At 41.8% G+C, this 288,358-nt stretch overlaps 1 protein-coding gene, 1 long non-coding RNA gene and 1 pseudogene across 9 annotated transcripts; 2 read left to right on the top strand and 1 right to left on the bottom strand.

Moving 5' to 3' along the window:
• Window positions 1-13,184: 13,184 nt before the first annotated feature.
• Window positions 13,185-13,920, bottom strand: LOC140527282 (large ribosomal subunit protein uL2 pseudogene; annotated as a pseudogene).
• A 31,313-nt stretch (window positions 13,921-45,233) lies between these two features.
• Window positions 45,234-227,308, top strand: DNMT3A (DNA methyltransferase 3 alpha). 8 transcript variants are annotated; one of them, XM_072633886.1, is made up of 23 exons: window positions 45,236-45,358; window positions 77,546-77,813; window positions 91,162-91,266; window positions 122,484-122,751; window positions 129,530-129,576; window positions 130,467-130,613; window positions 170,073-170,288; window positions 170,857-171,015; window positions 171,259-171,366; window positions 172,275-172,431; window positions 172,802-172,957; window positions 173,087-173,131; window positions 174,210-174,289; window positions 175,209-175,321; window positions 175,585-175,768; window positions 176,046-176,130; window positions 177,523-177,668; window positions 178,994-179,084; window positions 179,311-179,459; window positions 181,801-181,901; window positions 187,303-187,372; window positions 188,179-188,297; window positions 227,230-227,308. In XM_072633886.1, exons 2-23 carry the CDS (start codon window positions 77,745-77,747, stop codon window positions 227,306-227,308), a joined length of 2,694 nt encoding a protein of 897 aa, XP_072489987.1. In that variant the 5' UTR covers window positions 45,236-45,358; window positions 77,546-77,744. The 8 variants fall into 8 exon arrangements, with proteins under 8 accessions (XP_072489989.1, XP_072489987.1, XP_072489988.1 ...); XM_072633887.1 differs by lacking the exon at window positions 227,230-227,308 and adding an exon at window positions 198,764-198,904; XM_072633885.1 differs by lacking the exon at window positions 227,230-227,308 and adding an exon at window positions 189,711-190,157 and having other exon boundaries at window positions 181,801-181,886.
• Window positions 227,309-247,094: 19,786 nt separating this feature from the next.
• LOC140520152 (uncharacterized) lies at window positions 247,095-253,043 on the top strand. The gene is made up of 2 exons (XR_011972414.1): window positions 247,095-247,210; window positions 252,791-253,043. It is a non-coding gene; the product is annotated as an uncharacterized lncRNA (long non-coding RNA).
• Window positions 253,044-288,358: the final 35,315 nt, after the last annotated feature.

Genomic DNA, 288,358 nt, shown 5'->3' with positions numbered 1-288,358 from the left:
TAGACCTTAAGCAAAGGAAGGATACGGTCAAAGCACCTGGCTCAGAAGATCATTTTTATGGCATCTTGTTTAATATAAAAAGGAAGTAAGCAGAAGACATGACAGATGCAAACCATCTGCCTTCCTGTTTCCCACCATTTCTTTAAAGCAGAGTAGAATTGAAAGCCTGTCTTGCCAGACTTGGGCCTGCTACTGAAGCATGTTTATCAATCAGGGCACTGTTCGCTGTCAGCCAAATCTCAGTCAATCACTCAACAAGCATTTATTAAATACCTACTACATGCTGATTGCTATGCTGTTTATGGGGGTATTCAAATACAAAAGTGAGACAAAACCTGCCTTCAAGGAGTTTGCATTATAGTGGGGAGATAAGTAATTAGAGAATACATATATAATTAAAAAGAGTTGGTCAGAATATTCCTGATGAATTGATTTCATTTCCCCTGCCCCTCCTCTGCCATCCTGGGTGAAAAAAAAATTGTAGTATGTAAGGGACAACTAACCAAGGCAAGATGTCAAAATCTTAAATTAAGAAGAAAGAAATTAGTTCTTTACTGAAATAGCCGCAAAGTTACACTTTTGTTACTTCTTTAAGAGGTGTGAAGAAATTCTTCTGTTAAACCAGATGAAATAAGAAGACCAATAGCCCCCGCTGACCGAAGGATTGGCCAAACCCTTGGAAACCCTTTAGAAAATAAGACACACTCCTTAAGGAATAGTTTTGAGGACTGACCTTTGTTTTGCTTGTTGAGTATTGACTGACTTTGGCAGCAAAGAGGAGAGCCAATTTTGAAGGAAGAACTTGGCTCTCTTCTCCTTTGCCATCTCACAACATTGACCATGATGTCTAACAGTAGAACTATAAGTCCAGAAGGAAACACAAAGTCAATCAAGGAATGAAGCCAAGAGACAATTATGAAGAAGATGAGTTCTGAGTTGAGAAGAGAGGTAGCCTTGGACCATGAGAAATGGACCTGTTTAGATTAAGATGTCCAAGGATCCCAGCTGAATGATATACCTATCAAAAAGCACCACAAAAGGTAAAGGATATCAAGATCTTAAGGTGCCAGAAGTCACCTATGAGCTACTTGGTCACATATATTCCCCATAAGTATGCCTTCCTATGCAGGTGCCCACTCTTCCCACAGATGCTGTATATAGTTGTAGGAAAGTACCTAGGTTTTGGAGGGAATATTTTGGTTTGATCTTACAATGATGTTATCATTATATATGCCTCTTCATTAAGTTAATTGTGTCTTCTGTCTGACTTTTTAAAGATCAGTGTACTAGTGGAGACTTGTGAGCTAATGTCGTATGAATATAGGCCCAAAGAACTGGAGGTAGTTGTTCCCCTTTGGGGACCCAACTAATGAGTGCAAATTGGGGATAGCATGGAGGAGTGCTACATATACAAAATAAATACAGAGGAGCAATTGAAAGACAGGTCTAACAACTAGATAATCAGGAAAGGTCTCTTGAAGGAAGTAGTACTTGAACAGAACCTTGAAGGGAGTTAGGGGATCCAAAAAGTAGAACTGAGGAGGGAGATATTCTAGGTAAGGAAAAGTACATGTAAGGGAAAGGACCTGGAATGGTGTATAGGGAATGGCAACTAGACCAATTTGGCTAAAACATAAAGAAGGGAACAATGTGTAGCCTAGAAAACAGTTTGGAACTGTACCATAAGTGGCAATAAACTCCAGGTGTAGCCTATATAGAAAAGGTCAGATCATCCAAAAATTAGAGGGAAAGGAATGGACATACATTCACAACTATATTTAGAGAGAGTTCTTACATGAATAAGGCATAGAGGTGATTATAAAAGGTAAAATAGACAATTTTGATTTCATAAGGGAATAGATTTTGCACAAGCAAAGTCAGTAAGAATGAGAAGAAAAATAACGTTAAATAACTAATAATTTAACATTTTAAAATAAATTTCTCTGATAAAGGCCTAATATTCAAGACATATGAAGCATTGTAAATATACAAGAACAAACACCATTCCCCAATAGATAATTAGTTAAAGGGTATTAATGAGTAGTTCTCAAATGAAAAGACACACAAAAAATCTATAATTATATGGGAAGTGCTCCAAATCCTAGTAATAAGAAAAATTCAAATTAAGACAATTTTGAACTTCTATTTCCTACTCATAAGATTATCAAGGATGACAACAGAGGAAAAGAAACAACTGGAGGGAAGGAGAGAGGCAAGGCACCTTAATACACTGTTGATGGAATTATGAACTAATTCTGGGAAACTATTTGGAGCTATAACCAAAAAGTCACTAAATTGTACATCTCCTGTGGCCCAGTATTACTACTATTAAGCATGTGTCCCAAGAAGGACAAGGAAGAGGTACAGGACTTCTATGTTGTTGTTGTTTCGTCCTTCCGTTTCAAAGAGGACCATGACATCAGAGAAATGATGATGTGACTTGCACTTGACTGTTTTGAGTGAGGGAGGCCTGTGCAAGGATACCAGCCTCACTTTCTTCTCCTGAGCCATCTGGATCCAGGGACCAGATATTCATCAGGATGACTGGAGATGGCCTAGGATGCAATGGGAGACCTTGGCCTCTTTCCCCTTGGGCCCATTCAGGTGCTCACTTAGGGTGAGGTAAGTACATACAGTGAATATGCCTGTTTAAGAAGTAGTCAGGGAGTGGCCCCTTTAATGAGCAAAAGAAAAATAACTAAATCAAGCTGAAAGGGAAGGGAAACAGTTACAATTGATAATCACTCTTTAGCCAGGAGGGGTTCAGGAAACAGCCCTTAAGTGGAGTTTGGGCAGGGACCCAGTCTATGGGCTTCAGAGTACAGTAGGTTTGAGGTTTAAGGTTTAAGGTCAGGAAGGGAAAGGAGAGGAGAGGAGAGGAGAGGAGAGGGCAGGACCAAAGAGGTTTAGGACTTATATGTACAAGAATATTTAAAGCAGTATGTTTTGGGTTTTTTTTAATCATAGCAAAGACCTGGATAAGTACCTAACAATCAGGGAACGACTGAATAAATTGTAATACATAAATATAATAGAATATTATTGTACCATAAAAAATTATGAAAATAATGGATTCAGTGAAGCATGAGAAACTTGAGTGAACTGATATAGAGTGAAATGAGAAGAATCAGGAAAATAGCTATCATGTAGCTAGCACTTTAGGGTTTGCAAAGCACTTTATAAATATTATCTCATCTTATCTTCATGACGATCCTGAAGTGTAGGTGCTATTTATAGATGATGAAGAAACTGAGGCAGGCTGAGTTTAAGTGACTTGTCTACAGTCACACAATCAATAAGTGTCCGAGGTCAAATCTGAACTGACTCCAGGTCCAACATTCTCTTCACAGTACAACCTAGTACTACTTGTGCTTACTTATGCCATCAGAATACTAATAATAATGTGAAGGAAAACAACTTTGAAAGACCTCAGAAATCTGATCAAAGCAGTAAACAGTAGTGACTTAAAGGATTGGTGATGAAAACTGCCTTCTGCTTCTTGGCAGAGATATTCTCAAATATGGCAAATGGGTTCAATTGTTACACTGAATTATATATTGGAAATATACATCTTTGTTAAAAAGGGTGGCTTCTATTCTGGGATGGGGGTGGGGCAGTTGTTAGTGGATAGTAGTAGTTACACATACACACAGCAAACACACACACATTCACACACAGCATCAATAAAATATTTTTAAATGCACAGAAGGGCTGTTCTTCCTACTTGCTGAGCATAACAGGAGTCTTTAAGCCTCTCCCTGGAGGGTTATGGGATTAGATGAACCTAAGCAGGGGTCTTGGACTCCTGGATGCTACTTCTCTTTTATTTTTTTCCTGAGTAAAGATGAACAAACAGCACTTCTAAGTTGGATGTGTCCAGCCTTAAAGATAACAAGGTGAGCTCCAGAAAACCAGAGATCTTAGGTCCCTTTGATTAGAGTTCACTGGCATCAGGAAGAAGATGTGACTTGCCAGAAAGCAGCGACCTGGATGGAATTGCTTTGATTGTACAGAGTTGAGGTAAAAGTAAAATGCTTATTCAGCAGTTCCACAAACTGTATCATGTCTTAGTGTTTTAAGTATCAACCTGTTGATAATGTTAATAGTAATGTTACTGCTGTTGCTTATTTAATCATCTGTTAATGCACACTTGTAACTGTTTTGTATAGAGCAAGGGTCGGCAAACTATGGCCTTTGAGCCAAATCTAGTCCACTGCCTGCTTTTTATGAGCTAAAAATGGTTTTGACATTTATAAATAAAATTTAGTTGTATTTTAAAATGTAAAAAACATTCTTAGCTCATGGGGCTATATAAAACAAGAGGAAGGTTAGATTTGGTGTTTTGGCTGCTGTTGGCTGATTCCTGGAGAGGAAATAAATAGCTGCCCCATTTTTTAAAATGCACAGAAGAAAATAAAAAGTGCAGACAGGGAAACAAATAGATCAGCTTTGTTATTACTTTATTAAATGTAATATATACAGCATATGTTTATTTTTTTAAATTATGTAACAGTTCCCAGTGTAATCCTCTTTTTTATTCTTCTTCATATGTTTCAGTGCTTGTTTATGGATGATTGTTAAGTTCACCATAAAAAAGTCTTTTAAAAATAAGTTGGAATCAGGTTGCAAAGGCCTTTAAATGCCAAACATAAGAATTTTGTATTTTGACCCGCTAGTATTTTAAACAGAGAAATTATAGTCACACTTGTGCTTTAGGAATATCACCTTGGCCTACAGTGTTCCATATGTATGTTAGTAGAATATTGGGGTTATGGGTAAGTTATTCGAAAACATGCCTCTGATTATGAGGAACTATGAAGAGGGGGCACAGAACAGCAAATGCAGGGAGTTGATAAATTGTTCTACTTGATCCTAAGGTAGATCCAGTCTGAGTTGAGCTCCTTAGATCCAGGGAGGACTAACCTCTGTTAATCTCAGTTATCTACTAAAGAAAGACCCCAGTAAGGGGAGGGTATTAGCCCTTAGTAATGGATTCAGGACAGGAAGCGACAAGATAAAACAGAGAAGGAAAAATCTCGTACTAGATCTCACAGTATCACCCAAGTGACAAACCCACCTCTTTGTGACCATGCTGGTGTATCAGAACAAAGTTAAGAGCAGAGGATATACACATCATCCTCAGGAAAGGGGGGAAAGCCACAAGAAGAAAAACCATGTTAGCCAAAGCATCATTCTGTCAATTTTATACAGACTGACGTAGATTGAAACTTTCTCAGTGCCCCCATTGTCGTCTCCATCCCTAGAGCCTCGGACTTGGGTATCTCTGAGTAACTGGTTCTTGGCCTGCCCTGGTTTCTGAGTAGTGAAACTCTAGAAAAGGAAGTGGTGTGGACAAAAAGCCAGCATGACCTCATCAGGAACAGGTCATGCCAGAATAACTTCATTTCCTTTTTTTGACAAAATTACTGAACTACAGCAAAATACTATAGATATAGTTTACATAGAATTTAGTAAGGCTTTAGCTAGACTATCATCTCACACTATTCTTGTGGAAAAATTCAGACGGGGCAGGGGTTCTGAACCTTTCTCTGTCACAGACTCTTTTAGCTGTCCGGTGAAGCCTGGACCCCTTCTTAAAAATAACGCTCTTAAAGGCATAAAGTAAAACACAAAAAGTTACAAAAGATACCAGTTATAGTAAAACACAGTTACCAAAATATTTTTAAAAGAAGTTAATGGACTCCAGGTTAAGAACTTTTTTATTAGACAATTGTACAGATTTGGATCTGGTTGAACGACCATTCTCAAAGAATAATCCAGGAAGTCTACAGAGATCTACGTTTGGCCTTAGGCTGTTTAATGTTTTTATCAGTGACTTGAATAAAGACATGCTTATCAAATTTGCAGATAATTAAATTGGACAGGCTAGCTGGAATTCTTGGATGACAGGATCCAAAGAAGTCTTAGAGGCTAGGCTGCTGGATGGGATCAAAGAAGGATAAACTTAATAGAGATAATTGTAAGGTATTAGTAAAGGAAGTTCCTCATTAGGAGGTCCCTCTACAGAAGAAATCAGAAATCTCATTTTAAAAAAAGAAAAATATAAATTTTTATGATAGGTTTCAAAATGCTGATTTCCCAAGTGTAAGATGGAGGAGACATAGTTAGGCAGAAGTTTGTCTTTAAAAAATGTAAAGGTTTTAGGCTATGATGAGTTCAACGTGGGTCAAGAATATGATAGTGCAACCAAAAAAAACTACTGCGAGCTTAGGCTACATGATGAAAATTCCTAGAATGAAGAGATAATTATTGGTTTTGTCAGATCATCCCTGAACTATTATATTCTAGTTACCACATTTTGGGAAGGACATAGATGATCAAGCAGGCATTTTAAACAGGAAATACTGGCTCCTCTACACATTGGCTTCTTCCCACAAGAAGTTTTCTCTTGCTTCAGGTTGAAGAGAGGTTGCAACTGTCTTTCTTCTCCCTCAAAGCTGGAAACCAGAAGACCAGGACTTCTTCTCTTTAGCTCTCATGAACACCACATCTCATGCAAGCTTGGAGCGTTGATTAATCAATCCATCTCTACCAGTGAAGATGGTCTCATGCAACTGACCCTTTGAATCAAGGATTACATTCAAATATCTACTTTCTTCCAGACACTGTGAGAAGTGTGGGGTTACAGGTACAAAGAATGAAACAATCCCTACTTGTAAAGGGCTTACATTCTAATGGGGAAAACGACCAATACATATACATACATATAATAAACATAAAGTGAATAAATACAAATACAAAGTAGTTAAATGCAAGGCAGTTTGTGAGGGAGAGCACTAGCAACTAGGAGGATTAATACAAATTTTATGCAGAAGAGGTTACTTGAGCTGGATTTTGGAAAAAAACAAGAAGTCTATGAAACAGAAGTAAAGAAGAAATGCATTCTCAGCATTGGGGTCAACCAGTGCAGAGGCATAGAGACGGGACGCATGGGACGTAGTGTGAGCAGAGGCAAGGCCAGTTTGGCTGGATTGTAGAGTGTATGTGTGTGTGCGGTGGAGGACAGGGAGAATGATGTCGTAAAAGCTGGAAAGATAAGCTGGGCCTAGGTTGTCAAGCAGTCTAAACGCTAAACAGAAGGGTTTATATTTTGTCCTAGAGGCAATGGGAAATGCTAGAGTTTAGTGAGAAGGGGGCAGGACCTAGCCAGATCTGTAACTGAAGAAAATTATTTTGGCAGCAAGGTGTAGGATACACTAGAGTGGGGAGAGATCTGAGAGGGGAAGTTTGATTAAAAAACTGTTGCGATAATCCAGGCAAGAGATGATAGTGGCCTGAACTAAGGTGGTAACGATGTCTATAGACAGCAGGAGGTTAAATGCTAGGGCTATGGAGGTAGAAGGGACAAGACTTGGAAACAGTGGGATATATAGGATGAGGGAAAAGATGAGGAAAATGCTGACCTTACAAACTTGAATGAATGGAAAAATGGTGCTGCCTTTGACAAAAGTAAAGAAGGGAAGGTTTTGGGGAAAAGACAATGAATTTTGGACTTGTTGATTTTTGAGATGTCTCTAAGTTATCCAATCCGATGTGTCCAAAAAGCAATTAACAAAATAGAACTGAGGCTTAGGGAAAAGACAGGTTGGAGAAGAAGACCTAGAATAGAACCTTGGGAAAACTTACAATTAGGGGGCCATGATGACTGAGAAGTAGTAGACAGGTAAGAGAAGAACCAGAAGAGAGGAATGTCACGAAAGTACCAAGAAGAGAGAATATCTAGAAGGAGAGGGCAGTTACCAGTGTCAAATTCATTAGAAAGGTCAAAAAAGATTAAGCAGATATCACGTTTTGGCAATTAAGAGATTACTGGTAACTGAAGAAAGTAGTTTCCACCTAGTGATGAGGTTAGAAGTCAAATAGAAAGGTTGTGAAATGTGGAGTAGGGGAAGTGGAGGCAATGAGCATAGAGAAGTTTTTCAAGGAATCTTGCTCAGAAAAGGAGCAAAGATATAGAATGATAGCTTAAGGGGATGACAAGATCTAGTGAATTTTTTTTTATGATGAGAAAACCTTGGCTATGTTTGAAGGAAGTAGAAAATAAAATAAAATAAAATACTGCAGAGGTGAGGGAGAGACAAAAGATTCAAGGTGGTGGGATGTGGGCGGGGAGTGATCGAGTCTGCAATCTTTTAGAGAAATAGAAGGCAGAATCAAATGCATGTGTAGAGAGGCTGGATAAAGGCCATCTTTATTTTCAGGGACTGAGAGAAGGGAGCATAGTAGGGGATGCTGTCACAGGGTTTTTAGATGAAGAGAATTAGGGGGAAAATTTTTCTTACATTAAAAAGAATGTTTTTTTTTTTGAGGAAACCTAGTGCTTCCTGAGGCAAATTCTCTTTCTTGCTGTCTGATGAATCGTTGGGCAAATTGCCAACAGAAGAATAACCCCCACCTAGAGAACAACTAGTTTCATTCCCTTAAATGGAGAGGTGCAGCAGTGATAGGAATTTCTAGATTGGATTTTAAAAAAAAATTACATAGGATATTAAATTTTCCATGAGGAATAGTTATTTAGCTCTTTATGTTAGCATGATTAAATACTGTTCTTCTGTCCTAAAATCTAAGCAAACTCTCTTAAAACTTAAGTTCTAAACATTCACATGTCACACCTAAGTTTCGAGTTGCCTTTTGTAATTTTATTGAAACTCTTATTAAGAGAGAAGTTGCTGATGTGAAACTGGCATTTCAACATTGTATTTATTTGGAAGAAACTATGTATATTTTATTTCTCCCATATCTATCACAAAAATGCTGCTTTTCATCAAAGACAATGGAAGATGGAAGAAATGAGAACTTGCATCAAATGATCCTAAATTTCTCCATAAAGTAAGAGACAAAGTCCTTAGCTGAGAGAGAATGGGGAGGGGAAGGAGAGGCTTGAGGAAAGAAGAGAATGTTTGAAATAACTTCTGTGGAGAATGGGATAGGGAATCAATCAGGAATAAAAGGACTCCCTGGCTGCAGGGAGGACCCAGCTGAACATGGAGTTCATGAATTTTTAATATGCCTACTTGGTACAGTTAGGAGGTTTCTTCCAACTCCATTCAGCAGCAAGTAGGTAGGAGTTGGGAAATTGGATGGTACAAATAATAGAGCACTGGGGTTTGGCAAGAAATGAGCTTCAATGGGACAAGGGGGAAAGAATTTGAGCGTAGAGTACAGCGTAAAGTTGAAATAGCTAACTCCTGGATTTAGACTACAAAGGGAAGAAAGCGAAATCAGAGTAGGATTAATATCCTAAGAAAGTATGGAGGGATTGGAGGTCTCAGTGAGGTCAATGAATATGTTTAGGATAGGCGAGACAGAGAGAGATTTGGAATGACAAGAGGTTTCCTCAGTGTTAACATTAGAATTTTTAATTAAGTGAAACATTTGTGACCAATAGCGTGTTCCTGATCATTCCTAAATGTGGCTGAAGTAGGTTCAAGGAGCAGGTCATGGGATCTAAGGAGGGTAAGGAGTTGAAAAGCAAGGGAGTTCTACAGAGCATTGATGGGAATAGAAGCAGCTGGGTGATACAATGAATAGAGCCCTGGACCTGACGTCAGGAAGACCTGAGTTCAATCCAGTTTCAGATACTTACTAGCTAGGTGACCCTGGACAAGTCACTTAACTTCCATCTGCCTCAGTTTCTTCATCCGTAAAATGAAGATAATATTTCACCTACCTCCCATCATTGTTGTATCAAATGAGATAACATTTGTCAACTGCTTAGCACAATGCCTGGAACATAGTAGGCACTTAATAAATGATTATACCCTTTCTCCCTTCCACCTACCAATACTGAAGTTGGGGGCAGGAATCAGGGAGGAGAGGAAGATAATAAGCTTTATGCTTAACTCTCTGTGAAAAGAGGGAAAATGACCTAAGAGTTGGTACACTACCACCACCATGATTTGGATGGATGGAAAATTTGATTGACCAAGAGTTGGTACACTACCACCACCATGATTTGGATGGATGGAAAATTTGATTGAATGAAATTAAAAGGAGGAGAGGTTACTGAGTGATGGAAGTTAAGGAAGTGACCCTGGAAAACAAGTAGTATTATGATTGCCCTTGACAGCACCAGTGTGTTTGAGGGATGGGAGAGAAGGCACAGCTAGTGCTGTCATTAGTGAGAGACAGATTTCATTGAGGATTAGTACTTGGAAGGAATGTGAGAGAAAGAGGCCCAGGACGAAGGAGGGTTTCTTATTATGGAATGAATTTCCTGAAAGCACAGTGGAAAGGGTGAGCAGGATTAAATGGGACATGGGTGTGGTAGAGTTGGGGAGGCTGGAGATGGGAGGTGAGAGGTGGAGGTTGGGTTAGAAAAGCTGAACAATGTCCAGAGGAGAACAACCAGAATGGTAAATCCTCATACTTTACTGAAGAAGAAAACAACCACGTACCATTCACCAGCAGCTCCCTCTTCTCCTCCCCTCATCTCCTCCCCTCATCTCACATCATTCAGACATCTTGTCCCACTATCTCCTCCTTCAATGAAGTCTCTGAGAAGAGACAGACCTTTTTGTTTGCCAATGTACACCATTGATGTCCCCCCAACTTCTCTAGCAAATTGTGTCCCATTATCTTTTATCTTCACTCTTCCCCTGTCAATTCTCCTTTCCCTGCAATGTTCCTTCTCAGCTACCCACAAATATGACCACCCTTTAAAAACTCTCTCTAGATTCTACCATCCCTTCCAGCTATTGTCCTACATCTCTCCACCCCTTCATAATTAAACTCACTGAAGAAGCAGTTGACACTCAGTACCTCTAATTCTTGTCCCCTCTCTTTCATTTTTATAAATATACTACAATCTGACAAGTCAACAAGATCTTTTAGCTGTCAAATCTAATACAATTTTCTCAATTCTCACCCTTCCTGACTCAATGAAAATTTGACACTATTCACTTTCTCCTGAATATTCTTTCCTCTTGAGGTTTTCATGACATCTCTCTCTCCTCATTCACCTCCTATCTATCCAAACACACCTAAGTGTCCTTTGCTAGGAGTGAAGCTGGGTGAAGCATCATTTGTGCTCTGCCCACTAATTATAAATCTCTACCAAGGCTCTATCCTGGGCCCTCTTCTTGTTTAAGCTATAGCTGCTCACTTGATAATCTCATCATGTTTCATAGCTTCAATGATCTTTTCTAGGCAGATGATTCCCAAATCTATATATCCAGACCTAGCCTCTCCCCTGAGCTGCAGGGCTATTCCAGAATGAAATGAACTACCTCAGGAGGTTCTAGGTCCCTCACTGGGGGAAGAATCATGTAAGTCTTCCAACAGAAACTGGATGACTACGTATTGAGTGTGTTCTGATAGGAATTCTTTTTTAGATATGAGTTAAACTAGATGGCCTCTAAGGTCCCTTCCAACTTGGAAACTTTGTAATTCTGTGATTATCCTCTTGCAGATTGTGGCTTTAAGCACCTCCCTTCCTGCCCGCAATTCCCAGTCAGATCATGAGACTGAGCTCCCTCTCCTATAGCTGGACTATTATCCTCAGTGTGATCAAAGCAGAGAAGTTGCCCCACATTGATATATGTCATTGTGCAGTCAATATAGGTTCCAGGAACCCCAATCCCAGTTGGTCAGATTATACTCATCAACCATTTCAGAGATGGTTGTGCTAAAAGAGTACTTGGGAAAGAACTGAAAGAAGCAATTCACCTAGCTTTCTACCTTTCCCTCCAGAACATCAAGACTGTTTGTTTAAAAAGTGAGGAATTAAAACTCTGGCATGAGTCCTGAATATCATCACCGTTCAGTACTGCTACCACCAGACCTGGTGGACCAATTGACAAGTAAGTGTGTTGATATTCACCAAATTAGACCGCAGGGAGTTGGCCAGATAAGGAAAGGGTATGGATGCAGCACAACTTTACGGACCTGGTATACCGAAAATTCATATGCCTTGCTTAGTTCAGTGTACCTCATAACTTTTCAAAGATTCATGAATTCATTATTCAAGACCTACTGGAGGTAGTAGGTGGTAGAGGTAGGTTATTGTGATCATATTCTCATCGACACCTGTGCTGCTACCTCACAAACAGAATTGTTTGTAACTGTCCTCCATCATCTATGCCAGCAGTAGTTTTTGGCCAACTTGTAGATATGACAAGGCAAAAAGGGAAGTAGTAGAGCTTCTGTGGCACAAAATAAGTTGGCAAGGAATATCACGGATTCATACAAGCAGGAGGTTGTACTATGGTGTATGATCCTCTCCCTCAGTTTTGCAAAGTTATGCCCTTGCTTTACACCAAGGTTTTCTGTCTTGATAATGCCTCTGCACATGTACTGAAGCCCCCTCCCCCCAGGTTTTCTCACTGATGCTGGATGGAGGAGGTGCACTTAGTGACCTGAAGAATTAGTTCACTTTAGCCTCTGTCTAGATAAACTTGTATCTATAGAATACCCATCCATGTCAATTCCATCCTTGCTATGTCCCTATCCCACTCTACCCTATACTTCCATTGTGCCCACTGGCATTCTGTGATTACCGAACTGCCCTTGTATCTCAGATCACCTCATGGTTATGACAAGAACTCCTTGGAAGAAGGTAATTTCCATGAGACAATGACCAGTGAGTAAGAGTTTCACCTCTACTTATTAAGTTTTGGATAGGATGCCAAAAACAGAAAAGGAAAGAAAAGATCTATATGTACAAAAATTATTTATAGCAGCCTTTTTTGTAGTAGTAAAAAACTAAAAACTAGGGGGGGTGTACCTATATATTGGGGAATGGGCAAACAAATTATGATATATTAATATTTTGGAATATTATTGTACCATAAAAAGTTATGCAGTGCTCAGCTTTCAGGAAAATCTGGGAAGATCAGAATGAATTGATGCAGAGTGAAATAAGTGAATAATTTACACAATAACAAAATGATAAAGAAAATGTTTCTGAAAGGTCTGATAATTCAATACCGACCTTGATTCCAGAGGACTGATGATAAAGCTTCCTACACAATTCTTACCACAGGGATAATGAACTCAAGATGTAGAATAAGACAGAGATTTTCAGATACAATGTTATAATTTGTTTTCCTTGACTATATATAGGGCATCCTAAATGACTTTATGTAATCTTAAGTTAAACTTAAAAGATTTTCCACTTTTTTAAACAATTTCCAGAATTATTTTTATTGTCAGGATTCTGTACTTTAGTTCTCCTTCTCTTGTACAGTCTTGGTACCCCGGGCAGCAACGAGACTGACCTTTCATCCAGCTGGGGCATCTATTCGAATGGTGGATGGTTTTCCCACATGCTGATGATTACTTCCTCTGAAGGGATGTTCCACAGGATTCATGGCCACACCCCGGACATGAGGCCAGCAGTTTCTCTTGGCCTTGTATTTGTGGTAGGCACAACCTGCCTGAAGGATGGGTTTATCAATACTACCCCCACTAGCAACGACACCAATCACAGCTCTGTTTGCAGAGATCACTTTCTTAGAGACTGAAGGTACCTTCATCCGCGTTTTCTTGGTTTCAAGCCTGTGGGAAATCAGTATGGCATAGTTTCCAGGTGTACAAGCAAGCTTACCCCGGACCCCAGGCTTTTCTTCAAGACAGCACACTGTGGCCCCTTCAGGCATGGTGCCAGTAGGAGAACACTGCCAATGTTGAGCTGAGCTTTCTTACCACAATACCCAAACTGGCTGGTATGAATGCCTTCAGCAGCAATGAACTGCTGTCCTCTTTTTAAATTGGTAAGGATTCTGGAAAGCTACTTTTGTACGAGCAGCCCCCCAAGCCTGGATCATGAATTGTGTCTTTTACAATACCCTTAATGTGGTCTTGCTTCTTCGTGGAAGTCGACAGCCCAGAGCTTGGCTGCCCCTTTCCTTGACAGACAGAGCCCTCACCCTTCCTCTGACCACAGATCACTGGACTCATCTCACATGGTCTGGCTCTGGACTTGCTATAAAGAGCAATCTTCCACTTTTTTTAAAGCTTAAGTTTAAGCTAAACTTAAAATTTCACTAAGGCTTTTGGAATACTCCATGTATTTGTTACAAGAGCTTTGTTTTTCTTTTCATTTTCCCCCCAGGGAAGGATGGGAAGGCAAGAATGTTCCAAAAAAGTTCCCGTATGCTAGGCAACATGCTAGATGCTAAGCATACAAAAGTGATAGAATAATTACTCTCAAGAAGCTTATATTCAATAACAATCAATATTAGTGATAACAACAAGTATATGTACGTTAATACAGAGAATAGAGTGTGAATGAATATAAAGTAGTTTGGGGGAAGACCCCAACATTTGGGAGTATTAAGAAATGCTCCATGCAGAAAAGTGATACTTGAACTGCATCTTGGTCCCCCTCCTCTCTTAGAGTAAGCTCACTCAGCCTTTGTCTTACCTTCCATTCCCTTCCAGCTGTTAAGGGACCTTTCTCCAGTGGTGTGCTGGAGCCAGCTCTGTCTGACTGAGGCTTAGCAGAAACTATTGTTAAATGTTCAATATAAGCCTTTATACCTCAGAAATAGATGATGTCTATAAAGTAGGAATCAAAGTATTGTTTTATAGATTTTCTAGACTTTAAAAAGTGTTAATACAGATTAAACTTAAAAGTGTGTGCATAATTGCCCCCCCCATTGCTATACATTTCCCAGCACATTCTTGCCTTTCTCCTACATTTCTCCCCTCTAAAATCTTCAGTCTCTTCCTTTCCATTTGTATTTGCATCTCTGCCTTCAATCAAACACAGAAAGAGTCAGTGCTTTGATGCCTAGAATCTGGCTCTGGGGCTCCAGTGACTTGATTAGTCATGGTCTTAACTGCCTCACTATATCTAGACCTTGACTCCAATCATGATTCACTACAGTCCTTGGACTTCTCACCATCAGCCATGCCACCATACACATGATCCTCTGCATTCACATCCTCCTTTCCAGTTCTGAAATCATAATCCAATAATTGCTCCTGGAAAGAGTGTAACAATCTGTTCTCTTAGGATTCTTCTCAAAGAGGTAGCTAAACGGTTCAAGAGATAGAGCACTGAACTTTTAATCAGGAAGACCTGAGCTAAATTTAGCCTCAAACACTTATTAGTGGTGTGACCCTGGGGAAGGCTGTCTCAGTTTCCTCAACTGGGAAATGAAGAAGATAATGATAATATAATAGCATCTACCTTCAAAAAAAGGGGGAAAGGACCTACTTATACAAAAATATTTATAGTAGCTCCTTTTGTGGTGGCAAAGAATTGGAAACTGAGGGAATGTCTATAATTGGGGAATGGTTGAACAAGTTGTGGTATATGAATGTAAAGGAATACTATTGTTCCTTAAGAAATGATGAGCAGGAAGATTTCAGAAAAACCTGGAAAGACTTATATGAACTGATGCAAAGCTAAACCACAAGAACATTGTATACAGTAACCAGCAATGTTATACAATGAAGAACTGTGAGTGACTTAGTTATTCTCAGCAATACAATGCTCTAAGACAATACCAAAGGCATCATGATGAAACACGCTATCTGCCTCAAGAGAAAGAATTGATATTGCCTGAATACAGACTTAAGCATACTATTTTTTCTTTCTTTATTTCATTCTTTCTTTTAGTTTGAGTCTTCTTACAAAATGACTAATACAGAAACGATTTTACATGTTTGCATATGTATAACCTATATCAGATTTTTTGCTGTCTCAGGGAAGGAGAAAGGTAGGGGGAATGGAGGGTTAGAATTTGGAACTCACAACTTAAAGAAAAAAAACCAAATGTTAAGAATTGTTGGGGAGAAGTCAAGATGGTGGAGTAGAAAGATACACATATGCTAGCTCCTAACCCATAGCCCATGAAATACCTGTAAAGAAGAACTTCCAACAAATTCTGGAGCAGCAGAAGCCACAGAACAATGGAGTGGAGGAGATTTCTGTTCCTGAGAGACCTGAAAAACTGACATGAAAGGTCCATCATGCACTGGACCTGGAGCAGAGCCCAGCCCTGCCTTGGACATGGGGCACTGAGAGGAGCAGATCCAAGCAGGCTTCAGGGACAGAATCTCCAGTGGCCGCACATGTCCCTACACTCACAGGCACCAAAGGTGAGTGAGAGGGTCTTTTCAGCTTGTTGAGAGGGGAATGGGGTGTCTCCATAACTCAGGACCCCTCAGGAGGCAGCAGTGGAAGCAGCAGCAGACAGGGGCTCCCAAAGCAGGCAGGAGCTCGGATCCATTGTTGAAGGTCTTCGCATAAACCCCTTGAGGGAACTAAGCGCTATGTGGCGGCCCTGCCTCCACCTGAGCACCTGAACTGAATCTCACACTGAATAGCAGCCCCGCCCCCACCCAAAGCCCTGAGGCTGGGAAGCAGCATTTGAATCTCAGCCTCTAAGCGCTAACTGGGTGGATCTGGAGGTGAGGGCGGGGTGTGGAGAGGAAACTCAGAAGTCAAGTAACTGGCTGAGAAAATGCCCAGAAAAGGGGGGAAAAAATAAGACCATAGAAGGTTACTTTCTTGGGGAACAGATTTCTCCTCCCATCCTTTTGGATGAGGAAGAACAATACTCACCATCAGGGAAAGACATAAAATTCAAGGCTTCTGTATCCCAAACATCCAAAATAAATATTCAATGGGCTCAGGCCATGGAAGAGCTCAAAAAGGATTTTGAAAATCAAGTTAGAGAGGTGGAGGAAAAACTGGGAAGAGAAATAAGAAAGATGCAAGAAAAGCATGAAAAGCAGATCAGCTCCCTGCTAAAGGAGAACCAAAAAAATGTTGAAGAAATTAACACCTTGAAAAATAGGCTAACTCAATTGGCAAAAGAGTTTCAAAAAGCCAATGAGGAGAAGAATGCTTTCAAAAGCAGAATTAACCAAATGGAAAAGGATGTTCAAAGGCTCACTGAAGAAAATAGTTCTTTCAAAATTAGAATGGAACAGATTGAGGCTAATGACTTTATGAGAAACCAAGAAATCACAAAACAAAACCAAAAGAATGGAAAAATGGAAGATAATGTGAAACATCTCATTGGAAAAACAACTGACCTGGAGAATAGATCCAGGAGAGACAATTTAAAAATTATGGGACTACCTGAAAGCCAGGATCAAAAAAAGAGCTTAGACATCATCTTTCATGAAATTATCAAGGAAAACTGCCCTGAGATTCTAGAACCAGAGGGCAAAATAAATGCTGAAAGAATCCACCGATCACCACCTGAAAGAGATCCAAAAAGAGAAACTCCCAGGAACATTATGGCCAAATTCCAGAGTTCCCTGGTCAAGGAGAAAATATTGCAAGCAGCTAGAAAGAAACAATTCAAGTATTGTGGAAACACAATCAGGATAACACAAGATCTAGCAGCTTCTACATTAAGGGATCAAAGGGCGTGGAATAAGATATTCCAGAAGTCAAAGGAACTAGGACTAAAACTAAGAATCATCTACCCAGCAAAACTGAGTATAATACTTCAGGGGAAAAAATGGTCTTTCAATGAAATAGAGGACTTTCAAGCATTCTTGATGAAAAGACCAGAGCTGAAAAGAAAATTTGACTTTCAAACACAATAATGAAGAGAAGCATGAAAAGGTAAACAGGAAAGAGAAATCATAAGGGACTTACTAAAGTTGAACTGTTTACATTCTGACATGGAAAGACAATATTTGTAGCTCCTGAAACTTTTCAGTATCTGGGTAGTTAGTGGGATTACACACACACACACACACACACACACACACACACACACACACACACACACACACACAAAGAGAGACAGAGAGCACAGAGTGAATTGAATAAGATGGGATCATATCTTAAAAAAATGAAATTAAAGGGTGAGAGAGAAATATATTGGGAGGAGAAAGGGAGAAATGGAATGGGGCAAAGTATCTCTCATAAAAGAGGCAAGCAAAAGACTTTTTAGTGGAGGGAAAAAGAAGGGAGGTGAGAGAAAAACATGAAGTTTACTCTCATCACATTCCACTAGAGGAAGGAATAAAATGCACACTCATTTTGGTATGAAAACCTATCTTACAATACAGGAAAGTGGGGGAGAAGGGGATAAGCAAGGTGGGGGGGGGATGATGGAAGGGAGGGCAATGGGAGGAGGGAACAATTTGAAGTCAACACTCTTGGAGAGGGACAGGATCAAAAGAGAGAATAGAAGAAATAGAGGGCAAGATAGGATGGAGGGAAACATAGTTAGTCTTACACAACACGACTATTATGGAAGTCATTTGCAAAACTACACAGATATGGCCTATATTGAATTGCTTGCCTTCCCAAAGGGAACGGGTGGGGAGGGAGGGATGAAGAGAAGTTGGAAGTCAAAGTTTTAGGAACAACTGTGGAGTACTGTTCTTGCTACTAGGAAATAAGAAATACAGATAATGGGGTATAGAAAGTTATCTGGCCCTACAAGACAAAAGAAAAGATGGGGACAAGGGAAGGGAGGAATGATAGAAGAGAGGGCAGATTGGTGATAGGGGCAATTAGAATGCTCAGTGTTTTGGGGTGGGGGGAGGGGACAAATGGGGAGAAAATTTGGAACCCAAATTTTGTGAAAATGAATGTTAAAAGTTAAATAAATAAATTTAAAAAAAAGAATTGTCTTAACATGCAATTGGGGAAAAATAATATATTATTTAAAAAATAACAATGGCATCTGCCTCCCAGGGTTGCTGTGAGGATCAAATGTGATATTTGTAAATCACTTAAACACACTGCTTGGCACATTGGCACATAGCAAGCACTTAATACATGTTTATTCCCTTCTCTCCTCTCTATCCTTGTAACTTTCCAAACAAAAATATTCCTCCCTGTCCACCCCCCTCCCAGACATATACATACTTACATATATATGTATATACATCTTCCCACTTTAGAATGTAAGCTAGTTAAGAATGGGAATTTATATATTTTTGCTTATGATTTTTTATCTCTAATGCTCATTTGCTTGCTATCCCTGTAGCAATCTTCATATATATATACATATATATATATATATATATATCTTTCCTTTAAAAATCAAACTTTTCAAATGCATAATGAACTCATGAACCATCCAGGTCTTTTTTAAATACTATGTGCCTGGTACTGTGCTAGGTGCTAGCAGCACAAAGACAAAAGTGAAGTCGTCCTTACCTTGAAGATCTTACAACATAGTCAGGAGAGCTAGATGTGTGTGTGTGTGTGTGTGTGTGTGTGTGTGTGTGTGTGTGTGTGTGTGTATACACACACAGAGATGTGGGTATAAATATGTATATGTGTGTATACACATAAAGAGATATATGTATTTATACATGCATCTAACTTTCCTGACTATATTGTGTATATGTGTGTGTGAATGAAATCACCTTAATAGTTATGAAGAGGATGGATTGTAATGTAAAGAGATTAGAATCAGAGAAGCCAATTAGAAAGCTACAGCAATAGTCTAGGTGAGAGATGTTAAGGTCTTAACTATTATGATGGCTGGGGGGGAAGGATGGGTCCAAGAAATTTTATGGAGAATAAAACAACAACATTTGACAACTCATTGGATATGTTGGTAAAGAAGAGTGAGGAACAATATAAAATGGTGCATAATTGAGTGTTGAAATGTGTCAGAGGTTATAAATGCTACAGGATTTCAGAGGAGTAGGAGTATAATGAAGACTAAAAAGTAAGGTTGGAGTTTTGAAGGATGACTAGGAGTATGGATGGAAAAGCCTACATCTCCTATTCTTCCACCTTGTTTCATTTGATTTTCATCTTGCCTGCCCAACTAGACTGAACAATTTTGAGTGGAGGCCATGTCTTAGAGTTTAGTGTCCTTCACATCCCCTACCTCAGTGTTGAATGTGTAGGAGATGATCAATAAATACCTTTAATTTGTTGATAAACTCCAATTGTGCCCAGGGATTAGCCAACTCTCTCCAAAGCACCAGTCTTTTAATGAGTTTGTCACATGGAATCATCTACCTAGAAGTGAGTCTTAGAGTGGAATTGTGAGGAAGAAGACGCTAAACTTTTAGGACTGTCCACAATGAGGAGAGGGAAAAAGCTACCAAAAGAGGCAGAGAAGAAATGACTAGAGAAGGTAAGAATCATGATAGTATAATCTCACAGAAAAAAAAGAAATAAAAGTTGATCAAGAAATAGGGAAGAATGGGCAGAATCAAATTCTCCATAAGGGTCAAAGGACATGGGGACTAAGAAAATATTCTTGCATTCACTGTTCAGAATATGATTGATCATGGGATTTAGAGCTGGAAAGAACCTGAGAGATCATATATTCCTGTCTCTTATTTAACTGATGAGGAGGTTGGTTCCCAGATAGGTTATTTTCTTTTTTAAAAAAATTAATTAATTTATTTTTAGTTTTCACCATTCACTTCTATAAGATTTTGAGTTTCAAATTTTCTTCCTTTCCCTCTCCTCCTCCCTCCCCAAGATGGCATGTAAGCTGATCTAGGCTCTACTTATGGTTTCATATTAAACATATTTTCACATTAGTTGTAATGTGAAGAAGAATTAGAATTAATGGGAGGGACCGCAAGAAAGAAGAAACAAAATAAAACAACAAAAGAAAAGGAGAGCAAGCAGTTTGCTTTCATCTGTATTCAGACTCGAAAATTCTTTCTCTGGATGTGGATAGCATTTCCCGTCATGAATCTTTTGGAATTGTCTTAGATCCTTGCATTCCGGTTATGTTATCCTCATGTCTCACAGTTGGTGAAGTAGCAGAGCCAGAAGCTAAAAACAGTCACTATGACTTCAAGACCAGTGTTCTTTCCACCACACCACACTGAAAGAGGCTTGGCTTTCAGATTTTAGAGAGGAAAGTGAGAGATATTTATTCCCTAGAATGGAGCAAAGTATGAGGGAATTAGAAAAGAGAGAATATAAGAAGGGGATATTTGAAGGATTATCCTGTGGTAGAGGAAATAAACTTATTCTTCTCTGCTCTAGAGGGCAGAAATTTAAATAATGGCTAGTCATAACAGGTATCGTTGAGCCATTTGGAATTTATCGTGGGAGTGTATTGTGTGAGATGCTAGTCTATTCCCATTTTTAAAACCCAATTTCCATCCAGTTTTCCCAACAAATTTTATTTTATTTTGCCCAGTTTCTTGTGTTCTAAAGCTTATTGAACATCAAACTACTATATGAATCTAGATCAATATCATTATTATTTAATCTATGCCTTTGACTTTTTTCCCAGTATTTTATCCAGTTCCAATAGTTTTTTGACAATTATTGTTTTGTTATATAATTAGAGATCTGGGAATAAAAGTGCCCCTTTTTCTTTTTTCCTTTATTCTTTTGACCTTCAAGATGGAAACTTAAGTAGAGCATTTATAATAGAAGTGACATTTTAAAGGAGCTAAGGAGAAAGCACTAGGAGGAAAAATACAAACTGAGGAGATAGAACTTTCCTGAGTAAAACTTTACAGGGAAAAGAAGGACATGGAAACATTGGGACAATCCGCACAATGTCATCTGCAAAGAAGAGTGGTGGAAAGACTTTACCATCTACAATCCTTCCTCATTTGGGGCTTTGGTGAACACCCTATATGACAGTGACAAATAACTGTAGTAAGTATAGAATTGCCTTGTTTTTTTGCTTCACTTGATGCTAATAATTGATCATTAGAGAACTGCTGAACCATGTTATCACCTTTGTTGCATTTATCAAAGAATCTTGCATGATCACATCATATCGTGGGAGATGTCTTGTTAGAGGAAAGTCTTTAAAATTGCACTTTTCTCTACTAAATCAAATGCTCTTTTATAGTCAACAAATCCTAAACACAATGAAATCTTGCACTCTCCACTTTTCATTCAATTGGGTCACTGTAAAGGTGTGGTCTATTATAGAAACTGACTGTCCTTTTCAAACCTTCTCTCAAGGATGCACTAGACACATGTAAAGATCCCTCCCATGATTGTTATAGAGATGAAGTAGGAATGTGGGTCAGTGGTTATTGACATCATCTGGATTTTTTTTCAATAGTAAAAACTTTCTGTTTCTTTTTCCAGTTGTCTAGTGTCTTCTCCTCTCTACCAAATAGCTTAATAATTGATTGCTCAATGCCTACAAAACTGTGACACCTTCAGCATGGATTTTCACTGTGGATGCTTAGTATGGTTCAGTGTTCTTCTTTATCATCTTCAGTATAATCTCACAGAAAGGAAAAAAATATATATATAATATGTTTATATATTAATATATAAATACACTCACACATAAATATATGTAAAAATACACACATGTATATTCATATGTGTATATACATATATAGAGAGAGATATATGATCTCTCTATATATTATAGTTATACTTTCAGTTATCAATCTCATCATGCAGCACACTAAGAATCGAGATGTTAGAGTTCAGATGTGGTGATTCCCTGTCACTCACGTCAGAATTCAGTGCAACTTGTTCAACTTTTCTGCCTTTTTGCCATTCTCCTTCCACTTTCATCTTTGCTCTTAGGACCAATCAATCAACTGACAAGCATTTATTAAGTGCTTACCATGTGCCAAACACTGTGCTAAGCACCGAGAATACAAAGAAAATTTTTAAAAATCCCTTCCATTTCAGGAAACTACATTCCAAAGCATGTATAATTAGTAATATGCATGCAGAATAGATGGAAGGTAGCCTTAGAAAGAAGAGTATTAGCAGTTAGGGGGACCAAGAAAGACCTTCTACATGAGGTGGTGTTTGGGCTGAAGCTGAAAATAAAAAGGGAATTATAAGAGGTGAAAGTGAAGAGGGAGTGATTTCCAGAGGGGGAAAAAAGATAGTCAAAGGCACAGAAATGGGAGATGGATTGTCATGTGTGAGGAATGCCAAGTAAGTCAGTATGGCTTAAGGAAAGTAATATGTCTGATTATAAAGTACTTTAAACACCAAACAAGAGATTATAAGGAACCACCAAAGTTTATTGAGTGGGAGATGATATGGTCAAAGCTATGCTTTAGAAACAACACTTTGGCAGCTGAGGAGAAGTTGGATTGAAATGGAGAAAGACTTGGGACAGGGAGTCCAATTTCTTGTACTAATCTAGGCTAGAGATGGTGAGAAACTGAACCAGGACAGTGGCTGCATGAATTGAGCAAAGGAGCCATATAGATGCAAGAGATATTGTGGAGAAAGACACGGCAAGATTTGACAACTGATTGGAGTTGTACAGAGAAGCAGAATGAGGATTAACAATGATACTGAGGTTAAGGGTCTAGATAACTGAGACTGTTGCTTTCTATAGAAATAGAAAAATTGGAGAGGAGAGTGAATTTGGAGGTAAATAAAATGAGTTTTGCTTTGAACATGTTGATTTGAGATGCTCATAGAATGAACAATTTGAAATGACCAAGAGACTTTTGGTGACGTGGAACTGAAGCTCAGCAGAGAGACCAGGGCTAATTATGTAGATCAAGGATCATCTATGTAGAGATGATAATTGAATCCATTGGATCTGATAAGATCAGCTACTGAGAGGATAGAGAAAAAAAGAGCAGAGGGCAGAAAACAGAGCCCTTGGTGTCTTTAATATATGTGACGTGGATGAAAAGCCAGCAAAGGAGCAAAGTCAGATGAGTCAGAGAGGTAGGAGAATTAAAGTGACACATTATCACAAAAACCCAGAGAGAAGAGAGTATCAAGGATATGAAGGTGGTCAATGGTGTCAAGTGCTTCAGAAAGCTCAAGAAGAAAAAACTCAAGACAAAATCATTAGATTTTGGTAGTTGGAGGCAGCTAAGTGGCAAAATGGGTAGAGTGTTAGGCTTCAAGTCAAAAAGACTGGAGTTCAAATCCTACCTCAAGCATTTTATTAGATGTGTGATCTTGAGCCTGTCCCTAAACCCTATTCAACCTGTTTCTTCAGTTATAAAATGGGGATAATGATAGTATCTGCTTCATCGGATTTTGTGATCATCAAATGAGATAACATGGGTAAAGTGCTTTGTAAACCCTAAAGAGCTGTATAAAAGCTAGCTATTATTAAGAAATCATTAGTGCCTTTGGAGAGAGCAATTTCAGATGAATAATAAAATCTGAAACCAAATTGTGGATTATATAGAAGAGAGTGCAAAGAGGGGAGTTAAAGACATTTAGTGTAATAATCAGTTTACCTAAAAAGGTTAGGAGAGACAGGGGTGATAACTAGCAGGTATGGCAGGATCTAGTAAGGATTTTTAAGGATAGGAGAGATTTGGACGTGCTTTTAAGCAGTAGGGAAGAAACCAATAGATAAGGAGAGGTGGGAGATTAGAGAGAGAGGATAATACTGGGAGCAGTATGTTGTATAAGATGGGATGTAACGGAAGGAAACAACAGTTCACAAAGAGGGATTGACCCCTTGGCAAGAAAGGACAGTTTTTCTTCAAACACTGTAATGAAGATGTGGGGGATAATGTCAAAGTGATAAGAAAGGAGTAGAAAGGAAGAGAAGGAAACTTTCAGTGAATGGCCTCAACTTTCCCATTGAAGTATCTGGCAAGCTTCTTAGCTGAGAAAGTGAGAGAAGGAAGGGGTGTGCAAAGCTTAAGGAGACAAGTTTTGGAAGAGCTACTGTGAGGACTTGATTAGAGAGGAGTTAATAGGATTACCTTACTGCAGTGAAAGTTCAGTTGAGACTAGATAACACAAATTTGTAGTGAATCCAAATCAGCATAGTTTTATAACTTCCTCTAGCTGCATTCGATGGCTCAGGAAAAGAAAATGAGGTTGGTGACCTTGCACAGCCCTCCCTCACTCAAATCAAAGTCAACTTCAAGTTGTGTCATCATCCTGATGTCATAGTCTTCTTCAAGAATGAAAGACAAACACAACCTGTAAGTGAGTAGCAGCTACTCTCCTCTCCTGTCCTGTCCTCTCCTCCCTTCTCCTCTCCTCTCCACTCCTGGGTATTCTACCCAGGGGAAGGTACACTCCATGGCTAAAAGCTGACTTTTTTATTTTGGGTTTACTGGCTACATTTCTTGCTCAAAGATCGAGCCTTAAACCCAATTCACTCTGGAACTCATAGACTGGACAACAAGTCCCCACCCACCTAGCACAGAGTGAATGTAATTACCAAATAGTAATTGTTTCTCTTTTACCCAGGAACCCTGAGGGTCTTCCCCTCACAGTTTGATTTTTTTTTTTTTTATTAAAGGGGCCATCCCTTGAGTAACTACTTAAAAAAGCCTATTCATTGTATGGATGTATCTCACTCAAAGTGAGAATGTGATTTGACCTTAGCCTGAAAGGACCAGGGTCTTACATTGCATCCTGGGTCATCTCCAGTCATCTTGATGAATATCAGGCCACTGGACCCAGATGGCTCAGGAGAAGAAAGTGAGGCTGGTGACCTTGCACAGCCCTCCCTCACTCAAATCAAAGTCACCTGCAAGGCATGTCATCATCTTGATGTCATGATCCTCTGCGAAAACGAAGGACAAACACAACAACAACAACAAGCTCCATTCAGCAGCAATAAGATGAAAAGGGGGTGGTTGACGGGAACAGTCCAAGTTTGGGATTTGGTAAGGAATAATCACTGACAGCTCAAGGGATAAGAGATTCAAGAGTATAATATGGTGTAGATTTGACCTGGTTTACTAACCAGTCGAGTTGAAATTGGGAAGGAAGGTGAGTGTAGCCAGAGCAACATAACCAGGTGACAACCTGTAAAAGTACTAAGTTCTGAAGGAACTGGAGGTCATGGTGAGAATGAAGAGTGGGTATAGGAAGTGTGAGGAATAAGGGGAGATGGGGAAATAAAAGATAATGATCTGATAAGGTAATTTCAGAATTTCTAAATAGGGAAATGAAATAATTGTACATGAAAGCAAGATCTAAAGTATGACCTCCCTTTGTGTTGGTGAGACATGAGAGTTGAATAGATTGAGGAATTTGGAAGTTAGAGCATTTAAGGAAAAAACTGCCTTGATACTAAGACTTTATCAGTACCACTGCCCCTCTGACTAGAGGAGTGAAGAAGCTCCTCCCAAAGCCTCTATTTAAGGAAGGTTTACAAGCCAGGTATCTCTTCATTTCCCATTCCTCTGCAGGCTGCACTCTTTTGATCTCCTTCACCATGTCCCATACCTTACCACTCCCTCCCACCTTTCTAGCTGTGTGTGTGTGTGTGTGTGTGTGTGTGTGTGTGTGTGTGTGTGTGTGTGTGTGATCTTCTCTCATTAGATGATAAACTTCTTAAAGGCAAGGACTATCTTTCTTTTTCAGTGCTAAGTACAATGCCTAGATCACTGTAGGTGCTTCATGAATATGTATTCACCGACTGACATTAACATGTATGCTAGAGTCCCTTGATAAAAGGACTGGAGTTAGAATAGAGAAAGTAGGCTGTGAGTCTGACACTGAACTCAGAGAGAAAGGTGGGATAATGTCCTGGATGTCAATAGGTAATAGCTACCAGAATCTGGATTGGGTGATTATTTTGAATTGTGTGAACTTCAAAAGAGTGTAGTTGTTAAGTAATATTAGTAGAGAATCTGGAAGTGACAATGGGGAGCAAGGAATATTCCAGCTCCCCCTTCTCAACCAATGAGTCAGGGGACTATGTTTAGAAAGTATGCATCCAGTACTGGAAAGGATGGCCAGGGATATGATGCCATCTGTTAGGAACCAGATCTCAGTGAGTAGTAGAAGATGAAAGGAGCAAACAAGGAAGGAGTGTAAGATTAAAGAGAATTTGTTAATTATGGAACTGGGTTCCTGAGAGCACAATGAAAGGGTGGGCAGATCTTGAGTAAGATACTGAGGGTGGATGCAGGTAGGTGGCAAAGTGAGTAGAGCACTGCCCCTGGAGTCAGGAGGACCTAAGCTCAATACTGGCCTCACACACTTGATACACTTACTAGCTGTGTAACCATGGGCAAGTCACTTAACCCCAATTGCCTTGCCTTCCCCCCTCCAAAAAATCCCAAAAAAACAAAAATAAAAGATATTGGTGGTGTAGGATTGAGTGGATGGGAATAAAGGAGAGGACAGCTGGGGCTGGGTTAGGGGTTTTGTTATTCAAGTCATGAATTAACTATCACTGGGATGAGAAGAATAAGAGGGCACAGGAGTATGCTAATCACTGGGGAATGGGTGCAGGCAGAGTATCTTTGAGGACCACTGATACAGACAAATGGGTAGAAGGTTCAAGGTTGATTTTTGACTTTTAATGCAATCTTCCACTGACTGCCCTGTATTCTAGGAGATGTCTGGAGGTGGTATGTTCCTGCCCAACTGTTCTGGACAGTTGGAATGATAATGTAAGCCACTTAATGATCAACAAGGATTTATTAGGTGCCTACTTAGGCCAGACACTGTGCTAGGTGCTGCAAATAGAATTCAAAGAATTAAATTATTCCTTCTTATAAAGAGCTTACATTTTAATGGAGGAGGCAATAAATACACACATAATTATATACAGAATTAATATAATTAAATGAAAGGGAATCAGCCAGGTGGCATTGTAAGCAGAATACTAGACCTGGAGTCAGGAAGACCTAAATTCAAATCCAGGCTCAAACACTAATTAGCTTTGTGACCCTGGGTAAATCACTTTACCTGTGCCTGCCTTAATTTGCTATAAAACTGAGATAATAATAGCATCTATTTCTCGGGGGTTTTGTGAGGATGAACTAGGATAATATATGCAAAGTAGTTTGCAAACCTTAAAGCACTAGACAAATGTTGGCTATTATTATTTTTCTTGAAACAAGGTAGTTTGGGAGAGAGGGCACTAGCAGTTGTGAGCATCAGGAAAGGTTTCATATATAAAGTGATACTTGAGCTACATCTTGAAGAAGGAAAAAGATTCTATGAGGCAGAGGTGAAAGGAGATGTGAATTCTAAGCATGTGGATTCATCCATATAAAGACATGGAGGTTAGAGATAAAATGTGCATGAAAAATAGAGAAATACCAGTTTTACAGGATTGTAGAGTACAGGAAGTAATGTGCAAGATCAGAAAGATAGATTGTGCTCAGGCTTTGAAAGTCTTTAAAGGCTAAATGGAAATTGATTTGGGATACCCACAAGTGGCACCTCAAGATGCAGTAGCCCTTGGGACATTCAGAAAGATAGAGAGGTGACAGGTGATGGCATGTCTCAATTAAACTTCACATTAACCATGCTTCAATCTCATTTTCTCCTTCATTGCTTTCATTTTTTTTCTTTTTTAAGCTTTTAGTTTTTCAATCTTCCAACATTTTTTTTCTCTCTCCACCCACTGATAAAAAGAAAGGAAAAAAGAAAGGAAAAAAACCCAGAAGACAATTGTATCTGTATCACGTAAGCATAGTGAATCAAAGCAAATTCCCATATTGGCCACATCCAAAAATGCATTTTTCATTCAAATATTTATCTGTCATGTTTTTTCATGAAGTAGGCAACATTCTTCTTAAATGGTCCTCTGGAATCATAGTTGATCAATGCATAAATCTTAAAGTGTTGAAGCTTCCCATTTTATGAAGAAGGAAGGAAGGAAGAAAGGAAGGGTTTTTTTAAGTTTCTATTTTCAACTGTTTATGCCCTCCATTGCTATCTCTATACTTGGCAAAGAGATCTAGAATTTCCCCTTCTTGCTTAAGCAGCTTGAAATCTTAAGAAATGTATGTTGAGGGGGCGGAGCCAAGATGGCGGAGTAGAAAGACGCACATACACATAGCTCTGAACCCACAACCCATAGAATGGCTACAGGGAAGTAACTCACGGCGAATTCCGCACCCAGAGGCCACGGAACATTGGAGCGAGGGAGATTTCTGTTCCAGAGAGACCTGCAAACCTCTCGCCGGGAGGTCCTTCGCGCTGCGGACTGGGCGCCGGGACTGGGAGCTGAGTGCAGCCCTGCCACGGCCGCGGCACCGAGAGGAAAAGATCCGAGCAGGCTTCACAGACAGGATCTCCAGCGGCCACACGGGTCCCTCCACCCACAGAGGGATCTGCAAACCTCTCGCAAAAGGTCCGTCGCGCTGCAGACACAAAGCCCAGCCCAGACCTGCTGCGGCCACGGCTGCGGCACCGAGAGAAACAGATCCGAGCAGGCTTCAGGGACGGGATCTCCAGCGGCCGCACAAGTCCCTCCACCCACAGGTGACAGGGGTGGGTGAGAGAGTCTCTTTGGCGGGTCGAGAGGGGAGTGGGGTGCCCCCATAATTCAGGCCCCCCCCCCGGGAGGTAGAAGCTGAGAGGCGGCTGCAGACAGGGGCTCCCCAAGCGGGCGGGAGCCTGAATCCATTGCGGAAGGTCTGCGCATAAACCCCCTGAGGGAACTGAGCCTGAGAGGTGGCCCTGCCCCCGATCTCAGCACCAGATCATAATCTCATACTGAATAGCAGCCCTGCCCCCGCCTAAAGCCCTGAGGCTGGAAGCAGCATTTGAATCTCAGACCACAAACACGGGCTGGGAGGATCAGGAGGTGAGGTGGGTGTGAGGAAAATATTCAGAGGTCAAGTCACTGGCTGGGAAAATGCCCAGAAAAGGGAAAAGAAATAAGACTATAGAAGGTTACTTTCTTGGCGAACAGGCATTTCCTCCCTTCCTTTCTGATGAGGAAGAACAATGCTTACCATCAGGCAAAGACACAGAAATCAAGGCTTCTGTGTCCCAGCCCACCCAATGGGCTCAGGCCATGGAAGAGCTCAAAAAGAATTTTGAAAATCAAGTTAGAGAGGTAGAGGAAAAGCTGGGAAGAGAAATGAGAGACATGAAGTCAAAGCATGAACAGCAGATCAGCTCCCTGCTAAGGGAGACCCAAAAAAATGTTGAAGAAATTAACACCTTAAAAACTAGCCTAACTCAATTGGCAAAAGAGGTTCAAAAAGCCAATGAGGAGAAGAATGCTTTCAAAAGCAGAATTAGCCAAATGGAAAAGGAGATTCAAAAGCTCACTGAAGAAAATAGTTCTTTCAAAATTAGAATGGCACAGATGGAGGCTAATGACTTTATGCAAAACCAAGAAATCACAGAACAAAGAGAGAAGAATGGAAAAATGGAAGATAATGTGAAATATCTCATTGGAAAAACAACAGACCTAGAAAATAGATCCAGGAGAGACAATTTAAAAATTATGGGACTACCTGAAAGCCATGATCAAAAGAAGAGCCTAGACATCATCCTTCATGAAATTATTAAGGAAAACTGCCCTGAGATTCTAGAACCAGAGGGCAAAATAAATATTCAAGGAATCCACAGAACACCGCCTGAAAGAGATCCAAAAAGAGAAACTCCTAGGAACATTGTGGCCAAATTCCAGAGTTCCCAGGTCAAGGAGAAAATACTGCAGGCAGCTAGAAAGAAACAATTCAAGTATTGTGGAAATACAATCAGGATAACACAAGATCTAGCAGCCTCTACATTAAGGGATCGAAGGGCATGGAACAGTATATTCCAGAAGTCAAAGGAACTAGGACTAAAACCAAGAATCACCTACCCAGCAAAACTGACTATAATACTTCAGGGGAAAAAATGGTCTTTCAATGAAATAGAGGATTTTCAAGTATTCTTGATGAAAAGACCAGAGCTGAAAAGAAAATTTGACTTTCAAACACAAGAATGAAGAGAACCATGAAAAGGTGAACAGCAAAGTGAAGTCATAAGGGACTTACTAAAGCTGAACTGTTTACATTCCTACATGGAAAGACAATATTTGTAACTCTTGAAACATTTCAGTATCTGGGTACTGGGTGGGATTACACATGCACACACGCTCACATACATAGAGACAGAGTGCACAGAGTGAATTGAATAGGTTGGGATCATATCTTTAAAACAAAATGAAATCAAGCAGTGAGAGAGAAATATATTGGGAGGAGAAAGGGAGAAATTGAATGGGGCAAATTATCTCTCATAAAAGAGGCAATCAAAAGACTCATTAGTGGAGGGATAAAGAGGGGAGGTGAGAGAAAAACATGAAGTCTACTCTCATCACATTCCACTAAAGAAAAGAATAAAGTGCACACTCATTTTGGTAGGAAAACCTATCTCACAATACAGGAAAGTGGGGGATAAGGGGACAAGCAGGGTGGGGGGGATGATAGAAGGCAGGGCATGAGGAGGAGAGTGCAATTCGAGGTCGACACTCATGGGGAGGGATAGGATCAAAAGAGAATAGAAGTAATGGGGGACAGGATAGGATGGAGGGAAATATAGTTAGTCCTATACAACACAACTATTATGGAAGTCATTTGCAAAACTACACAGATATGGCCTATATTGAATTGCTTGCCTTCCAAAGGGAAGGGGTGGGGAGGGAGGGAGGAAGAGAAGTTGGAACTCAAAGTGTTAGGATCAACTGTCGAGTAATGTGCTTGCCACTAGGAAATAAGAAAAACAGGTAAAGGGGTATAGAAAGCTATCTGCCCCTACAGGACAAAAGAGAAGATGGAGACAAGGGCAGAGAGGGATGATAGAAGAGAGAGCAGATTGGTCATAGGGGCAATTAGAATGCTTGGTGTTTGGGGGGGGAGGGGATAAAAGGGGAGAAAATTTGTAACCCAAAATTTTGTGAAAATGAATGTTAAAAGTTAAATAAATAAATTTAATAATGAAATACAAAAAAAAAAAAAAAAAAAGAAATGTATGTTGATTTAAGTTGAATTGAATTCCTCATTGTGGCAATTACTGTGCCTTTGCTAAATGTCCATGGAAATTGGTGATAATCTGTGTCTATGTCTTTCTTCTATCCATTTCCCATTTTTCAACATTAGTAGTCCACTTTAGTAGGTTATTTTGGAGTTGTTATATTTGTGTGTCATATTTCCTTGTCTTTTAAAAATCATTTTTCTAATTTGGTGAGGCTTTTAATCTTTTGATCTCACTATGCACAGATGTAAGACTCAGAAATGACTGGTGACCAGTCATTTTCTATTAAGATATAGACAATAAATATTAATAATGACAACCGATGAAATAGAACCCAAAGCTATTTTTTCCTCTATATTTTACAGAATAAAAAGGAGTTAAGACTCAGAGAAATTGTCACTTAACTGAGATTGTACAGATAGTATGACTTGGATGTGGAGCAATAGGCCATGGAATCCAGGCTGGACAGGAATTCAAGTGAAGCCTGAAAAGAACCTATAAGACTGAATGAAGTAGAAATTATGAAGGTAAAGGACAAGTTTGGTGCTATTGATGTAGAAGACACTATGAAAAGTGGAACTTACAAGAATAAATGAGGTGATAATATTGATTTTTGACCTCTTTGAATCTGGTGAGGAAGAGAATTAAGAAAATGAAGAAGCAAAAATAAGAATGTCTTGCTTAGTACACATCAAAGAAGTCCAAAAGGCATGCATTTGTTGCCAAATTCTTCCTCCTGGAGGAAGTGAAACCTTGATCAGATGAAGCAGGTATATGGGAGGATTGTATCAGAAACATTCAGGCAGATGGTTCAATCAGGGTAATCTTTGGTGGGATTTGGCATTAATACATTTCATATCTGATGTGTAGTTAGAGATTATAAAGTTAAAATAGATACACTGGAGGAGCAGATAACTGCCTTTTAAAATTTTGTGCAATCTATCTAAACACTACCACCCTTGAAAACTATGTTTAAATAGGAGTATTTATAAGACTAAAAAAATTGATTTGGAAGATGTGGTAATCACTGAATATTACCACAAAAAAAATAAAATTGACTTAGTCTTAACAGACAAGAAATCAACGAAACATTTCTTCATCAGCTGTCTTTATGCAGGCAGACTATCAATCAGTTAGAGCAAAGGTCAAAATAAGCAACAAATTAGACTAAAAAATGAAGAGGACCAGAAGACACTGTATACACTGTATAACAGCTCCAATTTGATTTATTCAAATGACCAATCAACCAATAAGTATTTATTAAGTGTAACTGTTTCAGATTCTTGGTGCTGGGGATAAAAAAAGAATAAGTAAGGCTGACCTTGTCCTTAAGGAGCTTGAATGTTTTCACAGATAAGAAACTGCAGGATACATACAAAATACATATGAAAAGAAAGAGGGTGGAGTGGGTACTAGCAATCCTGAGAATTAGGAAAAGTCTCTTAAGGAAAGGTGGTTTTTGAGCAAAGCCTTAAAGGGAGGTAGTGGTTCTAAGAGTTGGAGATGAGAAGGGACATGTTCAGCATAAGGCACAGAGGCAGGTGATGAGATGTTGTAACAGGGACCAAGAAGGCAAGAAGGTAGAATGCATGAAAGGGAGTAGTAAGGTGTAGACGATTTGGAAATATAGGCAGGAGCCATATTGTGAGAGGCTTTAAATACTAGATGAATTTATGGTTTATTCTAGAGTCACATGAGTTTCCCGAACAAAACAGTAATAAGATTCCCTCACAGGCTAAGTCAAACACAGATAAAACTATTAGCAATTCAGTTTATCAATACCAAATGAGGTATGGGGGCAGCTAGGTGGTGCAGTGGATAGAGCACCACTGCAGGAATCAGGAGAACTTGAGTTCAAATACCATCTCAGACACTTGACACTCACTAGCTGTGTGACCTTGGGCAAGTCACTTAACCCCATTTGCCTCATCCTGGGCCATCTCCAGTCATCCTGATGAATATCTGGTCACTGGATTCAGATGGCTCTGGAGGAGAAGTGAGGCTGGTGACCTGCACAGCCCTCCCTCACTCAAAACAAAGTCAAATGCAAGTCTTGTCATCATTTCTCTGATGGCATAGTCTTCTTCGGCAACGAAGGATGAACACACCAAGTGAGGTATCAAATATGGAGAAACATGCTCGCCAAAAATGTTTGTCACTGACATGGATGATGTCCTACACGTAGTGCAGTTGAAAGAAGAATTCTTAATTGGCAATGAGACGCTCCAGATACTACTGTCTGTGGATGACATTGTGCTGATTGAGCTGAGAACAAGAAAACTATAGGATATCCTCAGCGAAAACCTGACCCCTCAAAAGGTATTGGGCAAACAACCCACTCCAGAATACCCAAGTGAATGACCAATGCACATGACCCACACTATGCCATGCAACTAAATGGACAACCAATGAGTCCATCAGTTTATATATCTTGAATGGACACTGTGTCTGCGTGTGTTCATCCTTCATTGCCAAAGAAGACCATGCCATCAGAGAAATGATGACATGCCTTGCACTTGACTTTGTTTTGAGTGAGGGAGAGCTGTGCAGGTCACCAGCCTCACTTCTCCTCCAGAGCCATCTGAATCCAGTGACCAGATATTCATCAGAATGACCGGAGATGGCCCAGGATGAGGCAACTGGGGTTAAGTGATTTGCCCAAGGTCACACAGCCAGTGAGTGTCAACTGTCTGAGGTGAGATTTGAGCTCAAGTCCTCCTGACTCCTGCACTGGTACTGTATCCACTGCACCATCTAGCTGCTTCAATGGACACTGTAGTTAAACTGAGAATAACTAAATCATTAGGTGCTTACTATGTGCCAAGCACTGTAATAGGTTCTGGGGATAAAAATATAAGCACAAAACTCAGTCCTTATCATCAAAATGTATGTAATTGTGTGGGGGTGGGGGAGGGGAAGACAAGGCATAAAGGAAAGCAGAAAGCAGGGGAGGGAGGTAAGGCTGTTAATAACAGGGTAATCTGAAGAAACCCAGAGAATAAGGAATAGAATCAGAACTGATGTGAGCACAATCTGAGGTCATCTTGAAGTTATGGTCTGGGCTAGAGACTCCCCAATCAGGACAGTGGGCCTTGAGTCAGAGACATCTTTAGGGTAAGAAAGCTGTTGGCAAGATAATGAAGTCTGGGGAAAGTGAGAAGTAGAGCCCAGAGCATAAAAAGAAACAAAGAGGCCAGAGTACATTTCAGAAATTATACAGGACCTTCAATGATCCCAAGTTGCTCCCTGATACAATAGCCCATATTTTGAACAACAATTATCTCCCATTGATGCTGTCTGACAATGAATTATGAAACACCATGATCTTTGAAGAATCAGAATTATAAATGTCTCAAAGGGCAAGAGATAGAGGCATAGTGGGCCTAAGTAGACTGTAGTCTATCCCTTATGATGATTTGCATGTAAGAAGTATCTTGAAAGATAATATCAAAGAAATATGTTATTGGAAAAGGAAGTCTGTCAAGAGTGAGGAAAGAGTCAAGATGACAGGTTGAAGGGCCACAGTGACCAAGCTTCCCCTAAGATCTCTCCTACAAAATAAACACAGAAAATGACAAATCAAATTCTGAGCAGAAAAATCAGCAAAAATATGAGTGAGTACATTGTTGTAGCCCAAGGCAGCTTAGACAAAAAGAAAAAGAGGCAACTGGGGTAGGTGCTGACCTCAGACTGTGATGGAAGCAGCACTGGCTCTCAGCCTTGGAGGCAGCAGCTGTAGCAGGAGTACCAAGCATGCCAAATGCTCAAGGATGGTGAAGTGATTGAATATTCGGTTAGAAACAGATCACAGGGGACCTATGGGCTAGCACTGGGCAGATGATCTGGTGCCATTTGGCAGCTAAATAGTCTTATCACACAATTCCAGGTCATAATTCTATCATGGAGGAAAGCAGTCCCAATAATAAGGGAGCAGGGGGCTTACCTGTATAATGATCAGATCATAGAGTAGGAAGCAACGGCCAGACGTTTATCCAGATTACACCACCTTGGAAGCATCAAAAACCTACATTAAGCTACCCATATTAAACTACAGAGGCTCAGACTGGCTATCCACCTTCCCCCAAAATGAGCAGAGCCCAACTCTAATACAAAGTCCAAAGTCAAAAAATAGATGGGGAAAATGAGCAAACAAACAAACAAAAAAGGAAACTGACTATAAAAAGCTTTTATGGTAACAGGGAAGCTCAAGACACAAACTCAGAAGACAATGACTTTAGAATAACTACAAGCAAAGACTCAAAGAACAAATTCAGATTGGACACAAGTCCAACAAAAATTCCTAGAAGAGCTAAAGAAAGAGAAGCAAATAAAAAGCTTGGAAAAATCAAATAAGAGAAGTAGAGGGAAAACTGGGAAAAGAAATGAAAGCAATGCAAGAAAATGAAAAGAGAATTAATAGATTGGTTTAAAATGTATTGCTAAAGAAAATAACTCTTTAGAAATTAAAATTGGTCAGGTGGAAGCTAATGACTCCATGGGACATTAAGACAAAAAACAAGGTCAAAAGACTGAAAAGTAGAAGAAAATATGAAATAACTCATCAGAAAAATAACTGACTTGGAAAATAGATTTAGGAGAGATAATTTAAGAATTATGTGACTACCTGAAAGACATAATTTTAAAATAGATCCTGGACATCACATTTCAAGAAATTATGAAGGAAAACTACCCAGATATCATAAAACCAGAGGGCAAAGTAGAAACCTAAAGAATCCATCGATCACTTCCTAAAAGACATCCAAATATGAAAACTTCCAGGAATATGCTATCCAATTTGTGGAGCTTCCAAGTCAAGGAGAAAATACATCAAGCAGCCATAAATAAATAGTTTAAATGCTATGGAGCCACAGATAGGATCATACAAAATTTAGTAGCTACTACTATGAAGGAGTGGAAGGTTTGGAATATGATATTCCAGAAGGCAAAGGAGCTAGGATTGCAACCAAAAATAGCCTACCTAGAAAAATTGAGTATAAGCCTTCAAGAGAAAATAAATGATTTTTAATGAAATAGAGGACTTTCAAGCATTCCTGATGAAAAGATCGAGATGAGTAGAAAATTTGACATTCAAACACAAGACTCAGAAGAAGCATAAAAGTTAATTATTATTGAGAAATAAAAGACTTAATAAGGTTAAACTGTTTACATCCCCAAATGGGAAGATGACATATGTAACTCCTAAAAACCTTATCATTATTAGGTCAGTTAGAAGTCTTCTTAGATGGAGATAAGTCTATTATATTGAGATTATTTTTTTCCAGAATAAAAGGGTGAGAAAAAGAGATAAACCAGAAGAGAGAGGAAAGAAAGAGGAAGGATGGGGAAAATCACATCTCACATAAAGAGATGCACAGGAAGAGTTTTTTACAATGGAAGAGAAAATGGGAGGGGAGCAGGCAACATTTGATCTTCACTCTCATATCAACTTATTCAAAGAGAGAACAACATATATAAACACACAGTTGGGTATAGAAATTCATCTTACCCACAGGGAAATTGGAGGGGAAGGGACTTAAGGAAAGGGGGAGGTGTGGTAAAAGGAAGGGCATATTAAGGGAGAAAGTGATCAAAACATGAACAGATTTTTGAGGAGAGGACAGGGAGTCAGGGGGGAAGAGAAGGATAAGTAGAAGAAAAGAGGATGGAAGGAAATACACAGTTAGTAACATAACTATGAAGGTGAATGAGAAGAACTCACACGTAAAACAGAAGAGGATAGCAGAATGGATTAGAAATCAGAATCCAACAACATGTTGTTTACAAGGGACATGCTTGAAACAGAAGACAAAGAAAAGCATAAATGTTAAATGCACTCTTTTGTACAAACCTTACATTTGATAAAGGGATTTTGAAGCATAGACTAAAATTTAATTGTAAACTAAATAATATAATCCTAAAGAATGAGAGGGTCAAAGAACAAGTCATAATAATGATTAATAACTTTATAAAAGAAAATTACAGCAATGAGAAAACATACCAAAATTTGTGGGATGCAGACAAAGCAGTATGCAGGGGGAATTTTTATATCTCTTAAAATGTGCATCAATAATAGAGAGAAGGAGGAGATCAATGAATTTGTCATGCAACTAAAAAAACTAGAAAAAATTTAAAATCCCTAGTTATACACTAAAATAAAACTCCTGAAAATCAAAGGAGAGGTTAATAAAATTGAAAGTAAAAGAAATTGAACTAATAAATAAAAGTAGGAGCTAATTTTATGAAGAAATAACAACAACAAAATGGAGAAACCATTGACTAATTAAATTTTTAAAAATAAAGAAGAAAATCAAATTACTGGTTTCTAAAATGAAAAGGGTGAATGCACAACCAATGAAGAGGAAACTAAAGCAATTATTAGGAGCCATTTTACTCAATTATATGCCAATAAAACTGACAATCTAAATGAAATACATGAATATTTACAATAAAAATTGCTCAGATTAACAGAAGAGGAAATAGAATACTTAAATGACCCTATTTTAGAAAAAAATTTGAACAAGCCATCAATGAGCTCCCTAAAGGGAAAAAAAAAACCAGGACCAGATGGATTTACAAGCAAATTCTACCAAACATTTGAAGAACAAGTAATTCCAATATTATGTAAATAGTTTGAAAAAATAGCCAAAGAAAGAGCCCTACTACAAATAGTGTTTTGATGCCTAAACTAGGGAGAGCAAAAACAGAAAAAGAAAACTAAAGAACAATTTTCCTAATAAACATTGATTCCAAAAATTTAAATAAAATATTAACAAGGAGATTATAACAATATATCACAAAGATCATACACTAGAACCAGGTGTGATTTTTTTTTTTTACCAGGAATGTAGGGCTGGTTCAATATTAGGAAAACTCTAAGGAAATTGACCATGTCAATAGCAAAAACAATAAAAATCATATGATTGTATCAATGGATACAGGAAAAAGACTTTGATAAAATATTACATCCATTCCTATTTAAAACACCAGAAAGCATAGAAATAAATATAATGTTTCTCAAAATGATAAGTACTATCTAAAACCAAGAGCAAGCATTATCTGTAATGAGGATAAACTTGAAGCCTTTCCATTAGATCAGAGGTGAAGCAAAAATGTCCATTATCACCACTATCATTCAAGATCACACTTGAAATGAAAAAAAAAACTATAGCAATAAGACAAGAAAAAGAAATTGAAAAATAGGAATAGGCAATGAGGAAACAAAACAATCACTGATGGTATACTTAGGGAACTCTAGATAATCAACTAAAAAGCTAGTCAAGTTGCAGAATATAAAACAAATCATAAATCATTAGCATTTTTATATATTTCTATATATTACCAACAAAACCCAGTATGAATAGATAGACAGAGAAATTCTGTTTAAAATAATTTTAGGGATAGCCTTGGTCAAACAGGCAACCTGCAGCAGCCAGACCTGTGTGTCAGTGTAACCCTGGGGAAACACAGAAACACCCCACCACCCTCAGCAAACACCAAACACCAGCAGTAGGACCTCAGTTTAGCACCAGGTAAGCTGCCAGACTCTTATGGCCTGCAGTAGCACCAACCACCCCCCACCCCACTCCTTCAGCATAGCACCAGATATGAGGGTCCCTCATGGATCTCAAGGTGACATTAGTGCAGCACCAGGTAAATAACTAGGGCCTGTGCCCTTGGTACAAGAAGACTGAGACAGTGTCCCTTCCACCAAAGGAGCAGAATTCAAATTTAACAGAAGGGAAAAAGACCAAAAAAGCTGAACAAAAAACAACCAAAAACACTGACCATAGAAAGTTATTATGGTGACAGGTAAGATTAAAACACCAACTCAGAAGAGGACAACAATGTCAAAACACCTGTAGGCTAAATCTCAAAGGAAAATGGGAAGTAGTCCCAAGTCAAGAAAAAAAATCATGGAAGAGCTCAAAAAAGAGATTAAAAATCATATAAGAGATAAAAGAAAAACTGAGGAAAAATGAGAATGATGCAAAAAAATTATGGAAAAAAGAGTCAACAGCTTGGAAAAAGAAAGCAACTGCTTAAAAAGTAGAATTGCCCAAATGGAAAAGGAGGTACAAAAATCCTTAAAACTTCAAATTGGGCAAGTGGAAGCTAATGACTCTATGAGACATCAAGAATGAATCAAACAAATTCAGAAGAATGAAAAAAGAAAAAATGTAAAATATCTCATTGGAAAAACGACTGACCTAGAAAATAGATCTAGGAAAGGCAATGTCAGAATCACTGGACTACCTGAAAACCATAATCCAAAAGAGGACCTGGACAGCATCATTCAAGAAATTGTCCAGGAAAACTGCCTTGATATCCTGGAACCAGAGGGCAAAATAGGCATCAAAAGAATCCATCAATCACCTCAGGAAAGAGATATCAAAATAAAAACTCCAAGGAACATTATAGCCAAATTACAAAACTATCAGGTCAAGGAAAAAATACTATAAGTGACCAGAAAGAAACAATTCAAATATCAGGGAGCATAAATCACAGCTGTCTTAGCAGCTGTGACGTCAAAGGACCGGAGGTCATGGAACCTGATATTCTAGAAGGCAAAGAAGTTAGGACTAAACCAAGAATCACCTACTTGGTGAAGTTAAGCATAATACTTCAAGGGGAAAAAAATGGTCATTCAATAAAATAGAAGAATCTCAAGTTTTCATAAGGAGATGACCAGAACTGAACAAAAAATTTGATCTCCAATATCAAGACTCAAGAGAAGCTTAAGAAGGTAAAATAACTGCAGGAAAGCTAGGAAACAATTTTTACAGCAAGTGTCTCTGATAAAGGCCTCATTTCTCCAACATATAGAGAACTGTGTCAATTTTATAAGAATACAAGTCATTCCACAATTGATAAATATTCAAAAGATATGAATATACAGATTTCAGATGAAGAAATCAAAGCTATCTATAGTCATGTGAAAAAATGCTCTAAATCACAAACACCTATCAGACTAGCTGATATGATCAAAAGGAAAATGATGAACGTTGGAGATGTGGGAAAATTGGAACACTAATGCATTGTTGTTGGAGTTGTGAGCTGATCCAACCATTCTGGAGAGTAATTTGGAACTATGCCCAAAGGGCTATAAAACTGTGCAAACCCTTTGATCCAGCAAAGTCACTACTAGGTCTGTATCCCAAAGGAATCATAAAAAAAGGGAAAGGAACCCACATGCACAAAAATATTTATAGCAGCATTTTTTGTGGTATCAAAGAATTGGAAATTGAGGGGATGCCCATCAATTGGGGAATAGTTGAACAAGTTGTGATATACGTATGTAAGGGAATACTATTATGCTATAAGAAATGATGAGCAGGCAGACTTCAGAGAAACCTGGAAAGATTTATATGAACTGATTCTGAGTGAAGTGCAGAACCAGGAAAACATTGTACGTACCAGGAAAACATTGTACACGGTAGCAGTGATATTATGCGATGATCAACTATAATTGATTTAAGTCTTCTCTGCAATACAATGATCAAAGACAATTCCAAATATCTCATGATGGAAAATGCTATTAAAAAACCAATCTGTAAAGCAAAAATAAAATAACTGCAGATAGTATGAAATATTTAGGAGTCTACCTGCCAACACACACACACACACACACACACACACACACACACACACAAGAACTATATGAATATAATTACAAAACACTTCACACAAAAACAGATCAAAACAATTGGAGAAATATTAATTGTTCATGTGTAGACTAAGCAAACATAATAAAGATAACAATACTACCTAAATTAATTTACTTATTTAGTGCCATACCAATCAAACTACCAAATAATTGGGTTTTTTAGAGCTAGACAAAAATAACAAAAATTCATCTGGAAGAACTAAAGCTCACAACTACCCAGGGAATCAATTAAAAAAAAGTGAAGGAAGTTGACCTAGTCAGTACTAGATCTCAAACTACACCAGAAAATGATAACCATTAAAATAATCTGAAACCACATAAGAAATACAGTGATTGATCAATGGAATAGATGGGGTACATAATAAAACAGTAGTAAATGACCATAGTCATCTATTGTTCGACAAACCCAAAGATCCAAGCTTTGGAGACAAGAAATCACTATTTGACAAAAACTGCTGGGAACACTGGAAAATAGCCTGACAGAAAGTAGGACAAAATCAACATCATATACTATAAACCAAGATAAGCTAAAAATGGGTACATGATTTAGACATAAAGGGTGATTACGGGAAATTAGGGGAACAGGAAAAAAATTACCTGTTCAATCTATGAATAAGGGAAGATTTCAATTAATCAATTAATAAACATTTATTAAGCACCTACTATGTGCCAGGCAAATAGTGCTAAGCACTGGGAATGCAAAAAGAGGCAAAAGAAAGTCCCTGACCTCATGGAGCTTACAATTGCAATAATAATATATGGAGAACTGAGTCAAATTTATTCAAATTAAAAAAAAAAAAAGTCATCCCCCAAGTGACAAATAATCGAAGGATATATTGGCCAGTATTCAAAAGAAGAAACCAAAGCCATCAATAGTTACATAAAAATGCTCTAAATCACTAATAATCAGAGAAGTACTAATTAAGATAATAGAGATACCACCTCACATCTATTAAATTGGTTAACATTACAAAAAAAAAATGACAAATACTAGAGGGGATGTGGAAAAATAGGTACACTAATGCAATATTGGTGAAGTTGTGAACTGGTCCAACTATTCTAGAGAACAATTTGGAACTATGCTCAAAGGGCTATAAAACTGTACATACCCTTTGACCCAGTTATACTGTTACTAGGTCTATACCCCAAGGAGATCAAAGAAAAAGGAAAAAGACCTATATATACAATATCTGCTCTTTTTTGCAATGGCAAAGAATTGGAAGCTGAGGGGATACCTCCCAAATGGGGAAAGACTCAACATGTTGTGGTATGTAATTGTAATGTAATACTACTGTGCAATAATGCTATTATTATATCATATATATTATTGTTATAATACTATTGTGAAATAATGAAGATGGTTTCAGAAAAGCCTGTGAAGACATACAAACTGATGCAAAATGAATTGTGGAGCACTATGAGATCAATCATAGTAACAGTGATATATAATCAACTGTGAAAGACTTGGCTACTCAGATCACTACAATGATCCACAATAATTTGACTCATGATGAAAAATGCTATCCACCTCCAGAGAGAGAGAACTGATGGACTCTGAATGCAGCATTTTTTCTTTATTTTTCTTGCTCCTCACCACCACCACCCCACACAAATGTTTTGCATTACTTCTTCTGTATAATGTGTATCTATTTCTTGCCTTCTTGATGGATAAAAGAGGTGGTACAGGGAAGGAGAGATTTTGGAACTGAAAATAGAAATTTTTGAAAAGCAAGGAAAACCTGCCTGAGTGCCTTACTAATATCCCTTAAATGTAGGCAATTAAGTAGCTCATTGGATAGAGAGGAAGACTTTAATTTAATCCTACCTCAGACCTGAACAAGTTGTGTGAACTGGACAAGTCACTTAACTTTTCTCAGCCTCAGTTTTCTCATTTATAAAATGGGCATAATAATAGTATCTTCAAGGGTGGTTATAAGACTCAAATGAGATAATGTATGAAAAGCATTCTGCAAACCTTAAAATAATTTATAAATGTCAGTTATTAGTATTATTAAATACCTAGAATGAACAAAGATGTTGTGGAGTAGAAAGAATACTGGATTTGGAATCAGAGGACTGGGGTTCGAATCCAGACCCTGTTCCTTTTTGCCTATATGATCCTGACTAAGTCAACCCTCGAGATCTTGGTTACCTTATCTATAAAATAATGGGAATTGAATCAGATAATTTTTTGAGGTCCTTTACAGTTCTAAATCTATGAAGCCATGGAGGCTTTATGGGACAACTTGAACAAGAATTACAAACCATTAGGAAGTGTGAATGAGTTGCAATCTGCATTGGTGGAGGGAATGTCCACATCAGTGAGATTGTGTATCTACGAAAGTATCAAATAATGGAAATTCATAAATATTGAACTGTTTTGTTGACAAATGCTTTTTTCAAAGCCACTCTTGTAACCTGGTGCCTTTCTCTCGCTCTCGTTGCCTTTACTATAGTACCCTTCACATTTCCCATGTTCCAGGCTATTCTAGCACTGCCCCCTCTTTCCTATGCTTGAGCTTTTTGTTATATCACCCCTATGTCTTGAATGAACTCTCCATTTCTCTGTTCTGAAACCTCTGCCTATTAAAGTTCCTTTTTTATTCAAAACCGGAATTCAGATGCCACATCCTCTTTGAAGCCTTCCCTGATATTCCTCCATCTCAATTTAATCCACCAAGCATTTATTAATTTTTTCTGCTATGTACTGGGCTAGGGCTAGAGCTAGGGCTACAAAAGTAAAAATGAGACGGTATCTGACGTCAAGGAGAATCTAGAAGACAACACATACACAGTTAAGTAAATATAATAAACATACAAGGAATTTTTTTGAAAGTAGAGTATTAACAATTAGGGTGGAGATCAATATCTAATAGAGTGTAAGAGAGCTAGAAACTTTGAGGTCAGTGGTGGAGATCAGTATCTATCTAATGGAGTGTAAGGGAACGAAAAACTTTGAGGTCTGTTTTTCAAGGGAGACATCTCCCTATAGATGCTGAAATCAGGGCATAGGGTGTGAGGCAAGAAGTTCTGAGGGAGACTGGATGGAAAGAGGAGTTCTAGAGCCTCACTTGGGCTCTGCCTTGGCCTTTAGCCAAAAGCATTAAAATTCTCACCTTTGACCTGGTTTGGGCCCAGCAGGGGTTTTATTCCAGAAAATCTTTACAGAGGAGTGTAGGCTGGTGGGCTAAAGTGGAGGGGGGGGCGGGGTGAGGGTTGAGGGGAAAGCAGTGGGGCTGTGGGGCTGCTGTCCCCATCCTCAGTGCTGAGACAGAGTGCAGTGGACTCTGCTGGAGGTAAAGAGAACTGCAGGCGAGAAGCTGTGCCCCAGGGGCTAAGCAAGCTGGTGGGGCAGGCTTTTGACTCAGGCCTGGGGGAGAGGAGGGGCTGCTGTCCCTGAGCTCAGTGCTGGATGTTAGGGCAATCAATCTTTGAGCCCAGGGACCGGAGTTCTGCTAGGACTGAATGTGAATGCAGGAAACCTGGGTTTGGAGAAGCCTTGGCAGCAAGGGTTAAGTGAAAGAAGGGGGTTTTCCCCAAGAGCCAGCTGCAGGATCTGGGGGGCACTACAGAGCAGGGCTACATGACCCCGTTGTTTTTCTTTGCTTTTGGTGCGTAGGGTGTGTCGTCTCTCCAATAGAGGGGTTGGGGGAATTCCCACTCTGGCCTGTATGTGTGCGTGTATATCTATATTGGTCGGGAGAGGGGGGTAGGGGGAAGGTTAGAGCTGTGCACTACTTCGGAGAAAGGTGGGGCGCTAGGACCCACGCGGGCTCCGGCTCCCGGCTCCCCACTCTCTCACCTCCCCAACCACCCCAGTTTCTGCTCCCTCCCCAGGCCGGGCTCCGCAGCGCCGGAGCCGAAGCCAGAGCCGCCGCAAGGAGGGGAAGCGGCGGGCGGAGCGGCGGGGCTGCGGGAGGCCTCGGCCAGGCCGGGAAGGAGGGAAGGAGGAAGGCGGAGAGAGAAGGGGGAGGGAGGGGAGACAGCGGAGGAGGCGGAGAGAGGGAGCGCGACAGAGCGAGCGGAGGGAGGGAGGGAGCACAGGAGGCGGCGGCGGCGGAGGAGGAGGAGGCGGAGGAGGAGGAGGAGAGAAGAGGACAGGACAGAACAGGGCAGGACGGAGGGACGGAGCAGGGCCGGGCCGGACCGGCCACACGGTAATTAGCGCCGCTCAGGGCGGAGTGGGGGGGTGGGGTGGGGAGGGCGGCCCCCGCGGCTGGCAGTGCCTGGGTAGTGAACACCCGCAACTGCCCTCCCTCCCCGGCTCCCTTCCTCTCCCTTCCCCCGACCCCCTCCAACTCGGAGCTGGGAGCCCGGGGCCACAGGGTGAGGGCACTGGACATTGGGTGGGTAGATGCGACTGGGGAGAGAGTGGGGGGTTGGGAAGGTTTTGCACGTCTTATTTGTGGGTATGTTTATTTCCCTCTGGGATCCGGAAAGCGCCCCCTCCCGTCCCCCGCTCCCACCCCCAGCTCCCAGAGACTCTCCCTCCACCACCAGTTCCCCCCCCCCGCCCTCCCTGCTCCCTCCTCCTTCCCTCTTCCCTCCTCCCCTTCCCCCAGTTCCAGTCTCAAGTTCAAGTCCATACAATGCCCGCGGGGGGCCGCTCCTCCATCCCTTCCCTCCTCTCTCCTGCCGGGGCTGGGGCTGGGGGGAGACAGGGACGACTTGGCCCCAGTCCTCTGGGCCGATCTGGCCCCCTCGGGACTCCCGTCTCTGTCATAGACGGGGAGGGAGCACCCACAACCCGCTCCTCCACACCCCCCCCGCCCGCCCCCATCCTGACTCTGGCTGCTTACGAATTCGTCTTGCGCCCCCCACCCTCCCACCCCTCGGATGACGGGCTGAGAACCCAGGGGCTGGCGAATTGGGAGAGCTGGGATCCCGATTCCCCAGATAATCCGCCCCTCTGTCCTGCGGGAGAACGAGAAGGGGGTAAAGAACTGGGGACTGAGGGCAGAGCAGCGGTAGCCGCGGCAGAAAATGGCAGCCTGGCACGACCCTTCGCCCCCCCTTCCCTCCTCCCCTCCCTGGCTGGCCCGGCCCGGCCCCCTCCAGGCCCTCGGCCCCCCTGCGGGGGCGGGGGACCCTGTAGGGCCTCCCAGGGGTGGGGTGGCTGGAGGAAAGAGGCGGAGGAGGAAATCTCTCGGGGAGGGGGTATCTATTGGTCGCGGGAGCTGGGAGGGGGCACTGAGGAAGGGGCTGAGTTCGCTTTGGCCCTTGCCTCCCCCCCTTGGCCACCTGTGGCTCAGGGTGCGGGGTAGGAGCCGGGATTTGGAAAGAGGCGGAGATTGGGCGGGGGGTGGGGGTGATCTCTCTCTCCCCACCCTCACTCGACTTTAGTTGTAACCCCCTCCCCAACACGGAACCCCCATCTCTGGTTCGAGGGGCGTTTGGAGCTGCACTGGGGTTGTCGAGAGTCCTGCCCCAGGCCCAGCTTTCCCCACCCCCTCCCGGCCTCGGGAGCTCAGTGCGGCGCCGCAGTGTAGCGGGTGGGGGGGACAGGACGGGGGAGGCGGATGAGGATTCCCCCCATGAGCTCAGGTCTATCGGAGAGGCTGGGGGATGGGGAAGCAGGAAAATGCGGGGGTGGCGGGGGAGGGGAAACGGGGCCCTGCCGGGTGTTTGGGGGCCGTGAAGTGGGAGCTGCTGGGCCTCTCCCGGGGGTCTCTCCCCCGCCCCCGCTTCCCCTGCAGCAGCCTCCGCCTCCACCCCCCAATCCCCAAACAACACACACACACACACACACACACACACACACACACACACACACACACACACACAGACACACAGACACACAGACACACACGCTGGAGCTGGTGCAGACGTGTCCTTGAACGCTTCGCATCTGCACAGTGAAGGACGAGGCCTTGCGCAGGGGGGGAGAGGCTTTTGGGCCCCTCTGCCCCAGAGCCCCTGGTCTCTCGCCCCCTCCCAGGGAAAGCAGACTGGGCCCAAGCCCAGAAGGAATCTCTCACCAATTCCTAGTTCTGTTGCTCATTCCCCATCCCTTCTACGCACCTCTCAAGTACCCCCTCCCCCAATCCCGAGGCGGGGGCTGAGCTGGCACAATCCCAAAGCTTTACCCCTCCTTCTGCCCATTCCCCCAGTCCCTAACTCCGAGCTTTACTCTGCCTGTGGTACTGTGGCTGGGAAACTGCTTTCTTCTGGGCCATGGTCCCAGCTTCCAAGACCCACCTCTCTTTTCCTTTCTCCCATCTATTAGGCCCACCTTCTTTCCTTCTCTTCTGCTATTTCCCCCCTTTCTACTACCTATCTTCCCTTTTCTTTTTTCCTTTACTTTTCCCCTCCTCTTTAAATCACTTCTCCTCAGTTGATGGACTCATGGATACAGGTGAGAGTCGATGCCCCAGTAACTTAAGTCCCCTCCCCCTGATCTCCTTAAGCATATCATATAGAATGGCAATCAACACCTTAGCCCAAGATACTCTTCTACTTTCAACTGGGCATACTCTAGTGGAAGATCCAGCAGAGGTGGGAATGAACTCAACAAAATTATGGCCAAGGAGACATCAACCCCCAAAATAAAGATGGGTCAAGGGAGATTAATGCCTCATGCTCTGTTGCCTAACTCATCCTGCTCTGGGTCAAAGGGCTGGGATCAGTGTCTTATGGGGAAGCATCCCTGCCTTATGCCTCAGGGTACAGGGGAGACCCTGAGCTTGCTCCTCCACCATTGGCCAATCACTTGTATTCACTGTACCTCTGGCTCATCTGAGCTTGATGATTTTGGACAAGCATGGAGCTAGTATAGATTTTGTCAGCAGTGCAGCTGCACCATACCTGAGGGACCAGAGGAGTCCCAGTTGGGACTAGATGGCTGTCTTCTCTTTGGGAGTTCATCAGGGTGCTTCCCTATCATCGTCTCAAAGGAGCTCTCTTAGTCATTCTACCCCTATGTCTCATTCTTGGGGTTAGGTGATCTAGAAGAAATATTAAATGGTGGTCATCCTGCATCAACTAAGGAAGCACATGGGATCTTCCCCCCTTTACCTTAGCTCTGCTTTTGGGCTCCACCAATAATCTAATAAGGCTGCTTTAGGGAAACTTAGTAAAAAAAAAAAAAAAGCATATGCTTGTGGACATGCATGTATGCATATGGTCCAGAGGCCAGGTTTGCCCCCCCCCCGCATTTTCCCTTTAAGGGCATCTCCCTCCCCATTTGGGCTCTGACCCATACCCTCAAACCACTCTCACTCTCAGTCTCTCTTTCCCCCTATTTCTATAAGGCCTTTTCTTTAGTTATCTGTCAACCAGTGTAACAGGTGTTACTTAGGGAAAGCTTAAGTTGTTAGCCCTTTCAGGGTCATCTAGAGGATCTTCTTGACCCAGAGAGTAAAATCTCTACTCAAAAATGGAATAGGTTGCTTAATGAGAAAGTTACCCTCTACCCTTGAGGTAGAGGCAGAATAGTCACTCAGCAGGAATGCTTCCTGCCTTGAATAGGAGATGGGATAAGGTGTCTTATAAGTCCTTCCCAGCTTGAAGATTCTAATTCCTAATGTTGGAATAGCAGGCACTGGTTTTTTGTGCAGGAGACTATGTGAGGTGTCCTTGGAAGTGAACTTCTAAGAAGTACCCCAACTGCCTCTAAAATCTGGTTCTGCATACTTCTGTTTGTATACACATTTAGTATCTCTCTCTGCATGTGAAAGTTGGTTTTTACATATTATATTCCAATACCTTTCCCTATTTGTGTGTGTCAACACATGGATATCTATGATTCCGGTATTTCTGTATCTTTGTATCTTTAAATATGATTGGCTCTGAGGAATGTATGTGCTGTACCAGGGAATGTTAGAAGGACTCTGATATCATCATATTTTACAGTTGAGGAAACAGTTCCCAGAGAGGTGAAATCTCTCATTCAAGAACACAAAGCAAATTAGTTGGAGAATCTGGGCTTGAACCCAGAGCCCTTGACTTTTCAGTGAAGGTGACTTTCCACCACATTGTGTTGCCTTTTATCTAAGCTGGCTTGCAAAGAAAGGGCTCAGAACTGGGAGTGAAATGACATGGGATCTAATACTGGCCCTGTCACTAAGCTATGGGTCACTGAGTAAACCATTAAACATCTTTGGGGCTTGGTTTCTCCATCTATAAAATGGGGACCATAGATTTCAGAAGAGGAAAGGACCTCAGAGGATATTTAGTCCTGTATAATTCAATGATCTCTGATGAACCAATCTCTAAAGGTTGTTATAAGGAAGAAGTGAAAACATTGTGTCAACATGGTTATTATTTAATGGGTTTTCATTAGGATCCTGCATGACTGACAGATTCTGTTTATCTATTACCTTGGCTCTTCCACAGCTCTGTGGTCTCCCATGACCATGTCAACTTAAGGAATCCAGAAATTCCAGCCCCAGTGATGCTGCAGTGACTTGGAAAAGCTGAATCTTTCCATCAGTGTCATTTTTCTATAAACCCTGGCTTTGGCACTTCTTAGCTATGTGACTGTGGGCAAGTCATTTGATCTTTCTAAGGCTTGGTTTCCACATCTGTAAAAGGGGGCTAACAACACTTGTATTATCTCCCTCAGAGCTGTTGGGAGGGAGATGCTTTGTTACCCTTAAATCTCTGTATGAGTTGTCATTATTATTGGTTACAATAATTTGTATTATTTCTTGAGCATCTATTTTGCTGTAAAGCGCTGTGGAGAATACAAAAAGAGGTAGGCAGAATCCCTCCCACCCTGGAGCTTGTGGCTCATTAGGAGGACAACATATGCAGGCTGTTATACCAGACAACAGGTGATGTGTGCCAGATGAGTGGTCTAGGTAGGTGTTGTCCGTAATGTCGAAGGAGAGAGAGAATATTTTCGGCAAAGGGATCTGGGATGTGGGATTTGAGCTGAGCCATGAAAGTTGGGTCATGTTAAAAATTGTTGCCTTTCCTGTAATGCTCTAAGGTTTGCAAAAGAAAGTTTCCAACTCTGTGGGGATAGGTTGTACAGGTGGTTTATCCTCATTTTACAGATTGGGAAACTGAGACTCTTCAGAGGTTAAGTGACTTGCTGAGATGGCTAATGTCTGTGGCAAGATTCCAAACTGGGACTTCTAGCTTCAGATCCTAAGGTCTTTTCTTTACGTCACATTGCCTCTAAGGATTTCAGTAAGCAGAATGATGGTGGGAAAGGAATTCCAGGTAGGGGAAAACACATGCTATGGTTGCCCCATACCAAGTAGATCAGTGTGTCGTACCTTAAGTGCATAGTCACTGTAAAAATGTGGCCATCTCTAAGTCCTCGCACAGATTGTGCACAATTTAAGAGAGACAGCAGCTGTCTTCAAGTATTTGCTGGGCTGTGGTGTGGAAGAGGGATTGAACTCAGCCTCAGGAACAAAACCAGGAATGAAGGGTAGAAGTTCTAAAGAGGCAAATTTAGGTTAAACTTCCTAATAATTAGAGCCATACAGCAGTGAAGTGGGCTGCCTTGAGGAAGGGGTGCACTGGCCTTCCTTGAAGGTGTTCGGGCAAAGGCTGAGTTCTCGTTCAGGTATGGCGTAAACAAGACAGACTGTAAGGTCCCTTCCAACTATATTTGGTGATTCTGTGTATCCTTATGCAGTTCAGTGTGTGTGTGTGTGTGTGTGTGTGTGTGTGTGTGTGTGTGTTCATCACAAAATCCAGTGAGCCTTGGGACTCATTGCCCAGAGAGAAGTCAGTGGATTGTCCCATTCCTAAGACAGTATATGGTAGTGTTTGAGCTTAGCCTGGGATTAATTTTCTCCTCTTGGTGCTGTGTCCCCTCCGATTTTCCTACACTGGAAAGATGGCTACCTCTTCCTGGCTGGCAGACCCTGGTTCCTGAGGCTTGGAGACTTAGCCAGGCCTAGCATGTAGCTACATTTTTTCTGTTTAAGGCACATAGAAAACATGGACTTCCTTGACTAGTCAGTCTCCTCCTGGGCTCATTTCTGATCCAGATAGATGTGGATGGTAGAAATAGCAAAGTGCCACCCTCTGCTTCACCTTACACTTGGAGCTGGCTTTGGAGTCATTAGAACATAAGAGCTCTGGAGTTTGTTCTGTGAACAAGAGAACACGTTAGCCGTTCTGTGGGGCCTTCGATCCCACTAGCCAGGTGGATAAAGGGAAGGAGGAGGGGAGGTCAGGGTTCCTAAAGTCCACTAAAACAGGCCCCAACTTTCTACTTGGGTTTGCAGCTTTCTGCTGGGCCTTGGGTCAAATGAGGAACTGACTTGACCTGCTCTCAAAGATCCCTTCCCACACAGGCCCTTCCTGCTGACGCAGCAGGAGGCGGCTTCCAAGGGCAGCCAGCTTTCTGCATTCCTGGCATGGAGCGACCCTTATCTGGTTGGGGAGGGGGGCAGCTGAAAGAAGGTGGAAGGGCGAGATCAAGAGAGGAGCTCCCCTTATCCCTCCTACCCCGTCCTCCCTCCCCACTCTTCCACTTGCCCCTGTAATGACTGGGTGTGTTTGTTATCACACAGAGAGGTCTTCAAATTATTCCTCTGGCAATGAGAAGAGCTGGATTAAATTTTATCTGGGGGACCCCATGAGTTGTTTACATTTGAGATGTGGGCAGATAGGGAAAGCGGGTCAGGAACTCCTGTGGCCTTCATGGAAGGCTGGGTGTGTGAGTGTACATATATGCTTTGGTGTGTCCATGTGGAATCCTAATAGTGAAATAAAGACTCCAAATTCCTCTTCCTTTCGTGCAACCTGGAGGGGACAGTTTCAGCCTCAACTCCTTATGTCTACCCAAGGGGTACTAGAGAGAAGGTCCCATCTAACAGCTCCCCTGTGTGTGCTTGGGAATCATGAGAGTACTTTATGCTTAAATGCTGCTTTATGGTTACGATGTTCTTTCCCATACTTGGCCTCAGGCACATGCAGGTAAGAGGTATGTTAGCCTCTCTTTACAGGGGAATAAACTGAGAGTCAGAGAAATTAAATGATAGATTATAGAATGTAGATGTAGATTAAATGTAGATTTCAGGATGTCAGAGCTGGTGGGGACTTTCTTAAATCCGAGAAAAGGACAGAGCTGGGATAGTCAGTTTTTTATTCAATGTGATAAACATTTACTAAGCATCTACCACGTGCTAGGCATTGTGTTAGGCACCAGGGATATCGACGTAGAAATTAATAGTAGTATCTTCAAATCACTTACATTCAGTGAAGGAAACATTATGTACTTTGATTAGTGTGTACAAAACACAGAGAGAAGTGCAAAGTAATTTTGGTAGAGGAGGGGAGGATAAGGAGAAAACATTAGCAACTACAAGTCCAGGACTTTTCCCGTTACTCCTCTGCTGACACTGATGGGCCTTGCATATATAGGTCTCTGTTGTTGTATATAAATATGGGTCTCCCTGAGAGAGAGCCAGCCTCAGAGTCAGAAAGGCCTGGATTCTAGTCCTGCTTCTGATATATGACTGTGTGATCCTGGGCATAACTTCTCAACATTCCCTCTCAACTCTTGAGACTATAAATTGCAGAGGAAGCGCTAATATGCATTAATAGGAGTTACTTATCTGGGAATTCCCTTTACTAGTGCAATCGCAGGTCTGGGCCAAAATATTCATAGTCTCTCATAATTCTGTCTCTGTCTCTCTGTCGCTGTGTATCTCTATCTGTATCTCTATTTCTCTGTCTCTTTCTCCCCTTTTTCTTTTTTTAATCCCTCTTTTTCTCTCCCTTCCCGTCTCTTTCTGTCTCCCATATATACATATATTTGGATCAGATCTACCATTTTGTTGGCACAGGGAACTTCCAGCATGGAAACATGTCAATTCATCTGTAACTTCTAGATTTTGAGAGTTGCTTGAGCCAGTGAATTGCCCAGGGTCAGAGACAGGATTTGAACAGGACTTCTGACTTTGCTGCCTCTCTAGATTTTTGTGTATGTCTACATATAGACTTTAGTGAATATGTATTTATCAGGACACTGTGTCCATGTGAGCTGGATTGGGTATTTTTAAATGTGAAGCATTTGCCTTCGAGGACAGATGTGTCAGTGTATACTGTATACATGGTTATATACACATGGATATGTCTAGTGCATAGATTTACCCAGTATGGGAGTATCTGTGTATAGAATCAGAGTGCAAGAACGCACTTGGAGCAGTTACTTGGAGAAGTCTTTTAATCTGTCCTTTAGCCAGAGTGCCATGATCTGGGACAGATGAAAATAAATATTCATCCTTTTTTTCTCATTAAGTGTGTTATTGATAGTCTTTAAAAATTAATCTTCATTTCTCAATGGCTCCCTTCCCATCCTATCCCCATAGAGCCCTCCCTTAGAAACAGTCGAGTTCAGCTAAGGAGAAGAGATGAGCACATTAGCCATATCTGAAAATATGTGTGTGTATCAATATCTATCTCTGCCTATCCATCTATCTAACTGGAGATATATATATATATACACATATGCACACATGTATACATACGTACATACATATATACATACCTACGTGTGTGTGTGTATGTCATTCCACACCTATAGCTCACCAGCCCCTCTGCTGTCACTTCTCTGAAGTCATGATCGGTCATGGAACTGACTGGAATTTTGGAGTTGTTCAGTCTTGTTTTTCTCTACATTGATGTATTCATCATGGAAATTGTTCTCCTGGTTTTGCTTATGTGTCTTGCCATCCAATCCGAGACCCTCAGGTATGGGAGACTACACAACCCATTCTGGTTTGACAGTTCTTAATGTCAGCAGGTTTCCCTTAGCATTAGCTTGAGTCCCTCATGCTGTTCATCATTTTCCTTGTGTTCAGTCTTCAGAGGAGACAGAGCCCAGATAGTTTTCATGCTGTTGGGAAGCAGCCCTGCAGAGTCCCCTTGTTATGGTTAGTGGAAGACTATGGAATGGGGGAAGAATTGCTTCCATCTGACACATACACACACACGTACACACACACACATGCATGCACACACACGCATGCATGCATGCACACAGCAGCAGCAATATGTGCAAGATGGCTCTGTGCTGAACTGTGTTGGGAAGTAGTGCGACTCCTATGAAGGTACCAAGCTAGACAGCTTGTCCCAGTAGTAATTCTTTCACAGGGCTGCAGTGGGAGTCAAATGGCAAGGGCACATGACTGGACTCAGAAGACCTAGTTTTTCCACTAATTTGCTTTGTGACCTTGGGAGGGTGATATAACCTCTCTGAGATTCAGTTTCCTCATGTTCCTATATTACAAGGTTGTTACCCGGATCAGTGCATTGTAACCCTAAGGCACTATATAAATGTAATTTTTTAATAATGGCACTTGCCCTCCCCCCATCACTCCCTCCTTTGGCAGCAAAGCTAGTGTAAGGTTAAGCTTTGTGAGCAGGGAGCCGACCCACATTCCTCACTGGGCAATTTGCTAGACCACTCCTGAACTTGGAGGAAAGACTTTGAGCTTGTGAAGTCTGGGATCTTGACTTCTTTAAGTCTTTTCATAATTCATGTATTCCAACCATTTAATTATCTTTGTGCTTCTATGAACCACCTCCCAGCTATGGATACAACCTTCTAGAAAAGGACTGACCAGTACTAAGGTGGATAAAACAGGCAAGGATTAGCTTGTGTTTCTCCTATAAGTGATGCAACTTTTCTGCTTTAGGTAGGCAAGAATATTCTTTCAACCATGCTCCTAGGCACTGATGCTTTGGTGGAAGCTGGATGCTAAACTCAGAAAGGGGACATGATCTGTGTGGTGAGTCCAAGCACTCAGCTGCTTTCAGGCTATCTCATGCCCTAACTTCCTGGAGAGTGTTTAGAGAGTTGGAGAAGAAGGGCTTGTGTGCAATTCACTCAGTTGTTGTTCAGTCATTCTCAGTCACGTCTGACTCTCCGTAACCCTATTTGGGGTTTTCTTGGCAAAGATCCTAGAGTAGTTTGTCATTTCTCATTTTACAGATAAAGAAACTAAGGTAAAAAGGGCCAAGTACTTGCTCAAGGGCACACAGCTAGTAAATGTCTGAGGCCAGATTTGAACTCAGGAAGATGATAAGTCTTCCTGACTCCAGGACTGGCATTCTATCCACTGTGCCACCTAGCTGCCCATAGGCAGAAAAAAATCTATGTGTTCCAAGACAGAAAGAGGTAAAGACAGGAGGTCCCTTCTTTTCTTTAGCTTGGATTTCATATTGTTAGCATTTTCTGAGACTGAAAGAGTGCAAATACAATATTATACTCTTATCTATGTGCTGTGGCTTTAGGCTAAAATAACAACAACAATAATAATTTGAATTTCTTATTCATAATTCACCTGTGGTCCACTCTGACTCCTGGATCTTTTTTGGCCTTGTTTATTTATACATAGCCAGTTACTACATAGCTTCCTTTCTCTAAGTATATATCATTAAACTAATTCCTTTCTTTTTGCTTTTACATCAGACTTCACCCCACCTTTCTTTCTAATGTTAATCCTATACTATACTAGCCTGCCACTTCCCATACTGATGGTTCTAACACTGAGCCCAGGACTTCTCCTTTGGGGACTTTACAAAAAGGTGAATTTTCTCAAGAAGGGCAGTAGATTCTCGGCTCCCAGTCTTCCAGGCCATTTGGAGCATGATCCAGCCTCCATCTGAATCTGTGCTCCCTGCCACATGGCAGTGGTTAGCAGACAACTAGCTTGCAATGTTGAGTGGGACTGCTTTGATGAACGTGGTTCAAAAGATGTGCTCATGAAGAAAAAGGAACTGGCAGAGAAACTGAATGAATTTTTTACCTCTTTAGTGAAATTCCTTCCCACTCCTATAATGACCTTTGAAGTAGACAGGTTGGGGGTGCTGAATCAAGCTATGACAAATGTATGAGACAATTTAAACCTAATCAACAAACCAGGTGTGGTGTGAATCACTGGAGCATCTGACTTGGAAAGATCAAAGGTGGAATTCTAGAAGGTATGGCAAATGCATGTAACTTGTCCTTATAAACAGTCACAGCTTGTAATATTGGAGAACTGGTAGATAACCGGTATGAGCCCCCCCCCCCCCTCCCCACCCACCCCTGCTCTTAACAAGGGTTTTATATCCAGAGAGGATCCCGGGAGTTAAAGACAGACCGTTGAGACTTCCTTTCTTGCCAGGCAAGCTGATGAAATCTATAGTAAAGGGTAAGGTCACTGAATATTTATACAATTCAACCTACTGAGGAAAGGCTGCTTCAGGAAAAAATCACTCCTGATTAATTTGCTAGAATTTTCTAAAGAAATAAAAATCAACATGTGGAGAAAGATGAGTCAATTTAGGTCTTTGAAAGCCTTTGACAAGGTTCCATTCTAGAGATGGGGGAGGGAAAGAACAGGGAGCACTGTTTGGTCATGGAGAGGGAAAATCCAAAAAAAGTTGGCTAAAGAGAAATGGTCACTCCTCAGGTCAGAGAAGATGAGACGAACAGTGGGGCCCTCCAGAGAGTACACGGTGGCAGCTCTGTACTTGCAGATGAGATAATCTCAGTAAAGAATATTGCAAACCTTAAAGTGCAATAGAAATGTTAGCTATTATTATCGTCACTGAATTCTTCCAAGTAATAAAATGAGTAGCTGAAAGGTATAAACTTCAGGAAAGCCTCATGAGGCTGTGAATGAAAGGGTGGGAGACTGTTCAATGGAAGGAATGTGGTGGGGGGGAAAGGGGGGAGATCATCACAATTGTGCTTTAGAGAACGGTGGCTCTGAACTGTCAGTTCTGACTCTAAAATGGGACTGAGCAGTAGTAGCAGACAGCTCTCTGGAGACATCAGCCCAATGTTCAGGTTTAGCCAGAAAGACCAACAAGTGGGAAGGCCACTGGCGACAAAACAGAAAACATTTTGCCTGCCTTCCTACTGTATGGATGAGAATCAAATTGCTCTCACCTGGTTGTATGAGGTACACATATCAGTGCCATAGTTGAAGGAATCATAATAACAGCTGATGTATCTATCATACTTCAGGAGTTGCGAAGCACTTTATATGTCCATTAACTCATTTGAGCCTTATAACTACCCTTGGATTTCCATTTTACAGTTGAGGAAACTGAGGCCTACAATAGTGAAATGACTTGACAAAGGTGATGCAGATAATGAGTGGCTCAGGCAGGATTTGAATCTATGTCCATTTGTTTCAAATCCAGAGGTTCTTCTGCTTCACTATTCTGCCATCCCCACGAGATTGGTGGTAGAACAGAAGGCTATAGCATGCTGAGTGGTATTGTTAGAACAAACTTAGACTGAGTTCTGAAATGTTAAGGTAAATCAGGACAATTGCCACAACCAACTTTTGTGAAAGGCTCAGAGCTGTTGTTGCTGCTGTTGGAGTAGGATGGGATGGGGGGTGGACCAGTGACTCAGAGAGGCAGCGGTTGGGAAGGAGAAGGTGGCTGCTAAAAAAGACCTCCCCACACAATCAGCCCTGTCATTGGGGCTGGCTGCCTGGCAACAACACCCACTCCTCTGGTTCTACCACCCACCACCCCCTACCACCCGCTAGGCTGCAGTTTGCCCTTTAGTAATCTCTTTTCCCCTTGAAGGATGCCCTTGATGTTGAGTAGCATCCTGGTTTCACCCAGAGACAAAATGTTAGTGGGGGAGGGAAGGAAAAGACAGATGGCATCCTGTGATCAGCCCCAGGCTCTCCACCACTCTTGGGATGGCCCCAGATGAGAAGAGGATAAATTTGAACCCCCAAAAAATACTACTTCTGGCAGGCATAGTAAAGCTTCAGAAGTTATTGACTAAGTCATTATGAATCATTAAAGGAAACGGGTGATTGTGGGAAATCCCTATCATTCTGTCATTAACATCTGAGGGGGTGGGTGGGAAGACATACCTTTTTGTCTCATGTCCTTTGGTACCACAATCAGAGATCATCTTCTGGCCCAAGTCTATCTTATCTCTCTACTCCCTACTGTACCCCCAACATTTCAGATACACCTGAGACAATCCCATGTATGCACTGGGCTTCTGTTTGTTTTTTTTCTTTTTCAAAGAAATGGATTTTGGTTCCATAGGCTTATAGATCTAAAGGAGGAAGAGACCGTAGAGGTCACTGAGTACACCTATTCCCACTCTCCCATTTTACAGTAAAAGAAGCTCAGTCATCAAGGGTTTAAATGACTTGTCTTGTAGGTAGTTAGTGCCAAAGTCAGGATTCAAACTCAAGCTGAATGGACTATGACTCCTGAATCCATTACGGAACTTTGGAACTGAATGGAGAGAGGTCAGAGAAAAAGGTGTTCTGCCCTGGACCACTTTAGCACCTTCAAGAGGCAGCCCAGCGTAGTAGAAAAGCATTGAATAGAGTGGGAGGGAGGGAGGAAGGAAGGGAAGGAAGGAAAAAGAAAAAAAGGAGCAAGGAAGGATTAAATGCCTACTATGTGCCATTGAATTTAATCCTCACAACAGTCTTGGAAGGTAAATGCTATTACTATCCCCATTTTACAGTTCAGGAAACTTGGGCAGACAGAGGTTAAGTGACTTGCTTAGGGCCACACAGCTAGTAAGTATCTGAGGCCATTTTGCCCTCCAGTCTTCATTACTCTAGGCCCAGTCCTCTGTCTTCTGTACCAGTTTGCTGCCTAAGGGGAATTAGGAGACCTGGCTTTTCTAGTCTAGACTCTATTGTGACCTTGAGTAAAGTCACTTAAACCTTAAATGTAAAAGAAGATTAGACTGGATCCTGGCAGCCACACCTTTCCCACCTGAATTATCCAATTATCTTGTAATTCTGTATTTATTTTGTATAGACATACATATACGTGTCCTTTCACCTGATAGAGAGTAAACATCTTGAAACCAAAGATGAGGTTTTTGTGTTTTTGTAGCTCTCCAGACTAGCATAGAGCCAGGTACAAAGAAGTTGTATCATAAATGTTTTTTTGAGCAATTGATAGATATGCAATAGAGGGTGAGATCAGGTATCAGAGGACCTGGGGTAGAATGCTTCTCTGTGACCTTGGGCAAGTCACCTTACTGGGACTCAGTTTTCTCATGTGTAAAATGAGTTGGTTGTACTTAAATAGTCCTTGAGGTTTCTTTGACACTAAATCTATGTTCCTTTGCGTCTGTGTTCTTCTTGATTTTCTATATATTTGTGCCTTCCAAGGCCCACACTCAACTGATCTGTCCTATTTGTCTCATGTGGCTTTAGAAAAATTCTTTGGTCATCCCCAGGAACTGCAGACTCCCACCCTGTCCTTCTAAGTCTAGAGCTCAGACTGCTCTTCCCCACTGCCCTGGGGCTCAGCAGTGGCTGTGGCTGTACTTTGGCTCCCAAATGAGAGGAGCAATGGGGTTGAAACCACAGGCCTGGAAGCTGGCACACAGTGATTACTTCTAATAGTTTTATTACCATCAACAATGTGGTTATTGCTGCCACCAGCTCCCTGACAGCGGCTCTCCTCCCAGATGCTGGTGGCCGAGGAGCCTGGCCTACTGTGGCCACACAGGCTGGGAAGTCCAATAAGGCTTACTAATTGTGTCTGGGTTTTTCTCCTGTCTGCACCATTCTGTCTGCATAAGAATATTAGAGCTGGAAAGGACTTCAGAGATGATCCAGCCCAACCCACTCATTTCACAGATGAGGAGAGAGAAGACCAGAAAGGGAGGTGGTAAAGAATTATTGCCTCATAGATTTATAATTGTAAGGGACCCCAGAGGCCACCAAGTTCAACTCCTGCATTTTACAAGTGAGGAAACTGAGGCTGAGAGAAGTTAAATGACTTATTCAGGGTCGTATAACTAGTAAATATCTGAGACAGGATTTTAACTCAGGTCTTTATGATTCTAAGATCATTGTTTCATCCCATGTGCTACTTAACTTGCTCAGTGCCATACAATTAAATGGTAATTGATCTGGGACTGAAAATTAGGTCTGCCAATTTCTAACTTAGGGCATTTAACACTGGGCAACCCTTACTTCACTTTCCCTTGGTCAAGGTAGTTCCTTCCCAGGATCCTTGGTAACTATAGTGTTTGATTCAATTCTATTCAATTATCACAGACATTCATTTATTTGTCGTTTAGTTGACCCTTTGTGATTCCATTTGGGGTTTTATTGGCAAAGATACTAGAGTAGTTTGCCATTTCCTTCTCCAGTTCATTTTACAGATAAGGAAACTGAGGCAAACAGGGATTAAGTGGCTTGCCCAGGGTAACACAGCTAGTAAGTATCTAAGGCCAGATTTGAACTCAGGAAGATGAGTCTACACTACTTGGTTGCCCATTTATATATTAAGCACCTGCTAAAAGCCAGGCACTTTGCTGGATGGGGTTAATCAGGGTATAAAAATCAAAATAAGACAGTCTCTAACCTTGGGGAAACTAAAGATAATTGGCTGGAAGGCCTCAGATTTTATTGTAGGAAATGTTTGCTGGGGGAAAGGACCTGGGAATAGGGACAATTGGTTCTTTGAATTCAGCCTGGAAGCAGTGTCTCAGGGATAGGGTAGAGGGAGCCAGAGAGAGAAAGTGATTGATAGGCACCAGGAGTGTTGGAGATGTGATGTATCCCCATGAGGATTGGCAGGAGTCACATAATAGGAGAGACTTGGAATCAGTCAGACTGTTAGAGCTAGAGGGGGCTTTTGAGGTCATTTAAACCTGAGCTGGCTGGGCTTAGTCCTGTACATAGCCATGCTTCTGCTTGAACCAGATTAGTGGGAAGAACTCTGGGACAGCATGGAAACAGGAAAGAGGAAAGACCATGGGCTTGTTTTAGGGTTTGTCTCGTCCATCTTGGTAGTTCCACCTAAAACCAAATGAATGTTTTAGGTGCCGTTCTAGTCCTTCGGGCTGACTGGGTGGGTGACATAACTGAGTGAGTTACTTTTTGTGACTGGGCCTCAGTTTCCACTTCAGTGACTTAAGGAGGTTGGACTAGATCCCTGAGGGACTTTTCTGTTCTAAATTCTGTGGTGTATGCCACTAACCCTGTCTGCTCTTAGTCTGGAAAGTGCCAAGTTTCTCATGTAATTTGGGAATGGATTGGGCGTCTTGCTGACTTGTCTGTCTTACCAACCTCCCCTTGGATCCCAGTCTGATAAATCAGGTGGATGATTAAACTGGGTCATGACTACAATTTTTGGTCAGAGATGAGATGTGATTCTAAAGTCGGACGATGCATTTAAGGAGGCAGAATGGGACTCGAGATTCAAAGGACCTGACTTTAAATTCCACCTCTATGGCTTACAACCAATATGACCTTGAGCAGGCCTCTTAATTTTCCTGGAACTTAGTTTCCTCATTGAAAAAAATGAGAGGATTGGACTAGGTGGTATCCTGTGATTGGCCTCAAGTTCTGAGACCCCCTTTCCAGCTCAAATTCTATAGCTATATGACTTTTCTCAAAAGGCAGCTTTGGGAAACTGTTAGAATTCAGGACTTGGGCTAGATTTAAATCCTGCCCTAGACTCTTGCTGTCTTTGTGACCCAGCAAATCACTTTAATCTCCCTGAGCCTCAGTTTCCTCCTCTGTAAAATGGGGCTAACAATAGCCCCCACCTGACAGAGTTATTATGAGGATCAAGTGTGATGATACGAGAGTGTGAACTCTTATGCAGCTCCCAAAGTGGCATTAGTTGCAAAATGTTCTGAGGACAGGTAGCATCTCCAGAATAAGTACCAAACTTCCTAGGTGACTACTTTGGACGGAAGAACATTGGTTTGGACAAATATGCACAATGGGACCAGAATTCCCTTGCTTTCTTGCTTCCATCAGGCCCCCCTCAGTCCTGCACCGCCAATCCACGTTGGCCTGGCCAACTGAAGTTGGGTATGCCCAATCTTCATTTTTTGCTACCACCCTTGCTACTGCTGTTGGCCCTTGTTCATCCCCAACCCAGTTCCACTTATTGTGCCTGGATGGCAACCTTGCTGAGGGGAGTCCAAGTGAGAGGATTGATTTCTTTTTTGTGCTAAGCTGCTGTTTGTCTTAGTCAGGTTTGGCAGGGAGGGAGGCGAGAGGGAAGGGGCATAGGAAGAAGGAGAAGAGGAAGAGAAGTTGCCGAAGGTCCTCTGAACAATGGAGCCAGCTCCTCTGAGGGGAAATCTGGTGACCTTTGGAGGGGACAGGGACTTTCTACAGTTATAATAAGCTCTGTAGGGTCACAAGAGGAGAGTAAATTTTCCTCAGTGCCTAGTAGGGGCGGAAACTCTAAAAGACCAGCTAATTTATGAATCAATAAATAAACAGTGTATTGTGCCAGGTACACTGTGCTAAGAACCAGGGAGACAAAAAAATAATCCCTGCCCTCAAGGAGTTTATAATCTAATTGATCCAGGATTGTAAACAGTCATCTCATGGCCTCCGATCTTCTGGCAGAGGTTAGATTATTACTTGTGTAACTTGTGGTGGTGTATCAATTAATCAATAATCATTTATGAAGCACTTACTCTATACCAGGCATTATGCTAGAGATACAAATGCAAAAACGTAACACTCCCTCCCCCCAAGGACCTTACATCATGTTCGAGGGAAAACACTCTATACATATATAAGTAGATATAAAATATATTCAGGGACAACTAGGTGGCTCAGTGGATAGAGCACTGGGCCTACAGTCAGGAAGAACTGAATTCAAATCCAGCCTCAGACACTTAGTAGTTATGTGACCTTGGGCAAGTCACTTAACCCTGTTTGCCTCAGTTTGCTCATCTGTAAAATGAGCTAGAAAAGGAAATGGCAAACTACTCCAGTTTCTTTACTAAGAAAACCCCAAATAGGGTCACAGAGTTGAACATGACTGAAATGACTGAAGAATAATATATGTGTGTGGCTATGTATATGTATATATGTGTACGTATATATATATGTGAGTGTGTGTGTGTGGCTATGTATATGTATATGTGTGTGTGTGTGTGTGTGTATATATAATATATAGGTGTGCATATATACATACACACACACATACATACATATACACACAGAGTAAAGACAAAGTAATTTCATGGTGGGAAGCACTAGCAAGAAAAACTTCATGTAGCTGAGCCTAGAAGGAACCTAGGGATTATAAGAGACAAGGATAAGGAGGGAAAGCATTCCAGGAATGAGAAAAGCCCAGGAAAAGGCCCCAAGATAGGATATAGAATGTAGTACGTGAAGAAACAGCAAGAAAGCTAGTCTGGTTGTAGAGTGCATGAAGGGGTGTAATGTGTAAAAAGCCTGGAAAGAGGAGCTGAGTCAGACGATCAAGAGCTTTTTGAATGTCCTACGGAGAGGTTTTGTTTTTTATCTTAGAGGTGATAGAGAATCACTAGAGCTTCTTAAGCAGGGCAGTGAGGTCAGGTCTGTGCTTTGGCAGCTGTCCAGAGGATGAATTGGAACACGGAAAAATTCAAGGAGTCAGACCAGTTAAGAGGCTGTTGTTGTAGTTCTGACAAGAGATGGCCAGAGCCTGAGCTAGCCATGTGGTTGTGTGAACGGAGAGGGGAACAGATGTGAGAGATGGTGGTAGAACTGGCAAGACTGTGCAAGTGATTGATTTTTTGTGGTGGGGAAACTGAATGAGGGAGGATGAAGAGCTATGAATGATTTTGAGGCTGTGAACTTGGAGGAGTGGAAGGATATTTAGATTATATTAGTAAGCTACTTAGGGACCAAGTTAGTCTTTGCCAGCTCAGTTCCAGACACATCGCTCAGTTGTTTTTTAGTCATGTATGACTCTTTGCTACCCCATTTAGGGTTTTCTTGGCCAAGACACTGGAGTGATTTGTCATGTCCTTCTCCAGCTCATTTTACAGATGAGGAAACTGAGGCAAACAGGTGACTTGCTCAAGGTTACATAGTTAGTAAATGTCTGAGGCCATATTTGAACAGAGAAAGAGGAGTCTTCCTGACTCCAGGCTTGGTACTCTATCTAATGCACCACCTAGCTGCTACCCCTGGCACATAGGAAGATGAAGATAAATTCCTGCTGACTGATTGTTGATGGTGGTGCCAATCAATAGGGAATTTAAGAAGAGGAGATTCTTGGTCAGGTATAAGTTGGATCAGATGAACCATAGAAACAGAGATAGAAAACTGGAAGGTACCTTTAGAGTATTCCAGTCCAATCCTTTCATTTGACAGAAAAGGAAATGGAGGCTTAAGGAGGATAAGTGATTTGCCCAAATTAGAACAGGTAGTAAATGGTGAAATCTGAATTTGAATTCAAGGCCACTGATTCTAAGCCTAGTATCTTTTCCAAAACCTTTGAGCTCTCTCTCTCTCTCTCCCTCTCTGTCTCTCTCTCTCTCTCTCTCTCTCTCTCTCACACACACACACATACACACACACACACACACACACACACACATATGCACGCATGCACACTTCTGTGCCCTCTTCAGCAGAGCTAGGATGCTAGGATTCAGGAAAGTGAAGGGGAAGATTTTGCATTGACAAGATGTACCATCCAGAGAAATTTACTGAGTATGCCCATGTGCAAAGAGATGCTGTGACATTTTGGCCAATATGCATGTGACTTGAATTTTTCTGTTTTTGATCCCTTGGTGTGATCTTCCCTCCTTTGGTGGTTGTTACCACAGTGGTGGTGGAGGGCATCATTCTTGGCAGCAAGATATTGGCTCTACGGAGGAAACTCTCCTGCTACAAGTGTCTGGATGGAAGGAGAGCAGTGATCCCTGATTTTTAAAAAGTTGTGCACAGACAGCCATGTTCCATGAGCAGTGAACTATAGGGGCTGAGTGTACATGAGCAGAATTTCCTGTCCTAATCTAATAAAACAAGACAGCTAATCCTGTACATATTGAATGCTATCCATAACTACTATTTTGTTGCCTGGTAATTAGACACAAATGGAGAGCATTTCACATCAGTGACAATGATTAGTAATATTGTTTCACAGTCAAAGCCAAGATTTTACAATTTTTCTTTTCTCACTTTGCTAGTTCTCCGGTGTCTATAGTCAGCATTAGACGAGATAGCATTACTTGCTATGATATACCCTTTAATTCTTATACACGCACAGGAAAGTAAACAGTGAATCAGGCATTAGAAGACCTGGGTTCTAGTCCTTCCTGTGCTTTTTACTTGCTGTGTGGGTTTGGAAAAGTCACTTAGTTCCTCTGGGCCTCTGTCTCACCTTTTTTAGAGTTTGAGCTAAATAACTCTAAAGAGGAGATAGCCCAACTTATGGTTTGGGGTTTTTTTTATGTTAAATGACTCTCTAACAACTACATTATGCTTCATTCCCTATTTCCTTGAACCAATGGCCCAGGAGTAAGGTTTCTTGTGCTTGCTTTATGTCCTAACAGCCCTAAGCCTCTCCTATATCCCCTTCTCACACCTGAGGGGTCCTGGAATGGTGCATCCAGCTGTTGCCTATTCCCATCCCTGCGTTGTTTGCCAGATGAAAACTCAGAGCCCAGGAAGTATGGATGGTGTTCTGGGGATGAAAGAGTATGAAACAATGTAGTCACCACATTGTATAGGTGGGATGAGAAAGAAGCAGATGTGAGATGGGGTGGAGGGGAAGGAAGGGAGCACAGTGGGCTCTGGTTTCCTAGCATGTGAACATTCTGGGATATGTGAGAAGCATGGGATTAGGGTTAGAAAACAGGGACCCTAATTGGCCTCTGGAAGGGAAGTGAGGATGAGGAGATGGAGAGAGAGGGGCCTTGAAGATAAGTAGATCTGTGTTCAGTCTGGGTTATGACCATGGGACATTCAGCTCTCCATCCCCATGGTTCCCTCCAAGAGGCTCTCTAGGCGTCAGTCACTGCTGGGCACACTCTAGATCTCACCTTCTCCAGGGGATAGAGAGAGGAGAGACTTGAGTCAGGAGACCAATTAGGAGGCTGTTGTAATAACCCAGGCAAAAAGTGATGAGTGCCTGAACTAGGGTGGCTGAGGGAGTTGGGTGGCAGGGAATATGAGGGTGGTACAATTGACAAGATTTGACAACTGGTTAATTTGGGGGAGGAAGCTGGAGAAGACAGTGTCCTTGACTGCTCTTAAAAATTCTCTCCTGTTTTGATGGTAAAGAGGGTTAAAGGGTATATGGGCCAAGGTGCTTCTGGGGAATGGGCAACATAGACTGAGACAGGACAAAAGAGGCTCAGGAAGGTGAAGCTAGAGGCCCCAGAATCAGACTTTTGGATGATTGCTCCATCTTGCCGAGGGCTGGTTCCAGTTCTTTCTAGTTGTACCTGTTTATGTTCAGTACGTCTTGTGTAAGCTGTGCGGTTTTGCCCCTCACTGGTATAGATGATATCACACACCTGGGCTGTATTGGTGACCACAAAAGCTGTATGACCCCTTGCAGGTAGCCTTATTCCCTGAAATATGAGCAATGGAAGTTGTGGTATCAGTAGCATTAGAGTTTAGAAGGTAGAATAAATGATGTTGAAAAAGGGAGAGTTTATAAGGGAAAAGTCATAAGAAATAACCATGCCAAAGGACAGTCATGGGCAGGCAGTGGCACAATCATAGATTTAGAGTTAGAATGTTTATAGTCAGACCCCTCCCCATTCCCTTCCTCCCCCCCACCCCCACCTCCCCCTGTTTCCTCATCTGTAAAAGAAGGGGTTGGACTAGAAACTCTCAGGTATTCCTTCCTGTTCTTGAAATGAGAAAACTGAGGCCCAGAGAAATGAAGTGATTTGCCCAAGGTCACATGGGGGGTCTGGGGCAGGGCAGAGCTTTGAACCCAGGACCTCTAATTCCAAATTAAAATCTTTCCCCTATACCATTTTGACTCTTATCCCTAGGCTCTGAGGAATGTGATCTCCCTGCTCAAGACCAGCAAGGTAGACTCACTATGGAAGAAAGATCTCTGGGGCCCTACTTGTTTGGTGGAGGGATCTGGGGTAAGGGTGAGGGGAGGATACAAGGTGCTTAGCCTATATTCTGGCAAAGATCACTGAAGGCACCCAGGGACAAGAAGTCCTCCATGGACTCTGTCTCAGGAGTTGGCTTGTATGTAGACTCCTGTGAAGAAGAATTATATAATTAAAATCCTATAAATTGACATTTGTATATGGTGCTTTGAAGATTACTTTCTATATATGATCACATTCATATAACAATGTTGGGACCACTGTCACCCTCACTCTGATCCTGGGAGGGGGGTTGGGGAGAGGGGGAAGCCACAGGCCTGAGAGCAAAGTGTCCTGTGTTTAATCTTGGCTTTGCTACCAACTTACTATGTCCTAATCTTTTATGATTCTGCAATTCCAATTGATGGGTGATATGGCAGCTGGATAGGAGTACCCTGAAGTCACTTGAGGACACAGAAGTCATCCTCAGGACACAAAAGAGAGGGTGGGTGGGACGGGCGTCACTGAAGAGAACTCTCCTACAAATATAGTCACAGAACTAGAAATGACCTTAATGTATAGATAAGAAAACTGAAACCCAAAGAGGGGAAGTGATATATTGGTGGTCACTCAACTAAATGGCACTGAAAATCTTCATTATTGCACAGCTACAGATATTGCACACCATACTCTCTGAAATGTTCTGTGGAAGCCAGATTGAGGGTCAGGGTATTCAGTAGGTAGGGCCCTGAATTTAGAATCAGAAGATCTAGATTCCTATCTTGGTTCTTTGCCAGTTGTTTGATGTCAGGCAAGTCTTTATCTGTAAAATGGGAAGCATGATTGGACAAGATTGCCACTAATCTCTTCCCACTCTGCTTCTATGATCCTATGGTCATAACTAAGTCAATCCATCAAAGTTCCTCCCATGCCCTAAGGCTGGTGTAATAAAAATTCCACTCAGCTGGGGTCTTGATGGACCCATTATGTTCCCTGATAGCTTCAACTTCATAAAAGTACCTGTTCTTTAGTCCTAGAAGGTCTTTGATAAGTGGTGTTGTGTTGGCCCTTGATGGGAGAAGAGGGATTCCTATTAATTCCTGGCAAAAAAAAATGACTCCCATGTTTTTGTTTGCTTGTTTAACAAAACGAGAGGCTGTTTGTGGGCAAACTATGGTGATTCTGAGAAGGGTGATGCCAAAAGCTCAAGCAAGGACTGTGACAAGAGCTGGGCATGATTCTGGAACAGATTAGATTAGGGAGCCTTAATGGCACTAGCCCAGCTGATGAGGAGAAACCATAGTTTAGGTGACTTTGGACCCATCTTTAGCAGTTTTTATTGTGAGGCATGATGGAGGAGGTCAGGACAAGGTCACACTGATAGAGATATTGATGAACTCTAGGGGTTGGGAGAGGTTGTGACAAGGACCTGCAGCCCTGGAGGGGAGAGGGATGGTTAGTCTGAAGGCTCTAGTCAGAGAAAACTTCCACTCTACTTTGATGAATCCAGGATCTAATTGAGGTGGGCATCCCCTCCCACAATACAAATTGCAACCCATTCATGCCTTCTTTCCCCATGCCATTCCTTGTCTGTTCCTTAAAGCCTGAATTATATCATGGGATAGACTTAGAGCTAAAAACTTTAATTCATCCACTTTCTTTAAAAAAAAAAAAAGATTATTTTCCTTAGACAATTTTTTTATTTAAATGTAAAGACAATTTTTAACATTCAATTTTTTTTAATTTTGAGTTCCAAATTTTCTACTTCTCTCCCTCTTTTTGCCTCCCTGGGATACAGTCAACCCCTTTGTTTCACTGATGAGGAAACTGAGGCCCATGGAGATAAAGTGACTTGTGAGATTGGAGCCCTGGTTCTCTAACTCCAAATCCAATGCTCTAACCACTGTATTATCCTCCAATAAGATTCCAGAGGGGATAAACATGTTTGTCACCCTCACCCCTGAGAATAATAATATGTAGTGCATAAAGACTTACAAAGCCTCACCTACCACCCCAAACATAAGAGGCCTTGTGAGTTGTGTAGTTATAAACAAAGATCTGACCTTAAAGCCAGAAAGACCCAGCAGGGGTGGGGAACCTGCAGGCTTTTGACTGGATCCAAACTTCACAGAACAAATCCCCTTAATAAAAGGGTTTGTTCTGTAAAACTTGGACTCAGTCTTTGCACCCAAGGACCTAAAAGATCACATGTGGCCACCTGCTCCTGTGGATAGAACCCTGCTCCATCTTTGAAGTGGATAGAACCTGGGGCCTGAAGTCAGGAAGACTCAGCTTCCTGAGTTCAAATCCAGCCTCAGGCCCTTACTAGCTGTGTGATCCTGGGCAAGTCACTTAACCCTGTTTGCCTCAGTTTCCTCATCAGTAAAATGAGCTGGAGAAAGAAGTGACAAACCACTCCAGTAGGTCTGCTAAGAAGACCCCAAATGGGGTCACAAAGAGGTGGACATGACTAAAAAAATGACTGAACAACAAGCGTTATTGTCCCTATTTTACAAATGAGGAAATTGAGACCCAGGTGAAGTGATTTGCCCAGGATCACACAGGTAGTAGATGTCAGATCTGGGATTTGAACTCAAGTTTGCTGACTCCATGGCTGGTTTTCAGTCCACATACCTCTCTGCCCACAAAATATACACATCCCCTCTCCAGGCTCAGGGTCACTATAAAGCAGCTTTATGTTACAGAGCATAACCCTGAGCAGTGGAGAGGGGGAGAACCTGGCAACAAACTTACCCCTTCTTCTCCGGGCCACATTTATTGACCTCCCTTAGCTTTTTTGAGCACCTTCTTGGTGCTTAGGACTATATTCATCTAATCATGCAGGACTTGACTCTAGCAAAGGATCTATCAGGTCTAATAAGAGCTTCTTCTCCCTTCTATATAGTGCAAGAGTTCTTAACCTGGGGCCCATAACGTATTTTTTTTCAAAAATATTTTAATAACTGTATTTTGATATAATTAGTTATCTTTGTAATCTTTTGTATTTCATGTTATGCCTTTAAAAACTTTCTTCTGGGGTCCATAGGTTTTCCCAGACAAAGGTCCATGACATCAAAAAAGGTTAAGAACCCTTGCTACAAGCTGAGTCAACTTGTTTTAACATCCCCTGAGGTCAAGGAGGAAGTTTAGCTGAAGGCTATTATCTCTGGCCCAGTGTCACCCTTGGTGAATTTATTAAAAAATCTCATCCTCTGGAGTTGATTCTGGGGCCCCTTCCTGACATCCATCATGAAATTAGAAGGCTATAATCACCAAATTGTCAATTGACAATAGATTGACGGGGTTAGCTGTTTTATCTGGGTCAGTTTCCTCATTTATAATATGAAGGACTTGAACTGAGGGCTCTTCAGTCCTTTCCTGCTCAAGATCTAAGATGCTGCGATCTCTGAGTTGTTAGTTATGATCAGGGAAAGGGGTCAACGCAGGAGCCATTGTAGGCTTTTCCATGAAGACAGTAGTCCCTTGTATATTTCCCAGTAGACCTTGGGAAAGGAAACAGAAAACCTGTCCTGTTGTGTGTTTGGTGGCATTATCGGGAAGAGACCATGGTGTGCTCACAGATGGAATATTGCCAGAGACCCTTAATGGAACTAGGAATATCTAGAGAGGAGCACTACAGACTTTAGTGATACTAAAAAACATAAAAACAAACTTCATTGTTGGCAAAATTGGGAACACCATCCCCACCCCCAAAAAGATTTCACCTGCATCTTTGTAGAATGTTTTCCTCATTTATGTCAATAGCCTTAACTTGACCATAAGTATCAATAAGCACTGATCAGATTATTCACATCCAAAGCAACAGTGCCCCACCACCTCTATTCAACCCTTCTTTTCAAACCCCATACATCTTTCCATACTTATGTAAAACCCCACCTATAATAATATTCTATTGGCATTTTGGTCTATCTTAAACAGTTTGGGCAGGAGTTACCCAAGAAACTTGGTCTAAATCTTTTGCGTATGCTGTGGACTACTTGGGCAATCTGGCAAAGCTTAGAGGTCCCTTCTCAGAATAATACTTTTAAATGCATAAAATAAAATGCAAAAGGATTACATAAGGAAACTGATTATATTTTAGCAAGGGTATGATTTTTTTTCCTGCTCAAATTCATAGGTCCCTTGAAATCTGTTATCTTTTGGGGATACATGGATGCCAGGTGAAGAACCGCTGTTCTAAAGAGACCTATTCTACCTCATGAATGTGGAGAAAGAAAGCCAATTTCATGGGTTCTAGAGTAAATGGATCTTTACTGAGTGATTATTAATTTTTCTTTTCTTAACACAATGAATTGTATGGTGCACTAAAAATTGTCTAGGACATGGGATCAGTTTGATGCTATTACCCATCCAATTGAAGAGGACACCCTTATTTTATTGTTAAGAGCTAAATGCCTAGCCTTCCCTGTGTAGGCAGAGTGTCTTGCTAGAAAGGCAGGACTATTTAAAAACTTTGTTTTTGTCCTTGATCAGTGCCCAGTTGCAAGATAATCAACCACTCAACAAGTCCAGCACTATGGTGAATAAAAGCAAAATATTAGATGTGGTTCCTGCTCTCAAGGAGCTTTTAACTTACTAGGGGAAATAAGATAAGTGCTTGGAAATTAGTTAACTTGCCAGCCTATGTGATACAGAAAATATGAGATTTGGGACTTCCAAGAAATGCAAGATTTTCATGAAGTAGTTGGGACTTAGGATGAGTATGGAAGGGTGGATGGGATTTGAAAAGAGGGGTGGAATAGGGGTGGTGATGCATTGTTTTAGATGTGAATATTCTGATTAGAGATAATTGATAATTATGGTCAGGTTAAGACCTGTTGACATGAATGAGACAAACATTCTATAGCCCTAACAAAAATGAGGGCGAAATCTTTTTTGAGGGGGAAGGGGAGAATGATATGGTTCCCAATTTTTCCAGTAATGAAGTTTGTTTTTATGTCAAGAGGACTGGTGTTGAATTTGATAGTAGAGATAGGAAAGGTGCATTTGACTAGCTAATACATTTGGAGCTGTTTTTGGTAGGGATCACATGGTGGTGGTGAGAATGGGGTCCTAAGTTTTATTACTCTAAGATGGGTGAATCTAAGACCAAGGAGGTGGATAGTGTTATGTAGTTAGGATGGGTGATATCAATGATATAGTTAGGGACCTTAGTATTGCTAGGTGCTAACTAAAGTGGCATGTTGTCATTGGCTACTGCTAGTGTTATTGTTGTATTGAGGCTATTAACAATGATCAGAGTATCAATCCGTTGACAGCATTTATGAAATGCTCACCCTATATCGGTCGTTGTGCTAGGCACCGGAAATGCAAAGAAAAAACAAAATGAACCTCTACCTTCCAGGAGCTTATTTTATTGCATGACAAAAACATATACACATAAAAGCAAAATATATGCAAAATAAATATAAATGCTTTTTATTGTGAAAAGAGCCCCGCAGCTAGAGAGAATCAGGAAGGATTTCATGTAAGAGAAACTTTGAAGGAAAGTAGAGGTTCTAAGACGTAGAGGTTAGGAAGTTTTGTTGTGGCTGTTATTTAGTTGTTTCAGTTGTACCAGACTCTGTGACTCATTTGGGGTTTTCTTGGCAAAGATATTGGAGTGGTTTGCCATTTCCTTCTCCAACTCATTTTACAGATGAGGAAACTGAGGCAGAGTTACATGACTTGCCCAGGGTCACACAGTAAGTGTCTGAAACTGATTTGAACTTGGGTCTTCCTGACTGGAGACCTAGCATTCTATCCACTGTACCACCTAGCAGCACCTGTCATCATAGGATCATAGATTTAAAGCTGGAAGGAACCTTAGAACTCATTTAGTCCAACCTCATCATTTTTAGAAAGAAATGGAGGGCCAGGAAATATGAAGAAATTTGCCAAAGGTACTATTTTTGTTTGAACTATGATGTAAGCGATTATGGTGTTGGGCAACTCTATTCTGACATTAAGGTTTTTGCCAGTACTCTTCTTGGATAATGAGGGGATTTGTGTTTCCATGGGTTTCTTTGGCATTGATGCAATGTTAGTAGTGATGGTAGGACTCATTTTGGGGTCAATGGTGATCTGTAGCAAAGACTTGGGGACAAGTAAAGTAGCACTGGTATTGATTGGACTGGTGGCTTGAGTCACAGTGGTACTCCAGTTAATAAAGATGTTGAGGATCAGATAGTCAATCACCAAACATTAATTAAGCGCCTACTATATACCAGAATACAAAAACTAAACAGTCTCTGCCTTCCAGGAACTTACATTCTACTGTGAGGGTGGGATATAACATGTTCACAGCTACATACATACAGAATATTCAGTGATATGGGCAGGAATACAAACAATGGGAGTAGGGTAGGATAAGGAAAGGCCTTAAAGGAAGGAGAATTTGAGCTGAAGCTTAAAGGAACAGAGGGGTTCTGGGAGGCAGAAATGAGCATCAGAAATTCTCTAGCTCTAACAAAGATGAGGGTGAAACCTTGTATGCCTTCATGAAAGGGCATAAAGGAGGATTAGGATAGTGATGATGGAAGGGCACTGTTTCTTTGAGGCCAAGGATCATTAAGTGACCTGCATCCAAGGTGCCAGAGAGGTCCTTTAGAGTAACAGCCACAAAAGATAGAAATATTTTAAACTAAGAGCATGAGGCTTTGCAGCCAGTCTCTTCAGATGCTGCTGCCAGAAACTGGAAAGGAGAGAGCCAAGTCAAAGCCTAAGGCTTGATGGTGCAGGAGAGGAGGAGGGAGAGGAGGACAAGTGTCCTTCACAGCTCTCATAGTTTCTTTTAGCTGTTAGTTCTCACAATTTCTTCCTTACTTCTTCATTTCACTACCACGTCTGATACTTCTGCTTTGGAATCATTTACTGTTCTCTATCTCCATCATCATCACCCCTCACTTCTTGTGCATGAAAGGAGAATCATGATTCAACCTGCCCATTTTTCATTTTTGGAAACTGAGCCCCAGAGAGGTAGACTAACTTGCCCAAGGTCACACAGATAGTAAGTGCCAGACAGATGAGGAATATGAAACTCAAAGCCCTCTGACTCCAAAGCCAGCCCTCTTCTTGTAGATGTTTTCCTTTACTAAGAGACAATTTATGTTGGCTTATCTCTTTTCTGGATCAGGCTTGGCTGAGAAGGAGGTAAGAGAGAGAAGGATACTTAATGGAGGAACTGAAGAGAAAGAAAAGCTTCTGTTGAATATCCTTTGGGGAATGGAGCCTGCCTCTCTGAGACAGAGGGAAAGGGAAAGGACATTGCAAGTAATGAGCTCTATAGGGCCCAGTGATGAGGGAGAGGGAGCCCTCGGAGGTGTGGAGCTCCAGAAGGCTAGCCATTTGGTACCTGAAGAGGACTACCTTAGGCCTTCGAGCAAAGGCTAGGTTACAGCTTGTTCAGAAGAGCCTTTCTTTCCTTCCTTCCTTCCTTCCTTCCTTCCTTCCTTCCTTCCTTCCTTCTTTTCCTTCCTTCCTTCATTCCTTTCTTTCCTTCCTTCCTTTCTTTTCTTCTTCTCTTCTCCTTCTTCTCTTTCTTCTTATTTTCCTTCTTCTCCTTGTTCTTGTTCTTCTCTTTCTTCTCCTTCTCCCTCTCTTCCTCCTTCTTCTTCTCCTCATCCTTATCATCCTCATCATGATCATCGTCAACAATAATAGTAACTTTAGAATTTCCAAATTGCCTTATGGAGATTATCTCAGAATAATCTTACCTCACAATAACTCTGTAAGACAGAGGTATTACATTATAGGTTTTATTTCTATTTTGCAGATCAGAAAATAGTCTCAGAGAGAAAAAGTAATTTACTTATGGTCACAGAGTTACCAAGTATCATAACCAGGATTCTAACCTCAGTTTTCCTGAGTCCTGATCTAACATTCTATCTAACATTGCCTCTTGTTGAACTACTAGTTGGCTTTTTCCATCTCTGACCCTATAGATATTCTAAATGGCTCCAAGTTTTTTTCCCTTCAGATCTGACCTGGTCCTCTTTCCCCAACCTATTTGGTAGAAAAGAAGTCTTTTCCTCATTTGCCATGTTTCCAGTTCTCTTCAAATAGGCTTCTAGATAGATATGGAAGTTCCCCATTCAAAATGATTCTTTCTGGATGGGTGAGAAAGGAAGATGAGGGCATTGTTGATTTAAGCAACTGTGTTGAAAATTAATGAAGATTTAGTAACATACCTCTTCAGTACCATACCACATAGCTAGCTAACCTAACAGCACCTGTTTCCATTACTTTTTTCCGACCAGTACAGGTCATTTCTGAAAAAAGGGATCTCCTCCTGTTGGTCTGACCAGTTAGGAGGATTCTACTTTGTATTTGAACTTTTCATCTTTGTCTTCAGGGTTCTGATCTCCATTCCTCTGCTTCTTGGCTTGCCCACATCTGTGCCTATATCTCTTCTTTGTTTCTGATTATGGAAAACCAGAATCACATGGCATTTCATCCTCTTGTTCTCTTTTTCATGTAGACCCCAAAACGTGAAATATCTTCCCAGCACCCAGGGGGTGAACTGCCTCTTCTGGGGCTGACCGGGTCCTATGAGAATGGACCCTGGGAAGCCCCTTACAAAAGAGTGAACCCTGGGGCCAAACAATGTTTTATATAAGGGATATTGCTTTGGATTTTCCTTGAAACTCTAGGTAGGAGGAGCACAAGAAAAGAGGTAGAGAAGACAGAGATAGATACAGAATAGGAGAGAAAACGGAACAGGGAGACTGGGGGGAGGGAGTGTGGGTGTATACTGGGGCTAACTTCACTTCCTGCTCAAGGGCTTTCAGTAGCTTCCACTTTCCTTCTTTCTATCTGAGTAATTTCTCCTTCACTCTTCATTAGAAGGCTCTGGTGAAAGAGGTGAGAGCTCCAGGCCCCACCACCATCGCCCACCTCCTCCCTTGTCTTGGCTGTTGAGATGGAGCGGGAGGACAATAGATTTAGGGAAATGTGGGACCTCTCAGATCATCTGGTCCCAGGATTACAGAATTAGAAGGAATCTCAGAGGTTGTCTAGTCCAACCTTTGATTTTGCACATGAGGAAACAGAGGCTCAGAGAGGTCAAGGCATTTGCCCAAAGTCACACAGATTTTATTAGGTGGCTGAGGTAGGTTAAACCCCGGGTGTTCACATCCCAAATCCATGCCATTAGGCTGCATTTCTGTTCTGTGCACGGTGTGGTAGGGAAAGTGAGTCAAAGCAGTAGGAATGCTTCCCCACTTCATGTGCAATTGGAGGCTATGATTTTGCCTAGGCAAAAGCTACTAGGATAACCCTATAACTCTTAGGAGTAGTAGGAGACCCTAAAATCCTCTGTGTATCTATATGTGTATGAGAGTGTTAATGTACAAATATCCATGCATATGTGTATGTGTTGGGGTGTAGAGGGTAGACAGGCCCAGGGTAGCCATCTGAGTCCTCATATGACATGGGTGGATTGTAGTGGTAGAAGCTGGAAACAAGGAAATCAGAAGATTAATATTTTGCTTCAATTCTTGTTCCTTCATGGCTGGCGGACTACGTCTTGTTTCTTAGCCCAAAAGGATTGAGTCTGGGTAGACTGAGATTGGGTGGGGAGTTTTCCCTGGATATCCACATAGGTCTGTCTTACTGCCTTAGTCTCCCTAGTCCCTTCCCAGTGCTATGGACTTTGAGCAGATGGAGTAAATTTGGAAATTGGTCCAGGTGCTTGAGTCTTCATCAGGTACATTTAGATGCTCACAATGAGGCCCCGACTTTGGGTCTTGTCATGGGGCTGCCCTGGCTGCTGACTGGTCTCCTCTGGAGTGGGTTATGTGAAATAGCATTCTCTTTGTTACATCCTGTGACTGTGGTTCACTTCCTCCAGAGGGGCAGGAGGCAGGCTGCCAGAGGGGTTGCTGATGGAGGGTATGTGTGGGGGTTGGTAGGTAGGTAGGTGTATGAGTGCATGGGCCTGAGAAGGGAAAGGGTTCGGATAGGGGGCTAGGATGAAAAGAAGTCAGAAAGAGCCATTGAGGGGTTTAGCTGGCTCTGGAAGGGAGGGAGGAGTGGGAAGGGAACTGGGCAGAAGGATCTTAAGAATTCCCCATAGCAATTGGATTTGGGTGGAATTTGTCACCGTGTGGGAGGGGAAAGGAAAAGAGCAGGAGAGAGGAGAGGAGGCAAGTGCAGCAGCTGGAAGGCTCTGGAAGCAGGCTGCCTGGGTTGTGCCCACAGCAACAGGCCCCAGGGAACAGTGCCAATGGCCTCAGAGCGGCAGGTGGGCAGGGCAACACTGGCATGCCTGAAAGGCAGGAAGCTTCTTGGAGCTGGGGAGGTGGAAGGGAAAGCTGTGTTTGTGGAATAGTCAGTATTTTCCCCAAAATCATTGTGAAGGGAAGTCAGGGGGACTTCCTGCCTGGGCTTGGGGGATGGGGGAGGGGATGAAGAAGGGTAAAATGAGGTCACGGGTGTAAAGTGAGCTGGAAGGAGAGTGAGCAAATGTGAGTGTTAGGAAAAGTCGGGGCTAGAAAAGGGAACTTGGGATCCAATAGTGAATCTGGAGGCAACAAATGATGGTTTCAGGATAATTTAGGATCCAGATAAACCCCACTATCCGCTGCTGACCCCTCTGCCTCTCCTCTGGCAGGTGGAGCCACTTGGATCCCAATCCTACAGACGGACTGCATCTTACCAGGGGCTTGACGCTGGGATTTGTGGATTTGCATGTGTATGGTTTGGTTTTTTATTTTTTGAAGTTTAAAATTTTGTTTAAAAAAAATTACCCAAAGCCAACAAATCCAGCTCGCCCCTCCCCAGCCGGCCTCCCACCTCTCAGATAGCCCACGATGCCCTCCAGTGGTGCCACCACCGTGGACAGCAGCAGCTCCAGCCTGGAGAGGGACGAGGACCGCAAGGTAGGCAGCTGCTGCAGGCCTACTGCCTTGGAGTCTCTTGGTAGTACAGAACCTTGGGAGGGAAGAAAAGAGTGCACCAGGGTGACATGGCTTGGTGGAGGAGGGAGGAAAGGGCATAGAAGTACATAAGGAAACTAACCAGATGTTTGATGGGTACCTACATAGATGCTTCCTGCTCTGTACCATGGCTGCTCAGCCCTCCTTGCTTCCTGCCCTCCCCCAGCTGCTTGGCTGTCTCCCTAAAGGTATATAAGGGGACAAAGTAGTTGGATTTTGGCAAGATTGGTGAGCTTTACAGAATTACAGAATCCACAGGCTGTCCTGAGAGACAAACTGAAGAAGCCATGCTTAACCGTCGTGTTCTGATGCAATGGAAAGATCACTGAACCTTTGGTTTCTTATCTTGGCTCCAGCTATGTATTATTGAGGAAAGTTTTTAACTTCACTTAGCCTCAGTTCCTGATCTGTAAAATGGGGACAGTAATACCTGTTACTGTGAAGGTGCAATGAGGCAATGGATGTGCTTTGGAAAACTGCAAGTGACTATACAAATGTGGTATAATAAATATAACACAGGTGGTAGGATGGTTTTTCAAAGAGTTTGAAAGGTTGTTTCTTCCAGACAGGGAAGGACATGATCTCAGAGATGAAGGTCCCATGCCCCTGAGTAGAAGGAATCAGGGGCTGCCCTCAACCCAGGGATCCTACTGCTTGGAATAATTCTGAACTCTTTGTGTCTCTCTCCCAAGTTCATCACTACATGTGTTCACTGACTTGCATAGCCTCTGGCCTGTGTCCATGGGGAGCAGCCACAAGATCCAGCATCACTCCTGTTAGTTCCTGCCTCCACCTGCAGAGGCACACACACTTCCATGATGCGTGGCCCTGAGATTGGCTTAGACAGCAGTATTGGAGACTTCCATAGAAATGACAAGACACAGAGAATGTGCAAGGGCAGGCTAGCACAGTTACCAAAATACATATATACAGACACGTACAATTGCCAAGAAAGCCCTGTGCACATGCACGGAGATCTGAATGTGTTTGAGCAGAGGAGACTCTCCTTCTGGTAATCTGTTCCCATCAAGTTGAGTCTGAGGTGACAGTGTCAGGCAGAGGTGTCTGAGGGAGCCTGAGGAATTGGGATGAGTTGTGTAGGAGAGGCTGGGGACAGGAAAAGACTAAGAGGAAATGAGAAGTGACAGGTCAGAGTCAGTGGTTAACATAAAGAAGAGGGACAAAACAGTCTGGAACAAAAGCGTTTGATCCCTGGTTTTGGGTATCAGTGTTGTTCTTGGCTGATTGAATGACATGGGCTCATGTATGTGTGGGAAACGGGGCTTATTTCTTTTTGGACTCATATTTAGGCAGAATTCTTTCCCTCCATCCTTGACATTCATTTACTGGGAGAAGAGAACCACATAAACATAGATTAAAACTGGCAGCACATGGTCATAGATTTGGAACTAGAAGTCACCCTGTCCAAACCTTCGATTTGTAGGTGAGGCCTTGAAAAGTGAAAGTGACTCATCCCAAGTCACACATTTTCTCAGGGCAGTGGTAAAGTCAAGGCTAACTACGGAGCACTTCCCTTTACAGAGATTCTCCCAAAAAGCTTTGGCAAGGGCAGGGTCAGCAGGCCAGAAGTGTCCATAGCAGGTTAGGGATGCTGAGAAAGGTTGAGCTCAGGTTGCTTAGAAACAGAGGGGAGAAGAAAGATGAGTAATACAGAACATGATACCCTACATTGGCCAGTGCCTTCCAGATTACAGAGCATCCTCTTATACAGACATACCCAGTGCTACCTTGACCAGTATCATTTCATGATACCATTAATATATCATAATTGAACTTCATTCCAATGTCACAAATCTCTACAGTAATTTAGTTACCTTTATGACACTGTTCCTATGAAACTGACTGCCCTCATCAACATTTTTTAACATACTAGCCTGTCTTAGAGAAATCAATTAATGACATTAGACAAGATATGCTTGTGTATGATTTCATTTGAGGTTCATAATAATTGTGGAGGTCAATGGAACAGGTATAATTAAACCACTTTCACAGTGACAGGATAGCATAGTAGTTAGAGTCAATGGAGTCAAGTTTCATCTCTGATATACACTGTCTAGGTGACCCTGGGCAAGTACTGATCTACTTAGAAGGAGTTTCCTCACTAGGACTTCCCTACTTTGATGAAATCACAGGTCTGGTACCAAAAAAAGAAAAAAATTAGATTGCTACTAAGAGAGGTTATGTGGATGCCCAATAGCTACTGAGTATGACTGAGCCAGGCTTTAGATTCTGCATCATGGTCTTGTGATCCCTAGTCCAGTGTTGTGATTCTGCATCTGGCGAAAGAACAGGAAGGAAGGAAAGACTGACAGAAGGAGGGGGTAGATACAGAGCGGAAGTGACAGCTCAGAGTGAGAAAAGGGAAAGGGCTCCGGTGAGAAGGGAGGGGAGGACAATGGCAAAGAGCCAAGAGTTGAGAGAGGTTGGTTTTAAGAGGGAGATTTTAACACATCCTCGTACTCGGCCTTGTTGGAGAAAGCTGCTAACCTTCTGAAGCAAAGAATGTCCAGGGGGAAAGGATAATGGAGGAACACCAATTAGAGGAGAATGAGAAAAGGGAGCCGACTGGAAACCGGAGTTTGAAAGATAGGAGGAACTCCATAAGGCATTTAGTCCATGTCTACGTGGGACCACATGCGCCTCACCTCAAAAAGGCAGACATCCATCCCGATCTCAAAGATAATCAGGATTGGAGATTTCTAAGGGTTCCCTATAAATTATCCTGCTTCTGTCACTACCTGTGTGGTCTTAGACAAGTCCCTTAACCTCTACAGACCTCAGTTTCTTCATATTTTAAAGGATGGAGTTGGACTAGATGACCCCACAGGTTTCTTTTGGATCTAGAATTCAGGGGTGTGGAACCTGTGGCCTTGAGGCCACATGTGGCCTAGGTCCTTGGGTGCAGCCTTTTGACTCAGTCCAAGTTTTATAGAACTAAGCCTTTTATCAAGGGGATTTGTGCTGTGAAGTTTGGATTCCGGTCAAAGGACTACACTTGAAGACCAAGAGGGCCACGTATGGCCTCGAGGCCACAGGTTTCCCCACCACTGAGTCGACCTATGATCCTATGAATCTGCCTTATGCTTCCCAGACTTTACAACTCAGATGTTATTCTGAAGACCTCACTTGGATAGCTTCTGTCATACCCTAAGGTGCACTGCTTTTATCTCCTCTGGTGTAGCTGGAGACAAGCTCATCTTCCATCCGTTATCATACAGGGTGGGTCAGTATAAAGAGCATTGAACTTGGAGTCAAAAGGACTTGAGTTTGAATCCCAGAATTTCAGAGTTAGTCATCTAGTCCAGCCCATAGCAAAGAAAAATCCTGCACTACCACATACCTAACAAGTAGTCATCCAGCATTTGAAGATCATTAGTGAGGGGGAACCTGTAGACAGGCTCTGTTCCTACAAACCACGTGATGCTAGAGAAGTTACTGAACCTCATTTAGCCTCATTTTCCCCATCTACAAAATAGGCATAATATCACAGGGTTAGCAGAAGAATTAGTTCAGATGTTAGATTGTTACACTCACAAAAACACACAGTTCTATGGTCACCCTCTGGAACCCCCTGGTAACCTGTCAGTTTGCCTCTGTTTCTGAGTCCAGGGTAGCAGTTTTTACTGGTAATCTCAGAAATACAAAGAAATCATCCATGTCATTGACACAGGGATGGGATACCCTGTCTTGTCCCCTTAAGGTCTGGAACCACCTTAAGACTAGGTATCATAATGGAAAGGTATTACCTATCTAGAACCAATCACAAAGGCTATAACTTCTGCTTAATACTTGGGCCAAGCTAAGTGACTTAGACTAGTCTGGCATGAATGTGTTGGATACTTTGACTGTGAGGCAGTCTTCCAAGCCACAAGACTCTGGGGATCTGTGACTCTGACCCAGCCTCCTCTTTCTCGAACTCTTTTTTCCCCTCTTTTTGCAAGAATTCAACACTCTCTTTTTGCTTCCCAGCTCTGTCCCTACTCGGCCCCTAATATCCCCCAACCCATTCCTTAGGTACCCTCAGACACCTCTGCTTGACAGCATCACCCGACTCAGCAGGGTAAGAACAAGATATCTGGTGACATTTCTCCTTGTCTAAGTGTCTCTTTGTGCTTGTCCCCACTTAGCAACAACACTTGAAAGATCTCTATATATCCACTCCAGTTACAACTACTATATCTTTCCCCCATTATTAGAAAAAATCAACAGTTTCACCTCTTAAAACAATGTGCAATATTATCCTCTGAAAGCTTTTATCCTTTTACGATGAGCACATCCAGTTGGACTTAGGACAAAATAAATGCTTATATGGGCATGCTAAAGTAAGGGGTTTTTTTAGGGGCAGCTAGGTAATGCAGTGTATAGAGCACTGACTCTGAAGTCAAAAGGACCTGAGTTCAAATCCAGCCTCTGATACTTACTAACCATATAATCCTAGGCAAGTCACAACCCCAATTACCTCCAAAAAAATAAAATGGAATTTTTCTGACATTAAAAATGTACATTTGTAAAAGTAATACAATGCAGCATAACATAGATTGGGAGCTCACTTCTGACACAGGAAGACCTGAGTTCAAGCGTTGCCTCTGACACATTAATTATGTGACCCTAGGTCAGTCATTTAATCTCTGGATGTCCCAAGAGACTCTCTGAAACTATAAATTTCAGAGAAAGTGGTGATCTGACTTAGTAGAAGGATTACCTCACTTGGAACTCCCAGCATCAACGAAGTCACAGATCCGGAATGACATGCATAGAATGATAAATGGATACACACAAACATACACATATACATATACGTAATTGATTTGTTGGTACCTTAATGCTTGGAATTTTAATAGCTAGATGATCACATTTGACACTCAAAAGAAAAGACCTGATAGGATCATAGATACCTGGTAGGAACATTCTGTAGCCTTTATTTTCCCTTTCATATAGATGAGGAAATGGAGGTTCAAAGAGTTGGTTTGGCTTTGGTTGTGTCAGTGTCAGGATTCCAGTCCAGGTCTGCCATTATTTACAGGGTATCCTGAAAGTCTTCGTGTAGTTTTAAATTTGCACTAAGACTTTTGGGACACCCCGTGCTATATTTTTATTTAGAAGCATCCCTCATCATTGCTTTGTTGATTTTACTCTAGGTAGACACCTGGCTTTTCTGTTCAGGTCCTGTTTCTCTTCTGCCTAGCAATTCACTTTTTTTCCCTTCTGAAGTGCTTTCAGCACTTTTCCAGCTTTGCGAGCTCCCTTTTCCCATCAATTCCCCTAGTTCTATCCCCTTGGACAGCATGACTGCCTTCCATTTCTGGACATCCCTTGATTCCTCATTCACAGCTCCTGAAGTTAAACTCTTCATTTTTAGCCTTTTTTTTCAATTGTTTTTCATTTATATCTGATTCTTAATCACTCTTATCCTGGAAAGGGTTGCCATTTCCTTCTCCACTTCATTTGATAGACAAGAAAACTGAAGTAAGTAAGGTTAAGTGACTTGCCCAGGGTCACACAACTAGTACGTGTCCAAGGTCAGATGAGGATGAACTCAGGAATATGAATTTTCCTGACTTCAGGTTCAGCACCCTATCCACTGAGCCACCCCACTTTTATCCTAGCCCTAGAGGGTGACAAAACTGATTAGAATGGAGGTCAAAAGTCACAGCTGGGTAGTGAGCAAAACAGACCTCTTGAAACCTGAAGATGTACAAAAAATTATTTGTGTGTGTGTGTGTGTGTGTGTGTGTGTATGTGTGTGAGACAGATCACTTTATAGCCCCTATACATTAGGATTCTTTTAAATGCACTCCCTTGGTGCATGTAATATATTTGTAAGAAGAAGGTGTACACATAGCTTTTCCGGAACACATTTGTTACAAAAAACCCAAATATATTTGTACTTGTACTCTGAAAATTCCCTAAATGTTAAGTGCCAGGTTCTATAAAAGCAACTATTGATTAATTAATAGTTCATTGATTGATTATTCAAGTCGAAAATTTTGTATATCAGGCTTACTTAAAATGAGCCATACCTTATAGCTGTAGTCATCTGTTTACATGTGTGCCCATCTATATATGTATGTGTATTGAGTCAGAAGGGAGAGAGCAAGAGGGAGAAAAGAAGAGAAGGGATAGAGAGGGAGAGAGGGTACTCACTTTAATTTTAGTGTTATCTTCCTTCAGGGTGTTTGTTGGTATAAAAAGAAGAGAAAAAGAGACTGATAGAAGGTATAAGGCTAAATTTGACAGGAACATAAAACAAGAGAGTCAGTCAGTTTGGCACGGTGGGTACTGAATTTGGAGTCAGAGGAACTGAGTTCAAATCTCTAGCACTACCTGTGTGACTTGGGGCAAGTTTATTCCCCTCTCTGGGACTCAATTTCCTAATCTGTGAAATGGGAGGGCAGGGGGCAATATGGAATTAAATAATCTATGAGGTCCTTTCCAGCTCTTAAATGTACAGTCCCAAGGAGGATGAGAGGGGAGTTTAATCTCTTCTGAGGCTTGAAGCAGACATCAGTAGACCTGGCTGTCTCATATGTTTTCTGCACACCCCCATCAATAGGCCCCTTCACTGTCTCAGATGAGGTGGGGGAGGGGAAAATGGACAACAGGGCAACAAAATCTCTGGCTCAGGGATTAATCATCGAGGCTGTGCCTGTGGGCTTCTGTAAGCAGTGCTCCCCCAGCTCCCATCTAGCTTTGCAGTGGCTATATCGATGGGCATTGTTTTTATGACTAAAGCATCACCGGCACGGTCCTGTCAGAGATCTGTAGCTGGGGGTCCCTCTGCCTTGATGTCTCTTGCTTTAAGCTCCCAGCGACGAAGCAGACACTGGGAGGTAAGAACCGGAGAAGAGAGTGGATTGAGTCATGTTTGAAGGTGTCCAAAAAGGACTGGGGGGAGGGAAGCAGCTTGGGTGCCTGCCAAGAAGGTGGAGTCCAGAATTGCCTTGGGCCCAGCACATGTTGAACTGAGCTGAGCCCAGGAGAGCAGGAGTAGGAGGGACCTAGGAGGGGGGCATTCCACTGAGACTGGGAGAGGGGAGAAATGCTGACTGAGCAAGCCCTAGTCTGCCTTGACTCCCAGGCCTGGGAACACCTGGAGCTCTTCTAACTCCATGTTTGACTTGGGGAAGTGACTTGCCCTCTCTGGGCCTCATTTTTTTTGTTAAACGAAAGGCTTGGACTAGGTGATCTCTAAGGTTCCAGAATTCTTTTGCATTTATTTTCTATTTATTCAGTACATATTTATATACACAGAAATTGTTTCCTTCTGTAGACTGTAAACTGCTTGAAGACAGGGTTTGCTTCATTTTTTTCCTTGCATCACCAGTGCCTACTACAGTACCTGGCACATAGTAGCTGTCTAATAGATAAGTACCTGTTGATTGATGAACTGATTGATTCTAGTCTACCTCTGCCAAGGCCTCTCAGTGGAGGTCCCAAGGCAATTGGTACCCCACCTACCAAAAGAATAAGAATAGTAATAATGGCTAGCATTGATATGTTTGCAAAATGGTTTACATATGCTATCTCCTTGGATCCTCACAACAACCCTATGAAGTAGGTGTTGTTATTATCCCCATTTTACAGTTGAGGAAACTGAGGCAGAGGTTAACTTGACCAGGGTCACACAGCTAATGTCTGAGGCAAGATTTAAACTCAGGCCTTCCTGATTCCAAGTCCAGCTTCCTATATGTTTTATCACTTAGCAGGAAGAGTGATATCTTTAGGCTTCTAGAAAGTGATGAAATATTCTGGGGTATGGTAGAGAAATGGCAAGTGATGGGGTGGAGGTGGGGAGGGATGGCCTGAAGGGCTCACCTGTCAGATGTTATGTGGGAGAGGATCCAGGGAATGACTGGCCTGGTGAACTTCATTCCAAATTAATTGATCTTCCCTCCTTGCCTTTAGCAAGAAGGACAAGGAGGAAAACTGTGATCTTTTAGCTAACCACTAATTCACTCCTCTGTCCTAGTCAACTCACCATGAATCAGGCACCCGGAGGGCTTGGAAGGAGACAGTGAGGCCTGTGACTTTGCACAGCCCTGCCTCACTTAAATCCAATTTACTTGCAAGTCAAGACATCAACCTCCTGATGTCACTGGTCTTCTTTGAGAAGGAAGGACAAACCACAGCAATAGGAAATAAGCAAAGATTTTATAAAGTCTCTCCTACATGCAAGGGACTTCCAGGCACTGGGGACATTTTTTTCTCTGGTCTTGTGCATTGAGTAGTGCAAAGAGCTCCTTGGTGAGGAAACTCTTCATCAACATAAACTGGCATCTATTCTATAACTTATTGTCTGAGAGGAAGGGGAAAAAACCCACAGGTATTATTAAGTGCCTTCTATGTGCCAGGTACTCTGCTAAGGGATTTAAAATATTGTCTCATGTGATCCTCTTAACAACCCTGAGCAGTGGGTGCTCCTGTTATCTCTATTTTACAGTTGCAGAGCCTGAGGTTCAGTGACTTGCTCAGGGTTACACAGCTAGTAAATGTCTCAGGCTGGATTTGAATTCAGGACTTCTTGATTTCAGGACCAGTGCTCTATCTGGACCCGTGCTGCCTGAGACTGAGAGGCCATACCAGTTCTAACATGGCCAAGACCATGGGTTCAGCCCTTCTCTGAGCCAGCTCACTCAGCTGTGCTCTGACAATAGCTTAGAGTAGGGGTGGAGAACCTGCAGCCTCGAGGCCACATGTGGCCCTGTAGGTCCTCAAGTGCAGCCTTTTGACTGAAATTTCACAGAACAAATCCCCTTAATAAAAGGATTTGTTCTGTAAAACTTGGACTCAGTCAAAAGGCTACACCCAAGGACCTAGAAGGCACAGGTTCCCCACCTCTGCCCTGGAGCAATAGTCCCTAACTACATTTTCTAGTGTCTGTTGAGGAGACTGAGGCTGAACCAGGTCAATCTATTACCACTATGACAAACCCTAAAAGCTCAGCTGATGGGGTGTCAGCAACATTAGCTTTACCTATGAAGAACTAGATGTGTATATGTCTCTGATTCTCTGAGTGCCTGCATATCTCTGTGCAAACACATATTTCTTGAGTTGGAGGTATGTCTATGTGTGGTTATTGGACTGTGGCTGTGATCCGTGGGAGCCTGTATTCAGCTGAGATTTATCTAAGCCAGTACCAAAAAGAGGAAAGGGACTTACTTGGATCTGGAGCTGGAAAACCTGCATTTGAAACCTGGTTCCGTCATTTAGCACTTATGTGACCTTTAACTTCCTTGGGCCTCAGTTTCCAAATCTGTAAAATCAGAGGCTTAGATAAGGTGATATCTGAAGTCCCTAGGGTCCTCAGTCACAACCAAGACGATGGAACTAGGTTTCAAAAGCAGTTTAAAAATATACCTTTTGTAAAGCACTTGGAAAATCTCGAAGCATTATGTAAATATCAGCTCTCACCATGATTATCACCAGCATCTGTGTACTGTGCGCGTGTTTATCTGTTCTTAAATGCCACCCTGTATTCTCTGTGTGTGTGTGTGTGTGTGTGTGTGTGTGTGTGTGTGTGTGTGTGTGTGTGTAGTACAACGTTATTATAACACAGCTTATCAGTACCTAGATTTGGAGGCAGCTCAGGCCAAATCATGCCTTTGGGAACATAACAGCTGCATACGGACAGTCTGGTGTAACAGGATTAGCTATAAGACAGGTGTTTGCCCTGTTCTCTGAACACAGTGCGGTAAATGGGTTACTCCCTGGGCTCGTATGCAGGTGTGCTGGTGCACGGAGTCTGTCATCACTGATAAGTGTGTATCTCCATACAGGTACTCCATATATCAATCCATGTCTAAAAAACCAGACAAAAACAAAACCCCCCTGGATTCTTACCTGAATGACTGAATAGCTTCCATTTATACTGAGCTCCTAGATTTAGAGTTGTAAAGGACCTCAGAGGTCATCTGGTCCAACCCTCTTATTTGACAAAGGAGAAATCAGAGGTCTAAGGAGATTTAGTCTGAGGCACAAGGTCCCATGGATAATAAATGATAAAGGCAGGATAGGGACCCAGATTTCTCTGATCCAAACCCAGTCCCTCTTGTATTTGGCTTTCTGCACATTCAGCTCGTACACATCAACATGGGGTGTGGAGTCAGCATGCAGGGGGTTGTGGGGATAACTGGAGATAATTACATCTCACTGGAGAAGAGTGTATCTGGAGGTTATGCATGTGTTTGCACACTCTCTTAGTGGTTAGTTAGACCTGCAGACCCAGGGGTGGGGTGCTGATGCAGCTGGATGCATGTATTTTGACTTATATAATTGTGTATGTGTGTGTGTGTGTGTGTGTGTGTGTGTGTGTGAGATCTATGACCCTTCCCCAGGTTTTTTTTTCTTTTTGTGTCATTTGTATCCCTAGTAAATCTCATCTTGGTTTTATAGGACCATTTTCCCAACCAGTCCACATCCCATGGACATTTCTTCTTAACTTGCAGAGTATTAAGCACTCAGTGAGGAGAAACTCTCTCTGATAGCAGGTGCAGACTGGTGCCTGCTCAGCAATTTAGAGTTTCAGAGTGGGCCACAGAGAAGGAAAGTAAATTATCCAGGGTCTCACACACAGTGTGTATCAGAATTGAGACTGGAATCCAGATCTTCCTGATTACCTCACTCTCTATGCATCATGCCACAATACCACAAAAACCCATTTAACAAATGAGCAAATTGAGGTTTGGGAAGTTAAGTGACTTGCCCAGGATCACTCATCCAGCAAGTATCAGAAGTGGGAGTGCTTTTACCTTGATGCCTCCCACTTTCTGAGAGCTCTGTTTCTCACTCTCTTACTCTCAGGCTACTTTAGCCTCTCTCTGTCTTTTAGGATGATCCTGCCCTGTTCTGAAAAACAAACAAAACTCACTTGACTCTCCTTCCACAGCTTACCTCTGAATAGATGCCCTGTACCAACAGCCTCCATTTTCTTATCATCTTTTTATTTGCCTTTCTCCAACCTCCTCATGTATTTCTTTTTGGGAGAGGCAATTGGGGTTAGGTGACTTGCCCAGGGTCACACAGCTAGTAAGTGTCCAAAACCACATTTGAACTCAGGTCCTCCTGACTCTAAGACCATTGTGCCTCCTAGCTGCACCCCGCCCCCACCTGCTTTTCATGTAGGTGCTGCTCTCATCAATCAGTCAAAACTAGTCTCACTAAAATTGCCTGGCCAAATCCAGCAGTATTTCACAGACAGAATCTAGTTCAATCTCCTCATCTTTTCTCCTAAGGAAACTGAGGCCCAGAGATGTTAAGTGATATTCATGGATAGTTAAGGGGCAAATCTGGGTTTTGAACCTGGGACCTCTGGCTCCAGATTGAGGTCTTTCAGTTCAAATCACTAAGCATTTATTTTTTAAAATAATTTTTAAATTTTAAATTAAAAAAAATTAAAATAAATATTATTGATCTATTTTGTTTTAAGTTGCCTAACTTTGCCCTGTATCTACACCCCCCCCTTCCAGAGCCATCCCATATAACAGAGTATTGTTTTTGTATGCTTATAGTCGCTATGGTAAGTACTAGGAATAGATACAAAAATAAAAAGTCTCTGCTTTTCAGAAGCTTAAATTCCTAACTTCCCTCTAATTGTTGAGGGCAACTACTAACCACCCCAGTTACTCAGGCTGGAATTCTAGGAGTCATCCTCAGCGCCTCACTCTCTCTAACTCCTATACCCAATCTGTTGCCAAGATCTGTCACTTTTACTTTCAGAGCATCTTTGCATATACCAATTTTTTCTCTGCTCTGATGTTGCCCCCATCCTGATTCAGTCCCTCATACCTGACTACTGCAATAACCTACTGGTCAATCTGCCTGCCACAAGTCTCTCCCTAGTCCATCCTCCACTCAGCTATCCAAGTGATTTTCCTAAACTGTAAGTCTGATGATGCCATCCCCTTCCTCCTCCCCACCCACTCTATAAACTCCAGTAGCTCCCTATCACCTCCAAGATCAGATATAAAATCCTCTCTTTGGTGTTCAAAGCCCTTTAGAGCCTTCTCCTCCTCCCCATCTTTCCAGTTTCTTTGCACTCTCTTTCCCCACATACCCGTTGTCCAATGACACTTATCCCCTTCTTGTTCCTCCCATAAGACCCATCTCCCAACCTGGAATACTCTCACTCTTTATCTCTGCCTCCTGGCTACCTTCAAGTCCCAGCTAATGTCTCATCTTCTATGGGAAGTCTTTCCCAATTCCCTTTCATTCTAGACCTTCCCCGCTATAGATCATCCGAAGTTTTTCCTGAATATTGCTTGTTTGTGTATAGTTGTTCCACATCTTCTTCATTAGACTGTGAGTTTCTTGAGGACAGGGACTGTCTTTTACTTAGTAGGTGCAGCTAGGTGGTGCAGTAGATAGAGCACCAGTGCAGGAGTCAGGAGGACCTGAGTTCAAATCTCACCTCAGACACTTGACACTCACTAGCTGTGTGACCTTGGGCAAGTCATTTAACCCCAATGGCCTCATCCTGGGTCATCTCCAGTCATCCTGATGAACATCTGGTCACTGGATTCAGGTGGCTCTGGAGGAGAAGTGAGATTGCTGACCTGCACAGCTCTCCCTCACTCAAAACAAAGTCAAGTGCAAGTCATGTCATTATTTTTCTGATGGCATGGTCTTCTTTGGCAATGAAGGACAAACACACACAGTAGGTGCTTAATCAGTGTTTGCTGACTGATAGACATTCTAAAGGGAGAAACAACAGGTACCCATTAAAATGTATACAAAGTAAATTCAGAGCAATTGGGGGATGGGAGGAGAGTGATAGCCGCTGAAGACATTAGTAAACAGCACATTTGCTGAGCTTCGAAGGAAACAAGAGATCCTAAGAATGGCAATTTGGAGGGAGGGCATTCTAGACATGGAGGCAAAGAGATGAGAGATGAGAGATGGAGTGTCATGGAAGAAACAGCAGGTAAGCCGGCTTTGCTGGAAAGCAGAGTACATGAAGGGAAGTGATGAGTAAGGTGGGTTGGAGCCAGGTGGTGAAAGGCTTTAAATGTCAGAGGAATGTATATTTTATCCAGAGGGACTAGGCAACCCCTGGAGCTTTTTGACCCAGAAGGTCTATCTCTGTTTCCATAATCTCCACTGTTATCACTAATGATGAGCCAAGGCTACTGTTAGGTGACTGGATGAGTCAAAAGTGCCTTTGTGGGGTGGTTTGTGGCCAGCTGGTGGGTGTTAAGTGAGGCTGGTAGTTAGGAGGAGAAAGGTTTCCCAAGTCATCTCATCTTGGCTGAGCAGTTTATATCTATGCCCACAGGAGGAAGAAGAGCTGGAGGAGCCAAGGGGCAAGGAGGAGCGACAGGATTCCAGCACTCCCATGAGGAAGGTGGGGAGGCCGGGCCGGAAGCGGAAACATCCACTGGTGAGTGTCCTTGGACTCTGCCCAGTCCCTGAGCCAGGGGAAACCTGAAGGTGAAAATAGGTGCTCTGGGAATCTGGGGGTGAAAACAGAGCTCTTAGGGGCTCCCTGCCCCAGATCACCCGGACATTTGTGTTCTGGGGGGGAAACTGAGCAAAACAGGTCCAAGAAGAGAGGGCTGGTACAGGACAGTGAAGTAGAAAAGCTGACAGACTGGGTCTCCAGACTTTGGAGATATACAATGAAAAAGCCTAGGACCAAATAGGAGAGGTCATGTTCCTTTGTATTTTGCACAGCTCATCACCCCACCCCACCCCACCCCACCCCCACCCTGCCATGCCTGGAATGTTCTCCTTCTTACCTCTAGTACCCCATGAAAACCCCTTGGGTATCATCTCCTCCAGGAGGCCTTTTCAGTCGCTCTCCTTTCATTCATCCAAGTCTTTTGTGCTCTCTTTCTCTTCAAACTACTATAGAAGCCTTTTCCTAATCCCCGCAACTGCTAGTGCCCTCCTTCCTGCACCACCTTAAATAGAATGACTTTGTATTTATTCTTTTTCTATGTGTTCTGTGTATACATCTATGTTTTGTTGTCTCCCTTAGAATGTAAGCTCCCTTAGAAATTGTTTCACTCGCACATTTGTGTCTACAGCTTAGCACATAGCATGTGCTTAAATAAATGCTTAGGGATTGATTGATTGATAGTGCTTAGAAGTTAACCAAGCACTTTCACCTCTCCTATCTTTGAGTTTCATAAGGATTCTTTAAGGAAGTCATGGTAGGTATTAGCCCAACTTTATAGATGAGGAAACCAAAGATCTTGAAAGCTAAATCAAGTCATCTAGCTCAAGATAATTTGGCTAATAAATGGTGGGGCCAAGATTTTGAACCCAGGACTTCTGATTCCTACCCGACTGGTCCTTCTACTTCATCAACAAACATTTTCAAAGTCCTACAGTGTGCCAGGCACTAGGGATAAAAATACAAAGAATGAAACAATTCTTACATTGTATAACAGTTGACAAGTCACCATCCTTTCTAAACTACTGTTTACTCAATTTTGAAATGAGTGGGTTGGTTCTTGACTTCATCTTTTTAAAAGTCATTTCTATTTTCTCATTTTGGTTGCTGAGATGTAGTGCAAATGTGGTTGGTTCCACTGCCATCGATGATGAGACTAGATCACTGAAGATGTATTGGGAAATCTATAAATTTAGCATTTATTTTCCTTTCAGTTGAATTTATATTTTATTTTGGATTATCTGGGGGGGGGAATAAAAAGAAAGTGAGTGGGATGCAGTAGGTGATATTAAAAGGTTCCTTCAAGCTCTAAGTATAAAATCCTATGATCCCACGGGAAGAGAATATTCCAACCTTTGGAAGGTATCACTTGTCCTTTGAGTGGGAATTGTGTTCATCTCCTTTTTTGTTTTTAACAGATATTGAACATGAGGTACCTGCCACCTCAGGGGTACTGGATAGTCCAGATAGAGTTCCAGGGACCTACTTATCAGTAAAGCTAAAACAAGACAGGTATCAATTTCTTCCAGGGTCAGATGAGGCAGCAGTATGGCCATTGTCTTGAAGTTAGACTGACTTGGAGACAAAATACCTGGGTCCAGATCCTGGCTCTCCCATTGTCCAGACCTTGGACAGTGTCATCTCTTTTCCGGGCCTCAGTTTCTTTAAAATGTAAATTTGTAAAATGAGGGAATTTCCCTTAGAGTAAAGGTTCCTTGAGGGCAGGTACTTTATTTGCCTTTCTTTTAATAAATGCTTCTTGACTGATTACTTGAGGGGACTGAGCCAGATTAATTCTAAGGCTCTTTCCAGCTCTGACATTCTATGAAATAAAGAGGAGTCTGGCCAGGTGCTTCACATTTGGATCATGGACCATAGATCTAGAGATGGAAAATACTTTTCTTCTAGATAGATCAGCTATCTGGTCCATCCATTACCCTCATTTTTAAAAAACGGAGGCTGAGAGAGAAATGACTTGGCCAGGACCACTCAAGTTGTCTGTGGCAAAGCTAGGATACTAGCCTAAGCCTTTTGAGTCCAAATCCACAGCATCATACCTTAGTTTCAGGACAGAGGCTGTTTGGAAAGTCCCAGCAATGGTGGCAGTTTTCCAGGGACATAGTCAGGAAGCATCCCAATTTTCAGAGGATCACTTGCCCAGATCACAGTCCCTACACGCTTTGTGACTCCTGTCCATATCCTTCTATAACTTTGCTCCAAAGGGTCCATCCCTTATGCTAGAGGCCTTCCTTGCTTTCTCTTGGCTAGCTTGTGATTTGCTTCACTGGAGGGGACATCCAAATGGATGAGATCACGGATGCATTTTAGAATTTTTTTTTTTAATCTTCCCGGGATTGCATATAAAGACAGAAGGCCAGGTTTCTAAGCCATTATAAATACATGTTTGTGTGCATGCGTGTGTAGCGGATACATTCACAGAGTGGAAAGTTGGGGAATTATCCAGTGACCTCAAATCTAGGAGAGAGGAGGTATGCGTGACTTCTGGCATCTAGGCTGAAATGCAAAAGGGAAAGGCAAATGGAGCTTTGAGTTACCAATAAGAGAGGCTGGGATCCAGAGGAAGCTCAGGGCTGAGGGTTCTGGTGTGATGACATTCCCATAGATGAAAATAGGAAGGGAAAGGGAAAGTGACTTCCTTAACTGTTTAATGCTAGCCGAGCCTAGCACATATGAGGATAATGGTAATGTGCTTTTACTATATAAAAAATTATAATAATAAAGAAGAAGAAGCCATCAGAAAGAGCTCCATAAATTACCTGCCAGGCTAAGATGTCTGCAGGGTTCTGGCCTTAGAAGCCCCAGGTGCCTTTGTTAATTCCCCACTATCCCTGCCTGTGTCAGCAGCAGTGACGCTCTAGCATCTGACTTTGCTGGAGGGAACTAGGGAAGAGAGGGGAGTGAGGGAGAGAGCATATCTCATCTGGGCCTGAGCAGAGAAGCCATTATTTGGCCTATGAAGCTGAGAAAATGCATAACCAGGGACTAAGGAAATGAAGTTTTTCAGTTTTTTTAAGTTTCATTGATACCTTTTGTTTTTCTATCACCATAATTTCTGGGAATGCACTCTCCCACCTCCACCCCAGCCTCTCCCCACCCCTGCTCCTCCCAACAAAGAAAAACAATTAAGCAAAAACACTTGATACTACGATCTTGTGACAATGCAGACCACATCCTGACCCGGTAGTTCCCCGTCTCTGCTGTGGGAAGGGAGGCATGGTATGTGTCATCTACCTGTTCTAAAGGATCTCTGCTGGTTCTCTAGCTGCTCCCAACTTAGCTACCTTTGGTGGATCTTTTTCTTTCCATTTACATAGTCATTATGTATCTGGTTCTTTTGATTCTTTTTCTTCTTTTTCATCAGTTCATAGTTTATTCCCACATTTCTTTGAATTCTTCATGTTTGTTATTTCTTACTGCACAATTATATTCCATGGCATTCATGTATTAAATAAGAATGATTTGTTTCCTTGCCCAGTGGATAGACCCCCACCTTGTTTCCATTGCTTTGCTCCCCTCAAAGAGCACAAAGGTCCAGTGTAGATACACCAGCGTATCCAGGCAACACTATTTATTGTGAAGGCAAATCCTGAGGTACTGAGAACCCTACTGATCCCTGCACTCAAGTAGGACCATGATGAATACCATTTCACGTTTATTAGGATTATTTAGCATTTTAAGATTGACAAAGCACTCTTTCCCCATAGCAGCCTGGGGAGGAGGTAATGCCAATATTGTCACACACACATGTACACACACACAAACACATACACACATACATACACGCACACGCACACACACACACACACACACACACACACACACACCTTTTACACATGAAGAAACTGGAACTCAGAAAGGGAAGTGACTTGCTCAGTGCACACTGCTAGTCAATGTCAAAGCTGAAATTCAAAGGCAGGTTTAATGGGATCATAGACTTAGAACTGGAATAGACCCTTGAGGTCATCTCGATCAATATCATTTTATAGATGAGGAAACCAAGGCCCAAGTGGTTAAGGGGGTTTGCTAGAAAGTGGCAGAGTTGAGATTTTAATTTAGATGATGCTCTTTCCATTGGGCCACATTCCTTGATTCCAGGTCTAGTGTTCTACTACTACTGCTACTGCTACTGCTACTGCTGCTGCTGCTGCTGCTGCTGCTGCTGCTGCTGCTGCTGCTGCTGCTACTGCTACTACTACTACTACCTAATATTTATATAGCACTTACTATGTGCCACTATGTATATTGCCTTTCCACCCATCTTTCGATGTAACAGAGATTTACAAAATACAGATGAAATCTCAAGATAAGAATTACATCAGAACTAATGGCTTTAACTCTAGGGGGAGAGGAAGAATTTCTCAAGGAGCTTAGGTGTATCTCCTATATAGTATGTTTATCCCTAATAGGCAGCAGTTTACCATCTCTTAGCCATGCAAAGGACCTGGGATCTTGGATTTGAGGGATTTAGAGACTCTTTTAAGAGAGATTGGCAGCATATTGCCAGGCTACATCCTCAAGACATTGATCCTCTTGACTGGAGCCCTTCCCCCATCAATTACCAATGGGTTGGCTGTAGTCAGTGGTTGCAGTGAACTACAGTTAAGGCAGGATCCATCTGCTGGAGGGAGTTAAGCCTCATCCTTCTTAAGACTTTACCCGGATCCCATAGCTGACTGTATATAACTAGAAGGTTTTAAAAAAAAAAAAAGACCCACCCCATATGTATCACTAAATGCATAGTACCATTTTTTGGTGGTAGCAAAGAACTGATAACAAAACAGATATTCACTGACTGGGAAAAGGCTTAACAAGATGTAATACATGAATGGGATAGAATTTTACTGCACCATAAGAAACAATGAATAGAAAAACTTTAGCAAAGCATGGGAAGACTTATTTAAACTGTGATCCAAAATAAAGATAGCAGAACCAGGAAAATATAATGATTACAACCATGTAAACGGAAAGATAGGGGGAAAAACCACCCTGAAAATAGACAGTCTGAAAGGGAAATGGCCCAGCTTGACTCCAAAAAAGAAATGAGAAAATATACCTCCCTCCTTTCTTTAAAAAAGTGGGGCTCATGGGATTGGAGACATATTGACATAAAATGAATATCAGATTCAGTTGTTTCTTTTTTAATTTTAATTTTAATTTTAATTTTTGTCACCAAGGATGGTAGGCTAGCGTAGTGGAAGGGGGAGGGATATATTTGGAAATGGAGGCAATGTTTAAGAGAGAAACAGAAAGAGAGACAGAGATCTATTAAACTAATGTCTTTAAAAGGTACTTCAGCCTGATTCTACACAACTACTGGCATGTTCTGCTTACTTAGCAAGTGCATTTCAGTGGTACTGCTGCTGCTGTATCTTCTCTAATAACCACTTAAATCTGATTTGAATATTAGACTGTGATCACCAGAGCCTCAAGGAATTGAGTGGCACCTCCCACACCCTTGCTGTTCCCCAGTGTACAACTTGCTTAGAATCTGAGTAAAGCTTTCTCTTAATATAAGGACTAGGAACTAAAAAGATTGTTCGTTCTAGCACTCCAGCTGAGAAAAGGTGCTAGATGAGCCTTCTCACTCTAGCTGCTTCTCTTGAATTAAACTCACTTACTAATAGTGAAGCAAGAAGTGTGGGGTTATAGAGCAATTTTAACCTCTTTTCAAGATTTGGGGAGGGCCCCTTGTCAGAGTCTGGGAGAGAACAGGGTTAGTATTATAGAGATGGAAGAAAAAAATATATGGAAAGTGGAGTGTGGATTTGAGTTATCAAAGTAATTCAACTCTACAGACTGCAATTAAGTCACTACTCTGTGCTAGACATTATATTAGGGACTAGGGAGGCCTCTTTTTTGAGGGAGTATGCCATGGTGGTTAGGGCATCTTACTTGGAATAAAATTCCTCCTCTGTGTGATTCTGGGAAATCACCTCATATCTTTGGGCATTAGTTCTTAGTGTCAATTCTAATTTAGTTTTGAACTGCATCAGAGGTTCTTACAGTGAGGTGTAGGAACTTAAAAAAATTTTTTTTGATAACTGTATTTCAATATAACTGGTTTCCTTCATAATCCTGTGTATTTTATGTATTTAAAAACATTCTTGAAAGAAGGAGTATGTAGGCTTCCCCAGCCTGCCAAACACAAGGGGCCATAACAGAATTAAGAAGCTTTGTACACATTGATCTTTTATGACTCTTTCAGCTAGTGAACATTCTGTGATCTTATACTGTAAATGTTGAGTGTGTGAATGTATTTTAGGAATAAATGGGGCCTGATTGGTGTGGCATTATCTAGCAGGGGACAGGAGAAATAGAAAAGAAGTTAATGTCAGGTCACCAGCGTCTTGGAGAAGTATCTATGGAATTTAGGAAAAAAGGGGGAAACATTCCTAGAGACTGGACCTTCTGAAACCCTAAGTGGAGGGCAGATCAGCAGGCAAGGCTCATATCCTTTAGGCAATCTTGGCTACTTCAGACTAAATCCAACCTGTTAGGGTACAAAGTATTGTAGAGGAAGCAGTGTAGAGAGTGCCATAGTTGATAGGTACAGTGGCAAGAGCACTGATTCAGCAGTCACAGGACCTGGGTTCAGATCCCAACTCTGATGCTAAAGATTTGTGTGACCTTGGGTATTCCACAGTCTTTCTCGGCTTCTGTTTCCTCATCTATAAAATGAAGGGTTTAAACTAAATGTCTTCTAAAGTCCCTTTAGACCCTAAACCTATGACTCTAAGATAGGTATGGGTACTGTCCCACCTCCAATCCAGCCACACAGAGGCCTTCTACTCCTCTCATTTGCAGTCAAAGCCACAGGAATTAATTTACCAGGAAGAATTAAAACATCAGAATGTGTATCATCTGGTGGCTAATTCTGGGAGGAGTGCGAACCTATCATAAATATCTGGTTTATGTAAACAAGAAAGGACAGACTCAGGACCTATAGGAAATGAAGAGAAAAAGGATATTGGTTGTTTGACCAGTCAATCAATAAGCATTTATTAAGTGCCCATGTGTGCTAGGCACTGGGCAACGTACTCAGAATACAAAGGCTGAAATGAAATAATTTCTGCCCTCAAGGACCTTCCCTTCTATAGAGGAGACAAGAAGTACATATATAAGTAGATATAATATATATTCTAAAATAAATGCAAGGTAGTAATTGAGGAGAAGGAGTGGAGATCAAGAAAAGTCTCATATAAAAGATCTCACTTGAACGGAACTTCAAGAAAATTAGAGATTCTAAGGGGCAGAGGTAAGGAGGGAGTATATTCCAGGTTTGAGGAACAGCCTGATTGTGCAAAGACTCAGAGATGGAAAAAGGAATGTCATCTATGGTGATCATTAAATACACATTTGTCTGGATCATAGAGTACAAAAGGGAAGTTATATCTAATTAGACTGGAAAGGTATCTTGGGGCCAAATTGTGAAGGACTTTAAATGCCAAACAGAAGAATTAGAATTTGGTCCTAGACAGAGAGGAACTGGATGTTATTGAGGAGGGTAGTGAAGAGGTCAGATGTGTGCCTTAGAAAGGTGACTACCTTTACTTGAGGCCATGGTGTGTGCAGAACAGTATAAGAGACAACTTCCATACTCCCTGCTCAGTGGTGCCAGGATCATTCTCTAATCACTTACATTGGAGACTCATCTCTCACTGTTAGTCCCTATATTTATCCAATCAATCTTCATGGTCTGTTGACTTTTCCTTCATAATATCCTGTTGACTTTTCCTTCATAACATCCTCCTGGGAGAGGCATTGTGGTGTGATGAATAGATGGAAAGCTGACCTTGAAGCCAGAGGGACTTGGGCATAAGTGCTGTCTCTGACGCATAGTATATGACCCTGGACAGGTCACTAAAACTCTCTGTTTTATATTCAGTTCTTTAAGACTATAAAGTGTAGCTAAGAAGGCAGTCTTTAATGGAAGAGGGATTTCCTTTCCATTCTCACATATCAGTCCCTTGATCCAGGTGTTTGATGTGGGTCACTGCAACAGCCTCCCTAAAGCTAGTCTCTTCCCATCTTCCCAATCCCAGCTGTCCTGTGTAAGCTTCCAGAACAATCTGAAAACACCATTTAGATCCCATTACTGCTCTGTCCAAAAAACTTCAATGGCTCCCTTTGTCTTTAAGGTAGAGTGTGATCAATCAATCAGCAAACATTTCTTAAGTTTGAACCACTGCGCTAGGTGCTGGAGATACGAACACAAAAATGAGATAGTTCCTGCCCTGAAGAAGCTTATTTTTCCCTTGATTCCAAACCTCTCAGCCTAGGATTCAAGACTTCCATGGTCCAAACTCACTCAGCCTCTCAACTTTAGCTCTTACTATTCCCCAGTGCAAAAAGCCTCTGCCTTAGCCAGACTGGCTTACTCCTTCCTCCCCTGTGTCTTTGATCATGGCATCTCCCCAGCCTGGACTGCCCTTCTTCTTCCTCTTCCCCAAGCCAGATCTGCCCATTCTCCAAGGTCATCTCAAGGTCTGCCCTTTAACAAAGCCTGTGCCCATGACCTTAGCCCACTCGGGTCCTTCCCTTTTCAGAATTCCTGGAGCACTCATTGCCTATGCCAATAATGTTGGCATGAAACCCTATATTGTCTGGCATGGATCCTTAGCTGTTTTATGTATGCATTTTTCATCTCTCCAATTAGATTTTAAACTTGTGTGGAGACTGCAGCATATTTCCTTTAGCTTTTCCTGGGCTGCCCTGGTGACTGTTATGCAAGCTTAATAAATACTGAATGCATGAGCATGGGAATGAATGATTGTGGGGATATTCAAAGAAATTTGGAAGGAAGACTGGACTAGGATATTCAGTACTTTGTTATGGTCTCAACTCTGACATTTAATAGCTGTGTGACCCAGGACAGATCACTTACTTTCTCTGGGCCTCAGTTTCCTAATCTATAAGATGAAGATGTTGACTAAATGACCTTCAAGGTCCTTTCTATCTCTCTAAATGTATTATCCTTAAGACCCGATTATCTTTAGGGTCCCATTGTTATAATCCTATGAAAATGTAGGTTTGATCCTTGGGAAATTTAGAGGAGTAACAGTGCAAAGAAAACAATTCAAACTAATGGAAATGGAGATACTAGTGTTACATTTTAGTAGAACTGTAAGTGCATTTGGGATGGAAGGATGGAATCTGGGTCAGGGGAGTCTGGAAGGAGGTTTCTTCTACTTAGAACCCCAACTACAGAGTCTTTTCTCTAAATAGGATGGGATAGAATGGTCTGAAACTGGAATGAAAGGACCTGATAGTTTTAACCTTGTTCTGATGCTTCCAGTACAGTCCTGGGGGAGAGATGTTCTGGATGGAGTGGGAGCTCTTCTACATAGCTGGTATTTAAACCATTGCAACAGGAAGGAAGGCTGGATGGACCTCCGAGGTCTCCTCCAGCTCTGTAACCTCTGATTGTAGGATTATAGCAGAGTGCCATTGGACAACCGAGTTATAATGGGCAGTGAAAAGAAGCTGGGCTGAATGGCCCTCCTGGGACCAGTATTTTGTTGATATTGTCCAGTAGATAACAAGCAAAGAAGAAAGGAAACTGGGTAGTATCTGAGGGTTGCTTTTGTAGTATGAGGAACAGCACCTTCATATTCTCCTGATTTCAAGGTGAGGAAGGTTTCAGGTAGTAGCTAAGAGGAAGCCTCTCCTCAAGACTGAGGGCATCTTCAAAGTGAGATGCTACTGGTGACGTAACTGGAAGATGCTACTCCCAGGTCTGTCACTTGCTGCTGAGCCCCCAGGACAATTAAATACACAGTTCTTGTTTTCCTCCCTCCAAACCCTAGGTAACTCTTCCCTATCTCCATGTGCTACCTCTTCCTTGAGACTAAGGCCTGTGGGTTGGTTCCAGGCCCTTGGGAACTGATGATTTAAGTTTGTTGGGTAGGAGTGGTGACTAAGGATTTGTAGGTTCCATGTCCATCCTTCCTACCCACCTTCCTACCTTCCTCTCTCCTTTCTTTCTTTCCTTTTTTCCTTCTTCTCTCCTTTCTTTCCTTCCTTTCTTTTTTCTCTCTCATTCTCTTCCTTCCTTCCTTCCTATATCTCCTCAAGGAGTTTCTATTTATAACATCATCATCATCATTATCATCATTTAGTGTTTGATTAAATTCAGTGAAGTTTTATATCATATGCCAGTCATTGTGGCACACACTAGAAATATGAAGACAAAACCAAAACAGTTTCTAGCTATTCATCAATTATTCAACAAGCATGTGTTAAAGTGCCCCCTATGTGTTGGGCACTGTACTATTTGCTAGAGGAAACGATGAAAATCCCAGATAGCCCCTGTTCTCAAGGAGCTTACATTCTATCTGTCTGTGTCTGTCTTTCCATCTGTCTGTCTCAGATTTATACCCTGCTTATTCCAAGAGGTTTATTTTTGCTTGGAGGGAGCGTACTGAGGTCACCAGTTGCTAAAAATAACTCAGAGGAGGAAGAAGGATGGAGTTCTGGAGCTTGGGCCGAGCTGACCTGAAGCCAAAAGTTGGTTAGTTCATGTAGAAGACAATGAACCCAAGGACCTTCACTCATCCCAGGATCTCCGCTCCCAGGCAGATGCCAGGGATGCCATCCATCCATAGCGATGTCTTTCACGAACCCTAACCACATCCTATCATAGCTGCTCCTTCTATCCCTTGGTCTTCTACTAGCTTCATCTCTCATAATCATAGCATTCACTTAGAATTTCCTGCCCTGCAGCGTCTTGCCATAGCCATATACCCTGATTGACCCTCACCCTGCTCACCTATCTACTATCAAAACAGAGAGTTAGCTGCCTACAGTCTGGAGCAAATTCTGGGGAATCTGGCTAGAGAGGATTAGGCACACAAAAAACAGACCAGCTATAGCTGCACTCCAGGGGCAGGCTATCTCTCCAAAGGTGCAGCCCTTATTCAATTGGAGATCTCAGGGAAGACAGGTCCGGGAGAAGGGTACCACTGTAATGGGACCTTGGGAGTAGTGACATCCCAGGGACAGTTCCCTGGAGGAAGGCATCGGGGAGTTAATTGTCATAAGGAAGAAATGTACCTTGCTGGAGAAAAAGAATCTTACTCCCCACTTCTAGATATCTGCACACCCTAGGACAAAGCCCCGTTGGTGTTGCATAGTTATTGCTACATAATGACAGCTAGGTGGTTACAGTGGATAGAATACTAGACCTGGAGTCAGGAAGGCCTGAGTTCAAATGTAGACTTAGATACTTAGAAGCTGTTTGACCCTAAGTAACTTAGGGTCAACTGTCTGCCTCAGTTTCCTTATCTATAAAATGGGGATAATAATATTAATATCATCTTCCTCCCAAGGTTGTTGTGGGAATCAAATCAAATAGTATTTGTAAGGCACATAGCACTATGTACATTTACTATTACTATTACTACTACTACTACTACTACCACTACCACTACCACTACCACTACTATTATAAGTACTACTACAACTACTGACCCATTCTCCCTCTGATCTCCAGATATACACACATACCTCAGTATTCATACCTGAAATTGGCATAGATTTCTGCAGTAACATACATTCACATCTCCTCTCAGAACTAATATAAGTATAAGGGCTACCTGATTTTAAATGTATTGTGTTCTTGAAGATTATATTTTAGATTACTGTAAGGCAAATTTCTTTCTGTGAACACTTTGTATTCTGATGGTGAGAGAGAATGAATAAATGAATTTTCCATGAATGAATGAATGCAAATCAATTTATTAATCTTTGTACTGTGCTAATCTCTGGGGATACAGAGATGAAAAAGAGACAATCCCTGCCTTAAGTTAGTTACATTCTAACTGGGGAGATAATACATATAAGGGAGTGGTGGCCAGGGAAGAGTATTTAAAAAGTCACAGGGATGATAAGAATCATGGGGGCAATTGATTGACAAGCTCTTTCTAGAAGCAATGATCATGTTGATTACGGTTCCTATAGCAAGAGGTGGATATGTATCTGTGCCAGGGCATTTCAGGAAGAAATGGTCAGGTGGCTGGGGTTAGCTAGGTATAAATAAAAACACCCATCAGAGCAGCCCAGTCCCAGGGTTCACCTGGAGGTTCAGTTTTAGGATGGCATGGCAAGAAGATAGTGATGAAAGGGAATGATTTGCCCTGGGGACTGGGACACGTGTTCTCTTACCTGCCTTAGAAATTATCTTACCTTATTGGATTTTAGCAGAAACCATTGCAAAGAGTAGATAAAGGCAACAGAGATCTAAGTATGCAGTATAAGAGCACGTGATCATAAAAATCATCCAAGACCATCTTGTCTAACCACCTCATTTTCCAGATGAGGGGACAAAAGCCCAGAGAGGGGAAGTGATGCCCAAAATCCTATAGGGAGTCAGTGGCAGAATAAATATTGGTACCTAGGATGTCTGGTCTTTATTAGGGGACTAGAAAAATGCAAAGCAGCAAAATCCATGGAGCAAATGACTGCCCTATATGATAACAGATGCTTCTAGTTGCACACAACTGAACACGAAGGGATGTAAATATGTCCACGCTTTCATCAGTACTGTACATCCATCCAAAGACACCTCTAGCTACCCAACTCACCCAAGATCTAGGCTTTCGTCAGTGAAGGACCTCCTTCCAAAGAATAAGATTGTAACCAATGTATAACTTAGTAGATAAATCTTAGAGAATTGCCTGAGATTCAGAGAATTATGTGATTTTCCTGAGCTAGTAAGTGTCCAAGGGAGGATTTGAACCCCTCCAAATCCAACATTCTCTCTACTATCCCACACTACACTCACACACTGAAACTTGGATATATAAACACAGAGACAATAACTATTTCTCATCCTGAATTGACTATGAAAATTGAATAAATTCAATTTTTAAAAGGAAAATTGAATAAATTTGATAAGGAAATCTATTGTTTTAGCTGCCCTCCTCCACAATCTTATGGTCTTAAAACTCACAAGCTTAAAAAAAAGACTCCTTCCCCTCCTCCTCCCTGTATCCTGTTCCTCTCACCCCTGGCTTGTCCAGCTTCTCCCTTGCTCCCTATCTTTGTGGTTAATGCTTTTAAGAGCTTGGGTCCAAAGACCATTCAGGTCATTATTTCTTATTCTTCTCTTTCACATCGTTTCTTGGAGTTGACTACAGCAGTGGATGCTCATACAGCTAGGTCACTACAGAACTCATCCACTTCAGTGTACGTGGTGGACCTTAGGGCATGAATTAGATTCAGGCAGGCAATTTCTGGTCTCCTGACTTAAACTTGCTCAAGGCAGATAAATTCACAAATCCAGCTTCCTCTCCAGATTTACTTCCCAATTTCACTTTTGCTGAGTGTGGAATGATGAACAGAACACTAGACTTTGGATCAAGAAGACCTGAGTTCAAATACCACCTCTGACACTCACCAGTTGGGTGACAGATTCTGTGAGCCTCAGTTTCTCCTTATATAAAATGGGGATAATGATCCCTGTATCACCTGTTTCAGGGAGTTGTGGTGAGATTCAAATAATGAAAATTGAAAACCCTATATTTTTCTTGTTATTATTATTATCTTCTCCCCCACTCCTTCTCTCTTTATTCTTCTCTCTTGATTCATGATGACACAAAGTCCCTCTTGTTTTTCAGATCCTGGGTGATCGTTTGTTTGCAGGTCATAACTGCTCTCCTGATATCTGCCTAAAATTAGTGGCTGACTCCTCTATGAATTTCCTCCTATCATTAGCTAATACTTTCCCTCTCCTGGTCCCACATAACCTGCTCAGCAGCCCAAAATTACTCATTGTTCTCAGACCATATTCCTCTTGATACCCCAGCATTAAATCACAACAAAGTTATTCTCGATCCAGCCTTCTCTGATTTCCAAAGGTGTGAGGATGGGGGTTAGAACTGCTTACAACTTTTTCTTCGGACCAGTCTGGATTAGATCCTTCAGTATGGGAAAGGAGCAGGAGACATAGCTCCTCCCCTCCAGAGTCGTTATCTATCTAAGGCAACAGAACATAAATACATTAACAGATAACTTGCTTTGCTATACAAAGAGCTATGTGTGTGGTACAGGGGGCCATGAGCCCTCTAGGAGCTTAGAGGAAGGGGGATCACTGTGGGTTGGGCTGGTCTAGAGTTCCTGAAAGGCTTCACCGAGGCTGTAGGACTTTGCCCCAGAAGGATGGGTGGGATTCAGAGAAGCTGAGAGGGGGCTGGGACAGCTTTCCAACAAAGCAAACTACAAGATATGTTTGGGGAACAATGAATGAGTTGAGTGATCTAGCTGCAGCCATGAAGGTTACAATATGGGAGAAGTAAGTGATTAGGTGGGGAAGGTAGGTTAAGGCCACATCACAGAGAGCCTTAGATGATAAACTCAGGAACCTTATCCAGTTGGCATTGGGGAATCCTTGAAAGTTTTTGAGGAAGGGAGTGATGAAAATGCTATTTTATTAGGATGGGGCAGGAGAGGTAGCCTGTTTAGAATGATGTGCTTTGTTGAAGTCAGGAGGGCCTCAGTTCAAATTCTACATTTGACACTTTCTGAACTGAACTTACATTCTCTTCCCAAAATCTCTCCCTTTTCTTAATTTCCCTATTTATCCTGAGAGCATCACCACCTTTCTAGCTACCTACACACAATCTCAGTGTCATACACAACTTTGTAGTCTCAGTTGTCAAAAGCTCTTCTCCTTCTCTTTGTAACACCTTTCACAAAAGTTCCTCTTCTCTCTACTCCCACAGAGATCACTCAAGCTCGGGTCTCCATCACCTGCCCCTGCAATGGCTTTCTAATTGGTCACGCTGCCTCAAGTCTCTCTGTACTCCATTCCACCTTCCACACAGCTGCCAAAGTGATTTTCCTAAAGCACAGATTGGACTATGTCATTCCTTCAAACTTTCATAGCTCCCTATTACCTCTACAATGAAATACAATATAGCCTTTACAGCCTGCCCCAACTTACCATTCCAGATGTATTTATTGCACATTGCTTCCTTCCACACACACTACTGTCCAGTCAGATTGGCCTTCTAATTGCTTCTCACACTCAACATTCCATCTCCCATCTCCAAACCTTTGTAGTAGCTACCTGCCATGCTCAGAATGTACTTCCTTCCTCACCATCAGCTGTCAGAATCCCTATTTTCCTTCAAAGCTCAGTTCAGGGGTTGTCTTGCACATGAAGCATTTCTTGTTCCCCCTATCTTCTAATACTTTCCCCTGGAAAAACACCTCATCTGTTTTATGTACATGTATATATCTACATATGTACATATTGTCTCTCCTCTTCCCTCCAAGGATCGTAAACTCCTTGAGGACAGGGACTCTATCACTTCTATTGTTGCATCTCCAAAGGCTTCCATAGTGCCTGGCAATAGGTGCTTAATATCTGCTTGTTGATTGACTTGTTATTAGCTTTGTGATCTTGGTGGTGGTTGTTTTGATTTTAGTCATGTCTGACGCTGGAACCCTTTTTTAAGGTTTTTTTGACAAAGATACTGGAGTGGTTTGCCATTTCCTCCTCCGGTTATTTTACAGATGAGAAAACTGAGGCAAATAGGGCTAAGTGACTTGCCCAGGGTCACATAGCTAGTAAATGTTGGGGGTTGGATTTGAACTCAGGTCTTCCTGACTTCAGACCTGGACTCTGTGCACTATGGTGCTACTTACCTGCCCTTGTGAAGGCAAGTTATTCAATCTTTATGTGTCTCACACAGCGCCTTAAAGACTTACCTATTAAATTATTTGCCTTGGTGTTATAGGAAGTTTTCCATTGCCGATGAAGTTACAGAATCTCTTAAAAGGGCTGTATGGCAGAGGGATGGGAACATTGACTTGAAATCAGAGGACCTGAGTTCAAATCTTGACTCTGCCACCATCATTGTGTGATCTACAGCAAATCTACTTCTGAACCTCAGTTTCCTTATCTACAAAATATAACAAGGATTTTCAGTGAGAGGTATCTTGGCATAGTAGATAGAGAGCTAGCCTCAGAGGCAGGAAGACCCAGGTTAATCTCTTCAGTAAGCTCATTTGTAAAATGAGAGGGCTCCTTCCATGTCCGAAATCTACGATCCTGTGATCCTTAGAGTTCTCATATTGGACCTTGCCTAAAACTCCTGTTTTACAGTATTTCTCTCTGCATTATAGCCTCTCCCCTCCCCCACCAGGTTTTAGGCCCAGAGAGGGCAAACAAACATTGCCTTTTATTCGTCTTTGCATCCATCAGTGCCACAGTGCCTTGCACATTGGGTTAGGGCTAGCTCAAATAAAATCAAAACTTGTCAAATACCATCTCCTAGAGAAGGCCCTTGCCATTCCTTGCAGTCTCCTTCCAACTGCCAGGACCTACCTCACTTCAAATTATCTTATATTTCTTTTTAACCAGTTCTGCCTTTATGTGTTTGCATTTTCTCCCTCCAATAGAATGTAAGGTCTTTGAGGTAAGGGGCTGGTTCATTTTTGTATTTCTGTCTCCTGCCCCTGACAGAATACTTGACACACAGTAGGTGCTCGATTAATGCATCCAGTAGGATTGACCCCGACTACAATGAAAATAGTTATAATCACAAATGCTGTGCTTGATCAGGCTCATGGTCCATTCAACTCAGGAGTCTGTCCCCAAGGGGGATGCCAAGCAAGAAATACTTTCCACCCTGACCTTGGTTTGTCCTAATGCTGATGACCTGCAGCCCAGGATGGAGGGACGAGCTAAGTGGTGCAGTGTGTGGCTGGAGGTTGCCTATTGAACACCATCTGGTCCTGAGGGAGGGTGCTCCTTTGCTGGGCTCCCCTGGTTCCCCATTGGCATCCTCTCTGGGCAACCTCTCTTTTCCCACGGCAACCCCTCTTTTCCCACCTCAGCCCCCACCAAGGACAGGAATTACGCAACTGGACTCAGAGCTAGCAGACTTGCTTAGCTAAGGCGTCAGTGGGGTGGAGGAGTCGAGGGGTGACGGATGCTCTGAATCTCTTTGGCTAGCCTTGCCTCCCAGCAGCGTCTTCTCCTGGCTGCAACACGATCTGGGGAGCCAGATGCCAGAGAAAAGGGGCTGTGAGAAGGGGCTGGGGCTGGAGGAGCTGGGAGGGGGGGAGTGGGGCTGGCCCCTTTCCAGTCTCTTCTGGGGGCCGGGCCACACTGCTTACGTGGACATGCGGCTGTTTCCTGAAACTAGAGTCAACCTGGAAAAATCTAGAGCTGAGCTTGAGAGCTGATGGGCTTGCAGGGAGGAGAGAAGGGAAGTAAGAAGGTGGGGGGGGGGGGGAGTGGGGGAGTAGTTGTTTGTGCATGCACACGCATACGTGTGTCTGGCTCTAAGTACATAGATGCGGGTCTGTTAGCGTGCACGCTCCTGCATGCACCTCAGTGCGTGTGTCTTTAATCACAGGGAAGCAGCTGGCTTAATGCCAGGGTTCCCGGATGGCACCGAGCAGAGCCGCTGCACGGCCTCTCCATCTGCCCGATAGGCCAGGGTGGGAGCCTTAAAGGCACAGCGTCACCCCGGGAGAGAAAGCTTTGTGAGAGCAGGGAGCCCCTTCCCTGGCCCGGAGAGCCGGGACTAGAGGCCTGGGCAGGAAGGCTGGGGGCAGAAACTGAGGAGGCCTGAGAAAGGGAAGGGGGGCGTGGCTGATGGAGAGCCTGGGAATCTGGAGAAGGAGATGGAAGGGAGGAGCCTAGGGAGCCCCCAGAAGCCTCCTATGCGCCCCACCAGCTATGTCTTTTCCATGACTGGGAATTTCAGGCCTTCTTCATGCCTGACCATCCGGGCAGCCAGGACCATAAACTGAGGCAGCCCCAATTTTTTTTTCCTGGCGTTTTAGCCCCTGCGTCATCCACTCCCCGGTGGGGCTGGGGGAAGGGCTTTTCCGTGGCCACACCCTCTAGCCTTGGTTCTGTTCCTTGGGTTCCATCCACAGCATCCTGTGGACCCTCCCAGAGGAGGTTTTCTTGGAAACAGAACCAAAGGAGTCCCCAGGCTAGCCCAGGGATTGTAGAAGAAGCTGGCAGCAAGGCAGGAGGGGCCAGGGAAGCAGTCTACTTGGACTCTGGGGAATGGCATTGCTTGAACCTGACCTCTCATCACTTTCCCTGTGCATCTCTTCTACCTTGGTTCCCATAGGAACAGCACATCAGCAAAGCTCATGATGACTCAGGTAGGCAACTGGAGGGGGTGGGGGGGAGGAAGAAAACGGGAGGAGAGATGGGGAAATGTGTTAGGAGTGTGGATTGACCAGTAATGCTGTTGCGCGTTCCTCCTGCCAGATAGTGGGGTTTCTTTTCCCCCAAATCCCAGACCTCCACTGGGATTTCTATTCACTGTGCCCTCATTTCTGAACCTGTTTCTATGCTGAGATGTAAAAACACAAACCCAGAAAGGAGGGAGGAGTTAAGACTTTTATGAGCCCTTGAAGACTTAGTTAGCAAACAGTGGCTGGAAGAAACAGCTGCTGAGTACACAGGGCGTATGGGGTTGTGGGGGGTGGAGGGAGTGGGGAGAGGGAGACTGGGACAAAAAGGGAGGACCCTTGGGTACCAGCCACATAGAATGGATGGATGCTGGGAGTATTTCTTTTGGCAGAGGCTGGAAGGATAAGAGCCTTCTGCCATGGGTGAGGTTGACTCCTTGCAGTAGACTGTACTGTGGGAACCTCTTAGCTTTGCCACTCAGATTTCATTGCAGGGAAGGGGTTGAAAATTTCTGTCATAAGGCAGCCATGAAATCAGCCAGCTGGTCTAGCATTATGAACACCTGAGAAGTTTAGCTAGGCTTGACTGTCTGGGTTGTGGGCCAACAGATTTGTAAAACTTAGAGTAAATGGATGGGGCTGGGGGTGAGGCTGATATGTTTTGCCCAATGCACAGTAGACACACACACAAAACAACCACCAAAAAACAGGTATTTACTCAATAGCTGAGTCAATAAACATTATTAAGCATCTGTACTATGCTAAACTCTGAAGATACATAGAAAAGCAATAGACAGACCTTTTTTAGGAATTCACAGTCTAATGGGGATGTCAACTTGCAAACATCTATGTACAAGCAAGATTAGCCAGGATAAAGGGAAGATCAGGATTTTTTTAAGTGCTTGCTCTGTACTAGGGGTGCTAGCGATACAAATATAAAGAATCAATCCCAACCAACCAACAGCTGTCTACTAAGTGCTTAAACTATACCAAGGGCTATCCTAAACCAGGACCCTCGAGACATAAAAAAATAAATAAACAAAAATAAAAATGAATAAACAGTTTCTGCCTTCAAGGAGTTTATACTTTATCTAGGAGGAGACCTATTAAGTATATACAAAATAGATCCAAAATCAAGACAAGATCATTTGGAAAGGAGAGGAGGGACAAATGCCCCAATGTAAAAGTTAGATTTCAAAGCACTTTTTTTCTGTGTGTTTTTAATATGATTGTCTGAAAGCAGATATCATGGGGAAGAACAATTTGTAACTAGAGATTTAGGAAAAGGCTAGAACTTTCTTTATATTTGCCATGCCTGCTAACATGAAAATATTAAGCAAGAAAGAAGACAAGTGTGGGAAAATAGGAGACAGTTTCAGGTTTATGGGACAGTGTAGATAAAAGTTTTAGAACCAAATATGGGAACAAGTAAGAAAAAAAGACAGAGTAGTTTCATGTTGGTGAGAAGTTTCAGTCACATTTGACTCCTTGTGATCCCATTTGGGGCCTTCTTGGTAAAGATACTGGAGTGGTTTGCCATTTCCTTCTCCAGCTCCTTTTACAGGTAAGAAAACTGAGGCAAACAGGGTTAAGTGACTTGCCCAGGGTCACACTGCCAGTAAGTGTCTGAGGTCAGATTTGAACTCAGGAAGATGAGTCTTCCTGATTCCAAGTCCAATTCTCTATCTACTGCACCACCTAGATGACCACTCAGTTTCACACACATAAGACCATAGTTTTAGAGCTGGAATGAACCTTAGAACACATCTGATCCTACCTCCTTATTTTTACAGATACAGAGTCTGACATCTGGCATACTTGCCCATGGTCACAATGGTAGCTAATGGCAGAACTACAGTATGAACTCAGATCTTTTTACCCAAGATGAAACACCCTCACCATCATTCCACACTGCCTTGAGCCAACTGAATGGTCAGAAAGAAAGAAAAGTATTTTGGTGGTAGGGGTGTATATGAGGGAGTTTTTACAGGCATGGCTTTGAAATCTAGATAGAATAATTCCATGGTCAAGCAACAAGTATTTATTAAACACCTACTATGTGCCAGGCACTGTGCTAAGTGCCAGGGATACAAAGAAACACAAAGACCATGTTCCCTATCTTCAAGGATCTCATATTCCAATTGGGAGATGCTATATGCAAATAACTGTACCTACAAGATATATATGATGCAAAAGGAAAACCTCAGAGGGAAGGCACTAAGCAGTAGATTTGGGGGGAAGGGATTACTGAGAAGGGCCTTTTGCAAAAGGTAAAATTTGAGTAGAGTCTTATAAGAAAGCAGGAGGAGAAGGTGAGGAGGGAGAACATTCTGACATTAAAGACAGCCAGTGAAAAGACCAAGTAGGGAAATGGAGCCCAGTGTTTGAGAAATATCAAGAAGGCCAGTGTTCATGGATCATAGAGTGTGTGGAAGAGTCAAGTCTAAGATGGCAGAGCTAGGAAGAGTCGGTTGTGAAGGAATAGCTAAGTAGTGTAGCAGATAGAGCACTGGAATCAGAAGACTCATCTTCCTAACTTCAAATCTGGCCTCAGACACTTACTAGCTGTGTGACCCTGGGCAAGTTACTTAACTTTGCTTGCCTCAGTTTCCTCATCTGTAAAATGAGAGAGAGAAGGCAATGGCAAACCATTTTAGCATCTCTGCCAAGAAAATCCCAAATAGATCATGGAGAGTCAGACATGATTAAACAACAACATTTTGGGAAGGATTTTAAAAACCAAACAGAAGATTTTTTATTTTGATCCTAGGAGTAATAGGGAGTCACTGAAAGTTTATTGAGACAGGTGGGGAAGAGGTAACATGACGAGATCTATACTTCAGGAAGATCTCTAGAGGAGGCCTTCAAGGAAAAAGGGAAGTAACATAAAGCATGTGGTGTGGTGGAAAAGTAATTTCTCACTTCATCAGCATTGCAGGCTTTCTGCTGGTGCTCATGAGAAGGGAGAAGAAATGGACAATACATACCAGCTTTTTTCTTCTTTCTTTCCTTTAATTTCTCCACTCTAATGAAAATCTGGAGAAGCTGAAGTTGGTACCTGTAGCTTCTTGTGGCAACAGCTACTGTTGGTGCCATCTCCCTGGACAAGGAGTCTCAACTGCAATTCCCCAGAGCTGTTTGTTGATTCATGATCTAAAGATAGTTGCCAAATTAGCCTTCCAGGAAAAAAATAAATTGGCCATGTCACTGCCCTACTCAAAAATCTTCGATGACTGCTCTGTTGCCTTTAGGATAAAATCTCAAATCTTCAGTTAAGCATTTAAAACTCTGCACAAAGGACAGAGGATAGAGCAACAACCCTGAAGTCAGGAGGCCCTGAATTCAAATCCAGCTTCCAACACTTACTAGCTGTGTGACCCTGGGCAAGTCACTTAACACTACCTTAAAAAAATGAACAAATTTTTGGAAAAATAAACCCCTGGACAACATGACTCCATCTACTTTTCCAGTCTTCTGTCACTCTTGATTCTGAGAGCTTTGTACTTTCCCATCATAGCAATTTGTTGGCTATTACCCAAAGAGAACATCTCACCTCTTGCCTCTTCTTTACCTTTGTCTCAATGGTTCCCAATGTCTGGAATGCATTTTGTCTTCACCTCTACCTCTTAGAACTCCTTGTTTTCCCCATGATATAGCTAAGGTGTCAGCTTCTCCTTAAGATTATTTCCCAGATTTTTAATGCCTTGCTCCTCGAGATTACTTTGTGTTTTTGTATTTATCTCCTGGTGCACATGTTGTATTGCCCCCAGTAGAAAGTGAGCTTTTTGAGGACAGACTGCTGTGTTTTTACCTTAATGTCTACAACACTCACTGGTGCTTAAGAAATGTTTGTTAAATGAACTGAGAAAGCAAGCAGTGCTGTATCTATTGATCAATCAAGGATATTTTAAGAAATGATTTTCATGAAATCTTTAGTGGGGTGAGGAGCAGCCCCTGTTAGAGAAACATTTTGGTAGCAATGGACTGTGGGCATTTTTATGGTCAATTGGAATTGTAAAAGTTATCTCCAACCTTATGCTCAGACTCAGTTCAGTCAGGCTCAATTATTCAAGCATTTTTTGAGTACCTTCTATGTTCTGGACACCACACTAGTCTCTGAGGATAGAGATCAAAAAATGAAACAGTTTTTGCCCTCAGCTTATATTCTGTTAGTGCACAGTGGTATGTGCAAGATAAATAAAGGTACCATAAATGCAAAATAATACAAGGAACCTTTTGGTGAGGGAGACCCAATCAGCTGGAGGAGGGGAGGGTGATCATGTGGAAGAGGTGGCAGTAGGGCCATACTTTGAATGAAGCTAAAGATTCAGAGATGGTGAAGGAAGGAATGCATTCCATGCATGGGGAACATCAATCTGTGCACAGGTAGAAAGAGGGGAGTTGGAATGTTATGGATGAAGAACAGCCAAGAGGTGAGTTTGTCTGAAACATAAGCATGAATGAATGAATGAATGATCAGCCTTGAAAGATAGGCTCAAACTAGATTGTGAAGGGCTTCGAATGCCAAATGCAGGAATTTGTATTTTACTCTCAGGGCAATAGAGAGTCACTGGTGCTTCTTGAACAGGAGAGTTATGATGTTATGTCCACTTGGCAGTTGTATGGAAGATGAATTACAGAGACTGAATCATGAGAACTGAGAGAGACCTTAAATGTTGTCCAGAGTCCATCCCCCGAGAGGAGCCTTTTTCAAGCTGACACAGTTACTGTCGTGTCTTCTGCCCAGCTCCACTTACAGGCCACGTGCCGTTATTCCGTTGTATTAATTCCATCATTTCAACTGAATTGTTAGTTCCTAAGGTTGGGAGCCATATTTTAATTCTTTTGTTACCCTCCTCCCACTGTGCTTCCCCCTCTTCTCCCCATAGGCCATCACAGTGTGCTTAATAAATCCTTCTCAGTTGGTTGACTCAGCTGTAGCCTTGCCTCAGTAGGAGACTGGAAGGCCCTGCATCTGGCTCACAGAGGTTATGAAGTCAGTGACTGAGAAGATAAAGGGTAACCTTAGGACAAGCTTGTCTTCATCTTCATCTAGGAAAGGAAGTTAGATTTTTTTTGGACTTGCCCAGTACTAGAGAATAGGCCAGGCAAGACAAGAAGTCATCGTTAAGCACCTACTATGTGCCAGGCACTGTGCTAAGTACCCAAGATACAAAAAGAAAGATAGACCCTGACCTCAATGAGCTAATGGGGAAGACATCACACAAGGGAGCTGAAAAGAAGAAGGGGAAGGTACTCACCAGAGGACATGGTGGCCAAGTCCTAAGAGCCACAAGTAGAACAGTGGGAAAGGACTGAAGCATGGCTGGTCTAGGCAAATCCAAAATGTAGTCTCTGGAAGGAACTCAGCAGTGGGAGTAAGGGGCTGGAAAGAACAGAGGGATCTTCCAGGGCAAGGAGGCCCCAGGAATGAGGGAAAGTTCCAGATAGAGAGAGTAACTGAGATATGGTATCCTGAGAGCCCAAGAAAGAATCAGGAAAGAAATTAAGTAAGGATAGCAAGGAAAAAGGAGGCTCAAGGAGTAATAGGGGAATGGGACATGAGTGGGCAAGGCTAGTGGTCCTAAGGAGGGGGGATGAACTTGGAGGAGGGTAGTGATGGCAGTGTGAAGCTAAAGAAGAACTGGATGGAAACTGTCTTTGGAAACAGGGAGGGAGGATGAGGATCCTAGGGATCTGGTGGGAGGGGAGAGGACTGTCAGAAAGCCATATCTCCTAGGGCTCTATGCCCATGGAGCTGGCAATCAACAGGAAGTGAGTCCTTGAGGTGAGGAAAGCCACTGTGATGCACTGGGCAGGAAGTGACAAGAGAGCTATAAAAAGCAAGCTTTGTGTGTGTGGGAGCAGCTTCGTGGGGCCCAGAAACGCAGCAGCTGCTTTGGCAGCCCCATGTGCTAGGGAGTGGCCAGAAGGAGCCGGAGGACCATATCATGGTAAGAGAATGGACGGTCTGACCCCACTATGATGCTTCCCAGTGGTGGGAGGATGGACCAGGTACACCCAGGTACGGCATTCACTCCTGCCAAGGAAATTGGCAAGGGGGACACGTGGAAAGATGTTTTCCTGTATCAGTGGCATCCATGTATGAGCCTGTCTGTACTTGTCTGCCATGAGAGATGCCTGGAACAGCTGGTCCCATTTGAGTCTGGCATATTTCAAGTTTCGGTCTGTCTTGTCATTTTGACCCACATGACCATAGTGAGGCCTCCTGAGGTCAGAGGACAGACATGACCCAAGGGGATTTCCCTTGCTGAGCAAGGTGGAAAAACCTAGAACTAATGCTTAGGAAACTATAGAGCTTTGCTTTCTTGTCTAGAAACAGGTCTTGCACAACCTACCCGCTCTGTTAGCATCTTCCACTCCCTGTCCTACTCCTCAGCTTTAACTTTTTTCCAACTCCCCCCTCAAACCTCCCCAGTTATATCTCATTCCCGTTCTCTAAGCCCTGTCAGGAACTTCTTCCACCCACTGTAGCCTTTCCATTTCTCTTCTATGAAGGCCTCCCATTTCTACCCCATCAAGGTTTGGTGGATGCCTATTTGGAGGAGCTGCTGTGCCCCATAGGGCACAATCCTTTTTTCATTCTTGAATCCCTAAGTCCCAATTTCTTTCTTTGGGTTCCTTCTCTGTGTCCTCAGTTATTAGGCCATAGCTCTGGAGCTAGAAGGGACTTCAGAGGACATCTAGTCTAGCCCCATCATTTTGTAGATAAGGAAACTGAGACACAGGGAGGTTAGGTCACACAGGTAGTGTCAGAGGCAGGATGTTCTGATTTCAGAGCTATGGTACATAACTATACAATGCTTATTCTTTAAAAAACAAAACAGGGAGTCTCCCAGCCTTTCCTAGGTTGTTAGTGCAGGGACCACTCATGGGCTGATCTCACTTTGATTAGTATGGAAACCTTGTCCATTTCTAACCAGGGCATTTTGACCTTCCTTAGACCATCTGGTGGTCCTCTGCTTCCTTTTGAACTCTTTTCAGACACCTTATCAGCTTACCCCCAGTGTGGCTCAGAACCCTCAAGTTCAAGAGATCCACTAGCTTCAGCCTCCTTGGCAGCAAGGATTCCAGGCTTGCAGAGCAAACTCAGATCTATTTCCTCAATCCTGACGCCACTGAGTGTTGTGTGGGGTTTTTTTTTTTTAGCTGTTGTCTGAAGACCCCAGGTCACACTACTTTCTTCCTCAATGAGTTCAAAGCCTGCCTCACATTTTTTTCTCTCCCCTCCAATTTCTGCCCTCACACTAGGGGACTTCAACATACATATTGGTTCTCCCCCAAACTTCCTAACCACTTACTTCCTATGACCTACTCACCTCCCATGAACTACGCCCCCACCCTACCTCAGCCAAATACAAAGAAAGTCATACCCTTGATCTTGTCATCACCCGTAAAAGTACCACTTCTATGTTCAAAAATTCTAAAGTCCGCTTATCTGACCATAATCTGTTGACTTTTTAGCTCTCCCTCTACCTTCCCTTACAAAACCCTACTCATTGTCTACACCATGATCTCCAATCCCTTGACCCCTAAATTCTCCCCCAGACCATCTCTCCTTGCGCTAACCACTCTCTCCTCTTCTCCCCATCTTGACCACTTGGTGAGCCAGTTCAACACTATACTGTCCTTTCTTGAATCCCTAACCCCTTTATCATATTGTCAATTATGTCCAACCAAGCTTCAGCTTTGGATCTCTTCCCACCATTCATTACCTTCACTCCTAGACACATGCTACTGAAATGAGATAGAAAAAAATCACAGATTTTAACTGGGTCCACTACCAATTTATGTTACACAGCCTCAACTGGGCCTAACTGCTGCTGCTGGGCAATCCTAGTGTACCTCCCTTCTCAACTTACTGTCTTGCTCTCCATAGCAGCTCTCTCAAATGTTTTCATCCCTCACCAAACCTCTCATGGCTCTCCCTCCTCTTACTCTCAGCTGAGAACTTTGCTTCATACTTTACAGAAAAAATTGAAGCAATTCACCGTGAACCCCCTCTTCTCCCCTCTTCCTCATCTCCTATCACTTAGGTACCTTCTGCCAATTTCTACACTTTCACCCTTGCTTCACATAATGAAGTGGTCTTACTCCTTCCCAAGGATGACCCTCCTACCTGCTCAAGCAATCCCATCCCGTCCCATCTCCTGCAACAGATTGCCCCCTCTGTCATCTTATTTTCAATATTTTCCTGTCCATTAGCTCATTTCCTACTGCCTACTAACATGCCCATGTCTCCCCATCTTGAAAAAACCCTTACTTGATCCTTCCATCCCTGCTAAGTATCATCCTATATTTCACATACCCTTTGTGGCTAAACTCAAAAAAGCTGTCTACACATAGTACACCAACTATCTCTCTTCTCACTCTCTTCTCACCCTCTTCTTAACCCCTTATAATCCAGATTTCAACTTTATCATTCCACTGAAACCTCTCTCTGAAGTTGCTATCTCTTAATTGCCAAATCCAATGACCTCTTCTCAGTTCTCATTCCCCTTGACCCTCTGCAGCCTTTGACATGGAGTTCACTCTCTCCTCCTACACACTCTGTTGTATCTAGGATTTTGAGACACCACTCTCTCCAAGTTCTCCTCCCACCTATCTGACCATTCCTTCTCTGCCTCTTTTGTTGGATCCTCCTCTAGATCACATCCTCTAACTGTAGGTATCCCTCAGAGTTCTCTCCCGGGCCCCCTTGTCTCCTCCTGCTACACTGTTTCACTTGATCATAATCTCATCAGCTCCCATGGATTTAATTAGCATTTCTATTCTGATGATTCTCAAATCTACCTTTCCTGCCCCAGTCTCTCTGCTGACCTTCAATCTCAAATCTCCAACTGCCTCTCAGACATCTCAAACTGAAGGTCCAGTAAATATAAAGCATAAACATAGAACTCAATGTGTCCAAAAGGGAAATCATTATCTATCACTCTAAACTGTGCCCCACTCCTACCTTTCCTATTACTCCAGAAGACAACAACATCCTTGAAGTCCCTCAGGCTCATGACCAAGGTCTCTCACATTCTCTCCACCACCAAGCTATTGCCAGGGTCTGTCAATTTCACCTTTACAACATCTCTCAATTATGCCCCTTCTCTCACCAACCCCTCTTAATTCCAGTGCCTTCCCTCTGCTAATTATCTCCCATTTATCCTATATGTGCCTTGATTTATATGTATGTGTTTGCATGTCATCTCGCTCATTTGATTATAAGTTCCTTGAAGGTAAGGGCTACTTTTTGCCTCTTTTTGTATCCCCAGAGCTTAGCACAGCACCTGGCACATAAATGTTTACTGGTTGTTTGATTTTCAAGTTGGAACTAATGCCCTCAGGGCATTGAATGAATGACTGATTCTATATTCCCATCTTTTACTTTGCCTGGCAGGCTTCCATGGCTCCAGATTAGACAGCAGTAATCAATCTGAAAATCTAAGCACTGAAACAGACCTTAGAGAGATGATCTAGTTTTAGAGGACTGTTTTCTTCTTATAGGAACCAGGGTGGTTTTAGTAGAAAAACCCCTAGATTTGGAATCAGGACCCATGTTCAAATGCTAGCAATTTATGTGATTGTGTGAATGTCTAGTCCTTTCTCTGGGTCTCAGTTTTGCCGTCTGTAAAATAAGGGATTGAAGGTCTCTGAGTGAGCTAAGTGTCTTCTTACTCTTAACTGTATGGTAGTTGAAGTGATCTATTATTGCCTATATGTGTAAAGTCTTTTTCTATTTTAAAATTCTAGATAAGTCTGACTTTGGGGGTAGAGGTCATAGGAGACCTCTAGACTATTGTAACTCTTCCCCAAGTCTCTCTCCCTCGAATCCATCTTACACAGCATTGCCAAATTAGTCTTCTTAAAGCATAACTGCCTTCCCTGACCCAAAACCTTCAGTGGCTCCCCATTGCCAACTGAATAAAAGTTCAGACTTCTCAGCCCAGTATGCAAGGTTCTCAACCATCTAGCTCTAGCTTCATTTCATTTTTCCAGCTTCATTTCATTACATTTCCCTTCTCTCCAACCTAGCTGAATAACTCACCATGCTACCAACAAGTCTATAGAGTGGGGACTCAGGGGCCACTTTCTAACGGGCAACTATAGTAGAGAATAGAGAAACACAGGTAGATCCAGCCATATCAACACCAACCCTATACCCATATATCTGAACTGGAGCTCTAAGGAACAAGGGAAGAAGGGTCCTTCTTTACTTGCCAATATCCACTCCTCTGTTTGAGGACAAAAATCCAGTGGAGGCATTTGCAATTGTCAAGATAATTGTAGAGGAGCTGTCTGTTCAATGAACTAGGTACCCTCTGACCTACCTGTTGAATACTGCATACTCTCCTTTGCTGCATGATCATCATCCGTGTCTCTATCCTCTCTTTATAGTTGTACCCCCAGAGCATCATCCTACCCCTTTTCTCTCACCATACCATACCTTTTCTTCAAGTGATCTCATTAGCTCCCATGGGTGCAATTATTATCTCTGGGAAGATGTTCCCACATATACACATTTGACCCTCATTTCTCTGGATCTCCAGTCCCACTTTGTCAGCTGCCTGCTGGACATTTTCACCTGAATGCCCCATAGGCATATCAAACTCAGTATCTCTGAAACAGAATTCATTATCTTTCCCGTTAAACCCAAGTTTCTTTCTAATGTCCTTATTTCTGTTGAAAACACCACCATTCCTCGTCACCCAAGTTTACAACCACTCTATCACCCTTGATTTTTCATTCTTCCTTATCGTCCTGAATCCAGTCATTTGTCAAGTCTCGTCAATTTTACCTACACAACATCTCTTGAATCTACCTCCATCTCTCCATTCACATGATCACCACTCAAGTTTGGGCCCATCTCACCTGGATTATTAAAATAATAGCCTTTTTTTTGCTCTCCCTACTTCCAGTGCTGCCCACATCTTCCATACAGCTGCTTGTAATATTCCTAAAGCACAAATCTGACCCTGGCACTAACCTCCTCCATAAACACCCAATTGGCTCTAGGATAAAATGAAAGCTCTTTTTTAGCCTCTTTTGGTGTGCGGTGGGGAGGGGGAGTTACACAAAGCCCTTTGCAGTCTGGCTCCTCCCTGTCTTTCATTTTAGTTCAGTAAAAGGTGGTTGTTACCAATCCGATTTCCCATTAACACCCCTCTCCCCATGAAATTTGTGTTCTAGACATATTGTCCTATTGCCCTCTCTCTCTCCATGCATTATTCTATCTCCCACCTTTCTGCCTTTGCTCAGTCTCTTGTCCATGTCTGGAACACTTTCCCTCCTCATCTCCATGGCATGCTGCACCATCTTATCTCTGGGTTTGAAAATTCTTAGCTCCCTCTAAGTCTCTAACCAAGTGCCTCTTGTTACATGAGACCTTTCAGTATCTGCGTCCCCTCAGCCACTTGTTTGGTGTTCTCCCCAAAGCACTTTTCATATGGTTTGTATTTGTCTGTGGACATGTTGTCTTTTCCCCTCCTCCCTTTATTAGAACATAAGCTCCTTGAAGGCAGGGACTAGTTTGTATTTTTGTTTTTGTATCATTGGTTCACTGACTTATTGAGCTCTGAGGGGATGAGATTATGATACTTACAAATTTTAATGAGAGGTTAGATACACGAAAGCAAACAGCTAGAAGATGAAGATACTGGGTTAAAAAGGGCAGTCCTAGGACTCATATGATCAAACGGCATCTAACTTGGAGTCAAGAAGACTTGAGTTTAAATCTTGCCTCACATACTTACTAGCTGTGTGACCTTGGGTAAGTAGCTTAATTTCCCTGGGCCTCAATTTTCTCACTTGCTAAATGGGGGCAATAGCACCTACCTCCCAGGGTTGTTCTGAGGATCAAAGGAATTAACATGTAAAGGGTTTTGTGAACCCTTTATCGCATATAAATGCTACAACAATTGCTGTTACGAAGCTGAAAGAAACCGTCTACTCCAACCTTCCTATTTTACAGGTGAGAAAAATTGATGCCCACAGAGAAGCTGCACAGGCAGGGCCCCGGACTCCAAATCCACAGCTTTTCCCAAAAGCTCATGATGATATGGAAGGAGGTCCATGGGGTGGGGAAGTGGACGGAGAGAGAAAGACAGGGTCTAGGCATAGGGCCTGTGCATTGGAAAGCACTGAAATCTGCTTGAGAAGCAAACTACTCCCTCATTGGATGTTTAGATTATGGCTTGTGGACTGTGACTCCAGGCTGGCAAACCTGATGCTATCTGTCTAATGCTTTCTCATGTTTCTTTCTTTCATCTGCCCTGATGCTGAGGATAAATGTTACCTAGTGAATAATTTGACCTGCCTTTAAGATCCTGGAGGACCTAAAGTAATCCAGGTCCCAATGATCTGAGCAGCAGTAGGTGTGTTAAGGAGCGGTCACCCTACCTGTAACCCCTAGATGGTTTCTTAGGGATAAGAACGGCTTTAAGGCAACAGGTGATAAGAGGGAGATTTCCACCCCCACCCCTATCCACTCCAGTGTCAATCTAGTTATCACACTTATTTTAAAGGACCCTGGGGCTGGGGCTAGGGCTAGGCTGGGTGGAGTTGAGTTCATTGATTTGGGGATCAGAGAGGCCCTTTGGTAAGTCCCTTTATGGGACAACTTAGCTTTATGGCCCTGACCTTCCTACTCTCTCAGGCAGTTAATCATTTCCTAGAACTGGGGTTTGGCCTTGAAAAGGTGAAGAGAAGGGAGTGTGTAAGGGGAGGGTCCCAAGCACTAAAATTAGAAGGGAGAACACCAGAATCAAACTGAGGACATTCGAATCCAATCGGGACTGGACTAGGAGAGCAGAGTGATTTTTCTAATAGTCTGAGAAACATTGAATTTAGATTAAGGCTTTAGATTGGGAGGCATTGGAGTCTTTTGGTGGGTATGCTTTTGGTGGGTGTCAAGGTTATGAATCAGGAACCATGAATCCAGATCAGTAAATTTGCTGCTCTTTTGTCTAATACCTTGCCATGTTTTTTCTCTCTCATCTCTTAAGGTGGAAAACAGCGACACCCCTAAGGACGTTGCCGCGACTTCAAAGTCCCCCTCTATGGCTCAGGACACCAGTCCTGCAGAGCTGATGCCCAATGGGGATGTGGAGAAGCTCAGTGAACCCCAACCAGAGGAAGGGAGCCCTGCTGGGCGAAAGGGTGGGACACGGGCTGAGGGAGAGGCAGAGGCAGAAAGCATCCCGGAGGCTGCCCGCACCCTGGAGAATGGCTGCTGTACCCCCAAGGATAGGCAAGAAGCCCCTGTTGTGGGAGGTGAGTCCTCAGCTGTCAAGTCTTAACTTGAGTATTATGTCCCTCTAGTCTCTGACTTTTTCAGGAGTATTCTTAAGGGTCTAGGCCCATGGATTTCAATGAGGCCCTAGGTGTGGACCTAGCAATGAATATAGAATTGAAAACAAGGAGCTTGCATGCTAGGGCTTGAAGAAGATGCTAAAGGTCTGGAGGCCACAGGTTCCCCCACACACACACATACACACTCCAACTCTGGTCCGTCCCTCTTTTCTGCATTCTAGAAGACGAGAAAATAACATAAGTTTGGGTACTGGGGATCTGGAGGGGCCCAGTGTTTGGGGGTAGTAGATTAGGAAGATGCACTATCTATCCAATTGCTCAGCTTTCCTACCCCTTGGCCTTGGGTGAAGCTGTAAAAGTTGAGGGCCATTGTATTCTTTCGCAGCAAAGATGCGTTGAACCTGCTATACTTGGGGTATAAGTTTAACTGACTGGAAAATGGGAAATTAAGTCATGGAAGGGTTAGGAGAGGAAGATTTGTATCTGGAGATCCTAAGGAGTCTTAGAATCCTGGGAGCTTGTAAGACACAGACCCTTGCAGGGTGTGACCCAGCCCAGAGGATGGAGTACTGTTCCCTACTAGTAGCTTGCATCTGTGCAGTTCTAGACTACAACCTCCATTTCCCTTTCTGGTTCAATCAACTCGCTTCTGGGCAGAGTTGTAGAATCATTAATAATTTGCATGTTGTTTTGCCTAAGTGCATTTCAGTTTCAAGAGGCCCTCATTGAAAGTATATAAGATGAAATAAGTAAATTAATTAGTGTAATCCATTATAATTGTATTCAAATCCAATGTTTAGAGAAAACACCATGATCTTGTGTCAAAAAATCAACCAAGGGAATCATATTCCCAGATTTAGGAAGACAGGGGAAAGCCAGGTCCTTCAAACCACCTCCTAGGTCCTCCGGCTGTGTCCTTGCCTCCCACTTGCATCTTCCCTTTAAACAGAACTATCCTCTTTTAGTGGGTTAGGAGTGAGCAATCCTGGCAGGCAAGGGTGCCATCCACCAGATATGGACTGAGTCAGGAGGAGCTGACAGTGAGCTATCCTGGATCCATCAGCTTTTTCATAGGATAAATAGATAAGGGAATAGTTTAAGTGGAAGAGAACCTGGAAAAAACAGGTGTTGGGAGGTGACCTTGGAGTGGTTGCTGCTCCCTTGCGTAAGGGGAGGAGGAGCCTGGCATCACTATCCAGGCTATTAGTATTATGTCAATGGAAAGAATGCTAGATTTGGAGTCTGAAGACCTGCATGCGAATCTTCCTTCTGCTGCTTGCTATTTACCTCTGTTACTCCATATGCCCTTGAGCAAGTACTTAGACAAGGTACTAGCGTGGAGTAGTGGAAGGAGTATTCAGGAATCCAGTGGATTCTGGACTCAGAGGATCCTGGGTTCAAATCCCAATTCTGATGCTTACTTAGTCCATTGCTTGTGTGACCATGGGAAAATCACTTAACCTCTGTGAGTCTGTTTCCTCAGCTGTGAAATGAAGGATTTTGACTAAATGTTCTCTCAAGCCCTTCTCCCTCTTTGGGTCTCAGTTCTCCCTCATCTCTGAGGGAGCTGGATTTGATGTCTAATGTGCCATTCCATTCCAATCCTGTGATCCTTTCTAACCTCTTTACCATTTAATTTGGATAGTCCCAGATGTATTTACTGAAGTCTTCCTGTTGCAGGGCACCATTTTGCAAGGACTAGTATAGGCTCAGAGCCAGGAAAGCTATTCTGTGATTGTGTGACCTGGGTCATTTTTCTCTTCATTGTGTGTGTTTTGAAGAGTCTGGTTTCTGTCTCTGGTCTTGCCTGTGTCTCTGCTCCCGAGGGCTCCCGGAATCCTTGGTCTCCTTCTTGTCTTGGTGCTGAATGTCTTAGGAAAAGGTGTCTAGGCCTTGCACTATCTAAAAGCAGAGATCCAAGGGCTGCCACTGTCTGAAGAGAAAAACTTGGGGAAGGGAAGAGAAGGGAATAAACCTTTATTTTATATACTAATATATTTATTTATTTATAATATTTATATATCATATATAATATAAAATATATTTATATTACTATTTGTCAGGCACTATGCTAAGTGCTTATTGTAAATATTATCTCATTCAACCCTACAGGGTATTATTCCCATTTTACAGATAAGGAAACTGAGTCACAGAGAGCTTAAGTGACTTGCTCACTTAATGTAAATGTCTGAGGGTAGATTTGAACTCGGGTCTTCCTGACTCCAAGTCCAGCAGTCTATCCATATCACTACCAGCTGTCTCCAAAGCTGGGCTGTTCTCTGTTCTTAATTTGCTTCGGGATTACTAAAGATCCTAGTGGGGTTGCTTGGATGTTTGGAAAGTGGGAATCGCCGAGCCACTGTAGAGATGGTTAGACTTTGTGTAGGGTTATTATTGACATGTTGGTGGTTATGTGGGCGGCTTGTGGAGTTGTCGAGGTATTGAAATAATCCCACTTTGCCAGCATTCTGTATTCACAGAATAAAAGAATGTTTTCTGAAAGCTGGAGATCCTTAGAGATCATCTTGTTCATGCCTCTCAATTGATAGATGAAGAGACTTCACTTTGTAGTGGTCAGATGACTTGCCCAGAAAGATTAGGATGCGGGTCTCAATCACTCTGCACAGAGTATTTAGCCCCAATCCCACGTGCTCACTCCTTCTGTGAGGCTCTTAAAGGAGACTTTCCCAATGGGCCTGGGCTTCCTTTATGACTGATCATAAACTGATCATATCCATCACTCAACTGATTGTTCAGAGGGGATCGAGGGCAACCTCTCCCAGCGTACCCCGATATTGCCTATCATCTGTGTAGGGATCTTAGGCCTAGAAAGGACCAATTTAAGAATGAGGAAATGGGCTAGAGGCAGATCAGGGATCTCTGAAAGCCGGATACTCCACTGGGAGGCGCCAGAGCCATTATTTGGGCAGGTGTGATCTTCCTAGCTGACCCCTTAATTCCTGGCCAGTAAAACAGTTGAGGTCCAGACAGAGTGCTATCACCAGGACAAATGTTACTCTTTCTTAGAGGCTGATCTAGTACCATCTCAGTCTTAGTGATCTAGTTATTTCTTAAATAGGGTCAAAGTAGTTGTTTTTCAGGCCCTCCATATAACAAGCTCAGTTTCCCAGACTGATCTCAGAACCAAACTCTTCTTCCAGGTATCTCCTGAACTTGAACTGATATTGAGGTCCAATCAGTCAGCCTCTTGAGACCACCCTTGACCCCAAGGGCCTCACTCAGAATTAGAGGGCAGGTAGATGTGAGAAGAAAAGAAAAAGCTCCTTTAGTTCATGCCAAGTATATCATGTTTGCTGCATGACAGTATCAGACTGGAAAAGACCTCTTTTCTCCAAGATAGGGAGGGGTATGCCTAAGAGACTACACATGTATCTTTGCCTCCGTTAAGAAAGCTAGGAGGACTAAGACAAGAGGGACTTATACTTCCACTGTGTACTGCCCTGGTCAGAACCTGCCTTGAATATGGTACTGATTTCTGGGTTTCACACTTAAGGAAGGATATTGATAAGTTAGAGAACTTCAAGAGAAGAATGGTCATCGTGGAGAAAGAACTAAAGAGTGGTGCCATACAAAGAGCGATTGAAGGAACTGAAACTATGCATCCTAGAGAGAAGACCCAGGGGGTGACATGACAGATGTCTTCAAGTAATTAAAGGGCTGTCATGTGGAAGGATTAGATTTGCTCTGCTTGGCCCTGGAAGGCAAGATTAGGAACACTGGATAGAAGAAGCCAAGAGGCAGATGAAGGGGGTCTGATGCTTAATAAGTGCTTAATAAATGTTTGCTGACTTGACTTGATGCAAGGAAAAACTTCCACATAGCTAGAGTTGTGGTAGGTAGTGGAGTTCCGTCCACTAAATATCCATAGGCAAAGTCCAGTAACTGCTGGTTGTTAGTGTTTCCGAGGAGGTTCCAGGTCAGGTGTTGCTTGGCCTAGGTTTCTGAGGATTCTTCCAACTCTAGATCTATGATTCTATGATCAAGGACATTGGAAGAATTTCTTAGAGGATAGGAATCTTAACTAGGTTGAGTGGGGTGAAAGGGACCACTTTAGAATCAATTTAGAAAGGGATACTAACATTTAGACAATGGCCAAAAACATTTTCGGTGTGGGAAAAGTTTGGGATCTTGGTCAAACAAAAAAGAAGGTGGATGTAGGAACCTGAGTGACCTTGCTCTAAGGGCTGGATCCAACACAGATGCTGTGTCAGACTCCTCCTGCAAATCCCTCTAGCTGTACAAAAGTGACAGCTGGTCTTGGGTCCCACTGTAGCAGAGCTGGGATTACAGCTCAAGACTTTCCAGGTCGAAGGGTCAGTGTCCTGAGAAGGGGGTGACCAAAGCCCTGCCAAGCAGCCAGGGAGGCAAAGGTATGGGCCCCAGGAAATATTCTTGGGTAGAGGAAGGGAACTGTGGGAAGGAAATCTTCTAGGAGGCCCATGCTGAAACCAGAGGAAAAGTCAGGGAGACGGCTGTGGTTAGAGTGAGGGGAAGTAAAATAGGGGAAGGTAGAAACAGATAAACTAGGGGAAAGCCATAAAAGTCTATAAGGATGAAAAAGTCACTTAAGAGTTTCAAAACAGCCACACAATTCACCTCCACATTTCCCTCCCCCCAGCCACATGCTAACCCATGGCAAACATACACAGAATGTTCTTTCTTATTCCCATGTGAACCCTCACCCTCCAGACTCAGCACAACTTCCAGGGCTATAGGTCTAGGAGGTTTTGTGGGGTTCTTCTGTGAAGCAGAATACAACCCATTCCTCCACTGTGTATTTCTTGATCCTGTCCTCTTATCCCCCACACCCCAACCTATAGCACATCGAATCTTAGCAACTAGTTTGGCTTATGTGACTATTGATATCTGGGGGCTATAGGTTATGGGTATTTGAGGGGTAGCTTAGATTTCCAGGGAGTACTTTCTCCAGAAGGGAAGTAACAGGTGAGGTCAGTGGGCATTTAGATGGAGGAAAGAATCCCAAGTGGAGGTTAGAGGCGGGAAAGATCCCTGCGGGAGATGTTTGCATCCTAGTTGGCCTGGTTTTCTGGTTGCTTTCTTGCTTTGGAGCTGCAGTAGCAAGTGGGGACTGTTTTGTTTTGTTACAGGCTTCTTGCACCCCTCCCATCTCCCACCTGCCCTTACCCACTCCCAGAAGCTTCTGGGACACAACCTTCCTGCCATAAGCTCAGACTTCAACTCAAATACTCTCTCTCTGAGAGAAAGCAGCCAGGGCCTCTAAATGGGAACTGAGGGGAATGAGCCCCTGGCCGGAAACTGGGGAATGAATAAATAACCTAATCCTGAAGCCAGCTGGTTGGACCTAGAGAGAAGGAGCTGGGAGGGAAGAAGCAGCAGCCTCACAGAGCAGTACTTGGCCTTGCTCCAGAACCAGCTAGAAGGCTGGGCCTGGGAAGGGCAGAGATGCAGCCTGAGATGCTGAAGGCCCTTTGAGGAAGTAGAAGAGGCATGGAGATTCCAGGAGAATCTCCCCTCTGAACTGCAACCACAAGAGAGTGACCCTGGTAAAATGAGGAGGCAGCCAAGGTAGCCAAATTTCTTTGGCTACTACTACTATTTGGAATCAGGTTTCTCAGAAACCTGGATGGATAAGCAAGGCAAAGCTATTGCACAGTCTGAGAAGGAATTCGGGCCAGAGAGAATCTCTATGGGCCATTTGTCCAAAGGATAAAACTAGCACTTGGGGGACACAGGCTACAGAATTAAAGGATCCACTCCTGTCTTCCAGTTTTACATAGAATACATTTAATTACACAGCCCTGAAGAGGCTAGGATGGAAGAGCTAGGGAAAGTGCTGGATTTGGCATCAGAACCCGGGTTGAAATAAATCCTTGCTCTGCCACTTGGGCAAAATGTTTCATTCCTTGAGCCTCAGTTTCCTGATCTATAAAAGGAGAGAGGTTGGACTGGGTGGCTGCTAAGATATCTTCTGGCTACAAAATCTATGATCCTAAGGTCGTAAAATGAATTAGCAGCAGAGATGAATGTGGAACCAGCCCTCTTGGTTTCCGATCTCTTCCCTACACAGTATTTTCAAGAGGTCTGAAAACCTATTATGAAACAGGAGAGAGAACACACACTCACACATACATATTCACAATCACACTCACAAATACACTCACACACACACACACACACACACACACACACACACACACACACATAGTAGCTGGCTCAGGTACCTTCACATGTGCTTATAAATAACAGACAAGCAAACAATCCCCTTTGGAGCCTATGGAAACGACTGGAGGATATTCACAAGCTACAGGGCCCACCTCACTTTCTTTTCCGTACCCTGACCTTTCCTGCCTACTCCTACCTTTGTCCTCCCTTCTCTGCATCTGGGCAATGAGAAGCAGTTATTTATAGCTGATTTCTGTATATCTGAGACAGACAATGCACAGCAGACCACAACTCTGACTAAACTACAGATCTTCCACTCAGGCCTTAGCTCCAAACCCCTCAGCAGCTTTTATCCTAATTCTTTTTCCCTAAAATTCCTCCACTCCGTGCCTGCTTCTAGCAATGAGGGGAAGGGCAGGACTTGATCTACCCAGGCCAGTGACTGAGGGAGGCCTCCCAGAACCAGGTGCCCCTTGGGTACAATCCTGGGCCTCAAACCTTGTACCAACAATTATGTCAGTCCCAGGGGGAATGAGGATCAATCTGATGAGCCCATGCTCTTCTCTCTCCACAGGCAAAGAAGAGAAGGAAGAAACTCACTTTGATTCTGTGAAAATGGAGGCAAGTATTTGCTCCCAACTCACAAGGGCAGTTTGGTCTCTGGGTCCTAATCCGAAGAAGGAGAGAAGCCTAGAGAGTATCCTTCACCATCCTTTGGACTTGGTTGTGCCTAGGGGGTGCTGGGAGGAGATCCATAGAAGGGGACCATCATTTTAGACAGGTTACTGTGGGGGAGCACCGAGGATGGACTAACTCTCAATCACTACACAGGAAAGGGGTTAAGGGAGTTGTAAGAGTTGTTAGTCATGGCAAGAGCACTGGGTTTGGAGCTAAAATCCTGACTGTCATTTACTACCTGTGTGACCTTGGTCAAGTTCACCTCTCAGCATCCTCATTTGTGAAATGATGAGCCTCAAAGCCCTGCAGTTCGACTTCTCACTCTTCTGCCCTTCTAAAAATAATAGCTAACATTTATAGAGTGCTTTAAGGTTTACAAAGCACTTCACAAGTATCTCATTTTATCTGCACAAATACTAGCGCGAGGTTGGTGCTGTTACTATCCCCAGTGAGGAAACTGAGGCTGGAAGAAGATGGGGTGACTCACCCAGGGTCACACTGCTAGTAAATGACCCTCTCCCTTCCAACCTGTAGATGTCTGTATACAAAACTACTCATCTATGATGATGGTGGTGGTGGTGATGGCATGATAGCATTTGAAAGTCTGACCCTAATTCTTAACTGAGGTAGTGCTGCTCTAGAAGATCTCTGAGGCCCAGGATCAAGGCTTCTGGTCCACAGGTCACAGTAGTTCCAGCCCTTTTCTGCAGGGACTTTCTGGTACCTTCTCTGTTTGCCTTCTAACAATAATGGACCCTAGTGACCACGAAGGAAGAGAGGGAGTGCCAAGACCTTCCTGAATGTCTGTCTGTTTGTCTGTCTCCCCTTTCTAGGGAGCTCGGGGACGGTTACGGGGAGGTCTGGGCTGGGAGTCCAGTCTTCGACAGCGGCCCATGCAGCGGCTCACCTTCCAGGCTGGGGATCCCTATTACATCAGTAAACGCAAGAGAGATGAGTGGCTGGCACGGTGGAAAAGGGAGGTAAGGCAGCTTTGGGATGGACACTGGGCCTCGCCATCTTCATCCTGGAAGTGGAGCATCTCTTTCTGCATCAAGGTGCGGTGCAGATGCCTCTCTCCATCAGCCCCTCCTTCCCCTTGTAAAATCGTCCTCAGGTTTTCCTTCAGCATGTGTTGCCTGGGTCCTCCAATCACACTCTACCTTGGCACTTGGCACTTGACTGCTCTGCACGCTCCAGTGATGGTATTGATGGCAGTGATGCTGATAACCAGAATCAGAGCTAGCATTTACATAGTGTTTTAAGGTTTGCAAAGTGCTTTCATATACTTTATTTTGTCTTCACTGCAACCCAGGGAAATCAGTAAAGCCATTATTACCCCCATCTTACAGATGTAGAATGTAAGTTCCTTGAAGGCTGACTCTTTCTCGTTAATGTTGTTTTTACACATCTGAAATTTCATTAGTGTAGGAAACTACCAGTGAGGAAATTCCCCCAACCCAAAGCAAATCAGTGCTGCTTCTCCATTTAGCCTCCAGGCACTGAGGGCTTCTAGTGATCTGGGCTTTGTGGGGCAGCCCTTGGAAACTCCAGTCTTCAGGATTCTCTGGAGTCTAGCACAGAGCCCTGCTCATAATAGCTTAACAAATTCTCATAATAAATCATTTTTGTTCAACCGAATGGAATTGTTTCTTTCTGTGGTCTCATCCCTGACCCTTTCTGCGATTTAGTTTTCTCCCCCAACTCTGTTACTTGGCTTACAAGTTAGAACTTATTACCCCATTCTGTGACTTAGTCCCTGCCTCCCCACCCCCCTTACAAGTCATAACTTGGCTGAGGGGAGTTAGGAGTATAATGAATGAATAAACAAAGCTGTTACACTCAGTTCTGAGTAAAAAAGAGGAACTTGCTCCTAGAATAAAGAGGCCAGAAGAGGGTGCGGTATCGGGGTATCTTTTTTCTGCTAATTCAGTACTTTTCATTTATCAATAACCTGGTTGAATCTTAAACTCTTTCTATTTTTTGTTTCCTGGATGAATTGTCACAAGTTTATGCCCACCGAAGTCTTATCCCTGGGTCTGTTACAATAGCCTCCTAACTGGCCTCCTGCCTCCAGCCCCTTCTCCCCTCCACATGCTAGCCAGATACATTTCCTAACCTTCCCCTTCCCCCTTTCATCATAAAGTCCAAATCTTTTCCAGTATCTAGCCCCAACCAACCCTTTAAACCTTATCTGCCTTTATACCCCTACCGATACCCCTATAATGGATAATAAATATTGGCTCATTGATTTGCATGTGATTGTAGTATTTTGTCCTGTGGGGGAGGAACAAAGAGGAACCAGTAGTGAACAAGATCTATAAGGTCAGGAGGGGGAAGGGAACACTGGGCAAAGTAAAGGAAATTGGCTTCTGAGATTCATGCTTTTCTTTTGGAATGGAAATATAGATGTTCAATCTGTTCTACTTACCAAGCAAGTTTATTTACTCCTTCATGCCGCCCCTCCCAAACTAACAGTTCTTTCCATTTTTTCTTAAACTCCTTGAATTGCCCTCCTTTTCTCTAGTGCTTGGCCTAGAAATCAGGGTCCTAGACTCACAGGATTAGGATGCTAAATGTAAGGGACTTTAGAGTCCAGCTTCATCAAGTCACCAACCAGGAAACTGAAGGCCCAAGAGGGAAATTTACTTGCCTAAAGTCACACAGATAGTAAGTGGAAGAGATAGAATTTGAGTCCCATCTTATGACTTGAAAACAATTATTCTTTCCCACTATACCAAGCTACTTCATTCTTGGAATGTTAGAATTCATCTTGTCTAAATTCCTCATTCTACAGTTGAGGAAACTAGGCCTTCAGCTGACTTGGTGAAAATCATATAACAAATTAGTGGCAGAGCTTGGATCAATTTGTCTTTGATTGTGTTCTATGCACCATATTTTATTGGTGATTTAGGAGAGTTTTTTTTAATTTAATTTTTTAAATTTAGGAGTTCTTAAAATTGGGATCTGTGAACTTGTTTTTATTAATGTTTTGATAACTGTATTTCATATAATTGATTTCCTTTGTAATATGTTGTGTTTTATGCATTTAAAAACATTTTTCTGAGGGCCATAGGCTTTACCAGATTTTTAAAAAGGAGTCCATGACACAAAAAGACCATCGGTAAAACTCTTGCCTTACATGAAGGTAGAGATGATATGCTTAATAAATTTGCATATGGCATGAAACAGGGAGAGGGAACTAGCATGGACAGTAAAACCAGGACCTCAAAGTGTCTTGAGTGGCTAAAATAATAGGCCAAAATTTTTTGAAATGGAATTTAATGAGATAAGTGTAAAGTTCTATATTTGAATTCAAAAAAGTCAGCTATGTAAGTACAAGATGAGGGAAGAGTAGCTAGATGGCCCTTCAACATGAAAAAGACCTAGGGGTCTTAGTAGATTACAAACTGAACGAGAGTCAGCTATATCTGTCAGTATGATATGCTAATGTGATCTCCTGCTATATTGATAAAGGTGCCGTGTCTAGAATGAGAAGAGGAATCAGACTATTTCTAAATTACCCAACTGTGTTCAGTTCTGGAGGCCATATTTTAAGAAACACAGCTATAATAGAGAGAAGCCTGAAAACCATGCCAGTCAAACTTGAAGAAACGTCTGGAGAAGAAAAGACTTTAATGAAACCTGATCATTGTCTGGGACTGTTTTGTAGAAGAAGGACTGGACATTCTTCTGAGACCCAGATGATTAAAGTAGAAGCAATGGGTATAAGTTGCTGAGGCAGGTTTCAGCTCCATCTAAGGGAAACTTCCCAATAATGCTACCTAGAAGTAAAATGGGCTGTCTGAGGAGGTCAGTTCCTGGGTCCCGCTGCTTTGGATATCTCCACTCAAAGGCTGGATAACCATTTGTCAAGTATGTTATGGGGGGAGGAGGAAGATTCCTGTTCAGGTACAGGTTGAACTAGGTCATCTCTGAAGTGCCTCAGACTCTAAGACTATGATTCCATGATTTTAAATTTCACTTTGGAGAGGATTTTCATTGTTTGGTTGACTGAAAGTCATGGTGTCTCTAGGGCCCAGTTTCGTAGGAAACTTGACAAGCTTTTCTCAGTCATAGAAAACATAGAAAGGACTTGGAGACAGAAAACCTAAGGTCTAGTCTCCAATTGCTAGTAATGTCTTCATAAATGAGGTGTATCATGAAACTGCTGTATTTCCATTTTGCAAATCAGGTTATGGGATTTGCCCAAGGTTATAGGATATCTTAGGATCATGGACTTAAAGCTTTAGAAATGATAAAACTGAGCTTATAAATTAGAAACTAAATGACTTTAGAAGTTACCTAATCCAACATCCTATTGTACAGATGAGAAAACTGAGGCCCATAAAGGTTTAAGTGACTTGACCAAAGTCACAGCAGTCTATAGGATCAGAGTTTTGTAGATAGAAGGAACCTCAGAAATGACCTAGTCCAACCCCCTAATTTTAAGAATGAAGAAACTGGGGCCCCAAAATTATGCAGGTAATTAAGTAGGAGAGCTGGAACTCAGAGCAAGGTCCTTTGAAGGCCAGACCAGCACTCTTTTAATTGTACTGGCCACACAACTAGGAAAAAAGAAGGTAAAAATGAATTTGAAATTGAAGCAAGAACAAAGTCATTGTTCTTGTCTTAGTAATGCCTCATATAATTCTAAAAAGAATAAGCCTTTTATGTGCAAAGAATTCTCTTTTTTTAAAAGAGTAAATATGGGAATGAATTTCAGCTGCATTTTGTTAATGTAGTCCAAAGAGGCCTGTTGTTATCTGTGTGCAAGATGGGGCAGCTCTTGAGAGCTAATTATTCAGTGCTATTGGTTTGAGCTCCTTCCTCTACTTTGTAGGGGATGAGGGTTAGGAGACAGGCTCTTTTCAAACAGCTACCTCCTCCCCCCCATAAGCAGCCCCCCCCCCCCACCTTTTCAGAATTCCCCCTTTTTATTAGCATCCGGAGATTTAACAATACTGGATTATGTGGGGTCTGGTTTTGCATTCACTATGTGTTTCCGGTGTGGTAATCTTACCCCTTTGACTAGCAGGTGAGCAGCTTGAGGGCAGGGATAGTCTTTGTAACCTGCTAGCATTCCTTAAACCCTTATAAGCAATGGTGGGGAACTTCCCTGTCCACAACCTCCCTGGACCCCAGCTTCTCTGTGGCTTCTGCTATCCCCCTTACATAAATCTGATTGAGAGTTTATGACTCTCTTCTGGGATCATGGCATTTTCCCCATTTTCTTGGCCTTCCTTCTTTGATCCTCAGGCAATAAAAAATAAAAATACCTAGAAAGCAACACAGGGCTATAAAGAGGATGACCTGCTTCCATGGAGACCAGGCTGGTTTTCCCCTAGTGTAGAAATGGGGAACCTGTGACCTCAAGGTCACATGTGGTCCTGTAGGTCCTCAAGCGCAGCCCTTTGAGTTTGGATTCAAAGGGCCAGACTTGAGGACCTAGAGGGCCCCAGGTTCCCCACCCCTGGTCTAGTGGGAGGAAATACCAACCCTGACTTTTGTCCCAAGTCCTTGGGGTTCAGCCATTCTTTTCTGGGACTTCCCCAAGCCGGGGAATCTACCTTGAAGCACATTGGGAATGGGAACTGACTGTGGAACAATTCTAACAATTGACATTTACGTGGAACTTGGAGCATTTGCAAAGTGCTTTACTTTAATTATTCAGTTAAATTCAAAGGAGCATTTATTAAGTGTCTACTGCAGGCAAGGCACAGGGGATACAGAAACATTATCTCATTTGAGTCTCATAAGTAATTCCATGAGTTATGTAATAAAAGGGATGGCAGATATTTTTTCTTCCCATTTTACAAATGGGAAAACTGAGGCTTGTCAAGGTTAAGTAAGTGATTTGCCCATCAGAGATGGGATTTCAGTCCAGGCCTTCTTAACTTCAAGGCCAGCATTCTAGCATCTGTGCTTCAGACTGAAACCAGCTCTCCATGTGGTAGAAAGAACATTGGATTTGTAGCTGGAGTATCTTGATTTGAATCATGTCCAGGTGACCTTGGATGAGTCTTTTGATGTCTCTGGGCCTCTATTTCCTTATCTATGAGGTGACATTAGATAGCATTGGAGGACCTAGCCCTAACACAACTTCTCTGGGCCTCAGGGGTAGGGCTAATTGAAGAATCATATGACTCAATGAACTTTCTAGGAAAAGAGAGCTAATTATTCAGTGCTATCTATTTTCAGTATCTTTCAACTAACTCTTAACACTAGGGACTCCCCCAACTAGCTTGCAAACTCCCTGAGGGAGTAACTCTTAGACCTTGACCCTCCCCCCTTCCATCTATTAAATATTTGTTGATGTTGGTGATGAGTTATTGGATGGGGCCAGTCAGCCATGGTGAGAAGGCTTCCTTACCAGCTCTGTCCTCCCCAGACAGCCTCAAAGTAGCAGGGCACAGTGGGGCTATGTCTGCCTTGTCTTGTGTGACCTTATTTTGCCAGGAAACACACTGAGATGATAGCTTTGAATTCTGGGTATGCCCAGAAAAAACAACCCTGAAAAGAGCAGTCATCGAATAAGAATTTATTAGGTGTCTACTATGTACCAGGTACTGGTCAAATCACTAAGTGCACAAAAAAGGCAAAAACAGTTCATCAAGGTGACCTTGAATGAGTCACTTAACTCTTGCTTGTGTCATCTTCCAAGGTCCCCTCTAGTTCTAAATCTATGAGCCTATAAACTTATAATTTTTAGCCTAGTCCTGGCATGTCAGGGAATTGTACCTTGCAAAGGCAGATGGAAAACTATGGTTGTAGACTTTTTCTTTTTTTTTTTTGGCAGTTGGGGTTAAATGACTTGCCCAGGGGGGCACAGCTAGCAACTGCCAAGCATCTGAGGCTAAATTTGAACACAGGTCCTCCTGATTGCAGTGCTGGTACTCTACCCACTGTACCACCTTGCTTCCCATGTCCTAGGCTCTTAGAGAGATGGGCTGTTCACCCTCACACAACATTCTCATAGTCTCACCTTAGGGTTCTCATTATCTTCACCAAGATTAGGGAAGAGAGCACTGTCTGGGAATAGAAGAAGGTTTGGGAAAAAGGTTTATTCAACCTTTCCCCTAGCTTGGATTGAATATTTGATGGATGAAGAATGCTCACATCCTTTCCTTTACAGTTGCACCTTCCTGAATCCTGCCCAGACTAAGTTGTACCCTCCTGCCCCTGCGCACTGGAGCCCTCAAGGCTTTCTCTCCCACCTCAGAATTCAGGAGCCGTTAATTGTTTTTACCCTGCTCTGGGGCACTCATACCTCTTTGTATTGTTAATTAGCTTCCCACTCCAATTAAGGATAATAGCTCACATTTAAGTAGTGCCTCATGAAGCATTTTCCACACTGAAAACCTGGCAGGTTGGTAGTGCAAGTTTTATTATTCCATTTTTGCCTAGGAGGAAATTGAAGGTCAGACAGGTCACACAATTAGTAAGTGGCAGAGCCTGGCTCTGAATCCCTGGATGCTGAGTCCAAGTTCAAAGTCGAGTACTCTGGAAATTGAAGGTCTCGGAGGTCACATAGCTTAGCTTCAGAGTCAGGATTTGGACTCTAAGCTCTTGAGTCCAAGTTCAAATGCCAGGGCCCTTGCTTCTTTATCCAACCTCAGAGTAGATGCTACTTAAGTATTTGTTGACCAGTTTTTCCCAGACTCTAAACACTTACCTTGATGCAGAGACATCTACCTGTAACAGGCAGATATAAGAATAGTTCTTGAAAAATTTGGGGATCATCTGTACCAAAGCTTTTCTGGTACTTTTCTGTCTGGCACTGTTCCCACAATTCCCCATTGCCATTGTCTTCCCTGCTTTTGGAATGAATGGCCAGAGGTCTTGATGTTTCTTATTTACCCTTTCAACTCAGAGAAGGGTAAACAGAAGTTCCAACAAACATAAGAAAAAATGTCTATAGATGATTACTGTCAGAATAAGTTTGGGATCAAAAACTGTTCAATTTGCTTTCTGCTGCCCACCCACCCCCCTTCCGGACTGCTATTATATTGTAAATCTAAGAGACCTTCATCAAGACTTCTTGGTGTACTCCTCTTTATCATAGCTCAATTTTATTTATATAGCATTTTCAGGTCAACAAACATTTATTAATTACGTGTTTGCTATGTGCCAGGCCCTGTAGTAAGTTCTGGGAATACAAAGAAAAACAAAAAAACAATCCCTGCTCTCAAGGAGCTCCTAGTCTCATCTGGGAGACAACATGCAAACAAATATGTACAAACAAGATCTCTGCAGGATAAATGGGACCTAATCAACAAGGGGAAGACACTGTGTTTGCCGAGGACTGGGAAGGGCTTTTAGAAGAAGGGTGGATTTTAGCTGAGACTTGAAGAAAGTTAAGAGCCAGAGATGAAGAAGGGGAGCCTTCTTGGTATGGGGAACAGCCAGTGAAAATGCCCAGACCCTGGAGATGCAGCGTTTAGTGTGAAGAACATCGAGGTAATACATGTCATTCCATCTAAGAGTACATGGATGGTGTGTAAGGTCTAGAAGACTGAGGGAGGGGAGGTGTTAGGCTTTTAAGGTTTGCAAAAGCCCTTTTTCCATTCACTACCTCAATTTAATCTTCACAACAACCCTCAGAAGTAGGTAGTGGTGTTATCTCCATTTTGCAAATGAGGAGACTGGGGTTAGGTGACTTACCCAAGGTCACACGGTTGGTGTGAGGTGGTATTTGAATCCAGGTCCTCAGACTCCGAGTCCTAGGTTCTATGCCTTAGTTACTCAGCCTGCTTCCCATATCACTTATCACAGGGCTTGGCATATAATGGGTTGGTATATAATGGATTCACAGAATCTAGGAGTTGGAAGAGACCTCAGAGGCCAAATCCAACCCATATTTGAACAATTCCCTCTCTCACACCCCAGACAAAAGGTCCTCCGGTCTCAGCCTGGGTAATCCACCCCACCAAAGCAATGCCTTCAGCTTGAGGACAGCTCTAATTGGTGGATAGCTTGATGGCTAGATCTGGTTTTGAGAGAGCAGATTTTACCCTCCCCACCCCCAAAGACTGTGGAGAAGTTTCCAGATCTGGGATGGGGGAAGAGGGAAAGGACTTGGCTTTGGAAATGTAATCTTTTTTCTTTGGGATGGAAATGAATGCCTTGAGGCTGTTGCCGTTAAGAGTTTACGTAAATGCCACACTGTCTGCCTTCCTGGAGAGTTAAGTATCTTTTGCTATTTATCTCTCAGAGTCCCCTCACCATTTTCTTTAGTGTCTGGCCTTAGGGCCTAGTGGGCATCCTGGTGGGAATTTCTGAGCTGAGCTGCAGCTGGGGGATTGTAAAGAAGGCTGTGGCTGAACCGAGCATCTCCTCCTATGGCCCCTCATCCCTTTGTCTCTGCTTCTAAGGAGGTTGGCCACAATGGTGGGAAACAATGACATTTTTCTCAGATTTCCTTTGGATGCCTTAGCCTCCGAAGACCCTAAACTGAATTCCTAAAGTGCCATTGATCTCCAAAATGTCCCCGCTCCCTCGTATTCTATCAGGTAGAAAGAGCAACTCTTATGACTGGAAAAGGAAAGTGGCAGAAGAGGAGCCAGCCTTCTGCAGTGCTCAAACTACTTCTCTGAGGTCCCCCAGCTAAGCAAGCATAGAGGATTCATGGTTCTAAGTCTTCTCTCCACTATTCCCCCTTGGCAAGCTTTGTTTCATTCTTGCCTTTGCCTCTCTGGTGCTGGGCACATAGTAGGTGCTAGGCATTTAATATGGTTTTATTGCTTGCTTGAGAAGCCTATTTAAGAATAGCTTTCTAACTTTGCCTACTCTCACAGATAAGTCTGAACTGGAAAGGACCTCAGAGATGAGCAAATCCAACCCCTTTATTGTTACAGGTGGAGAAACTGAGACCCAGGGAGGTTAAAGAGCCTGCCCAGGCATCAGTCATCAGAGGTGAAACTTGAACCTAGATTTTTCTGCCTCTTTCCATGATTATCACCCTGCCTCCCAGTGAGGGGCAGATGAGAAGTCCAGGGGATAATTGTCCCCTAAACCAGAGACAAGACTCCCATTCTCCAAGCACTGAATTACCTTTCCCTCAGTCAATCAGTTAACCTACATATGTTAAGCATTTTCTATGTTCCAGAGACTGTGCTAAGTGTTTGAGTTACAAAGAAAGGCCAAAAGAAACCTGTCCCTGTCCTCAAGGGATATATATTCCAGTATGGGGGACAACATGGAAATAACTAGGTATATATATAAGTTCAAAGGAGAGGGAAGGGACGCCGATCTGAGAGGGAAGTCTTTCACATCTGAGGAGACTAGGAAAGATCTCATGCAAAGGTGGATTTGGGCTGAATGTGGAAGGAGGCCCAGGAAACTAAGATGTAGAGATGATGATGATGGGGCAAGAGCCCTGCAGGGGTGAGAGACAGCCAGGACAAAGGCATTTGAGAGGGAAGATGGAAACTCCTTGAACTATAAGTAGGCCAGGATTGTTTTTGTTTGGGGGAGAAAATCTGGGTTAAATGACTTGCCCAGGGTCACACAGCTAATATGTGTCTGCCACCTAGCTGCCCCAGCAGCCAGATTGTAAAGGAGTCTAGTGAGGTGTAAAAAACATCTCAAAGGTTAGGAAAGGACCAGGTTATAAAAAGCTTTAAAATAAGACTGTTCACCCCCTTTCTGATTACTGAAAAGAAGAAGGCAGAAACACAATACATTAATACATGGACACTCATGGGGCTGAGTGGAGACAGTGTTCTTTACACTTTCCAGAGTCTTTCTCATTTGATTTTCATCTCTAGTCTGTTGGGACTAGAGTCAGATGGGGATTGTTTTATTAATTTCACAGATAAAACAACAAACTCTGAGAAGGGAGGGTAGAGACTTAACCAAAACCATAGGGCTAGGAAGGAGCAGAGGTGAGATTAATTAGTACCCAGGGCCAACCTCCCAGCCTGGTTCTTTGAGTACACCCTGCCACTTCTTTACAGACTCCTAGGGGTCTAGTTTGAGGGCAAAATATGTTTAGTAAAATCATTCCCGTCTCTGTAGTGGAAAATTGATGAAACAATGAAGCCAGGAGAGGCAGAAATCCTTAAGAAATGCATGATGAACACAGAGAGCAGACATGTGGCATCAAAAACTATTGGAATCATTTTGGAGTCGAGACGTGGGTCCCAGCTCTGTCTCTGTCACTCTGTGTGACCTTGAACAAGTCATTTCCCCTCCATGGGGGCCTAGTCTTCTCAGTCATCAAAAGAGGGAGCTGGACCTTGAGATATCTTCCATCTCTAAGCCTGTGGTCTAATGAACTCTCCTTATGACTGTGGACAGCCAGAAAGAGAGAATGAGGGCACAAAGAAATGGAAGGGGAGACTCAAGCAGTCGGGAGGAGGAACAGAGAACCAAGGCCGGCCTGGAGGTAAAATGGGGGAGAGAGTGACCAAGAGCAGTGATGGGATAACAACATTTGGAGAAGACAACTTGCATTCTAATGCTTCCATGAAAATGGGGAGAATGTGAATGATGAAAATTCATAGTTATGTATTTCCATGTTTAGTCTCATCTCCTGTGCCTTAGCTTTGTCCTCCCAACTAGATTTTCAACTCCTTGAGGGCAAAAACCATGATTTCTACCTCTCCTTTGTCCCTAGTCCAGGGTTGAGCAAATAATAGGCAAATGCTTGTTGATCCCCAAATTTTAGGTCTTATATACTCCCCGCACCCAAGAATATAAACTCCTTGAGGACCTGACCACTCTTATTTTTATCTTGTTATCCCCAGTCAGGCTGTTCATTTGTTTGTTTTCCACAATAAAAGTGCTTAACAAAAATGTTGAATTGAATTTAACTTGGGAGTTTGGATCTAGAATTAACCATAGCTCCTAGGCTGGCCCCCAACCCCCCTACGCCCAACCATGGAATGTATCAGAATAAGGGACTCTGAACCCTTGAATTTACCCATCATGTCCATGCTCCTTCATTGGAGTCCTGGGGTGCACTACCTCTGCAGGGCTTGAGCTTGAGGGCCTCTATGGCAAGGTGCCCAGTCCAGGCAGACCAGCTGCTGGTTGCCATGGTAACACTAATGCTTCTTTTCTGAAGGAGACTATCTGTTCCTCTTCCTTCAGGGAGGCTTGTTTTGCTGCATCCTCTGGCCTCCGAAATCCCGAGCCCCTGCCCCTGTGGCCTTCCCCTCGGTGCTATTTCCATTATGGTGTGTGCCCTTTCTGCTTCAGGAGACTCCTGGTGCTTGGGATCTTCAGGATGATAAGACACTGAGATAGAGCAACTTCTTCAGCTCATTAGCAGAGCTGCAGTGAGCCAAGAGTGTTGACTTTAGCTTGGCTATTCAAGTGTATCTGAGGTTTAAAGCTGAAAGAAGCCTCAAATGTCATTCAGTCTAACCTACCAATTAAAAAAAAAATTACCTTATTTTCCTGAGCATCTTTTGCTTTTACCTCACAGGCACTTTTCAAACATGTCCCTCTCCCTCCCCTACTCAGAGAGTCATTCTTTGAAACAGATTTTTTAAAAATCAGTTCATTAAATCAACCAACATTTTAACTATGCCTGATAGTGTATGTAGTGTCCTGCATTCATAGTCCCTCACTTTTGCAAAGAAAGGGGTGGTGGTACATTTTATGAGTTCTTCCGGATCAAAGTTGGCCATAAACTATTCTTTCTGTTTCCATCTGTGTTGTCATTGAGCATATTATTTTCCTGGTTCTGATTACTTCTCTTTGTATCAGTTCATATAAACCTTCCCATTTTCTGTTTGTTTGTTCACTTGTTTTGGGTTTGTGATTTCATCAGTGAAGTGGGCTACCGGAGGACATAGGTCAGTTTCATTGATGCTGACCTACTGTTCTGCAATTTATTGTCTTTTGTAATTGCTTGGGGAACAAAGAGGTTGGGTCTTTGCCCAGGATAACTAAGCCAAGATATGGCTGAGGCAGGATTGGAATCCAGGCTTTTGTGGTTTAGACAGCAATTCCTGGTCCACTGTCAGGTTGCCTCTTCTCAGGTTTCTCTTAATTTTTCATCTTCATGATTTCTTATAACACAGTAATATTGTATTATGTTATTGTGCCTGAGTTGGTCTCTGGCCATTCCCCCAGTCAATGGGGAACTAAGCTATTGCTGCTTTGTAGTATGATAGGCCTTGCAGCTTGCTCACTTTACAGGCAAAAGCCAGAGAAGTGATGTGATTTGCCTGAGGTCAAATAGGTCACCCTGATCAGAGCCAGGTTATTGTAACCACATGGCCTCCCATGTGCTCTCTTTCCAAGCTTATTCAGCAGAAGCCCTCTTTGTGAAATACTGAAGACCTGAAGATCTGAGCATCAAGTCTCTATAGTGTACATAGCACACAAACATACAAAGCACCTCACGGGATTGTTATGAAGATCAAATCAGACAAAATTTGTACAGAAGGGTGAACTATTCATTATTAATCACATGTGATTATTTCTTAGGGGCAGTTAGGTGTCCCTACAGTGGATAGAGTAGGGAAGACCTGAATTCAAATCTGATCTCAGACAACTACTAGTTGTGTGACCCTGGATAAGTCACTTCACTTTATCTTAGTTTCTTCATCTATAAAATGAGCTAGAGAAGGAAATGGCAAACCATTCTAGTATCTTTGCCAAGAAAACCTCAAATGGAGTCAGACATGACTGAACAGCAACAAAAATGATTTCTTACGGTGTTTTCCATTGAGAAGTAGTGTGTTACAGTGGAAAGAGATATGGTTTTAAAGAACTGAAGTTCTAAACTGAGTTCACTGAGCTACTTACTACCTGTGTAACTTCAGATGAGTCCCTTTAGCTCTCTCCATCTCGGTTTTCCTGTTTGTAAAATGATCGTGTTGGAGTAGATGACCTCTAAGTTGCCTTTTAGTTATAAATCAATGATCAGTCAGCCAATCAACAAACGTTATGCACCCACTGTGTATCAAGCACTTTGGTTAACACTGGGCATATAAAGGATCCCCTACACACACACACACACACACACACGCAGAGAGTCTTTACTTTCAACGTGCTCGCAATCTAATGGGATAGACAACATGAAAACAAGATACATACAGGATAAGTTGGAGATAATCAACAGAGGAAAGGCACTAAGACAAATCTGACATGCAAGTGAATTGGATTTAAGTGAGGCAGGGCTGTGCAAAGTCACCAGCCTCACTTTCTCCATCTGAGTCCAGTGGCAAGATATAGATCAGGACACCTGGAGATGGCCCCCAATGTATAAGATAACTAGAAAGGTATGGAGCAGGATATAAAGGACTTTGAACTCCAAAGTATTTTATATTTTATCCTGCAGGTGATAGAGAACCACTGGAATTTGAGTAGGGGGGGAGGGGTAACATGGTTAGATCTGTGCTTTGGGAAGATCATTTTGGCAGCTGAGTACAGCATAAACTGAAATAGGGGGAGACTTGAGGCAAGGCCATTGCAATAGAAGGTTCAGTGATCTATGGTCAGTGATCAGTGAAATGGGAAATAAGAGCAACAGCAGCCACATCATTTGCTTCTTCCATCACCACATGGTTTAATTGCCCCCTTTAATTGTACATTGATGCCTGCAGATGGGCATCATGAAGGCAGAATGAATTGGTAATAACCCCCATCAGCTCTGGTGCATCATTCCCCATACACATCATGCCGTCCGTGGTCTAGCTATGTCTGCTGAGGTTGTTGTAGAGTGTGGTGTGAGAACATTGAGTGCAGGAGGGGTGGGGGGGATGTGGATCCTGAGCGAGCCAGAATGGAGACCAAACTTATATGGAACTGCAGAGGGAAATAGGAGGCATGCTGGGAAATTCCATCCCAGTCCCCTGTAAAGATGTGCTCTTGGCTAGGCCACTATGCCACATACCAGCAAGAGGTCTGAAGGAAGAGACATCATTAACAAAAATAAATCAGTGGATAGAGCACTGGCTCTGGAGTCAGGAGGACTTGAGTTCAAATCCAGCTTTAGATATTTGACAATTATTACCCTGGGCAAGTCACTTGCCAAAAAAAAAAAAAAAGAGTGAATCAGATACATATGGGCCAGGAGGGAGAAGACTGATGTCTTTCTTCAGCTCTCTTAGCAGTACTCTATCAACTGAATTGCTTAAGCTTTTATAGCTGTTTACCGTAGGCATGAAAACTTTGCTGCAACTTTAGGGGCCATCAAAGATATTGTAGGTTATGAGAAAGGTCCCTCCAGTTGTTGATGGGATATTCATCACATGAACTGAGATACTGGTAATAGATCACATCCTACAGACCTTTGTAGGGGGGACCTTTGTGTGTCTCTCCTACGTATCTCTTTTATGTGTGGTATAGTATGTAGTGTGCTCAGCTTTGACTTAGAAAGACCTGCATTTGGCAAGTTGCCTTAACCTGTCTGGCCCCCTATTTTTTCATTTGTGAAGTGGAACGAAGGAAGGAAATAAGCACTTATATAGCACCTACTGTATGCCAGTTACTGTGCTAAGCATTTTACAAATATTGTCTCCTTGGTTCCTCACAATGACCTTTCAATGTAGGTACTATTATGATCCCCATTTTACACTTGAGGAAACTGAGGTTGCATCTCATGGCTACACAGCTAATATCTGAGGCCATATTCAAACTTAGGTCTTCCCGATTCCAGACTCTATTCAATCATAACCTCGCTATCTCTAATTGGAAAATTGGGGTAATAAGAGAACCTAGCTCACATGATTGCCATGAGAATAACATCTAGGAAGTACTTTGCAAACTTTAAAGAATTATATACATTTTAACCACTATTATTTCTGCTCTTTGGTCTTTTTGTATGGAGACCGTCTTTTATCAGCCTGATTGGGGACTAGAATGCCTTTGAGCAGTCAGATTCCTTGTGCCTGGACTTACATTTGGACCTGAGTTAAAAAGTTCTTCAACTTGAACAAAAAAACAAGCTGCCAAAGCAACCACTATTTCACTTTCCTTTGTTGAAATTGAGTCTAGAAGGCTGGAAGGAAAGAATATGTATCTTTTCACAATGGCCTGTGTTTCATCCTTGTTAATGTTTCATGTTTAATGTTTCAATGTTTCCTCCTTGGTTATCTGACTCATTTGTCACCCTAAAGTGTGTGTGTGTGTGTGTGTGTGTGTGTGTGTGTGTGTGTGTGTGTGTGTGTGTGTGTGTGTGTGTTATCTGGTTACCTGGGGAGATTTCTGAGGGCACGTGGCTCTTGTAATGCCACATCCAATAATCATTTGCCCCTTTCCCCATGCGTAGAGGATCACCCTGTCCCCTATCCAAACCTACCATAACTTTGGATGAATACTTTGATGTTTGATATTAAGAAAGAAAGCATACGGCAAAGGATAGAATTCTGCATGAGGAGCTGGAGAACTCTAGTTCTGGGGCCACTTTTGTGTCTAGCTCTTGTGGGCCCTTGGACAAATCACTTGATCTCTCCTCACCTCAGTTTCTCTCAAATGTAAGATGAAGGGTTTGAACTCATCATTTTCAAGTTGAGGGTTAGGGAAGGAGAGATCTAAGCCTATTTTCTCTTCAGTAGAGATTAAGTACCCTAAAAACAGGAATTATTTTTCATTTGGTTTTCTATCCCCAGGGCCTGGCATAATGTTTTACACGTAAGGATTAGCTTAGATTGGATTGGATTCTTATGAATAAAGGGAAACCTTTCCACTGTTGAAGAGGATACATACCTAGTTGTTCCGAGCAAATTAGGAACACAGGCATGGGAGAAGAGAGGCTGATGAGTCTTTTTTGCTGGCTCTGAGCTCGAGAGTCCAGACATGGACTGTAGGTTCTGTTCTAGGGAAAACCCTAAATTATTGCCCTCCCTTATGTCTCACTTACTAGGTCATTCAGTTTCTGTGCAGGGCAAAGGCAGAAGTGCCCCATTATAGCTGGGGTTTGGGGGATACAGACTGGGGAGAAAGGCCCTTCGTCATTTGGTGCTGAAAATGAGCCCCAGCCCACCTTTAGGGGAAGCCAGAAGAAAGGTTGGTACAGGGGAGTGGATGAGGATGGGGTTGCTATAACAACTGGCTCCAGGCTGAGGCCTCTCCCTTCCAAAGGCTCAGACTTCACCCTGGTTTCCAGGGAGATGGATTTCTGGGTGGAGGATGCTTTCCTCCTTAGAGCTGTAGGCAGTAGACAAGCAGCAGAAGCCTCTCCTGGGTGGGAGTGGGGAGGGGAGGTCTTGAGAGCCAAGTCAGCCTGGAGGCCCCCCAGCTAATGTCCTTTGCTCTCCCTGTCCTGGTCTGTCACTTTCTTTCCCTGGTTGCTCTCTCTAAGCTCAGTCTCCCTAGCAACAAGTCCTCCTAACTCCTTGGTGTTGTGTCTATTTTTAGCCACACTGCCAACAGCCCTGTCCTGGTCAGTTGTTCACAACATCCATGTGGATGGGTTGGGGGATGGGGTAGCAGGCATCTAAAATTCAGTCAGCTCCCACAAGTATTTATGAAGTGTCTACTGTATGCCAGACCCTGGGCTGGAGGGCGGGGGCAAGCATACAGAAACAGATCCAAGCAGTCCCTGCCCTCAAGGACCTTATATTCTGCTAGTAGTGGGGAGAGAAGGCAAGATCCTGCCTTCACTATGCCTCTCCTACTTCACAGGGTAGTGAAACAGGATAGTCTTCCTCTTATCTCTGAGTGTTTTGTTTTATATTTTTTCATTTTAACACTTTTTTAAAAAAAAGTCCTCACCCTTTGATTTCATCAGTATAGGGAATTCCTAGTGAGGAAATTTCCCTTTACCAATAATAGCAATCACACACATACACTCACACACTCACACATTCACATTCATTGTTTACTTTTCTTATTTAATCCTCAGAACCACCCAGTAAGATAAGTGCTAGTGTTATCCCCATTTCACAGATGAGGAAACTGAAACTCAGAGACTTGCCCAAGGACACATAACTAATAAATGTTTTAGGCTGGATTTGAACCCAGGTCTTTCTGACTTCAGGGTTGACTCTCCAACAATTAGATCATGCTGTGTCTCATACCTGAACATCTGTGAGAACTTCGTAAATAAATGCTTGTTGATTTAAATTGTATTTCCTGGGTGATGGGGATCCTAAGGGAGTTCATTGATTCAGTAATAAATGATCCTTGCCTTAAAGGCTGATGGATGGGGGTCTCCATTGTTGGGCAGTGAACAGATTTCCTTTAATTTCCACCTTTAGGAGGTCTTAAGAGTATTTAAAATAACTGACATTCATGTAGTGCTTCCAAGCTTGCAAAATGCTTTAGATCCTTTTATCTCATTTGATCTGTCTCCCTTTTGAAAGGTAGATACTATGATTATCTCTACTTTACAGATGAGAAAACTGAGGCCCAGAGGTAAAAGGAAAGAACTATGGTTCTGAAGTCAAAGAATTGGACTTCAGATTCCAGCTCTGCTGCTTACTTTGGTCATGTCATTCAATCCCCTTGTATCTCAGTTTCCTCACCTGTAAAATGAAGAAGTTGGTCTCAGTAGCCTTTGAAGTCCTATCCAGTTCTAGACATATGATCCCATAGTAAGTAAAAAGGCCAGGATTTGTACCCATGTCCTCTAATTTCTAATGCAATGTTTTGAACACTAGATCAAACTAGTAGTTTCCCTTACTCTTGGTTCTTTGCATCATCATCATCGTCATCATCGATAATATTATGTGACAGGCACTGTCCTAAGCACTTTACAATTATTATCTCATTTAATCCTCACAATAACCCTGAGAAGTAGGTGTTATTGCTATCCCCGTTTTACAGATGAAGAAACCAAGGCAAACAGAAGTTAAATGGCTTTCCCAGGGCCACACTGTTAGTGTTTGAAGTCAGATTTGAATTAGGGACTTCCTCACTTTGGGAAGGCTCCACTCTATCCACTGCACCACCTAGCTACCTGACCATTTGTTTCAAGTTCAGACAGAACAAGATGAAATGGACTTGAATAGTTATAAGGAAGTTAGGTGAAACATGATGGGAATTTCTTAACTGAAGGCATTAAACACAGGCATGGCTTACTGGTAAGAAGTACAGACCTGACTTCTTTAGGAGCCCTTACCTAGGAGGGATTGAATTTCTCTTGGCTACTGTGTTTTAGGACCTTGACCATCAGCTTTTTTGGACCAAAATGGATTTCTGGTGACTTCCAATGTGGAAACTTCCTCTATCAACAACCAGAGCATCTGCTCTGCAAGTTATTATCTTAGGGAATTGTTTGAAAAATTAGAGGTCAAATGACTTGCCCAGGGCCACGCAGTCAGATATGTGTCAGAAGCAGGACCTTCTGATTTCCATGTCTGCTCTCTGTTTACTAGAACATACTATGCTACGTCTTCATAGGAGACAGCTGGCTTATATAATCCAAACTTGGAGACTGACTTGTAAACTAGAGTGCCAAATTATTTGTGCCTGCCACACAGACCAGGCTTCTTCCTTCCCCTGCTCCCCCCAATAGTTTATTTGGCTTCTTCTTGGTATTTAGGTAATTTGGAAAGTTAATTAAGAAACAGAAATTTGCTTGGTGAATATAGATTCAGAGCTGAGGGAACATTATGTTATTAAGGAATAATTTCCATTTATCCACACTAGCCTGCTGAATCGCCCCTGTTCACCAAGGCACCATGGGAATATGGAAGCCAAACTATGCTTGTGACAGACAAACAGCTCATCCCTCTTTCCTGGACAGTGCTGGGGATATGGGTGCATTTTTCCTCTCCAATGTGACTTCTATTTCTGGATCAGTAATGACCATTTCAACTAACAGTCATAGGACCTCAGAGTTTCCAAGTTTGTAGCTAAATTCTATATCATCTGCCCTCCACAATCTGCCCTTCTCTTTAGTGTCTCTAGATCTATTAATGGGACTACTGCTCCACCCCCTAACCAGCTGGGTCACTTCTTTACTCTCTTTCTACAGACAATCATTTACCAAGTTCTATTGATTTTGCCTTACAAAACTCACATCTGTCAGTCTCCTCCTTCACACCAACTACAGCCACTCTGGGAATAAAATCTCTTCTTCATGGACCATAGTTAGAGTTCCTATATGTCCTCTCACTTCCAGTGTAGTATCTGTTGCCTGATTAATTTTCTTAATGCCCTGGTTTCATCATGTCACTCCTTTACTCAAAAAACCTGAAGTAGCTCCCAGGTACCTCCCAAATGAATTATAAACTTTTGATCTTGGTTTTTAATGCACAACATAATCTGGTTTTAACCCAGTGCAATGGAAAGTGTACTTAATTTGGAATGAGAGGTCCTGCATTCAAATTCAGACTCTGTTCTTTTTTATCTGGATAATTTCAAACAAGTGGTTTAATCTTTCTAGATCTTAACTTCCTCATCTGTAAAATGAGGTTAGACTAGATCAGAGGTGTGAAACTCCTGAGTGCAACCCCAAATAGATTAAAATATAATTGGGAAACGTTTAACAAAATCTATTAAAATACAATAGAATATAATGTTACTTTGTGGTTTCCTAAGTCAATATGTGGCCAGCAGGGATCCATTTCCATTTGAGTTTGACACCATTGGACTAGAGAGTCTCTCAGGTTGCTTCTTGCTTTGAATATGTGATCCTGAAGATAGGCAAATCATCCTTTGGGATATGTTCCTTGTGGAAATATTTCCTATGAACAATTAATGTGCAGTGTATTTAGCAATTAAAGTATCATTGATCTCTTTTTCTTAATTCATTTTTCTAGTGGAAAGAGAGAAACTAGAATTTTTTTGTGAATTAAAAAAATAGCATTTAAGTTAAAAAAAGTTAATGGTGGGGCATTATGGCATACATGGTATGTAGATTGTTGTGAGGCTGTATTAAAAAGGGTTTCTTTTCCAAGATCTGGATGTGATAGTAGCTCCTTGAACTTTTGTCTTTAATCATCTCAAGTCTTGGGATCCATATTAATTTATGGTCTTTGTTCACTGAGAAAAATAGACATAAATCTCTGTCTTGAAGGAACTTACAAATGAGAGAGAAGCTGGATGGACACAGAGCCAACATGTCTACACATCCAAAGTTGGATTTATGAATGAAAAGCATTTAAGAGCCTGCTATGTGCCAGGTGTTGTTCTAGACACTGGGGATACAAATACAAAACTGAGACAGCCTCTGCCTCTGAAAAGTTTACATTCTAATTGGGGGAGACAATGTTTAGAGAGGAGCAGCTGGACTCTACTATCTATCTTCCTTCAAGTCTCATCTAAAATCTTGTCTTCTCTGCTGGAAGCTTTTTCCAACTTACCCCACCCCTCTTAATTCTAGTGCTTTTCCCTTTTAAAATTTTTGACTTTTCCCCCTTTCTATAATTTCTCTGTATATATTTGTTTGCTTGTTATCCGCCTCATTAGATAATGAATTCTTTGAAGACAGGGACCATCTTTTGCTTAGCGCATAGTAGGCACTTAAAATATTTATCGACTCACTGACTAAGGATATACTTGCTTCCCTTGCTTTGTTAAACTGACAGCATAGTTCTTTTTAAAATTTTAAATATTTTATTTTTTACAATTACAGGTAGAAACAGTTTTTTACATTTTTTAAAAAATGTGTTTGAAATTCTCTCCCTCCTTCTGTTCCCTCCACCTTCACTGAGAAGGCAATTTTATATAAGTTAAATATGTGCAGTCATGCAAAACATATTTCCACATTAGGTATGTTATGAAAGAAAACAGGCCAAAAAAACCCCATCACAAATAAAATAAAGTAAAAAAAAAATAGTATGCTTTGGTCTGCATTCAAATTCCAACAGTTCTTTCTCTGGAAGCAGGTAACATTTTTTCATCATTAAGGCCTTCAGAATTGTCTTAGATCTTTGTATTGCTGAGAAAAGCTAAGTCATTTACAGTTGATCATTGTACAATATTGCTGTTACTGCGTGTGCTATTCTGGTTCTGCTCAGTTCATTTTGCATCAGTTCATGTAAGTCTTTTCAGGTTTTTCTGAAAACATCCTGCTCGTCATTCCTTATAGCACAAGAGTATTCTATCACAATCATATGCCACAACTTGTTCAGTCATTTCCCAGTGGATGGGTATCCCCTCAATTTCCAATTCTTTGCCACCACAAAAAAGAGCTGCTATAAGTATGTTCGTACACAGAGGTCTTTTTTTAAAAAATCTCTTTGGTATACAGACCTAGTAGTGATATTGCTGGTTCAAAGGGTATGTAGGATTTTATAGCCCTTTAGAATAGTTCCAAATTGCTCCACAGAATGGTCAATCAATTCACAACTGCCAGTGATGGATTAGTGTCCCATTTTCCCACACCTCCTCCAACATTTGTCATTTTCCTTTTCTAACCAACCTACTAGGTGTGAGGTGGTACCTCAGAGTTATTTTAATTTGCCTTTCTCTAATCAGTAGTGATTTAGAAAAACTTTTTCATAACTATAGATAGCTTTAATTTCTTCATCTAAAAATTACCTATTCATATCCTTTCCTTTTTTCCCTCTGAGGCAATTGAGGTTATAGGTGACTTGTCCAGGCTCAGACAGCTAGTAGGTATCAAGTGCAACTCAGGTCCTTCTGACTCCAGGACTGGTGCTGTATCCACTGAGCCACCTAGCTGCCCCATTCATATCAGTTGGGAATGATTCATATGCTTACTTAGCATATCCCTATTGAGCACTTAGTTACAGTGAGGCATAGACTTGAAGGCTGAAGGGGGCTTGGAAGAATACTGGTGTAACCCCCCTCCTTTTACAGATGTGATACCTTCAGCTAAGAAAAGTTGAGTACCTAGCCCAGGATCATACGTCTAGTAATTATCTAAGCCAAGGTTCTTCCAGTGCAGTGCTCTCTCTACTGCCTCTATATGTTGAAAAGGAATTTGTTTTGTGGCTGAGGGCAAAAGATAAGAATGAGGAGCATGGTCAGGTTACGAAAGTCAAGCACCAGCATTATTGTAACTCTTGTAAACAGGAGGTTTGTAGCTGATAGCCACTGGTCTAGAAACAGTCTAAATTGAAGAAGCCTAAGTAAACTCTTGCAGTCAGAATCTTCTTCTAAGGAGTTTAGTCAGGCCAAAGTGAAAGGATGAGGATTGGGAGGTAACTGGGTCAATTAAAAATGTATTAAAAAGGCCACTAAAACCAGAACTATGGATGTGTCCTGAGGCTGATTAGTGGAAGGGCCAAATCAGCCCTCCTCTGGGACTGCTCCTTGAGGGAAGCATTTATCTGAGTTTGGAGTGGAGGGTACCTGAGGGAGGCTGTGGATAAAAATGGGAGGAAGAATTCCAAATTCCAAATAGATGGCTTTTTGGTTGGCACCTGGTTTCTTGGGAAATTTGCATGTGAAGGCTTGAACCCTAAGTCTAGATTTCAAAGGGATCTTGGAAATCTTTTTATTTATTAATTGCCTGCTAGAAGCCACTGGTAGTGCTAGGTACTAGCTTATAAAGACAAACGAAATGCATGCCTGCCCTCAGAAAGCTGATCTTCCATGGAAGGAGGCTTCCTGCTCTTATGTTAAGTATATGTATGATATATTCAAAATAAAAATAAGGTGAGTTTCATGCCTGAGGAAGGAAAGGCCAATCCACTCTTTTGCTTTGCTTCAGCTTCTTGTTGAAGGTGGCGTTTGAAGTGAATTTTGAAAGAAATGAAGGATTCTAAGAGATTGAGTGTGGTGTAAGAACATTCCAGCAAAGGCCAGAAGATGGAATGTTGTGTGAGGAACCGCAAGAAGGCCAATTTGGCTGAACTGTGGAATGCATGAAGGAGAGTAGAGTATAATAAGCATGGAAAGTTAGATTAAGGCTAGATTTTTAAGGGCTTTAAATGCCAAACAGAGGAGTTTTGTATTTGGCTATTGTAAGAGAATAGGGAGCCAATGGAGTTTGTTGAGGGGAGGAATGATGTGGTCAGACCTTCAGGAAAAGCGCTGTGGTACCTTGGCGTTGGATGGCCTTGAAGCCGAAAGACTAATTAGGAGGCTAATGCTACCCTCTAGGCTGAGGTCATAAGTGCCTGAACTTGGGTGGTAGGCTATTGGTGGAAAGATGGGGGAGTGATAGGAGAAATGTTTTAAAGGTAAAATTGATTAGACTTGGCACCCAACTGGCTGTTTGAAGTGAGAGGGGAGAGAGAGACAGAGACAGAGACAGAGACAGAGAAACAGAGAGACAGAGACAGAGAGAAAGACAGAAGAGAGACAGAGAAAGAGAGAGAGAGAGAGCTCTCTGAGGATGATTCTGAGATTAAGAACCCATGGGAATTTTACATTTTACAGATGAGAAAATTAAAATTTTCCTAGTAGGGAAATAAGCTCACATAAGTGGTAAGTGGCAGTCAGGTTTTGAATTCAAGTTCTTTAATTCCAAATAATAATGGTTCTATAAGCATTTATCAGTTCCTATCATGTGCTGGGCACTGGGACTGCAAATACGAAGAATGAAATAATCCCTACCCTCCAAGGAGCTTAATCCAGTGCTCTTTTCATTATTCCTCTTCAAGTTCTGAGGTTTACTGAACTGAAAGGAGTAGGTAAGGGTGAATGAGGACTTGAATTTCCATTACCAGTCAAGGTTTCTGTGTTTTCTAGAATTAGCCAACATTTATTAAGTGCTTACTATGTGCTAGACACGAGACCAAGGCTAAATCCTGAGGATACAGCTACAAAAAAAGTGACAACCAGTGACCTAACAGAATTTACACTAATCTAGGGAATTGAGGACTAGGAGAAGGAATTTGCGTCTAGGGAAGTCACAGGGATGGTGTCTAATTGATGCGTAGACAGCTTCTTTCGAAGTCTTTTCCGGAAGCCATGATGCTATTAATTTGATCACTGTCCCCAGAGCAAGAGATGGAAGGAAAGGGGAAGGAGACAGGAAGATAGCTAAGTGACCTGAGTGGATGGCTGGATGGGATGAATGAATCATGATCTGTAGTGTCTGCGCCATCTAGATAAAGTGGACCCTGCCACTTCCCAAAGGCTGGATCTCAGGGCAGGAACCCCCAGAATGAGTGGACCAGCTTTTTTCAAGGACTTGGAGCAAAGATTCTGGAAGTCCTTAATGCAGAGGTCCAGGTTGGGTACTGAGGGTATTGACTAGGGTGGGGAGACATTGGGCAATGGTGGCAGGAAGATAGCCAGACAGCGTGGGTGGACCATAGGTTGGGATGTGAAGGAGAATAGAATACTTTCTTTCCCTTTCACTCCTGTTTGTAGGGAAGTGCTTTTTTAACTGCGCTGGATTGATCTTCCCTCCCTCTGCAAGGTCTGACTTGTTTACATAACTTCCTGGATTCCTGCCAGAGGGGGGTGTCAGTGTTTCTCAGTTCCATCTGCAGCAAGTTCCCTTAGCTCATCACTAGAAAGGCAATTGATCCTTCTCGGTGTGGTGGGAGGCTGCAGGCATGGGGTCTTCTGGCTTTCAAGCCTTCTCTGCAAAATCATCATTCTGACCTCCAGCTGCGACTGAGCTGATGAAGGGAAATGGAGGTAGCAGATGGGGGAGTCAGGTTTGCTATTTCTTACCCACCTGGGCTAGTCATGCTCTCCTCTTTAGAAATAAATTTATTCCAGTGTCTGGAAGGTCTCAGTTAAAGATGCGTGTTACTAACGACTGAGGTTCGTATCATGCATATGGAGAAGAGGAAAAGGAAAAACCGAGACATTTTCACACTCTCTAGTGATGATAAAAGGCATCATTGCTGGACCTCTAGCCACTCTTGTCTTCTCAAGCAGCAGTAGAAGTGGCAGCAATCAGAAGAGATTGAAAAGTCAAAGTGATAGAGTGGAAAGAGCTCCAGAACTTGGCACCTGAAAGCATGGTTCAAATCCCAGATATGGAGACCCAGAGCAAATCATTTCATCTCACTGATACTCATTTTCCTCCATGCTAGAGTGAGGGGGCTGGCCTACATCCTTTCCAAAGTCTCTTCCAGCTCTAAACCCTATGAGTTTTGTTTTTTTTTAAAGATTTACTGATGTCTTTTATTTTTTACACAATAATCATTTCCCAGTATATTCTTCTCTCAACTCTTATGAAACCCTCCCTTGTAACAAAGCAAAAGTTAAGTTAACCCAGGCAGGGACCCCCTCTGACAGTATAATGTCCCATTCCTCATCCCCACTTCCCACCCCCCAGCACCACTAAGACAAGGAAAATGTGTTACATCTGTTCTCCAGGACTAAAATTAGTCATGGTTATTATTCTGAGCTCAACTGCTTTTTCAGTATTGTTTTCATTTACATAATTGCAAACAAAACTATTAATGTTAATTGTTTTCTTGGTTTTGTTTATTCTGTGTTAGTTCATCCAAATCTTCCTATGTTTCTCTGAATTCTTCCTAGTCACTATTTCTTACAGTGTAGTGATAATATTACTTGGCACTCATATACCACAATTTATTCAGCTGGTCCTAAATTCATGGACACCACTGTGTCACTGTTTTTTGTTTGTTTTTGTCTTTTACTGAATTGCTAGGATGAATATTTTGGTCTATATGGGGGTATTTCTATGCTCTGACCTCCTTAAGGATACATACATGTAGGATCTCTGGGTTATACGGTATGAAAGTTTCTAGATAATTCTGATTCTTGTTTTCCAACAAGGTTAGATTAATTCAAAGATTGTCCAACAGTACATCAGTGTGCCTGTCTTGCTATACCTCCAAGCCAAGTTGATGAGACCAGGAATACTTTTTTCTTCATTCTTTCCCTCAAAATGCCTTCAGCCCTAGAAGGAGTGAGGTAGTTTTCCTTCTTCCTCTTGTCATCTTCCTACCTTATGTCGGTTTGGTTACAAATCACTGGTCTTGGCAGGAATATCCCAGCATCAGCCTCTTCCCTCAGGCTTGAGATTCCTTAGTTGAGAAACTGGATTGGGTTACATTTTGATTTGTCGATAGCCAGCATATCAAGGTGGGCTCTTGCAGTCCTCTCCAGCTCTTGGCTCCTCTCCAAGATGGCCAGGCTGAAGCTGGGAGTTGTGTGGTATACAGTTTCATCTGTGAGGAGGGGGAAGAAAAGGGAGCTCACAGTCTACCCCCTTGTTCCCAGAGGTTGGGTTGCTTTCGGAGCTCCTATTAGTAGATGTATACATGGGAGGAAGCATGTTAAACTGGCAAGGCCAAGTCATATTAGCTAAGGGTGATAAGGATTGAGTTGAGAAGCTGTTGGCCAGCATGTTTGTTGAGTAGAATACAATTTCTTTCTTCCTTCTTTCCTTCTTTTCCCTCCTTTCTTTCCTCCTTACTCCTCTCTCCCTCCTTTCTACCTTCCTTCTCTCACTTCCTTCTTTCTCTTCCTTCTTTTCTTCTCTTCCTTTCCTTCCTTCTTTCCCTCTTTCTTGTTTAAGCCAGAGGTTCTTAATCTTTTTTTGTGTTGTGGATCCCTTTGGCAATTTGATAAAGCCTTCTCAGAAGAATGCTTTTTAAATGCATAAAACAGATGATGATAGTAGCTAACATTTATATAGTCCTTGAAGGTTTGCAAAGAGATTACCTGCATTATCTCATCTGATAAAATACGTAGAGTTACAAAAAGAGACCCAATTATCTTGACTGTCAGCCAATATGTTTGTTGAGTAGAATATAATTTCATCCTTCCTTCTATTCTTTTCCCTCCTTTCTTTGCAAAAATATTTTTAAAAACAAGTTGATGACATAGACCCCAGGTTGAGAATTCCTAGCTTAAACTATTAATTACAAACATTTACTAAATAGGAGGCAAAGTGAGAATAACTAAAATATAACGAACATTCCATCCATAAACTTAGAACACACTCTCCTGCCAATGTATACACTGGAGGCAGCTTGGGAGGGAAGAACTTTTTTTCCCCTAAAAGTTTACACTTTTCAAAAGTTCACCATAGATCCTACTACTTCTAAACCTTTAGCATAATTCAATTACAAGAGCACTCAACTTGGAGTTACTAGTCCTACGTTCAAAGTCCAGCTCTGTCATTTACTTATTACCTGTATGACTCTGGGCAAATCAGTTAGACTCCCTGTACCTCAGTTTCTTCACCTGTAAAATGAAAAGGTTGGACTCCATGGACTCTCAGGGCCTTTCCAGTTAAAAAGTTCTGTGACAACCCTCATATTCTGACATCATTCCCCCAACTTGAATTAACTGTCTGGCTCCAGTCTATCTTCTAGAAAGATGATTAAACATTGTTTTTACTTTGTACCCTCTGCAAACCAGCCAGACTAGCTTCTTCCTATTCCTCATACACAACATCTTGTCTCTTATCTATAGGGCAGTGGCTGTTTCATTTTTGATTCTGCATCCTTAACTCCTAACACAATACCCACCTTAATACAGTTTTAAGCAATTAAAGTGTACACTGCACTAAGACTTTAGGGACACCCTGTATAGTACCGTTTAAATAAATGCTTATTGATTAATCAGACTTTTTGTTTTAGTTCATCAGGTCATCAAACCCTCCCTTTCCTCCTCCCCCTCACCTCCATCATCTTCAGATAATACCCATTTCTGGCTAGCCTTTGCTTTTTTTCTATCTTCTGAAATGCTCCTCTTACTCCTCTACAATTCCCAGGATTTTCATTTTCTAGAGCTCAGCTCAAGCCCCAGCTCTGATCTCCTAGGGCACTGGTTATTCTGTATCATTCATTTATATTTGAACCATTATCCTGTCAAATTCCTTATTGCCTCTATTTTGTTATTTTTCTTTTCACAGACTACATCTTGTCCTAACTAGATTTAATCTTGAGTGCTTTATCAATTTGAGGTTTTAATAATCTACATGAAGGCAGGGCTCATATTTTGTCTTTTGAGTTCTGCCCATTCCTACCCCCATCTCTAGCCTTTTTGCACTATGCATGGTGGGCCCTTAGTTGAGAGCAGATAGCTTGGAAGCTTGTTGAAAATAACTGACCTATACCGATAATTATATTTTACGCTGAGTACCTTTTCTAGAAGAGACCCAGTTAACCCACTTTGGGGGAGACATTTATAACATAACACACACATATTTCTTTTGTTTTAGAGATTTTCCTGAAATTACTACAGACAGAGGCATACCAAGCTAGAGAGTAAGAGAAACCTGATCCTTTCTTTTTCAATTCTAGCCTTTCCACCTAAGATGAAACCAGGACCACTCCTGAGTTGAATCTGGGGCTGCCCGGCAGTTGGGTCACATATTGGATTTGCATACTGGCTTAGCTGCTGGCTCATTCACCTGTGTGACCTTGGGCAAGTTACATTTTTCTGGGCCTCAGTTTCCCCATATGTAAAATAAGAGGCTTGGACTAGGTCACCCTTAAGATCCTTCTAGCAGTAAATTGATGGTCTTATGATCCCCTTAATAATAATAACAATAATTGATGAATCAGGACAAAGGATGTCTTAGAGAAATTGGAACTGGCCTGTATTTCCACAAATATTTCACTCAGAACTTTCTAGACAAAACATACCATGCCCCACCCTAATGGGAAAATAGGGGTCTGGAGTAGCAGGCACTAAGTCTAAGGGATCTAAGGAGTTTGGGAACCTGGCAAAGCATAAGCAAACTTAGAAAGTCCAACCCTGGGAAGGACTGAGCTGTCACTGGTAACCCATCCTCTGCTTCTGGAGATTCTAAATTCAGGCTATCCGAGGTATGAGGCTTTCTTTTAGCAGTGACCCTTCGTTTCTCCTCCCAAGGCTCCAACTCAAATGGCTGGGGCTTGCTGATGTTGCATTTTTGGGGCTTTCCTGCTGCCTTCCTGGCCTCTCGCTTGCCAAGAGGTCTCTTTTCCTGTTCCGCCTTTTCCAGTCTTACTTTATTTCTTAACTCAACTTTCAGTTCCCTCCCTGGTTCCCTCTCTCTCTCAGGTCTTGGGCTCTCCTGTGCCCAGGTGACCTGCGGGAAGGTTGCGGGCCCATCCTGCTGGTTGGCCAGCTCCCAACCCCCTTGGTTCTCCCCCTGCCCCACTCCCGGCCTCTTTTCCTCCCAGTGGGATCCCTGCCTGGCCCCCAGGCTCTCTCCGTTAATCTCTTCCAGAAGTGAGAGTGGGGGCAGGGAGGGGAAGGACCTCTTTGGGTGGGGGAAGGGCTTTCCTTTCCCCCTGGAAGGAGAGGGATCCGCCCCCATAGCCCTTGTCCCCAGGCCCCTGTGCCTGAATACTCCACCCCTGGTAGACCAGACAAGAGGGGGCTGGCCCACTGCCAGCGTCTGTGAGCCGGCCCCCTCCCCCGGTCCTTTTCCTAGCCAACCAGGCACTCCAGCTGGACCCACGTGACCTGGAGTTCCTAGACAAAGAAAATGTTCAGGCCCTCCCCCCTCTCCCCAACCTACCCCCCCTTTGGACCCCTCCGCCCCCAGCCCCATCTCCCCCCTTACCCTCCCCCAAGACGGGCGGCCACAGTCTGAGCTTCTGGGCCAAGGGGCCTCACACCTGAGCTGGACCAGACAGAGGTTGCACCTGGCCTTATGGGTAGGTGCTTGGGCTGACCACTGGAGTATACAGAGGGCTGGGGCAGGAGGGGGGGGCAGAGGGGCCAGGTTGGGGGAGGAGAGGGAAAGTCTCTTGGCATTTCTGCAGAGATTAAGATTTGCCACCCCTTGTTTTGAAGGGGTGTGTGATTTTTTCCCCCCCAAATCTTGGCTCAGTTATTTTGGGGAAGCTCAGCTAGCACTGGATCAGCAGCCAATCTTTACTTCTCTGGACTCCTTTGACTTTGCCCACCGACTCAGCCAGGGCACAGCCACAAGGCTAAAGGGCTGGCAATCTGAGCAGCAAGGTCTAGGAGAAGAATTGGGAAATTGGGGAAGAAATAGTCAGAAGAGTGGGCATGGGCCACAGGGTGGGCTAGGGACTGAGCGGGACCTGGGAGTTAAATGGGAACAGCTTCTTCTCATGTTTTGCTGTTCTCTGTGTGGGAAACAATAGTAATAACAGCTGACATTTATATAGCTGATCTAAGGTTCACTCTGATTTCCTGCTGTTAACCTGCTGACTTGTGTTTGGGGATTGGGGGCTGGTGGGGATGGAGAATGGTGAGACAGCGCCTGTGGTTGGCCCTGCTGGGCTCAGGAGTTCCATCACTCTTGAGTTCTCCTTGGAGCAAGAACCAAGCCAGATAAGAGCAAGGGAAGGAGAGAGGGAGGTCCTGACTCATAATAAGGGTGGACATAGTAGATCAGAGATCCTCAGCCACAGGGGCCTGGTGAGGGAAGAGAAGCCTGGGCAGGGGGCCCCAGAGTCAAATTCAAGGGGCAGTGGTGGGATCCGAGTCAGGATGAATGGAGCTTTCTTGACATGTCGAGGGCTGGGGATGGTGAACAACAGAACCCTGACTGCTGCTGCCACTGGAGAACCAAGGAGGTTGTGGGGGGGAAGGGCGACGCAGAGGGTGGGGGGAATCCACAGATTCACACAGTGGATTGTACTGATGTCAGCAGGCAGCTGACTGGGGGTGACAGATGATGGGGATGGTATTGTTGGGGCTGGCTAGAGCTTGGTGTGTGAATTGCTGGCTCATTGCTAGCTTTGCCTGGCTGGCCAATGCCTTGAAGCTTGGTTGTATGAGTTAGTACATTAAGGCAAGGGAGAGAGAAAAGGGCCAGAGAGATTCACTCTTATTTATGCCTGATTTCCTCTACCTGCCATGTGGGTAGAAAATGGAATCCAAGTTGAGGGTTAATTGAGCTCATGAAAAGCTTGTGGAATGGTAGTCATCAATTTAATGGGATGAAGGTGGGGGAGAGGAGCTAGGTCTTTCTTTCCCAGCTATTGTTTACTTGGCACCCTGGGGTGGGGTTGAAAAATGCAAGGACTGAAGGATTTATTCCCTTGAACTTGCCCCTTGAGCCCTGCACTCTTGTCTTGAAGCCTTTCCTTATCCCCTCCTCCAACCCCCACTCCCCCAACTCTGTTTCTTTCCCACTGTTCAGACCCCAGCCTCCAACTATTTCCTCTCTTCTCTCCTCACCTCCGCTGTAGCCACAAGCTTCCACTCCAGTCTCTCAGGTGACAGCCGAGTCCAGCCCAGGGGCAGAGATTACTTTTGGTGCTCAGTGTACTGGGATAACTAACTACACTTAGCCAACAGATATCAGCCACTGAGCCTGGCACTCTGGAGAAGTTGAAGGGGGAAGTATTTTCAAGAGTTTAGCCAGGAAAATCTTAGAAACGACAAAAGGCTTGTGGGGATAGAGCAGAGAGGTTTCTGTCAAGCACAATTCCCTTTAAGGCCTTCTTAGCCAGGAGAAAAGGTAGTCAAGTTAGACTGGGGGGAGGGGGAAATAAATCGTTTCACCATGTTAGTGATGGAGAGTGGGAGGTCCTGTCCCTGCTGTTTTTCAAACTCTTCCAGGCTTGAGAGGAAATCTTTTTTTCCCCCTCTTTCCACCCTATGGACTTTAGCATTCTCTGACCATCCTCAAGTAATGAAAGTTTCCATCTATTTTCCCAGGCTGATGGGGAGACTCTCTCCTCCCCCTGGCGCCCCTCCCCCATTCTTCTGTCCTCTGCATTGACTGAGAGGTGCTGCCCTTGGGCCCCAGTGGCTCATTAACTCCTGAGCCAAAAGATCCTTTGGGTCTTCTAGGTCAGTGGTCTAATGTAGGTCAGGTCATTAGGGATGTAACCCAAAGACTCCTATCGACCTATCTTTTTTAGAAGGGGGGCCTTGAGGTAGAAGAGGTTTGTTCCTCTAGCAAGAATGGTGGAATGGAATCTCCTATAGGTTCCCAGGAAGGTCAAAGAAAAGGGGGTCAAACAGGAGGAGGGGAAAAGTTGGAGAGACCATACTGCCAGCGCCCCTTGTCCTAGCTTGCCCCACATGGAGGCAAATAGTAGAATTGAGGGTAAATTCCCTGCTAGGTAACTAAATGTAGGAACGTCGGGAGGGAAGGACAATTAAAGTGTACTTGATGTCCCGAATGCACAGCCGAGGGGCCTCTTCTCCCCCCCCAACCCCCATCTACGAGCATTTTTATTCCAGCTGTCGGTGGGGGAAGAGTACACATTATCCCTTTTTATGAGTGGGTGTTGAGGTTCTCTGTGAGTCATCCTTAATTAATATTTGAGTGCCCTCTGAGTGTCGGGCATGGTGTGGGGAGGGGGGATTTGTGCCTTCCAGGCAAACTTTAGTAGAAGGCCTGAGTTAAGAAAAAAGGAAGTAACCTATGGTCCGAAGAAATTAGAGTTGTCTTGTGTCATTTTTATATCTGAAGATAGCTGTGAGTACACACCTTTTCCACTTTGGGAATGTTTTAGGTTGTATTTTTTATGGTAGTATTTGAATTGAGATAATAGAGGTGAGTGTAAAGAATGGATTCTTCAATGGTTTCCCACTGCCTCTAGGATAAAAGACAACTCTTCAGTCTGACTTTTAAAGCCCCTCTACAATTTAGCTTGTACCGATCTTTCTTTTCTTAAGTGTTATTTGTTTGTTTTGAGTTTTCAACATTCACTTCTATAAGATTTTGAGTTCTAAATTTTCTTCCCCTCCCTCCGTCATCCCCTCCTTAAGACAGTGTACAATCTGATATAGTCTGTACAAGCACAATGATATTCAACAGATTTCCATATTAGTCATGTTGTAAAGAAGAATTAGAACCAAAGGGAAAAAACACGAGAAAGAAACAACTAGAAAAGAGAGAGGAAAAAATAGTATGCTTCGTTCTGCATTCAGACTCCATAGGTCTTTCTCTGGATGTGGATGGCATTTTCCATCGTGAGTCTTTTGGAATTGTCTTGGATCCTTGTATTGCTGAGAAGAGTTAAGTCTATCAAAGTTGGTCACCATGCAATGTTGCTATCATTATGTACAATGTTTTCCTGGTTCTGCTCACTTTACTAAGCTTTAGTTCATGTAAGTCTTTTCCTGTACCTAGCTTTCTTTTCCTATTTCGTATATCCTCCCTCCCGCCATGTCTTCTCCCTTCCATTCACATTGAACTGCTTGCTTTCCGCTGTGGTGTTTAGCATTCCATCTCTTCATCTCTCCCCTGTCTTTGCAAAGGTGATCGATCCCCTTTGTTTGGAATTGTTCCCTCCTCACCTGCACGACTTAGAATTTCTTCCTTCCTGCTGGGCTTCTTAAATTTTTTCCACTCTCCACCCCTGCACCGTTGGATGCACTGTTTGGATGTCCCCTCCCTTCAGCTTAGATCTTTGTTACTGTCAGTGCTGTCTTCCTTTTGAATGACTATTATCATGATACTTTGTATAAATACTTTTCAGTGTACATGCATGTATCACTTAGGAAGATTCAGTGACTCCCAGTTTCCTGTAGGATCACATTCAAACTCCTGTGATGCTCTGATGAGCTTTTACAATCTAACTCCATTCTTTCCTGATTGATTTCACATTATTCTCTTCTAGGGGAACTTTTCTCATCTCCCAGCCATCCCCAGCTGTTAGTTTACCACAATCCCTTCATTACTTAGTGTATTTTTTTTTATTTATTCACTTATCTACACATAATCTTTCCCCCTAAGAATGTCAGTGCTTACAGGACAGGGTCTGTTATTTTTGCCTTTATCTCTAGGGTGTTTGATGCATACTAGGGTCACAGGTTTAGAGCTAGAAGGGTCATCAGTAAGAGCTTGCTAAATGACATTTCCCAAAGCCTTGGAGGAGTGGAAGGTAGGAGGTTAAAACAGATCTTAAAAGATTCCAGTCAAGAATATTGTCTTTTCAGGGTGATGGGGGAACCAGTGGGAAGGTTTCAAAGATGAGGATTAAATGTGAATTATAACAGTACAGAACAAAGACAAGGTTGCAGAATAACACTTTGAAGACATGGTGTGGAAAGTATTGTGGGAGATGACTTGAGCTTGGCATTGTAATATCTATGTATCAGAAAGGAAACATGCCAGCTAGACTGACATTGTAGAATTTGGCAACAGGAACCAACTTTTCCAGCCTTACTACTTATCACTTCTCTTCATGTAGTCTTTTGTTGTTCAGTCTTTTCAGTTGTGTCCTGACTCTTCCACCGCGTCATTTGGGGTTTTCTTGGCTGTTGATCAGCCAAATTGGCCGTCTTGTTCCTCATCTCTTGTCTCAGCTTTCCACATGCTGTTTCCCTTTTCCTGGAAAGCCCACTGTCCTCAACCTGTACCTCTTAGAATCCCTCATTTCCTTGAAGACACAGCTCAAGTGTGACCTTTCCATCAGGACACCTGCCTTTACCTGACCCATCATTTCCCTATCTGTTTTGTCCCATCCCATTGGAATGTAATCCTTGAGGGCGGGAACTGTTTAACATTTGTCTTTGTACCCTTAGCGGCCCGATGCTTGGCTTGTGGAAAGTACTGAATACTAATTGCTTGTGGATTGATCTATTGTAGATTTATAATCAGTTTCCATTAATTTCTGCTAGAGACTTGGACCTGGAATTAGGAAGACCTGGGTCTGAGTACTTCCTTAGGCACTTACCTAGTTGTGTGATCATGGGAAAGTCTCTTAACTTCTCTGGGTTTCAGTGTCATCATTTGTGAAGTGAGGGGGCTCCGAGGTGCCTTATGGTTCTAAATCTCTGTGTGATGCTAGGATTCCTTAATTAAAAGTAGGAAGATAGGTAGGCTGGGGCAGGGGTAGAATGGGCGATGTCTTAGAGTGATCGAGGAGATTTGGGGAACACAGAGATGGTCAGCACAGCCTTGTACCTGAACTAGGGGAAGCTTGACTTGGGCATTGGAAATGTAGGTGCCTGCCCATTAGTAGAAAGAACATGAAAAGCTGAAACTGCCATTGGAGGTTGAGTCTACAGGAAATTTATTACCTAGGAAATTGAGGTAGGCAAATATATTAGTGAACCCTACTCTAAGAGGAAATCTGGAGAAGAATTTATCCAGGAATGAATGAGTGAATTAAAAAATAATTGATTAAGCTCTCTGACCGTACAAAGTATAAAAAATAGGAGAACGAGACTGCTCTCAGAGAGCTCACAATCTAATAGGAGACAACACACAGGAGGTTTCAGCTTCAAGTTAGATGGGAAGGGCCTGTAGTCCTTAGGGTGCAATGGCCATGTAGATGATAATATATTTTTAATGCCATTTCCATTAATAAAACCATGCTGCTTTCTGATGCTGAACCATTTGACATTGTCAAAAACTTTGGGGTTGAAAACTTTGTTTTCTGGGTCTTTAATAGCTTTGACTGCAGAGAAACTGGGGTAGAAGCAAGCTGCCTAGCCACATCTCCACTAGTGTTTCTACCTTGAACAGTGGATGTATGGGCCAGGTTGGTATCAGTGGGGGTTGAGGAACTGTAATTCTTGGGACTTTGGGGCTTTTCTGCCCATTGGTAACAGGTGGTTGGTATTGGTGGTGGCAGGGGGCTGGTGAGCCCCTCCTCCACAATGGTTAATTTCCTCAGTGATGGCTTGAGGCAATGATATTAATGACACTGTATTTTTTTTTTTAAATCTTTTAAAATTTGTTTTTAACTTTTAAAAAAAAATTTGAGTTCCGAATTTTTTCCCTTATCCCTGCCCACTGAAAGACCAAGTAATATGATATCAATTATAATGTGAAATCATGCAAAACATTTCCATATTAGCTGCATTCTCCCCCCCCTCAAAAAAAAAGAAAAATAAAGTGAGAAAATTATACTTCAGTTTGCACTCACAGTTTATTAGTTCTCTCTGTGGAGGTGGATAGAAGTTCTTTGTCATGAATCCATTGGAATTATCTTGGATCATTGCATTAATCAGTAGCCAAGTCTTTCACAGATGATCATCATTACAACATTGTTGGTACTGTGCACAATGATCTGGTTCTTCTCACTTCACTTTGCATCCGTTCATATAGGAGTTTCCATGTTTTTCTGAAACCACTTTCAGTTGTCATTGTACTCTCTTCCAGTCATATGTCCCAACTTGCTCAATCATTCTCCAATTGATGAGCATCCCCTCAATTTCTAACTTTGCCACCACAAAAAGAGCTGCTATAAATATTTTCGTACATGTAGGTTCTTTTTCTTTGATGTCTTTGGGATATAGATTTAGTGGACTATTGCAACATCCTAGAGCCTAGTTCCTAATTGTTCTCCAGAATGATTGAACCAGTTCACTACTCCACCAGCAGTTCTTTAGTGTACCCATTTTCCTCTCATCCCCTTCAGCATTTGTCATATCTGATAGGTGTAAAGTAAGTACCTCAGAGTTGTTTTTATTTACTTTTCTTTAACCAGTAGTGATTTAGAGCATTTTTTATGTGACTAAATAGCTTTGATTTTATCTTCTGGAAACTGCTTGTTTAATATCCTTTGACCATTTATCAATTGGAGAATGGCTCTTATTTTTGTAAATTTGACTCAGTTCTATACTCAGTATATTTGAAGAATGAGGCCTTTTATCAGAGAAACTTGCTGTAAAAATTTTAAATATGACTTTACTGTCTGTGGCTTTTAGCAAAATGTAGTTTCCTGGATTATCCCTCTTAATTAGGTCTATTTTTGCTTTTGCTTTGTCTGAGATCAAGATTGCTACCCTGTTTTTTTTTTAAAGTTTAGTTGAAATATATTAGATTCTGCTCCAGCCCTTTATTTTTTAATTCTGTCTGCATCCTTCTGTTTCAAATATGTCTCTTGTAAACAACATATTGTTGGATTCTGATTTGTAATCCATTCTGCTGCCTACTTCCATTTCATGGGTGAGCTCATCCCATTCACATTCACAGTAATGATTCTAACTGTGTATTTCCCTCCATCCCATTTTCTTCTTTTTTTTCTTTTTTATCCTGTCCCTCCTCAAAAGTCTATTTTACTTCTGACCACTGCCTCCCGTAGTCTGTTTCCTCTTTTATCAACACCTCCCCCCTCCTTTTCTTATTCTTTTCCTTTCCTATTTCCCTGTTGATGTTACATTTCTATACACAGCTGACTGTGTATATATATTTTTCTCTCTTTGAACCATTTCTAATTCCAATGAGGTTCAAACATTGTCCTCCATCCCCACCCCCTTTTTTCCTCTGCACTGTAAAAACTCTTCCTTGTATGTCTCTTTATATGAGAAAAATGTCCCTATTCTACATGTCCCTTCTTCCTTCTTCTAATACAACCCTCTTTCTCACCCTTTCCTTTTTGGGGGGAGATCATTCCAACCTAATTGACTCACATTTGTGCCCTCTGTCTAAATAAACTCCTTTTAACTGCACTAATAATGATAAAGTTCTTAGGAGTTGTATGTGTCTTCTTCCTATAGAGGAATGTAAACATTTTAAACTTTGTTGAAACCCTGTGCTTATTGTTTCATGTTTATCTTTTTTATGCTTCTCTTGAATCTTGTACTTGAATGTCACATTTTCTATTCAGCTCTGGTATTTTCATCAGGAATTCTTTAAAATCCTCTGTTTCATTAAGCATCTCTCCCCCTCCCCCCCAAACAATTGCATTCAGGTTTGCTGGATAGGTTATTCTTGGTTGTAATCCTAGCTCCTTTGCCTTCCAGAATAGTCCAAGCCCCTCACTTCTTTAACATAAAAGGTGATTAATCTTGTGTGATTCTGACTGTGGTGCCACAATATTTGAATTGTTTCTTGCTGTGTGAAATATTTTCTCTTTGACCTGGGAGTTCTGAATTTGGGCTATGATATTGCTGGGAGTTTTCATTTTGGGATCTCTTTCAGGAGATGATTGGTGGATTTTTTTCTATTTTTATTTTACCCACTGGATCTAAGCTATTGGGGCAATTTTCCTCTATAATTTCTTGAAATATCATGTCCATACTATTTTCTCTGATCATGGCTTTGAGGCAGTCCAATAATTCTTAAATTATTTCACCTTGATGTGTTTTCTAGGTCAGTTGTTTTTTCAATAAGATATTTTACACTTTCTTTTTTTTCATTCTTTTCACTTTGTTTTATTGTTTCTTGCTCTCTCATGGAGTCATTGGCTTCCACTTACCTGATTCCAGTTTTTAAGGAATTATTTTCTTCAGTGAGATTTTTTTTTTTCCATTTGACCTATTCTGCTTTTTAAGGAGTTCTTCAGTGAATTTTTGTACCTCTTTTACCATTAGATTAATTCTGTTTTTTAAGGTATTATTTTCTTCAGGTTTCTTTTGTGCTTCTTTATCATGTTGCTAATTTTCTTCTCCCAATTTTTCCTCTACCACTTTTACCTCTTTCCTTATCTCTTCCAGTAATTCTTATTGGGCCTGGGTCCAATTAGCATTCTTTTAGGCTTTGCTTGTAGCTATTTTCATGTTGTTGTCTTCTTACTTTGTTTTGGTCTTCTTTGCCACTTGCCACTTCCTGCCACTGCCACCTTTATATGGGCTAATTCATTTGTTGTCGTTTGCTCATTTTTCCAGTCCATTTCTTAACTTTGGATTTTATGTTAAAGTGGGGCTCTGCTCACCTGGGAGGGGGAGGCACTGTCCCAAGCTTTAGGCTTTTCTTGTGTTGCGGTTTTCAGAGCTAATTCTAGTGATATGTAAGTTTTTGGTGTTTCCAAGGTGGTGTGATCCTGGGAGAGGTATGGTCACTGCTCTCCTGGTCTTAGCTAGAAATGGCCCTTGGTCTCCTGTAGTCACCAAGCACTAATGATCTCTTTGCCTGGGAACTGCAGTTAGGACCCCTTGGGACTAACCCCCAGCATTCTTCTCTGCCCTGGAACTATGACCCAGAACTTTGTGTGCTCAATAGAATTGCTGATTGGTGCCAGCTGTACCCTGTGCCAGCAAAGGGTCCCTGTAATTTCTTTTTGACCATTTACCATCTCTGAACCAAAAGTTCCTCAAACTGCTGTTGCTGAGTGTCAAATAGGCCTCCACCCAGGTATCACAAACTCCTTCCAACTTCCTAATTTTCTTAGGGTTGAAAAATGTCTCACTCTAACTTTTTGTTGACTCTACTGCTCCAAAATTTTATTTGAGGTGTTATTCTAAATTTGTTTGGAGGAGAATGTTCAGAGAGTTCATTTGGGTTACCGTTGATCCACCATTTTGGCTCTAACATAGACACTGCAATTGGGCTCTGGGTTCTGTGCTAGGACCACCAGAGAACAAGGGGAATGGTGATTGCATTGCTGGTAGTGGTTTGGCCCACCTGACCTCTGTTACCTCCTGTTTTTACTTAAGGCTATCTTGTTGTATCATTTCTAGGATTATGATAGCTCCCATTTCTTTGGTTCTTTTAATATTTCAAAGCTCCCCTATGAGGGACTCAAAACCTTGGGCACTTCAGGTGTAAAAGAATAGATTCCTAGCCTGTTAAGAGGTTATGTGAAGATTAATTAAAGATGAGACTAGGGAGTGAGATTTCTTAACTGGAAAAAAAAGAGCCCTAGAGAGGAAATGAAGGGATAACATTCAATTTGGTAAAGATGACTTATAATCAGGAGTATTATTTCAATTTTTTTTTTACTAAGTGACTTGTTTCATAAAATTGTTACAGCATCTAGGAGAGGTGGCTATCCTCCTGCCATTTCCTTGGCAGTTTCAAGATTCAGGGAATCTTCTCTCTGAAAGCAAAAACCCTGAATAAGCTTTTCCTTGGGGAACTTTGATGTAGCTGTAACAACAGTTACATTGGATATTTCTGTCTCTGTCCTCCTCAGGCTGAGAAGAAAGCCAAGGTCATCGCAGTGATGAATGTTGTAGAAGAAACCCAGGGGACTGGAGAGCCACAGAAGGTGGAGGAGGCCAGTCCTCCTGCTTTACAGCAACCTACTGATCCTGCTTCCCCCACTGTGGCCACCACACCTGAGCCAGTGGGGGCTGATGCTGGGGACAAGAATAACGCTAAGGCTGCTGATGATGAGCCTGAATATGAGGTGGGTATTTGAGTATTACATCTTTTTAGGAAAAATAAGCTTTGTTGATATCTTTGCTTTTCGTATCATAGTCATTTCCAGTTATTTCTCTCCCCCTCCCAGTATACTTTATAATTTAAAAAACAAAAAAAGAAAAACCAAACCATTCTGATCCATAATACTATACCCATAGTCCACCTACCTCTGAAACGAGGGAGTGCATTTCCTCATGTTTTCCTCCCTGAGCCAGGAATGGTCATTATAATTTCTCTAGTTCTTTCTTGTACTTAACTTGATACCTTCCTGGGCTCTTCTAATTCTTCTTTCTGTCCTCTGATCACCAACTCTCCCCCAAGGTTCAAGCTTTTATCTTCCTTAAGTCCTTCACCCTCTCATTACACTAAACTTGCTTTCACAGTTAGACAGCTCCACTATTTATTTCTCCAGGCTTTCCTTTTTGCTCCATGTCTGTCACAGAGACTGCCTTGGGCAATTGCAGAAAGGAGATGAGAGACCTTTTGCAGTGAGAGAATGGGGGTGGTATCCTGGTGACAATTATAATAAAAATTTTTACTTCTTTGGGCTACAGGATGGCCGGGGCTTTGGCATTGGGGAACTGGTGTGGGGAAAACTTCGGGGCTTCTCCTGGTGGCCTGGTCGCATTGTATCCTGGTGGATGACAGGCCGAAGTCGGGCAGCTGAAGGCACTCGATGGGTCATGTGGTTTGGAGATGGCAAGTTCTCAGTGGTGAGTTCTAGGAGGCTCATGGCTATTGGGGGAGGGTGCCACTTTGGGCACAGGATCTGCAGCCCTCTGCCTGGGGGCAGATGGAGTTGGGTTGTATCTGAAATTTGAATGGTACAAGAATGGTCTTTAGCAGTCCTTGCTATTTCCTGCATCCTTGCTAATTCAGGGTGATGGTTTGTGTTCTTCCAAAACCTCCAGAATTCTTGCCCACACTTCACTCTGTTAACTTGGTGTTTCTGTCAGGTTTGTGTTGAGAAATTGATGCCACTGAGCTCCTTCTGCAGCGCCTTCCACCAGGCCACATATAACAAGCAGCCTATGTACCGGAAAGCCATTTATGAGGTCCTTCAGGTGAGTGTCAGAGCCTGAAAAGTGAGAGGGAGGGAAAGGCCAGAAAGTTGAAATTGGAGGGTAGGAAGGTTGGTGACTAACAGATAGAGAATAGACCTCTCTTAGATCTTAAAAAGTCTAGCCAACAAGCTGGAATCCTTTTATAGGATCCTTTGAAGAAATGAGGTCTATTAACAGGTAGTCTGGAGAAGAAAAGATGGGGGGGGGGGCATTGTTGAGGGTTGGGGAAGTGTACTTGCCCTCTATCTTTTTCAAGCATTTCAAGGGGCATGTCATGGTAGAGACTGATCAGTCAACAAGTATTGAGTGCTGACAACATGCTAGGCTCTAGGGATAGGCACAAAGCCAAAAGGGAAACAATCCCCTAATCAAACAGCTTAGGTTAGCCTTTTTTTCTGTTTGGCCTTGGAGGGCAAAGCTAGGACCTGTGGATGAAAGTAGCTGGCACCTTTCAGCTCACTGTAAGCAAAAGCCTGCTCAAGAATAAGTAGAGTCTAAAGGTGCAATGAATTGCTTCAAGAGGTAGTGAGCTCCCTGCCACAAGAGGTCTTCAAGGAGAAGTTAGACGTTGATTTGTTGCAGATGTTGAAGGGATTCATAATTTGACCAGGGTTGTACCAGATGACCTCTGACACGCCCTTCCAACTAACTCTAAGTCTGTGGTCTGTGAGGCCCTCTGGCTGCAGTCCCTCCTGTTCCCTTCACCTCACCCCCTTTCTACTCTGTTCTTCCTCAGACATTCTCCTCCTTCACTCCACCTGATCTGTGCTCCGCCCGCCCCCCTTCTACTCCCATATCCTGGCTATGTCCACTCCCACTGCTCTCCTCTAGTCTGGCTGTGCACCTGCGATTCTCTCCCTCACTCCAACCTGGCCATGACGCTCCCCCCCTAACGTGCTGCCCCACAGGTGGCCAGCAGCCGCGCCGGGAAGCTGTTTCCGGCCTGTCCTGAGAACGATGAAAGTGACACAGCCAAGGCCGTGGAGGTGCAGAACAAACAAATGATCGAGTGGGCTCTGGGCGGCTTCCAGCCCTCTGGCCCCAAGGGCCTGGAGCCACCAGAAGGTAAATGCCAGAAGACCAAGCCACGTGTTCCAGTTGGACAGAGCTTGAACTAGGCAGAGGACTGGGGAGAAGAGGGGAAAGGGAGAGAGAGAACGTTTGAAAGAAATCAGTGGTAGTTGCCATAGCCCTTCCCTCTTTCTGTAGTCAGGGCAAGAGTTTGGTAAGGGGAGCTGGCCCAGTGGGGACCTCAGGGCTCACCTTGCTTCTCCCCTCCAGAGGGTTAGGACATTAGAAAGCAGAGATAGACCTGAGGCTGTAGCCCAAGCCTAGCTAGGACTGGGATTGTTAGAGAGCAGCTTTAGGTCTCATTGTTCCTTAACTGGCATTTTGTTAGCCAGTAATCAGCTCTTCTACCCTCCTCCCTGTACAGAAGAGAGAAATCCCTACAAGGAAGTTTACACTGACATGTGGGCCCCAGTAGAGCCTGAAGCTGCTGCCTATGCCCCACCTCCACCAGCCAAAAAGCCCCGAAAGAGCACAGCAGAAAAGCCCAAGATCAAAGAGATCATTGATGAACGCACAAGAGGTAGCAGTGGTCGCAGGACGTACTGCCTGCTGGAGACCTTTGGGCGGGGGCTGACAGGCTACAGGGCATGGACAGCCAACAACGCTTTCTGCTTTTTGACCCTTTCTTTGCTTTTTGCTATCTCCGCAGAGCGGCTGGTATATGAGGTGCGGCAGAAGTGCAGGAATATTGAAGGTGAGTGCGTGGATTGTGGCTGGGATGACATGTCTTCCGCCATCTTCTGGGCTTCCTGGGGACTCTACTTAGAAGGTCCTTGAGGAGAAACCAACATATACAGCTGCTACTTATAGACACACTGTTTTACCAGGCCCTGGTACCTCTATATAAATCCCCCCATTAGTTAGAGGGTAAGGAAGGGGAGATCCCAAAGTGTACAGGGTCTCTTTCCAAGATTCCTAAGAATTAAACTCCAGAAATACAGTCCCTTGCTTTGACCCCAGAAAGAGAGGAGTGCCAACAATTCTGGGTTCCAGAAATGTAATCTTATTAGTGATCGATTCTACCAGACTATCTGAACTAGGCTAAAGCCCTTTCCAGTTATTTGTCATCAAAATAGATAAGCCTTCCCCTCCCCCCAGCTCCTAGGGCTGTTGGAGAGAGAAGCCCAGGAATGGAACTGCAAAGCTGCCGTTTTTCTATAAGGTTGTTTTGCGTACAATGGTTTTCTGCCTCTAGACATGTCAGTGCATCCTATAGAAACTTTGTAAGAAGAAGGTTGTTTTTGCTATTTGACTCTGCCCCACTTTTTAAATGTCCTTTTTTTCTTTTGAACTTAATCATAAACAAACATGAACATTTTAGTATCCAAAGAACAAGAGAGTATTGTATATGAAGCAACTTTTTAAAAAAAATTTTTAAAAAGTGTATATTAAATTTAACATGGTAATAACAATTTTGTCCTCCTTGTGTTCCATGGTACCTTTTTAAGGCCAAATAGGATTGGAGATGGGTCATGGATAGCCCGATAACCAGAGTTTGGAGACCCTGCTTCTTATAGTGAATACTCCTTTATGGTTTTGTTTTTATTTCTAGTAGATATGGCTGCTCCAGGAGATAAGAATTGGCATCCTAGATCTAGGGAGAAGGCATTTTCCCCTCTCATGCCCTGGAGAACTTTTCCATCTCTTTCATAACCTCTTCTCTTCTTCATGCGTCATACCTTTCTCCCTTTTCCTCTTGATGTGCTGAGTCAGACTGGGCAAGGCATTAGTCAGATCCCACTCAGATGTCTACTCTCCTTATCTATCATCAGACATCTGCATCTCCTGTGGGAGCCTCAATGTCACCCTGGAACACCCGCTCTTCATCGGAGGAATGTGCCAAAACTGCAAGGTAGGGGACCAGCAAACAGGTGTTGCCATAGTGCAAAAATTCAAGAGATTCTTTTCCCTATCCCAGAAATGTGGCTTCCTCACTTTCCACACCTCCTAGTCTGTGGCAGGGTTGGGTAAGGGGCTATGGGCCTATTTTTAATGATGGGAGGTTGTGGAAGCATGGAGTTTCTTCTGTTGAGCTGATAAAGATTCTGCCCTGTCCAAGACTTCTCTTTGGGCTCCCTATTATTTTTTTCCTTTGAAAAATTTTTTTCCTTCTCTTAATGTCCTATGTTCTCTTGGACTGTCCCCACCCCAGAGCCTTGGTGAGCATAGGAACAGAATTAGAGATTAAGGGAAAATGCTAAGGAAGCAGGGTTGACTGGATAAAAGATAACTGACTGACCAGTCATCACCCCATTTCTTCATGTTACTCCCAATTAAAGCTAAAAGGGCTTTAGAGGCCATCTCGTCCAACCCTGTCATTTTGAGGTTATTTTGACAGAATCAGGAGAATAACCAGCTCCCACTTTGCCCTGTCAGCCTTGATTTGGGGCTCGGGGAGATCACAGAATCACAGATTTATTTTTGAAAAGGACCATAGAGACCAGTTAACCCAAACTAATTTTAGTATAGAGGAAACTGAAAGTCCAGAAGAATGAAGAGACTTTACCAACTTAACCAAGGGAGCAAATAGCCAAGACAGAATCTGACTTGCTCCTGACTCCCAATTTACTATTCTTCCTGTTGCATCACACTGCCTCAGTTGAGTACTGGCTGAAGTCTTCTCTGGTGAGGCTGTGAAGCTAAAACCAGTAAAGAGAGCCCTGGGCTGGGAGTTTGGGTTCTGGGCCTGACTTTTGCCCCAGTTTCCTGGAGGTCAGGGGAGCTTGCCCTGATGCTGGTGCTTTTTTGGGTTTTGCCTCTGACGCCTACAGAACTGCTTCCTGGAGTGTGCCTATCAGTACGACGATGACGGCTACCAGTCATATTGTACTATCTGCTGTGGGGGCCGAGAGGTCCTCATGTGTGGGAACAACAACTGTTGCAGGTGAGGGCAGTCCCCAAATCCCCAGCATCAAACATGTCCATCCCGGGGCCCTCCTGCCTTGGCTTTGGTCACCATAGCATCATGTCCCCAGGCACACCTTGCCTCCAACCCCGGGCTAGCTCTTCTGCCACTTATGATCAGCTGACATCCTGTCCTAAGTCCCATGCTTTTTGCCTTGTCCATTTCATTTCCAACTCTGCCCCTAGAGTCAGAGAAGCCCGCAGAGCTAAACCATCTCTCTTTCTTCTTCCCTGGGGTCCTAGGTGCTTCTGTGTGGAATGTGTGGACCTCTTGGTGGGACCAGGGGCTGCCCAGGCAGCCATCAAAGAAGACCCTTGGAACTGCTACATGTGTGGGCACAAAGGCACCTATGGGCTGTTACGGCGGCGAGAGGACTGGCCGTCACGCCTCCAGATGTTTTTCGCCAATAACCATGACCAGGAGTTTGTGAGTATCCCCTGCGGGCTTTTTCTCCCTTTATCTTCCTATGGACAATTAAAGCTCTTGCCTTTCAGTCTGGGGCTCTTTCATGTTCATTGAAATGGAATAAAGGAGAGGAGCCAACCTGAACTCAGTAATTAATTTGGGTTGGTGAATCTGAAGATTTTGAGGCTGAGGCAGGATAATTCTGGCTAATAAAATAGGCAAAAGTTGTCTGAAGGTAAACCTCTTTTTAAAGCCTCATACCCCAATGCTTACCTAGGCTCTTATGCTTTTACCTTAGGACCCTCCCAAAGTTTATCCCCCAGTCCCAGCTGAGAAAAGGAAGCCAATCCGGGTGCTATCTCTTTTCGATGGAATTGCCACAGGTGGGTAAGGGGCCAAGGTCTTAGACAATGGGATTGCTGATTTCTTTATATAGGTTTCACAGGGCTGGGATCATAAATATGGAGTTGGAAGAAGTCTTAGAGGTCAACTAGTCCAATCCCCTCATCTTGCACATGAGAAAACTGATGCACAGAAAGGTTAAGTGACTTGCCCACTGTCATTGATAAAACTAATAAATGGCAGAGATGGATTAAACCCAGGGCTTCTGACTCCAAACCAAGGTTCTTTTCCATTACACTATGATCACCTTCCTTTTTTTTCTAATAGTATTTTATTCAATTACATGTAAAGACAATTTTCAACATTCAGTTTTGAAAGAGTTCCAAATTTTTCTCTCTCTCTCCTTTCCTTTTCCAAAATGTCAAGTAATCTGATACAATCAAATGCAATCATGTAAAACGCATTGGTGATCACCCTTAAGATAGAACTATCTATTCTCGGAATTTTCGTCTCTTACAAGAGTTAGAAAGAGGGCAGGGAGAGATCATGATCCTACTATCAGCTCTAACTCCCTGGGGAAGGTACAGATGCCCACAGATTTGTCTAGCTTACAGCCATGTTGGCTATTTCATCGTCTGCACTAACGTACTGTATGAACCTGGAGGGGTGAGTTCTCTGACTAGTCTCCTTCAGTTTGAATAATGCTAATAATACTTATCTAGCACTTCAACTTTTGCACACTGACATATATATATTACAGCAACCTTTTGAGGTAATACTTTTTCCCATTTTATAGCTGAGGAAACTGAGACTCGGAAGTTATGAGGATTGCTCACGGTTACACATAGGTAGTGTCAGAAACTGGATTTGAACTGATATCTTCCTGACTCCAAGTTCAGCACTCTTTCCTGTATCCACCATACATCCTACACTGCTTCTAAACTACTTTGAGGCCTCAGAAATGGATTGTAGATCAGACTTGTCTTAAAATATTCTCTCTAGAGTTCAGCTCCTTGGGAATGAGGCCATGCAGCTGGGAGTAATTACAGGTCTTTCACAGACCCAATTTCAATTTAAGTTAGCTGGAGGTTTTTGCCCCAGGTTGGACATGTCCTGTATCAGCAGGTCCCTCTGAGGCCCTATCTAGTATGCTATTTGAACAGCCTGGGCAACTCCATCATCTGGCTCAGCTGAGTTCAAACTAATTCAAATGCAGAGCATATGGTGAAATTCTGATTCTTTTTCTGAGCTGCAACTTGGTGATTTGGAATCCAGGGCTTTGAGAGTAGCCTCTGGCAGTATTTGGGAATGGTGCAGAGGGTAGGAAAGATACTAAGCTAGGAAGACTTTGTTCAGGCCCATCTTTAGATCAGTCTCCAAGTTCAAAGTCATGAACAACAGCTAATGGTAGTGTTCTCTGCTGGTGACCATAGGACTATTGGTGCTGAAGGACCTGGGGATCCAGGTAGACCGCTACATTGCCTCAGAGGTGTGTGAGGACTCCATCACTGTGGGCATGGTGCGGCACCAAGGGAAGATCATGTACGTGGGGGACGTCCGCAATGTCACACAGAAGCACGTATGTCACCATGCAAAAGAACCCCAGCTACTTTCTATCTCCTTTCCTTCTATTTACTTTTTCTCATTTTCCCCCACTCCTCCTACTTTAAAAACAAAAAAACAAAAACCTTATCTTTCCTCCTCTCTGTCTTGTCTTTCTGTCCCTTCTTTTTAGGGGGTAGGGGAGGGATTCGGACCCATGATTTAAGTAGTATAGGAGATTCCTAGGTAAGGAAACCCCTCTGCCAATGCCGATCCGATACCATCCTGCATTTTATTTTAGTCTTTGAGAATATCCTAGATCACTCAGGTTAAGTGATTTGCCCAGAGTCACACATCTAGTATATATCAGAAGTGAGACTAGAACCCAAGGCTTCCTAATGATTTAGCATGCTACATTGCCCCTCTGCTGTTTTTTTTCCCTTTACCATCATCTGCCTCACTGGGGCCTTTGGCAGGTAGGAGTTTGGCCAAATGCAGCAGGACTGGACCAAAGGAATACTGCTGTTCCCTTATTAGAGGAGGATGGAAAGGGATTGTTCTGGTGGAGATAGAGTCCTAGGATTATAGATTAAGAGATGGGAGGAAACTTAGAGGCCATTCAGACTAAACTCCTTATTTTACTAGTGAGGAACTTGAGGCCTAGAGATGTGACTTGCCCAAGTGTTAGGCAGAGCTAGGATCTGAACCCAGGTCCTCTTAATTTCAAATCCAGTGGTCTTTTTACTTTATATGCCACACTCAGTAGACTTGGATATAGCCAGGTAGAACAGACTGGATAAAGCTGGCTCACACTGGAATGGTTCCACATTTCCAGCTTTCAGGGGCTTTGAAAATTATTTAAATGTCACTCTTTGCCCTTAAAATGACCAGTAGTGCAGATCAATAGTCCTATCGTGGACTTAGAAGTCCCCTGGAATTTAGACAAAGAGATCCTGGCATAATTCAATCATAAATCCTGGGCTATGAGGGACCTGAGGGGGCCACATCCTCATTTTATGGAAAGTGACCAACAGTAGAGGAGGATTTGACACCAGTTCCCTGTACTAGGAGGATCTGGCCTGATTGGATTTATCTGTATGGCCTGCCTGGGTCCCACTGCTGTCTCATTCTAGAATCCACAGGTCTGAAAGTGTGGATGAGACAGATGTGGATTCGATGTCCCTCAAAGGCCCAATTCAAAGCAGGAGGATTAGCCCTTCTTGTTCCCAGATGTCATTGGCTACCTTACTGATGCAGCAAGAATGTTGCTCAGCCCCTCACATGCCTCTCCTGATGTTCAGAATGCTGCCCCTCCTCTACGATGAAGCCAAAGACTCATTGTTGCATCTCTCTCCTTCACAGATACAGGAATGGGGCCCTTTTGATTTGGTGATTGGAGGCAGTCCCTGCAATGACCTTTCTATTGTCAACCCTGCTCGGAAGGGTCTCTATGGTAGGTGGTCCTCACTCTGCTCTTTTCCCTTATTAAAGCTGTTTTCTGTTCATTTCTCCTGGGACACTTATATTCTCTGATCTGGGATTCAGCTTTCTCTCCTTTTCCACATCTTTGTGTCCTTTACTCCCAGTAGCTTCTGGTGTAGGCCCCAGCTTTTCTTTCTCCTCAGCTGCTTGATCCTCCCTTGAGTCCCAGCTTATAATCTGGTGTTATGCTCTTCCAGAGGGCACTGGACGGCTCTTCTTTGAGTTCTACCGCCTTCTACATGAGGCTCGACCTAAGGAGGGTGATGACCGCCCCTTCTTCTGGCTCTTTGAAAACGTGGTGGCCATGGGCGTCAGTGATAAGCGGGACATCTCACGCTTTCTAGAGGTGAGGCTGGTTATTTACTCTGGTTTGGCTAGCTCTTGGGTAAGATCCTCTCCTAACCTAGGCTTTATCTCATCCTATCCCTCAGAACAAAAGCTGAGGGAAGGGATCAAAGATTTTCCCCCTTTGCAATGGCAGGTGAGCCTCGTTGCTAAGGGCTTGCCTAAGAACTTCTTACAGAAAATGTACTGAATTTTCTCTTTTGTTGACTTTTTGCTCCTGCCTCTGGAAACTAGTCTCAAGAATTGTTTGACCCTAAGGGGGTAATGTTGTGGTTATTGAGGATCATAAATTGGCAGCTGGGCTCCTTTTACAGATAAGGAAACTGAGGCCCAGATAGGATAAGACTTAACCAAGGTCATGTAACTAAAAAGTGTCCAAGGCAGGATTGAACCCTGTTCTCCCTTAACTCCCAAGCCTTATATTCACTGGATTCTATTCCCTACTCTGTTGCCTACATCAGGAAGGTCCAACCAAACCTTTCCTATTGTAAAAAAAAATTAAGGTAGAATCAAAGCATGTTTCCATGGTCAGGGTGGCCCATAGAAATTGGTTTCTTGTCTCTCATTCATGCTGTTCTTAAGGTCAGGGCTTTTCTGCTGCATGGTTTGGGATTTTAATTGGACCAGAACAGATGAATTAGAATTCCCTGGGTGGTAGTTGGGGTACTTTACTTGAAGGATGGAGACTTGTAGGAGGGGAAGCATGGGTATTGAGAATGGAGTTGCCAATGTAGCTATGACTGCTCCATCGTGTTATCGTTGGCACATGTTGCATTCTTATGTTGGTCATTCTTGTCACCTTATTTTAAATGGAAGCAATCTAGGTGGTGCCCTGTTATCTATCATAGGGTTAGTCCAACCCTCTCATTTTACAGAGAAGGAAATTCTGATTAAGGGAGATTGTATGACTTTCCCATGGTCCCATAGTTATTAAAGAGCCAGGATTCAAACCCTTGTCCTGGTGGACAAAGAATTGCTGCTGGAGCCAGCAGACCTGGGTTCAAATCATGACTTTGACCCTGATTAACTACATGTGTGACCTTGGCAAGGGAGTTCACTATCCTGGCCCTCAGTTTCCTCATTTCTCAAAATGAGGAGGCTGGACTAGAGACAGCCTCAGGGGTTCTCTTCAATTCTCAATCTTATGAGCCTATGATCCCTCCTCCTTAAATCAGCTGTCTGATGCCAAACTTAGTTTTTTTGGTGACAGGCATTAGGGCATGTTGCTCACGGCACATCCAGCCTGCCTTGGTTTTCTTGCAAAGATGCATTGAGGAAAAGTAGAGTAATATGATTCTGAGACTGAAATTTTTTTGACTTAGAAGGAACCTCAAAGACCACTATTTTTAAGTTGAAAATATGGAGACCCAGAGAGGTGAAGCTATATAGTTAGTAAACAAGTCCCAGTTTCTCTAACTTGCTTTTGATCCCCTTAGTTTTAAATTTTGATGAACTCAATTAGCAGGCATTCATTATTCAACTTTGCCAGGTACTAGGATAGATTCTGGTGATAAAAAGATAAAAATGAAAGACTCTCTGCCCTCAGGGCACTGTATTCTGTTGTGAGAAGTAGTGTGTAGATATATAAGTATGGCTTATACAATGTACACCGGTCCTTGAGTCGGGAAGAACTGAGTTCAGATCCAGCCTCGAACAGTTACTAGCTGTGTGACCCTGGGCAAGTCACTTAACCCTGTTTGCTTCAGTTTCCTCATCTGTAAAGTGAGCTGGAAAAGGAGATGGCAAACCACTCCAATATCTCTGCCAAGAAAACCTCAAATGGGGTCACAAAGAGAACGGCACACAAATATACACTGACTAAATAAGAGGTAATTCTTGAGTGGGGGAACTAGCAGGTAGAAGCAACCGAACGTTGACTTTGTCTCCAGATGTAGATTCATATGTAGACTGATAGCTAGAACCTTAGAGGATGTCGAATCTGATACACTCATTTTGCAGATGAGGGAACTAAGGAGAAAAGTTAAGTGACCTACCTGAGAGTCAGAGCTTCAAGTGATTTACCTGAGGTCAGAGATTAAGTGACCTACCCAAGGTCATGCAGGAAGAAGATAGCAGGACTGGGAATCAAACCAATGTCCACTGGCTTCAAATCCAGTTCTCTTCCAGTTTCAGCCTGTAGGAATTATAGTTTTTGATCTTTCGATCAATCCTGGGTTTTCCTAGAGGTGTGTGGCTCTGGTTCTATTTGATGAATGAGGTTAAGAGCAAGTGGAAGGTCTAGCAGGAATGGAAGCTGCCCTGCTTCAGTTTATGGCTTGGAGGGATTTTGTCAGTGGTCCTCACAAACCTTTTCATTTTTTTTCCTGTCTTCTGTCTTGTAGTCCAACCCTGTGATGATTGATGCCAAAGAAGTGTCAGCAGCACACAGGGCTCGCTACTTCTGGGGTAACCTTCCCGGTATGAACAGGTTGGTGAGAGCAGGGTGAGAGCACCAGCACATTTGGGGTGATTTGCATGGCTTAGAAGGGCTCAGGGCCCTTGGAATGAACTTTGCTTCCTTCTCCTCAGTTTCCCCTCTCCCATTTGCCTTCTCCCTCTCTTCCTTAATCAGCAAGTGTTCTAGCTTCTCTCCTTTTTGTGTTTGCAAAGGATGAGAGGGAACAGAGACTCACAAAGGTTACATCAGTTAAGCCATATTCTCTGCGCACAGTTTGATTGCTTGGTATAAATAATTGTCCTCTCCTTTCAGGAGCCCATGGTTGTTCTAGTAGTGTGGCTGATTTTATATTGATTGAACTGTATAATGTATAATCTTCTTAAATGAGATCAAGTATGTAAGGTGCTCTGCGAATTTTAAAGAGATTGGACTTGTGATTTCCTTGGTATGAGGGACCCCCAGTTGAAGAGACTGTCTCTAATGCCAGTGAAAGTTGCCACTGTCTCTTTAATTTATTGTCTCAAAGAGTTGCCTAAAGTGCTGAAATTAAGTGATTTTGTCCAAGGTCGCTCAGCCAGTATGTGTTAGAAGTGGGACTTGAACCTGGGTCTTCATGGCCTAGTTTTTTATCCACTACACCGGGCAGCCTCTGAAACCTTAAAACACTATGTAAATGTCAGGATTTTTTTGAGGGGTGGGATATATGGGGAAACAGCAGGGGGAAGAGTCTAAACCTATGGTTTTATCAGTCTTGGGAAGACCTGATAAGACAATTCCCCACAGATGTATAATTTGTCTGTAACATAATACAGATGGTTAGCAGCTCATGTTTATATAACCAGTTAAGCTTTTACCAAGTGCTTTGGGCAGCTAGGTGGTGCAGTAGATAGAGCACCAGTGCAGGAGTCAGGAGGACCTGAGTTCAAATCTCACCTCAGACACTTGACACTCACTAGCTGTGTGACCTTGGGCAAATCACTTAACCCCAACTGCCTCATCCTGGGTCATCTCCAGTTATCCTGATGAATATCAGGTCACTGGATTCAGATGGCTCTGGAGGAGAAGTGAGGCTAGTGACCTGCACAGCCCTCCCTCACTCAAAACAAAGTCAAGTGCAAGTCATGTCATCATTTCTCTGATGGCATGGTCTTCTTCGGCAATGAAGGATGAATACACACACACACACACACACACACACACACACACACACACACACACACCAAGTACTTTATACATTATCTCATTTAATCCTCGTAGCAACTCTGTGAGGTAGATGTTATTCTCTCTATTCCCATTTTACTGATGTGGAAACTGAGGCCCAGGAGGTTAAGTACCATGCTCATAGTCACACTAGCAGTAAACATCAGAGTCAGAATTTGAGCCCAGGCTCTCTGCCTCCAGTGGAGTCACTGTATCATGTTACCTAATAAGTGCCTTCAGTACTATGATCACAGACAAGATCATGGATGTTTTGAGTGATAGGGAACCATTGAGGTCCCCTAGTCTTTGCAGCCCTGTCATCTTACAGATGAGGAAACTGAAGCTCAGAGAATAAATGATTTTACCAAAGTTCACAAATAAGGAGTAAAGAGCAGAAATGAAATTTGATTCCCTAGTCTTGTAACTACAAATACAATACATTCCACTACACCAAAAGATTTTCCTGGGACACCAAGAGGTTAAATGACTTAACCTTGAACACGGTTGTCCCGACTTCAAGGCTGGCCCTCTAGTGACTAGGTGGTGCTGCCTTTCCTCAGTTCAGAGAATTACAGACCTAGGCCTGGCAAAAACCTCAGAGGCATCTAACCCAAGCTCCTCATAGATAAAGAAACTAAGGCCCAAGCAGTACAGATGTCTTGCCCCAGGCATTACAGGTAGTTGCTGTTATTACTTCTACCACCACTACTACTACTACCACTACCGCCACCACCACTACCACTACCACTACTACTACCACCACCACCACTACTACTACCACTACTATTACTACTACTACTACTACTACTACCGCCACCACCACTACTACTACTACTGCCATTACCACTATTACCACCACCACCACCACCACTACTACTACTACCACTACCACCACTACCACTACTACTACTACTACTACTACTATATATAGGTGCCTATGGGTTAAGCCCAGCTGTGAACAGTTAGCATCTTGGTACTTGAAAGAATTCTGCTTTAATCCATTAAGGTTTCACCTCCTTGGCAGCCCTAGACCAGTTTTTTGAAGGACTTAAAACTTGTGTTTGCACAGGTGAAGATAATTTGTGGTCTAGAATGAGAAGCACTTTCAGTTTCATTGCCAAACAGGTCTTGTTTCTTCTTCTGTGTAAGATATAAAAAGACATTTTGATGCCCCCCTAGGGGGGTGGGGAAACCACACCTGCTGGAATTTGCAGTTCAGTGGGGGAAAAAAGATGGATCTCTTCCCCCAACTTGTCCACCTTCCCTACCAACCCCTCACCACACCTTTTGGGAAATGTTTTCTCTTGCCCTGAATTTTCTCCTAACCCAGAGGGGCCTGTAAAGAAATTGGGTCTCTCGCAATACTGGTGCCAAATATTCACATAGGCCTTCTTTGGGGGAGGGACTCCCCCCAAACTAGTGTGCTGTAAATTTTGTCCTCTGAAGGCCACACTAGCACTGTCAACCTTGTGAGCCTTTCTTCCTCCCTCCCTCCCCCAGCCTCCTACAACAGTGACTTGCTAGAGCACATGGGGATGAAATGATGGAGCTGCTGTGTGTGTGTGTGTGTGTGTGTGTGTGTGTGTGTGTGTGTGTGTGTGTGTGTGTGTGTGTGTGTGTGTGTCCTATTCTCACTCTCTGCAGGGTATATGCGTGTATCAGTAGTTTGCATGTGTATTTGTGAGGTCTATGTAAGCTTACATATGATTGGCTTATGTGTACGGCATGCATATTTTGTATGTTTCCTCCCTGCCCCCATCACTTCGCTGGTATTCCTTGTTTACCTGGGAGTCAGGGAATGCTTTCACTGAGGCTCTCCTTTTTATTGCCTTTGGGAACCTGGTCTTTCAGATACCGTAACTGTACCCTAGTGTCAGTGATCATTAGTCCTGAACTCTGCTGGGAGACTAGCACTCACACTGAGATCAGGGAAGTCTGTTACTGTATCAGTGAACTTATACTCTAGCTCATTTTTAAAGAGTCATTCAGCAAACATTTATCAAACTCCTACTGTATTCTAAGGATTGGGTTACAAAGACAGAAACAAAATTAATTCCCTACTGGGCTGGGGGGAGGTGAGAGGTAATCATAGATAAATGAATACTAAATACATATAAAAATATTTGAATAAAATATTAATAGAGAGGTGGTGGCCTTGGACCTGGGAAGATGTAGGTTCATGCCCTAGGATGTGGCTATTTCCCATGCTCCAATTGCTCTCCTAAAGACTCAACAAGAATACTCCCTTTTCCTGGAGCCCTTTCCCAGACCCCCCAGCTGCTACACCTTGCTTTGTTAGGGTTATTTTGTATCTAGTCTGTTGCTGTCCTTGTTGTTGGTCCTTCATTCTCAAAGAGGACCAAGACATACAAATGAATTGGATTTAATTTAAATTTAATTGGAGGATTGTGCAAAGTCACCAGCCTCACTTTCTGCTCCAGAGCCATCTGGGCCCAGTGGCAAGATATATATCAGGACAACTGAAGATAGCCCCCATTGCAGTGAGAGACCATGGCCTTTTTAAGGTCTTTTCCCAGGTCTCAGTTTGACTGAGGCAATGCCCATTCAGTGATTAAGGCTAAGCACAAAATCGTCTAGTCTGTACTTATTTATATTGTCTCTCCCATTATAATGTTAACTCCTTAAGAGCCAGCACTGTTGTTGGGTTATTTTTTTTTTTTTTTACCATATGTTGCAAACTGTTATAATTAAAGAAAAAATAAACATTTGCAGATTGTGAAATTTTTAAAAGAAATTTTCTACCCTGTATGCTGGTTTATTTTTAAATTTAATACAGAGTTTCTATTAAGAACTGGTGGAGGTGAGGGTCAGGTTTTTTTTTTTATTAATTAATTTATTTTTCGTTTTCAACATAAGAACCAGCACTGTTTACAGTAAGGGCTTAGTAAATGTTTTTTGATCAATTGACACTGGAGGAGTCACTTTATTGCTCGTTGCCCCAGGCAACTCTTTGCCACGGAGGAATGGTAGAGGAAGTGGCCTACTGGTGAGCTCAGTACATGGAATCACAGGTCTAGTTTAAAAGAAATGGAGAGCCAGGGTATGAGGCAATCCCTTCTCCACCTCTACCCAGCAATCCTACCCTACCACCACCACCACCCATCAAACCCTCCCATGTATATGACCAAAAAAAGCCAAAACTGAAGTTGGGCAGTGACTATGTCTGCCCCCACCCAGAAGGAGGAGTCATCTGTTGTTCTCTTTGGACAAAGATTGTCTGGGGGTGGGGGATGGGGAAAGCTCTAAGAGGTCATTACAATGCCGCAAAGATTTTCTATGTATGTGTCCTTTTCATTTATATTATCTTAAACATTGGGTCATGGGATCTTAGGTGTTTGGACGAGATGGTTGAATCATGCAATGACCACTGGATGGGACTTGAAAGACTTATCTAAACTTGCTGTGTTTCATAGATAAGGAAGCTGAGGCCCAGAGAAGCAAGCCAAGAGACTTGCCCAAGACCAAAGGCAAAGCAGGGAGTAGAACCTACCATTCAGGGATCTTTCCACTATGCCATCTAGAATTTTATTATCTGAGTCCAAGTTTTCAGAACTGTTTTTGTTACCTAGGGATCCTAGGAGAATGTAGCCTACTCCATCTCTTTGACACCCAAGGGAATAAGCCAGCCCAGAGTATCCATTCCAATCCCTGGGGGTGGCCCATATCTAAGGCCTGGAATCATTTAGTATGATTTATTAAGCACCTATTACTTATTGGAAGAAAAACTCTATGTAGACAGCCTGGAATAATGAGGCCCAGGTGGATGAATACTCTTATTCTTTGTTTGTTGGTGCAAAAACTGAGCCAATACACATAGAAAATAAAGAGAATGTGGGTGTTGGATATATCTTTGGTGTATGGATTCGCAGGATTGTGAATGCATGTGTAGAAATCTACATTAAAACAATCTTATTTAAATTTTCAACTCATTTCATTAACTTAAAACAGGCACCCAAAAGTCAGTACTTTTTTTTTTTTTAACTCAGGGAAGTGCATTTTAAAATCCCTGTATTTAACTTTCACAGGACCCCATCTGCCATCATGCAGATGGGCAAGTGTGAGTTTCTCTACATAAGCCTTAGCACAATCCTTCAGTGGATTTGTGCAACTGGATAACCCGTTGGTGGGTATTGTTGGTGTTGTAAGTCAGGAGCTGTCTGGTGGAGTCTGGAAGTGGCTGTGTCCAAGTCTTCCTCCTTTTTGATATACCTCTTCTGTCTTCTAGGCCATTGGCATCTACCGTGAATGATAAGCTGGAGCTTCAGGAGTGTTTGGAGCATGGCAGGATAGCAAAGGTGAGGGACCAAGCATCTGTTTTCCCTCTTGGCAAGCCTGGACTGGGTGTCAGGTTAGAATGGTGTTTTAGAAAACCACCAACTTTGGAGAAGAAGGAAAGGTGTCTTGGAGCAGGAAGGTAGAAGTAGGACCAAAGAATGTCTGCTGTGCAAGTGCTCCAGCCAGTCTGGAAAACAGAATGATTGGTGGGATGGAAACGAGGTGCCTGGGACCAACTCGGGTCCAGCCACATGCTCTACTCTCCCTGTCTTTACATTCATGGCCAGGATTAGCCCGTTTCAGAGTGGACATGGAGTACTTGTTGAGGCTTCCTGGCCACAGCTTCATCTGCTCTCTGTTCAAGACTAGCCTCCCAGGAGACTCAAGTTCCAAGGTCACCAGAAGCTGCATGAAGCACTTTCACTGAGAATTTGTTATTGGAGTCAGCGTTTCAGAGCATTTAAAGAACTTTCAGGCATCTTTGTGCCTGGGGCAGAAAGCAGTGCCCTTCCTTGAACTCCAAGTTAACACATTGGAGACCAGACCTATTTGTCTGGAAGGGGGAACAAGAGAAGCTAAAATTAGGAGCTAGCTGAGCTAAAACAAAAAGTCAAGGCCAGCACAAAAGAGCGGGGAAGGAGTACCGAGGCACAGGGTGAGTCAAACTCTCCACTTGGTCCTGCAGTTTGGGCCTCATCATTGTAATCAGCCTGATTAACTGATCCTGTTTCCCTGCCTGGAGGAGATTGGGTCAGACCTCAGTAGGCCCAGAACATAGCAGTACTACCATGATGCTCACACCTCTTCTCTTCTTGGTTTTTTCTAGTTCAGCAAAGTGAGGACCATTACAACTAGGTCAAACTCCATCAAGCAGGGCAAAGACCAGCATTTTCCCGTCTTCATGAATGAGAAAGAGGACATCTTATGGTGCACTGAAATGGAGAGGTACCCTCGCTCTCCCTCTCCTCCTTCAGTCAGATTTCCTTGGGTGGTGGGGTGGTATATGAGGTGGGAGCAGGAGTAGGGAGGGTCTCAGAATTCAGAAAATGATCTGGCTCTTGTGAGTCTCCTTCTTTGACCTAGTAGGACTGACCTAGGTACTGGCAACAGTGAGATTTCCAAGAAACACACAGGGAGATAAATAGGGTTCGTTTTATCATACTCTTTACTGAGCATGGACTTAGCTATTGGAACATAAATATGGACCCTCAGGAACAAAGTGAACTTGATTGGGAGATCCTAAAGTAAGGCACGATCTCAGAATCTTAGATTTCTTAAGGGAAGGAAAAGCACAGGGGGAAATATCCCAATATGTATTTCTATGACAGTAATACTATTACTAATTCAAATCCCATGTCACCTAAGAGAGACAGTGATATAACAGAAAGGTCTTTGGAATCAGGTGGATCTGGGTTCAAATACTGCCTTGACTTTTTACTGTCTGTGCAAGTCTCACCTCATTTCTCTAGCACTTAGCACAGTGCCTGGAATACAGAAAGTGCTTTAATACTTGTTTATTGACTGGCTAACTGATACTATGGGCCTTGAATTTCATCCTTTTGACCATGGAGGGTTTGAATTATGACCTCTAAAGTCACTCCCAGGTTTAGGTTTGTGATCTTGTTATCAGAAACTCCCAGTAACTTGTATTGGTTTAATAAAGTTTGCTTAATCACAGCATTTGTAAGATCTTTCAGAGTCGAGATTATTTCATTGCTTTAGTTGTATTTCAGCTGCCTAACCCATAACAGGTGCTTAATTGATTGATCATAGATTTATAAGTTATTAGATTTTTAAGATAGATTTAAAAGGGACCTTAGCAATCACCTTGTCCCACCCTCTCATTTTATAAGTGAGGAAACTGAGCAACTCTGATGGGTTAAGGGTCCCTTGGGCAAGTAGGGAAGGGGTAAAGAAGAGTTTGGAACTCAGGTGCCCTGACCCCACTTCTTCTACCACACTGCCTCCCTCAGGGATCAAATCCACAGGGTTTGTAATGAGTAATGGTGTCATTTTTATGAGTTTTCACAGATGGTAATGAAAAACTCATCAGTGGTCATTTTTAAAGTTAACTTTGGGAACTTGAGAAACAATGGCTTTGGTCAGCCCAGAACAAAATTCTCAGAAATTAAATTAAAACTCTGCAGGTTGGCTGACTGGCCAGCTTAGCAGAGATGAGATGTGTGTGTATGTTAAGTCATATTTCCCAAAGTATATCCCAAATATACCTTCTGTTCACACAATCCTCAAAAACTGTGGCATGTATTCCAATTTCAGATTTTCTGAGTTGTGTAAGATTCAAAGAAGGGACTTCCAGGTTCACCCCTTCCTACCCTTTTTGCCAATATCTTCTTCTAGGGTCTTTGGCTTCCCAGTCCATTATACGGATGTCTCCAACATGAGCCGTTTGGCAAGGCAAAGACTGCTAGGCCGGTCATGGAGTGTTCCTGTGATCCGCCACCTCTTCGCCCCTTTGAAGGAATATTTTGCCTGTGTGTAAGGGACATGGAAGTGAACTGGGATAGTGACATCTAATCAAAGCAAAACCACCAAGAACGAGAGGATGGAGAGAAGTATCAGCACCCGGAAGAGAAAAAAAGGAATTTCAAGCAAACAAACAAACAAAACGCAAAAAACCACCACAGACATGAAAACATCCGCAAAGGCATCGCCGAGCAAAAGGGTTGGACGTCATCTCCTGATTTTTCAATGTTAAACTTTGATCCTATTTAAAAACCAAACCAAGCTTCCCCTCCCCTCTTTATTATTATTATTATTAATATTATTATTATTATTTGGGTCAAACATTTTAGTTTTCCACTCTTTCCAGAGGGGTTTTCTGTTTGTCTCGGTTTTGGCTTCTCGCTGTGACTGAAATAAGAGGGTTTATCATTTTTTTAATGCTGTAAGAGGAGGAGTAGGAAAACAGGGGACTACAGCAAAAAACAAAAAAGATCTTCAACGAAATAAAAACAACAACTCTACCATGCAGAGGAGAGATGAGAATGGGGAGGGAGGGAAAAGAAATATGCTATAGAAATCTATCATATATATATATATATATATATATATATAATGTGTATATATATATATTTTGGGGGGGTTGTTTTGGTCTTTTGTTTTTTGTTTTGGTTTTGGTGTTTTGGTTTTTTTTGTTTTTGGGGTTTTTTTTTGTTTTGTTTTTGGCTTGGGTCTGATTAGATTAGGAGCACAAGCAGGAACAGAAGACTAGGGAGACACTGGGGCAGGTGGCGGCAGCCAAGGTCACCTCCAGCCACTGAGTGGGATTTTACCAGCACCATTCCTGGTGACGCAAAGTGAAACCCAGCTAGCAACAGGGAAGATGAAAACACCCACAACAATCCACTTTTATACAGTATTTCAGGTGCCTACCACACAGGAAACCTTGAAGAAAATCAGCTTGTAGAAGCCGCTGTTACCTCTTGTTTACAGTTTATATATATATATGATAGATACAAGATATATATCTATATATAAAAAGGTACTGTTACTACTGTACAACCCGACTTCATAATGGTGCTTTTCAACAGCGAGATGAGTAAAAACATCACCTTCCATGTTGCCTTATGTGCAAAGGGTTTTAACCAAGGATGGAGAAAAGGGAGAGATGTTTTTTTTTCTTTTTTAAAAAATCGTTATTTTACGTTATTTTAATTTTTTAAATGGTGAAGAAAGGGGATTAGGAAATAATCCCCCATGTCCCATTTCTCCCTGCCAAAAGGGGCAGGGAAGAGGTTAAGGATGGGGGTGTTAAAGACAGTGAGACGCCCGAACAGGAGACAACCTTTCCTGAGTCATGCAATAATTTTTTTTTTTAATTTCCCAAAAGGAAAACTCCCTGGGCCAGATGGCAGGGGCAAGGGAGGGCTAGGTTCCTGGCTCCCCTACCTGAGTCATTCCACTGACTCTGGAGGATATCTCATGGAGGGGTACGGAAACCTTCCAGAGTTTGGGGCTATGTACAGCTAAAACCCCATCCTGGAGGAAATAAAAAAACATACAAAAAGTACTGGTGCTTTTCTGTCTAAGTCGCCTTTTGTGTGTTCTTTTATGAGAAACCACCTCCCTCCCATCCTGCTCCCATCTGCCCCTTCCTTACACAAGGCGGCCCCTGAACCCAGGGGGGTGATGTTTTTGGTCATCTCCAAACATAGGCTACAGTTTTATACTGGGAGGCTGACGACATGGGTTATTATAATTGTTGTTAAGGTTCTGATTCTGATTATGTTTGTTTAAATTTTTTTTTCCTTTGGGAAAAAATTAAACCCAATGCTACCTTCCCTCCTCCCTTTAGGTTCAATACCAAGGTGCAGGGAGAAGGGTGGGGAAAACAGGGTGCTTTTTCTTTTTTCAGTGGCTTCAGTGCCCTGGTTCCTAGGAATCCTGGCTCCCCCTCCCCTCCCTTCTCAGGCCGGGCCCATACTCCCCTTTGTACAGTGCTAATTTGGCAGCTCACCAGTCCCTGAAAGTCTGCCTTCTGGAGTCCTGTCGCTCCTCTCCTCCTTCAGCTTTCCCTTTGTTCTTCTCAAATCTAAGGAATATCAGGAGTTGGAGGGAGGAAAGACAGGGGCAGTCTCTCTTTCCTTTTAAATGTGATGTGAATTGTATGTGTGGCTCCTCCTCTACCCCTCCTCCTAGTACTTGGTCTGATGATGGCTGCACTCTTTCATCATCTTTTTGGGGTTTTGTTTTTGGTTTTATTTTGTTTTGTTTTGTTTTTACCTCGAGTCAGCCACACTTCAAGTCCTATTTCCAGAGACTTGACCCACTTCCTACTTTGGCAGACAGGAGCCCAGTGGCCCAGTGAGGGCAGTAGGAAGAGGAAACACTCAGTGGCTCTAGGGTATGAGCCAATGGGCAGATGCCTGCCTCGATAGATGGGGTGTAGATATGTGGCATATAGAGATATATATTTTATAATGGGAGGGGGGATGGAGCCTCCTGGGACCTGCAGAGATAGGAGGTGCTCTCTAAAGTTCAAGGTCCCATATTACCATCCCCAGAAGGATAGGACCTCTGGTGATAGGCACTATATAAATACATAGATAGGGACATATATATGAAATATAATGCAGTAGGGGAGAGGGGGCAGATGATTTAGTCTTGCTAAGCTTCTACCCTTCTCTTTCCTTGCCACAGGCATAGATAGCCCCATACAAATCTATCTCTTACATACAAACATACTTCTACACAGTTACAGCTGCACTGTTATATACACACAGACATAACCTTTCCCCAAGATCCAATATTTCGTGGAGTAGAGCCCCGTACAACCACTTACCTCGACCCTGCTATCCTCTTGAATGCAGTTAACCTTTTCTTTGGGAGGGAGGGGCTCTCCATGCCATCCAGGAGCTGTCGAGTTCCCAAGGTGCTACAGGTGGTAGGGGAGAGATTGGATCAGCTGACATTTTAGCTATGAAACACCCCCATCCAAATGATAGCCTGCACTTCCCATGAAGTATGGGAAGGGCCTGAGCTAGCAAACCCTGGATGCCAACATCTGATTCCAAGGTGCAACCCAAGTCAACCTTCTCATCCATCTTTCTTGGCTTTCCACCTTAGCCTGAGGAACTTCTTGGAGGAAATAGGAAAGTGAGCCTTGGACCAATACAAGCAGAGCAACTGGGTGGTGCGGGAGATAGATGTCTGAGGCAGGCCTTCAAACACCACAGCTGGTGTCCATTCAGGACAATGTCCAAAGACTCCTGCTGTCACTTGGGCTGTCTGGCTCTTGGTTCCCCAATAGGCTAGACCCAACTTCTGTTTAAATTGGCATCTAATAACTACACTAAGCTACCCATCCCTTTAAGTCTAGGGATGGCATTGTGACTGGTGTTGGATGTTTTCTCCTCTTGGATCATGACTGGTTTTCCACTGGAGATGAGTTTGGTGTTGGGTTTCCTGTTCTTTGTGGTGCTCCCCTTTATGTCCCTTCTTTATCCAGCTGGGCTTCACTTCCCTACTCCATCCCACCATGGTTTGGGAGGCCACCAGCACCACTCTAGGAGTGGCTAGTGGAGGAGGTGGGCTGCTCTTGAGTAGTCCAAGGTGCTCCCTCCCCTCATAGCCGACACTTGTTTCCAAGGTCTTCCCAGTCCCCAGTGTCTTTTCACTGTTTCCCTTCATGCTGTGCCCAGCTTTATGCCAGCAGGGCCCTCCCAACTCCTGCTCACTAATCCTCTGCTTCTCAGCACCAAAGCCTCTTCCTTGCTCTTGATACAATATAGTCTAGTCCGTTTCCCAGACTTGTGCTTAAAAATGTTGAATTTTTAAAAAAAACTGACCTGGATGGACTTGGGCTGAGCTCATATTAGCCAAGCCTTATGCCCTTCCCAGTGATATTGGTATTAAACACCTAATTAAGGGGGGGGCTCTTGATAGCCCTCCAACCAAGCATGCTATCCCATCATCCTATGGGCTAGGCTTTTAGGTTTGGGGACAGACTTGGCCCCATATCCCAGCCTGGAGATTCTCGTATGAGGATGTGGTCCTCCCAGAATGCATTCTGCCCTGTAGGGGGTTGATTTTGGATTCCCTATCCCCTCCAGGGGAGAGGACCTCACCCTCCCTTTTGTTCTATTCTGGTGACCAGGCTATGCTTTCTAGATGATGGCTGTTCGGAAGAGAAGTCTTGGAGAACTGAATTGTAACTGTGACTATCTTGGGGGCTTAGTTTTCAGTGGCTAACCTTCCTATGTCATGAGAGACTAGAGAGCAGAAAGTTCTAATGGGAAACATCCCCTTGCCTAGCAGGAGCAAACAACTCAAGAGTCATTTGGGCAAGTCCTGGATCTGGCTGAATAAAGTACTGGGCAAAGTGGCTTTGGGAGCTACTTGAACAAACCCACTGCCTCCAGTCAGATCAGAGCAGAGGTTGACCCAAATGACCCATGAGTCCATAATGGACAGGGAGCATAAGGATAGAGGGACTTGTAGGCAAATAGGTTGATGCTGGAATGAAGGTGTGTGCCTGGGAGCCTTCTATAAGAAGTCACTGCCCTCTGGCATTTGCAGGCTCTTTGGGTTACTGTGTTGAGTGATGGAGAGGGTGAGGGCCTTGAAGTTGGGGTGTGAAGTTGTAAAAATTCATAGGGGTCTCCTTAAGTTCAACAGAGGGTGGGGCGCACTCCCAGCTACCTTCATTCCTGGGGAAAGCTGGGCTGAAAGGGAACAGTGGTCTGTAGGAACCACAGAAAGGGAGGGGACAGGATTCAACTTGAGTTGTTCCTACCATTTCTGTCATTATGCCACATCTGTCAATGTTGTAGCAACGAGGGCTTCAGGGGACAGACCAACCACCCTGCCAGTACTTGGTAGGGCACAGTGCCAAAGAATGCAGCTGTTGACTGAGTCAAATGAGGAAGTTAGTCTTTCTTGGGCTGCTGCTGAGAACCCAAGGGGCTTTACGTTAGCTGGTATTAAACCCTCGGGTAGGGTCAGGGTGAGCGAGGGAAATAGAAAACCCAGATGTGGTGGTAGGGGTAAACCAATAGATCCAAATTTCTGGATCCGGCCCCTCTAAAAAACACGAGATAGAATAGGGGTGCCGAGTTGCCACTTCTGATCTCCTTATACCTGAAAGCAAATGCCTTTTTTTCTTTTTTCCTTTCTTTTCTTTTCTTTTCTTTCTTTCTTTCTTTCTTTCTTTTTTTTTTTTGCAGCCGAACATCCCATTGGAAAGCAAAGTTGCTCATGAGGTGGGCTCCCAAGGATAGTTTCTGGCACCAAAGGAGCAGGTGTTCATATGTGACTGGCAGAGTCTTGAGACTTTGGTGGGCTCATTAAATTGGCCTGGGTGATATGCTGGGTCTAGGTAGATCCCAATGGGAAGGTACTGCTTCTTCCCCTCAAGCCTTCAGAGGCACCTCCCTTATGGAGCAGCCAGTTCTCATCTTCTCTTACTTGTCTGGTAGTAAGAAGGTCCAGAGTTTGCTAGTGGGGGGGAACCCTAGATAGGAATACAACCCCAGGCTAAGAAGACAGTCTGGGAACTACAATTGGGAGCAAAAGAAGGAAACATTTCAGCTGAGCCATTTGGGAACGTTCTTACAGGAACACTGCAATCATTAGTTTTCATATCTTAGATAAGTAGTTAACTATATGAGATTCTATATATATATATATGTGTATATGTATAAAAGTTGATTTTGGATGCAGTTTTTAAGAATTCCTGTCACTGTTATGCCTGGTGCTGAGCTTTGTTTGGGGCTGGGGTCTCTCAAGAGCTGTTTTTAGAAGCCTTCCCAGGAACCCCCTGGAGCTAGTGTAGGATTGGGCCCTGGCCCGCATTGGGACAGAGGTACTGAGACATCTTGGATATCATTTGGGGATGGGGGTGGGGGGAGGGAAGCATTTTTGAGTCTTGAAAACATTCTGAAATGAACAGAATAAAACACACGCCAGAGACTTCCGTGGGCAAAGCTGGCCTCTACAGCAAGCCCGCTTTCCCCCAGGACTTTGTCTGGTAGGATCTCTGTTCCTACCCCAACCTGGTGCTTTGGTCCTGGCGGATCAGTCGTTTGACCTTGTTGTCAGGCGTCCTCTGGTATGGTGGAGACATTAATCTAAATGACTAGCAGGTACTGCCCTTGTTCAGCAAATAAATGGGGTAATGGGGACCCCTTGGGTTGCATAACCAGGCAGGAACCCCGGTCCTTTCTCCAGTACCAAGTAGGACAGAGAAGGTTATCAGGAAGGGGGCTTCCCATTTTCTCATTCCCTACTGAGACTGTGGATTCATCAGGGCCAGTTGGATGAGAATTCCACCTATCCAACTGTTCTGGGTGACCATGGTGGGTGGTCAACCCCAGGGGTATCTGGAAGGGGAGAGACAGCTAAAGGATACATAGCACAAAGGATCAACCCCACTGCCCTAAGCACCAGCTCTTAAATCTTTACATTTTGGTAAAGGAAGGATGGGGATGAAAGGGAAGGGAGAGAGTCTACTCATTCCCTTGCACCTGTTTTTCAGAAATGCCAACTAAGGTTGGCCTCTGGTGGCCTCTTGCTTAGCTGTGGCCCCAAAAAAGTGGAGTTTTGGGGTAGGGAGGAATGGGCAGCTCAGAGGCAGTGGGGTCAGGGAAGGTCCCATGATTAGCATCTGTGATTTGCCAATTTGTGTCTCCCCGACCCCAGTAGGAGGAGGCCCTTAGGAATGGGCAAGTCCCTGTTGACTCCAGTAACTGGAAATTCTCACCTCGGATCAGCCCAGATTGGAAGGGGGTAGCTTTACCTGAAGCCAGATCAAGCGGTCTCCAGCCCCAAACCTGGGGAGATGAACAGGGAAATTGGAAATATGTCACAATTCATTTTGTAAAGCAATTTTGTTGAACAACCCTAGATGTCAACAAAATGAGAGAGGGAAAGAAATGCCTAAATTCCTTAGAAGACACAGCGGGAGTAGGTGAATCAACAAGGTGCTAAAAAAAACAAAAAAAACAAAAAAAAACACATTTTATTAAAAATATATATTGTTAAATTAAGTCTGCTGTCTGGACAATGACTGTTTGTTTTGTTTTCTTGTAGTGGAGTTTAAAAGAGACTATTATTTTACTCTGATATATTATTATTAAAAAGGCATTTTAACTTTGTACTTGAAAACTAAATGAGCGATTTCATGTGTTTTAGCTGAGGCATTGAAGTAGCGGGTGCTTACCTATTTGTGGGAAATCATGTATTCATACAGAAGAATAAACTCTGTAGAGGATTTGGTTTTAAAAAAACAAAACAACAAAATTCTTACTGTTACAGAGATCTGGCTTTGGCCCCAGAGGCAGAGCGCTTGATTCCACATTCCATGCAGCTAAATGCAGGACTTTTATTTTTCCCAGACTATGCGTTTCTCCCCCCTCCCTCCTCCCCAACTTTGTTTTTCTAAAAGTTCCCTATTTTGAAAAAAACAGAAACAAAAACAAAAAAAAAAACCCACCTTTTCCCTTTCTGTTCTGGTTTCAGCATCCTTCCATTATTTTATTTTTGTTTTATTTTGTTTCAGGTTGCTTCTCTATTTATTGACAATAAATAGTGTACATTTCACAGTCTGATTCTGCGACATCACAGGGAGAGGGCGTGAGTGAGAGGATCCTGCGGGTAGGTGGGTGGGTGGTTGGCGGGAGCAGTCCCTGGCCCTCTGCCCTCAGCCCTCAGCCCTCCCCTGGTGTTCTGTTGTATCTCTGTGTAAGTGATGCTCGTGACATAGCTGTTTATGAAATAATTAAAGAGGTCAATGCGTGCAGCAGATGTAGAGAGTCTGTCAGTTCCGCCTTCATCCCATTTTTTGGTGCCCAGAAGAGTATAATAAAGATCCTTTCTAATGTACTTGTGCTGGAGAACACTTGAATAAATGGACTGTTTTTGTGCAAAAAGAAAAACCGAAAATCACCGGAATAACGTCCTTTTGTCTTGCGACTCTTTCTTGGCTGTAGTTTGGTTCTCCTACCCCAAACCCCTGCCACAAGCTCCCACTGGCCTCTTGGCCTATGTACATAAAACAAATTGACACACTTCCTGTTCACCTAATGTTCAATTTCCCATCCACTGCTTAACTCCCGTAGACCAGTGTATCTGTGCTATTGTTTGGGTGGGTGTTGACCTCCAGCACTGCAGATCTTGAGTCATGCATGCCAGCTCCTTTCCCATAAGTTCATTGCAGTGGGTTCATCCAAAGTGCTGAGTGCCTTCCTTGATTTCTCCTCTCACTGCAAGGATACCAGAGGACCTAGGGTCTATTCACCTGTTACCCTTCCCTCTTGGCACGTGACCAGTCATCTTTTTTGCACTCATTCATTTCTTTAAAGATATCCTCTACTCTAGTTTCTGAAGCAATCTGCACAGGGAAAGGGTGATAGAATTTGGAGTCAGAGGACCTGAGCAGAATCCGCAGGGTTCTGCAATTTGTTTTCCTTGGAAGTCTCTGAGGTCAACCTGACCTCTATAGTAAGCTTTTGGGTTAGACAATTTCCTAGCCACATAAAGCTAGGTTCAAACAATGTAATAAATAAGGTTTTCCCAACAATTATATTTCCTCACAGGTGGCATAAAGAGGACTGGTCTTAGAGCCCAGAAAGACCTGATTTCAAGTTCTGTCACTGATGTGTACTTTTCAGTGTCCCTTGACAACTCAGAGGCCTATCAGTTACATGGGAGTTGTCCATCTGCATTGGTGGAGGGAGATTCCACGCAGGGAGATCCCCTCCTTCACACCAGTGAAATCAGAGGTCTGGTTCAAATGAAATAAAATAATTATTAAATTATAAATAAATTAAAAGTGCTTGATTGCCCAAGAGATGGACATTAATGAAAGAGACAGGGAAATTGGTTCTTGCCCTTGGCACCTGTTTAAGATTATGATTCTTGCATTATATGTCTTCTTTCTTCCTCCCTGCCAGGCACTGCTTCATGGAGGTGGTTTCTGTTCCTTCCCTGCCATTCTGAAAAAGCTCTGTGATGGAGCACAAATTAAGGCTGGCATCTTCTCCTACCTCATCTCAAAGCCTGAGGCCCTTTGGATAAATCACAGCTGCATTTTTTATCACCTAAGTGCTCAGTTGGACACCAGCCAGGAGTTTCTTTTCTGTGGCAGTGGGATTAGGCCAGGATTACTTCAATCCTTCAACGATCTGTGATTTCACCACTGTGGGCCTCCTTGCCTTAAGGGATGGTCATCACAAACTGCTGGAGCTGAACAAAATTCAGCCCCTGGTGGCAGCCCAGAGGCAAAGGGCCTCGGAACAGAATCACAGAATTTCAGGGTTGGGAAGGACCCCAGGGTTCTATCTAATCTGTCCGATGTTTGGAAAAAATCCCTATTATAACATACCCAACAAGTGACTATCCAGCCTCAGGAAGGAGAACCCACTGCTCTCACCTCCTCATTTCCAGTGGCGCCCTCATTCTATTAATGGGGAGTTCTAATTTTTAGGACAAGACTAACTTTCCCTTTTTTGCAACTTCAAAAAGCATCAAAGTGTTTATAAAGTGTTTGGCTGCTGGGGATAACCAGCTTTTAGGGAGCTTACATCCTACTAGAACAAAACAATGAGGATGCAAAAACATCAATACAAAAATATATGTGAAGTAAATAAAGTAAATTTTTAGGGGTAAAGTAGGATACTAACTTGGGAAAACAAGGCCAGGAAAGATCCATTTGGATCCAGCTCCACACTATAGGGTTAGAGCCAGTCCTATCATGGCTGATGTACAATCTCAAGTTGAGACTGTACTATTTCCAGACTTGTACTCCGCTCTTCTGCCTTTGAGAACCCAGGGTCACTCCCATCCCCATCACTCTGTGGCAACAGAGTTGGATTTCAGTGGAGGCGCGTTGGTAATTGGGAGATTGCTTCCTAAGTTAAAGGAGATATTTATATTTTGCCCTACTTTCTTAATCTTTCTTTTAAAATAAATTTTCAGTTAATGAGCATCTTGTCTCTCCCTTCCGCATCTCTCACTACACTGAAAGGAAAAAAAAACTCGGTCAGTAGACATTTACTAATTGTCTGTTATTTGTAAGGCATTGTGCTAAGTACTGAGGATACAAACAAAGATTAAATTAAAAAAAAAACAAACTAGTTCTGTCCTTAAGGAGTTCAGTTTCTAATAAGGGAGATAACAGGTACACAAGATATCCACAGAGTAGATGGAAGGTAATCTCAGAGGGAAAGGAGCCCAGTGTCTGGGCAAGGTAGGGACCAGGAAAGAAGAAAGAAGCAAGTATTTATCTAGCACCTACTATGCACCAGATACTATACTAAGCACATTACAAATCTTTTCTCATTTGATTCTCACAACAATCCTACGAGATAGGTGCTGTTATTATTATCATCCCCATTTTACAGCTGAGGAAACTAAAGAAAACAGGTTTAGTGATTTGTCCAGTTGCTAAGTGTCTGAAGCTGGATTTAAACTCAGGTCTTTCTGGCTACAGGACCAGTGCACTATTCATTGTGCTACCTAGGTGGATGATAGACTTCCTGCAAAAAATGGCATTTGAACTATTCTATGGATGACTGTAACACCTTTGTGGAATTTAGGGTGGAAGAAATGGCTGCTGCTTTTGAATTTTCTATGATCTATGATTCTTCTCTGATCCATTTGCCACACAACTGCCAAAATAATCTTCACCAAACCCTAGATCTGGCTATGTCACTCCTCTGATCAAGAAACTTCAGTGACACCCTATTGCCTCTAGGAGAAAGTACATACTCCTCTGCTTGGAATTTAAAGCTCTTCTCAGTCTGACTCCAGCCTACCCCTACCCCTCCTTCACTCTCTATCTGTCCCAAAAAGTATTTGCTGAAAATTTAAGGCTGGCCCCTACAACCCCAAACTTTCAATGCTGTGACTAAATTTCAACCCCGAATTTCTGATTCTACCATAAATGCCTGGGATGGGACAGGGCTGAAAGGGTACCACCATGTTCTGTACCTCCCCCTCTATCCTACCAATCAGTTCTCATTAATCAACCAATTAATAAACATTTATTAAGCACCCACTCTTTGTCAGGCATTGTGCTAAGCACATCAATGAGGTAACCACATAGTTGGGAAGTAAGCACTGGGATGATGTAGTTGTTGAATTTTTTTTAAGTTTACCTTAATGTCTATGTTCACAAAAGGACATTGATTGATTATAGATATTGGCTATCTATAAAATGAGGGGGTCAGACTAGATGACATTTAAAGTTCCTTCAATCAATCAGGATTTATTAAGAAGTTATTATGTGTGAGGGATTGTGCTAAGAGCTGAGGATGGAAAGTATGTACAAAGTCTCTGCCCTTTGCAAGCTGATATTTTAATGGGGGACATATCAAACAAACAATTATGTACATACAAGATATATATGGTATAATAGAAAGGAATCTCCAAGGCAATGTACTCACATTGTGGGGGACCAGGAAAGGCTTCTTGTAGAAAGTAGGATTGGAGTTCTGAGGAAAGTCAAGAGGCAGAGTTGAGGAGGGAGAACACTCTAGGCATGCAGTTGGGAGAGTAACATTGTGTGTGTGTGTGTGTGTGTGTGTGTGTGTGAAAGAGAGATAGAGATAGAGACAGAGAGAGAGAGAGGAGAGAGATGATCAGATATTTGCTTTAGGAAGATTACTTTGACAACTGAATGGGGGATGGCTGGAAAGAGGAAAGACTTGAAGCTGAGAGACCAACTAGAAGGCTTTTGCTTTCCATCCTGTCCATAAATGAAGTGATGAAGACACCAGGGTATGCACCTGCACCATGTGCACTAGGGTAGTGGCTGTGTGAGTGGAGAGAAGGGGACATATATGAGAGATATCATTAAGGTGACAAGACTCAGAAATGAATTGGATATATGGAATGGATGTGAGAGAGGAGTCAATGATGATGCAAGATTACATAAATGAGAAGACAGTGGTGCCCTTAACAATAATAGAAAAGCTGGGAAGGGGGAAGGATTTTTTGGAGGGAAGATAAAGAATTCCATTTTTTCATGTTGAGCTTAAAATGTCTATGGGACCTTCCATTTGAGATAGTCAAGAAGTAGCTGGTGATGTGAGACTGGAATTCAGAAAAGATTCATTTGCATAGTAATAATAATTTAATCCATTAGAATGATGAGATCACTGATAGTATGGAAGGAGAAGAGAAAGGGATCTAGGGATGGAACCTTGGCGAGCACCCACAATTAACAGGCATGACATAGATGTAGTAGCAAAGGAGATGGAGAAGGAATGGTCAGGCAGGTAGGAGGAGAACCAGGAGAGAACAATGTTGTGAAAATCTAGGCAGGAAAATCTAGACATCCTAGAAAAGAAGGATGAAGATTGAGAAAAGACCATTTGGCAATTCAATCATTAGTGACTTAAAAGAGAACAATTTTAGTTTAATAATGAAGTTGTTAGATTGTAGAGACTTTAAATGGGCAGCTGGTTGGCGCCATAGTGCACAGAGGGCCTACAGTCAAGAAGGCTCATTTTCATGAGTTCAAATCTGACCTCAGCTGTGTGACCCTGGACATGTCACTTAACCTTGTTTCTTCATCTGTAAAATGAGCTGGAGAAGAAAATTGCAAATCACTCTAATATCTTTATCAAGAAAACCCCAAATGGGGTCACAAAGAGTAGATGTGACTGAACAACAAAAGAGGGTTTAGAAGAGAGAAGACAGCAGAGACATGGAATGTAGACATCTTTCTTAAAGAGTTTAACTGAAAAGGGGAGGAGAGATATAAGGCAATAACTGGCAGTGAGAGGAGGGTCGTGGGAGAGTTTTTTAAGGATGGGAAAGACACGGGTTGTTTGTAGGCAGCAGTAGATAGGGAGAGATTGAAGATTAGAGAAAGTGTAGGGAATGATAGAGCGCGCAATCTGCTAGAGAAGACAGGAATAGATGGGATCCGGTATATCTGTAGAGGGGTTTGACTGGAGGAGAAGGGTCACCTCTTCATGACAGCTGGTAAAGGAGGAGATAATGGGGAAAGACATCTGAACGATGTGATATGAGGAGGCTGGAAGAAGAGACAATTCTCACTGAGTAGCCTTCGCGTTTTCAGTGAAGTTTCAGGCAAAGCTCTCAGCTGAGGGGGTGCCAAGGGAGCCTGAGGAGAGATGAAAAGATTTGGAATAGCCATTGTGGGAAAATGAATCTTTCAGCAAGGTGTAAAAGGGCTGCCTTGCTGCAGTGAGGCAGTAAACTTATGTAACAGATTTGCTTGGATTCCGTCACCTCCGTTTTGTGACTTTTCCAGCTTTGTTCAGCTCTCACCAGATGAATAAGAGAAAAGGCAACGGATGGTAGGAGTAATCCCAAATTGGGATCTGGCAAAGCATGATATGTGATAAGACCAGGGGGAAAGGGACTAGAGCAGATCCCCACCCCTGGACTAGAACAAATGATAGTGTAGAATTGAACTAGTTTACCAAGTGGTCGAGATAGAGAAGGGAGGAAAGTGTAGCCTGGGAAGGGATGGTAGTCTGGGAAAGAATTGAGGGATGAAAGGGATAGGGTAAGAAAATAAGCACTTATTAAATGCTCACTATGTGTTGGGCACTGTGTTAAGTGCCTTACTGATATATTACTTCATTTCTTTGGAGGTCACAGTGAAGATGGTGAACAGAGTTAAGGATTAGAAGACACAGATAAAGGAATCTCAGAGTTTATGAACATGGAAATGGAATACTTGTCTGTGATGCCAGAATCAAGGGTACATAACTGAAGTGGAGTGTAGGACTTTTGTCGTTTCGTCATTTCTGACCTCATATTGGGGTTTTCTTGGCAAAGATTCTGGAGCGGTTTGCCATTTCCTTCGACAGATGAGGAAACTGAAGCAAACAGGGTTAAGTGACTTGCCCAGGGTTGCATGGCTACCAAATGTCTGAGGCCACATTTGAACTCAGAGATTCCTGACCCAAGCCCAGTGCTCGAACAGAGCTGTGCTACCTAGCTGCTGTTAGTGTAGGACTAGATAACAGTAAATAAGTTGAATGACTAGGAAGTTGGGATATTTGAGAGGGTATCAGTATGAATGTTGATGCCCCCTACTATGGGGGCAGGCACTGAGGAGGAAAGAAAAGCTTTGAATTAGACCCTGAATTCATTGAGGAAGGAAGGAGAGTGTCTTGTGGAAACTGATAGGTAACAGCTGACAGGATCTGGTTGAAGTGAAAAAATTAAACAGCATGAACCTTGAAGGAGTTGATGGGACTGAGAGTGGTACAGGAAGTGGCAGTGGGGGACACAGAGTATTCAGTATCCCCCACCATGAACAATGAGTCAGTCTAAGGGTAGGAGTGAAAAATGTAAAACCACTAGTTCTTCTCATTGGTCCTAATTCTTCTGTATGACATGAGTAATGTGAAGATATGTTTAATAGGAATGTATATGTAGAGCCTATATCAGATTGCATGCCATCTTGAGAAAGGGAGGGGGAGGAAGGCAGAGAAAATTTAAAATTTATGGAAGGGAATGTTGAAAACTAAAAATAAATAAATAAATTTATTTTTAAAAAAGTACAACCATTAGTGGAAAAGGTAAGGGAACACCCTGAGAGAGATGGGTAGAGCTGAAGTGGGACACTTGGGGGTAGTGGTGAGGGAGATGGTTGTGAAGGACTGGACAGCTGGGGCTGGGGACAGAATCATTGGATTTGGGTAGAGAAGGAGGGGGAGGGATGGAAGAGTGTGCTAAACATGGAGGACCAAGTCCAAGCAGAGTATTAGTGTCTGGAGAGGGGTCTCTTGGAAGGGAGGTGAATAGAATACTAACAGGTGGTGATGTTGGGTCTGGGGATGTCTAGGAAGCCTGTTTCACAGTAGGCAAGAGCAGCCAGTCAAAAGTGGATCAGGTTTGGCAAAGACCTCTGAAGAGCTGAAGAAATCTTTCTCTTAGGGTTGGATGTGGGAACTAAATGAGGTAATATGTGTAAATTGCTTTATAAGGCTTAAGGTGTCACATAAATGAAAGCTATGTTATTTTCATGTCACTCCCCTGCTCCAGAAATGTCAGTGACTTCCTATTGTCTGTAGGATTGTATCATTACTGTTGTTCAGTCCTTTCAGTCACATCCCACTCTTCACGACCCCATTTGGGATTTTTTTGGGCAAAGATACTGGAGTAGTTCTCCATTTCCTTCTCCAGCTCTCATTTTACAGATGAGGAAACTGAGGCAAACAGAGGTAAGTGATTTACTCAGGGTCACACAGCTAGTAAATGCCTGAGGCTGGATTTGAACTCACGTCTTCCTGACTCCATGCCTGGCACTCTATCCACTGTGCCACTTAGCTGCCCTTAAGGCAGCTTACTTTTTCACTCCTACCCTTTAACTGATTCATTGTTCGTGGTGGGGGATACTGAATTCTCTGTGTCCTCCATTGCCACTTCCTCTACCACTCTCAGTCCCATCAACTCCTTCAAGGTTCATGCTGTTTAATTTTCTCACTTCAACCAGATCCTGTCAGCTGTTCCTATCTGCTCTCTTAGTATATAATAGCCAGTCTGGCTCCTGTCTACCTTCCCCTCTCCTACACTTGGTGATCCAGCCCAACTGTACTCCTTGTTGTTATTTATACATGACATTCCATTTGTCTCTTTGCCTTTACGTAAATCATTCTTCTGCCCTCCCTCCTCACCTTTGTCTCTTGGTATTACTAGCTTCCTTCAAAGGTCAAAGACCTATCTCTCCAGTTGTTCAAAGACCTATCTTTCCAGTTGTAGCTGGTTGGTACTCTGTCTCCATCCCACCCCCCAAATTACTATTCCTTTTTTTTTTTTTTTTGCATTTCTAAAGAATTTCAGTTCCCAGCTTTATTTATTTTTTTTCAAATTTATTTATTTGTTTTTGGTTTTCAACTTTCACTTCCATAAGTTTTAAATTTTCTCCCCTTCCCTTCCCCTTCCCTCACTAAGACAGCATCCAATCTTATATGATTTCTACACATACATTCCTATTAAATACATTTACGCTCCAGTCATGTTGCATAGAAGAATTATAATGAATGGAAGAAACTATGAGAAAAACAAAACAAAACACAAGGAAACATAACAAAAACGGAAATATTCTGCTTCATTCTGTGTTCTGACTCCATAGTTCTTTCTCTGGATGTGAATGGCATTTTGCATCGAGTCCTTTGAGAATGTTTTAGGTCCTTGCATTGCTGAGAAGGGCTAACTCTATCAACAACTGTCCTTGAATACTATGGCTGTTACTGTGCATAATGTTCTCCTGGTTCTGCTCGCTTCTCTCAGCATCAGTTCATGTAAGTCTTTCCAAGCTTTTTCTTCCCGAAATCTGTCAATCATTTCTTATAGCACAATTGTATTCTGTTACATTTGTATACCACAACTTGTTCAGCAATTCCCCAGTTGATGGGCATTCCCTGGATTTCCTGTTCTTGGCCACCACAAAGAGAGCTACTATAAATATTTTTGCACATGTAGGTCCTTTTCCCATCTTTATGTTCTCTTTAGGACATAGCCCTAGAAATGATATTGTTGGGTCAAAGGGTATGCAGATTTTTGTAGCCCTTTAGGCATAGTTCCAAATCGCTCTCCAGAATGGTTGATCACCTCACAGTTCTACCACCAATGAATTAGTGTTCCAACTCTCCCACATCTTCTCCAACATTTATCATCTTCCTGTTATGTCATGTTAGGCAATTGGATAGGTATGATGTGGTACTTCAGGGTTGTTTTGATTTGCATTTCTCTAATCAATAGCTATTCAGAGCATGTTTTCATATGACTATAGATAGCTTTTATTTCTTCCTCTGAAAACTGCTTGTTCATATCCTTTGACCATTTATCCACTGGGGACCAAATTACTATTTCTTTATAGATCTTAAAGCTGGAAAGTAACTCAGGGGTCATTCTGTCCAATCTTCTCATTTTACAGAGTAGGAACTGAGGACAGAGAGAGGGAGGAAGGAAGGAAACAAGCATTTATTAAGCACCTACTACATGATAGGCACTATGTGAAGTGCTTTACAAATATTATCTCAGTGCACCCTAATGGTAATCCCAGGAAGTGGACACTATGTTGGTATCCCCATTATTATCTCTATTTTACAGTTGAGGAACCTGAGGCAGACAGAAGTCAAATGACATGACCAGGGTCACGTAGTTAGCAAATGTCTGAGGGTATGTTCCATTTCAGTTCTTCCTGACTCTAGGTCTGCCTCTGTAGCTGGTATTTATTAGTGCCTTAGAGTCTGCGAAGCACTTTACAAATATCAGTATTACAAGTGGGTAGTTAACAGATATTGATGCCAAGAGCAGTGAAGTGATAACCAACAATGGGGCTGTAGTCCTGGCTCTTTGATTGACGATAAAGCTGGGTCAGTCTCTTGGGTTGCCCGGCCATCTGTAGAATGAGGAGAGTGGATTAGATAAGTTTGAAGAGATCCATTTGACTGTAGTCTAGGTCAGGCTCAAGGCCAACAGTGCTTCTGGAGGGGTCAGGGTCATGGTGGTGGAGTGTGTGTGTGTGTGTGTGTGTGTGTGTGTGTGTGTATTATTGGGGGAGTTGGTGAATGGTCAATCACCTCAATTGGATTAATACCTCTGGTGAACTTCTTTGTGATCATGGAGCAGAAACCAGCCAACCAGGGCTCCTCCTAAGCACCCTGAGGAAGGGGAGGTTAGTATTGTCCTTCCTAGGACTAGTAGGGCCTGAAGTCACAGAATGGAGGGAGAGAGATCCTTCTTCCCAGGCGGCTGACAAGGAGGCCAAGTCAAGTGGGAGCTGAGAAAGCTGGGCAGGAAGCAGATGAGATTCATTTGCTTTGGAGGGTCCACTGGGGATTGATAATGAGATACATGCACACTAGTGGGATAGAGGCAGGGGGTAGAGTCCTGACAAGGAAGAATGAGAGTGTGAGGGTTGGGGAAATGGAAATTCCCAGGGGGTTAAGGTGGTAGGTGGATTTATACTGTTGAGTGTGGGAGCCCTTGGTGTAAGCACCTGGTGTGTGGGAGGAGAGGGAATCAGCGAAGAATCAGAGAAGAGAAAGAGGAGGGGGCTGACAGGAGAGCTCTCTTCAAGTGTTTAGAGGGCTGTCATGCACTGAAGAAAGATTAGACTTGTTCTGTTTGGCCCCCGAAGGCAGAACAAGGGGCAATGGTTAGAAGATGCAGAGTCAAATTTAGGTTTGATGCCAGGGAAATTTTCCCAATTATTAAAGCTGTCCAAGAGTGCAATCAGTTATTCCGGGAGATTGTGAGCTCCCCTTCATTGGTGGTCTTTAAGGAGGAGTCATGTTCGACTCTGTGACTCTATTTGGGTTTTTTTGGCAAAGATACTTTAATGGTTTGCCATTTCCTTGTCTAGTTTTAAGCAAGGGGTAAGTGACTTGCCCAGGGTTGCACTGCTAGCAAATGTCTGAGGTCAAATTTGAACTCTGATCTTTCTAGTGTTTCTGACTCCGGGCCTAGTTCCCTATCTACTACACCACCTAGTGGCAGACACTCATTATGTTGTACAAGGGATTCTTTTGAGATTCAAGTTCAACTAGATGGCTGCTGAGGTCCCTTTCAGCTCTGAAATTTTGTGTAGCAAAGGACACACAGTGCAGGGACCAAGAGCAAAGATACTGGTGCTGGGGAATCTACCCCATTTCTTTACCCTCCTCTCTCCATTCAGGGTTCTGGTTCAGTTCTCTCACAAGCTTCTCTGAGAATATCCCAGGCCTTGTGCTCTCTGAGAGATTCTTGTTCCACATCTGTAGTCAGAGACATAGGCAAGTACCTGGTCTGACCTGGCATAGAGGAGCTGGGACTGACAAACTCCAAGTTCAGAGGCCATACCTGCCCTTACTCACATCTTCCTGGGCTAATTTCCACAGTGAAATGGGCATGTCACTCTAACCTTTGGCTACTGTTCTAGACAGCTCTCTAATAGAAGATGTAGAGAAAGGTACTGCCCTGCATTAGTAGAGTTTCTTCTTCTGGGAGAACCCAGTAACAATAACGTTGCTGATGCAAATCCCTTTCTCTGTGTTTCTAGAATATACTTCCCTGCTGACAAGTTTCTTGAATTGTACTTACTCTTTTCCAAGGAGGCAAGGAAACTGTGGTGTGAGGAGACATATGGAAAGCAGAAAGCTCAGGAATGGGGAAAACCAGAACCGGGTTTTATCTTCCTCATTTTACAAATGAGGGGTTTGGAGCAGAAGACCTTAGGTCCCTTGTAGCTCCAAATACGTACAATGTGAAACTATGAGATGTCTGAAAATTGGAAGGGACCTTTGAGATCCCTTCCACTGTTTTACAGATCAGGCTCCAATTATATAGAAATTTGGGCCCGGAGAGGTTGCTTGGATTTACACATCTAGGCAGTAGTGAGCTGAGACCAGAATTCAATGTGTTCTTTGCATTAGGACACAATCACCTTCTCCCACTCAAAACTACAGTTCATGAGTCCACACAAATATGTTTGCTCTTACTAGTCAGACGGGCAGCTGCACAGAGTAGACGATGGACAGAGTGCAGGCTCTGGACTCAGGAAGTTCAAATCTGGCCTCATATATTTGCTAGCTGAGTGACCTTGGACAAGTCACTTACTCCTATTTGCCTCAGTTTCCTCATTTGTAAATGAGCAGGTGAAGGAAATGGCAAACCACTTCAGTATCTTTGCCAAGAAAACCCCAAATGGGGTCGCAGATGGTTGGGAAAAAAAATGACTAAAGAACAAAGTTATGCCTTCTCCTTCTGGAATTTGTTTTGTTTTGGACACAAATATAAAACTTTTTCCCATTTATTCCTGTTACATTTAATTTGATAAACTTAGTCCATTGTTCCAGCCTCTGCAGACCTTTTCAGATTCTGATCTGAGATATAAACTGTCCCTCCAGCTCTGAGTCCTGTGCATATTGGATAAGCTTTCCAGAAAGAAGGCCCTAACCCAGAAAGGGTGACCAGGGCCGATTGACTGATTGTTGGGGCAAGCCCCACACAGAAAAGCTGGCCCAAGTATTGACAGGAAGTAGGAAGTCCGTTGTGTAGGTTAAGAAATTCATTCCGGGGCCAGATTACGACCACTGTCGGAAGACAGATGGAGAGAAAGGAAAAGATTGTACCCCTCCCCCCATTCCCCAAAGTGATTTTTGAGGCCTATCTACCTGTTTCCTTCAGGGAGGCCTTATGCCTTATCTTATCTCCTCCCAGGCCCACTCCATCCCCGCCCCTACCCCAGCCTCCTCCAGAAAGATTCTATTCCTCTCTTGGCTTGGACGGTGTCCGGCTTTAGATCCATATTTGTCTCCCTTGGTGTCAGATCATGGCTTCCTGCACCGTGTCTATTTTCCCTGGGCACCCACGCCTGTCTTTCCTTCACCTTCACCTTCTTCCAGGTCGCCCGGAAATCAGGCATCTTTTCTCAGCTCGGAATTTTCTTTCGCTCTCAAATTCAAGGCTTTATATTTTTCTAGGGTTCCGGGACAGAACTTCGGGGGTGGAGTGGGGTGGGGTGAGGTGATTAGGGCCAGAATAGGAGGATGGGGGTGGGGGAGGGGGGGATCTGGACTGTTTTACTTGTTTTCTGGCCCTCTTGTGGTTATAGCTAGAAATAGGGACAGAACTGAAAAAAAAAGGTGTGCCAGTTTCAGAACCGTGTTGGTCCTTTGTTGCCAAAGAAGACCGTGCCATCAGAAAAAAGAGGATGACTTGCACCTGACTTTGTTTTGAGTGAGGGAGGGCTGGACCAGCTTCAAAATGCTGAATTAAAGAAAGTAGGATTTAGAATCTGAAGCTGGGGGTCATCTAGATAGACCAGCTCCATCATTTTTCAAGAGTATTAGAGAAGGAAAGGATCTTAAAGATAATTTATTCCATTTATTAGTCATTTTTCAGGTAATATCTGGGATACCTCATTCTTGCAGGTAGGGGCCTCAGAAAATCTATCCCATGATCAAGGTGCTTTGTGGGTCCACTCAAAACTATAGATCATGAGCCTCCACCCATGTGTTTACTCCTAGTAGTCAATCAGGAGACACACATATTCAACATAAAGACATTTCATGAAATAATATAAAATATTATATTAATAATATTATATCAATAAATAATATTATTATAAATAAAAGAAATAATAATAATGCAATAATATAAAAAGCAGCAAGAAAACATGTCACCCTACCCTACCCTCCATAAAGGTAGGACCCAGATTCTTGTAAATTAGCACACTATTAATGGGAAGAGTAAACATGTGTAGTGATCACATATGAGTTCACACAGGTAGAGGATACTTGTGGAGGCACAGCTCACATCTCCTATGTTGTAGGGTTGCCAGTGTTTTCTCATGATGTCTTCGTACTTCATACTTCTCTGAGCTCGTTCCCTACTGGGCCTGTACCTGGGCACTGTATTGTATTCCTGTTGCTTCCCACTGGTTGTATGAGGTGTTCAGGGAGGATGAGCATCTCTGGTGTGAGGGCTGCCCATCCACCTTTGGTATCCACCTGCCACCCAACTCTCACTTGGGCTCCAAGAAGCTGTAGCATGTGCAGTGGCCACATCCTGCTAAGAGAAACCTTCTTTGCAGATGGGTTAAACCAGGTTGAGGGTAACTGACAGGTTAGGGGGATGTTTACTTCAAGCATGTAAAGACTTTCCCCTTCAGAATGAGAGGGTGAGAACAATTTGTTCCAAGAGCCTTGAATGCAGTTGAGTTAGCAGTATGGAACGCTTAGAGTTTGATGAGGCATTGATGATGTCATCCACCATATCCTAGCCCTCACCAGTCGTCTTGACTTTTGGTTTGCCACTAGACTTCGATGACTGTGGAAGACAGAGTAAGGCTGATGATTTTATGCAACTCTGCCTCACTTTTAAATTCAATTCACTCACAAATCAAGATATCAGCCCATGATGTCATTCAAAAATGAAAGACAAACAGCAAGAACAAGAAGTTCTTGGCTACTGCTACCCAAGTATCATGTCTTTGATCCCTCCCCCTCCCTTCCTCTCCCTCTCCACCTCTCCTCCTTCCTCTCTCTGTCTCTTGATCTGTCTCTCTTCCTCTTCTGCCTCTCTCTCCCTCTGTCTCTCTCCCCCTCCCTCCTTCTCTCTCTCTCTGTTTTTCTCTGAATCTGTCTCTCTCCCCTTTCCCTCTCTCTACTTCTGTCTATCTCTCCTTCTGTCTTTTCTCCCTCTCTGTCTCCATCACTGTCTCTGTCCCTCTGTCTCTCTGTCCCTCTCTCTCCCCTTTCCCTCTCTACCTCTATCTCTCCTGTCTTTTCTCCCTCTCTGTCTCCATCATTGTCTCTGTCCCTCTGTATCTCTGTCTCTCTCTTGTTTCTGTCAATGTCTGTCTCTTTGTGTGTGTGTGTGTGTCTGTCTCTCCCCTTTTCCTCTCTACCTCTGTCTCTCCTTCTGTCTTTTCTCCCTCTCTGCCTCCATTACTGTCTCCATCCCTCTGTATCTGTCTCTCCCTCACCTTTTTCTCTCTCCCCTTTCTCTGCCTCACCCCCCACCTTTCCTAGATTTTAGCTGGAATCCTTAGAGGAGGTGCTACCTCTTCTACAAAAGGTGAGGAGTGACTTGTGTCATCTCTCTTTCAGCTTAGCCCCCAGAATCTAAGTTTCAACTCTTCAGCAGATCTTACACATCTAATAATCAGTCTAGGAACAAAGAATTTAGCATACCTCTCTCCATAAAGGAAAAGATCTGCAGGTTTTCATAGTTCTTATACCTAAGGTTCATGTTCTTTTAGAATGAAAAATAGCCAGTCAGTTAGTTTTTATTGTTATTACTACCACTATTGTAGTTGCTTCAGTTGTGTCTGACTTTTCATAACCCCATTTGGGTTTTTCTTGGCAAAGATACAGGACTGGTTTGCCATTTCCTTCTTTAATTCATTTTACAGATGAAGAAACTGAGCAAACAGAGTTAAGTAGCTTGCCCAGGATCACATAGTTAAGTGTCTGAGGCTGGATTTGAACTTAGGAAGATGAGTCTTCCTGACTCCAGGCCTGGTAGTCTATCCACTGTATCACCTAGCTGTCTCTTATTATAGACACAGTATTTATTTCAGAATATCTGAGTCAATTAGTTTTCTTATTTTATTTTTGTTTTAATTGTTTAAAAACACACTTTATTGATATTTTTTCTTTATAATATAGCTATTATCCCTCAGTTCAGATTGAATCTGTACATTTGACAAAGAAAACAATTAAGGAATAAACCTTGTCTGACAAGTAATGTGCATAACATTCTGTCCTAGCAGTCCCTCACTCTTTGCCCTGAGGGAAGAAGTGTATATGGTTATTCCCGTCAACTAATTGAACCCTGCAGGCATTTAGCCTGTCTTCTTTGTACTTCTTTCTGGCTAGCAAGATCAATTTCTCTAAGCTAAACCTCTATCTGATTTAGGGTTAAAATATTCCTTTTAACTCCACCCCTGTCCATGCATCTTATGTAAATCATTTTAAGGGCTACTTCATAACACAGTGCAAAAGGTTGTCTGAGTCTGAGGCACCATGGTTTCTTTAGGATTCCCCAAGCCTGTCTAATCTTGCCACTCAAAAAAGTCTTAGCAAGGGCAAAAGCTAAGCTAAGAGGGCAAGGTCATTGTCTCCCTCCTGGCTAATACTAATACCTTTATTATATTTATGCAACAAGTCTTTGAGGCTTTGAATAGCCCTACTTCCAGATGAGATTGAGGCATCTAGAGGTTAAGTGATTTATATGCCCCAAATTATCCAGATAGTCAAGTCAGGATTCAAACTAGATCATCTGACCCAAATTCGTTGTTCTTTCCGTGACACTACTCGACCCATAAGACCACGAGATGGATTTTTACCATCTTGGGGAGCTATGCACCACTGAAATGGTACAAGATTCTGGGAGGTGAGGGGCAGGGTTAAAACAATTGCCAAAATTATTGGATATTTTTGAGGACAACTCTGACCCATTCTTTTCTTTTTTAAAATAGATTTTTGTTTTTAATCACTTCTGTATTCGCCCACACACCCATCCCTTGTAATAAATAAAAGAGAAAGATTAGGAAAAAAAAGATCCAGCAAAACCATCAGCATATTGAAAAAAATGGACATTACGTATAATGTTTCCCACTCATAGAACCTCATTTCCAAACCTTTACAAAGCAGTGGTGGTGGAGAGAGGAATAACTTTTCATATCTCTTCCTCGGGGCCAAGTTTCTTCATAGTTTTACAACATTTTAATCATTTTGTGGTTGTTGGTCTTTTTGTTGAAATTGTTATAGTCATTATATTTAGGTTTTCCTGGCTCCACTTCATTTTTCATCAGTTCAGGTGAGTCTTTCCATTCTTCTCTGATTTCATCACATTCCTCACTTCTTGCAGCCCAGTAATATTCCATTACATGCACTGCCACAATTTGCTTAGCCATTCTCCAATCAATAGACATATACTTTGTGGTAAGTGCTGCAATCAGTATTTTAGTGGACATTGGAGACTTTCTGTCAGTGACGTCGTTGGGCGTGTATGTTTAACAACCACTTTTTAGCAAGGTTCAGATCAAAATAAACTAAAGTGAGATTAATAAGGAAGGTTCACTCTAATAATAAATGTAGTAGTGGTTATTTGACACAGTATGTGCAAATGGAGGCAGCTAGGTGGTGCAGTGGATAGAACACTGGGCCTGGAATCAGGAAGACCTGAGTTCAAATTCAGACCCAGACTTAAACCTGTTTGCTTCAGTTTCCTTATCTAAAGGGGTCAAGGTCTCCCAGTGCATCCTGGGTCATCTCCAGTCATTCTGATGAATATCTGGTCACTGGATTCCGATGGCTCTGGAGGAGAAGTGAGGCTGATGACCTGTGCAGCCCTCCCTCACTCAAAGTCAAGTGCAAATCATGTCATCATTTCTCTGATGGCATGGTCTTCTTTGGCAAAAAGGATGAACACAATCTGTAAATGAACTGGAGAAGGAAATGGCAAACCATGACAGTATCTTTGCCAAGAAAACCCCAAAAGGGGTCGTGAAGAGTTGGATACAACTGAAATGATTGAGCAACAACAAAAAATGTGCAAATGAAGTCAAACTTGAGACAAGGTCAAATTTAGTCTGATTCCAGTGGACTCTCAATACAGGCAAGATCCTTCATCATCTCTGTCAGTTGGTGTTGGCTCAGGACACATATGAGGTGTGCTGTCATGCTATTTAGATACCTGAATGTGAAGTGGGTAAACTATGAGTTAAATGTACTTGTCAATTTCTGATTGCCAATATACATTCAGATTGCTGAAATGCAGATGGGTTAAAAGCACCCTAATTCTGTTATATTGTTCAACATCATTCATTTTGGTTAATTGCAACATATAGTAAGCTGGTTTAAAAAACACTAACTTATAACTAGTTATAGATAATTGCACAAAATTCTCAATAGTCAAATATTAATGTAATTGTATTAAATAAAATTGTTCTTGCCTTTTCTTTTCATTTTGGACTAGATTTGTGACTTCATTAATGCAGAGAGTTCTCCACTGAGGAGCTCCCTCTGACAATACTAGTCAGGACCTTCTTTGCAAATTGCAGTCTTGGTTAGAGAGTTGCCTGGAGAACTGAGAGGTTGAGTGACTTGCCCAAGGTCACACAGCCCGAAGTATCAAAAGGGGACTTGAGCCCAGGTCTTCCTGATTCTAAGGATCTCTTTGAATTCCACACATATACTTCCTCTGCCACTATTTTTTTTAAAATACCACTTCATGATGGACAAATATATAACTGGTTTAAAGAGAAAAATCTATAGGAACAGGTGAAACTGCAAAGATAATTACAGACATTTTAAGCAGCAGAAATACAGAAACATATTTTCAATTTTATTTTAATAAAATGAGTTAAGAAATTTATCATGTGGGTTGTTTTTTAAAAAGTGTTGGGGCTATCACATTAAAAAAAAGATGGGTATCCCTACATAAAATTTGTAAATCACTCTTAAGGGGAGTTGAGCAGTCTAGAGTAGACATTTCAGGTCAAGAGATTAGAATCTCTATATAACTAGTCATATTTATATAATTCTTTTAGATTTACAAAGCTCTTTTCTCAGAGAAACTTTGTAAAGTGTGTTTGTATAAGTGTTCTAAAATTCTATGAGTCTTTTATTACACTTATCTTATGAATAGTCCCCCACATGTATCTTGTGGCAGAAAACATATTCCTGGGATCTTCTTGGTCAACCCTTCTTCAAGAGAGACTTTATTTCTTGCCAGGAAGAAGTAGGAGGTTGGGGCCAGAAGCTCAGTCACTCTGCTCTTCTCAGAGAGAATAGGCCTAGAATTATATGTTTATTCCCTTAAGTATTACAAGTCTAGAGGATGTGGGTTTCAGATTCAAGTTAAACTTCTGATCAACGTTCATTTGTTGGGATGGGGGGAAGCAGGATACCAAGTTTTATATCCAAAGCTTGACTCATTTCCCAATTTCTCAATGAATACACATAGAATAAGAAAGATATCTATCCAAGTAGGTAGTAAAATAGAAATCAGAGAAGCTATACATAGGAGAATATATATCATACAATATGGAGAGGAGGAGTTCTCCCATTGGGAGCTGGGTGATAGCTCAACCAAGACAGTCTCAGATCTCACCCAAAGGAAAATTCCCCTGAAGTCTCTAGCATTGTAAGCACACGATAGGGACATGATGGAGACTGTCAGCTCCCCTCATGTTTTTCCCAGAGTCTTCCCTTCCCTTCCTTGAAATGGGTTTGACATCATCCATCTTCCCTCTCAAAGGTAGAAGCCAGAAGCCTCAGAAGAGACTGAAGGAGCCTCAAGATTCCCAGGTCGGAAGAATGCAGACTTCTCATTTCTCCCTCCCTGGTCAGTTCCTCAGCATCAAAGCACTGACCACTAAATGAGAAAGTCTTCTATGAATGGGCTTTGGGATTCAGTTACATATGGAAGATGAAACTGAGGCTCAGAGAGGTTAAAAGACTTTTCATCTATCAAACAATAAACATTTATTAAGCACTTATGTACCAAGAACTGGGCTAAGTGCTGAGGTTGCTAAAAGAGGTAAAGCTCCTCAAGGAGCTTACAGTCTAATGGGGGAGACAACGTGCAAACAAATACATACAAAGCAAGCTATAGACGGGATAAATGGGAAATAATTCGCAGAGGGAAGGCACTGAAATTAAAAGTTGTTTGGAATGTAAAGGAAGTGGGATTGGGGATGTGGAGTTGGAGGGGTTGGAGATGGGGTCAGTAGTGTCACTGGAGGAGGGACAGCATTACAGCTTTGGGGGACACCAGAGAACACATCCTTCCCGCCGAGTGACGAGTGTTTTGTTAGTGGAATAACCAGGAGGCCAGCGTCATTGGATCCAAGAGCACATGAAAGGGAGTGAGGTGTAAATGAAAAGGTGGGCAGGGGCTAGCTTATATAGGGCTTTTAATGCCAAATATTTTGTATTTGTTCCTGGAGGTAGTGTTCCTGGCCAGGCTTTATCCCTGCCTCCCTGGACTTTCTCATGAGTAGAACAGAAACCTCTTCACTCTGGCAGTTCACTCTCCTCCTAGACTTTTCACAGTGGAAGTCCACACCACTCCTGGGTCCACTTCCTCTGTCTTCCTTCTCCCTTTCCTGCTTTTCAGCTTTGTCTTTCCACATTACAAGGTAAGGTCTTTGAGGGCAGGGACTCTTTCCTTCTGCTCATCTTTGAATGCCCACTATTTAGCAAGGTGCCTGCTACACAGCAAACATTTAACAAATGCTTGTTGACTTGTTGATTTGTCTATGGTCACACTGCTAACAAGTATCAGAGCTGGCATTCAAACACAGGAACTTCTGGCTCTAAGCCTAGTAGTCTTTCCATTACACTCACTATACTGTCTATCAGGGTCCCTGGAACTTCCAAGAATAACTTGTGTCTCCCAATGGATGAAATACAGGCATCTCTTGCTTAATACCATTTATCTGAGTCTGTTAAAGCATAGTATTAGGTGAATCAATGTTAATGGGGGACAGTTAGTTCCTTGGGAACAATGGATATGCACATGAACGAAGTACTTACATGAAGTAAGTGATGCAATGATGCTAAAGTGATTGATGCCCAGGGGAATGAATGTAAGTGGAGTTCAAACTGTAATTAATAATAATAGCTAGTATTTATATTGGGCAACTAGGTGGCACAGTAGATGGAATGCTAGGCCTGGAGGCAGGAAGACTCATCTTTCTGAGTTCAAATCTGCCCTTAGACACTTACTAGCTGTGCTGAACCTGAGTGAGTCACTTAAGCCTGCTTACCTGAGTTTCCTCATCTGTTAAATGAACTGGAGAAGCAAATGGCAAACCACTCAAAAAGGTCCATTTGTTTTGCTCCCCTCCCCACTTAATAGTATTTTATTTTTTTCCAGTTGCTTGTAAAATAGTTTTCAACATTCACTTTTATAAGATTTTGAGTTTCAAAATTTTTTCTCCCTCCCTCCCATCCCCCATCCCCAAGATGGCAAGTCATCTGAAAATATACATGTACAATCATATTAAACATAGTTCCACATTAGTCATGTTGTGAGAGAAGAATCAGAACAAAAGGGAAAAACCACAAGAAAGAAAAAAAAAGAGAAAATCGTCTGCTTTGATCTGCATTCAGACTCCTCTATCTATAGTTCTGTCTGTGGCTGTGGATAGTATTTTTCATCATGGTTCCTTTGGAATTGACTTATGGCATTAAATTGCTGAGAAGAGCTAAGTCTATCAGAACTGATCACACAATATTGTTGTTACTATGTACAATGTTCTCCTGGTTCTGCTCATTTCACTCAGCATCTGTTCATGTAAGTCTTTCCAGATTTTTCTGAAATCCACTTGCTCATCATTAGTTAGAGCACAATAGTATTCCCTTCCATTTACATACCCCAACTTGGTCAGCCATTCCCTAATTGATGGGTATCCCTTCAATAGGAAGGTTCATTTGGCAGCTGAGTGGAGGATGATCTGGAGTAGAGAAGACTTAAGACAGGATGACCAATCAGTGATATTTCTGGTTATTCCCTTTTACCATGCCTGCTGAATCATACACAGATAAAGGAAAAAGATGTACAAATTTTCTAAATAAGGAAAATGAATTGAAACTATGTACGTCAAAGGGCTTCCTGTGACTTTTTCCCATTATGTAGAAACACATCATCTCTGTCGTTATTCACGTGAATGGTTGCCAAGTCAGTGCCCAAAGATATTTCCTGCAACATTGCAGCTCCACCATTTTGAGAACATGAGCTATTTCCATGCTTTCATTCACTATTTAAAGCTATATACTGTAAGAGCTAGAAGGGAACCTAGAGGTCATTAAATTCAGCCTTTTTATTTCGCAGGATAGAAAACGGAGGCCCAGGGAGGAGTGTGGTATCAGCTCTTAAATGGTGGCACAATGGGTAAAGTGCCTGCAGTCAGGAAGACTCATCTTTCTGACTTCAAATTTGCCTGAAACACTTACTGGCTGTGTGGCTCTAGGCAAGTCAGTTAGCTCTGTGTGCCTTAGTTTCCTCATCTGTCAAATGAGCTGGAGAAGAAAACAGCAAACTTTTCCAGTATCTTTGCCAAGAAAGTCCCCAAAAGGGATCACAAAGAATCAGACACAACTGAACAACAACAAAATGTTTACAAAACACTTCATCTGTCTAGTCTCATTTAATCCTTTACAACAACTCTGGGAGATAGGTGCTATGATTATTACCCCCATTTTACAGAGAAGGAAACTGAGGCAGAGAGAGGTTAAGTGATTTGCCCAAGGTCACATAGCTAGTAAGTGTCTGAAGCAGGATTTTAATTCAAGTCCAACATTCTAACTACTGGCCCTCTAGCCGCCTGTAGTAGAAAGAGTTCTGGACCTGATGCCAAAGAATCTCAGCTTAGTCACTTGCTGAATACAGCATGGGCAAGTCATTTAACTCCTGTAGGCTGAATTCCTTGCATATAAAAGGGGAAAATGGGACTAGATCATCTGTTAGGTCCCTTCTTGCTCTAAAGCCGAGGACTCTAAGGACTGACAGCTTGCTCAAAGTAACAGGGCTAGTTTGTAGCAGAAGTGGAAGTCAGACCAGTCTGATTCCTCAACCCTAAGCCCTTTCCATTATACTACACACAAGCTGATCTGGATAATTTTGAACTTATAAGTGGGTTCCTTGGCTCAGAAATAAGTCAATTGGAGAAGAAGGAAGGTAGATGGGAAGATTTTATAATGTGGGTGGCATGAAACCTTTTAGATCAAATATAAGCTTCTTGAGGTTTTATCTTTTTCTTTACATTCCTAGCTCATGCCTGGTCCACAGTAGGGGGATGAATGAACATCTCTTGAATAAATGTTTACTGAAATGGGTTCTTAGCCTTTTTTTCCCCTCCATAATGTGGAAAACTTTATCTTTGGTACTAAAGAAATTCTCACTTAGTCATTTCAGGAGGAGAAAGATTTTTCCCATCAGTCTCTGAATTTTCCCCTATAGTTGCTCCTACCTTTCTATCACTTGTTATTGCCATGATCAAAACACAAAGTCTTTCTATGGTTACATATAGGCTTCCTGCCAAGGTGGAAACTAATTCCAGGGTGGAGGGCCCTGAGTTTACAGGGAAGAGCAGGTAAACGGATGTATTTAGATGGAAGAGGATGTGATAAGCAGAGAAATACTATTCTGATAGCCCTTCTCAACAAAGAGTATGTATGGGAAGGGGCCAGGGAAGGAAACAAGCTTTTTAAAAGTACCTACTATGTGCCAGGCACTTTACAATGTCATCCCTTTTGAACCTTACAACAACCCGGGGATGTAGGTTCTCTCATTAACCCCATTTTACAGATGAAGAAAATAAATAACAGAGATAGGTTAAGTAAATTTCCCGGGGTCACATAACTAGCAAGTATCTGAGGCAGGATTTGAACTTAGGTCTTCTGTCTCACAGTTCAACCCTCTATCCTCTGTTCCACCTTCCCATGTGCCAGAACTATAGGCTGGAGTCCCAACTTGCATTCCAAGCCCTGTATTGGTCATGGGGGATGTTTTCCAAGTCTGAATGCCAAGCAATTGGAGGATTTTCTTTTCAATGTTTGTGAAATGAAATCTATTAGGTTCATTTAGCATTCACAGGAAATAGTGAAATGGGGGGACCACTAACTAGTCAAGCAGCCTTGGGCAAGCCTGTTTCCTTGTTTGAGTCTTAATTTTCTTCCCTATAAAATTTTGGGGGTGTTGGACTTGATTTTTTTTCAAGGTCTCTTCTGAGTTGCTGATTCTATGACATGATCTTCTGGAAATGAACCATAATTCTTTCTATTCATATAATTTTAAAAAACATATTTAAACAATTCTCATTAAATTTTTTTTTAAACATTTCATCTTTGAAGCCTAATCTCTACCCCAAATAATCATAACTCCTAAGGGAGCTTCTGGGTAATGTAGTTCAGTTCACTCATTTTGATGTAGCATCACTCATGACAACTCCCCTTGAGAGTCCTGAATGTAGCGTCCCTTTCCCCCTTCTTCCCCCGCCCCCCCATGTTCTATTAGGTGCCAAATAGAAGGAAGTGTGAAGGAGGGGGGCTGGGAAGGAGGGTGGTGGATAGCTTTTGCGGATGTAAAGGACCAAGCTAGAAGACTGCAAGAAGTCATAAGCACTGGTTGGAATTTTATAAGGGAGAGGCAGCGTACAGCACTTCTCCCTTTCTGGCTGTGCTGTTTCCAAGATCTAAGCAAGCAGTGGGTGGGTTATTGCTGTTTTGCTCCAGTGCCCACCCTACCTCCCACCCTCCCAGGCCATCAGGAAAAGATGAGATACTGAGTTGACAGCTAGCACACTGAGCAAGCCTCTGAAGGCACAGAGCGAGCATCAGTTGGGGGAGCCAATGGTGGAGAAAGATGATTTCTCCTGATAGTGTGATTCTGCGATTGGCAGGTCCTTGGGTGGGGAGAGAGAAGTTCAGACTCCAACATAAATGGCGGCAGCTTACTCAAGCCATATCACGTTCAAACAGTGCGTTTCATTTTAGCAAATGTGCTTTCACCTATAACTGAGTAGTCCTTTTGGAGGCGTGCAGAACTGGGCGATTAAGACATCGTGGGATGAGGCTAATGTGTCAAGCTATAGGCACGATTTCTACGAAGATTAATTTATACCCCTACACTCGCTAAGAATCTCGGAAAGGCATCTATGGAGTGGCCCTTCATACTCAGCTGGAGGCTACAGGCTGGTGGCACATGCTCAGTCGAAGCTTAGCTGGGTCAGTTTGAGCTTGGAGCGCTACCTGGTGGTTTACACAGATATTGCACTCCATGAAGCTGCGCCAGCCACACCCCACCCACATTCCCCATCCCCAGGAGGCACGCGAAGCAGGATAAGGGCATCCTAGGCACACTTACTTTACATACAAATGAGGACACTAAGACCCAGAGAGGGGACGTGACTAGCCTCAGGTCGCACAGATACTTAGTAGCAGAGCCAGGAACGGAACCCAACTCTATTATAAATTCAATGCTCTTTGCACTGTATCTCTAGGATGACACAAAATCAGCTTGGCATGCAAAGCCTTCCCCAATCTAGCTTCCATCCACCTTTCCGCTGCCTTTTCATATTACTCCGCTTCACACCCTCCCCATGTTCCAGCCTGCTACGTACCTCTATCTCCTGTCTCCATATCTTTGCAAAGGTGGTCCTTTATGTGTGGATTTCCCTCCATCCCCTTCCCCTAGTTCTCAGGGTCTTTTCCTTCAAAACACAGCTCGGGAAAGAGCCAATTACTACAGAAAAGCCTTTGCTGATCTTTCTCAATTGTGAATAAGTACTCCTCAGTTGCTAGGTAAGTCATCTAGGTGGTGCTATAACCTCAGTCAAGTCACCCTCTGCCTCAGTTTTCTCATCTATGAAGTGGGGATAAGTAACAGAGCCTTGAAGGGTTGTTTACAATATTTGTAAAGCACTTTGCAAAACTTAAAGCACGTTATAAATGGTAGCCATTATTAGTAGCACTTGTACGCTTCAAGTTATTTTGTGTATGTTTTTACTTAACTCTACTTTTTCTGCAGAATTAAGAAAAGTAGCAGTTTTGATTTTGCCTTTGTATCTCCAGCACCTAATCGTGGTCCTTGAATAGGGTGTTGTTGTTCAGTCCTGTCTGACTCTTCCTGACCCCATTTGGGGTTTTCTTGGCAGACATACTGGAGTTGGTTTGCCATTTCCTTCTCCAACTGATTTTACAGATGAGGAAACTGAGGCAAACAAGGTTAAGTGACTTGCCCAGGGTCACACAGCTGGTAGAAGTAATTTAATTAATGCTTGTGGAATTGAATACTGCTCAGCTTCCATTCATTCATTCAACAACTATTAATGAACCCTTGCAGAAAGTACTGATAGGCACTTAGGATAGAGGGAAGGTGAAATAGAAAGATGAATACCACTTGCCCCTTGCATGTTGTAACATGTATGTGTTGGAACAGCTCTATCTTGTCCTTATATAAACATGCATCAAGAATAAGCCATTCTGGATATAGGCTGGAGTCCCAGCTGTTTCACTGTGCAGCTACTCCCTGGTATCTACTGGCAGAGTGAAATATGGCCTATTATTGTATTCCAACTCAGGTTAATAATAATGATAACTAACATGTACACAGTATTTATCATGTGCCCTGGCACTTTTAAAATTAATATCTCATTTGATCCTCACCACAACCCTGGAGGGGGTACATATGATTATTATCCTCATTTTACAGATGAGGAAACTAAGACAGAATGTTAAGTGACTTGCCCAGTGTCAACATATCTAATAAGTTTCTGAGGCAGAATTTGAACTCAGGTCTTTTACCTCCAGGCCATATCTGCTGTGTCCCCTAGCTAACCCTCATTTGTTTCCATCTTCCTACACTGCCAATGTGGTCCTGATTTGTATTTGTCTCTGTACCTCAGAACTTGGCATATAATGGACATTTACTCAATGCTTTTATTTCATGGCACTATTGGAGTACCACAGCATGGGGAGTGGAGGGGGAGGCATGATATCCTCTGTGTACTAACTCTCAAGAGCTGAGCGAAGGCTTGCCCACTGGTGCCCTATTACTGGGGTAACCATATTTTTTTCTGAGCCCCAGATCAGAACATGGACTCTAACAAAATATATTCCTTTTAGAATAAGATCATTGGTTTTGATCTTGAAAGAATCTTTAAAGGTCATCTAGATTAGTCCACTCATTTTACAGATAAAGAAACTGAGGCCAGGAGAATTGACTCGCCCAAAGTCACACAGGAAATTAAGTTACAGAAACAGAATGTGGATTTGTCCAGGTGATAGACTATCAGGAACCTGTAAAATTAAGTCAGGTTCAAGGTTAGGTCTTCTTTGGGGGCATTCCTCCCATCCTTCCAGTAGCATAGAGAGACAAATTGAACTAGCTCGATCAGTTCTTGGGGCAAAGCACAGAGAATTAGAAGATGAAACCTGACAGAAAAGAAACTCCCACTGATTGTGTCTCCCTAAGCAAGGGGAAGCTGTGTAGTGCAGTGGGTAGAGCTCTGGATTTGGAATTAGAAGACCTTTGTGATGGCAGGCAAGTCTCTTCACCTCTCAGGACATCACTGTCCTTTTGTTTAAAATGAAGGGGTTGGGTGAGATACCTTTAAGATTTTTTCCATCTCTAAAATCAGACCTCTTTCTCAGACTTCTTTTATCTCATCATCATTCCCTTTGCTACAAAGTGAGAATTGCTTGGGTTAGTTACCCTTCAAGTCCACCAGGTGGCAGAATAGTCCTACATTCAGAAGACTATTTCTAGTAAGATGGCACTTCAGGCCTCCTGGTCCTAAGAGAACCAGGGAATTGTCCAGGGATGTTAAATGAATTAGCCTCCTTATCAGCTGCCCCTCATCATCCTTGACATCCCAGATCTGGGGTGGGTAATGTAAACAAGAGATGCCTGGCCAAGGGTGGTGAAGTTGAAAGAGAGGTCCTTGTTGAGGATGCCTCCTTGTACAGGGTGTAAGCCTCCCCATGGGCACCACATCTGGGACCTCAAGGCTCTCTCCTTGATAAGGTGTGAAGTATCCTTGCCTAGGTTCTATTGGCTCATTGACAATGACTGATGGAGCTGTGACTAATATACATCTGAGCCTTTGGCTTTGATCTTTAAAAGAGACAGATCTGAGAAACACTGTGGGGAGTCTAGAAATAGAGGAGACTTAGGGTTGTGGGGTGGGAGGGAAGCCTGCTTGTCCATGAAGCCTCCAGGGGGGAAACTTTTGGTTCCAGAGATAGCAACTAAGGAGAGTAAACCAACAAAGCAATTCTTAGAAGAGAAGCCCTTTAATGGAAGCTAGAAGTTCCTGGAATAATTATCTTGGAGGGGCAACATAGGTGGTTGGGAACACAAGCCAAAAAGAGCAACCCCCCCCCCCCATACTATTTTACTTTTTCCAATTACATGTAAAGATAGTTTACAACATTCTTTTTGTAAGATTTTGAGCTCTGGATTTTTCCCCCTCTATCCTCCCTCTCCTCTCCAGGACAGCAAGTAATGTGATATAGCTTATACATGTACAATCATGTTAAACATATTTCTGCATTAGTCATGTTGTGAAAGAAGACTCAGAACAAAAGGGAAAAACCATGAGAAAGAAAAAACCAAAAAAAGTGAAAATAGTATGCTTTGCTCTACATTTAGACTCCATAGTTCTTTCTTTGGATATGGTTAGCATATTGTGAGTCTTTTGGAATTGTCTTGGATCACTGTGCTGCTGAGAAGAGCTAAGTCATTCATAGTTGATCATTGTACGATGTTTCTGTTACTGTGCACAATGTTCTCCTGGTCCTGCTCACTTCACTCAGTATCGACTCATGTAAGTAAAAAGAACAATTTCTGAGAAGCTCTGGGATTGAACCTAGTCGATGAAAAGGGAGAGCCTTGGTTACATCATCTTAATCTTGGTTTTGAGAAATTATCCTATCCGATGCTCTGACTGCTTCCTCTGTTACCTTGCTACATCAGTGATGGCTATGTTGTACTTTCCATACATGATCACTTTTGATCTTCACTACAGTCTTGTGCAAGAGATTGTACAAGAATTACCATCAACAGATAGTAGATAGTATTCGTATTGATGAGGAACTGAAGCATGAACTGCTTGACCCTTGGGAGCTCTGTTCCATCGTTTTTCGGTTGTATCTGACTCTTTGTGACTCCATATGGGCTTTTCTTGGCAGAGATACTGAAATGGTTTGCCATTTCCTTCTCCAGTTCATTTAACAGATGAGGAAACTGAGGCAAACAGGGTTAAGTGACTTGCCCAGGGTCACACAGCTAGTAAGTATCTGAGGCCAGATTTGAACTCATGGAGATGAATTTTTCTGACTCCCAGCCCAGTGTTCTATCCACTGTACCACCTAGCTGCCAACTAGCTGATGACAAGGTCAGCTCAATAATTGAATCCCTGTCTAGAACACCACATCTTGAGAAACTTCAGCCACCCTGAGAGATCTTCATTTCTGGCTTGCCTTGCAGCCTGCCCCACCACTCTAATCTGTGCCATCTTCACACCAATTGCTTAGCCCTTTTTGCAGACAACAGCTTGAAATGGCTCAAAAGTCAATTGTTAAATTTTCATTATGAGAATTTACATCTCAAATATCAGTTGTAAATCAGGATATTATTTATTGATTGTCTAGACTTAAGAAAGTGATGTTAATAATGTAGATGAAACATAAAAATAAGACATGCTTTTTTTTGGAGTCAGTTGTTAAATATTTTTACCAGTACATCTCTGCCTCCTCCCTTCTCCCCTCCCTGCTTTCAAGTTCCTCTTTATGTTTTATCTTCTCCTATTAGAAAATAAGGGCAGTTAGGTTGTTCTGTGGATAGAGTGCCAGGCCTGGAGTCAGGAAGACCTGAGTTCAAATCCAGCCTCTGACACTTACTGGTTGTGTGACACTGGGCAACTCACTTAATCCTGTTTACCTCAGTTTCTTCATCTGTAAAATGAGCTGGAGAAGGAAATGGCAAACCACTTCAGTATCTTTGTCAAGAAAATCCCCAAACCCTAAATTGGGAGAATAAAGAGTCAGACATGGCTGAACTATAGTTAGAAAATAAACTCATTGAGAGGAAATATCCCCTTGTTTTTATATCCTCAGCATTTTGCCCAGTAGTTGGAACATAGAAAGTGTTTAATAAATGTTCTATCTTTGAAGTAATTTGCCACAAAGTATAGTCAAAAAGTGGCAGAACCAGATTTGAACCCAAATCTTTTTGCATCAGAACTAGGGTTCTTTTCATTACACCCCAATTGTCTCTATATTCAACTTAGCAATGTTATTTAGGCTGGGTCTAGTTATAATGTACCTTCTTCTGGATGATTTTCCCCACCCCAACTCCCTGGCCTTCTGAGCCTGCTTGAGCCCTATTCTTTTCTGACAAGTCACTCTGTTACCTCCTTCAGACCCTGTCAAGGAATCCTTTTTTGGATGCTGTTTTCCAAGTCTGCTGTCCTGACCAGGAAGGCATCTCTTCAGTTTTGAGTAAGTAAATATCATGAGTCTAGGAAATCAGTTTGGATCAGACTCATCAATGGGCCTCCTTGGCATCCATCTTGTTTTCTCTAGGACCAAGTCTCAAGGCCGAAAAACTGAAGCCCAGGAATGACGCCATACTTACATTAGCCAACAATTCATTGTCTGTAGACTTTTTTTCAAGTAGAAGTTCACATCTGCAGGCTTATTAATTGGGGAGAAATTCGATTTGCCTGCCTTGATGACTCATTGAACTTCTAGAAGCCTCTCCTTAGTGTCCTTAGTCATGTGTTCCAGTAAATCCCTCTTGCTCTCCCTGCATTTTTCCATTGACTGTTGCTTATGTTCCAGTTAATGGGCTCCCCCTGCCACTCTTCACTCCCCAGTGATGGATTTTTGCATCTGACCCAGCTGTGCTTCAGCATTTGTTCTTCTCCTTTTCTCTGCTGCTTAGCTTGCTTATTGTTCAGTCTCCAAAAAGGGTCTGAAAACAATGTCTGAACAATTGAGGAGGGTTTGATGTTACCCTGCTAGAGAAGGTTCAAGAGAGGCTTTGTCAGAAGCTAGATGACCTTAAGTTTAGAATTTTCCGTTCGGTTGCCAGCAAAGGTATCCAGTTCTCATCTAACTTTTAGATTGGGGCAGTGAGTCAGTCCTAAGGTCAGATTCAGGTATTAGTCTGATTTCTTGTAGTTTGGGCATGGTGGTGGTAAGGATATTTCTTTGATCATTGTTTTTGTGTCTCTGAGAATAATTTCTACTTGTTAAAGGCTTTTCCAGTAGCTCATTTGGTATGGAACCTCCGAAGTAATTGCTTAGAAATGTTGAAAAACTATGAACAATAAGTAAACCAACTGGTCACCATTTCGGAGGGCAATCTATAATAGGTGAGAATACTCTGAGACCCATAGCCCTTTGGGCATAGTTCCAAATTGTTCTCCAGAATGGTGGGATCAGTTCACAATTCTACCAACAGTGTATTGATTTTCAGGGTAACTGAATGAGGCAGGGGTGTGCTGGTAAATGTTAAACAACTGACTCTTTAAAAAAGCATGCCATTTTTAATGTTTCATCTACATTATTATCATCACTTTCTTAAGTTTAGACAATCAACAAAAAAGTGATACATCTAATAATACCTTAAGACCTATGGAGTCTTTGTCTACCTGACTCCCTCTGTCTTTCTCTCTCTGATCCTATCACTTCCTTTCTTCTTCCCCCTTTTTTTTTTTGCCACTTGGTCGTTGCCTCCCTCCAACTATTTCTCTCCTTTTCCCTGCTTCTTTTCTTATCCCTTAAATCTCTCCTTTCCTCTTCTAGCATCCATTAATTGGCTTATAAGTACACACGCATATATGCATGAATATGTATGCATATAACACACACATACGCATGTATGTGCATATATATCTGTATATATAAATGTATATATGTATGTGTATGCACACATATATGTCTTTGAGGGAAATGCTGCTAGACCCACAATGGCTGACTAAGTCAGACCCTATTCTATACTCAGATGTCTAGTCTGGACCAGGTTTGGTCCCCTTTGGGAGCCTGTCCTCCCATGAGAAGGAATCTGGGAGCCTTATCGTCATGATTTTTGTCTTTTTAAACCTGTAATCTGTGATCCTAGGGATAATTTTACTTACAGCTTTGATTATAGCTTATCCCAAGGGTTTACCCTAAAAGGGGAGATTAAAAAGATCCTCAATACAAAGAATCAAGCATGAGATGGATTATTGATTCCTAGACCCAAAAGAAATGTTAAATATAAAAGACTCAGTGCACAAGATGACAAAAACAGGACTCAATAACTTAACTTATAAATTACTTGTTAAAAGTTTGCCGGGAGGTTGATGTTTAAGCTTCATCAGAATATAAAACAATTTGCAGCACTACTAATTAGGCTTTTTACATTTCACTCTGACTGGACATTGTCCCAGTAGTTCTTGGTACACATCTGTTGATGAAATGGTCAGATTTGGGCCAATTCTCCTGTCAGAGGCCATCCTCTGACACATAGACTTTGCCTGATACCAGTCTGCTTCCACTACCACCACAACCAAATGCTTCTCTCTTTGGACCTAGAACCTCTGGACTTCTTGAACTTATAAGGCTGACTCCAGGCCTGTACATGTCTGTTTAAAGAACCACATTTTGTCAGTTGCTCAAGAAAGGAAATGTAAAGTACAAAACCCAGCCTTTGGCCCATGTAATCTCACGTGGTTGAGTTCATATTCCACCAAATTGTGACAGTGGGGATGAGGGAGGTGGGGACAGAGGAGAATGCAGCCCATTTGCCCTCACAAAAATTCTAGAAACAATGCATTATTTGCTAAAGGAGTGTCAGAGTCCCAAAAGGCCAAGCCTGAAGTTGCCCATCAATTGGAGAATGGTTGAACAAGTTGTGGTATATGACTGTGATGGAATACTATTATGCTATAAGAAATGAGGAGGAGGATGCTCTCAAGAAAACCTAGAAAGACTTACATGAACTGATGCAAAGTGAAATGAGTAGAACCAGGAGAACACTGTACATAGTAATGACATTATTGTAAGATGATCAACTGTGAATGATAGCTATTCTCAGCAATACAACGATCCAAGACAACTCTGAAGGACTTAGGATAAAAAATGCTATCAATCCCCAGAAAAAGAACTGATGGTATCTGAATACAGATTGAAGCATACTTTTTTAAAATTTTCTTTTTCTTGAGTTTTTGTCTATATTTTCTTTCACAACATGGCTATTATGCATATATTTTGCATGATTACACACACACACATATAATCTATATTGAATTGCTTGCCTTCTCAATGAAGGGGGTTGGGGAGAAAGGAAAGGAGAGAATTGGGAACTCAAAGTTTTAAAGAAATGTTAAAAATTGTTTTAACATGTAACAGGGGAAAAATAAAAAAAATCTAAATAAATACAAGAAAGAAAGAAAAAAGCTAGCAGCAATTTATGGTGCCCCCTGATCACTACATGCTTCAGAGGGTTGTAGAACACTTGGCTTTTTTGCACAATGAATCCTTATGATGATATGATTACTCTGGCTTGGCAGGATGTAAACAAAGATGACCATTTGTTCTGCCATCTTAGAGGTACTCTGCCCTTGGGAAAGGTCATGATTTGTGTATCAACCATGTTTGTTCTGCTTTCCTTCTCTTCTTTCTTTTCATCATTTTCTTAACCCTCAGTATGGTTAACTAATTTGGTCCAATCTGATGAGGATGAAGTGATTCCTCAGAGTTGATTTAATTCACATTTAATTATTAGTGATTTAGAGCATTTAAAGAATATGGCTATTGATAGCTTGGATTCTTTCCCCTAAAAACTGCCTATTCATATCCTTTGATCATTTGGAATTTGGAGAATAGCTCTTATTCTTATAAAATTGACTGAACTCTGTCTATATTTTAGAAAAGAGACCTTTGTCATAGAAGCTTGCTGCAAAGAATTTTTTCCCAATTTCTAATTCTCTTCTAATTTCAGATACATTAATTTTGCTTGTGCAAAAACTTTTGAAAAATTAGTAATAACAATTATCTTTCTTACATCCTGTGAATCTCTCCCTCTCTGTCTCTATTTCTGTTTCTCTCTCTCTCTGTCTTTCTCTCTGTGTCTCTCTTTTTCTCTCTCTCTTATTTGGTCATAAACTGTTCTCCTGTCCATTGGTCTGAGAGTTACTTATGTCTATGCTTCTCTAATTTGTTATCGTGTCCCCCTTAACGTCTTATTCATTACCCAAATGGGTAAGATGGACAATTGTTATTACATAACGTCATGTGTTCCTAGGTTTCTCAGAGATCATCCTTTTTCAGTGGACCCTTTAAAAGAAGAGACAGATCCTGGCTGGGGTCTTCTTAGCTGAAATCCTCCAGATGGTATCATGTGACTGCAGGGAAGGGTTAGGGAAGGATAAATCCCTGTCTATTTCAATATGAGGGCAACTTGGCCACCACTCTTTACATGGATCATAGACTCAGCTAGCTTCCTTCTCCCTTTTTGGATTTTTTTTCTTATTTTAGGCAAATAAATATCTTAGGGTGGATGTGTCTAGGATTGGAGGCCACTTTGTGAGTGTGAAAGGTCTGGAGGTCCTGAGTTGGAGCTGGCTGGGGGAAAGAGAAGCTTTTTCATCAGAGAGTCAAAAAGAGAATTAGTCCAAGTTTTCTCTATTTTGCAAGTATACATGTGCCAAGGATTGCTTGAATAATACTTGACTGATATGAAATGTAAAATGTTTAATTGGCAGTTTTGCAAACTACTTCACATTCTGATGAATTTTAAGTACCACCCTCCTAACAGATTGTACCAGTATAAGTTAAGCTACTGATGTTTACTGTTAATTCATACTTATGAATTTAGGAATATATAGCCTTTCTTGTGTGTGTGTAGGAATGAATTACCTATCCTATACCTGATTAATATTATTCACTCCCTTGTTTTGGGAAATCCCTTAGACTTGTGAGTCATACTCTAATTTATGATAATTAAAATTTCCCCTGGGAGGCCAGGATGGGGAATTTAATGAGTCAATTAGTGTAAGAAGGGGGAAGAGGCATGGTCCACAGGATTGAACCTAGTCCAATGGCTGAATATAGGATGAGTTCCACATCTTCTGTGTGTTAAGCCAAGTGGTACCTCAGTACTAGATAGATAAAATACATGTAGTCTTCATGACTCAATAGGGAGATGCACTTTGTATCAAGACATTTTTCAATTGGCAATTGCCACAAATAGAGACTAGAAAGATAAACTCATAAAGAAAGTCTAAGAACTAAGGGTATGGAGAAGAATGATGGTAAGCATTTGGTTGAAGAATGATGGAGGAACAAACAAGCATTTTAGCTGTCAGATTAGAACCAGAGATCACCTGTATAGAAGCAGAGGGGGAGTTGGGGAAATGCATTACACACCTGGTACATAAACACTTTTGTAACTGAAAGTAAAAAGAGGCACAAAGTTCTGAGCATGATTTCTTTATTAGCAAAACACAAATTTGCTGATAGAGTATTAGCCTCCTCATCAATAGCAAAGAACCCAAAATATAGATAATTTTTTGTAGACAAAAGGATGAACATCCTATAGTAAAAGGTAGCATCATAGATGGGGAAAACAATGTGATTGGCTGAAGACTGGGTATGCTAGCAACCACCTTTCCTTTCATCTTGTTACTGATTGTCCATCTACAAGGTTAGTGGTACATGGATAACAAACCAGATTTCCTTGAAAGACAGAGAAAACAGACTAGACTTCCCTGAAGGACAACCAGTGAGATAGAGACAACAGATTACAGATAACAGAGTATCTGTTATCCAGGTTTGGGATTAACCTGATGGGAAACAGCCCTATTTAAAAAGGAAATAACAAAATGGGAAAACTGAGTCAATAGGATCTTAGCTTCAGCTATGTGAAGGCTGTCTTTTCAACTTTCCCAGACATAGACATTCACCTGTAGCATTTTCCAGCTCATCCTCCTTTTGAGCAGTTTGTGGCATTTTTCCTCAAATGGCAGATTCCTGACTTAATAATTGTTTAGACATTTATACCTGAATTTAAAACTCAGAATATTTTCAAATTAGAGTCCCAAGAGATTTTTACTTCAAATAGTAAGTTTCACTAATCATAACTTGGCAACAGATAAAATTACTATTATTATTTCTCTCATACTGTTGCAATAACAGTTAACAATAAAAAGTTTACCAGATCTTTCAAAAAAAAATAAATAAACATCCTTTTCTTCTTTTTTTCTTCTCTACTTTAAATTTATCCTGGTATAAAACTCAGTCATCAGAAATCAAGAAAATAATTACATTCTGGAATCCCACATAAATAATGAATATGTGATCATTCACTCAAAAAACTCAGAAAAACATTGGCTAATTAATGTAAATCTCCAAACTAACAGAGATCCATCTACTAAGATACTGTATATTTACCCTTTAAGGCAAAAATATATCTTCAAGACTGCAGTCTGTTAAGACTAAATTGGTTCAAGATGTAACTTCAATATATAATGTACCAGGTATAATTTCATAATTCACATAAGCACAATTCATCACATGTATTACTTCTGTACTATAAAAGAGCTTGTAATCTCTCCTCCCTCATTCAAAGAGTGTTTGTAATGGAAGAGGGGAATCCCATTTTCTCAGTTAACTAATTTGTTAATTTGGAATTTCACAACACTTAGCAAATTTTTAAAGAGGGCTGATAAGATTTTATGACTTTGCCTAAGGAGATGGTCCCAAGGAACCTGGCAAGTTTACAAATAAGAAGACTTTACAAGGTTGTTTTCATTTTTCTTTTCCCACAGAGCAAGTAATTATTATCCTTCCCTTTTAAAATATACCCAATTAAATACTTCATAGGTTTTAACATTATGACAACAGTTTCTAATAACTGAATTAATAATTTCACAGTATCCAGATGAAAAGAAGTTAAATTTTCCAATGATACAACTGCATCACCCTCTTAACAACATTTCTTACACAATGATTACCTGAAATCCACAACACAAAAAATTCTGAAACATAATAACTATATAATATCATGAAACAAAACTTGTTGCCAGTCAAATGATATGATTCAATTGAATGCACTTCCAAATTATCTTACACAGAAAATTACTCATTTTGTCACATTTACCATTTTATGTTAATCACACTTAAAAACCAATGTAGAGTTATACAGTATGGAGTAATTATATTCAGTTAGAGAAATAAGGGTAATAATAGTTAGCATTTACATAGTCTTACCATGTGCCAGGCACTGTGTTAAGCATTTCACAACTGTTATATCATTTTGATCCTTATAACAATGTCAGGAGGTGGGTTATCTTTCCCCTTATAGATCAGAGAACCAAGGTAAACAGAGGCAAGGTAACTTGTTCCAGGTCACATAGCTAACAAATCTTTGAGACCAGAAACTTGACTCGTTTTTTCTGAGCTACGATCATCCTGATGCCAAATAGTAGATATAGTTTGCATTAGGTTCTAATTTACCACAATTATATGGTTTAATTTTGGAACATAATTTCATCCAAATCAAATCTGGATTTTTAATCACAAATGGTAACATTTAAAATCCCAAGGGCCATTAATTGGCAAGTCTTAAAAATTTAGAGCTCATTGTTATCAGTTAGCTCAATTTCAAAGACTCATGGTGAGACTCCCAGCTCCTTATAACTTTCTCTTGATTTCCTTTTAAATTATCCCAAGAGTCAAATCAATTATCTGTGTTTTCTCAACTTAAATCTACTCAAATACTTAAAGATAGTGACCTCTGTTTTCCCAAAGGCATCTACTATTCTCTGTAGTTTTTTTCTTTAAACAGGAAAGACTTTACATGAGGGTCTCAGCTTCGCATTCTCCTGCTTTTAGGGTTCACAAAGATTTCATATTCCTCGCTTAACAACTAAATATACTCTTCTAATGGATCTTTAAGGATATAATTTTAGTATAGTACCTTCAAATAATTCCATGTTGTAAATATATTACTATGTTTCCCTGTCATAAAGAGTAACCACATAACATTTTTTCATATCTTTTTTATCTCAAGATATGAGAAACCTCTCTCAGCCATATTTTTGCAAAACTCCAAACCTCATTTACTTTCAAATCTTACTTGCTCAAACTTTCTCTCTTCCTTTCTCCATATATCCCTCCAGTGAACTTTGATTAAAGTCCTTTAAAATTGGACCTTTTTTCTTCTCCTCCCATATCCTGATCCAATACTCTCCCACTTTTTCAGTTCCGCCAGTCTTCATTTCCCAATTATATCCCAGACTATATGTAGGACCTATCTTCACTCTACTAAATTTCTTCTTTAAAATTTGGCATGAAAATGTTTCTTGTTACACAACCCCAGTTAATTAAATACTGTTATCTTTGGGGTTCTTAAGAATTTACTAACACATAGTCTTATCCTGTGTCTGTTGGTCCTTTGCATCCAGTTTACGTAAACAATTAGTGTTTTTCTATCATTTTCATAATAAAAAAACAGTGATAATACTAAAACACTCTTCTGAATCAAATTTTATATATTTTGTAGTTGCTCCCTGATTTAAATAAGCTTTTTTCTTTTTATGGTCAGAGAAAGAGTTCTTGAGGAAGTTCTTCAGTATCAGACAAATTTAAACTGCAAACTGTAACCTTTTTTTCTTTCTGTAATCAGTGAATTTTCCTTCCCCCTGTCACTAAAACAATAAATCTGTCATTCTTCTAGGAAAGAGTGACAAAGGTCTAATTGTTATTTCTTTGTAATGTTCGTAGTTTTATTCTTGTTTTTCCTTAAAAGAAATTCTACAGAGTGTTACTCCAAAAACCCACTAAAACATTTCATCGTTTGTAGAAAAACATTCCAACTGTATTTTTGAAATTTTACAATAGAGAAATTACACTTAAGTCACAATTTTAGTCTCTAATTAGTTTATGATGCCATAAATTTCTACAGACTGGGAACAAAGATTCCCTCTTATCTGCGTCTTTTGTCTCTCTTCTAACTTGAGGAGAGAGAGGGAAGGAGGGAGGGAGGGAGATAGAGAGAGAGAGAGAGAGAGAGAGAGAGAGAGAGAGAGAGAGAGAGAGAGAGAGAGAGAGAGAGAGAGAGAGAAATTGAGATTCTTTCTAAAGAAAAATTTTTTTACTCTTTCTCAAAGGAGAAAGCCAAAGAGCTGACTAAACAATGCGGGGCGGGGGGTGGGGTGGGGGGGGGAAGACTTACAAAACACAGATAATGTGACAAGACAGGCAGAAGAATACTTAAAAATTGGTATGTAGAAGTCCCTTTTCAGGCAATATTTGGGACTTTTCCTTTATAGCTGAGGCCAATTTTGTCCAATTTTAGTTAATCCCTCCATCTCCCTCCAACTGAGAAGAATCTCTGTTTTCAGCCTTATTAAGGACTTCCCTAAAGAGGCATCACTATAACACATGCCTTTCAATCACTCCTTGCCTGAGTCAGGAGTCTCCCTTGACTCCATGGGGTAATTCCCTTAGAAGGATTTTCTGGGTTATTGTAACAGCAAGCAAAGTGGGATTTTTTGTTGTTTTCTTTTTGGAGTTCAGTTTCCCAGACTCAGACTAAATTGTGAGCATCTGAAGGTTCAATTTCCTTTGAACCCTGGTAGTTCACAGCTCTGCTGAGTCATGTAGGTTTCCTGCCTCCTGACTCTGAGCCAATCAGGAGTTGAGTCTTTGTTATATATACTGAGAGGTTGAGGTTTTGCTTTGGGGGCTTGCTTATGAGAAGGATCTTGTGATTCCCTGGTCAAGACTCTGAGTGGCCATATATTCAGAGACCTCTTCTCCCCCCTACTCCCCACCCCATCCCCAACTGCTCAGATGAAAAGGTTCTCTCAATCCAGGGATGTATGTAAAATGTATAATAATATTGCTTTCACTTAGGTAGTAGAGCCCTGTCTGTTGGTCTTTCTCTGTTTGTATTTTCTATGAAGTTCAGGGTGCTGACTTTTCCCCTGAACTAGCGAATGTAATTTTAAAAAGACTGTTGACCCCTTAAACAGCTCTCTTTCCTAGTAAAGCAGATCTAAGAACCTATGCTAGCTGGTCATCCTGGGTATGCTAAGGCGCTTGTTGTTATAGGTATCTATTGACAGTTATTACCAAACATTTGTTCCAATATGTAGTTACATTACATTAAAACAAACAAACAAGCAAAACTGCACCTTTCCCAACCATTACCTTTACTGAGAAAAGTTGGAACTGAGAGGATAGTCAGGTCTCAGGTGCAGTCCTCTACAGAGAAATCCCCTAGTGAAAATTCTTTTGGATTGCTCTGGTGGAGTCCCCCCTAAGAGGCTGTGCTGTGGGCCCACCTCTCTCCATTGGTCCGTATGGAGGTACCAGCGGTGACAATAGAAATTAAGGTAAACTGAGGCACAAAGTATGAGTATGGTCAATTTATTAGCAAAATACAAATTTGCCAATAAATAGAGTGTTAGCTAAGACCCCCAAGGTGGGATTTACTGATCATTTTTATTGACAAAAAGAGGAGCATTCATAGTAAAAGGTAACCTCATAGATGAGGAAAACAGTATGATTCACTGGAGATCAGGTATTCAGGGCTAGCAACAACCCCTTCTTCCATCTTGTTGTTGATTGCTTGCATCCACTTGCAAGGTTAGTTAGTTTTGTTTTTTTTTTAATTTTTATTTTTTAATGTTTAACAATCACTGCCATACAATTGAGATTTTATCCCCCCCACCTACCCCCCAATACCCCCCTCCCTCCCCACGACTGCATACAATTCTGTATAGATTCTACATATACTTTCCTATTGAATACATTTTCACTATAGTCATGCTATGTAGTCAGACTAAGATAAATGAAAGAAATCGTATAACAAATCAGAACATGATACACAAACACATACACAAACATGATCTGCTACATTATGTGAGTGACTTCCATATTTCTCTCTCTGAGTGTGGAAGGCATTTTGCCTTGAGATCCACCATTGGGATTTTTTTTTTTTTTGTAAGAAGTTCTTGTGTTATTACAAAAATCTAAGTCTACCAGAAAAAACTCTCACACACTGTGGTTGCTGCTGTGCATAAAGTTCTCCTGGTTCTGCTCCTTTCACTCAGCATCAGGTCATATAAGTCCTTCCAGGCCTCTCTGAAGTCTTCTTGTTCATCATTTCTTATGGCACAATAGTACTCCATTACATTCATATACCATAATTTATTCAGCCATTCCCCAATTGATGGACATCCCCTTGACTTCCAGTTTTTGGCAACTACATAGAGTGCTGCTATAAATATTTTTGTACATGTGGGACCCTTTCCCATTTTTATGATCTCTTGGGGATATAGTCCTAGTAGCGATATTGCTGGGTCAAAGGGTATGCACATTTTTGTAGCCCTTTGGGCATAGTTCCAAATTGCTCTCCAGAATGGTTGGATGCGCTCGCAGCTCCACCAACAATGAATTAGTGTTCCAACTCTCCCACATCCTCTCCAGCATTTATCATTTTCTTGTTCTGTCATGTTTGCCAATCTTATAGGTGTGATGTGGTACCTTAGAGTTGTTTTGATTTGCATCTCTCTAATCAATAGTGATTTAGAGCATTTTTTCATATGATTATAGATATCTTTAATTTCTTCCTCTGAAAATTGCCTATTCATATCCTTTGACCATTTATCAATTGGGGAATGACTTGTATGGTTATACATTTGAGTCAGGTCTCTATATATTCTAGAAACGAGGCCTTTATCCCCGAGCTTAGCTGTAAAAATTCTTTCCCAATTTACTACATCCCTCCGGATTTTGGTTGCATTGGGTTTGGTTGTGCAAAAACTTCTCAATTTAATGTAATCAAAGTTATCCACTTTGCATTTCATAATGCTTTCTATCTCTCCTTTAGTAAAGAATTCTTCCCTTCTCCATAGATCTGATAAATACACTATTCCTTGCTTCTCCAGTTTATTCATGGTATCAATCTTTATACCTAAATCATGTACCCATTTGGACTTTATTCTTGTGTGCAGTGTCAGGTATGGGTCTATGTCTAATTTCCGCCACACTGTTATCCAGTTTTCCCAGCAATTTTTGTCAAACAATGAGTTCTTATCCCAGAAGCTGGGGTCCTTGGGTTTATCAAACAGAAGGTTGCTATATTCGCAAGGTTAGTTAGTAATACATGGTTAACAAGCCTGACTTCCTTGAAGGACAAAAATAATAGATTTTCTTAATATAAAAATAGATCATTGATTTTATAGAAAAAACTGAAGTTTTCAACTTAACTTAGAGACAATGAATAATGTACAGGAAAGCTGAACTTCTAAGCTTAACACAGAGACAATAAAATGTGACTAAGGCAGTTACAAAAATGTCGGTGGTAATACCGAGTGAAATCAGTTAGGAAGTAGAATCAATTTGATTTTTTGCCCAGCATAATACAGGGGTGATGGAGCTTCACTTAGACAGATATCCAGGGAAGCTAAGAAGCACGGTGTATAGAGTGGCGGGCTAGAGTCAGGAAAACCTGGATTTAAATCCACCCTCAGACACTTAATAGCTATATGACTCTGGGCAAGTCACTTAATGGCTGTCTGCCTTAGTTTCCTCATCTGTAAAATGAGGATAATAGTAATAATAAACCTTACCTCCCAGGGTTGCTGTGAGGATTAAATGAGATAATAATTGTAAAGCAGGTTGTTTACAAAAACAGTTCCCAAAATCTGAAATAGATATAGAAAGAAATTTATTAGGTCATTTGGTAGAGGAGAAAGAGCCAGAAAAGAGATGTGACTTCCTCTCATCCAGGCCCTTAAAGTTTTACATTATACAGGATTTAGACAAGGGTGCTGCACAAGAACCACATATACCAATTGCCAAGAAGGCAACTCGAAAGCAAAGTAGATTGAAATAGGTGTAACTGTATATATTCAATAAAATTTGGGTGAACCCAAAACACAAGCTTGGGTAGACCTATGGCAAGTCCTGGGTTGGTAACCCAAAACTAGAAAGCTTTGGATAGATCAGGACTTGGGGGAAAGCATCGTCATCGTGTCTAGCATTTTCAGAGAGTTACTGGGTTCTGGAGATATTCTGGGTGCAGACAACCTTTAATCACATAGGATTGGATTTATATAGTATAATATTTTTTTCCAAACAATATAATAAATCATTTTTCCTCTAAGTGTTTATTAGACTAGTGTCTGGCACATAGTAAGCACTATGTAAATGTTACCTATTATTATTAGCTATTACTAGGTGTGAGCTATATCTCTACCACAAACAGAAAAGCATCTTGACTTGCCTGAAGGACAATTTCATCCTTCAAAAGTTTGGAGAACAGACAAGGGGCGCTTCTGTTCTGGAACTGATTTGCTGATAAGGAAGAAATGTACGCTGTAGTATAAATGATAGAAACTTTGGGAGAAGTGACCACTCTCTCCCCTAGAAGATGCCATAGAGGAGAGGACAGCCAAGCATAGTCTGACATATGCCCTCGATTTTTAGGAATCAGATTTCAAAGCATTTAGAGAAATAACAGGAAGAATCTGATGGACTAAAATTCTTCAAGTAAAGTCAGTTAAGGGATGGAAAGCTCTTAAAAATGAAATCTTTTAAGTTATACAGACAATGGGGTATGGAACTCTATCTTGCCCTACAGGAAAATAGAAGGGAAGGGGATAAGAGATGGGGGATAGATAGATAGATGGAGAGAAGGGAGGGCAGATTGGGGGAAGGGGTGATCAGAATACATGCCGTTTGGGGGGTGGAGGAGGGGAGAGATGGGGAGAAAATTTGGAACTCAAAATCTTGTGGAAGTGAATGTTGAAAACCAAAGATAAGTAAATTAATAAAAATAGGAATAAAGAACATAAAAAAAGAAATTTTAAAGATACAAAGGAGAATGATTCCAGGGAAGAGGAAAAGGGGGACAGAGGATCATGGATTTAGAGCTGGCAGGAAACTGGGTCATAGAGTTCAAAGAAATGTCTTTACTTATCTGAAGAACCTGATGTGGCTCCACAGATAATGCACCAATCAACTTAGATATTGAAAAGAAATTTACAGATGATGGCTGCATGAGTAGGTTAAAGAAGATTCATACCTGGTACTCTAATGAATACTAGTGTTGGGAATAATCAGACTTGGAACGAGTTTGTATTGAATGTATAAACAAGTTTGTACAAAACGTATTTACTAAAATGTACTTATAACTTCAGTAATACAGCAAGGTGGCACGATGGATAGAGTGCCAAGCCTGAAGTCAGGAAGGCTCATCTTCCTGAGTCCAAATCTGGCTTCAGATACTAGCTATGTGACCCTGGACAAGTCATGTAACTCTGCCTCAGTTTCCTCATCTGTCAAATGAATTGGAGAAGGAAATGGCAAATCACTCCAGTATCCTTGCCAAGAAAATCCTCAATAATGGGGTTATGAGGAGTTGGACATGACTGAAAAAACAGCTGAACAACGATGCTTATTTAAAAAATATTGACACCTTTTGCTTTGACTCAACAAATATGTCCCCCCCAAAACCACCTACCAGTACAAAACAAATCCCATCATGACGAATTTCCCTGAAAAGAGTTATACAAACCTGCCTGTTGTCATGATTTTGACTGATATAATTTTCTGTTTTTGTGATTTATCAGAAGGGAAGGATATGAACTTTAATTTTGACTAAAGTATGCTACCAGCAGTTTCCAATGAATTTCATTGCCTTTTATTGATGTCTTTGTTTCAGAAATGCTTTTTAAAATTGATTTTAATTGGCATATTTTGTTTCTTAAATCACCTGGATTTTCTCCTTTATTGGTTCTCTCCCTTCCCACAGATCCATAGCTTTTGATAGATATTTTTTGACAAATAACTTTTTGAAGAAAAAAAAGGAAAAAATCAGCAAAATCAATGAATACATTAAAAATATGTCATACCCATTGTTCCACATCTGTGAAATGAGAGGGTTGAACTAAGACATCCTCTGAGGTTCCTGCCACCTTTACATCTATGCGCCATGTTATCTCATTCAATCTCCACAACAAACCTGAGCAGTAGGTTTAAGAACCTGAGGCAGACAAAAGTTAAAGGGAGTGCCCAAGGTCTTAGAACTGATAAGCATTTGAGACTGAATTTGAACTAATGTCTTCCTGACTCCAACGCCAGCTAGCATTCTATCCAGTAGACCACCTAGCTGCCTCTAGCTGGACTTTAATAGGGTTAAACATAAAATCTTAAGCATTAATTCAAGAAATTACTTTTAGAAGCACAAGATTGGAGAGGCATCATAGGCAGCGATTTGACTAAAAAAATTGAGGTTTTGTGGAGTGAGAGTTCAATGGGGTCAAAGGTATTAATGTGAAAGCCAGGCAAGTAGATGTCATGCTTGGCTGCATTAGGAAAGGCATGGCATGCAGGGATTTGGAAGTGATAATGCCATTTTACTCCCTCCTTGGCAGACCACACGTGAGCTAGAGCTAACCTTCATGTGGTGCTTTAATTTTTGTAAAGAGCTTTTCAATTATCTCATTTTGTCCTCACAACAACCCTGGGAGGTAGGTGCTATAATTATTCCCCTTTTACAGATAAGGAAACTGAGGCAAACAGTGGTTAAGTGGCTTGCCCAAGGTAGACAGCATCCTGGGGTACACGTTAGTGCAGGCCTTCTGGCATTAATGCCTTAACTGAGTAGGATAAGGAGCTGGAAGAGACCTTGGCGATTATCTAGTTCAATTCCCTCATGTTATAGATGAGGCCCAGAGAGGAAAAACAATTTGTGTAAGGTTGAAAGATATTAAGTGAAAGATCTCCTATTTGAACCCAGTCTTTGGACTCCAGAACAAGTACTTATCCCTCCACCACTTTCTGTGGCAGGCTGATGGGTCTGACCTCTTGGAACAAGTGAGACTTCAGTGCAGCCGAGTACATAGTTTCCCATTCAGCTCCCTCGGTCAAAGCCTGGCCCTGCTTTGCCAGATACTGGGTGATTTTAATGGGTTTAATGGAAGGGCCCAAGCCTGACTCCATTCATGCCCATTCCCCTTCTGTGACCTCAGGACTAGGTGACCTGTTGGTTGAACATTCTCCTGAGGCCTTGAAGAGCCTTTTTTGTCCTCATTCTGAAAAGCCACCAAATTCCCCAGGGATTGGTATCCTGTCTATTCAGGAACCAGAATGATCTCTCTCTGGTGAGCAACCAGCGGAGAATTAGATTGAGTTCGGGAGGAGAATGTCTGAAAGGCCCCTCTTCTCAGTGGTTCTCTCTGTCCTCCCTTTTCTTTCCATTTTCCTCCCTCTACTTCACGTTCCATTAGCCAGCTGGTGTCTCTCCATCATTGGCCTCTGAGATATACTTAGGGATAAGCGGCATCTGCAGAGAGCAGCACTCCGTTTCTTAGGCTTTTCCTTTTCATTTAATTCACCTAAAAGGCAGTGAGCTCAAGGCTGTAGTGCACAAAGGCCAAAAGAAAATGGGAATCACCCACATGCATACATTTATGGGGAGCATCATCCCTCCTCCTCCCCTTTCTCCTCCTCTTCCCCCTTTTCCTCTTTTTCCTCCCCTTCCTCCACTTTTCTTCTCTTCCTCTTCCCTTTCCTCTTCCTCTTTTCCCCCTCCTTTTCTTCCTCCTCTTTCTCTAGTTCCCCTCCTTTCCTCTTCCTTCTCCTTCCATTTCTCCTCTTTTCGTTCCTCCTCTTCCTATCTCCTTTCTCCTCCTCCTCCCTTTTTCCTCTCCTCTTCTTCCTCTTTCTTTTCTTCTTTTTCCTCTTCCCTCTTCTCTCCTTTCTCCTCCTCTTCCCCTTTTTCTCTGCTTCTTTCTTTTTCTTCTTTCCTTCCTTTCTCCTCCTCCCCTTCTCCTCATTTTCTTCTTTTATCTTCCTTTTCTCCTTTCTCTTCTTTCCCCTCTTTTTCCTCCTCCTCCTCTCTTGTGAGCACCCCTCCCCACAACTCCAATGCCATATTAGACCAACTTGGTCAGATAAATCCAGCTCTTCAAAGTTAATACAAAAAAACCCCCAACTCTTCCCTCAGCAAATTGATCTTTCAAAAAGCAGAGAAGACAATGACATTGAACTTCCTCTTCTCCCTTGTCCTCCCTTTGGATCTTTTCCCCTTACCGCTATTTCTTTCTTAAAGACCATGCCTTAAACCCAATTCACTCAGGCTGTCATTGATTGGCCAACTATATGTCCCTACCCAAGCACCACTTAATGGTTTCTTTTGGGCCCAGATGGCTCAGAGTGAATGTAAATAGTCTTTTAGCCAGAAATCCTGAGGGTTCATATATATATATATATATATGTATATATACATATATGTATATATATATATTTTCATTAAAGGGGCATCCCTTGGCTCACTTCATTAAATGGGCATTGCCCAAGTCAAAGTGAGACCTAGGAAAGACCTTGGTTTAAAAAGGCCAAGGTTCCCACTGCATCCTGGGTGATCTCCAGTTGTTCTGATCTATATCTGGCTGCTGGACCCAGATGACTCAGGAGGAAGAAGTGAGGCTGGTGACTTTGCACAGCCCTCCCTCACCAAGCCATGGCATCATGTTCCTGATGTAATTAATGGTCCTTTTCCAGAGTGAAGGACAAACCACAACCATATTCCCACACTGTCATGTTAGGACAACTCCCTCAGATGAGTCAATGAACAGAGCATTCTCTGTTCTGCTTTGGGTGGGGAAGAGGTAAGGACAAGAGCATGTATCCTGTCCTATTCCCATTTGCTTCAGCTGAAAAGGTCAATATATTTAATGACATTTGTCCCTTTTAAAAATACTTCATGACCTGCATGTGATCCCTGGCAGTGTTTGGATGCCATTCATTTCCTGAGTTAGGCAAAGTCCTGTGATAAACAGCATCCTTCCTTGGCTGGGATGTAACATGTTGGATGGCCTTTTCTACATTATTAGGACTTCCAAGACAATGCAAAGCTCTGTTATAATGTCATTGATCATCAAATATTTGCTCAGTTGCTCTTCATGGAAGTCTCAGGCTCTCTGCTTGTTCCATTAAGTCAAAACCTTCCCAAATATGGCCCCACTCTACCCCCCCTCTATCACTCTATCTACCTCATTTCCCACTGTTCAGCTTCCTGATTTATCAGAGTATTGACTCTCCAAGGACTTGGGAGGGGATGTCTTAGCAGGTCAAAAGAGGACACAGAAGCCGTCAGTGGATAATTCATCTTGAATTGTGGCAGTCCCATTCACCTTTTCACTCTGTGGCTTTCTAAATCAGGCTCTACATCCCCATGCTTTTTCACTCTGCCCAACCTACTTTTTTTAGGCACCTCTACATACAGACAAAGTCCAGCAATGAGGAAGCTAGATGGTACAGTGCGTAGAACACTAGGTCTGGAGTTAGGAAGAGCTGAGTTCAAATCCTGCTTCTGATGCTTGTCAGGTGGCCTTGGAGAATCACTTGCCCACTTTTTGCCTCAGTTTCACCAGCTGTCAAATGGATATAATAATAATAGCACTCACCTCCCAGGGTTGTTGTGAGGATTAGCACAGTGCCTGGTTTGGAGAGTAGGTGCCATATAAATGCTAGCTCAATAATAACTCATGACTAGCTGTGTGACCCTGGGCAAGTCACTTAACCTTTATCTGCCTCAGTCTCCTCGTTTATAAAATGAAGACAATAATATCACCTGCCTCCTAGGGTTGTGGTGAGGATCAAACATGATAATATCTGTAAAGTGCTTTGCAAACCTTAAGTAGCCATATGTAAAGGCTAACGGTCTCAATGATGATGACGCCCTTTTCTGCCTCTCACAAATCCTTGCAAGCTGATTGCTTATTTATGTCTAAGGTTATGATTCTGCTCTTTGCTCAGACACTGTGCACATCCATTTCTAACCAAAGTATTGAATGCTGTGATCAAAGGGATCAAGCAGCTTTTTGAAATGATCTTCTATAACAAGTCCTATCTTTTTAGTCCCATAAAATCACAGGGAAGTTGATAGAACACAAGATTTTTATGTCTGTTTGTTTTGAAGTATTTGATGAGGGAGAGAAAAACGTAGACAAAGATTTTCCTCAAACAAGGTGACACCCGTGGGTAAGAGTTCTACACAGTTCCATGGTCAATGTGGCTGTTCAACGATCCACTGAGGGCCAACATCACAGGCCTGCTTGAGTCAGGTGGGTACATAGAGGTCCTGGTCATGCTGATGGGGAAAGAGCACCAGCACCCTACTCAAAAAGCCTGAGGCTTTGAGGAGGGAGGGAACAAGCATTTAGTAAGCACCTACTGTGTGACAGGTGTTCTGCTGTTAAAGTGCTAAGCACTTTAAAATATCATTTGGTTTTCACAACAACCCTGGGAGGTAGGTGCTATTATGATGCCCTTTTTACAGTTGAGGAAACTGAGGTAGACCGAGGTTAAGTGACTTTCTCAGGTCAGTTAGTAAATGTCTAAGGCTGGATTTGAACTCAAGGCTTCTTGAGTCTTGGGCTCAGCACTCTATCAACTGCAGTCAAAAACGAGTGGCTTGCCAATCTTTGCATTTTGTCTCTTAATATAGTCTGGTTCCATCCCCCTACCTTTCTACCAGATTCTCCCTCCTTCTCCCCCCCAGGCTAAATCTGAATCAACTGATGATTTTCCTGTTCATTTCAGTCTCAGGTAGCTCTACTCTGTTGAATTCTTGGAATCCACCTGGCTTGGCTTTTTCCTTTATGCTCACTTCCTGCTAGGGATCTCAGCTCCTCTACTCCTAAGCACAGAGGATAGGGTCATAGACCAAGAGTTAGAAGAGGCCTCAGAAGCCACCTAGTCTAACCTTCTTATTTTACAACTGAGGAAACAGAGACCCTTGAAGATGAAGAGATTTGTCCAAGGTTACACAGGAGGCAAGTGTCAGGATTGAAATTTGAACTCAGTTCCTCAGATTCCAGAGCCAATACTCTTGTCCCTGCCCAGATGTTTGTTATACCACTCACCTGCCTTGGTTCGGGGATATGTTAATGTTGACTACTCTAAAAGCAGTCTGCCTGACAGTGGCAGGGCCACTTGCCACACTTCAAACAAGGTGGCACAGTGGGGAGAGTGCTGGGGCTGGAGTCAGGAAGACTTGAGTTAAATTCCAGCCTTAGATACTTATTAGCTTTTGGACTCTGGAAAAGTCACTTAACCTCTGCTTATCTCATTTTTCTCAACAGTAAAATGGGGCTTATAATAGCACCTACCTCCCAGGGTTGTTGTGAGAATCAAATGAGAATGATATTTTTCCTGGATCATAGAAGGTACTTAATAAATGTTTGTTTACTTCTCCTTCCCTTTCCCCAAACAGGAAGTCACCGAAGACCATGGAACCGAACTGGTTGTTGTTTGGGGTCTCTAAGGACCTAACTAATAATACTTGAAGATACATTGTCATCTCTGAGAGGCAACAATCTTCTGGCTCAGGTAGAACTTGAAATTGGTGGTTCTGACTTTAATAGCATCTCCTATTAGTCTCACTCTTTTGCTAGGTAGATGGAAGGTCTCCCAGCCTAGTTCAATCTGCTGGTGAATACCCACCTCGAGTGTATCCATATGGAGGCCAAGGTAGACTCTGGGTTGTCCCATCTGTCAGGGAGGCTGCTTACTGGTCTATTCCCTTCTTCTGTGGAAATAATCTTCTAGTGATGACAGAAATATTTCTTCAGGAGTTCACGGATACTTACACTCCTGAGAGCCCAAACTGTTGAGAAACTTGAATGATTGTTTGATTCCTGTGGGGGCTTGGGACTTTTACAGAATATGTCATCTTTTTTCAAACCTTGGCAAGGAATACTCCTGTTCAGGTGAATCAAGTTTTGGAGCCCATGGACACATCTATCCGCAGTGAGTTAGTATGGGTGGATGTGGGTATTTACCTGTCCACACTTATCTGATATACTCTGCCCTAATTAGACCACATCTGGAATTTTGTGTTCAGTTTGGGGCATCACATTTTAGGAAGGAAATTGATAATTCTTTTCAATAAACATTTCTTAAGCATTTAGGATAGGCCAGGCACTATCAGGGAATACTTAAAGAGGCAAAAGACAATCCCTGCCCTTGAAAGGTTTACAATCTAATGATAAGCTGGAGAACATACAGAGAACTACTAGAATGAAAGGCTCAGTTGAAGGAACTGAGATGTTGAGCATCAAAACAAAAAAGTTCAGGGGGTCATGGAGGCTGCTTTCAGGGCAGTTATGAAAAAGGATTAGAATTATTCTGTTTGATCCTGGAGGTTAGATCTAGAAGCAATATGTGGAAGCTGTTGAGAAGAAAATTCAAACTGAAATGAAGGAAAACCCAGAGAAACAGTTTCTGGGCAATTAATAATCAATTTATTAATTAGGCTAGCCTACAGCCAATAAATTGATGGCTAGTGCTTTCTCTTGGTAGCCAAAGACACTAAGGGAGACCCTGAAATGCCATAAATCCCTTCTGAAGGGGGATTCCCCTGAAAAGTGAAAATCAACCTTGACTGGGGGATCTAATAATAAGGAGGTAGCCTAAAAGTCTTCAGATCAATTTGATCACTGTCCATCCTTTGGATTCTTTCAAAAGGCCACACTTAAGGCCTTAAGGCCACAGGTTCCCTATCCCTGCCCTAAACTCTAATGGAGAAGATCAAGAAGCCCCTGAGTAACGACTCCCCAGACCGGGTTCTATTTATACTCTAAGCTGAAAATAGGTTTCTAGTTGGGTGGGGTCCCATTCCAAATTAACAAGCATGTTTCTTGAGGGCTAGGAACAATCTCATCCACCAGCCATGCCCTTCAGAGACTTAACAGGAGTTGGGCCTTTACAGGAAATAGAAGGAAAAAGAGTGGATCACAAATTAATGATTAGTTATTAATATAATAGTATGATATTAATTTCACTCAAAATTTCAAATAAAGAAAAGTTTTCTAAAAATTAAAGCTATTCAAAGTCAGAATTGATTGCCTTAGAGGTAATGAGTTCCTCTCCAGAGGTCTTCAAGAAAAGGTTGGATAATCACTTGGCAGATGTGTTGTAGAGACATTTTTTTTTAAGGTATGGGTTGTTCTAAGTAGCCTCTGAGATTTTTTCTATGATTCTGTATTTGACTTATGTCCTCGTTTTGGTCATGGTCAGATGTGTGGGCCCTCCCCCTCATTGCTCTCCTGGTCTACCTACTAAGAGTGAGTGAATGGGTAAGAAAGCAATTACTCAGTTCGTACTATGTGGCAAGCTAATAGCTGGGGATACAGATAGAAAAGTCTGGCAGTCCCTGCTCTCAATAAGCTCTCACATATGCACAAATACATGTATGCATATGAGTTTCATATATGTAGATATATATGAAAGTTTCATATACATATACATACACACATATATACATATAGGTAGATAGATTGCCGTTCAGTTGTTTTGGTCATGTCTGACCCTTCATGACTGCTGGACAAATATGGGACTAAATTTCTTTTTAAAAATTCTGAACTTAACAATCTAAAATCATCATTTTTCTATACACATTAGAACAGAAAAAGAGGACTGCGTGTGAAACAGCAAATTTCCATCATGTTCAGCTTGCATTTCTTTCTAAGTATATAAGAAATGTGACACATAATGTTAAAGGCTGTCCTGTTTGTGATTCTTTCTGGTCTTTTTTCTGTTCTCTTCTGTCCACTTGAAAATGCTTTATTTGCCTTCTTTTATCTTCTCTCTCCCCCCCCCCCCGCCCCCACCACCAACCCTAGCTCTAGCTCTCTTCTCTCTATCATTCCCGTCCACCTAAATTTAAAAAAGAAAGACAATATTTTTGTAACAAATATGCGTAGTTAAACAAAACAAATTCTAATACTGGCCGTGTCTAAAAACTAAATGTCTTGTTCTGCCTCTTCAGTCTCTCCCCTTGACTGCTTTTCACCTTCTGGTCAATACGCCACATTTTTCTGACTCTTGCATCAAATTCCAGGCTCTCAGGTAGTGTAGGTACAAGCAGTGGGGGCCTCCAGGGCTTTCCTGAGCTTGCTGGCTTTGACTCTGCCCCTTCAATAACCCAGTAATAATGCTCCCTGGGCAGCCATATCCATACAGGTCAGGAAACCTGCACACTGCACTGCCACCCATCTAAGAGGGGGAAAACATTTCAAGATGCTCAGCCCACATATGGCCTGTTCTCTTCCCTTCTTAGTCAGTCAGCTAGTCGGTAGACAGTAAGTGCCTACTACAGTGTGCCAGGCATGGTGCCAATCACTGGAGATACAAAGAAAGGTCAAAGGCAGCCCTGACTTTCTCAAAGAGCTAATGAGGAAGAAAAACATGCAAAAAACTGAGTACAAGCAAGCTATAGATGGAAGAAATTACAAGATAATTAACCTCAAGGGGGCACACAATTTGGTCTAGGTATAAAGGGGGCAATGATTGGAAGGCGGTCTGCATGAATGGTTCTGTCCAACGTGCAGACCATTGTAAGGTCTGACTGCATTAGCAATATGAAGGGAGCTCATAGGCTTTTTCAGGTATTGGAGGTTGAATCAGGGAATGTGCCAGTAGAGATTTCTTATTTGCTAATGCTTGTTGTTGCTGTGTTTGTCCTTTGTTCCTGAAGAGGACCATGCCATCAAGAAGATGATATGACTTGCACTTGACTTTGATTTGAGTGAGGGAGGGCTGTGCAAGGGCACCAGCCTCACTTCTCCTCCTGAGCCATCTGGGTCCACTGGGCTGATATTCATCAGGACAACTGGAGATGGCCCAGGATGCAATGTGGGATGGTGGTCATTTTAGGCTAAGGTCTTACCACATTCTCACTTTGAGTGAGATACACGCATTTCATGAATAGGCCACTTTAAGTAGTTACTCATGGGATGACCCCTTTTAATAAAGAAAAAAATAACAAAAAAATCAAATTGGGAGGGAAAGACCCTCAGGATTCCTGGGTAAAAGAGAAACAGTTACCAAAGACTACATATAAAAATACATAAGCCTTTTGTTGCCTATATAGTCGCTGTTGGGGTTCCAATGCTCCCAAAATCTGGCATAGGGTTGCCAAATAGAAAATGCCATTGACAAAGGATGGGGTGCTGTTGAGGAAGAGTCACTAGTGGAACTCTTTTCTCAATCATAAGAGAGTAACCTGAAAGGAAGCAAACATGGTTCTATAGGTGAAAATCAACACTTAATTAACAGCAGAAGGGGAGCTAAGCATTGTATAAGTGTGAGAAGCCATTCAGACCAACAGCAGTAACATAATTTGAATAGATTACTGACAAAGTCCCTGTGGACTGATGCTCTGGTAGCCTTTCAGAGATTCCTGATTTTGAAGTTTGAGACCTGCTGGATCAGGAGGTAGCTGTTCATCTCAATGATGCCCTTATTGACTCCCTAGATCCTGCTCATACTGTCATATTGGTCCAAACCATCCTCCAGCAACCACATGAACATAATACATGTCAAATTGGAGGTATTCCAATTTGAGGAAGAGGAAATGGAAAGCCCTAATAATATGTCACTGGGGAGTCTGTGTGGATTCATTCAAAGTGAGTGATGTACCATAGTGAGGGTGACAGACATTTTCTTTTGGCTGAATTTTTTTTTCACTTTGCTATATACATATATTTGTAGAACACATATTTAAACATTCATTTTTGCACTTTGAGAAATAAAGGATCAGGGAGACCTGAGGTCATAATGATCTGGTACACAGACATCACTGACAGTGGGTGGGAGAAGGGCACCATGCTACAACGCTGGTTTTGGGTGGACATTTGTATAGTGAATACACTTAGGAGATGATCATGAGAATCGTGTGAGAGCATGAGGTCACTAAAGGAGACCCCCCCATTGACTAATTATTAGTAACTTCCAAAAGAAAAGAGGACCAAGGACAGAACCTTTGAAAATGCCATGTTAATAATTTGCAGGAAAAGGAGGAACAAGCAAAAAAAATTCAAAGGAGCAGTCAGATGATGTAGGAAGAGAACCATGGAAGTGAGGGAATTAAAGGAATTAATGAATTCTCTTTCAGAGAGAATTAAGAGAGATGGATTCAGAAAGACTGTTAGACTCAGTGTAGAGGCCAATAAAGATGAAAGAGGATGATCTAGTTATGGAAAGAGTATTAGTGTTGGAGTCAGAAGACATAAGTTATATTCTCGGTTCCAATACTTACTAGCTGTGTGACCATGCATGAGTCATAACTTTTTTGAATATCAATTTTCATATTCATAAAATGGGATTATTAATGCTTAAATGCTTAAACCATTTTTTCAAGGTTTGCTGAGTTTTGATGAACTGTTTTTTCCCCTTTTTTATTCTTTGTTATAAGGGATGGTACTCTTGGAAGGAAAGGAGGGAAAGATAGTTTGGTAGCTGTAAGTGATATAAACATATAAGATAGTGACATTTATTTTAAAAAAAAACAAAGTATTTTAAAAGTTATTATTATAAGGACAAACTAAAGACCATTGGATTTATGGAAAACAAAGTAAACAGTGGCCTTGGAAAGATTATTTCGATAGAGTGGTGGAAATCAAAATCAGATTTCAGGGAGCTAGTTGGTGAAAAGTAAATAGAGATAGGTAGTGTAAGCTACTCCTTCCAGAAAGTTAGCAGTAATACTTTCCCCCAGGATGGTTCAGACAGTTCCTTCATAAAAGAGTCTGGTGAGACCAAGTTATGTTATTGTTGAGAAATGCTTTGCTTTCTAAAGATTTGAAAGAGGTAATATTACATCTGCCTTTTACTTATTTAGAAGGAAGGGAATCTCCTTGTCCTGAATTCCTAGATAAAAATAAGGGAGATTTCTTATCCAGCCCCTCCATGAAAGAAATGGGCAGCCTCTCAACAGAGGCCTCTAGAGAAGCACAGATTTGGTATCCTCTTTCCCTCTAGAGAGTTCCCTAGGGAGGTAGATGTTCTAACCGGTGGGCAAAGGAATAGGGAGGATGTGGTAGTACAGGGCAAGTCCCAGTATTGACACTGGCATTTGGGACAGGCTGCATGCAAGAAGGTAATGATAACTTTGCTGCTTTACTGCAGAGGCACCTGACCGATGACGATGACAAGTAACTGTTGGAAGTAAAATCTTCGGTTCTCTGGCTGTGGTGTTCCTTGTACTACTCCTGTTTATTGCCACCTCCTCTCATTGACACAACTACTGTGAACTGCACTCCAGAATCTTCCAGCGTGTACATGGAGCAGAAAGTTAAAATCAGGTTTACATTGCTTTTTTCCTCCTTTTCCTCCTCTTCCTCCCAGATGTAATCAACCAATCAATAAACATGTCTTAAGCACATTCTGTGTGTCAGGCACTGTTCTGAAGTGTTGGGGATCCTTTAAGGTATGCTGTGGGAACAAAGGAGTTTTTAAAAGGATATCTAAAAAAGTACCACAATGCAGTTTGGTAAACTAGGGGTGGATTTGCGTAAGAGGCACCAGTCAAAATTTTTCACACAAAAATCAACAAATCAGTCACTAAGTCTATATTAAGTGCCTTCTGTGGGAATAGTCCTCGAACCCACCTTAGTTCTGTCTTTGCTCCTGGTCAGTCTATAGTCATCAGGGTAAATCTCTTGCCTGAAAGTTGCTGTTGACCATGAAAATAAGACCCTTTTGCCAACTTGCACCCATCAGCTCTTACCCCCATGACTCTCAGTTGCTCAGATGAAGAGGCTAGATAGTCACAAATATCTTTTTGCTGACCTGAGCCTATCAGTTGATGACATGTCCATTCAGCTAACAGGTCCAAATTTTAGGAATCCACGATTCGATGCTGACTTCCATTGAACTCTTATGGAGTCGATGAACACCTAGTGGACAGAATCCCCAAATATCAGCCTCCCCGTTTCCACTGAACACATCAACATTCTTGAATATTCCACTAGTGGCGCCAAGTCCACTCTACTTCAGCTGAGTGAAAGCAGAATTTCTGGCTACTTTACAAGTTGTTGAGACATCCCTGCCTAGTCAGATGAGTAGAAAAAACAGGACAATGGGTCACAATTGTGAGATACCAATCAGGAAAACTTGGAATGGAACAAGGAGAGTAGCTGATCAGATTGATGATTATTTATCAACTGGTTGAAAAAAAGTTTCATTATTTTTCTGGAAACGTGTTTTCAGGTTGATTATTTTAATGGATCCAATAATGTAGATTAAAATATGACCATGCCTTCCTACTCCATGTGAATCTTGTTCATATCTTCTTATAAATCCTCTAAGAATGATCTACCCAACATAGTAGAGGCAAATTTTCATTTAGGTCTTCTAATATTTTGTGGGAACCAGTTCATTGGGCTGTCCATCTGTTATCCCTCACTCTTACTACATTTTTGAACCAATATCCTTTTCAATCAAGAACCAGCAAGATCTTTGTGACCCTAGGGAGACACTTAGCTCTCAGCATTCTAACCACATTTTCTAGGACTATTGGTTACAAAGAAGATGCAACCTGCATTGTTAGAGGGGTTTCCTTATCTGGGAGTTCACTGCATCATCAAAAATCATAAATTCAGTCCCTATCCCTTTTCATATCTTTCTTTAAAACAACTATTGATTGCCAAACATTATTTTTGACATGCTATAGCCTATGTGTAACCACCGTGCTTCTCGTTACCCTTGTGGTCATCTGTTATTTTGGATCTTCAAAAGCTATTATGTATTCTTTTATTCACAGCTATATAGATGGCATGAGAAGAGAAATGTTGGTATTAAAATATGGATTTTTACATTAAAGACAGTGAAATTTTTTAAAATGATAGAATGAGTCGTTCCCTAAATGAGAAATGGTCAAAGGATATAGACAGTTTTTAGATTAAAAAAATCAAAATAATTTATAGTCATATGAAAAAATACTCTAAATCCTTATTGATTAGGGAAATGAAAATTTAAACAACCTTGAGATATCATTTTGTACCTACTAGACTGGCTAAAAGGATTGAAAGGGCAAGTGACAAATGTTGGAAGGGATATGGAAAACTGAGTTACTAATTCATTGTGAACCAGTCCAACCATTCTGGAGAGCAAATTGGAATTCTACCCAAAGAATTATAAAACTACTTATACCATTTGATTCAGAAATATCACTACTAGGTCTATTTCCAAAGATTGTTAGGAAAAACGAATAAGAACCTATATGTTCTAAAATATTTATAGCAGCTCTCTTGTGGTGACAAAGAACTAGAAATTAAGAGGATGTCCATTAACTGGGGAATGGCCAAACACATTGTGGTGTATGATTGTGATGGAATACTGCTGTGCTATAAGAAATGATGAGCTCAATGATCTTAGAAAAACATGGATAGAGTTGCATGAAATAATGAAGGGTAAAATGAGCAGAACCAAGAGAATATTGTATACATCAACAGCAATGTTGTTTTAAGAATGACTTTGAGTGAATAAGTGATTTTGTCTGTTATAAATATCCCATGTGTGTGTTTGTCCATCGTTGCCAAAGAAGATCATGCCATCAGAGAAATGATGACATGACTTGCACTTGACCTTGTTTTGAGTGAGTGAGGGCTCTGCAGGTCACCAGCCTCACTTCTCCTCCAGAGCCATCTGGATCCAGTGACCAGATATTCATCAGGATGACTGGAGGTGACCCAGGATGAGGCAATTGAGATTAAGTGACTTGCCTAAGGTCACACAGCTAGTGAGTGTCAAGTGTCTGAGGTGAGATTTGAACTCAGGTCCTCCTGACTCCTGCACTGGTGCTCTATCCACTGCACCACCTAGCTATCAAATTAACTACAAAGGACATATGAAAGAAAATGCCATCTACTTCCAGAGAAAGAACTGATAAATAGAAGTATGTGTAGAATGATTTTACATGTATACGTATTTGTGTCTAATGGTAGCCATCTTTAGGGTCGGGGGGAAGGGAAGAAAAAAGGGAAAAAAAAGAAATATACATGATAACATACATTTAAAAGGAATACCAAGTTGTACATAACATTTGCAGTTTCATGTGCATTTATCATTTTTTTATTCTATTATGTTATGAAAGTACTTGTTTTATTCAACAAATGAAAAATTAAATGAAAAATTAAAAAATGATAGATAATGTTCAGTTATTAAGATACTTTATTATCTTTTTTGCCATATTTGACATTTAGAGCAAAATATTAATTTTCTGAATAACTTAGTCTACCTAATTCAACTGTAAGCACTCTGTCTTTCTGTCTCATCAGATTTAAAATCTGTCTCTCTGTCTCATCACTTTAAAAGTTTTTGTTTTAATTGCTAATATTTAGTTGATTTTTTAAAAAATGCCACAGTTACTTTCTCACAGTTGTATGTCTTTTCCTTTTCCCTCCCCTCCCTTTATGGTGAAGAAAAACAATAAAGCAAAACCATGATGCTATGATTGTGTCTGACAGAGTACACAATGTTCTGGGCTCATAGCCCTTCCACCTCTCAACTAGGAAGGGAGAAAGCATCTGTGTTCTGGAACTGATACTGGTACTGTCATTTAGTATAAGTTTAGCAGCCTTTTAATGTTGTTTTCAATTTACTTTACTTATTATGTTGTGACATTTACAGATGGTGTGTGACATTTCTGTGTACACCATGGGTCACTGCAGTAATGTTAAATAACCCATATCAGTTCATGTACTGCCTTCCTTGAGGTTAGGGAAAGGCAGTGTGTCACTAGTGGTTTGCAAATAAACTGGGACAAAAAATAATTAAGTTTATTGACATACAATAAACCTTGCAACTTTTAACATTAAAATACTTTTAATATTCAATATCATCCTTTTGATTCAGTTTCTTGTTTTGTATGGTTTAGCATTCAATTCACAACATTTTGACATCTATTCTTTAATTCTTCATTTTTAAATCCTACTTTTATCATGGTGACAATTGAGTAATTTTTACAAATAATCTATTTTTTCCCAAATTTGCCCTTCAATGAAGGTTTCCATTTTTCTTTTTTTAAAGCCTTTGCAAAGGCATATTTACTGAGAAAATATAGCAAAAAAGGGCAACTAGTGGCACAGTGGATAGAGCACTGGCCCTGGAGTCAGGAGTTAGAAGGACCTGAATTCAAATCTGGTCTGACACTTGGCTCTTATTAGCTGTGTGACCCTGGGCAAGTCACTTAACTCTGATTGCCTTGCAAAAAAAAGAAAGAAAGAAAAGAGAAAATATGGCATGTAAAACAGAAGTACAAAATAGAAGAACTCTCCAACCAGGGGTACACTCTCTCTTTAGTCCTTGAGGAAAGTAGGTTCAAACATAAAGAGGTTGCTACAAAGCTTTCACTACCCATCAAGTTCATTTCCAAATACCGCATAGATGATAGCTACACTTATTCCCTTGCTTGTGGAAAACAGTCTTGGTTGTTGAATACCTTAATTATTGACAAATCCTTGGCACTTCTTACTCAACTCATTTTCCAGAAACTTTGGTATGAACTCCAATTCCTGGGTATCTGACAGCTCACTCTTCCAAACTTTCAAAGTTTACATGGTCGTAGCCATCTCTGATACTCCTTTCCTTAAGTGGAAGAAATAATATGACAGAGTGACAGAGACAGAAACAAAGGCAGGACCATATGCCTGTGGCTTCCTGGTGATTCTGGGAGAGAGAAGATTCAAGGCTATTCTCTTATGCTGAGGTCCACAGCAGTTCAACCTCTTCACTTGAACGTAACCAGAGAGAGATCAAGTGTCCATAGGTTTTCATTTTATTCTTTTTTCAAAAAAAAAATTAATCTGTCCTTACCACAATTTTTTTTTCTTTCCTCAATGATCAAAAATTTGAAATAACAAATAAAGACCTTGATACATAGCTACATAGTCTGGCAAAATAAATCGTCACATTACCCATGTCTGAAAATGTATTTTTTTTATCATGTCTGTCAGGAGGCTAACGGACTGTTTCATTTTCATTCTTTGGTACTCAAGATTTATCGTTGTATTGTTTTTCTCTATAGTGTTATTATCATTTTATAAATTAATCTCCTAGTTTCCCACACTTCACTCTGCATTGGTTCAGAGAGGTCTTCCAGTTCAGAATTGTCCATTTAATCATTTCTTTTGACACAATAATATTCCATTACATTTATATACCACAACTTGCCTAGTCATTCCTCATTATAAGGACACTTCCTTAGTTTCCAATGTTTGGTTACCACTAAAATAGTTGCTATAAGTTGTGTGTGTGTGTGTCTGTGTGTGTGTGTGTGTGTGTGTGTGTCTGTGTGAAGATAGATCCTTTTCTTCTTTCTTTGATTTCTTTAAGGGTATATGCCTTGCAGTGGTAGACTGGGTCAAAGAATTAATAACAATTTAGTTGCACACTTTAATAACTTTGGGGGCATAATTCCAAGTTGCTTTATATAACAGCTAGATCAGTGCATAGTTTCACCAGTGGTAGAGCAGTGTACCAGTTTTCCACAGCCTCTCCAATATTTTCCTTTTTTGTCATCTTTGTCAATCTGATGAATGTGAGGTGAAAACAGCTACCTCTTCATATCCTTTCATCATTTCTTTATTGAAGAAAGGCCCATTGTCTTATAAATTTGAAGGATGTTGGATATACCTTTACCAGAGAAACTTGTTGCAAAGGTTTTTTCTTAGTTACCTGTTTCTTTTCTAATTCTAATTTTCTAATTCTAATCCTTTTCTAATTCTAATCTAATTCTAGATTTATTTGTTAAATTTTTTTATATCATCAAAATAGTCTATTTTATCTTGTGTGATCCTCTCTATCACTTGTTTAGTCATGAACTCTTCCCTTATTCATAGATCTGAAAGATAGTTTCTCCGTTGCTTGTCCATAGGCTTTAAATGGGATTCAAATCAGGTGTTTTCTCAGACCACTGGGGCATATTCATCTCCAATTTTTTGAATAAATTTCTTAACCTTTCATGATATGTGGTATGTTACAAGGTCATATCGTATCTTCCACCTTCTTTTGAGAATTTAATTCAAATTCAATTTCAATATTTCAACATATTTTTCAGAGTTCATCATTACTTTAATGGAAACAAAACGTCTACACCCATTGGAAATATAATTCTCAAAACACTTTTTAGGGTACTTATTTTGTGGCATACTGAAGAAGCATAAATCTTACAGGTGCACTTAAATTTCTGACATGGCTTGGTATAGCCTTGAATGAAAAAGTGATTTTGATCATCTTTTTTCCAGTTGTCAGTACTCCAGTCTTTGTATTGACTTACTTTATCACACACATGTTTTCTTTCATAACAATGGTTAGTTGGTGTTTTTTGACTGGTCTTCTTGATGTTCTTAACAACTCCTTCAGCTGTCAGATCCCTCTGAGGTCTTGCTTATTTTCTGAAGATTAGCTGATTTTGCAGCAATATATAGTTTGTCATTTCTTATTATTGTTTCATTTTCTAACAACTTTTCCTTTGGGCTTTAGTGTGATTGATCCTGTTTCATTTCTGACTTGAATGATCCTTGAAAAGATCACCTGTGGGCAATTGCTATCTTGAGTTCGAGGAGTAACCCTCTGAGGTTGTACTCCTAACACATGATGAACCCCCATAATAAAAAATAGTAACTACAAAAACATTTTGCTAAAACCTGTGGCAAAGTCTTCCATAAAAAACATACAGCATTTCTGGGAAGAATGGGCTTAAATTTAGCATGTAGTGGTAGTGAGGGATGAATATAGTATACACATGTGACATATGTAGGTGAAACATGTGTCAAAGGCAATTCACAACTCCTGTGATTATAGATCCTGGAAATAATTTCTCTCTTAACAGAATAGTTATGAAGATTCCCTTCATTGTAGCATCTCTGCTGGACTAGTTTCTCAGCTAGGTTTTCAGAGTCTCTCCATAGCTGACTATTTTCTTGGTTCTGTTTTATTTACTCTGTATTAGTACATGCAAATCTTGGGATCTTGGACCTTGGTGGTCATTCAGACCAAACTTTCATTTCACAGATGAGAAAACTGAGGCTCAGAGTGGATAAGTCACTTGTTGAAGGTCACTTAGGTAATTGTGACCTCTAAGTCTTTTCTTTTCTAGATCAATCATATCCTACAGTTTCCCCATGTTTCTTTGAATTCTTCATATCTATGTTTTTTGTACTTAATAGTATTTTTTTCAATTACATGTAAAGATAGTTTTTAGCATTCATTTTTGTAAGATTTTGAGTTCCAAATTTTTCTCCCTTCCCCCTTCCCAATACAAGTAAAATGATATAGATTATACACGTGTAATCATGTTAAATATATTTCCACACTGTGTTCATCCTTCATTGCTGAAGAAGACCTTGCCATCAGAGAAATAATGATATGACTTGCACTTGACTTTGTTTTGAGTAAGGGAGGGCTGTGCAGCTCACCAGCCTCACTTTCCCTCCAGAGCCATCTGAATCTAGTGACCAAATATTCATCAGGATAGAGATGACCCAGGATGAGGCACTTGGGGTTAAGGACTTGCCCAAGGTCACTCAGCTAGTGAGTGTCAAGTGTTTGAGGTGAAATTTGAACTCAGGTCCTCCTGATTCCTGTACTGGTGCTCTATCCACTGTACCACCTAGCTGCCCCTATTTCCACATTAGTCATGTTGTGAAGGAAGAATCAGAACAAAAAGGAATAATTATGAGAAAGAAAAAACAAAAAAAAATATGCTGTGATCAGCCTTCAGATTCCATAGTTCCTTTTCTGGATGTGGTTAGCATTTTCCATCATGCGTCTTTTGGAATTGTTCTGGATCATTGTATTGCTGAGAAGAGCTAAGTCTATTATGGTGACTATTGCTGTGTACAATGTTCTCCTGGTTCTGTTCACTTTGATCAGCATCAGTTCATGTAAGTCTTTTCAGGTTTTTCTGAAATCCACCCGCTCATCATTTCTTGTGGCACAATGGTATTCCATTACATTTATATACCCCAACTTGTTCAGTCATTCCCCAGTTGTTGAGCATCCCCTCAGTTTTCAGTTCATTGCTACCACAAAAAGAGCTGCTACAAATATTTTTGTAGGACATGTGGGTCCTTTTCCCATTTTTATGATCTTTTTGAGATATAGACCTAGTAGTGGTATTGCTGCATCAAAGGGTAGGCACAGTTTTGTAGCCCTTTGGGCATACATATCTACCATTTCTTATAGTGTGGTAATCCATTTCATTCCCATGCCACAATTTATTTATCCACTCCAGTCTATTGTTTCCTATTTTCATTCCAGTTTTTTGTTGTCACAGAAAGTGCTGCTACGAATATTTTCATACACCTGGGCATTTATTTGTTTCCTTAGGCCAATAAGCCTGGTAATGGGATCATTGGTTAAACAGATATGAACCATTGGTTACCTTTTCTTGAATAACTCTAAATTATTCTCCAGAAATATTAGGTCAATTAGGCTCTTAAAGGCAGGAACCTTGTCTTATACTTCTCTGTATACTCTGTAGTATCTAGTCCATAAATAACTTTAAGATAAGGAAATGTAGGAAATTATCACAATAAAAGTGTGAATAAGGTAATAGGGGAGTACAGAAAAAAATCACTCCTGTCTGATATTGATCAGAAAATGCTTTATCAATCAACAATTAATTAACAAGCATTTATTGAACACCTACTATGTGCCAGGCACTGGGGATACAAGTACAAAGAATGAAATGATCCCTTCTTGAAAAGAGTTTTCATTCATCATTGTCTTTTATGGGGGAATTGTCTTAAGTAACTAAGAGGCAGAGAAAACATATTAACGTGGTTCTGTAGAACAAACGAGTTTTGTTCTGAAAGGAATAAGAGGAAGGGGTGGAGAGAAGGAATAAGAAATTATTAAGTGCCAAATATGAGTCTGGCATTATGCTAACCATTTTACAAATTAAAAAAAGAATTGATCCTCAAAACTATCCTGTGAGCTAGATGATATCATTTTACAATTGAGGGAACTGAGGCAGAAAGAGGTTAAATGACTTGCTTAAAGAATTGGGAAATTGAGAGGATACCCATAATTGAAGGATGGCTGAACAAGTTGTGGTATATGGTTATAATGGGATACTACTCTGCAATGAGAAAGGATGAGCAGGTAGATTTCAGAAAAACCTGGAAAGACTTAAATGAACTGATACAAAGTGAAGTAACAGAACCAAGAGAACATTGTACACAGTAATAACAACATTGGACAAGGGTTAACTGTGAATGACAGCTATTTTCAGTAATACAATGATCTAAGACAATTTCAAAGGACTTATGATGGAAAATGCTATCTGCTGCTACAGAAAGAACTGAGGGAGTCTGAATGCAGATTGAAACATACTATTTTTTATTTTGTGTATTTTTTTGTGTTTTTTTCTCCCTTTAGGCCTGTGTCTTCTTTTACAACATGACTCATATGGTAGTATGCTTTGCATAATTGAACATGTACAACCTATATTCAATTGCTTATTGTCTTAGGAAAGGGGGAAGAGAGGGAGGGAAAGAGAAAATTTGGAACTCAAAATTTTATTTAAAAAAATGAATGTTAAAAATTGTCTTTACGTGTAATAAAAATATTATTAAAATAAAATGAATGTTAAAATTGTCTTTACTTGTAACTGGGCAAAATAAAGTATTATTTTTTTAAAAAAAGAAAGAAAACAAAAAAAAGACTTGCTTAGGGTCACATAGCTATTAAGAGTCTGAAGTAGTATTTGAATTCAGGTCTTCCTGACTCTAGGTTCAGAAGTCTATCCATTTTGCTACCTAGCTACAGAAACAAGTGAAGGAGAGAATAATATTTGAAGATGCTTAGACAAGTGTTTTGTATTAGATTTTGGTTTTGTTCTTGAATATTAGCCCCTTATGGGGTCAATACCAGTGTATTAGCTAAGCATTCAAACTATGCTTCAGAGAGTACAACTCTGATGAGCTGCCTATGTTGTTCGAATGCAAAATGTATGCTTGCCAAAAAGACTCTTTTATGGAGAACTTGCATGGGGCAGGCAATCACATGATGGTCAGAAGAAGTGATACAAGGACACTCTCAAAGTCTATCTCAAGAACTTTGGATTTGACTATGGGACTTGGGAGACACTGACACAGGGGTGTTCAACATGGTGTGCCCACATCAGAAAAGGTGCTGTGATCTATGAGCAAAGCAGAATGAAACAGCACAAAGGAAAGGTAGGATGTGCAAATTTGAAGTAACCACCCCAAATGTTCACATGGACAATCTGTGGCCAATCTGTGCAGAGCATTCCAAGCTCATATTAGTCTGATCAGCTACAGTCACACACATTGAAACTTCACTCTATCATGCTGATGTCATTTTGGTCCTCTTCCAGAACAAAGGACAACCACCACCACCACCACCCTTAGCCCGTTATGGGGTTAATACCAGTGTAAATACTAGTTTGGATCACTACAGCTATAATCAAGAGTCAGCCCTGGTAGAGGAGAAAGTATCCCAGACTTTAGATCAGAAGGCATATGTTCTGGTCCCCCTTTTGCCATTGGCATGCTTGATGAGTGGCCCTGGATAAGTTTCTTAACCACTTTATGAATTCATTTCTTCACCTATAATATTAGGACTTAGATGGCATCATGTCTAAGGCCCTTACCTGCTCTTCAGTTCTTTTCTCATGGTTTAACTAGGTCAGTCCATTCCCCACCTACTTCATGGCAGTGAAAAGTATTATTGAGCTGAGAAGGTCTGTTAAGCCTTTGGGAAACAAGGCCAAGGAATCAGCATTGAGTGCAAATGTTAGGGTTGAGCTGGCGCTCTGACGTGGGGATTAGCAGCTGGATAATATTGTTTATCTGTTCATGATTCACAAATATTAGGAGGCACCAGAGCTCTCCTGAGGCCAGACCCTTGAAAACTTTAATACTGACTCAGTTAATTAAAGTATCTAAGCTGGAGATTTCCTTGAGCTGCAGCCCAGGCTACCTCTACCTCTGTGGGTTCCTCCTATGTCAGGACTTACTTTACCTTGACCTAAAATACTGTAGTCTGAGGACCCATGGGGATTCTGAGACTCTTTTGGGGGGGGGGTCCATGAAGTTAAAACCATTTTTATATAAGATATTTTGATTTGAAATATGGCAAATATAGATATAAACTATGTATAAGAAAGTTCTTGGGGGAGTGTTCTTGACCATTTTAAAGTGTGTAAAGGAGACTTGATGCCAACAAGGTGGAGACTGCTGACTTAGAACTCTTGACATCTGTAAATCCATGATTCTTTCAAAAAGAGTTGAACTAGGGCAATACCTTTCTCATTGTATAGAGGCAATATGACATAATGGATAGTATTAAAAAAGAAGTCAGGAAGACCTGGGTTCAAATCTTGCTTCTGACACTGACCAGCTTTGTGTTCATGGGCAAGTCAATTTCCCCAATACAAGCTTCAGTTTCTTCATCTATAAAGTGGGGGAAGTAATAAAAGTAGTCCCTCGCTCACAGAGTTGCCATGAAACTCAAATGCAGTAATGTAGGTAAAGGGTTTTGCAGACTTTAAAGCACTATAGAAACGTTCATCAATATTGTTATTGTAGCAGCCCTGTCATGTAGAGTGAAGAGACATGGGCCTGGTGGGAACTAAGAAGAAATGTACAATAGGAAGAGTGTAAAAGAGGCCCAGGAAAGAGGTGCTACTGACTCGAGGTCTCAAGGAAAGTCAGCTAGACACAAGGACAGCATGGCAGTGGGAGAGACGACCTTGGTGGTACCAACTATTGGCTTCACTCATCCTGGTCTATGGGAGATGAACTGGCCCCAATGAAAAGAAATTAGAAGTCCCTGCTTCTGAAGGACCCTGGATGGAAATTCAGAGACCCTCGAATTCTAGTTCCCTATGCCCAAAGAGCTATAAAACTGTGCATACCCTTTGACTCAGCAATGCCACTTCTAGATCATAAAAATGGGAAAAGAACCCACATGTACAAAAATACTTGTAGCAGCTTTTTGCACTGGCACAGAATTGGAAATTCAGGGGATGTCCATCAATTGAGAAATGGCTGAACAAGTTGTGGCACATGAATGTAATGGACTACTATTGTTCCATGAGAAAAGATGAGCAGGCAGATTTTAGAAAAACCTGGAAAGATTTGCATGAACTGATGCTGAGTGAAGTGAGTAGAACCAGGAGAATGCTGTACATAGTAACAGCCACTTCTGACTAACTTTGATAGACTCAGCTCTTCTCAGCAATGCAAGGATCTAAATCCAAAAGATTCATGATGGAAAATGCTGTCCACATCCACAAAAAGCACTATGGAGTCTGAATGCAGATCAAAACATATCATTTTCACTTTTTAAATTTTTTTGTTTTTTCTTTCTTGTGGTTTTTCCCTTTTGTTCACATTTTTCCTTTACAACATGGCTAATGTGAAAATATGTTTAATATGAATGTACATGTATAGCCTATATCAGATTGCATGCAATCTTGGGGAGGGGGGAAGGAAGGGAGGAGGAGAGAATTTGAAACTCAAAATCTTATGTAAGTGAATGTTGAAAACTAAAACTAAAAAATTAAATACATGCACAAAAAGAGTTCTAGTTCCCATTGAAACTGGGGTTTAAGCTCTATCCTGGGAGAGGTCTCAGATCCCAAGTTCCTGAGTCTTCATCTAAAGGCTCTCCCAGATGTGTGCATTAGACATCACTTGCAATACTTTCTGAGAACCACAGAGAATTTGGAAATTCTCTATTTGTCTTCAATACCTTGCAAACTTGTGTTGTACTGCCTATGCTCCTTAGCCTGTTTCCAGAAGGAGCCACTATGGGGGCCAAACAAACCAAACTGTACTTTTCCTTATACTCATGAAGAAGCTAGGTGTCGAAGTATATTGAATGCTGGATCTGGAGTCAGAAGATCTGAGTTCAAATCTACCTTCTGACACTTAATGGTTATGTGACATTGGATCATTCACTTAAACTCTGCCTCATTTTCCTCAACTGTAAAATGGGCATCACACTGCACTTCCTTCACAGCAATGTTGTGAGGATTCAATGACATAACATTTGTAAAGCACATGGCACAGTTCTTCGCCCATGGTAGGCACTTAATAATTACTTCTTGTCTTCCTTCTTTCTTACATTCCTAGTAGCGTATGAAACACCTGAGAATTCCCTTGAAGAAGCTGTAGTAGATATTTTGCTATATATTGTTTTTATGCCAAGAGTAAAACAATATATATAGTATCTAAGCATACTTTGTCTGTTTCTTTTGACAGATAACTATTATGCCAAGGATAGAATCAAAGTTCAATGAAATATAGAACTTTGTGGTAGGATAGGGACTCAGAACTGATTCTGTTGGATAAATTACACAATAATTCCCATCCTTTATGCAGTGACTTGACTTATCAGTCCAGAAGGGGGTGAAGGTAGGAGATAGGTATACTTTCTAAGAACCACAGAGAGCTTGGAAATTCCCTGTTTTTCTTCAGTCTTTGTGATAGAGTCCTGTAACTTCCAAAGTGAGAGTGAGACTCAAAAACTGATTATTATCATTGCATAGAATTAGTTTAGGGACTAGCAGCACTCCTCTGATACTTAAAGTATTGTAATAATACACAGTCTGACCTCCTGTATTGTTATTTAGCAAGCTACCCAGTTCTTTGTGAATAAACTGGCACATTCTTGTAAGCCCCTCAACAACTAGGGAAGAATGCATTGAAGAGAGTTGCACAAATTGATGCTGGGGGCATTGAAAGGATACTAGGAAGGTTTTAGATGGGAGCCCTATGACCTATGTAGCATTAGTCGTAAGCACTTTTCTCCAGAAAAGGGAAAAAGTCCGGAGTAAGGGGAGATGTCCTGTATGAGGAAAATGAGTCTATCCTGGGTGATTTGAGCCATCATATTAAAACGCATTGGAGCTGTCATCTGATATCATGGGACATCCTTAGTGGAAGAGACTCCTATTTTGGCAATTTAGGATTAGGAAAGAGACTGCTAAGTAAATCATAAGTCATCATTTGGCTCAGAAGGTCTAAATTCTCCTGCAAAGTATCCCTTGATGCCTAGAAACTTCACTAAACAGGAGACAGTTCTGGGGGTAGCAGGAATAGGAAATAATGTCATCATTCCAGGAGATGGACCTGTGAGAAGTAGAATAGAAAGCAAAGAGAGCCATACTGCAGACATCATTGAAACAATCCCCCAAGGACATAATCTCAGCCACTGGATCAAGGCATAGCAAACTACAAAATTGCTACTAGGAAGTATCCTAGGCCTCTTCCTGAACCAAACCTATCCCAGGGACTGTAAGAGACATAGGAAATGTCCCCAGTGAATCTCTGAGTAATATTATCATTGTTTTATAATCAGTCATTCATTTTTTCCTTTATTCAAACATTCTTGAGCTGCTGGTGATGAAGGCATGGTGAGGAATATGAAGATAAATGTTGAACATCTCCACATTCAAGTATTCAAAGGGATGTCACATGGAAGAAGTAGAATTGTTCATCTGGTCACAAGGAGATGTAATTAGGAGCAAAGGTTAGGAGAAGCAGAGAGGATAATAATGCCCGTGAAAGGTACAGGGAATGGCAGGGCAGGGCTAGGAGTGAGAGGAGCTGAGAACAGGAAGTGACATGACAGTTTTGGGAGCAGGGAGATGCCATGCTTGAGGTCAGAGAGAGTGATGCCCTAGTGATGGTGAGAGAAGGCTTCTTACTAGTTTACCATCAAATTGCTAGTTCACTAACCCTGCTCTATCATAGATAAGCTGCAGGAAGAAAGGATGGAGGGAAGGAGGAATGGAAGGAAAGAGGGAGGGATGAATGAAGAAAGGAAGAATGGCTAGATGGAAGAGACAGGGACCATTCCTCCCTTTTCTTATTATTAGGAGACATCTTATTTTCTAGGGCTAAAACCCAGCAAGCAAACTGTACCCTGAGCTTGACATAACAACAGTCCTTTGTGCTCATGCTCTGGATGAACTCCACTGGAACTAAATAAAAAAACTGGCTCAAATCAGCCCTAGGTGGTATTTGAACTTCAGCAAGCATCTGCTGTTGTCATGAAGCCCTGCCATGAATAGACTTTTTGTCACCAGGCAAACTTGCCAGATTCCTGCCCTTATATCTCATCGCTGCTGTTACACCTCATTGCTGCCATACACCACTCTGCTTGATTCTTTTTTTGGGAGGGGAGAATTTTATTTTATTTTTAAACTTATTTTGTATTTTATTTTTTCCCAGATACATGTAAAAACAATTTCTAACATTCATTTTAAAACTTTGAGTTCCAAATTCTCTCTTCCTCCCTTCCCACCCCCACTGTACCCTCATTGAGAAGGCAAAAAATTCTATATAGGTTATACATGTGTAGTCATGCAAAACATTTCCATATTAGTCACATCATGAAAGAAAACAGAACAAAAAACAACCAAGAAAAATAAAGCAAAAAAAAATATGCTTCATTCTGTATTCAGATACCATAAGTTCTTTCTTTGGGGATGGATAGCATTTTTCATCATAAGTCCTTCAGAGTTGTCTTGGGTCATTGTAATGCTGGCAACGACTAAGTCATTTACAGCTGATCATCTTACAATATTGTTGTTACTTTGTACACAGTACATTTTGCTTTGCACCAGTTCATGTAGTCTTTCCAGGTTTTCCTGAAAGCATCTTGTTAATCACTTCTTGTAGCATAATAGTATTCCATCATAATCACATACCACAATTTGTTCAGCCCTTCCCCAAACTGATGGGTGTCCCCTTAATTTCCAATTCTTTGCTCACAGAAAAGAGCCACCATAAATATTTTTGTACATATAAGTTCTTTTCCTTTTTTTATCTTTTTATTTTGGGATGTAGACCTAGAGGTGGTAGTGCTAGGTCAAAGGACATGAATGGTTTTATAACCCTTTGGGTATAGTTCCAAATTGCTCTACAGAATCATTGAATCAGTTCACGACTCCACCATTAATGTCTCACTTTTTCCCCCACACCCCTCCAACATTTGTTATATCCCTTTTATGTCCTGTTAGCCAAACTAATAAGTATGAGGCAGTATCTTAGAATTTCTTTAATTTACATTTCTCCAATCAATAGTGAGTTGGAGCATTTTTCATATGACTGTATATAGTTCTGATTACTTTATCTGAAAGTTGGTCCTATCTTTTGATCATTAATCAACTGGGGAATGGCTCTTATTTTTATAAATTTGACTCAGTTCTCTACATGTTTGAGAAATGAGGCCTTTGTCAGAGAAACTTGCTCCAAAAAATTTTTCAGTTACTATTGCTGACTGTATTTCTCTCCATCCTATCCTCTGACCATTTATTCTATTTTCTCTCTCTTTTCACCTTGTACTTTCTCAAAAGTGTTTTGCTTCTGATTACTCCCTCCCCCAATCTGCCCTCCATTCCATCACATAATACATACCCCTTCTTTTATCCCCTTCCTCTCCTATTTTCCTGTAGGGTAAAAAGATAGATTTCTATATCCAATTAAGTGAGTATGTTATTCTCTCTTTGAGCCAATTCTGATGAGAGTAAGGTACACTCACTCCCCCTCACCTCCCTGCCCTTCCCCTCTACTGTAAAAGCTTTTTCTTGCATTTTTATGTGAGATAATTTACCCCATTCTACCTCTCCCTTTCCCTCTCTCAATGCATTTCTCTCTCACCCCTTAATTTTTTTTAGATATCATCCCTTCACATTCAACTCATACCTGTGCCCATTATCTATATATACACTCCTAACTGCTCAAATAAGAAAGTTTTTATGAGTTACAAGTATCATCTTCCCATGTAGGAATATAAATTATATAACCTTGTTAAGTCCATTATATTTCTCTTTCCTGTTTACTTTTTATGTTTCTCTTGAGTCTTGCATTTGAAAGTCAAATGTTCTTTTCAACTCTGGTCTTTTCATCAAAAATGCTTGAAAGTTCTCTATTTCATTGAATATACATTTTTTTTCATGAAGGATTATACTCAGTTTTTCTGAATAGGTGATTCTTGGTTTTAATCACAGCCCCTTTTTCCTCCAGAATATCATTCCATGCCTTCCAGTCCTTTAATGTAGAAGCTACCATATCTTGTGTTATCCTGACTGTAGCTCCATGACACTCACATGGTTTCTTTCTGACTGCTTGCAATAGTTTCTTCTTGATCTGGGAGCTCTAGAATTTGATTATAATATTTTTTGGGAGTTTTTATTTTGGGATCTCTTTCAGGAGGTGATCAGTTCATTCTTTCAATTTCTATTTTACCCTCTGTTTCTGGAATATTAGGTCAGTTTTCCTTGATAACTTCTTTTAAAAAATATATACAATTTATTTTTCAGTTCTTAACATTCACTTCTATAAGAATTTGAATTCAAAATTTTCTCCCCATTTCTCCCAGAGGCCAGTCCCAGGACAGCATGCACCTCATCCACTACTTCCTCCAGTGTATCCTCCCTTCTATTATTTACCCTTCTTCCATACCCCTTCCTCTCTATCTTCCTGTAGGGCAAAATTGAATTCTATACTCCATTGACTGTATAGCTTAATTTCCAGTTGCATGCTGAAACAATTTTTGAACATTCATTCTTAAAGCTTCGAGTTCCATATTCTCTCCCTCCCTCCCCACCCATCCTTATTGAGAAAACAAGCAATTCAATATAGGTCATACATGTGTAACAATGCAAAGCACTTCCATAATAGTTATGTTGTGAAAGACTAATCACTTTTCCCTCTGTCCTATCCTGCCCTTCATTTATTCTATTCTCTCCCTTGACCTGTCCTCCCACAATAGTGTTTGCTTCTGATTATCCCTTTCCCCAATTTGCTGTCCCTTCTATTGTCTTCCTTCTATCCCCTTTGCCTCCCTGTAGGGTAAAATAGATTTCCATATCCAATTGAGTTTGTGTTATTCCCTCCTTAAGCCAAATCCCATGAGAGTAAGACTCAATTATTTCCTTTCATCTCCCCGCCTTCCCTTCCATTGTAAAAGCTCTTTCTTCCCTCTTTTATGTGAGATGATTTGCTACATTCTACTTCTCCCTTTGTTTTACTCCTAGTACATTCCATTCAGCAATGAATTTTATTTTTTTAGGTGTTCTCCCTTCATATTCAGCTCATCCGGTGCCCTCTGTCTATATATGTATATATATATATATACATATATATATATACATATATATGTATATATATATATACATACACATATATATGTATATGTGTATGTATATGTATATATATATACACACACATACACTCATGTACATATATATACCTACACATATATAATATACACATACATACATACCCATCCACACCTACATATATAAACATCTCATGAGTTACAAATAATATCTTTCCATGTAGGAATGTAAACAGTTCAACTTTAATGAGTTTCTTAAGGCTTCTCTTTCCTGTTTACCTTTTCATGTTTCTCTTGATTCTTGTATTTGAAAGTCAAAATTTCTATTCAGCTCTGGTCTTTTCAACAAGAATGCTTGGAAGTCCTCTATTTCATTAAAATTCCATTTTTCCCCCTGAGGTATTATATTCAGTTTTGTTGGGTAGGTGATTCTTGGTTTTATTCCTATCTGCTTTGACATCCAGAATATCATATTCCAAGCCCTTCATTCCCTTAGTATAGAAGCTACTAATCCTGTGTTATCCTGATTGTATTTCCACAGTACTTGAATTGTTTCTTTCTGGCTGCTTGTAATATTGTCTTCTTGACCTGAGAATTCTGGAATTTGGTTACAATGTTTCTAGGAGTTTTCCCTTTTGGGATCTCTTTCCAGAGGTGATTGGGGAATTCTTTCCATTTCTATTTTACCCTCTGGTTAGAGAATATCAGGGAAGATTTTCTTGGTAATTTCTTGGAAGATGATGTCTAGGCTCTTTTTTTGATCATGGTTTTCAGGTAGGCCAATAATTTTAAAATTATCTCTCCTGGATCTATTTTCCAGGTCAGTTGTTTTTCCAATGAGATATTTCACATTGTCTTCTATTTTTTCATTCCTTTGGTTTTGTTTTATAATTTCTTGGTTTCTAATGAAGTCATTAGCTTCTATCTTCTCCATTCTATTTTTTTTTTTATTTTCAAAATTCTTTTTGAGCTCTTCCATGGCCTAAGACCATTGCATATTTCTTTTGGATGTTTGGGATGCAGAAGCCTTGACTTTTATGTCTTCCCCTGATGTTAAGCATTGTTCTTCCTCATCCAAAAAGATGGGAGAAAGTACCTGTTCACCAAGAAAGTACCTGTTCACCAAGAAAGTAACCTTCTATAGTCTTATTTTCCCCCCTTTTTTGGGCATTTTCTCAACTAATTATTTGACTTTTGTGTCCATTGTCAAGAGTAGAGTATACTCTGGGGACCTGTAAGGTCTGAGTTCTTCCAAGGTGGCATAATCAAGGGAGGGGAGTTTATTCCTCAACAGCTTCCTGCTCTGCCAGGCCAGCACTCCTCCTTACCTCAGGACCATGCTCAGGGCTGAGATTCAGATCAGCTGCTCAATTCCTCCAGGGGCTTTAAGTTGAGGGCTCCAACAATGGATGCTGGCTGCTGCCTGCCACGGCCACAGCTGCTGCCACTGCCACCACTGCCTGGGGCCAGGACTACGGGAGGACTCTGCTCCCTTCTTGTTCCAGTTGAAAAAGGCCTCTCACTGACCTTTGAAGTGCCTTTGTCACCTGTGGGTTGAGAGGTCTGGGAACCTCTGCTGCTGCTGGGAATTCCACCCCTGAGGCCTGTTCCAGTCCTGCTCTTCCCACTGCCATACAGCCAAGGCTAGGCTGTGTTCCACTCCACATCTGGTGTGACAGACATTTCCTGTTGATCTTCCAGGTCACCCTGGGCTGGAAATCTGCTCCACTCCATTGTTCTATAGCTTCTGCTCCTTTAGAATTTGTTGAGAGTCATTCTTTACAGGTATTTTATGGTCTGTGGTGGAAGAGCTAGAGTATGTGCATCTTTCTATTCTGCCATTTTGGCTCTGCACCTCATTCTAATTTTTAAAGAACTGTTTTCTTCAGTGAGCTTTTGAACCTCTTTTTCCATTTGGCCAATTCTGCTTTTTAAAGCATTCTCCTCCTCATTGGCTTTTTGGATCTCTTTTGCCATTTGGGTTAGTCTATTTTTTTAAAATTTATTTATTTATTTTTAGTTTTCAACATTCATTTCCACAAAATTTTGAGTTGCAAATTTTCTCCCTATCTCTCCCCTCCCCCACCCCAAGACACTGTACATCCTGATTACCCCTTCCCCCAATCTACCCTACCTTCTGCCGCACCCCTCCTTTCCTTTATCCCCATCTTCTCTCTTTTCTTGTAGTGCAAGATAGATTTCTACAAATCATTATTTTGTATTTCTTATTTCCCAGTTGCATGCAAAAGCAATTCTCAACATTCGTTCCTAAAACTTTGAGTTTCAGCTTCTTTCTCTTCCTCCCTCCCCACCCATCCCCACTGAGAAGACAAGCAATTCAATATAGGCTATATATGTGTAGTTATGTAAAAGACTGCCATAATAGTCATGTTGTGAAAGACTAACTATATTTCCCTCCATCCTACCTGTCCCTCATTTATTCTATTCTGTCTTTTGACCTTGTCCCTCCCCAAAAGTGTTTACATCTAATTTCTCCCTCCTCCCATTTGCCCTCTTTTCTATCATCTCCCCCACACCTCACTTATCCCCTTCTTCCCTACTTTCCTGCAGTGTAAGATAGATTTTCATATCAAATTGAGTGTACATATTCCCTCCTTAAGCCAAATATGATGTCAATAAGCTTCACTTTTCCCCTCTCACCTCCTCCCTTTTCCCCTCCATTGAAAAAGCTTTTCTTGCCTCTTTTATGAGAGATAATTTGCCCCATTCTATCTCTCCCTTTCTCCTCCCAACATATTCCTCTCTCACCCCTTAATTTTATTTTTTTAGATATCATCCCTTCCTATTCAACTCACCCTGTGCCCTCTATCTATGCGTATATAATCCCTCCAATTACCCAACTACTGAGAAAAGTCTCAAGAGTTACAAATATTATCTTTCCATGTAGGAATGTAAACAGTTCAAATTAATAAGTCCCTTATGATTCTGGCTTTTTGGACCTCTTTTGCCAATTGAGTTAGCCTATTTTTAAAGGTGTTATTTTCTTCAGCGTTTTTTTGGGTCTCCTTTAGCAGTTGTTGACTCACTTTTCATGATTTTCTTGCATCGCTCTAATTTCTCTTCCCAGTTTTTCCTCTACCTTTCTTATTTATTTTTTATTCTTACTTTTTGAGCTCTTCCATGGCCTGAGACCATTGCATATTTATTTTGGAAGTTTTGGATGCAGAAGCCTTGACTTTGGTGTCTTCTTATGTTCTTTGTTCTTCCTCATCTAAAAGGATGGAAGAAAATAACTTTTCACCAAGAAAATAACCTTCCATAGTCTTATTTTTCTCCCGTTTTTGGGCATTTTCCCTGTCAGTTATTTGACTTTTGAGTCCTTTGCCAAGTGGAAGGTATACTTGAGGGACCTGTAAATTTTCAGTTCCTGCAAGGTGGCACAATTAAGGAAGAGGAATTGACTCCTCTCCTGGCTTGCACTCTTGCAACCACAAGCACTTTTTTCTGACTAGGATCTATGAGTAGGATTCCCTCTCCACAGCCACCACCAGCACCACCATGCCAGCTCTCTTCCTCACCCCAGGACTGCCACTCAGAACTGAGACCCAGATCAGCTGCTAGATTCTCCCAGGATCTTTAGGCCAAGGGCTCCAAATGTGAATGCTGCTGCCACTTTGGGGCTGGGTCTGGGGCCAGATCTGCTTCTCACTCAGGTGAAAGAGCTTTCTTAATGACCTTTGAAGCTGTCTTTGACATTTGTGGGTTGAGAAATTTGGGAACCACAGCTGCTACCTGTGATTCCACACCCTGAAGCCTGGTCCAGTCCTGTCCATGCTATGCCATGTGGCCAAGGCTGGGTTGTGCTCCACTCTGAGTGCAGTGTGATAGACCATTCCTATCCTCCTTCCAGACTTCTGGCTTCTGCTGCTCTAGAATTTGTTTAGAGTCATTTTTTACAGGTATTTTATGGGCTATGGGGGGAGAGCTAGAGTAAGCTGGTCCTTCTACTCCGCCATCTTGGCTCTGCCCCTCCTTAATAATTTCTTGAAAGATGATATCTAGGCTCTTTTTTTGATCATGGCTTCCGGGTAGTCTAATAATTTTTAAATTATATCTCCTGGATCTATTTTCCAGGTTTGTTGTTTTTTCTAATGAAATATTTTACATTGTCTTCTATTTATCATTCTTTTGGTTTTGTTTTATTGTTTTATTGATTTCTCATAAAGTCATTAACTTGCATTTGCTTCATTTTAATTTTTAAGGAATTATTTTCTTCAATGAACTTTGTACCTCTTTTACCATTTGACCTAGTCTGTTCCTTGTCACCATAGTAACTTTTTATGGTTCAAAATTATTTTCTGTTTGCCCATTTTCCCAACCTATTTCTTGACCTTTAACTTTTTGTTGAAGTAGGGCTCTGTTTCTAGGGTGGAGGGGGCATTATCCCAAGCTTCAGAGGTTTTGTGTAGTTGTTTTCAGAGATACTTCTAGGGACCTGTAAGTTTTTAATTCTTCCAATGTGGTATGATCTAAGGAGAGGTGTTTACTCCTCTCCTGGTCTGTGCTGTTGTCTGTGAACAACCACAAGGACTCTTTTCTGTGACAAGGATCCCCACTCCACTGTCACCACAAGCTCTGGTGGGCTAATGCTTGTCCTCCCCCGGGACTGATGCCTAGGACTGAGACTCAGATCCATGTAGGGCAAAGCAACAGAGTCCTGCCTCAGTGCTAACAAAGAGACCCCTGTATTCTCCTTCTAACCCTTACCATCTGTGGACTGAGAGCTCCAGAAACAGGTACTATCACTGCTGGTTCAAAGGTTCCCTAGGCCTGCTCCTGGTTTGCTGGAGCTGGGGCTGGGGTGGTGCTGGTGCTAGATGATTACTTGTTGGGTAAGTTGAAAAGGTTTTTTTTATTTAGGGATAGGTTGAACTAGATGACCTCTGAAGTTCCTTCCAACTGATATCCAGTGATTGATTCTATGAGATAAAGTTTCTCTGTCCTCACAGAGCTCACAAATCTAATAAGGGAGAAGCCATATACACAAATAACTATGAATGTAGGCCAAATGTGATAATTGTACAAAGCAAACAACAAATCAAGTGTCATGAAAAATCAGAGGGAAAAATATGTCCTCAGTTTTTAGTACAATGTTTACTACGCAGTGAGCACTTACTAAATTCTTACTGACTGAATGACAGATCATTTCTTCTTTAGCCCCTTGCGCTCTTCTTATCTCCTTGACTTTATGTAGGGGGCCTGCCCAAAACATGGAACTGGCACCTCCTCAGATAGGGAAAAAATAATCTCCCATGCCATGTAAAATGTGGGGGCTAGAAGAGATGGACTTTAAGGTCTCTTTCAGCTCTGAATGTACAATCCTGGGATGGTAAGTTGCTGCTGTTTTTCAGAGCCCCCAGGGACTAAACTTCAGTTTAAAAGAAGGATTCATATAGTAACCATCTGGCTTTCCTGGAAGGGAAATTGGAGCCGCCAGATTTCACTTAAAGGCTGTTATCTGTACTCATACACCAAGGGCCTCAGGGACTCTTTTGAAATTAATCAAATGAGTGAGTGAAATTAACAAACAGGGAACACATAGGCTTGGGAAGTCTATGTTTCTCACAGTGGGTCATTCATTCATTTGATGATATATATGCAAGGTCATGTAAATAATAATATTTAGCACTTGTGTTAGTGCTTTCCCTCTGAGACTGTACATTTCATAGATTAATATATTCATTAATATTTCTATATGAAATATAGAAATATTAATATATTTATTAATATCAACACAAATAATTGATGTGTTTTTCATGGATATATTGATACATATTCACTGATATGTATTCACTGATAAAAATTCACAGAGTTTTTCAGTGGAACATGGATTCTCATTCTCAATGACACCTTAGCTCATTTTAGTCTCAGAATAACCATGCTAAGGTAAGCAAGGCAGGTGTCATTAACCCTGTTCTACAACTGAGAAAACTGAATCTCGGAGAAGCATTTCCAAAAGAGAAACTGTCTTGGGCAAGGTCAGCATTGTTGGAAGAAACATTTAATCTGCAAAAGGAAATAAATAGAAGGGATAGTATTAATTTTTCTCTTTAAATTCTGGTCCATTAATGAAGCCACTTCCATAATTTTATAAATTTTACCTTATATACAAGTGTATGTGCATGTGTTATGATTACCCAGACCCAAGCAAGAATAAAAGCCCTCTTCTTAGGGAGACTAAGATTGGGGGTAAAATTGTAATCCTGAAAATCTTCAGACTTGCCTTGATTTGATCTATTAGCCAACTCTTTTCAATTAACCAAACATTTATTAGGTAGCCACTATGCCAGGGACTGTGCTATCAATCAATCAACAAACATTTATTAAGGCATTACTCTGTGTGCTAGGTGAGACAAAACTGAAATCATCCCTGCCTGCCCATGAGGAATTTACATCATGTTGAGGAAGACATTATGTGCATGTTTAAGTACATACATACGTGGCATACTGCTGCTAAGGAGCCCAGAGACTTATGCAGATGTTATTCCAGAGTTCATCAGAGACTGATTTCTCTGAATTTGGATTACTGGGACTGGTTTTTGTGGGTTTCTAGGAAAGAAAAGCCAGAAAAAAAGAGTTTGTGCTCTATCTTAAATCCAAAGAGAGTGGAGAGGATCAAGCCACTTCTTTACTATGCACACACACAGCCTGAGTCTCTCTCCTGAAATCAAATTGGCTGTCCCATGTGCACATATATTTATGTATGTATATATGTGTGTACCTATGTACATATGCACATTCATATGCATATCCATATATGCCCACATGTGTAGGTGTGCGTGTATGCATATACGTATAAGGACCATGGAGGCTGCCTAGTAGAAAACTCTCATTTTACAGATAAAGAAAGACCAAGAGAGATTAAGTGACTAGACAGATAGCTCAATTAATCTCTCCTAGGCATAAAACAGCCTAGGAGAGCTGATGAGTTCACCAAGTTAGGAAGTGTGAAGGGAGAAGAGAAGGTTCAGGAAAGAGCTTTGGAGGGCACACCCAAAGTTAGTAAGCATGACATGGGGGCTGAATCAATAGAGGGAGACTGAGGAATGGTAAGACAGCTAGGTGGAGCTCCACTGATGAAGGTAGGCTGTTAGAATGTACTCTTTCTGGTATTATCTCCTATTCTCCCAAACAAGATGGCTGCACTATCATATGTAATGTAGAAGATCCTGGTAGCTATCTTTTTATGATATCCCCACTAAATATTCTTCAGTCCCTGTATGTGCCCAAAGTTCCTTCCCCGGTCATTCTAAACCCAGCTCCCCCTAGGAATTCATTCTGAACAAACATAACCAAAGTGAGGTAGAGTGGATTTGGAGACAAAATAAAACAAAAAGCTCAGTCCAAATTCTGGGTTTACCACTTGCAGGCTGCTTTCATTGGGAATATAGGATTTAAAGGTGAAAGGGACTTTTGAAACACTTTAATTCAAACTCTGTATTTTACAGTTGAGAAAACTGAGACCCAGGGATATTACATGATTGTCAAAGATTCACAGGTAGTAAATAGAAGGGCTAGAATGTTAGCCCAGGTTATAGAATCATAAAGTTTAGAAAGCTTGAAGTGGCTGCTCACATTGAAAATTTAACAATCTGCTCTCATGAACCAGTTCAAGCTAGCTTTGGCATAGCCCTGGTTGTGTGGATGAGTAATGGGGTGAACTTGGACACCCTATGCATAACTTTTGGGTGAGACTAGAGTGAACGTAGAGTCTTGGAGGGCAGTTCTTGCTTGAGAAGTCATCAGAACTTCCACAGTAGTCAGAAGAACCATCTGAAGTTAAGAGTTATGTCCAGGCAGACTGATCTTCTCCTAATTTTTTATTCAGGAGAATTTATACGAGGCAGTGGCTTGCCTATCCCTTTTCCTTCCCCTCCCATCCCTCTGCTCAGTAGAGTATAGGTAATGTCCAAAGCCGACCTTTGAAGTTTGTTTACATTTCTGTTCAATTAGTATTAAAAGCCAGTATAAGATAAAAGTGGCCTTGGCACAAGCAGTTTTTGACTTGCATTTAGTCCATTATTGGGAATGGGATTCAAGAGAGAAGGACAATGGCTGGCATATATCACACACACACACACACACACACGACTAGATTCTCTATTTTATGCTGCTGAGATTTTTTCCTGACTGAGGTATCTGGGGCTAAATAAAAGATTATATTACTGATTTTTATTTTATAAATTCTCAGTGGGTAAAAACATGAGTCCAGTTTTTCTTGGAGAAAAAGGTGATTTGAGCCGTTGTTTTGCTCTCATAGGGGATTGGGTAAGTCATAGGGATGGCCTATGTGGCCTCTTCCCAGACTCAGAAGAAATCTTCCATTGGTGAGGGGTGGGGAGGAGGACCCAAGGGGAGAGACTAGAGAGAGTCATAGCAGTGGAAGAGAAGTGGTAGGAAAAGATTAACAATGCTTATATTCCAAAGGTGGGGACCAGAGGGAGAGACTCCTGATCTGTTCTCTCCTCTATGTAGGTATGTATATATGTATATATGTAGGTATATATATATGTAGGTATATATGTAGATATGTAGATATATATGTATGTGTGTATATACACATACATATATATGTATATATATATGTATATATATATATATGTACACACATATACACACCTGGTAGTTTGGGGAGGGGACACTAACCAACATATCAAATAAGTCTAGCATGTGCTATGTGTCATATCTATTCCCCTACTTATGCAAAGAAGGAAGGAAAGTATATTTTCTCTTCTATTTCTTGGGGCCAAGTTTCTTGATCGTTATAATTGCATAGGGTTCACTTCTTTCTTTCTTTCCTTTCTTTTTAAAAATTAATTATTTTATTTGTTTTCAGTGTTCTACAATCACTTCCAAATATCTTAGATTTTTTCTGTCCTCCTTTCTTCCTTTCTCCCTTTCCCCTCCCTCCCCGAGACAGTGTGCAGTCTTATATGGGTTCTACACATACGTTCCTATTAAATACATTTTCACCTTAGTCATGTTGAATAGAAGAATTAAAATGAATGGGAGAAACCATAAAACAAAACAAAATATAATATAACTTTCTTTCCTTTCTTTGGTCTCTTTCAGCACTGAGATTCTGTGATACAGTTCAGAACAGGCTATGTGACCTCTAGCTCTACTGCAGAGACTGGGCTAAGTGTTAGGTTAGCAATGGGACCCAGGAGTTCTGCTTTCTCCTGGTCTTTCTCCCCCACCTGCTGCCCAGCTCCTTCATGTAGCAATCTGGGCTTCAGGAAGTAGCCAGGATGAGCTAATGCATGCATTAGGAGATAAAAGCAGTCTCAATGGACTCTTCACTTAGGACCATTTGACGGTAATAAAGCAAATTAAAACCCCTTCAAAGGTCAATTGAAATCTCTTTGCTTTCAATTCCCTTCGTAAATTGATTTTATTTTTGCTCTTGGGGTCAGACTGGAGGCCCTGTTAAGTGGTAAAGCCACAGAGAGAAATGACAAATGGGAGAAACTCACAGTGAAGCACCGAAATCTGGAATCCAGCTGTGTGTGGGCATACAGAGAAGACAGAAATGCACTGTAGTGGTCCATGTTATGGCGTTTGGCCACCTCGGAAGTCTCCTTCTTTGGTTTCTATGGCACAGCCCTCTCCTGCTTGTCTTCTGACCTCTGACTGTGTCTTACTGGTCCTCCTTCTTCTTCCTGTTCACAGCTGGGGCACCCTCCCTCAACCCTTTCAGGGTTCAGTCCACAGTGTGCTGCTCTTGCCCAAGTGTCCTCTAAGGGCTTCAGTTATCATCTTTGTGTATATATGGGGCAACTAGGTGGTAGAGTGGATAGCACTTGGAGTCTGAAGATCTGAGTTCAAATCCTGCCTCAGACACTTACTAGCTGTATGATCTTGGGTGAGTCAGTTAGCCTCTGACTGCCTCAATCTCCTTATCTGTAAAATGGGGATAATAGTAGCACCCATCTCCCAAGGTTGTTGTGAGGATTAAACGCTATGTGCTTTGCAAACCTTGAAGTATTATACAAGTGCTACTATTATTATCATTAGTTATTATTACAATTAATGACTGCAAGATCTTCAGTTTTGACCTCCCATTGAGGCCTGGTCTTGGCTTTATAGCTGCCTTTAAGATAGTTCCACTTGGTATTAGCTGATCACCATGTTCATCTAGTACACCCTAGGAACTCTAGGATGGTTTTAATTTGCTTTATTAGCATCAAATAGTCCTAAACAAAGAGTTCATTGAGATTGCTTTTGTCTCCAAATGAACAGTATGATGGCACAATAGAAAGAATTGTAATTGATAATTCTGTGGTCAGAGGATCTGGTTTCAAATCTTACCTTTGACTTTTACTACCTGTGTGACCTTAGGCAAGGCACTTAACCTCTATCTACCTCAGTTTCCCAATCCATAAAAAGGGGATAATAATAGTACCCACCTCTCAGAGTACTCACCTCTCACCCACAATAGTGAGGATTAAATGAGAGAATGTAGATGAAATATTTTGTATTTTATAAATACTTTGTAAGTACAAATACTTTGTATATAATATATATACTTTGTGAGCTATTATTTTTTGAAGAGTCTTTTGCATATATAAGATCTCCATTCTTGTGACAACCTCTCTTTATGGGTTGTCTTCACATGAAAAACTCTAAGTCTTTTTTTTAAGTGTCCTGGACCCCTTTGACTGTCTGCAGAAACATGTGGATCCCATCTCAGAAGAATATTTTTAAATGAACAATTATAAAGCAAACCAATTATATGGAAATATGGTTATCAAAAAGCTACAAAAAAGTTCATAGGCTCCCCAAGTTAAGAACTCCTGATCTAGGCTGATTTAATGACCTCCTAACTGACTGATCTCATGCCTATAGTTTCTGCATCCTCAGATCCGTCCTTCATGACATTGTCACATTAATCTTCCTGAAATTCTTATTTCATCCTGTCATTTCTATGTTCAAGAACCTTGAAGTATAAATCACCCTGTGTACAAACTGTGTACAAACAGGTTAAGGTCTATCATTCCAGGCCTTCCATAATCTGACCATGCCTTATGTCTCCAAGTTTATATCCTCACCATCTCTCCTAACATTCTCCTCATGCCTCATTATTATGTAGACATGATGATGGGCTCCTGAAGATTGTGACAATGGAACAGAACATCTAGCAGTTCCTAACCAGCCGTGAAGGTTTAGAGTATGGGCCAGGTGATGGTGTGCATGGCTGTTGTCTGAGAACCACCCTAGCTAAGTTTAGAGAAGTTATCACTGGCAAGTCAGATGCCAGATCAGCTAGTCTTATTTTCCCAGCCCAGGAAAACCTGAGAACATCAGTATCTATTTGATGTTCTCCCAAGGTTATCCCTTAATTCCTTTGCAAATACTCAGGATAACTAGACATCAGCTATAGGACAGATGTTATTGACCCTGCAAAAATCATAGCAAGGGCTCATATCTGATTATTAGGAAAACTGCTACCTGTGGTAAATTCCACCTTCCCTCAGAATCTATACAGTGAACCAAAGTTGCTCTTTAGAATATATAATTCCCTGCAGCAGCAATTTCTCTAGTGCCAGAAAGATTAAGGAATTACTACTCACCATCATACCTCTGTCACCACTTCGGCATTTTCTTAATAGAGACTACATAGATACTCTCTCCAGAAATGTGTGTAGCTCGGCATCCCTGTCCCTTCTTATCATCCAAACGTTTCCTCTTATATCTGGAAACAGATCACTTCTTGCCTACATACTGCAGGAGTTTCAAATGAATGATGGGTGAGGAGTTTACCTTCATGTCCTCCACATTGATAAGACCATGAATCTTTTGAAAAGTTAAAAATAAGAAGCAAGTCGTGATGACCCACACCTATATTCCCAACTGTTGGAAGGACTAAGGCTGACAGATAGCTTGAACTCAGGAGTCTGAGTAGCAGTGGTCTAGACTGATTGGTGTCTACAATAAATTCATCATAGGTAGGTAGGTGGCTGGGTTGGGGAGACCAGGTGGTCTAATGAAGGGCAAACCAGACCAGGTAATAAATGCAACAGGTCAAAGATTTCATGGTGATCAGAGCTGGACAAGACAATGAGTAGCCCTAGCATTTCTAGCCTGGACAAGATTGGGAGACCCAGTCTTTTAAATAAAATTAAGTGAAATGAAATGAAATGAAAATGAATGCCCTAACATGCACTTTGTTTCAATTAAGCTTGTCCCCTTACTGTCCCCACATTGGCTATTACCACAATCTGTAAGACAGGGCAATTGATCTGTGGGGAAGGAAGGCATTAACTAACTGGCATTACCCTTGACAAGGGTATCAGGCTCTTTTCCCCTAGGAAGTTACTTAAAGCCAGCCCATAAGAGCAAAACTAGTCCTAGCTTCCAGGTCAGTGTTTCTGAACTGCACCTAATAATGAAAACCAACTATGCTATCCAATCCAATCCAGGAAGCATTTATTTAGCACTTGTAGGCAAGGTACTGCGCTAGGTGCCAGTAATGCAGAGACAAATTGGAAAATAGTTCTTTCTAGGAGGAGCCTAAATTATGTAGGAGGATATGATATATAAACAAATAAGTACATACATGATCATTTGAGAATAGCTAAAGTGATCCAGAAAGGCTTCTCTAGGAAGTGGATCATCAGCTGAGTCTCAGAGGAAGCTGCAGATTTTAAGACATAAAGGTGAGGTTCAGCCATGAAATGTACAAAGTCATAGAGGCAGGAAACAGAACTCTGAGTTGGGAGAACATCAGGTAAAGTAGGTTGGCTGGAACATAGAGTAAATGAATAGAAATCATATCTAATAAGCTTGCAAAAGAAGGATAAAGTTAGATTGTTAAGGGCTTTAAATGCCAAGCTGGGAAATTTGCATTTTACTTAGAGGTGGTAAGGAGTATGAGCAAGGGAACTCCATGATCAGACTACTAATTTAGGAAGATTATTTAGGAACTCTGTGAATTGGAAAGGGAGAGGTTGGAGCAGGGACACCAGGAAGGATTCCATTGAAATAATTTATGTGGAAGTGATGAGGACCTGAATGAGGATAACAGTTGTGTAAATGGAGAGGAGGGGTGGAGGGGAGAATGGAAGATATCCTGTGTAAATAGAATTGATGAAACTTGGTAAATGGTTAGAAAGAAGAGGGTGATGAGGGAGAGGGAAGGAAGACAGTAGTTGGGAAGTTGTGAATCTAGGTTAATGTAGGGATAGTAGTAATGACATTAAGAGATACAGAGAAATATGGAGGAGTGGTAGGTTTAGTGGAGAAGATAATGAATTCCACATTGATTATGTTGAGTCTAAGATGCCTGTGGGACATCCAGTTGGAGATGCCCAATAGTAGTTGAATTGGAGACTGAAGAGTATGTATGAGACATGAAGGAGGAAGATGGGGGAAAGATATGGTTAACTATGTCAAAGACTGCATAGAGGCAAAGGAGGATGAGGACTGAGAAAAGCACATTGGATTTAATAATAAAGAGTTCATTATTAACCTTGGAGAGAACAATTTCATTTCAGTCAAGTCAGAAGTCAGATTGCAGTGGGAGAATTGGAAGTGGAGACAAATGTAGATGCATTTTTTTTCTAGGAGGTTGGCTGTGAAATGTAGATGAGTAGGATAATAGATTGAAGGGATAGGAGGGTCAAGTGAAGATTTGCTCTTAGAGTTGGAAAAATGACATCTTGTTTATAAGTAGTGGGGAAGGAAATAATAGAATGGGAGAGACTGAAGATGAGAGACAGACAGAGAGACAGACAGAGAGAGAGACAGAGACAGAGAAAAAATGTATGAAACAGATAGGAGAGGATAGGATCAAGAGCACAAGTAGAAGGGTTGGCTTTGTTGACGAGAATGGCCTCCTCTTTTTCAGAACTGGTAACATAGGCTAGGGTTGATATTCAAGGGTTTTGAGGAATCAAACAATGGAGAAGAGGAACTTCCCAGTGAATGGCGTCTATTTTCTTGGCAAAGAAAGAAGCAAGGTCCTGTCCTGAGAGGGAGGGGGTCAAGAGAAGGCTCAGCCCTGTCACTATGAGGAATGTGATGGTTCATTTTTGATTGAACATATGATATCATTGATATGGGGAATCCCCAGTGAGGAAACTCCCTCTACCAATGCAGATCAGCAATTACTATGAAACTTTTAGTCTTCGAAAGTTGTATGGGGACACTGAAAGGTTAAGTGACTTGCTCAGAGTCACATGACCAGAATGTAGCAAACACTAGACTTGAACCCAGGTCATTTTGATTCTAAGGTCGTCTTTCTATTGACTATACTATGCACTGCATCAGTTGATTCAGCATGATCCTTTGAAATTTTCTTAAATCCTAGTCCTTCAAAACCACAGCAAGATCTTCACAGATTTTCTGGTCTTCTCTGCTTTTGCTTACTGCTTGTAGATAGCCCCTAAGTAGGAGGAAGCAGTTGCTCCATTCCTGATCTCATAACTCGTGTCCTGACTCATTATTATAATAATTTCTACCTCCTACTTTTCTTTACAGAGAATCCTACTATGAGAGAAAGTCTTCCATTATGACCTAGCCCCATAGCTAAACATTGTGGCCAGTTTGTTGTTTTCTGTGTATCTATGTTAAATCACCATGTTTATATATCGAGGAGGGAGTTGGACTAGACCTCTAAATGGCCCTTCCATCTCTAAAATCCTCTGATTTATATATGGTGATGACTAGAGTAATTATTAAAATGCAGTTGTTACTAGTTGAAAGAGAATGTGTCTTGGTACCTAGTAAAACATATGCATGATTCTAGGATAAAAGAAAACCTAGGAATCATGTTAGAATCAAAGAGAGAGAGAGAGAAATGCATTAATTCTATAGGAAATGGGGGCCAGGATGACCATCGAGTTAACAAATTTGCTAATGATACAAGGCTGGAATGGACAACTAACACAATGAATGAGAAAGGCTCCAAAAAAATATTCATGGCATAGAGAACAGAGGGCTGAATCTGAGCCGAAGAAATGCAATAGGAATGAATGTAAAGTCTAGCACTTGGGGAAGAAAAGTCAGCTTCACAGGAACAAGATAAAGGAAGCACGGTCAGACAACATTTCATCCGAAAAAGATCTGGAGTTTTCAGTGGATTGCAAGCTGAATGTTAGCCATCAGTGATATGGCCAAAAAGCTAAGGTGACACCTTGAGAAAGGTGTAGCTTCCAGGAATAAGGGAGTAACAATCCCTTAGTAGTCTGCCCTGGTCAGAACACAACTGAAGTGCTAGTTCTGGACACCATATTTTAAGAAAGACATTGATAAGCTGGAGAGTGTCCATAGGAGAGTGGCCAGGATGGTGTAGGCTAGGGGTATAGAATCTGGGCCTTCAAGGTCACATGTGGCCCTCTAGGTCCTCAAGTGTGGCCCTTTCACTGAATCCAAACTTCACAGAACAAATCCCCTTAATAAAAGGATTTGTTCTGTAATACTTGGACTCTGTCAAAAGATTGCACCCAATGACCTTGAAGGCCACATGTAGTCTCAAGGCCACCGGTTCCTCAGCCGTAGTGTAGGCTCTTGGGTTCATGTCATATGAGAATTGGTTGTTTAGCCAGGAGAGAAGAGTCAGAAGGCAACATGACAGGTCTCTTCAAGTAAGTGAAAGCCTGCCATGTGAAACAACCATTAGAATTTTTCTGCTTGATCTTAAAGGACAGAATCAAGAATAATGGATGGAAGTTGCTTTTTTTCTTTTTCCTTTCTTTTTGCTTTTAAATTTTGAAGCTTATTCCATTCAATGCACAAGTTTTCTATGGCTTTATATAAACAAAAATAAAATAACCTTTCAACTTTTCAAAAGTAAGAGCTCTTTGTTTCTTTTAAATTTCATTTAAAAATTAATTTTTTTCAAATAACAAAATAATACCCTTCTCCATTTGAAACAAAACAAAACAAAAATCCTCATAATATGCAGTTAAGCAAAACAAATTTTCCCGTTGACCATGTCCAAAAAATATTTGTCTCTCAATCTGCACCTTGAGCACAGGAGGTCAGCGTGCTTCATCATCAGGCCCCTGGGAACTATGATTGGCTATTTCACTGGTGAGAGTTCTTAAGTCTTTCAAAGTTCTTTGTTGTTACAATGTTGACATTAGTGTATAACTCATTCTCCTGATTCTGTTCATGTCATTCAGCATCAGTTCATACAAAGTCTTCTCTTCTCTAACTCTCTAGTGCCTGGCACATAGTAGGTGTTTAATAGATAGAATTGAGTTGAACTTGCTAAATGGTCATGGTCATGGACCAAATCCCAAATGTCAGGGAAAGATCTCTCTGGATTTGTATTTATTAAGGGGACTGGATTAATGGAATTAATGGCAGAGAATTTCAGATAGGCTCAATCCATTCTCAAAAATTTGTCACTGCTAATCCAGCCAATTTTCTCCTTACACATATGTATCTAGTATGTATGTATCTAGAAGTGAGAGACATCTTTCAGTGACCATTTACTCAAACCCCCTCATATTAAAGGGAAGGAAAAAGTTTATCTTGAGTTCTAGTGTCCAGGATTCGTATTGTCATACAAACGAGTCTATAAATGAAAGGTCGTATCTCCTCCTCACTGTGAGAACAGAAGTAATCTCTCTGGTAACTTATGCAGTGGTATCAGGCTGAATGAAAACTCCTTACCCATTACTATTGAGTATACTCACTATATGTAATCCCCTCTTCTTTTCTCAGGTAGATAAGCACCTAGCACAGTGCCTGGCACATAGTAGGCACTTAATATTTGTTGCTGTTGTTGAGTTGTTTCAGTCATGTCCTACTCTGTGACCTCCTTTGGGGTTTTCTTGGCAAAGATACTGGAGTGGTTTTCTATTTCCTTCTCCAGATCATTTTATAGATGGGGAAACTGAGGCAAACAAGGTTAAGTGACTTGCCAAGGGTCATAGAGTATGAGGCCAGATTTGAACTCAGGAAGATGAGTCTTCTTGACCAGAACCTACATTTTACCCATTGTTCCACTGAGTTTCACCCACCTCATATATGTTACTTTATAAATATTTGTTGATGGATTCATTGATTGACTGACCAATTTCCCTTTTGCAAAGTGGCTAATTTCAGAATCTAACAAACAAAGCACCTGGTTCACAGAGAGGCATTCTGTGTCCTTTGTCCTGAGACCAGAAAAGAGAGGCCTGGGAGAAATAGGTTTAAGTGATTCCTAAGTGCCCTGAAATATCTGTGCATGGAACCATTAGCAGCTGTGTCTGTGAATGGTGGAGGAGAATATACACAAAACACGCAAGAGGGTCCATCTAAGGGCTTATCTCCGGGGCTCATGTCATTAAAAGAGAATACATTTACTCAGTGACTAGACTTTATGGGTTGTATGGGGAATGGGCCCCAGAAGGTTTTAGAAAAGCATCAGAATTAGGAAACTCAGAGCCATCTACAAGCCTGGGATTCAAGTCAATGAAAATATAAACATCTCTCCCTCCCTAGGAGCGGCAAAAGAAGGGTTTTCTTTCTCCTTCCTAGCTCTTGATCTATGGAATGGGAGGGGGGAAGCAGGGCTACCCATTCTGTCCTCAAACTATCCCTCTAAGCTTTGTCTGATAGGCTACAGCCATA

Source organism: Notamacropus eugenii, chromosome 1 (assembly GCF_028372415.1).
Source record: "Notamacropus eugenii isolate mMacEug1 chromosome 1, mMacEug1.pri_v2, whole genome shotgun sequence".
NCBI lineage: Eukaryota > Metazoa > Chordata > Mammalia > Diprotodontia > Macropodidae > Notamacropus > Notamacropus eugenii.
The sequence above is the reverse complement of the archived record's forward strand: the minus strand, read 5'-3'. Positions and strand labels throughout refer to the sequence as shown.

Excerpts from the sequence above, each read along its gene's own strand:
- DNMT3A (XM_072633884.1), top strand. The coding sequence starts at position 77,745 with ATGCCCTCCAGTGGTGCCACCACCGTGGACAGCAGCAGCTCCAGCCTG. Across the intron at positions 129,577-130,466 it reads TTGATTCTGTGAAAATGGAG|GGAGCTCGGGGACGGTTACG; the intron begins GCAAGTATTTGC and ends TCCCCTTTCTAG. Across the intron at positions 177,669-178,993 it reads GCAATGTCACACAGAAGCAC|ATACAGGAATGGGGCCCTTT; the intron begins GTATGTCACCAT and ends TCTCCTTCACAG.